The sequence below is a fragment of the Dromaius novaehollandiae genome, chromosome 1 (assembly GCF_036370855.1).
Source record: "Dromaius novaehollandiae isolate bDroNov1 chromosome 1, bDroNov1.hap1, whole genome shotgun sequence".
NCBI classification, from domain to species: domain Eukaryota; kingdom Metazoa; phylum Chordata; class Aves; order Casuariiformes; family Dromaiidae; genus Dromaius; species Dromaius novaehollandiae.
In genome coordinates, this window is record NC_088098.1 from 163,307,939 (window position 1) to 163,596,296 (window position 288,358).

The 288,358-nt window shown below is 39.6% G+C and overlaps 1 protein-coding gene across 3 annotated transcripts; it reads left to right on the forward strand.

The window, feature by feature from the left end:
• Positions 1–23,695: 23,695 nt before the first annotated feature.
• Positions 23,696–178,589, forward strand: ABCC4 (ATP binding cassette subfamily C member 4 (PEL blood group)). Of its 3 annotated transcripts, XM_026119446.2 has the most exons (32): positions 23,696–23,982; positions 37,870–37,980; positions 40,232–40,352; positions 41,014–41,238; positions 46,322–46,411; positions 46,878–47,041; positions 51,646–51,771; positions 54,490–54,739; positions 57,531–57,635; positions 61,868–61,957; positions 62,484–62,675; positions 64,218–64,312; positions 64,431–64,517; positions 74,085–74,181; positions 75,364–75,579; positions 77,547–77,687; positions 79,133–79,170; positions 79,526–79,626; positions 82,704–82,850; positions 109,039–109,118; positions 128,139–128,289; positions 128,924–129,043; positions 133,035–133,145; positions 134,629–134,729; positions 136,989–137,180; positions 140,302–140,358; positions 141,666–141,821; positions 145,741–145,830; positions 146,288–146,460; positions 153,073–153,178; positions 169,010–169,144; positions 174,023–178,589. In XM_026119446.2, exons 1-32 carry the CDS (start codon positions 23,909–23,911, stop codon positions 174,128–174,130), a joined length of 4,050 nt encoding a protein of 1,349 aa, XP_025975231.1. In that variant the 5' UTR covers positions 23,696–23,908; the 3' UTR covers positions 174,131–178,589. The 3 variants fall into 3 exon arrangements, with proteins under 3 accessions (XP_025975231.1, XP_025975232.1, XP_064360726.1); XM_026119447.2 differs by lacking the exon at positions 140,302–140,358 and having other exon boundaries at positions 23,698–23,982; XM_064504656.1 differs by lacking the exons at positions 23,696–23,982; positions 140,302–140,358 and adding an exon at positions 35,554–35,677.
• The last annotated feature ends 109,769 nt before the right edge of the window (positions 178,590–288,358 follow it).

Below are 288,358 nucleotides of genomic sequence, written 5' to 3' on the forward strand. Positions count from 1 at the left end.
CATAAAAAATTTACTGCTTCTTATGGTATGTCTGCTCTGCACAATGAACATAGTACAGAAATATCCATCCTACCAGTCCAGTACCAGGACTGAGCTCCTGTGGCCTTATGCTGCAGAGCAGCTCAGGTCCTGAAAGGCTATCACTGATTTAATAAAATATCCATATAGTGACTCTTAGTGGAGCTAGTTAGTCCATGCACACCATATTGAAATAGCTATTCTGTTTCCTGTTCTTGAGTAAACTGTCATCGCTGCTGTGCGATCTATGTACAGCTTTGCAGGCATATGTGGCCTTCAGTCTCTTGAGATGTCAATGTCCACCTTTATTTGTGGCCATCCTCATGCTCTGGTCCTTTGGGCCTCTTCTCTGAAGAAGGAGCACGTCTCCTCTCTTTGGTGTTATCTTATGCCATTTGGTAACATGAGATCACCCTGGATGTTGAATATACACCATAACTTCTGATAGTAACAGTAGTCTATTTTTCTCCCCTTGGATGCTTTTAGTGTTGCCTCTCTGTGTTACAGCTGTGATCATCACCACACTGAACTTTGGCATCTGAGTTTTCTTCTTGACTTCCTAGAGCTCAAGCAGAAATAACCAAGGATACTAAAACATCACTGATATGACCAAGAGGAGTTTGACAAACACTGTCCTGTTGGACCATCACCTGATATTTCCACTTTAACCAGGCTTGGGTTCAGCACTGAGCAGCGAGATCCAAAAGTATAGTTATACAGACCAGAGAATTACACTATGAGAAGGAATTTCTTTTCAGAATAATAAGTAGACTCACATCCTACACACCAAGTGCAAATAGAAAGCTTTTCATTAACATGGTCAGCTTTAGAGAGAAGGAATGCACTATAATATAGCAGGTTGTTCTAATGCTGAGGACGATATTACACAGACAGAAAGCATCAATTTTTCTTTGCTGTCAAATAATGTAGTTACACATAGTCAAACATATTTGTCCTATGACAAGAGTTAATTTTTATGTAATCTTTCACATTTTTCACTAACATTGAAATTGTATAGAGGAGAATATAGAAATGGGCCCATCTTTGAAGCAGATTACTGGGAGCTAACACTACTTTTTGTTCAACCTCTGCCGTACAAAATGGTGGGGTTTTTTTTCTTTGGGTCAAAGGCTGTGTTAGTTCATACAGGAGACTGAGAAGAGATGTCATTAGGTATTTTGTTTCAGACCATCTCCATGGTAGTCATGTTGGCTGAGTGCATGGAGAAGCTCAGAGGCATGTTTGGCATCTGATGCTAAATTCAGGCCTGGTTCTGGACTTGCCCTCAGTGCTCTCCTCACTGATCCAGAGACATCTGAGAACTTGTTTGTTTGGGCTGAAGAATCAAAGATGGCTGGGTGCGACCATGGACCCATCCTTGTCTGCTCCGCCCCTCGCTGTGCACGGCAGTGTGCCTTACCAACGTGGCCTGCAAGGAGCTACTCAGGCTTAGTGGGACAGGAATGCCTGCTTGCTTCTTAGCAATGTGCCGCAAAGGCAGAGGTACCTCCTCAGTAGGTCCCTGTTCTTTTAAACAAGTATCGTGCTAGGAAGGGACTTTATATTTCTGTTTCTAGATGAACTGCAATGCAAACTCCTAATAACAAACCATTTTCTCTTCTCAGTGTTAGATGATGATATACAAAGGCCTCATCCAGAACACATTCACTCATGTTTGTCATGCTCTTGGGACACTGAAAGCCACTTATTTTAATGGCGCATGCCTGTATAAGGAATAGGCACCACTTGAACTGTAGACTATGCTTTTAGGGCTCAAGTAGGACTTAGTGACATCTTGGCCTTGATCCTGATTCTGGTCTAGTGCATGACTTTCATGGTTAGAAACGCTTTACCCTGCATTGTTTCTAGGCAGTCAGTGCGTGAGTGATGAATAAATTAAATAGATACTTAAGTGATAAGAAAGAAGTAAGCTGTCCTGTTTACAGCCCTCATTTCTTCTATAAACTGTCAGGAAGCAAGTTAATCAGTCATTTAAGAAGTTCAAGACAAAGTTGAAAGTTAACCTGTTAATGGTGTTTTTCATTGTATCAAAGCTTCTTTTTTTGTTACTGAACAGACAAAACTTGGAAAACAGTTGATAGCTTAATGAGTATTTAAATATAAAGTTGGAAAAGGGAAAGCATTGCTACAGGCCTTCGTTGAACTATTGCTCCAAAAATCCACAAAAGGCACTATCTGATCATGTGACATATCACTGGCTCTGTTTAATTGAAAACTACACGAGCAACAAGTGATATTGCTATTACTACTGATATCCCTTTTGAAATCAGTCCAATGCCAGTTTTTAAATGCAGCTGACACCTTTGCAGCAGGGCAGGAATGCTTATACTGGTAAGCTGTAGCCTCCAGTTTATGATTTTTACATTGATGTACATGAACTGTGGCAACCTGGATGAGTAAAGACTTTCCAAGACTTGTATGTTGGCTGATACAGATCTGATTGCTGACCATATATGGTTCCCTCACAGAGACATGTACACTTCAGGAAACTGAATTAGTCGTGGGGAAGGCTACAGTAAAATTAAAAAAGAACTAAGTGCAACAAAATCCAGATATCATCTGAATAAGCAAAAGGAGAACTCTTCAAAGGAGGTAGTTAAGGTAACATGGGGAGGGCTTGCTAGATAAGCAACTAGTAATGCTGAAGATATTCCTCTGCAGAGTGGATGGGCAACGCAAATTGATCTTGAGCATTGTGAAGGGAGTTATGAGAGGCTTACATAACTACAGAGAAATTGCACAAGCAGTAAAGCAGGAACTTACACAGACAGAATAAGTGATCCAAGACTTCTGGAGAAGCCGAAGAAATAAAACTATTGTATAAATGGTGAAGAAATCATAAAGCCTGGAGCCATCAGCACACAATACAGGCAAGCGCTAAGCTGTATGGAAATATGGCTGGGTCAACAGCACAAATACAAAGAAGGTTCCTGGGAACGGGCAGTGACATATGAGCCAGTGTCAAAAGCAGGGAGGGTGCATTTCAACTAAGTGCCAAATCCTGCCATCCATTCCAGATGCAAACACCCTAGAAACTCTGGGTAAACAGGGTTGCAGGCAAAGGTTGGATGGGCATCAGTGATGAGTCACCAGCCAGAGAGGAATTTGAAGGAGCAATGAAAATACTAAAAATGGGAAAGCTGATGGAATAGACAATTTCACAGGTTCCTATAGGAAAAGGGCACCAGAACATTAGGCTATGGAGAGATAAAATAGTTGTTGTGGTTAGAGATGTTTGCTCTTCACCTTGTTATCCAGGCAGTGCTGGCTGGCATACAGTTAAAGAAGGTAAACTCAGAGTCTTATGCTAATTCTAAATTTGTTTCTTTTTTATTGAGCTCTACAGTCAAGGTACAATAATGTGATTGGGGTCTTAGTCTTATACTATAGTATAATCATTCTATTAATCATAGCACAATTGTTATATTGCTATAATATAGTAGAGGAAGAGGTGCTGCATATACCCATCACTAGAAGACTTGCTTTGAGACTATATAGATACTTCCATAGAGCTGTCTCCCAAACCAGCCCCAGGCTCCTGGGCGACTCCCCCAGGCCTGGCCCTGGGTCCCAATTTCCTCAGTCGCAGTCTGAATCCCTGTGCCCAGCCTTGAAGACCCTCGGGGCAACCTGAACGCCCCACATGGCCCTCCAGGCTCTTCCTAAGCCTCCTGCTGCCCACCCCTGGACCCTACAAGGACTCATACCCACCTGCGTCCACCAGCAGCTAGGAACTAACCCAGGGCAACCCTGACCCATGGAGCTGCGTGGTCCCTTGAAATAGCCCCCTGGGGACCTCCAACCTGGCCTGGGATCCAGGTGACAATGCGCATGCTCCTGCTATGACCAAGGTGTTTCATACCCAGAGGCCCCAGCCCCAGGGCACTCCCCACACAGGGAGCCCCCAGCCCTTGCCACTACCTGGCAACCCATTATTTAAATGTCTGGTCATGAACTACTACTACTACATGAATTACTACACTTACTGGGCACCTGCTAGTATGCTGCTCTGATGATTTTTGCAGTACTGCTAATCATTCTTTCTCAAAAGACAGTGGAAACATACCTGTTCTACAGTCACAGATATATACTCCTTTTGCCTCAAACATCTGAGATACTGCATATAAATGCAAGTTCATTTGAGCAACCACCAACCTCTCCTGCTCACATAAGCCCTTTACTATCGCTCTGTCTGCTGACAAAGGCTAGGTGATTCCCACTAGAGCAGATACACAAAACTATGCCTAGACATCTAAGCATCAATTCCTGTGACTTGCTTATATGATACTGAAAGCAGAATTTGATAGATTTTAGCATAGTTAGACCACTGAGGAATCATCCTCAGTAAGCTCATTTACATATTTGCTTGTCACCACTGACATCCCAGATCCATGCGGTGTTTGCTCTATACTGTGCTGCAGGTATAGCCACTTGAACCCTGAATGAGAGGGGCCCCATGTACCTCAGTGAAATATGCTTTTTATTCTCATCAGCTGTAAAAAGTTCTTTTCTGAAGTGAAGCAGGAGTTGCCTGGAAGGAGCAGCCACCATATGCGATCCATTGGTAGTAGTCTGACTAGGCCTGTCTCAGTATTCTACCTTTCTGTGGGACAGTGACTCACTCTCTTTAGTTTCTTTTGTTTGGCTTTTTTGACATTGAGTATCACATCACTTCCCAGTTCTGCATATTCCTAAGCTTCAAATTTGTGTCTGAATTCTCTCCTATTAAGCCTCTCACTGCCTCGCTCAGAGACCTCTTCATCACTTTAACCAAGATCTAATACCAGGATATGAGTAGGGTCTTCTAACAGAACACTCCAAAATTGCTTCTGAGAGCACCCAAAATTTCTCCATTCTTGCTCTAGCCATGTTTTCCTCACACAATTTTCTCCAGAGAAGAAAAGGACTCTTGGGTGTTAATATATTCCACTTTTCCTCCTTGAGTCTCAAGTAATTGAACTCCAGGATTTGTTCCCTGCTTACCCTGCTGGAAAGTCAAAACCTAGTGTTTCACACAGCACATCTGAATTAGCTTTCAGGTCCACCTCCAGTCCTCTCATCAAAGGCAAGCCTTATTGCAGTGTTCAAGAGATCCTTCGCCTCTTAAGTTTTCAGGCAGTAATGCATTAGATGAAGCCATGTTGAGAGCAGCTGATACTGCCCAGGGCCCAAGCTTATAAAACTAAAGGTAGCCAGTATTGTTCAGATAGTCTTTCTGAATGTCTCAGCCCATCGAGCCAGCTCCCTCAAGCTTGCCAAGAGCAATGGAGCATGGACTGTACATCTGTCTCACATCTCCAAATGGATCAGCCCCTGAGCGTATGTGAGGAGGTAGAGGTGTGGCACTGCTCTTTCTTTGCTGGAGAGTTCCCAGCTTACCACCCAATTTATGGCCTTATGCCCAACGGCTATGGCTCTTTTGTTAACTCCACCCTTGCTGCTAATGAAAAGCATATCCAGGCAGTATATCAGCTATGACTCACACACCTGACAGGGAACCGCTAACCACATTAACTTAACGCCTTCCAAAATCATCATGAGCCAGTAAAGCATGATCACGGCTGCCCATGGGCTGAGCCCAGCTTCACCTGTCTTGTAAAACCCAGCACATTAATGCAGTAACCAGGAAGCTCTTCAGTGGCACCTTGGTCACCTACTTGGTCTTGGTCCTACTCACCACTTTGTTTGTAGCAGGGCAAAGACCAAGTAACAGGGGGATTGCTATGCCACATCTTGCTCGTCATTCATTAACTGCCTCTCATACGGCTTTTTTGGCTTTTGATATTCCAGCGTGTTAAGGCAAGAAGGAATCCTTAAAATTACCTCATCTTTCTGTACGCCATCAGATGAATTAGATTTCAGACATTTTCTCTTTTTACTGAGCCTAATCTGACTAAAGTCCATCTTTGGAGAAGGCATTCACTTTTCAACTTAAAGGATGAAGCTAAAGACAGGAATGTGTTATTGAGCATTTTTTTCCAAAGGCAGTTTCTTCAATGTCTTAAATTTGTCTGTCTTCAGCATCCAGTGACCTTTTTATTTCCCTTCATCAAGCAGTCTTGTCTATTCTGGAAATAATTGTGTACTGCAGTCAGTGTATAAATGACCATCAGTTATGGTTTTCATAAACTAAACACATTAAGCTTTCTTGCATGAAGCATTTTCTTGAACTTTCAGATAATTTCTGAGGCTCTTCTCTGTATCTTTTTCAATTTGTTAACATTCTTATCAAATTATTGGCACCAAAATAGAAAGTGATAGTCTGCTATTGTCTGCTCCAGTGCCATATGCTACTTTTTATCCACAAGAATCTCATTAACTTTTTACTACAGTACTGCATTGGAAACTCATATTCAGTTATGACTCTTGAGCATTTTCTAAAGGCATTATTTTCCAGAACTGGAAATTGAGCAAGCCTTGTGTGTAATTTTGCAAATGGCTCTTTCAAAAGAATATAATTCTTGATGTTCCCTATGTCAAAGAAAGGCTTGCTGATTTACTGCCCTGAATGCAATGTATTAATAAAATAAAAAATACTAAAAATTATTAGTAAAAGTATTAGTCCCTGGAACTAGACCATCTTAGACCATCTTTCATGTATTCTATCCACCTCAGGCTGTTGAATACTAATGCCAGTTCTTGAACACTAATGCCAATTCTTGAGCATAGGTAGACAGATAACAATGTTTTGAAAGTCATGTTTATAAAGTATATCTTTTATCTTCTTTAAATGAAAACATTGAATTCTCATCTTTGCCATTGAGTACTTTCCTCTGATAAAACTAAGATTAGGATGTGACTACACATACAAACAGTGAAATAGAATTCAAGAGTGAAATACTTGTTTTGAGGGATATATACTGCTTTAGAAAAAGAAAAGATGAAGGCAACTGCTTTGCATGTCACTAGCATGGTTAGACTGCAAAAAGTAAGGAAGGAAAATACAAACAGACAGGAAACCATTTAGGTCAAAGTGACTTTTCAAGAGATTTGTAAGAGATGACCTACTTGGGTAACACTGGTAAAGACCACAAAGCTCAATTTTGCAGAAGAACATAAATCTTGGTAATTTAATCTAAAAGGTAAATAGCTTTGAGAATTTGGAATTATTGTGGTATAATTTAACTTTCTAAGGACACCACTTCAGCAACAAATTCCATTGTATTTTCTGTCTGTTCTTGATTAGTCTCTTTTGCTCCCTGTGTTCTTTGTTGATCTTGTTGTTCCAACTCTGTTTCTTGACCAGACTTTGACTACATGTTCATTCTGTAATATAAAACCTTGGCAGGCATAGATGACTGTCATCTCAAAACGTTAGATACCTGAGCTGCTTTACTCCTTCTTGTGCTGACAAACTTTCCGTATATATATTGAAAATGTGTAATTTTCCTATTTCCCTAGTAGCAGTATAGCACACTGTTTCTGGGTATGAGAGATGATAGATTCTTCACCAAACAGTAATCAGGAATTGATGTAATTCTAAACTTGGTTTTGAAATTTGTGCTATATAGAAGATCTGGTTCTGGCAAATAACTTTAAATTAAGTGGTCACAAGATAACTCAGTTCAAGCTAAAGAGAGTAATTAAGATAGTTCTACAACTAAGCTCCCTGATTCTGAAACAGGAAGTGCTGGTGAATTCATGGGACTAATCAGTAAAATCAGCTGCCTTAAGAAGTTTAAGGACTTGAACATAGGGGAAGTCTGGAAGCTGCATGTTACACAAGAGGGAAAAAACAGCTTCAAACTTATTGGGTGAACAGGAAAGACCATTTTAGCCTGCTAAACTACTTATCTGCAGGTCAGAAAGCAAAGGCATATCACTAGAAATGACAAAAATCAAGCTGAGTTAGAGCTTGCTGAGAACTTCAAGGAAAACGACAAAAAGTCCTGAGATGTACAAATGAAGAGAGAACAAGGAAAGAAAATATGGATCACCTTTACGGAAAGAAGGAGGTAGAGATTAATGATAAACAGGTATGAACACAAAATAAAGGGTTGAATCCCAAAAAGGACGTGGGTTTTGGGACAGTCAGCATCCAGTCAGGAGCATCAGTGTAGGTGCCCAAGTTTGTTATAGATACCAGGGAGAGGTAAGCATCTACAAATGAGATTTACAGCACCAAACGGATAGAGGAGGAAGGCACACCTGACAGTTAATTGGGGATATCAAAAGGTGATCTAAAATGCTAACTGTTGTCTGTATTTAAGCATCCAAATAAAGGCTACAGTAAGTGCCCCGGAATGGCCTGGATTAGTTCTGTGCTTAGTAGGCAGACTGTACTAAGTTGCAGATGACTGGCTCACCTTCTTCTTAGGAAAAATGGTGAAGAGGAATAAATGAAAAAAGGTAGTAACCACTTTTGTGTAATAAAATATTAACTAAAATATTCAACAGAGAAGTGAAGTCCCTTCCTCAGCTTGTGTAAATCCAAACCCACAGCTCCTAGATAAATCCTTCAGACTCTGTGATCAGTGGACTGTGGATTGACAGGATGGAGACACATCTCAGCCCCTGCTCTAGGCAGCTGGGCGGTGATGCAGCTGCCAATGCAATATTTGTGAGTTCAGAAAAGACATCAGGCCTGACCCTGGGACCTAGCAAGTAGGGGACTTAGCTGGATAAGAAGATACCCAAAGTCTAGTCTCACCTTCCAGAAGTTCTTATATATTTCATGCTATCATGCAGAATAAAAAACTGAAATAATTCTGGTGCTAGGGACCGTCTAAATAAAGGCTGATGTAGAGAGTTTACGCTTCTGTTATCTTCCTCAAATCATTAAAGCAGAAAAGCTTCCGTCTGGTTTGCTCTCCACTCCTAATTGATATCAGCACTTAGTGGGACACAAACGCCTTTTGCAGTGTGCAAAACAGGGGGTATTAAGACAAGAATGATACAACATCTTTATAATTTCCACATGAGTGAGGAAATCAATATCACAAAGTTCAGAAGCAATCTGTGCAGGGTACATTTCCTGGATGCAGATATGGGTTCTTTCTCCTGTGGCAATGCTTCAGTGCATCTGCATCCTTTAGGTTCCAAAAGGTGCCTGCAGCATGATTACCTTACTGGAACCACATTTTCCTCCCAAGGTCTTAAGGGAGTCATTGTCACTAGGCCAGTTTTACAAATTAAAAATTCCTGCATCTCTAATGACTGGATCATCTGCAAAAAATTTTAATCTAATTTTCAAATGTTTCAAAGTAACAGAAGTCCCATTCTTTGCTGCAAAAAGGAACAGCAGGACTACCAGTTCTCCTGTTTTTTGAGAAGTCTGAATACGAACAGAGCTTCTACCTTCCTCTGGAGATAAGCTTAAATGAGGGTTAAGATGGAGCAAAAATATCATATTTACTAAGATGTTTGACCTGCATTTGGGAAATCATGCTTGGGGTTCATGTAGAGGGTATCTGCTTTAAAATATCTATCTCATAGTTTCCATGTAGATGGAGTGTTTTACATTGAAAGGTAGCAATATTACTGTATATTAAAAACATAAAAATATGAATCCCCTAAAAAAGAAGCTAGTTCTCCTTTAACCTCTGCAACTGTGATTTGTTGAAAAATTCTAATGGACCAAATTTAGGGGTGTTACAAATGTGCCAGAGATTGGGTCTATGGAGGATAATGTAATAGTACTTCGGAAGGTTATCGCATCTCACGAAGTGTCTTGTAGTCACTCAGGATTTGTACTAAGATCCTGCAAGAACAAGTAGATTTTTTTTTTTTTTTGCAGATTTGCAGTGAAATCAAGTGGATTGCCTTAATGAACAAGTATTATCAATCATCGCCATACATGTTTGCAAGCCCACAAAAGTAATCAGGTAGATGCATAACATCATCTAAATCAGTATAGGGCCTAGGCACCTAGGCACCTCTGCCAGCCCAGATCCTGGGGCTGCTGCCCTATTACAGTGCTCCTGAGAATGCCATCAAGGTCCAGTACAGCCAAATAGAACAGCAAGAGGTAAGTTCATGATGAACATATTAATGTCACGGGCAATAGCAAATAGAGCAGAAAACAAAATTATCCAGTTCGGATGCAAACACAGTTCAGTGAAGCAGAGACGAGTGACAACCTCACACTGCTCACCAGCCAGTTGTTGTGTGTTAGCCATTGCAATCAGACAGATGTCATTTTTAATGCAATAACTATAATACATAATTTGGTTTCATGCTTGCCTGGGCATAGTCCCCCTTCCTTTATTTCTTCAAGCAGAAGCAAGCTGCTCAGAATAGGCATTAGCTTAGGCATCAGCACTATCCAAAGCTGATGCATAGGAACACATGGGAGAGAAAAGTCAAACATATTTCATGGTTTTGCTGTCCCCTGCTATCCGTCTCCACTCAGCCTGCATCTTGGAGGCCTCAGAGCCCAACTCTGTCCTCATCCCCTCCAAAAACTGCAGCAGTAACATGCTTCAGAGATGCAAGATGGCACAGGATGACCCACACAGACCTGTCTTGCTCCTAGCTCATTTCTGGCTAGACTGTAGGCACATGAAAGAAATACTGTTCAGAGCAGACTTTGTTATCAACATGGCACAGTCTGCTCTTGGAAATCTCTCTCCTCCTATTTACTTGCCCTGATCTCTGTCACAGGCCTCCTGTCTTTCTTCCTGCCTGATGCTTGTGCCTATGTCCAGGTAGGTAGGTAGGGGAAGAAGGAAAGAAGGAAGGAAGGATTCCCTTGTGGGGTGAGCTGTTCCAGCCTAGGGAGAATGAAGGAGGAAGCTAAGTAAGTCAGAAAGAGACAGGCCTGATGCTGGCCACATGCTGAGAAAATCTGTCTGTCACCTTCATAGCCATCACTGCATGCCAGAGGCCACACAACCTAAAGCCTTTCTGGCTATGTATATCCTGGTAAATTATGTGCCAAGGTTCCCTCTAGCACTGAAGCCAGCTGGCACTGAACAACTCACACCGATATTGTGAAAATTTCTTACCCTCTAAAACAGGTGGCTGCATCCAGACTGCCTACTGGGAATGGGCCCTGCCTGTCTAACGCCCAAACGCTGCCTGTAAGTGCTGGAATTTGGCACAGGCCAAAACTGTGCCTGGGATTCTCCCAATAATGTGTTCCTGTCACCGCTTAGTTTACTGGTACGGAAACAGGGCTATTGCTCGAGCATGGATATCCCTCAGCAGAATGGTATTAGAAAACAAGGCTTTTGGTGCTGGCTGGATGTTCTGCCACTCCTCTGCAGAGATACAGCCACCTCCACAGTCTAGCCCAGCTGCTTTGGGGGAAGGAAAAATACTCCCAGGACTCTTAAAAATGCATGCAGCCTGCCAGAGCTAGAGATGTGGAACAGCATCATCTCTGACAGAAAAGAAACTTTGCTTTCCCATGTCTGAGAAAAGATTTTCATGGGTATGTCCTGGAAGAATACCAAAGCCTGGTTTTGGCAGGGGGCTGTGCCTAAAACAGATTGTGAGCTCCTTTTGCAGCAAGGGTGAAAAACAGGAACAGACCTAGAGGTGTTGCAGAGAGCTTAGATATATTTTTTTATCCTTGGGGCTTTCTCATTAGATAGTTATGTGTTGTTCTAACCACATTAGTTGGCTGAGTTGCCTGGACTGAGCTAGCTGAAGCTAAAAGCTATAGGCACATTTAATTCAGGAGTCTTCTGCGGAAGGTACAGTAAGAAGGTTTCTTTTCACACTGCCCGGTCTATCAGAGTCTCCTTTCAGATTCCTGGCAGTCATGGCCTGACTATACTGTCACGTGCCAAGTTTCAGAGTTTTCTAGGCTGGCCTGAGAACCACAGTTCCTATGTTGTACTGCTTTAGGAGGCCCACAGGAAACATGGGATTGCCATTTTTTGGATGATGGTTGTAAGGGTCTGATATTTGCCCATGGTCTTTGTGAGCAGAATGAAAATGATCCATTATGGATATCATTCTTTTTTGGGGTTGCAAATGTGTCTTGTTGAAGATGGGCCTTATTTCCCAAAGTCCTCCCGTCTCCTGGCTTCACCTCTGTCCCCAGAAAGGATGCCCCCTTCTGCCCTCCTTTAGTCTGTGCTCTTCTAAGGCTGGAGCACCCAAAAAGAGGGGTCTACCTGGCAAAGACCAGGGATGAAGGGAAGCACATAGCTCACCATAGGATGAGGTTGGGAGGCAGGAATGTCCTGCCCCATGCCAGCATTTGGGCAGGCTGGGCCTGTGAGAACAGGCTCAGGCCACTGTCGCCCAGCTGCCCAGTTACACCCAGGAAAATCCTAGGAGGACCGTATAGAAGTCTGTTAGCCAGGAGGGTCAGTTCCTCATTTTTGCCTCCCCTTTTGCTATCAAGTGCTGATGTATAAAGGCATGAGGTGCTGCGTACACGGTGAGTGGGTGCCTATGGAGCACACAGGGAGTATGTGGCACAGGCATCATGTGGGAGAGGTGAGGAGCGTGGGGTATGATCAATACGATTGTATTGATATATAATCAATATCATCAATATTATGATCAGGTATGATGATCCAGTGCTGATCCCCATCACTGTGATAGCTCTGAGAGACCATGCGGTGCTTTCTTGGTGAAAACAGCCTGAGCAGGGCTTCCTTTTTTAAAATGATGCTGGAGAAGTTGTTACTGGTGCTGTTCATCTCTTTCATATTCATGGCCAAAGCACTTGCCCCTGAAGTATGTATTGAATGTTCAAGATGGCATAGTTGGAGGGACACTTCTTCTTTTTAAGCAGGTCCCCACAGATAGTGTGACACCTACTTAAATCAGTTGTTGGCAGTTGGTAATAAAGTTCTGCATGAACAAACAGCAGGGGTAAGTGGCATCTTATTTCTTTGCAATTAAAAATGCTTTCACATTCAAATATTTAAGAATTGTTTTATCTGCTGCTGTCTTTCATATGTCAGATCTGTTTCTGGGCAGAAGAGAAGACCAACTGTATGTAGGCAATTGTGTATAGGTTATTTAGGGCAATGGCTGTGTCTGTGTATGAATTTGTGCAGTGCTTGCTTTCGATCTTGGCTGCATCCTCTGAGTAATATAGCAACGCATGTATGTAATTATAAAAATCTGCTTGTAATAAAAATGAGAAGGTTAATTATTCCAGTGCCTGTGCAGATGTTACTGATAATGCCTTTTATGTGAAAAGCCAACATGAACAAAGCAGAGTTCTAACTTTCAAAGAAACAAAAGAAAGGAAAAACCCTAATACTGTGCCAAGGTTTAAAAAGAGAAACCCTTAAGGGAAAGAAAAATACAAAGTTTGAGAGTGCAGGGTAAAAATGTAGGTATTAAAAACTATGGAAAAAATCTTGTCACTACCACATTCATTAGAAAAAATGTATTCTAAGTACCCTTAATAAAATATCAAAGCTTTATATCCTAGCAACAAATAAGAAACTGAAATTAGGAGCATTGAATTACACTGTATATTGCTTCAGTTAAGTCTCTAGCTAGTCATGTCCTAAGTTTATAAAATGCACTGATTCTGGAAGATAAAAATGCTGTTTTAGAAGAAAAGCCCTAAAATCAGATGCTGCCTAAACCCTGCGAGAAACATAATGTTCTTGGTTTGAAAAGCCACCCTCTAGTTTGACATTTCATCCTCTTTGTTCTTCCTGGTTGCTCAGTCTGTCTGCTTTGCTTGTGGTCCTACTTAGAGTACCAAGTTGCAGAAGGTATCACACAAGAAGAGGTGTGAGCCTGGCAGGAGGTAGTGGCCCCTGGCACTGAGGGGCAGGATTGCTGAGAGAGAGCCCTAGCAGGATAAATCAGGAGTACCTGCCATGTGCCGTCCAGTTTTAATTCAGAAGAAAGTATGCCTCATGTACCACAAATTTTAGAAACACTGTTTTGGAGTGAGTTTAAAAAGAACACGTGAACCTATAGCCCTAGAGAAGCCAAGAAACAATGCCTGCTAGTCACAGAAAGGGGATGTTGATCAAAAGCCAACTAGAGATAAATTTAAACTTAAGCCCAGAGAAACAAATGTAGAAGGAGATTGCTCCGGGCCTCATAAAATCTGAATCAAAAGTTTCAGGCCTAATAAATTCTAAACTTAAATTTTGGGCAGGAATAGGTGAGGACTACCACTACTGCTGAGTCAGTATGAAAAGGAAGACAGGGAAGGGAATATGGAAGGATAAGATATGCCAAGTAGGAAAAAAAGAAGAATTTCCTGAAGGTCTCTCAGATCCTAATTTGCTTGAGATTAGAGAAGAAAACAGTGCAAAATGTTCTGGCCATAGTCTTCTTTGGGAAAAAAAAAATGGCAAGGCAGTTCTGGTTTCACTGAGTTGTGTCAAAAAATCTAAACTGACAATAACAACAAAAGAAAAAAAATTATGTTAAATAAAATATTTTGATTTTTCTATTTTAAACTATTTTTCCAGCCTGGAATTTCTTTTAAGATTAAAAATGTGAAGTGCTCAACTTTGGAGGCTGAACAAAAAGTGTTCTTCAGCCTGAAATTAACCTTTTTCTGCAATTACCATCAAATAAAAAAATAAAGTATCATTCATGTAGGTTCATCCACCCATTTTACCACCAAAACAGCATCCCTTTTCCACCTCCCTCACTGCTTGGACTCTCTATCTTCATTCATTTATTATTACTTAATTAGGCTGCCACTCATCCATGCCAGGGCTGTACTGTGCTAGTTGTACCTGATTAGGTAGCAAAACCTTTAAATTTACTGTTTCAATAAAGAAACCTTTTAGATTAGATACATAAATAAAAAGGGCTTAACCAAATATTTATCACAGTGTAGTCAACCAGCAAAATTGGTTGCCATGGCAGCTAAAAAGTTCCCTATACAAGTGTTGGGAGCTGTGACTGTCCAGTGGTTAAAGCACAAGCTTGGGAGACCCTGCTTTTCCCCTGCTCTGCTACTGATTTCCTCTTTGGCCTTGGGCATGCTGTGTAGGCCCCTCTCTGCTTTCTTATGTACTCGTTCAGCTGCCACCAAAATCTTTTTTTTTTTTAAGTTGCAATCTGCTAAAGAACATGAACTTTCCTGCCCTCTGCATTGGCCCCTTGCTGCCATTTGTACAAATTGTGTCCACCCAAAACACGCTCAGTAAATAATGCTTTTAGTATCATGTCTCATTAGGAAGATAAGGACACGTCTAGCCTGAACATTTTGCTTTCTGACCTATAATTGTGTTTCAGCTTGAAGTAAAACTCTAAGCATGTTTACTGGCTACTGTAAAGCTGCATCAGCAGAAACTTAAATGCAGGCATACACCAGTTCAGAATTTATGGAATTAGGCCATATTATGTTTCTAGTATATTGACATGTTTTCTTTTCCTCGTGACACAGCCAGAACTGTATCTCTATGTTTCTTCCGTAATGTTGCCACACCTTTAGAGCAAGACAAGTTATCTGAATTGTCACCTTCTTCATACAAAAGTGACAACATGCAGCACTTTATATTTGATCTAGATGCCCAGCAGCTTAAATTTTTCTTAATAAATAATAGCTGCAGGGCTGCTTAATGATGTATTTCATCTTTGGACTGACCTGATGGGTGGTAGAGCAAATGGGAACACGCTTTGGAGCCTCTAGGGAACCTGGTAGGTTGCTATTTTTTGTTTTCATTTTCAAAAGCCCCATTTTCTCCCATTTGCATAGCCTGGTGCTCTCTCTAACTGATGATGTGCAGGCAAGTCCAACAAAACAACTGGGTGTACCAAGTCACTCCTGCTGAACAGAAACTGTGATGGAGGAAGTCGACAGCACTTACCCAGTTTACCTACTCACAAATGTTCCAACGCAAAAATTACTAATACCACAGTTGCCTTATTCCGGGTGGGCCTTCTTCCTTCAAAGGATGACCTTCCTATAAGGAAATAGTATGCTTACAAAATTACTAAAGGAAAGCTACTTAAAAATTTAGCAGGTTAAATGACTCATTCAAAGGGTCAGAACCAAAGCTGGCAGGATTATTATTACTCTTTATTTGTGATAATGTAGCTCCTGGGAATCCTGCTCCTGAAGCAGAACACACTGTAGAGGTACTGGACAATGAAAGAATGAAAAAGATAGTCAAGCCCCAAAGGAGCTCAGCATCAAAGCAAGAAGGCAATGATTTATCACATTTATTTGTCTAAGCCTCTTGAAAACTGTGTATAATAATGGTTGCCTGGTAGCAGAAATAACTGTTCGGGTTGACTGAGGCTCTTAAACCCTCCACTTTCCTGTGTTTGCAAGAAGACTGGGAAGAGAGGAAGTGCCATCAGCAGAGGTGCCAAGTTGGAGGAGGGGGTTCAAAAAGATCCCATGTACATTGTTTGCAGCCATGTAGGTTCAGGGGAGATTAATTCAGTTAGAGCTTCCCTTTGGGAAGAATAATCCTGGTGCCGTCTGCCTGCATTTAGGAGGTGGGAAGTCTTTTTTCCCTTTTATTTGCTGAAAGAGAGAGGGGTGGTATTTTCATGCAATCCCTTGAAGGCTGGTCATCTCCTTTGAAGATCAGCTGGAGAAGAGAGGCGCACACACGGTGGCACTGACTTTCTCTGTCAGGAGGGATGATGGGTTAATAGTTTGTTGTTGTGGAGTGTGTTTTGCTCGGTATGAAATGCTTTTAGCTACAGAAACAGAACTACAGCTATGACTGCTGATATAGCTTAGACCTATCCCATTAACAGCGATATGAAACTATAAATATATACACATATCTATCCTACCCATTCCTGCCTGCCCCTGGTTATAACTGAAGGGATTTGTAAAAGAGTTTTTTCTCAGCTAGCTTGGTCTTGAATTTCAGTTGGTGTCAGGACCTGATATGTTCCCCTTGCTTGTTGGTCACAGAGGTTATTGCACACTTCGCCATCCACTGGCCACTCTTAGTACTTGCCACAACCATTTCCTTTGCAGTGCCCTTCTTGTGATTAATCTCATCTCTCTCTTATTTTTATCATGCTCAGTCTTCTTCCCTTCTGTCTCCTTATCTTTGCTTCTCCCTCCAGCACCAGTTCAGATCTACATCCTCCTCCATGCATTGGGTAATATCTGCTCCCTGGCTCTTCCTCCTTTCCTATTCTCTCTGGTTCACCTCTCTTATGCTGAGGTTTCTCATGGTTATGCTTTTCTTCATACTTACTTTTCCTTCCTCCCTTCTTGTGCTGTGTCTGAAACAACCATTCCTGTTCTGAAAAAATCCATGGTCTCTTTATATCATGCTCTTTCTGGCCCAAGGTATTAAGGGTGAAAGGCCATCAGACTGAGTATGCTAGGAAGGGGACACTAAAGAAGGAAAAAAATTAACAATATACAAACATCACCACAGGATTCCTAGGAATGCTTGCAGCTTAAGAGCAAGAGCTGAAGGTGTGTATGTATGGGTTTACATCAGACCAGCTCAAGTCATGGCATGGGAGTGCTCCTTAATTTCTCATCAACCCCAGCATTTGCATATTAGCAAACACGAGTACTTTCTCCTATTACCTCCAGCAGAGCAGGAGACTGTTACTTAGTTTGGTATGACACATCTGAGGCCACGGCATTCTTCTCTCCCTTTCACAGTCACCTACCTACCCATTCCCTCTGGCCTACACCCACTCTGTGCACTTGGACATGAAGCCCTCAGCCCACGGGAAGTACCATGAAGTGCAGAACACAAGGTACACATCCCTGAGGTGACACAGACTACCAGAAACACATCTCTGTGGTCTGCTCTCTGCTTGGCCTTCCAGAAACTATTAAGTCAAATGCACGGTCTCAGTTCTTGCCCTCTGAGTGCTCTGTTGCTTGTTTTCAGACATCTAAATGAATGCCTAAAGCTCTGAGATACAGACCAAGGTCAACATCTACCCACCACGGAGGGAGAAGAATGTCTCTCTATAAGGGCAAGCCTCGCTGTGCAGGAGACACAATTTTCCACCTTGGTTTGTCTAAGGCTATGAAACAAATACTCATGGAGTGGGAAGACTAAGAAAAACCTCACTATCTTCTGCTTTGACTACAGTACATTTTTCAGCCTTCCTTTCTGTAACCTAAACACAGCTGTGGGTATATAAGCCTGAAACTGCACTAAATCAAAATAGTGTATCATCGCATGCACACAGTTCTTCAGTCCTGCCAGAGGGATGAAAGAGAGGAAGAGAGCAAGAATAAACAACACTTGACATGTGTTAGTCATGGTACTTAATGTGCTGCTAGAAGATACTCAGATACAACAGTGAGTAAGATGTTGTAAGAATCTAAACACAGAAGAACTTTGTGCATCTAAATATCCTTGATGCCCAAGAGCCAGTATGTACAGATGTTTGTAGCATTGGGGTTTAAATATAAAATTTAAAATTAATCCAAATAAGTAAATATAAAGAATTCAGCACAAATATACTACAGTAATTATATTACAAATCTTAAAATGTAAAATTCTGATGCACAAAATGCATGTTATTTAGAAAAAGGTTCATGTAGTCTTGCTATCCAGTTGATCCTTGCTTGCCACACCCAAGACAGGTGTCAGGCTGTCAAAAAGACATAAGGAAGAAGAGCCTTACCCAGAGGTACATGGTTTGGGGAGGAAGAAAAGTGAGCCACTGGGATGCATTGTGGCAGAGTGATCAGACAAGAAAAATTGCTTCTGGAGTGCTTTGCGTGGGCAGGTAACTTTGGTGGTCTGCTGAGAACTGTGCTCAGAAGTGTCATAGAAAATTCTGTTTCCTCTCAAACTGTGGATGCCCAGAAAAGGTGGAAATTCTGTGTGATCCAGCTGAAGGGCCAACCCACTGACTTAGACATGTTAGACTCCGGTTAAGCAACTGAGAGCTAAGAAGGGTCAAGTGATAATGGTGTTGACAGACTATATTGGCCAAGGCTGAGAAGAACTATGTTTACACTTATTTAACATTGTTTGCATTCTGATTTAACAGTCTATACTTGGTGGTAAATGCCTCATATCCTGGCTGGATAGGAAATATTTTGAAAACGGCTTATGTTTTTACTTGCATATAATTTGCTCTCCTCTCTTTCCCTGTCATATCTACACAGTGCTGGCCTTAGCTTATTTCTGTGAGGACAGAATTACCTTTTCTCCTTCCCATCTGTCACTAGCTTTTCACTGAAGTACTGAGAACTGAATAAACCACTCTCTCCTGTCTCAACAGAAAAACGAATAATAAATATAAAATACTGAGACCTTTTTTTTTGCTGCCCTTAGTGTCTTGCAAGAATGAGTGGTCATTTTCTGTGCCTGTGTTTAAAGCTAACAGTGTATGCACACTGTATGCACTGACTTCAAGCACAACCAGGAAAGTCTGGGCAATAAGGTGGACCTGATGATTGATTTGTTTTGTCTTATAAAAGCTTGAGTGCTTGCCATCTACCTTTTCCTCCTCTACTCCTTAGGCAAGGGAGAACTTCAGGGCAGTGCTTGCACCTTTGCTGACATATTTTAGGTTGACACTGAATGAAAGAGACCACGCTATGGAAACCACGTTCATGTAAATAAATGTGGAAAATGCAAGGGACCACTGTAATCAAGAGAAGCATTGAAAGAAGCAGAGGTTTTACTAACTGTAGGGGGAGAATGTTGTCTGCTGCTAGCTTATTACAATGCCACTTCTGAATCAGCTTTGAAAACAAAGCTTTCCTACTGAAGTCACCTGAATTCTGTTTTTTCTCAGTGTTGTATGTCCTAAATGCTGCTTCAGGAAATTAAGACAAAACCCTCGCATCTCAGATCCTCAGCTGTACAGCAAGAGCAGAGTATCACTGAAATCAGACTTACAGGAGGTGAAGTGGAGATCTACCATTCATATCCAGGCTCTGAGTAGAGCTTTTAAAAAATAATATTCGTTTCTGTTGTGTGGAAGTCATGGTAACACCCTGGGAACCTTGCCTAGTTAAAGGAGTCCATGGACACTGGCATTCATAGAAAACAGGGATCTCAGAAGGTCAGCTAATCAACTTCCAACCCCTGGAAAAGGTTACCTGTGTTGATCAACATCATGACAGAGATTATCTAATCTGTTTTTAAGATTCCAGGGGTGGGAAGTCTTTACTTTCCCTAGGCTATCAATCACAGTTTGCACAATACCTAGAGTAGTTTGTTTCCTGCTTGCTGACTCACCCTTGCCCTGAAGCTGGCTGAATTAAATTTTTCTGTTACTGTAATTCACTGTTGCATGGAGATTATCCTGGGCTGTGCTGGCTAGCATTAAGCTAGAAATGCAAGAGGTTAGGGTATGAAGGCAAAGGAAGTTCAAAATTTTCCAGCTCGTGTCAGTTGATTGAGAATGTAAAGAAAGACTTTGCTCACCAGAGTCTTATTCCTTCCAATATTAGGAATGTGGGTTAACAAAATGGAAGAATTGAAACTGTAATGAAAAAAAGGGGAAAGTTTAATGCCTATTACCTGGTGAGACTAGGATAGTAAAATAAGCTCATAGCTGCTTAGGAATGGATAAAATAGGGGTATGTAGTTCAAGGTAGCATTATCACAAATACCCATGAATCAAAGTATTAACTATTAGCATAAGGAGTTGCTGGGCCTGCTGTAGCTCATCCAAATCAGCCTGCAGAAGTATCAGTCTTTAATTGTATATGCATGAAGTACAGAAATGAGATTTTTACAAGTAACTTAACATTTGGTAGCTGTGCCAATTAAAACTTTTTGTACAACTTCTACTGATACCTTTCCATTGCAATAAATACTGAATTTAATACAAAGCAACTATTTTGAATCCCATCTTAGCAGATAATCACTAGAAACTACTGTTTGCTATGGATAAATGAATGTAACATTTTTTTTTATGAAGGAAATAATTGGACATCCAAACACCAACAATGAATCTAACTAAACTATGAAAACAAACAGAAATATTGTGTATGTGTGTGTTTGTGTGTGCATGACATGTAGACAGAAAAACGTGAATGGAAATTAAGAGCTCTGTAGGAAGAATCCTATCGGCCAAAATGACTTGATACTGCTGTGAAAGATGGAGAGGGCTTTGGCCTAAAACCCACATTGATTCAGAAGTGAAGATGGTAAGGATGGAGTTCAGTTGCCCGAAATAGGTGCCTATTGCCATTTAAAGGGCACTTGAGACATTGGCATGGAACTGGCAGATAGAACACAAAAGCTATGGAAGACCCGAAACCTTCTTAAGTGGTAACTGGTAGCCAAGTGGAATATCCTACCACATCTACAGTGGCAGTAGGCACCTACATTTAGGCAACTAACTCCATCATAATTTGAGGGGAATGAATGAGTCAATTAGCATAAATTAGAAAATACAGCATGTAGAAAATTGATACGGGTAGTTAAAGATATAGGAAGACTAGAGATGGCTAGCACAGCAACAAGAAGAAACAGCATCTGAGAAAAAATGCTGCTATTATATACTAATGGCTAGATGGAAACAGCAAAGTTACAGCTTGATTCTGGATCATTGACATTTCTGTTCTGCAGCTGAACAAGAACAGGCCAATCTATCTGTATTGCAGAGGGATGAGAAACTATTCTTCAGTGAGTACGTCAGCGAGACGATGAGTCAGGCCACAAACTGGATGGTGACAAACTGGGCTGCCAGCCAGTGGACAGCCTGCTTTCTTGCCCGTGGCATGGCAGGAAACAGGGCTGTCTGGTTGGTTTGTCAGGCAGCATATGGACTGCCTTTCAGTCTGGCTTCGTTCAAAAAAAAACCAATGCACTGTGGTAAAGCCTTCACAGTCTGTTATGATAGTGCATCTTTAGAAAAATACTCCCTCTGAAGTCTTTCAGACAGCTTTGAATCTGATTCTGCCCTTAGTACTGCCTCAGAGATACCATGTAGTGCTCGGTAAATCTTTTATCCAGGCTTTTAAGACACACTCAGTCACGTGTCCTTGTTTTCCAGGTCCCTGACTTGAGATGATGGAGTGCGACTTGCAGAAATTGTTCAGCTCTGGAGTTGCAATCAAGGGGTGCTTGCCTGAACGTGGAAGGTTACAGTGCTACACTCTTGGAAATATTAAGCCTTAGGTTCTGATTGCATATTCAGAATCAGTGGCTACATTTCGCCTTAAGATCCACATGCTTCTCTTCACCACCTGGAAATTAGATAAGCTGCCCAATTATCTCTTAAGGGTTTTGTGAAAAGCAGATATGTGTGAACTCCTCATACTATACTGATAAGTGCCATAGAAAATACACATGAAGAAACTGGTGATTCTGACCGTATTCAGAATGAGGAGAGAGTACAGCAAAGAGGGCTTAAAGCCACACATTGTACAGATGCTTGTTTAATGAATATTGCCTTTGTGTGTACTGAATAAATAGGGAAACTCGTGTGTTTGTATGTTTGTGGAATCCCTTGTGACCATCTAATTACCATAGCATAATGTATATGCATAAATGGCTTAATTCAAATGCCACTGGCTTAATCTGGCCATTGACTAATCTGAGTACCTGGCTTTGCTAGAGTGATATCTTTATTACGGATTTGTGTAGTATTAACTTTTGATTAGGTCATTTGCATATTTCTTCTTTCCTTATTGTGAATAGATTGTTACCACAGCAAAATATTCAGTGGATAACTGAAAAATCAGCAGTTGCTTTTCGCTTCCCCTAAAATAGAGATTATTAATTTCCTTACTCTGTGTTATTTTCCCTCCTCTCTATGTGCAGCCTCAGATTTTCCGGAGCATCTCTGTTACTATTTTTAATTGGTTCACAATTCTGTCTTGCTGCATAGGTTTCTAATGGTTACTTGTACACTTGACAGAGTTACTGATTAATTTGGCTTTCAGGCTTTTCTTTTCCCATTGAATTTTATTATAGTATTATATTTAATTATAATATATTCTTTGGGCTTGCTAAATCTTTAGTTTTCCCTTCTCCAAACCTTCCTGGAGTGTTAAAACACAGCGTTTCGGACACAGAATCCCACAGCAACATCATTACACTTGAGCTGCCAATAGCACTGGTTTGTGGACTCAGATCAGCACCTGGCTGCTCTAATGCTCCTCTAGTGCCCTTTTACTTGTGAGTCTGAATATAGACCCTTCCTTGGGGTCTCATGCCCAGGCTGGAAAGGTGATCGCAAGTGGTTTTTTTTAAAAAAAAAAAAAAAAGAAAAAAGTCACTGCAATGTTTAGGAAGGAGAGGTGGAAACAAGTGTTTCTGGCGGGTCAGGCCCGTTAGGCTGCAATTGCTCCTCACTGGTGGCTTACTTCTCTGTCTAGTAAGGCCGGCGGGTGCCTCGCTTGGTGCAGCTCGCGCTGAGAAGATGCGAACGCTTTTAACCAGCAACAGCACGGTAAGGAGGCAGCATCTCGCACGCAGCACGGCAAAAGCGATTTTGGGGAAGGTAACATGACCCAGCCGCGGCCTGCGACAGCGTGAGAAACAGGGAGACTTCCTTCGGTCAGTTAAAAAGAAAAACTCGCAGGCTTTAAAACCTTTTATTCGTGCAGTCCGAGGGCAAAAAAGCCGCTCCCTTCAGGCACGCACAGGCGAGGAGCCGGGAGGGGACACCAGGGGACACCAGAGCCCCCCGCCGCCCCCGCCAGCGGCGGCCGTTTCCCCTGAGGCGCGAGGGCTCGGCCCGCGCGGAGGCGCCTAACAGCCGCCCGGGAGGGAGGGAGGGAGGAACCGCGGCCCCGGTGGGGGCGGCCGCGGCGCGGGCAGGGGGCCGCGGCGCGGGGAAGCTCCCCGGCCCTGCCGGAGCGGAGGCTGGGCGGCCCCGCGCAGGGAGGCTTGCCGGGGCGGCGCCGCGCCTCCGCCCGTCTGCGCGCAGGGGCGGGCGTCGCGGGGGAGCCGGGCCGGCAGGAGACGTCCTGCGGCGGCAGGGAGGGAGGGACGAGGCGGGGGTGCCGGCTCTCCCGGAAACAGCCCCGGCCGGCGGCAAAGCGGCGGCCGCTGCTGCGGGGGGAGGTCGCGTGTGGTGCTGCGCCGCCGCCGCCGGGCGGGCAGCCGGCATGGAAGCGGTGCCCCGCGAGGAGAAGCCCAACCCGCTGCGGGATGCCAACCTCTGCTCCCGGCTCTTCTTCTGGTGAGCGCCCGGGCAGGGCGGAGGTGGAGGCGGGGGGGGGGGAGGCGCGGCCGTGGGGCTGCCCGCCGGCGGGGAAGGCGCCGCGCCGGGGCTCTGCCGCCGCCTCCTCGCCCCTCGGCTTCCCGCCCGGCTCTGGGGGCGGCGGGGGGATGCGGGGCCCCGGCAGCCGGCGCGAGTGCCGCCGTCGCCTTCCGGCAGCGGCTCCGCAGAGGCGGCTCGGCGAGGGCCTGGCGGGCTAACACGTGTCAGCGCCGCCGGCTCGGGGCACGCAGGTGGCTCCCGGGAGCGGAAGCGGCGGCGCCGCGGCGAGGTCTGCTGAGGTGAAGGCTCGCTGATCCGCCGCCCGCGGGGAGCCCCGGCCGGAACAGGCAGCGGGTGCCGGCGGCGTGCCGCGTCTGCCGCCTCCGCGCCGCGCTCCCGGGTCTGGTGCCGCTTCCCCGGGCCGGGGGCGCCCCGCAGCCCGGCTGCAGCACGTGCGGGCAGGCAGCGTGCGAGCCCCGTGCGCTTCCTCCCCGGCGCAGCTGCTCGCGTAGCGGGTCGGCGGCAGGTACTGCTCTTCTCCGGAGCGCTGGCTAATCTCCCTGTCGGAGTCTGTTTTTTTTCCTTTTTGGCTCTGAATGAGGCTGTTTCTGAACCGTGTGGTCTGCTGAGGGGTTTCCCGGTGTAAGGGCGCTCTCCTGCTTTGACTCCCTGGGAGCGCAGGGTGTCGCAGAGCGAAGGTGGGGGATGGGGCGCTCACGCAAGCTGCTAGGAGACCGGTGACTTCTGTGCTAGTCCAGATAACTGCTGTGGCAGGGCAGCAGCTTTGCTTGGTCTCTTACTAGCGCTGGCTTTGGCGCAGGTGCACATCATTACTCAAAGCCATGAGGAATTACGGTCCTATAGTTTCGCTGCATTGAATTATGGTTAAAAAAAAGACACGGAAGGTGAAGAGGATGAGTATCAAACTTGTCTATCTTAGTAGGACGCTTTGGAAGAGAACAGTTACAAAGGTAGCACTTGTCCTGCTTCACCTGTTGTAGTCTGAACTCTGGGTGCACATGCTGTGTTACTCGAGGGAGAAGGACAAGAGGGCATGGTGTGTGAGGCCTCTGAAACACAAGGAAAAAAAGTCTTTCATCCTCAAAGCAGCTCTGAGCAGGTGCAGGGAGCCTTTATAGGAGGCAGAGGGATTTTAAAGGCCCTGAGCAATTTTATCTAAACATTGTTTTCAGTCAAGGGAATGTCCTCGGAGGTACTGTGTGCAAGAAACAGAGGTTGTGTGCTTGTGCTGAGCTCCCTGTGTTCAGCAGTTCGACTTGCCATTTCTTTTTTAGCACTGGGGTGCCCATGTTAGAAACAACATTTCTATGAAACCCAGGCAGAACGGGATGAACTACAGGTTGGCCACATAGCATTGCAGCACTGCTTTTGCTCTGATCACTTCCTCTTGCAGTGACCTTGTGCTGCTAGCAGTAGTTAGGCCCAAAACAATCCCGCTAGAGGTGAAAAAGGAAGCATGCAATGTTCATGACTTTTTTTTTTTTTTTTGACTGTTCCCATCATCTGTCTTACTGCTCTCCAGGTGTTGCAGTGGATTGTTCAACAGCACCAAGAAAATTTAAATTTCTCGAGTTTTAGGAGAGCACTTCAAAAGTTCCTTTTACCCCAAACATGTTTGTCGGTTCTTATCCTGAGAAGGGCAGGAGGAAGGCGAGCCCTGTGTTTGTGAGATGATAGGCCTGCTGAAATTTCAGAGATTGACTGGGCTATTTTGCTTTACAGCCTGTTACATTTCTTACTCTTCAGATAGTAGGGCTCAACTGTAGGGCTTGTGCTGTGAATAAAGTTTTTAATAGAATGTGAAAAGTTTTACTGAATTAAAAAAAAAAAAATTGTCCTGTATGCTATTTGCCAGGCTTTCACAGGCTTCAGCAGCATTATGTTACCCTTTTACCTATGCTGCATGTGATCATCAAAAATACCAGTATATTCTTGCTATTTGCTAGTCAAAAAGCTTTTATTTTCTCAGTGAAAAATTCAGCTGAAGTGATGTCTGTAGTGACATATAAAGCGAGGATCTAGGAGCTGTCCTCCTTCTGCAAGTTAACACTTTTTTACATAAAATCAAGAAAGGATTAAAATACGCTTCACTAGCTATAAAGCTAACCTTAAAGCTAGCTTTAAGAATTGTTCACCGCTTCTACAAAGTGCCCAGCCTTTGACAGCTGTGTGAGCATTTCTTGGGCGCTGCTTCACTGGAAGTGCTGTTTCTCACAGGATGTTCAGAGATTTTTCAGTTGGAGAACTGGAAAAACAGTGCTTGAGAAGGCCTGTTCTGGCAGTAACGGCAACCACTGACACGTGGTTGCTCCAGTGTGCCTCCTATGCTGCCCAAACCCTAGCTGCTGGCTGTTAGCCCTACTTTCTATCCTTATTAACAGCACTGCAGGCAGCTGGGCAGGCGTCCTTTTTTTCGTCTATTTATTTATTTATTTCCAAAAGTCTAATCTTGCTGTTGTAAGAAGGCTCCCTCCCCCTGCCCTTGCCTTTGTTGCCAGTGGTGTAGAAGTAGAGCTAAAATTATTCTGTCTTGCAGGAACAGGATCAAACTCACGGGGAAAAGTAATCATGTTTTCATTGAATTATAAAACTAAGGTAATGAGTGTGTAGGCTGAAGACACATTCTTCTCCCATTGTTCAAAGCTCGTCTTCTTGCTTTTGAGGTTGTGACTTTGACAAGTATGAGCTTGATGAACATTAAACGCTCTAGTACGTTCATGGGAAAGAGGAGCATCCGGATTCTGTGTGAATATTGTTATTTTATAATGCATCCCTTGTGTAATGTTAGTTGGATGTTAAAAAAATAAAAACTATTTATGACAGAAGTATGAAGATGAGTGTAGTTGCAAAGTATTCTTCTTTTCCATATCTTTCGCTCAATTATCTATGTTAACATAGGATTATCAAAGAACCAATTGCTGTTCTGGATATTTCAGATATTACTGTATCTGCTGACCTTCATTGTTGCTAGTTCCCATGCTCTCAGACTTCTCTAAGCTCTGGCTGGTGGTTCAGTTAGAGTTAGAGCACTGGGATATACTTCTAATTGTTTCCTTTACTTTACCTCATCCTTGCTGCTTATTTTTGGCTTGGCTTGCTGGTGAGAATGAGGACTTCGAAAGATTGATTGGAGGATTTGCTTGGTTTTTAAGGTCCCTCCAAGCAAGATAGGGTTCAATTTAGTGATTTTTCATATATAAAAACCTGCTCTGTTGCTGCAAATTTGGGGTTAAAAAGCTTTGCAAGTGTGTCTGGAGTTGAGAAGAACATTTTTCACATCACTTCTCTGCTGTGGGCAGTGGGGATTCTTAAGTTAATAGTTGTGTACCGTAACAGTATTTCTTTTTCTAAATATTTTCTGGTTTTTGAGCTTGTGTGTTCATTAAGTAGCTGATGTGTTTTTATTTTCTTAATAGCATTTGCTCCCTTGAGTTGTCAAAGATGTTCTTGCTATACGATGCTTGCTTCATTATGCACCCTGTTTTTTAGGCATGGAATTAACTTCCGTGGAAAGTTACAAAAGAAGTGCTATAATTACATTTTTGAAAGACTAGATAACTTTTGGCCCATTAATAACATGAGAAGGAGGACAAGCTGGAGCACCCAGAACAGGGAATCCGGTTATCTTGTTCAGAGAAGTAAAAGAAAGTAAAGTTCTGCTAAATTTCATTTATCATTTATTTTTAAGAAAAGAATTAAATAAAATTATTAATACTTAAGTATTTGCCTATCATAGAATTGGTGTGCCTGTGACAAGTTTTCAGCTTTTTTGGAGTATTGAGCGTTGTCAGCATCCTAAAGATGGATGCCTTTTTACATCATCACTTGACATGCAACAATTGCCATTATAGTAAGGGTATTAAAACATGAACTGAAAACTTGCTTCAAGGCATCCACCCAGTTATGATTCCAAAGAAGCAATGAATGTTTTATCATTACCTTTCTGTGTCTGACAGTGTTGCTCTTGGCCTACCAAGGAAGTGCGTTAGGGAAGATTACAAAATGAAAAGACTTCTTCACTAGTCTGACCTAGTATGTAAAGGGAGAAGATTAAAAAAAAAAAAAATCCAAAGGTCAGGATTAAGTGTGAACAGAATGAGGTAAGCAGAAATATGTAGGTCCCAGGGTTTTGAGTGACTGCACATTGTGTAGCTGTTTACATCTGAGCAAATATAGTCATACAATGTACCTCTCTTGTACCGGTGTAAATAAGCGCACACTTTTCATAACTTTTTCGTCCTCTCACATCCCAGAGCTTAGAATTAAAAGGGCCACTGGCTAATTTAGTTGGACTTTTCAGTGGGCCTAAATGTCATCTGTGCTTTAGTCCAGTGACTTGGCTGCCTTGAAAAGCATATCTTGCCTTGCTTGGAAAGAGGTTAGACAAAGAATTCATTGCTTTTCTTGGATGTTCTAGTTGGAGCTGAACTGTAGCACTGTTAGATACGATTATTGTTCCTTATTATGTCAGCAAGTAAATTTATCTGTGGTGATTTTATCTTTACTTCAGGTAATGAATGAAAATACCAAGCAGTATCAGGCTTTCTAGTGAACTGTCTGATACCTGATGAATTCCCATCAAAAATGTCCCAAATTAATGATGATGCTGACTCCTAATTGATAACACTTTATGAAGATCTTTGAGATGACTGATTTTTAGTTCATTTAGTGATTTATTGGTGCAAGATGACTACCTTTAGTAGGACTATTGTGGTACTGTCTGAAATTAAAAAACATGTGTAAGCACCTTCAGTATATATAAATGGAAGGTACGTTTTCAATAACCAAAGAATGAAATCGGACTTACCTCTTTTTTTTTTTTTTCCTTCTGATTTGAAAGAAGACTGAGGACATCTGTATGACCTATGATAAATGAAAAAACAAGGCATTATCTTTATCAGATATTTAATAGCCCATAGTCAAATTTTAATCCTTTGGACTCTTAAGTACTGCATTCATTTGTAAGTTTTGCTTATTTTATTGCAAGATAGATATATTATGTAGGAGAAAATAGTGTTTGAAAGCATTGTTTATGAGCTAGTTAAGTTAAAAATATGTGGGCCTAGAGTGCTAAATAGATTATATTGATTATAGCAAGTGTGTATAAACTGTGAGAATTTTGGCATTCACTATTTACAGTACCTGTGTGAGCGTAAAGCTCTGATGCATTAGATACACCATGAGATGACCCATTTATATATAACAAAACATTGAAGTTACTTGTCTTTGAAATGCTGTAGCCAGCATGCACTGTATCATTTCCCAGAAAGACTGACACTGTTGCAACCTCCTGAAATAATCCCTGCAAAACTTCAAACTTAGGGGTAAGTTGTGCTGTTTTTTTCCCAAAGTCTATTTCCTCCCTCCCCTCACCCAGCTCTAAAAATTTTTTCAAGAGCTTAAGAGTGGAGTAGAGGGAAAACAATTAGAGTTTGGGAGTAAAGGGTCAAAAAGAATAATCATCTTCTGTTCTGTGTACCCCATCACCCAAATGTGTCATACCAATGTGGACTCACAGCAGGTGATTTTAAATCTTCCTACTTCCATTACTTGCAGGAAGGGAAGTTGATACTGAAATTGCTGTCATTATGCTTCAGTGTTAATGTTTTCAGCGTTAGCCCGTTATGCTCATCTAGCCTTTCTGCATAACTTCATCTCTTGATTTTATTTTTTGTTGTGCTTTTTAAACCTATATATGAGCTCTAACACAGTTTTTTAGATGTATTTTTCAAGTGATGAAGAATTTGCCCACTCCAGCTAAGTTGTTTCACTAGTAAGTTAATTGGAGATTAGGAATTTGGATGATCAATTCTCTTCTGCTAAACTGAAGGACTCTTCCCTTCCGTTCGCTCTATGTAGCCGTTTAGGTCTTCGGTCAATAAATAGCTTATACTACTTAAATTTCTTGCATTATCTTCAGACCTTTGCACCAAATCATCTGTATGATGAATATTTTTCTTGGCATGTGGATGGCAGATCTGGAATCAGTATTTTGATAACAGTCTCTGGAATAGTCTAGTCTATAGTTAAAAGCAATGCCACTTTTCCACTCCTATTCCTAGGCTCTTCAGGAAGCATTAGCCACTGTATGGCAGCCGCCTTCTTTTTTCCTCCTGTTTTTATTTTCCTTGCCACCTGGTATATAACGAAGGGTGTTTCAGTAATCAGATAGTTCATACCTGGCGCATGCTGTAGATGAACAGCATGAAACAACCTGCTTTAAGTGCAATCAATACCAACTGAGTTACTGTTAGCATAGGAAGAGGGATGTTCAGCACTGTAGCTGCTTGCACTCTGCTGTGAAAAACCAGAAGCAAGGAAGACAAGATGAAGTTAAGTAGCAAAGGTTATTACTGTCTGGCATTGTAACCAAAAATATGAAAGGCGTTTTTGAGTTTACATGGCTTCGAAGTAGTTTCATTCTGTTCTTACTGTTCTTTATATTGTATGCAATGAGAAAATTCACTCTTTAAGCTGCCAGTAAACAGTGGAGGGAAATTGTGACTAGAACACTAGCTGAAAAACATCTAAAGAAATATGAGAACTTATTCTGCTTATTAATTGTATGTAGCTGCTTTGGTAAGGGGAAGTGGGAAACGAAAGCTTGCTGAGGAGAATGGGTAAGCATGTGAAATAGGGATAGTAAAAAAAAAAAAAAAGTCACATGATGGTTACAAAATGTTTGTTGCTGTGAGACTTGTGAATTCTCGCATGATAACACTGAAGACTGTGTTTATGTGTCTGTACATCCCATCCCAGCAGTGCTCCTCTGCACTAAAACCAAGCAAATGGCCCACAGTGTTGGATTTGCTCTGATGGTTTTTAACTTTGAGTCATGTCGTGAAGTTGGGCAATGAACAGTGCAAAAATGTGTAGGCACCTGAAAAAAGCTATAGAGGATAAGCAACATGAATTTATAATCAAAAGGTCTTGTAAGGAAACCTAATTTGTTTTTACAAAAAACAGCTCCAACTTAAGTGATTAAAGAGAAGGAAATACACGTTACTTCACAGCTTAGTATTTGAAGTAGTGCTTCCAAGCTGCTCAAGAAGATGAAATCCTAGCGTTATGGAAGAATTTGAGTAAACAAAGACTCTCCTGTGCAACTCTTGAAAAATAACTGGACATTGAGTATAAACAGATGATGCTTGTAATGTAATTCACAAATAGGCTTAGGAGGAATGGAAAAAATACATTTTGTAAACCACCTTCTTAAGGAATTAGTTGATGAGAGTATACAAGATGTGGTTTTTACTGGCTACTGGGAATTTACCCAGAAGGTAAACTCCTGCCTATAATTAAAAATAAAGGGGGGGGGGAAGAGATGAATTGTTTAGTTTAATAAGAAGAGTAGTCCATTCAGCATGATTTTTCTAACTCAGGCACTGATAAAGCATTTTTTTTTGTGAAATTTTGCACTTGTATAGAGGAAGGTGCTGTAATATTTTAGCGTTCGACTGTGGGGTGACAGTTGCTGGGGAGCAGCGTGAGTGGGGTCATCTCGGGACATGAGGGTGAGCTGGGAGCTGAGGGTGAGCATGGCGCAGGCAGCACCCTCAGCCACAAGGCACAGTCCCATGGTGCCCCTACAGGGGTGGGCACAGGCACTCCCATGGCATCGCCGGCGCTGGGTGCCAGGGCTGGGCCGAAATGGGACTGCTGGGACCTGGGGCACGGGGTGTTTGTGGGGTCCCAGGTGAGGCACCTTGGGGAAAGTAAGGCCCAGTGCAGCCCTCAGGGGCCTGATGGTAACACCCTTTCAAGGGCGGCTTGTGATGGTGGCATATTTTTTATTCATATCCAGTCTCTAATGTAACTATAGATGCTTCTTGGCTGATATTTTCTGACAGACTTTCTCAGGTCGTGAAAAACTTGCAATGTGTGGATTTTGGGAAAACTTTTCAGGCCCATTGTACAGTGTGGAAATATTACTTTTTTGACTATTTACAAGCAGGACATTATATTCATCCAAAGGTAGTGTAATTCCCATCCCTGCGCTCATGAACCAGTTGATCTGGACACTGCTATTAGTTCAGCTTACTTATTGGTAATATATTTCTTCCCTGGCTAAAAGGAAATTCTTTTGGAATGCTAACAAACTTAATTTAAAAGCTTCCTCTTTTAAGAAATCTTATTTTATGCATCAAATACAGTGACGTGGCTGTTTGGATTGCAAAATGACTCTGTCTTTCGGGTAGTGGAGATTGATTCTCTTCCGTGTTGCCTCGGTGAAAAAGTCAACCCTCCCTGAGGTCCCACTTCTTTTTTGTGGGTAAAACAGCTCTGTGTTTTTTTATCTTTTTCTGCAAACCCTGTGGATTCTTTTACTGGTGTAGTTGCTCTAATACAGATGATAAAACTTGCACTTTCCTGAACAACTGAGTAAAACTACAGCTGGTCAACTGGGTTATAATGTCCCAAGGAGTATAATGTCAGGGTCCAGGAGTAGGAAAATTCAGGAAATGAATGTTTATATTGTGGTCTTTATATATCTGTTTGTTCAGAAATGAATCACTTTTTTTTTAATCAGTGCCCAAGGTTCTGGTGTACCAGAAAGGCTTTTAGGGTCAGAGCAGTGATTTACTGTTTTGCAGTTGGCTATCTCTTGGGTTTCCATCAGGTCACCAAGTGACTTTTTTTTTTTTTTTTTTTTTTTTTTAAATCTTGATTCCTAGTGACATCAGTGTTCTGGCAGCAACAGGAACTAATTCTGGGCTTCTTTCCAGAGTGATGTCTTTGATCAGCTAATCGCTTTGATAGGAGAACAGAGCCATTCCCAGCAGAACAGAAGGTGCTTAGGATTCTTTCAGATGTTCCCATTTTTATATACAGTTTGTGCTAGCAAAAATTTGGACTATGCCCTTTAAAAGGCATCACATGAACATTGCGTTTCAGAAGAGTTATGAGAATAAGGTACTGCTTGCCTGATGCCTAAGAACCAAATAATTATTCAAAATACTTAGCAAACAGGGAGGTACCAAGGGGAAGAGATGATAGTCACTGAGGAGTCCTTTATTGTTTGTTTATTTTTTTTAAGTTGAACAACTTTTTCAGAAGGAAAGGTAGAAATGTGGGGCTGAGCTGTGAGCCCTTCCCATCCCTCTGCTCCTCATCTCTTCTTCTTCAGGCTGTAGATTAGTCCATTTTACACCCATCCATGGGATGAGAGGAATAGTTTGCTTTGTCTCTATATATTTCCTATTTCTCTATGTGATCTTAGCCTTTTTTTTTTTTTTTAAGGTTTTTTTATTAAGCCATAATACAGCTTGGGCAGTTTCTGTGTTCATGACGAAATCTTCTTTTCTGTAGGATTTTTTTTTTTTTTTTTTTAATACATAAAGGGATCAGTGCTAGCTGATCTCTGTTTTGTCAAAAAAGACATACTGGTGTAGGCTCCCTTCATAGCTAAATCTGGCTACTGAGGTTGCAGGGATGTTCTTTATCTAGGTTGTTGCCTTATATTTCCTGCTGCTTTAACAGTCCTCTTACAGCACACTCTTTTTATTTACTAAGCCTTCAGTCAAGAAAAGAGCCTGATTTTTGTTAGGAATGTGTGACTCTTGTAATAGCAGCCTGGGTGAAACAGGATGGTCTCAATGCTATTCTGAAAGGGGGGAATTCTGTATCGCATATTCCGCCTTCATTTGTGGCATCCTGATGGTAACTCTTTAATGGCTGAATATGAACATTTCCCAAGTCTTCTATCTGAAAGTAGACCTTCCAGCATGAAGTTCAGCACATATCAGTGAGGCAGCAAACTTGAACTGTTCTTGCTGTACTGACAATTTGTGATGGACAAATGAAAGACATCATTTTTGAGCTGAAAACTCTGCAAGGACTAAGCTTATTTTGAAACTTTGAAATCTGTAAAGAAAAATGTTTAGCTTTGTTCTAAAGATCTTCAACTGTAGCACAATAGCAATAGCACAATATACTTTTAAAAAGCTTTCATGCTGTTAAGACCTCTCTAGGAGCAGCTCTTAAGGCTTAATAATTGGAGACAGAGCAGTTGGGTGTAATAAAGCTAGAGGCATGTATCACTGATGTCTAGGAATCTTAAATAGGTTTTTGAACAGTAGAAAGTATTCTTGTAGGTACTCCATTACATAACTTGTTTTGTACATTAAACAAGGTGTGCATAGCTGTACTTGACTGTATCCAGAGTGGTGGTTAGTTTAAATTGGCACAGGATTTTGCGAATTTTCTCGATCTATATGAAGGGAGTCAGAATTATGAGAACAATCTTATAATTCCTCTATTAATTATTTGACCTTTGGAAGTGAAGTTTTAACTGGAGTTGACATGAGAATCAAAGCAAGACCACAGAAACACCAGACTGGCTGTGACTTATCCTGTGTGGAATTCTGCACCTCTCCAAGATCCAAAGTTGCATTTAAGTATGTAAGTGTTGGCTGCAAGCTCGGTTGTCCAATGAATAAAATACATTTTAGAAGCAGAGCAAGGTAAGCACAGAGTCAGCAGTAGAGCACAGGAAAGCTCAGCAGCGGGTGGTGGTGTTTACTTTTTCCTTTTTTTGTTGTTGTAATGCCTGTCCTTTTTTTGCCTAACCTCACAAAAGCATGTGGGCTTGTTCTGAGTTTCTGCCCTATTGTCCTTTATAATAAACAAGTCACAAAACAAATTACCACAGTTTTTGGCATACTTTGGCTTGTTTTTTCTTGCATTTTTTTAATGTTAAAATGGAGTTTGTAGTGCTATTATATCACTGTTTTCGAGATATAGTTTTAACTAACAGAAAAATATAAGCACTCTGAATTTGTGCTACTTCTGACTGAACTAATAGTCTTAAAAATTTGAGATTTTTGGCAGTTTTTACTCTGCATTATCTCCATCTGCTACTTAATTTGGAAATCAGTTCTCATAGTATGTACAGTCCTTGATTGACATGGACCATTTAGGGTGATGAGAGAAGAGATTTTCTACAAACCATACAAGTTCAGCGGAGGTAGGTGTATTATCAGTAAATATTTTGGAGAGTTTAAGGCTAAAGGATAAGCTAGATCATTCTAGCAGTCCCTCCTGCAGACTTGAGAATGTTATATTTCATCAAGTTATTTTTCAAGTGGGCCATGGTCAACATTTTTTGCTACTGTTGGCTGTAGTGCTGAATCAAACTGACATCAAGATAAGGTAGTCGCCTTCAGCAGAAGTGTTATTCTTTCTGTGGCCGGGTTTTTACCATGTTTTAAAAATTATAAATCCAAGAATTTTGTTCTACAGAGTAAAACTGAGAGCACTGTTTCATTTTTAAACTTTTTTTCCTGATATGAACACCAATATATGGTAATAAATATCCTTTTAATGCTCCTTGTTAAGGTTAAATGTCAGAACAATTTTCATTTTTACCGCCTTGACAGCAATAGTTAGTGGAATTCTTAACCACTTACATTGCTGTGAGCATTAATCTCTGTATTTTCATGAAAAAAGCAGCCTCATCGTTTTTCTTACGCTAAAGTAGCAGGAGAAGATTACTCATCCTCGGTCTTACCCTGTTAGAAAGGAGATCTGTGGCTCATATACAGAGTATGCTGGAAACTCATACTGATGTTGCAAGAGGAGGAGCAATTAATATCAACCACAGGAGTCGACTGAAATTTGCAGCTCTTTCCCATCGTTGTCTGTCCTGGAGCAGGTAGAGCTTCTCATCCAGCAGCCAGAAATTGTGCTTGAATGACCTTGAGGTTATTTGTCCTGTGTCCGCTTTTTACCAGCGATAGGCAGCAGAACTGAGGCCAAAGAAGCAGCATTTCAATGGAGCAGGTTCACTAGGGCTATTCTCAGTGTCGAACCATAGAGGACAGCTCTGCCATTTGATGTAGAGCTCTTGTGTCAAAACAGGCAGAAGCTCTTTTGCTGGCTGGAGCAGTTGATCTTTGAGGCTTTTGGTCCGGAACTTTAAGGAAAATGTTGCAGTGATTTGCCCAGAAGGTTGTACTACCTGGCTATACAGTCAAAGCAACAAGCAGCTTGTCTAACAAGTAACTTTCTAATTGTCTCTGTATGGTTAACATCTGTTGAGGGCTTAGCTCACATACGATACAGCAGATCTTTAGTACCCACCCTATCAGTTTAAAAAGGGCTGTTAGCCATCAAAGATGCTACTCTAAGCATAGAGACTTAATCTTTGAATGCATGCATCACATACATGCTGTACTACTACCATGCTAAGCAGCACAGGAAAAACACTGTTGATCCCATTTGTCACATACTGCCGTGCCATGGAGCCTGTGCAAAAGGCTGTTGCAGTAGCCCTACTTTGGAAGAAACTCTCTGAGCCCCCTCTTCTAGCATTCAGCCTGCCCCTTCACCCTCTCTAAACTAATCCCTCTCTAAACTAATCAACAGACTTCTCATAAGGCAGTGGATACAAAATTGAGTTGGAGCATGCTGGAGCAAGAAATGCAAAGCTGTGATATGTGTTCATAACCACTGTTGTGGTTGTGAATAAATAAATGCCCTCATTGCAAACCATCACAGCCTTGAATTCTCACATCTGCTTTCCAGAAAGTAATACACTTCATCTAGTGTGCCAGCTACTCTTTTAAAAACTGCATTGTGAAGTCAAGGAATAGCTTTGCATCAGAAACGAAACAATAGTTCCAGGCTTTCACAGGCCATTGACATGAGACAGGAACATTTTGTCATGAGTGCAAGAGTATTGTTTTTTTCCAAAACGGGTCCATCTCTGACTTCTTGGTTCTGATCCTGCATGATGATCTCAAAAAATTTTGAGAAAACAAGCCTGAGAGCTTGAAGTCATGCCTTCCCTGGAAACCAAATATTGAGGATTCAGTGGAGAGAGTTTGTAAACTTTGTGGCAAACTTCAATTTCCTTAACCCCTCTCTTCCCACTAAGCCATGCCGGTTTCATAGGTGTCCTTCTCTTTTTCATGAAAAACTTTATCGCTTTTGTCTTTGCTGTCACTCATGTCTGCTCTGTGGAGCAGACCCATGTTTCAGGCTTAAAGAAGAGTCTAGGTGCATAAATGCTGGTCTTAGCCTTTTCTTCAACAGTGTCGGTTCATCTAACAAAATACGGCTTATATCCTACAAACTTTGCCTTGCTTATATCCTACAAACTTTGCCTTGCTTATATCCTTATACTCTTACACCTACAATAACAATATTATGAATTTTCTGAAGCTGTCTTCTACTGAGCTTTTAAAAATCTAGCCACATTTGATAGAAAATATTTTTCCTTTTTTCAGTCTACACACTTAATTTCCTCACTAAAAGGTGAGAACGTGCTTTGCATTTATAATTCCAAAATGTTTAATATTAGTTCCAGTAATAATCTGTTATTTGTCTGTTTACATTTGAGTGGGTATCTCTAAATTATTTCACTTTAATATTTGTCAAAATGGTAGTTCAATGGCAGTTCCTTTTTTCATATAAACAGTCATGCTAGTTACAAAAAATGTCTTTTAATATATGATACAATTTGATGTACAATTTGTCAATATTTTAATAGTTGGATTAGTTCTGTTTTCTAAATATTTAAGGAATGGCTAATTTTGAATGTGATTCCCACTGTAAGAGAAAACACTTACTTTAAGGCCAAGAAGAATTGTATTGGCCATCTGGATGACTGGGGGTAAGGTGCTGTGGGGCATAAACACCTCAAAGACCTTGCTTTTCCATTTGAAAAATAGAAGTGAGTTAATTGTTAGGTGTTGTGAAGATAAATGTAGTAAAATGTGTGGGATGTTGAGGTGACACATGCGAAGAGGAGGGAAGAAAGGCATAGAAAAATAAAATTAAGATGTGGAGGAATTACTTTTCTGGTCCACTGATGAGTTTATTAATAAACTTGTATTTAAATAGGTGGTTGAATCCCTTATTTATTACTGGACATAAACGGAAGCTTGAAGAAGATGATATGTATAAAGTGTTGCCAGAAGACTCGTCGGAGAAGCTTGGAGAGGAATTACAGTGGTAAGGAGAAAAATCATTGTTCTATTTTATTATATGTCTGCTGATGAAGATAAGAAATGTATTCGTATTCTGAAATTAAAAGGGGTTACTGTAAAGTTTATCAAAGTGTCCTGTTAAACCTTCTGGGGAGTAGAGAGTAATATTGTGAACTTGTTTACTATGGAAACATTTTAATTTTTTCAAATTATATATAATGAAAATATATTTGAGTATTTTCAGTATATCATTTACAGTTCCTTTGGCACTTTGCAGAGTGCTTGGAACAGAACACTGAACTGTTACTGAAGTAACCCTAAATAAATTAATGGGACTCTTCTGATCTGTGGTACAGTAGCTGTTGAAACTTTTATACTTCTTCTGTATAGAAATGAGGAAAAAGATTAATGCCTTTTGTTTTGGAGAACAAACTGAATTAAAAGTGACAGCTGTGTATCTTTTATGTGTGTATGTATATATTGAAAATATACCACTTTTTGGTAAAGTGCTAAAAAGCCTTGGAGATCTAAAAGCTTGCCTTTTGAAGGAGTTCTTATTTTGCTGTAAATATCCTTTATTAGACTGTTTTCCAGTTCATGTGATTATGGACTCAAGAGGGTCTCTCTCTCTTATTTGTTAAATATATTCTGAAAATAACGGTTTATGTAAATTGTCTTGAACCTTGCACTAGAGAAAAATTATTTTTGTCTTCAAAGTATTTTTTAATATAATTAGAAATAGAGTTGTTTCCTAGCGAAAGGTGGCCTTTGAACTAAGAAAGTGGTAGGCTGGCCTTGATATTTCTTGCAATTACACTGAAAGATGTTTGGCAAATCAACTTTCCTAATAATTTGGCCAGGAGAAGAGACTTCTCAAAAAGTAAAAAGCATCCAGAAAGTAAAGATTATGACCAGTTCTTTCATGTTTCTGCTCTGGCTGAGTTAAATGGAGAATGAGTGATTGTGATAAACTCATGGGAATGCAGCCTTTAATATCCTTCTAGCTGGAGATCCTTGTCAAATTCCACTGTTCAGCGGGTTTGTTGTACAGGAAGATGAACTCTTTCCAATGACTTACAGTAAAAGCACACACTTTCCATGAGTTAAGGAAGCAGTAGAAAATACAGCATCTAAAAGAAGAGTGGTTTTTTTTTTTTCTTTTTTTTTTTTTTTAACTCTTTAGTGTATTGTCCAAGAAGCAAAGAATACAATTCATAAGTAGCCACCTAAATAAGTAGCTTTTTGTTGTAGGCCAGCAAACCCCACAGAGTCTAGGCAGTTTTAATTCTGAATCTGAAGCGTTTAGGCAATGACTCTATAATTCCTGTAGCATAAAGTAGGGTAAAAAAAAGTTTTATTCTTCTGTCGATACTATACACTTCAAACTTGTGTGCCTTGTTGCAAAGTAATAAACTTGGCTTTCATGTCTTAGACTAATTTCAGCCCTCAAACTAGCAAGGTCAGAGGTCATGGCAGAAAGTATTTAGCATCCAGAAACAAGGGAGAACATCGTGTCTGACAGCAGTGTGCTTTAAGAGGTCTGCTTAAGTCCTGATTTTTTTGTTCATATTTAACTGAACAAACTCATGTTTGTTATTACTGTCTTTGATTTTAATGTGAATGGATTGTGCTCAACTTGCGGGCAGGCATGCGGTAATACAAAGATCCTTGCCACTCTGCTGTTGTAATCCTTGCCTTTGGAGAAATGTGGGGAGCCTTAAGTGACTAAACTGCTGTAGACAGTTCCTTTTGTTTTTTGTGCCATATCTGCTCCTCTTCATCAAAGCATGTGACAGAAACAAGGACGGGATTGTGCATAACCTTTCTGGGGAAGTGCAGAGCTCGTAGAAAGATAAAGGCACTCCATGTGGCCGTGTTGTCTTGGTTTAGTCCTTTAGTCCATAGTTAGGAGTTCATATGGTAATTGGCTCTTAACTAAGGTTACTGGCTGTCTGAATCAGGAGGAAATAAAGAAAGAATGACTTCATCATATGCAAATGCATAAAAGGCAATAGCAGTCAACAGTGGCCAAGCAAATATTTTTGCTACCTCCCTGTGTTTGTGATTGCAGGAGAACGAATAGGCCTGTAATGCTAAATACATGTTTTTGTAAATGAGAAAACATGACTTTTTATTATCATGTTAATGTCTTAATGAAAAGTGATTTACAGAAATGATCATGGCAATCCTGCTGCCGGTCTGAATCTGTTTTATTCTAGCCAGTTGCCTTGTGGTTTTATACTTTTCTTCCAGCATATTTGCCTTTTATTTTTCAGCTACTGGGATAAAGAGGTGCAAAAAGCAAAAAAAGATGGAAGAACACCACATTTAACAAAAGCAATCATACTCTGTTATTGGAAATCCTATTTAGTTTTTGGAATTTTCACAATGATTGAGGTAAGCGGTTTAAAATATGATACAACACGCTTCCTAGCCAACAGCAATGTGAAATTCGTGGTGCACACTGGTGACTTCATGCTGCGCCATTCAGAGAAATTGGAGTGTTCATAAACTCTCTCAGAAAAGTCAAACAGAGCTACATTCCCTAAGAGATTGAAAAACCAAGTCAGATATTTTATCAGTGAGTCTCATAACTGTGGAATTATGGACATGGAACTGAGAGCTAATTTCAGTGCACTATTGCTGAGATAATATAAGCCATCTGACGTGCTTTCTGACGTGCGTCTTCCCTGTATTTTATGTATCTGAACGGGATGTCCCATAGAAAAAAGATTTTTGCCATGCACAATGTCACACTATGTCATCTTGAAAAATGGAAGCACAATATGTATTCATGTAACTTGCTTTTATAACATTGAAGTTTTTATTGATAATTGAGAGAGTTCCCTTTTAAAGAATCAGCTAAATTTTAATATGGGATACATTTCTTTTGGTTTATAGTGTTGATAAAAATCAGCTTGGCATTTTGGAGCATGATAAAATAATATGGCATGTGACTTGCAACAGTAATTTGGTTATTATTTGCCTGGGCACAAATTTGGGTAGCATAGTATGATACTAAATTGTTTATACATTTTTTCCTTTCTTTTTTCTTTAGGAAACTCTCAAAATAATTCAGCCAATATTTTTGGGAAAAATTATTAATTATTTTGAAAACTATGATTCCTCTGATGAGGTAGCTTTGAATTTTGCATATTGCTATGCAGCTGCTCTGTCTGTGTGCACACTTATTCTAGCTATAATGCACCACTTATACTTCTATCATGTACAGCGGGCTGGCATGAAGCTGAGGGTAGCTATGTGTCATATGATTTATCGGAAGGTAAGCAAACATGTTTACAGTTGTATTTGGCATTTGATAGCTATTTCTTTCTATATAAGGTTAAAAATATGGCTATTTGTTTTGTATACTCTTGCAATTTCATGGAAGTTACTGATTTGCAGAAATGTAATGCATGTGAATGAACATCACTGTTTGAATGCATCTGTGTGCATTTTATACTGTCTTTAGTAAAGTGGTTGTCATTTAGACATCACTTTGAGTGAAGGTGATGGATTAAAGAGCCCTAAAGACTGGGGGAGAACTGCAGACTTTCACCTGCTTGTGCTGTGGGAGAGAAGCCTTCCTGTTGTTGGCAGAGTTTGTTGGAATAGTAAGAGGTGGTCAACATATAGCTGGAGAAGGGCAGAGGTCCCAATGGATGCTGGGTCTTAGCCATTTCAAGCTGGTAGTTACCTGGCCTCCCAGTTTCTAGCTAGGGAGGACATCATGCTTGGCTGTCACCATTTCCTTTAGTACTCTCAGTTGCCTGCCAGTTGCTGCACTCTCTTTTCTTTACCCATGCTGTGATTTATTTATGTTTTCTTCTAACAGTGCTGTAGAGGTAATGAATTGCCTATTTAACTCAGAAAGGCTCCCTCCTCTTTTTGGTATGTCAGATTAGCAGGTTTTCAGAGGATATTCACTTTCTCTGTAACAGTGTGGAAGCCTTGTTTGGATTAAAAGTCATAAAAACATGCAAGTCAGTTGCATGTTTAGGAGAGGACTCCAGAAGCATTAATATCCTTTAAGGCAGTAGGTGAAGACCGGAGTAACTACTTCTGTAGTTCAGTGAGCCGCAGGGTGTTGCAGTGTTGCTGCTGTGCCCTCTAGGCTGGAAGGGATGCTTGGCATCTTCACAGACAGGTCCCCTTAGTATTTTTTATTTCTCTTACTTGGGAGGGAAGGAAAGAAAGCAAGAAAGAAGAGTGGGGAAAGCAGAGACAATTCAGAAGCAAGCTGAATCCTAGAGATAGCATAGAGCCAGCTGTTTTTTAGTCTCAATTATTGGTTGTACTGTGAGAGCACTGTAGTCCTGGACTGGACCCAGTAACGTGAGAAAGGAAGTATGTTTGGAGAGCTGTGGCATCTTTCTTTTTGCTGTCTGCATGTCCTGATGGAGATATAGCTACCCTCGACTACCGATGGAGCTGAGACTGATCTCAGATGGCAGATGGGACAGGAGAAACTGTGGGTAGTACTGTAGGAGAAGTAGGCAAACAACACCCAGGATGAAATGCTGATCTCCATGTACTCTTGGGAGAAAGCAACCCAGTCGTAAATGTCTGCTCCTCTCTTCTGAAGCTGTTGGTAACACCCGAACTACCAAGCCTGTCTCCGCTTCCAGGCAGGAACACCGCTGGGGGCACTGAAAGGAAAAATGCGCTCTCTTTGAAGTTACTGGGATAGTGACCTGCCAGTGTTTACTTCAGCAAAGAAATTTAAGCAAAGGATCAGGAATGTGAAGTTTATTTAGTATATAAACAAATTCATATTATTTTAACTATTAAATATGGGTACCATCCACTTAAAGCAAACATTTTTACTACCAGTATAGGTCATGCAAGGTTTGGGGCAAAAGCTCAAAGTGTGGGCTGTAAAAATGGCTGCCTTGTAATGGTGATTGTTTTTCATGTACATATTTATTCTCCTCCCTCTTCTTGTACCTTGGAAATTATCCTCTGGGAACTTGGCTCTAATATGGCACACTACTTTCTTGTACATAAACATATCTCTAAGGTATTAATTTACTCTACTGATTATCATAACACACTTTGAAATTCATGAGATATGTATATAGTAAAGTTGTTTGTTACATTGCTGATACTGGCTTAGGTGCCTAGAAGCTTGGAAAAGAAATGTTCATAATGTGTACCCTTATTTCTAGAGATGTGATTAAATGGAAAATTAATCTCCCCTCATCTCATAAATGTTTACTCCTGAGGGGGAAGGCTGAAGTTATGGCAGAACATTGATAAACCTTACTAATCAGTTGTCTTCATTATTGAAGGTTCATAGATAGGTCATACTTTCCCTTTGTCCTCACCTATGCTTTTGAAAGAATCTGGATGCTAATTTACCAGCACTGTTGCAGTGTTCATTAATTCCTGCACTAAATAAAAACTAGGATTTGCAAGGATGAATAGGGTGGAAGGGAAGGCATCCTTAATATAAAATTTCAAATGCTAATAATTCATAAGTTTTATACCGCTTTTCTTGGAAAGTTAAAAACTGATTTTATTTGCATAAAGCCTGCATTCAAACTCTAAGATGTTTTGTGATGAGTATGAAATATTAGTGAGGCACGCAGCAAGTTTGTAACAAAGATGAAAATAGACTCTCTTGTGACTTTCAATCTCCTGTTTTAAAACCAAAGACTACATATGGAAGGCTGATTATTTATTTTTGAAAATTTCAGTTTTATACGTTCTTTGAGGTTTAGAATAGACACTAGGGCAGTTTAAACTGTGTAGTAGTTGCCTGAGACAGGAAGCAGACAATTGTTCAAAGGTGGCAGCAGCTGTTTGACTGGAATAGTTGCAATAGTCCTTTCTCCGGTCAGTTCTCCCTTTTTTCCTCTGCTTTCAAACTAACAGTTTGGGGCAGGGAGAAGTTAAAATGAATGGGAATACAGAAAGCAAAGAATTGTTAAAAAAGTGGAAATAGGGTCAATGCAATTACATCTGGAAAAAGATGAATTCTAAACAGACGTCAGGAGTACAAACTGCTGTCATTAATTCATGTAAGTAAAACCTATTTTCTTTGAAGAAAGGTGCTTGCTGGGAAATACATATGCATGGAAAACATATGTAGAGAGAAATCAAGCAGCTTGTTGTGCTGAAAACAGGTATTTGGCAAATATAAAATAAAATGCCAATTCAAATCATAGTTCCTTTTTAAAAAGGTGAGTAACTTCCTAAAATATGTAGCTTTAATCTTCAGTAGTCTTTTTTTACCATCAAAATGAATTTAGAAATGTTATGGTCAAAGCAGTTTTTAAAGACACAGATAGTGGGCATGGATAAAGGAGCAAAACAGGACTTTCTGGTAGAAATTGGTTATGTAAGTGAAACTATTCCTTTGTGTTCAGTGTTGCCATTTCCTTCTGTCTAGACAGGTCCATTCAGTCAGGAAAATGTGAAGTTCATTTCTTTTTCAAGAAAAAAAAAAGTAATTTTGGAGCAGGGAGGGAAGACAAGAAAAGACTTAAAACTGTGTTGCTGCTGCCTCTGGGAATGGCTGTCTCTTTCCTGGGAAGACCAGACATCACAGACAAGCCTTCTCCTTTTGGCTCAGCTGCTTTTGTGCTTCCTCCTTAGCCTGCCTTGGTCAAAAGGAACTGGGCTAATTTTGAAACCCTTTACACTAAGGGTGCCTGAAATTAGCTAGGAAGAGATCAGAAAGGCAGCTCAGGTGGTGGATCTGAGAGGGCCACTGACACTGAGCTAAGTGCAGTGTTTTGGGTAGCCTCAGGTACACTGCAAAAAGCATACATGTCTGTGTCTTAAAGGTGTGAATAGCTGTAGGTGCTGTAAAGGCACCCTGGGGACAACATCCCCAAATACTTGATGCTTGAACTCCTATTATTATGGTCTATAGATGTCTAACAGCTTTTCTAGCAGCTTATCAACTTTGATCTTTGCTGTGGATTAAACATGATAGAAACGTGGATGTGCTGCGACTACATTACAGACAGGTTAGCTGGAGGTTTCAGATAGATGGGAGGCAAATGGCTTGAGGCAGTATGAAGCGATAGTTTTCTCAAATAATTAAATCTTGCCTCTCATATATCCTATTTTCCAGTCTTATTATTGGAATATCGGGGGAGTTGCTTTGTAGGGTTTTGAGTCTTACTGCCAGCCTGGTTTTAGTGAAGTTAGGATGGGGAGCCTGCTGGTAAGGAATACCTCCGTAACCTAACAAAGAGGTGCAAGCAGGTAATGCAGTTTGTTTGAAATGATGCTTTGAATAGCTCTTTGGTGTCTGATGTTCTTGCACCTCATTTAAAATACCGGGAAACTATCTTTGAAGCAATTAATGTTCTTCAGATTAGATTATCCATCAGAAAGAAATCCTAATAATGACTGATTATTCGGAAAGGGCGAAGTAGATGTGCATCACCTAAAAAGGCTAAATGTTTTTGAGAAATTAACTGTTTTGGTTACAGGAAAACATGTAGCACATTTTGTGTGTTATTTTACTTGTGCTACAAAATTGTGCTTTCTTTTTTTTTTTTTTTTTGTAGCAAGCTACAGGGTTCTGCACCTTAGAGTTATTTCGGTTTGGGTCTCTGCAGTAATGTTCAGACTGCATATTTCCAGATATGTTTTGTGGGATATTTTTATAATCAAATACTATTTTCTACTGATTAACTTATTTATTAACTTCTAAAAATATTTTATATTCGTTGTTACTGCTTTTCATAATACGAGCTAAACTTTAATATAATCCAGAAATCTATGACTGCACAGAACTATTAACAAGGGAAATCTTGTATTAATTCGTAAAGGGATAGTAACTCTGATCTACAAAGGCAGAATGTACAATTTGCAGTGTTACTAAGAACTTATAATGTAAAATTATAGCTTGGTTTGTTATCTTCTGTGATGAATGTCATCCAAAAAATAATTCTTTTGATTGGTCAAACCTTGTCCTGACTTTCATTTACCCCAAGGTAGTGTTTTCTGTTCTAATGTTGGACATACACTCGTAGTATGAAGGAGAGAGAGAGCAAAGGGAAGGTTACAAGATGTTTTGTTTAGTTTTAATAGCTTGCTATGTTGGTATTTTCCCATTTTTAATCACTTCTCGGAAAGTAAAGCATGTGGTTTTTATGGCACTTTTTTCCCCATAGTCCTTCCCTAGACTTTTTTTGCATGTTCATCTTCAGGCTTTTCTTTAGAATATTAACCCAACCAATATGTTATCTAAGGTTCTTGAACTATAGCCCAGATATTCTCAAGCAAAAGCTGTACTGTGCCTTCAGCTTTTGTTCTGATATAGTATTTGTGGATTGAGTCTTCTAAGCATAGGTGTAATGTGCTATAGAAGCTGTGACAATTTGAGAGTGTTTTCCCTTTTTTAGGCACTTCGTCTCAGTAATACAGCTATGGCAAAAACTACCACTGGTCAAATAGTAAATCTTCTGTCAAATGATGTGAACAAATTTGATCAGGTAAGTATTACAAATCTTGCTGAAGGGGCTGAAGCTGAAAAAGTTATGGGGTTTGAGTTATGAATGTTTTATTCACAATTGGTGATAAAAGTGTCTTTTATGAATACTTTTCCTAGTTGTTTCTCAAACACCATAGGAATAGAAATACTATCTTGAAATTGGGAGGAAAACATACTTTTTTTCCCCTTAAATATTTTCCTGCTGTCTTCATAATCTCAGAGATATGTTGGTGCATGTAGATATGCCAAAATCAGTATGGTAATTTGGTTGCTTTCTGGAGCATAGGCACTTCCATTTAGCCCCCTAAGTTTAGGACTCCAAATCTGGTGCAGATTCTCCCTGAATCTTCTGGCTGAATGTCTCAGTACTTGCTGCAGGCAGAGATGCTTTTTCAACTTGGCGTTTTTAGGGTTTTATTTTTAGCTAAGGCCGAAAGCTAATTTTTGTTTCTTAACTGTTTGCCTAGGTAACGATTTTCTTGCACTTCTTATGGGCTGGACCAATTCAAGCTGTAGCAGTAACAGTACTACTCTGGGTGGAAATAGGCCCCTCATGCCTTGCAGGAATGGCAGTTCTCATTATCCTTCTTCCTGTACAGACCTGCATTGGGAGGCTTTTTTCTTCTCTAAGGTAAGGTTGCCTGTGCTGGGCTGTAGGTGTTCTGTCCTGGGTTTGAAAATGAGAGTACTGGACTGGCTGAACACTGGATTGAGTCAGAGTACTGCTCTGAGATTGACTTCTGTGTGGTGAGGTTTTTTGCTTTGTCTTTTGTTTTTGCCAATGTTTTTTTGTAGTTACTAACATATTTCTAAATTCCTGCTTAGGGACTTGAGTCAGTGGTCTGTCTTCAAGAGATCTGAAAATCTCTGATGCCTGTTGGCAGTCCTGTACCTCGAAGAGTTGGGCTATTTCTGTAGCTGCCTTGCTGTAGATTTAGGAGCAGAATTTTACAACTCCTTGAACTTTGTCTTCCTGCACTGATGCTGCAGGTACCTTCCTGCACTGATGTGTAGGGAGAAGTTACTGCACAGGCAGTACTAGCAGTCCCGTCATAAGTTTAACTTACGGGGATGTTACAGAAGTTTCAGCAGAAAGCTCTGTGGAAGTTTTATGTCCAGAGATCTTACTGCCTCTCCTCCTAGACGAAGATAAAGAGAGGAAGAGGGGGAAAGAACTGAGAGAGAAAGGAAAAGTAAAATTATGATGGTGATTCTGACAACTCTGTTGAGGTTTCTAACTGTGAGGTTTTACATTGTGTGTATATAAAATGGATCTGCAGTAGTTTTCCATTATCAAACAAATCTAATTTGTTCTTCTCTAATTTCTTCCTGAAAAATCATTTATTTCAAATGACAATATTAACTACAACATTCTGACTTCCTAACTTTCCTTTTCTTATATAACTAATAATGTTCTGATTACATCAAGAATTTATAAGTGACTCTTCCATCTTAATGAAACTATTCTTGTGTTATTAAAGTTCCTTTACTATGTACTTGTATACTTAGTAGTGTTGTTCATCTTTGTTGCATTTTTCTGTTCAGGGTGAACAGAACACGTTCTTCTAGTTGTTTGGATAGGAAAAATTCTTTTCAGCAAGTTACTCACTTTTTCTTTCAAGTTGTATTTTAAGACAGGTTTTCCAGAGTTATTGAGACTGGCATTGCTGTTGCCTGGTTAGGTATGAAAAGAGATCTGAGAATTACAAAGTCGAACAGCTAACAGACTTCCTCCTCTGTTCGTAAGCACTGTGATAGTCTTCAGCTATTATGCTCAGGTAGTATTTCTTAAACAATTAGTCATTCAGCGTCCTCTGCCAAATTCTTACTTTTAGAACACTTAGTTATTTTCTTACATACTCATTTTTATTGTCTACATATAATGTACGCATATGTAATAAGCTATATCACTGTTTTGCTGGGGTTTTAATAGTAACAATTGAAATACTTAGGGCTTAAACAGTGCTTTATCCATGGTGCTCAAAGCATTCTTCCAAAGTGGTAAGCATTGTTATCCCCATTTTACAGATGGGAAACTTGAGGTACAAACAGATTAAGGGACTATTGTCAGACAACAGGGTGAGAAAAATCTCTTGGAAATTACATATTTAAAAAGTTTGTCAGTGGCCCTGTAATATTCTGTTTCCCCCCCTCCTCTCCGAAGCCGTTAACAGTCATCAGTTCGAATGCAGTGCAAGGGAAAGAGTTTCTTAAGTAGAAAAACTTTTGCCTGCATACATGTGCACAGATCTCTTATTTGTAGCCCAATGAATGCAAAGAGTTAATGGAAAACTTAAAATAGATTCCAGCCCTGTAATGATGTTTGTGTTCACATGGCAGTTGCTGAGAATCTGCATGGGTTTAAGGAAATCAGCCTATGAAGAAGTAATTTAATGATTAAAGCTTTTGCTAAAATTCAGGCACGCTCAGTGTGGCAGCTAATTTGTGCTATTATTCAGCATTACACTTGTGGCCCAGTGTTGCAAGCATGTATATGCACGTCCATTTATGATGCAGACACTTCCATTAGCTTCAGTGCTGTAGGAGCTTGCAGAAATGGACTCAATATTACATGGAATAGTATACACCGTATTACTGAATATTGTTTTTATCTGCACAAGTACTAGAAGTTGTATGAAATGTACATGATATGTGGTATTTTAGAAATAGTTTAATTATCAAGCTGAAGATCATGTTTTATATATATTCATAAGAGCTTGGCCCTTTCACTGCTTTGCCATGCAACTGTAATATTCTCATTTAAAGCACTTTCTAATCTGTAAGTTAGATCTTTTTAAAGAAAAAAATAGCTTTATGCGGAACTGTTGGGTTAAACATGATTGGAACCCACTGAATATGCCTTATGAAAGCAAAAAGGAATTTGACAGCTTACTTATAAAATGCGTATTACTATCACAGAGAGGACTTCTTAGACATTTGGAAGAGTCTTAAAGAAACTTTCAGGTCCTTCACTGTTGGGCACTTAAGCAAGCTCTATGCCCATGTGCATCCCAGTTATCCTGACCTGTGCTTACTCTTCTTAAAACTGGGGGAACATCTTCCACTGATGCAAATTGGTATCAGTGCTTTTGAAGCCTGCATCCTTCACACCACTTCATAATCACTGAGATGGCTCAGTGGCTATCTGATGGTCCAATGGCTTCTGGTATGTATGTACAAAATAAGATTTTTGCAATGTAGAGGAGTGTAACTAAAAAAACTTCAAAACTCTTGAACATTTTAAAGCAACTTGTAAGAGAATGGTTATTTTGCTGTCATAAACTAATTTGTAAATTTTCCTACTGAAATATTACTCTTTGAGAACTGTTGCTTTTTTCCATCTACAGCATTTAAAAAAAGAAATGCCTCCATTAATATTTTTTTTTTATTTTTTTGAATCCTCTTCAACCTACTATTATCTGGAGACCAACCATGTAAGTTAGGTCTAAAGGGTGATTGTTTCAAAAGACTGCAGGTGAGAATTAGCATTTGCTGCAGAGACATGAACAGCATATTCTAAATTTTGTCTAAATTTTGCTTGCAGTGATGGTGCGTGTATGTGGGAAAGAAAGGAGGAGCTCTCAAATTCTTTGAGGACCTTTTTCTTTTACTGTTTCTTTTTGAAAAAAGACCTTAGCAAAGATAATCTTTTTCCATGTCAGTAAGGCTAGTTTATAGGCCTGAGCTATTTTCAGGCTTACAAAGAAGCCTTACTACATTATGGCCACTTTCCTATGTTTGTTCTATCATTTTTCATGTATAAATATTTCTTAACATGTTGCTTCAGTCATCCTGGAATTTCTGGAACACTGGTGCTGAGGAGTCAGTTTAAAATGCCAGGCAGTTGGCTGAAATTCTTTCTATGTAAGTGCTTTGAATGTGCCTATTGCTTCCAGAGTACCAGAGAAATTTTAGAGGACAGGTTGAACTGATAGGACACAGCAAGCCTTTTTAAAAAACATTTTTTTTTCTTTTTAATATGGTTTCTAAACCTAACTTTCATTGGCTATATATAAAATTATATAATTTAGGAAAAAAAGGTATGATTTATCAAAATAAGGCCTACTATAGGCCAGTCTTTATAAGCTAAGTATATTTGTATGCCGGAGTGAATTCAGAGTTGCAATGTGCATGGTTTAGGTTTTACATGGCTTCTAACATGTAGTGCTTTTTTCCTAAATAAAATTGTAACTTGATTGTTTAATTACATGCGCACACACACTTTCCAATTTATTCATCATTGCAAATATAATGTGGGACCAAAATAGATTTTTTTTAAATTCGGTGTTAATTACAAATTCTTTTAATGTTTTATAGACTAATAAGCAAATTTATTTTCTATTGTAACTTCTTTTCTCTTTTTGAATAAAGGGTGTGTATGTTTGTGTGTGTGTGTATACACATGAACACACACACACACGCACATGTGCATACACACAGATTTGAATTACAGCTGGTCTTAACTGTGGGAACTGTTTAGTGATGAAAAAATGTCTTGCTTGTAATTCCTGTTGTGAGAAAGTACCAATGTTGATTAGCTATTAAAAGCCTAAAAATGAATACAGTCTTCCATCTGTCAAAAAAGCTGAGTTTATACTTTGATCATTAACAGCTCTTAATGTATATTTTTGACTGGAACTGCTCACAAAACAATTATAGGTCATTTGTTTGTTTATTTTAAAAAAAGTCTAGATTTACTTTCTTAAATTGTAGCTGATGCACTAGTATTGAGTAATCTTTGCCTCAAACAGAGTTAGCCTTAACAAGACACAAATAGAGGCCAGTTTCTTTGACAACATAAAAATAGCCTTTTGAGAGAGGTTGTTATTTTGGCATTTCAAAACCTGCTTTTTAAAATACTTTCCTAATTTTTGATTAGTTCTGAATTTAATATTTGGATGTATATTTTTTAATTGAAGAACTTCAATTTTTTGTACACAAATATGTTATTTAAGGAACCCCATGTGTTTGTGCACACTGAAATAATAATTCTAAACACTGAATTAACTGTTAGTTCCCTGAGAATACACAGTACCTTGAATACAGACATACCAAATCTTCCTGCTGTGTGTCAGCTGTAAGATACTGTTTTAGGAAAAACCTTTAATGCAATTACAATTCTGTGAATCTTCTTTTCAAGTAAAAGTAAAAATATCATTAAAATGAGTATATTATATGATAAATAATCTCTCTTCTTTTGAGAATCTGAGAATTTTTATTTTCTGCTAATTACAGAAGCAAGACAGCTGCCTTTACAGATGTCAGGATTAGGACCATGAACGAAGTCATAAGCGGTATGAAGATAATAAAGATGTATGCTTGGGAAAAATCATTTGCAGAACTTGTGAATGGTTTAAGAAGGTAATCCTGTGAAGATATGTCTTGTTACACAATATATATCTATTTTCATTTTTACAAGTCGATAAGTACCTTATTTTGTGCTTTGAAGAGAGTTTTACTTGAACCTCTGTGTGGTTTTTTTTATAACTATCTATAGGAAGAGGGAAGGAATGAAAATTTATCTTAAGGAGGCAGAAAAAGAACAAGCCCTGTGATATTTATAAATTCTATTCCTTTCTGTAATAGAGTATTTCTATGTAATAGAGTTTATGTAAATTCTTATTTTTTTTAATGTTTCCTATCATGGAAGATTTTCTTCTGACACATTTATGGAATCTGATTTTGTCCTAAATGATAGCATCCTCAGATAGTATTTTAATTCACTTTCTGTCCCTTTTGAAGTATTCTCCAAACCATCTGGAAAGGGTGGAGGGAAGAAAGGCTGCAGTTCAGAAATTCTCCGGTTGTTTATGTGGCAAGGCCAACTGAGTTTGGTATCATTTTAGAAGTCTGTCAGCATCCGATTAAAACTTACCGTTAAATCTGTTTTTCAGGCACCGTTTATTCTTTTATTTGACAATATGAGAGGGTTCAGTGTTAAAGGGTAACTGCAGGAGCTCTGGTGCATATTTTCCATCACTTAATTTCCATGTTATGTCCATTACTTGCCTAGGAGAAAGAGGTTGTCATCCTACTGTGGCTTTTCTGACTTTTTTCTTTTCTTTTTTCTTATGACTCCTTAAATGTGCAAACTTGCTTTTATGTTCAGTGAGCAGTTTTTCCCCCCACTCACTTAATCCTTTCCTTTTTCTAAATATAGGTTCTTGTGCTAGTTCAGTGTTCTTCATTGATTAGAGGCTTCATTCTCTTGCATGGAGCCAGAATTTCTTTGTTGATAGCTTCCTTGATGAGAATATTCACATCACTAAACCTTAGATTTCTGGGTTAAATGTCTCATTAGGTTTAGACACTTCCTATTTAATGGTGGAAAGAAAGAAGCTCTTACAAAGGCATCCTGAATCCTGGTACTTTTCATTGACAGCACTGTGGAAACCTGTAGTTAAAAGTCTTAAATTCAGCCATCATTACCCAGTATTTACTCAGTGACACTTGACAGTCATTAAGATGACATCTGAACTCCTCTATTTTTTTTCCTGTGATTGTCCATATTAATTTCCTTTGATTTAAATCTGTGCTGTAAGATAGTGTAATCTTAAGACTAAGATGCATTTTTTCTGATATTTATGGAGAGTAGTACAAAGAACTTGCTGATTATTCACAGATAGTAAGGAATTATTAAGGATTATTAGAGGGTGGGAAAAGGGTTTCATCCAGGATTGTAGAAGTAATTGAATTAGACCCAATACAAATAGTTTATCTACAAATGTTCTTTCAGTGTACTTTGGAGGAGATCAGAGATTGTTAGCCCTTAAGCTGAAAAAATAAGTCTTTGAAACTCCTTGAAAGTCTGCCAATTCAGCCAATTTGGCAAGTATAGTGGGAAAGTTGCTCAACTAGTTTTCCAGTAGTGCATCCTGCATCCTTCTCTCCATAAGTGAGGACTTAATTTATTTCAAGTGGTATAATCATAACTTGAATTTCTAATCTTAGTATATAGTTCTAAGTGGAAGGGAAATCAAGATGATCGAGATTTTCCCTGAGAATTGCCAGAATATTTGGGAAGAGAAATTAGGAGTTGTCTTAGAATTTATTCTAAATTAATTCAAGCAGATAAAATTAGAATGTGTGTGGAAGGAGCAAGTTATTATGGCTCTCTTGATAAAGAAAGCTATTATTTTAATAATAAATTAAGCCTGATGACAGCCACACTGTAGATGCACTGCAGGTGCAGTAACGTTTCTAGGATCTGGTTTGATGAGTCATTTAAAGTGGAAACTGAAATTTAGCTGGAGTGGGAATTGAAAACACATGCATCAGCAGCTTTTCACTTGCTAGACGGAGACTTATGTGTCTGTGCAGTATATCAATTACAATTTAGATAGGGTAGTGGCCAGCAGAACAATTGGTCACAGACCAGTATTTTCTAAATTATGAACCAGAATTCCTACAGCAAAGGGAGCCAGGAGCAGGGTCTAAATGTAGAAGGAGGAAGGAATTAGAATGAGATCAGAGGAAATACTGCAAATACTATGATGCAGCTTGAGGAACAGCAGCTGAATTAGTAGTGGATTACTTGGGCCAAGGGTGGACTCTATGTTTTGGAAGTTGCACTAGTTTTTCAGCTGTGGAGTATGTACTGATCTTAGCAAGAGTTTTGTGACTGAACTCAACTGAATTTTGATATTGGAAGGGTTACTGGAAGGGTCTGGATGCTTTGCTTTTATGCAGAATTTTTTTCCTCTTTGCTTTTGTAGACAAGCCAGAAAGTAAGCCTAAGCAGATTAGATTTCAAATTAAAACATTACTTTGATAAAAGCAAAAAAAAAAAAAAAAAAAAAAGTACTTTGTTTTTTTTTCCTGAAGCTACTAAGATATTAAAGAACAACCTTAAATACCTTCCTCAACTTCTAAGCCTCTCTTTTCTCTTTCTTTATTTACCATATGCCATAATTCCTTTGCAGTTACTGTTGAGTATATTTCTTACCATATGAGTTGGGGTGGTAGAAAGGGAGGAGAAAGGATATAAAAGTAAATCCTGAGAGTGAGGTTTTCTCATCCTATTGTTGAGGGCAACTGTGAAAAGAAGTGGATGTGAATATTTATATTTTGCATTTTTAGGAAGGAGATTGCCATGGTAATGAAAAGCTCCTACCTTCGAGGACTGAACTTAGCCTCTTTCTTTGTGGCAAGCAAAATAACAGTGTTCATGACTTTCATGGCATATGTACTGCTTGGCAATGTTATCTCTGCAAGTCGGGTGTTTGTTGCAGCGTCGCTGTATGGTGCAGTAAGACTGACAGTAACTCTCTTCTTCCCTGCGGCTGTTGAGAGAGTATCCGAGGCAGTGGTTAGCATACGACGAATCAAGGTATGGTTACTGATTTTGAATGGTTTATGGATTTGTCCTCTTAATCTAATAATGCTTCAGTGTCGCCAACAAAAGCAGCTTCATTTTAGTTTTACAGAGTTTGGGATTTTTAATGAAATAATCTACCTCCAAAATTGAGCAAGTTGCTGTGTAAAGTATGTGGAAAACCAAGAAATAAACTGCAGGGCAACTGGTGGGGTGAAATGTGGGAGGAAAGTGTGTGTACAAAGAGCTCTTAGACATTTTTGAGGTAAGAAAAACGTGTGCAGATACACAGATATGTTGGGTTTGGGAGCTGTGAGCCTGTGTGAAAATAACAACAGCTATATTGTAGGCAGTAACATGCATTACTACTGCTTAAACTAAACTGTGGGAGGGGAGAAGAATGCCTGGGATACTGGGTATTGTGTGCTCTCTTTTCTGTCCTCTCATATACCCCAATGCTGTTTGAAAGGATCTTTCAAGCTGTGCAGGTGGAGAGATGTTTTGGCTGAGAAAGGTGCCTTAGGAAGAGCAGAAAGACACTTGAGCAGACACAATGATGATCTATTCCTTTTTTTTTTTCCTGTCTCAATTTCCAGTGTATCCTAGGGTGTATCCACTGTATTCCACCGTATTACAAGATTTTGCTTCTAACAGCTTGCTCCAACTCCCCTGTCACTATGATTCCTAAGGATGGTTATTAGAAACTAGCTCCAAAATCGAGGTTCATTGGAATAGGTAAAGAACTCTACTAATGAAGCTGTAGCATTCTTGGTGCAGGCGTCCACCTTTACCCTTAATTTTCCGAACTGCAAAATGTGTCAAGGTTAGACATTCTAGTGTTGGATGACAAGATGTTGCCTGACTGAAGACGTGATTGAAATGTAGAGAAGTGTAAAGGAATTGCAGAGAGTAGGAACTGTGGAAAAACTGATTAAGACAATGACTAGGTATATCTGAGAAATACTGAATGTATTATTTTTTGTAAAGAAGGTGCTTTCCCATAGGTTTTATAGAACAAGTAAGGTTTCAGCAGTGATCCTGAAATATGCTCAGATGGAGACAGGGAAGCAGGATATGTTATGTTTCAGCTAACACAGAAGAAGAATATCAGATGGGAAGTAGCCTTTCCTCCATATTCATGCATATGTACTTAGGCCACCATGCAACAAAAAGACCATTAAGGTCTCCTTTTTTTTTTTTTCTTTCCTAAGCTCTCTTCTCCCCCTCACTCTAGCTGAACAGCTAAAGTCTGGTCTACTTCTCTTCTTGAAGCTCATCCACTATTTTGTGATGGAGCAGTAGGCTCAAGGTCCGCTCCTGAAACACAGCAAGAGCTGTTGTTTTTCGGAGGCTTATTTTGGCAGAGACTATGAAAGGAGGATAAATTTCATCAGGGTATGAAAGATAGAGGTTTCTCTCTCAAGAACACTGTTCTATCTCAAGCTAATGTTTGCTTTTCAACATCCTGTGGAAAGCTAGCAATTTCATTTTTCTCTGCATGGAAGATTAATAAGTACAGAAAGAGTGTAAGACAGTTTTAAGAGAACTTAAAAATCTTTAAGGATTAAGTTACTTTACTGCTTTCAAAAATTTTATTGCTAGTGTTGATTTCCCCCTCAATATTTACAATTCTTGGAATTAGCCATATAAGTTTTTTCTTCATTTGTACTAATTTTATTTGAAATGTTCCACCTGTGGTGCTGTCTCCTTTTTGAATCAAATGACTAGCTAGAATTTATACCTGGTGAGAATGCTACTGGTATCAGAAACTCCTCATGATGTCTTGTAATATAAATACAGAAAGAACTGAACAAGAGACCAATTCCTTGCTCATAGCTCCTATGATATTTCAGCCATCATCTAAATCCAAATCATATTTCCAAGGCCTTTTCTCAAGCCACCCTTCCCCCCATACTTATTTAGGCTCTTTGGCATTTCTTTCCCTGTCTACCACCTTTTTAACCTGAGTTCTCTGTTGCACACATACCCTTTTACCACCTGTCGAAAACAGCACTTGGCAGACTCGCTCCTGTCTTGGCTGGAGAGCTCAGACTTGTGTGGCCTTATATTTTTTTTCCTTTTGGTGGAGATATGTACTTGCATTGAGTTTGGAGACTGCTGCATTAAAATGCTTGACTTTTCACAGCTCTTTCAATGATACCTGGCAGCTGAATTTTGAGTAAGTTCCATTGTACCTGGTAACACATAGCAATACTGTTCCTGTCCTGTCATGGTTTTTTCATGTTTATTCTGTTTCTTCTTTTTCTGTTACTGACATCTGTAAGTCTTCAGCATCTATCTAATTTATGCAGGCTAACTATTAGTTTAGTACTCGTTAACAGCTTTGTACAGTGTCCTTACAGGTTCTTTAAGCAAAATAGGAACAAAGTCAGTCCTCACCATCAAAGCAGTGGAATGATAAGGTGTTGTAGTTAGGGCTTCATCCCTTCTGCACAGGAAGAGGGAATCAAATCATTGTAAAGTTTGTCAGTATTTCAAGGAAAAAAAATGGAGCTGGTTTAAGTTCTGTTTGCTTCAGGAATTTGCTTTTGAGCAGGTTGTGATTAGAGTCCTGCAGGACTCCTATGCTGTGAAATCTGTGCTTCTGGGTAATATCTGGGTTGGCTACCTAGTCAGAGGTGCGCTGTTTGAAGGTGTTGAGTATTGCTTTGGAAATATGATTTCTTGATCAGTGTGTATTTTTTAAATAAATAATTTTTTTTGTATGCTGCTTACAGGAACATGGGCTTGCATTCCCTTCCTAGTCTTAATTTAAGCAATACCCTGTGCTTTTCTTTTGTTGCAGAACTTTCTGATACTTGATGAGGTTTCACACTTCAAGCCGCAACTGCATAGTAGTAATGAGAATGTCATTCTTCACGTTCAAGATTTGACTTGCTATTGGGATAAGGTAAACTTATTTCTACTAAACATTAAGAGTACATTGATGGTGCGGGCATTTTAAGCTTGTGTAGCAGTATATCTATATATAGCATGCTGATGTTTTGTATGGTGTCTTTTATATATGAGAAACCTCATACTGTGTTAAACTAACTCTGTAGAACAGTATGGAAAACAGTATCAAGTGCATCTTAGAAGTAGCTTTTCCTGAATATTAAGAGTAATTAACTAAAATATGTACATTTCTATACGAAAATATCTCTTTGTGTTATTTAACAGCACTGCACTGTAGCTCAGATGCTGAATTTGTAATTAAAGGCAGGCAGCACATCAGTCCACTGGTCTAGAACCAGAGCTATATAGTACTTCCCATAACAGATTTGAAGGCTTAAGAGATTAAGCTCAAAGTATTTGTTACTTGGTGTATTTTAATGGTGATTGTTCAACTACATGCTGTCCTTTACTCGAAATGCACCCAAACCACGAAAATGACTAGAAAAAGGAACAATATACAGGTGATAATTCTATTACATATCCTTTTGTTTAAAAGAGGCAGAGATTGACATTCTGTTTTAAAACTAGAATTGCTATGATAAGCGGCAATTTGTGATGAATTATTGGAGATGTTATGAGTTGTCACTATCCTTGCGTAAAAGAAGCTATGAAGGTTTCAGTCTTCATGAGAAGACATGAGAAATACTGGAAGCTCTGAAAATGAATTTTGCATATGAACGTACAGCAAATAAGATATGTCAAATACTTCCCTTTATATACCTTCCTCCCCTGACACATGCCGTGTCCCAAGGAGGATAGAGTATGAAGATATATGTGAGGATCTACCTAATAATACTACTCAGCAACAAAAGTAAATTGCTACTCTAAGTTGGTGTTTTACGTTCTCTATGAAATAAGTTCCTTCTGAGACATTGAACACTTTTTATTAATTGATATGAAATACTTAATGGTGAATACGTTTGAATGCAAAATAGAATGTATTTCTTAGTCTTTGGTTTGTCACCAAACCAACATTGGTACCAGTGTTAACAATTTATAGGAAATGGTTGCATAATATGTCCATAAAACATCTTCATTTTTTTCGTGAGAAGTTCACCTTACATAAAGCTGGCGAGCATGACTGGAATTACTGGTTTCCTTCTGGGCTTTTTTTTTTTTTTTTTTTAATAACCTTTATGCAGTTTTCATTTGGATATTTAATTGAAATGTACACAGGCAAAGAATAGTTCTCCCAGAACTATAAGAGAAACTCAGAACACTTCTCTTACGTTCTCTTATACAATTATTTTCAACATTATAGGTCCTTACTGAAAAGGTGATGGGTTCTGAGAAAGAGCAGTTACGAAAGGAATAAAAAAATATATTATGCTTTGTCATGTAACCTGCTTAGCTTGCTACTCTTACTGGGTTTCTCATGACTCTTTGGGTCTCTGTTTAGCAAAAGTACAGCTGGATTTTTATTTTTATTGTTTTTAATTTTTAAAGATTATGACCAAAACAGATATTAAAAAAATAACACCCAAAATTACTGGAAGTGAAAAAGGGATTATTAGCTAGGCTTTTAGGAAAGCAACTTAACATGGTGTATTGCAGTTTATCAAAAGATAAACAAAACCAATTAATTTATGGTCACACGCTTGTTTACAAAGGCAAGTATTATCCGAGTCCCACAGGCTAGTTTGATACCAGCATGGAACTAGGAATTCTTGGGTATGGATTCTTATCGACATGCCTGTAGTTTATGGAACAGTCTGCCTTTTCAACTGAACAGTTTTCAATTTAAAATTCAGGAATTTAGATAGAAGCCAAACGTTTTCTGTGTAATTTTAGTCACCTAAATGAGGAGCCTAAGCAGTGTAGTATTTTTTTGCAATATATGATCTTTAAAGACCTTAGATGGAATGAATTATTTCTCTCTCTTGACTGAAGGACACAAGGTCCGCACAAGCTCACCTGAGGGGCAGCAGTCTCTGAAGGGACCAGGCTCATATCCTTCTCTCCATGCACCCTACGCCTATGTTCCTTCCCTGGTGCTGGCCTTAGTGCTTGTATGTATGACCCTGTGATGAACCAGTTCAGAGAGTTAAAACAATAGAAACCACATCAATTCTTATGCAGTTTGTTTTCTGACTGCTTACTTCCCTGAACACCCTATCTACAAGGTTAGGTGAGAACAAGCAGCAGCAGCAGAAGGAAAATAAAAGGCAGGGATAGTTGATGGGGCACAGGGGAGCTGGGTCATTTGGTGGTAATTAGCTGTCAACATCAGTTGTGCTCTAATTTAAATGCCTCAGTTTAGTGCCTAAAAATAGGTATGATGAATTCAGGGCAAACTGTTTTTAATTATGAGGAATGCTGTTTTGGAAAAATATCATGTCCCTGAGGTATTTGTGGCCATGCTTTTTGCTGGCATTATTACTTTAATACAGGGTCTACGATACCTTACAATCATTTGAATACTTTTTTTCTTCTGTAATGTTTTTAGGCTCTTATGCCATTGTTTTGAAAACCTGGACAGGGGTGGAAATTGGTTTGCTCTTCTGTGAATGCAGAAGCTCAAGAGGTCTGAAAGAAGGACTTGTGTGTCTGAAAGCATATCTGGTTTTTCATATAGACTGATTGCTTTAATAAAAGATGTTGTTTCTTCCTACAAACTTTGCATTTCAGAAAATGCATTGGCTGCCACAGGTTGGTGCTATTCTCTTGACCTTAGCGCTAGTTGAGTACCTGGTCTGTGTACTCTGGACTGAGAAAGCGAATTCATGGTAAAAGCCGGGGCGGGGGGAGGCAGAGGCAGGTGGGAGAGAAGAGGTGAGAAAAATAAAAAAGCACCGTTGCTGCCACCTTGTGGAGATTAGTAATAATACTATAAGCAGGTTTGCAGAGTCAAACGCTGCAAAAAAGTGTGGATTCTTGCACTGAGATCCTGACTTCGTGTAGGCTTGCTTTGCTGGATGAGAGCTCTGAAGGGAGGCACTTTGCTGAGCCCGGGGTGCCTTGGTGCATCTCCTGGCATGAGCTTGCATGAAGGCACGTGTGCGTTCTCTGTGCTCTCTCTGATATCTTAGATGTGAACGAATACCCCAGCCAGGTCTCTCCCAACTCATTTGAAACAGTTGGTCCTAAATTCCTCCTTTATACAGTCCCCAAACTTGGCCACTTGGCATATATATATGGATATATTGATAGATGCGTCTTCAGGCTCCTGGACATCAAAAGGTGGCTAAAGATTTTAAGCACTCTGCCAGTTGTGCAGAGGTTCACTAGGTTTCTTTGGTTTTGCTCTTTTGCGGAAGCTTAAGGCTGGGTTTCAGTTTGGCCCTTTAATAGAAATACTAACACTGTCTTTTTTTTTTTTTTTTTAATGCTCATATTTTTCTGTTTGTATTTTGGTGTCAATCATACTTTGCGTGGTAGAAGATGTGTGTAAAGGCAGATCTTGTTACAAGGATGTTTTGCTTTAATGAGAGGGAGCTGAATCAGGCCCTTAGGAATTAGTTTGGCACAGCTATTAAAGACAGGGGCATCCTTTCTTTTCATAAGAAATGGGCATTTTTGCAATTACACCTTGATAGAAGAGGTGCAAAATACGTGGGGGAAATAAGCGCTTATCAGTAGTGTGACATAAAGGAGAGGCATCCTGATGAGGAAATAGTGAACAAACAATTCAAGGTAGTGTATTTGCACGCAAATATACCATGAGTCGTCTGTCAGAAGCTTTAAAGAATCTGAGTTGTACGAGACAAAGTTGTGTAAAAACTGACCAGCATTTTTCTTTTTTCACTTCGGACAGAGTCTTGATTAGAGCAGATACAAGCCTCACTTTCTGGGGGCTTGGCACAGCCAGTGCTCTGCCTAGCAAGGGCTTGGTCAGGGTCACGGCTTCTCCTTACGGCTGCAAGAGGACCAGCAGAAGCCTACTGTTTTCGGGACTGCTGTCCTAGCTTTGTGGGTTTTGAGGAAGCTGCAGCTTCTGCTCACTTTGGGGTTCCTCATTCCCTTAACTTAATTTTGTGTGTAACGTTTTAGCACTTGTAGTTAGGGATCAGTGTCCTCTGAAAGCATTTGTGAATTATTGAAGAGGCAAGTTATATGCCTGAAAATATTATGGGATTATGGGTTGTTTATTTGTAGTGATTTATATGCATTGATCTCCGTTTCTAAAGAGTTGTTTTGATGGTATGTATTTCATTACTGAGGAAACATAACTTTTTCTCAAATCCATAGAGTTTAGAAAGCCCAGCACTTCAACAACTTTCATTTACTGTCAGACGAGGAGAATTATTGGCTGTGATTGGTCCAGTAGGAGCTGGAAAAGTAAGTCTTAATGTGTTACGCTACCTTGTGAGGTTTTTACAAGTCTGTTAAACACAACTGGGAAGTTGCAAATACACAGTCCCTTTTCTTGTATAATACACTTTACATCAAGATAACAGGCATTCAGAAGGGCAGATGCCCTTTTTGAGGGGGGAAGTGTGGTTGGAAGTTGAAAAATACTTTTGTACTTTGCTTCTAGACAGCATGTAAAGGTTACTAGCGCATAAATGCGCTAGTATCAGTACTTTATAGGCCGTCATGCCAATAAGTACTACTCAATATCTGTGATGTCTTTAATGTAGTCAAAGTGCTTCTGAAAAAGTTGTCTAAGATATCAGCAATGTATTGAAGTGCTGCTATCAGGAGATTAAAGTTTGGGTAGCACCCAGCTTTTTTCAGAACCTTTTATCTGTCTGGACAGTTCATTTCTGAATGTGCAGTTAGGATGCAGGTCATTTTTGTCTCTTATTTACTGTCTTCAAGATTTTTTTTCCCCCTTCTTTTTCCCCTCCCAAATCTTTTCCAGTCTTCCCTCTTAAGTGCTGTGCTTGGTGAGCTGCCTAAAGAGAAAGGATTGATAAATGTATCTGGAAGAATCGCCTATGTTTCTCAACAACCCTGGGTATTTTCTGGTACAGTAAGAAGTAATATACTGTTTGACAAGGAATATGAGAAAGAAAAATACGAAAAAGTTCTAAAAGCCTGTGCTCTTAAAAAGGTATGCTTTTCTCTGTGTGTTTTATTTTAGCTATCGTAATTTTTGTTTTAGTGTTCTTGTGGACTTCTAGTATGTGCTGCAATAAATAATGTATAGAGTGAATTATTAGTAGTAGCATGTGATTGTCACTCAAAAGAAATATGTGTAATTATTTGTGACATCCATGTATGAGCACATTCCTGTAATTCCTAATAATTTCACTGGAGGGAGATGTAGTTTCAGTGAAGCTCAGACAAATTTAGAAAAAGCCTTTCAAATATTTAATTTCATAATCACTTTTAGTGCTGTTGGCTGGTATTATACTAGATATCTTTGTTATTAGCTGTAATAACAGGTAGAAAACAAACATTCAGACTAACACTGGCATTCTCATTTTGTAAATATCCTTTATACTGCTTTATTTTTTTAAAGTAAATACCACGTATAGCATGTATGCATTGCTAATGGTTATCAAAAGAGCCTTAATGCTGTATATTGGAGAACTTGCTGAGCCCAAAAGTTTTATGAAAAAACATTTTTGAAAGGTCTGTGTGTAAAAGGGTTTGTGACATGAGATATAGAAGAGGATTAAGCCAGATTTGTCAAGAAACAGACATTTTGCTTGGCAGCTTAAAAAGGTTTTATGCAGTATGTTATGATATTCCTGTCAGCAGCAGCACAGGTGAAAAGCAGATGGTTACTGTGATGAAAAATTTTTTGCAAGGTTTTTACACACGGTAGACAGTTTTAGTAGCTTCCCCTGATATTTAGTCATACGCTGTTGTCTAAACTTAAGGTCTTTGTGACTTTAAAAGACTGCAAGCTACATTTGGGGGAAAAAAAATTGTATTTTATGGTAGATTTGCTTTCGTAGTTTTCTTTCGAATTTATGGATCTTATAAAAGCTGTGAATAAACTTTCTGAATATGTTGCATAGCTCAATGTAAAACTTCTGTATTTTGCAAAGAGAAAATACAAGTAGTATGAGATGGAACACTATATAATTTTATTCTCTTACTTGTAGTCCCAAGTCCCATAAATTAACCAATCTTGTGTAATGAATGGCATGGATTGGATATATTGTGGTAAGAATAAAACTGATGTAATTCTTAGGGACACTAGCAAATGGAAAATAATCTACTCTTTACTGGTAGTACCTATTCAATTTTATTTATTGTGACAGCTCATTATGTTATAGTAAAAGCAATACAAAACTAATTTACTGTTTTATGTCGGGTGGTCTGAATGATCAGAGAATGTTCCACTGAACATTCACTGATCGGTGAATGACACTAATAATGCACTTCCCTCTGGCAACAGCTGTAGAAAATGTGACCTTTTAAATCTGACTTATTTTTCAGGTATTTTAATGATCTTTTGCTGAAGGTACAAATCCCTAAAGTACCTGTGGATATTTCATCTTGTATGACACTTAATATTTTAATGTGAGATGATACCTTAATACTGTTTGAATAAGGAAATGTTATGTTGAAGTAGGTTTGTCAGTTTTTGCGGTTAAAATGATTAAGTTTTTTACTTGCTGGATGTTCTTTATGTCCACAGGACATGGAATTATTAGCAAATGGTGACTTAACAGTAATAGGAGATCGTGGAGCTACGCTGAGTGGAGGACAGAAGGCTCGTGTAAATCTGGCCAGGCTAGTGTTTTTTGCTGCTTCTAATATGGGGAGTTTGGGGAGGTTTTTGACAGGCATTAGTGACTAAAATAAACAAGCGTAAGAATTTGTGGTACTGACTTTTGTTTAAACCTTGTAGAGCTGTGTATCAAGATGCAGACATCTATCTTTTGGATGATCCACTGAGTGCAGTAGATGCTGAAGTTGGGAGACACTTGTTTGAAAAGTATGTTACTGCTTTATTTTCATTTAAAATCATTCAATTTCATTTCAAATTCATTTCATTTCATTTATTTTATTGTTATCTTCTGATTCCTTGCAGCGAGTCTTGAAAAAGCATTTTTTCGGGGAGATGGTTCTATTTACAAAACTTAACGCGTTCACTTTCTGCGTTTATTTTTTGTTTATTTTATACATCCAGAAGATGCATCTTTTTTTTTCATGTGTCCCTGTCATTTTATTCTATATTTTTAAAAACCCTGTATAACTCTGTTTTGAAGATACTATAAAGAGAACTATTCTTAAGAGAATATGTGCCTTTTTCTTGGGGGAAAAAATCAGATTTCATACATCAGTATTGGATTTTATTAATATTAGTACTGAGTGAAGAATAATGTGGGGTGGGATTTTAAATCACTTCTTATTTTGTTGCAGCTTTATTTGCATAGTAATAAGTGTTTATTTCAAGTGGCTAAAGAAAAGGACAGAACTCACTTCTCTTAGATTCTTGAGTGATTTTTTTCATTTCTGTTCTTGAATGCTTGAAATTTCTCTCAAATATGTGAAATAGGGAACCATGGCCTGCAGACTAGACTGTGGAGAGCAGAAATAGTGAAAAAGAGAGTGTGTAAGCTTACCATAAAAGAGAGAGATATTGGACCTTTCCCTATTTCTGAAGAAATAGGACAGTGTTCATTAAAAATCTTATCCCCTTTTCAATAAATTTTCTCTTGTGTCTCTCTCTGTCTCTGTCTCTCTGTCTCTCTCTCTCCTTTCAAACTGCTTAATCTACAGCATGCAGAGAGTACAGGAATAACCCAGTTATTCCAGCCAGTGTTTCATCCTTGTTTCCTCATAGCCTGCTCATCTCTCTATCAAAAGGTATGATACAGGATTTATTAGAAGTGGAGGAGAAGCTTCCATTGATTGAACTTAGCAGGCTTTGGTTGAAGCCATAAATGAGAGCATTTTCTTGAGCACACTTGCATCCTTTATGAATTCCGCTGTACAAATACATGAATTAATTTGCTTTTACTGTTCCCTCCCCCCACCCCCGGGCAGCCATAAAAACCTGTCTTGCAGAAATGGTTGTAGAATTTGCATTGACTAGGACTGCATGCATGTTCTATTCTCCATGCAGGGAAGCTGTCAGTATCTAAATTGGAAAATTGTATATCCTGTTGATGTTTATAGTTTCAAATCTGGAGATCCCTCTAAGACCCCATCAGAATTATATTTTACTTTATTGATTTCTTAAAATGGCTACTATTTGGTTCCATGAGCTAGTATGGAGTAAGAGTTTTGTGATGCATAGGCCTTACATTAGTTATTCTATGCAGGATCATTTTCATGTTCCATGACTGATACCTGGAGGTCATTATTTCTGCAGTTCACATATTTTATCAATTTTCTTTAATGCCTGTTGAAACTACCTAAGCTTTAGCTTCCTTTTCTTTGATTGTTTCTGTACGAGATTGCTCTACTGTTTCAGCTTCTGAATGTACCCGAGTTCTGCACGTGTACACGCCTGAGCTGTCAACTTGTCTCTTCCTTAGTTATGTCTTGAGACTTTTTCACAAAAGGGAAAATAGGAAAGTGCAGTAGTGCCTTGCAGAGGTGGCCAGGCTGCCTCTTCAATTTATTCTGCTTTTTGTGTGAGCTGTGATATTGGGAGTGTCTACATCCTGCTGCAAAACTGGAAGTATGCTTTTTTTTATGTGCGAAAACATTAAAGAGCTGGAGAACATTGCTCTGATAGCACAGTGTGTGTTTTGCTGATAATGTGTGGAGGTGGGGAGGAATAAGGAGATGATCTGAGAGTATTTGAAACTTGGAAAACTAGCTAAGGTTCTTTCTAACAGTGTGTCTGCTTTAGTTTTTACCCCTTCCTCCCCGTCTCTAGATCAGTTCGAGCTAAACAGATAAAAGTAGAATGAAAGCGTTTGATGATGAGAACAGGCTGCATAGAGTCATGGTAGCAAAGAAACCTGAAAAATGTCTGCTTGTTCAAGATCTTAGGGAAGGAAGGTGTTTTCTTTAACTAACAGAAGTTATCTTCTGAATCCTCCATGGCAGCTAGAAAAATGTGTTGGGGGGACTATGGAGAGTGTTGCTCAGTAGCTGGCCTTTAATAACAAAGCTGGGCGTGTTTTTTAATGTATTCTGCTTCCTGAATAATGCTAGAAGTCTAAAGAAGAGAACACTTGGGCAAGAATGATTTCTTATAATATCATGCTGAGGAATGTCTGAGACACCACTTCATACAAACTGCCCCTAGGAATCCAAACCGCAAGGCATAAAACAATGGAAGAAATAGAAGATTATTTAATGAGAATCTGAAATGGATATTGTTCTGTTCCCCTGCTCTTATTTTTTTCTTTTAATCTTCTATTCATGTTTAATTTCTTAGAAGTGTCTAATCTGTGCGTTTCTGCCTGAAGATAGATGCTCCTATGTAATACCTTGAAGCTATGGTCTGTTGGAGGGTTGGCTCATTATATTTGCTGCTTCTCTTCCTTCTGTTCAGCTACTGAAGTAAATATGGTTTAAAATACATAAATACTTTTCAAATGGGAAAGAATGTGAGTAGCACAGCTTCAGTGGGAAAATAGTCCACAATATCATTAATGTTGTTGCATCTCTTAAGAAATTCTCCATAATACAGACAAGTTGTTCTATGGATGATGGAACAAATAAAGCTTGTTTTTCAATTGATTTATTTTTCCTAATCAGATTCCTTGGGGCCTAATGAGGTATAAACTGGAGATTTTTGTGTCACTTGTAGCCTCTTTTCCTGTGGGTTCTCTGACGTTTAACAGTAGACAAGCTTCAGACCTTTCCCAGCGGGGAGCACAAGTAGAATTCTATCTTTTATGCATTTATCTTTTATATATATCTATTTTCATTAACTTTCAGGGAATGAGACATTTTGAGACCGCTACTTTTTCTATCAGATTTAAAATGAGGGGGACACACACAGATACTGTGGTCACACAGATCTCATTTCCATGGATGACAAAGTTTGGAATAGCCCATGGTGTTTTAAGAAAGTCATTTGGTCATGCTTGGACCTCAAGAAATTATCTGTTTTCCCTGTGGGTCTTTTTAACATATTTCTGCAGACTACGTGGTTTCTGATCACCTTTGGATAGAAACTCGGCTGTATCCTATCAGTGATACTGACTCAGAAGTGGTTGTTTTAAGAGTGGGATTTTTATTTCAACAATATATTGAGAGAATGTAGGTATTGTTCTTTCCTCAAAACTTTTCCAGAGACAGGAGCAGTGTGCCAGTCTCAACTGATGAACAGTGTGATTTCCTTCTGTTCTTTCTCTGCACTCATGAATGTAGAGTTGCAGGACAGATTGGGGTTCTTTCAAAATTAGACCCATTACTGTTTTGATGTTTGGGGATGGTATGTGCAGGTGGAACATCCCTACTATCCAATGGAATTCTGCAAATCTTTGTCAGCTGAAAGCTGTTTTGAATGTATGGCTGTTCGCTTTTTCTCTCCCATTTTTGCCTCTGGAATTAGATAAAAGCTGCAGGACAAATCCCTGCATCTATCACAGCACTAACTATGAAGTAACCGGGTGTTAGCATCTATTCAAATGGAGCACGTTGGCACTCAGAGGTGGCCTCAAGTGCGAACTCAAGGGGCACGTAATTGGGCAATGGATCATTGGACACCTGTAAGTTGAGGCCGACCAGAGAATCACCTGGCAACTTGACCAAGTGTTCTGAAAGATAAAGTCTCTCCCTTGCCATCTGAGATAGCTGCAAGTTTCTCTGCAAGAGAGGGAAGGAGACGGGCATGATTTTGTAGCAGAGGTTTCCTTAGTAATTGCAGAAAAAGGTGGGGGAGAAGTGAAGTGGCTGCAAAGGAGAGAGGAATTCCATCGTGTGAAGTGCAGGGATAAGAGAGCCTGAATTCCTTAATGCATGCTGACCAAAGCCTAAGAAGGGCACGAGAGGCAAGGAAACTACAGTAGGGAAAATGAGTAAAAGAATTTTTTTTATTAGGTGTATAGATCTGAATGTTTATTTTGTCTGTTTTTAAACCATTTGATTTTTGGAACCCTTAGCAGTCTGAGTGCTTCCACTCCCATATCCCTCAAAGTGAGACACACTTGGAAATTTCCTGTAATGTTGGAGCTTGAGGAAGTAGTGCTATTATGGTGTTGTAGATAATTAAAAGCAAGTGGAGTGCATCAGTTCTGTAAACCTAGCAGACAGAAGCTAGAAAGTCTTGTTTCTGTAGAGGGATTACAGACAGAATCCTTACGTCAGAGGAACCAAGCAAAAATAGCCCTGGCGTATACTTTCAGTGCTGTGTTTAAGGGCATGCTATATGCTCTGTCTGCAGATGGTGAGGGCACAGGGAAGCTAGTGTGTACATTTAAGGATTTCCTCCTGCCACCTTTTGGGTAGGATCTCTAGAAATGCAGGGTTTCTCAAGGAATCAAGGATTCCCGTTTTGTGTGTCACATCTAATCCATTCACTTCATGTCTGTTATCACTGCAGTGATTGCAGCCCTGCTGAAGTACTGGGCAAAGTTGAATGCTATATAACATTTTTTTGCTACAGAGATTACTCTTTAAGACTTCTTAGTTATACCTTTACATTTAGATGATATAGGTGGAATTCCATCAACTTCGTTATGTTTATGGTAGGGAATATGTTTAAAAGGTATGAATGTATCATAGTAATGTTGCTTATTTTTAAAAAAAAAATGAAGAGCATAAATGTGACCACTATGCATTCTGTGTTTTTATGAAACTAATCTTTTACACTTTTTATCCCATAATATTTTTTTTTTGAATCACACAGTGTAAAAGCAAAAAGCCACTTATAGAACTCTATTGTAGTTGTATTCTTTAGTGGTGACAGTTGAAAACTATATTATGAATACCAAAATATAAATGGGCTCAAAAGGGAATCATGCAAATTAGCATAGGAAAAAATCATGAAGAGTTATTTAAATACAGAGATCTCAGGTTCAAGAAGCCCCTAATATGTGGACTAAGGAAGCGAGAATAGTATGCCAAAGGAAGCACCACTGTATGTTTGCTTGTATACTTTCTCTAGCCATTCACTGCTGGCTGGTGTCTGGACAGGACATGGGACTAGGTGGATCATTGTCTTGTCCAGTGTGATCATCCTGTAATGATCCTGTGTTAGCCCAGTGGAGGCTGGGACTTGTCATGGGATAGAAATACATGTTTAGCATGATAAGCATAGGAATAGAAACGGCATAATAGATGTAGATGTGCCTTCAGTGTCTCTTGCAAATATGTTATGTATATTTTGTTCTGAAATTCACAAAATTTCAAAATACAGCAAAACAGATGGGGGATTGTTCTCCCTGAAATTCTTAAATTTAAAGGAAAAGGAGAGGAAAGCCAAGGGAGTAAGCAATTTAATATAACAAAAGTTTTACACCTACGAGCACTTCTGCATGTGCTTTAATTTTATTTCAGTAGATATTTCCATTGAAACCAATACAAGTATTGACTAAAGTTAACTTGTACGTGAACTTCCAAAAATGAGAGGCAGAAAGAATGCTGAGGAAGAAAGTAGAATCGTAAAAGAAGAAACACTTTGCACAGGTGAAAGAAAGCTGGTGCTTAGAGATAAAAACTAAAAAAAGATTAAAGAACAACTTGTCTTAAAGAAAAGAGAACCTGATTTGGAAGAAAGAGCAAATGAGGATTTGTATGCACTGAAGTGCCAAGACTGCGACTGATTTTGTGTAGAGAAAGCATTGTGCTTTTGTAGGCCACCCATCTGAGTAAGTGTCCTCTACCACTTGCCCTTACCACTTGTCATATCAAAGCTCAAGCTAACTTTTTAATTGTACAGAAGTTTGCTGTCAAAATACAATGGGTTTTAAAATGGATAATAGCATCCTGTTGCTTAGATTTGTTAATTTAATTTCTTTTTCTGGTCAAATTGGAGGACTGTAATATCTGGAATTCTAGAGATATCTGCCCTGAGTCTGGTGTTACTCGGTGCCTTGGAGGATGAATGAAGGTCATTGATGCTGTATTTGCAGGTGATACAAAACTGGATAATGCTTCAGGCAGTTCTGGAGACAGAACAGAGATTTAAAAAGTCTTGATTTTAATCATTTTCGATTAATAGATGCAACACTGGGGATGAGTCCAAAGTGTTGACTCTGCATGAGCACACAGTGGATAGGAATCAACTGTGTAACAATTTTGTGGAAAAGGGGGTGTAGATTATGATAGAGCCCAAATCCAGTACGAGTCAACAATGTCATGCTGACATGTCTTGTCAAGGAAACTCTGCACTGGGATTTATACCAGTATTGTATCTTGCAGGACAGGTAAAGTAATCCTTCTGCTATGTTTTGTACTGGTAAGGCCTCAGGATAATAATGTATCCAATTTTGCACTTCCAAAAAGATGTAGACCAGGTGCAGAGTCCAGTGTAGTCCATAAAGAATATTCAGCTGTGTATGGGAAAAAAAGAGAAAACTATTTCTCACTTATAAGAAAGAAGTGAGTTAGTATTTTGGGAATTTTTTTGGTCTAGAAAAAAGAAGGCAGAAAGAGAAACTGAGGTCTTAGTGTATTAAAGGGATGCTGCACACGAGAATAAACTGGTCTCCTGTCCTTTGGAAAGTAGTAGGCTTAAATTGCACCAAAAGGCATAAATTTAGACTTCAGAGAAAAATTTTGTCATGGTGAAGGTATATTTTCCCTGGAATACATTTTCAAGGATGTTGAAAATTTCTGTTGAGCTCACAAACAAATAAGCAGAACAATGTCCTCCGATGTCCGTCAGGAATGGCTTAAGTTTAAATTGATTCTTCCTTGGGGAAGAGGGGTGGACCTTTCATAGTCCCTTTGGCCCTGTTTTCCTTGTGCTGAAAAGGCTAAAGAACCTTTGGGTCTTCCCTAGCTGCATCTATTCTAGCTTTGTGTGCACACGTGTGTGTGTGTATGTTGTACTTAATAAATGTGCCAATGGCTACTGCATTTTGTGCAGTATTTTGTCCTGCTGTCATGCATTAAATATGCTCAGAGTCTAATGCCACAGATCAAACTCCTCAAGAGAAATGGAGGAGAACAAATATTGATGAACGCTGTAGGGTTTTAAACAGCAAGTAAAAAGATGGTGCATGTACTCCATAGCAGAAATCGGAACACTTGGACCAGATTTATCCCACCTACTGAGGCATATTTTTCATAATTTCTTTGCATAATAAATAAGAAAGTGAGACGCTGTCAGTATTTCACCTAGAATCAGGCACCTTCAATAATGCTGTTTTTTCTTCAAACACGTAGAGTGATATTTTTAAAGCTAGGTGGCATGCACCTGAGGCTTAGGGAGCTAGACCAGTTAACAGTGTTAATGCGTATGGATCATTGTAGGGCTTTTTGTTTTTCTATTCAAAGGCAATACCCCATTTTCACTCATTTGAATTCACTGTGCTTCTGAGTTTTGTGCCAGGCTTTTATCATACCTTGTTATAGTGAGGCTTTCTTTGAACTCTGGCTTCAGTCTCCTGTGGCAGCCAAGGCAGCATGTAAACATAATGCTCACCACATACTGCAATACGGATGTTGTCAAGTGGGAGAGGGAATATTAAAAAATGTTTAGTGTATAAAGCTCAAATAGCTTGATGTGTTCAAACAGATATTTAGTATCTGCTTAGTATTTTACTAGTTTTGCAAGTCCTGTGTTTCATCATGATACAATATTTTAAATGGCAGAATTTTCTAGTGAGCTATCTGAGCATTGAGTTGTTTAACTCAGTAATAGATCTAAGTATACACTTTGTCATGATTTTTACTGCCTGTGCTCATACCACTGAGTTGTGACAACAATTTTTCTACTCACCTGTTATCAGCGAACTATTCAGCTAGTTTTTTCCTACCCAGATAGACATCAAATTGAGAGGTTTTTTTTTCTTTTTTGAATGAACTGATACATCTTAGCAATTCATGGTTTGAATTTGCTTTCCGCAGAGGTTGTTTTTGACTTCTGTCCTGAGATCAAGATCATCTAGGGTGTTGTGCTGACAGCCCTAACGGATCTAATTGGTTTGCTCTGATGCTGTGGTAATTCAGTTTTTCTTTCCAAATACAAACTTATAGTGCAGTGGGTTCACTGTGACTCATAATCATTGAGGTTTAAAGTTTTTTCAGACATTAGGTTTTATAGTGGCTAGTTTGTCCCAGTAAGCTGTTAGACATGCATCTTGTATGCAGAAATTGAATGATCAAAGAGGAGTATGTAGGCTGTGGGACTGCGTAAGGAAAGGCTTGATCTCTTGACAGTCAATACCTGGCATTTTCTCTTTTGGTAGCTCTCCTTCTAGGCAAGTAACTATTTTGCAGCTCCTCAGATCTTTGTCCAGTTCTCTGGACATGTTTTGTTGAAGGACTTCTTGAGTGTTTTAAGCTGGTCCTCCAGTTCCCATGTGGCTTGGTCCAGCGAAGGCTCAAAGGATCTGCAGTAACTGCACCCAAAATAATACTCCCACAAACAGTCTGGAATATAAATAGCTGCAACTGCTCAGCAACTGGGTATTATCCTGCTGCAAATACCCAGTTCTGATTAAATGTTACCTTGGTCACCAAAGAACCATTCTGTCGGTTTATAGTTGTTTCTTGAATGATGTATAGAAGTCATAACTTTTTTAATAAGTGTTGCTTTCAACTTAATTTTACCACATAGTTTATTTAGAACTGTATAATATACTTTCTGCATGTAATTATTTATTCTGATTAGTACTGGTATTAACTATTTTACTGTGCATTACTTCCTGCAGTCTTTGTAGGAGTGATAAAAAAGATGTTAAAAGTTGTGTGTAAGGAGTTAAGCAGATGTACCAGATGAATTTATGAAACAAAATAAGCAATACGATATCATTACAGTTAAGCTCTTTTCTTTTTCTACTTTTTCCCCCATACTGCTTATTTGCATTTCTCCTTTGAATTTGTATTATTAGATTGCTGTGGTTTTTGCTGTGGAGAATTTTCTTTTTTTTCCCTAGAGAGGAAGGTAAGCCTTCAGTCCATGGGAGAAGGTCAGAGGTGTGTGAAGGACCTCACTCCTTCCCCTCAATATATGCCTGAATGTAGCTTAGATCAAGGGTACTGTTTACTTCTCCACAGCTCTAACTTACTGTAGCAGCTGCTCTGAGAGCTTAGCTCAAAGAAGTTACTTTTTTTCCTTTATTTTTCCGTAATTATCTAGAGTATGTTGCCCTGCTTTGCTTCTTTCTGTTTCATTTTGGTTAAATTTACTGTTTGTAATCCTACTTATGTCACCTACATTTGTTAGCAGGAAGTTTAATAGACTTAGGATACTTTCTCTTCCACCTCTAGCCTGAAGCCTGGAATTTTTTTTCATACTTTGAAAACTTAAGAAGTTAAGTAAGGAATATGGTCATTAAGCATATGATAAGTGCATTAAGCATGAGTATCTTTTTTCTTATTTTGAAGGCCATATAGTTGAGTAGTAGTGGTTTTCCAGAAACACACAAAATGTTTTAGGATGCTAAAATATTTTTTTAATTCTTTTTCTGTCTCTTTGCAGATGTATTTGTCAGGCCTTACATCAGAAGGTTTCTGTTTTGGTGACTCACCAGTTGCAATATCTCCGTGCTGCAACTCAGATTCTAATCTTAAAAGATGTAAGTGATATCAATGTCTATTCTTTAAATCTCTTATACTTTCTAATAATGTTTTGTAATCTAAGGATGAGAAAATGTATTTGCAAGTGAAAAATAAAGTCGTTTTAACAGCATTTTTGGTCACCTTATGTTTTTAAGGATTAAAGTTACTAATGAAATCAGTTGAATTTTCTTAGTATATCTTCCCTGAAAAATCTATTTCTGAATTTTATCATACATATATTTAATCTTAGTAATTTTATCTTTTATATACTATGATATATATATATATAATATAGTGTGTGTGTATATATAGAGAGTGCGTATATATATATGTATATATATAATATAGTATATATAATATACTGCAAGAGAATTACTTCTATTGAGACCAAAGAGTTGACTTTTATTCTTGTTTTTTACACTTTTGTATGAATTAGGAAGAACTATGTTGGTTTTGCAACTGGTCCCTTTTTTCATTAAGGCTGAGAAATGGTCACAGATACCTTCGAAACCAAGTAGTCCTTCAACAAAGCTGGTTCCAAGCTTGGTTGTACCAGATGTTTGAGGGTGGGGGGGAGATGCAAGAATTTCAACTGTTTTTTAAGGTTGAGTGGTGAAGTTCTTCAAATTACTTTTGATGTATCAAAAGATTGGGAAAAAAGGACACTAGCCACCTTTTTCCTCCCATTCAGATCTCTTTGAAGGTTGCAGTAGTTTTCCAGAGGTGGATTTGGAATAGTTGAGATGTGTGGGGACATTCTGTGTCGCTCCTTGTAGAGCTCTGTGAAGACTGAAAAAAAAAAAAATTAAGCTGTGTTCACCCCTAGCTTTGAGTAATATAAAAAGCCTGATGGTCACGTATGTTGTTCAACAGCTTGTCCGAAAGCTGTGTGGCTGAGTTCTGCAGCTTCTCCAAAGTAGTTCTTGCTGGCTGTAACTGGGACTTTTGTCATCCCTTTTGTATGCTATTTGGCCTGGTTAGCTGCTGGGAAGAGGGAACTAGTTAGAGACGCAAAAGCTTGTTTCTGCTTTTCTGAGAGGAACTGATAGTAAGAGGCTTCACCTCAGTTACTGCAGGGGGATTTGGGCTTAGAAACCACAGAATTCCAGCTCATGACCAGTGCAGCAGGAACAGGGAGGAAAAATTGTCCTTTACAGAGAGTGTATAATGAAGATAATCAAAGCTTATATTAATTGTAGGGTAAAATGGTGGGGAAAGGTACCTATTCAGAGTTCCTGAGATCTGGCATCGACTTTGCTTCCCTTTTGAAAAAAGATGAGGAGGGAGAACAGCCGTCAGTTCCAGGCACCCCCAATCCAAAGACCTCAAGGAACCGTACCTTTTCAGAGTCCTCTGTCTGGTCCCAGGATTCTTCTGTCCACTCACAGAAAGATGGAGCAGTGGAGCAACCACACGTGAGTGCACAAAAGAGACACTCATCTCAATTGTTTGGCTGTTTTTTAACTTAGACTCCGATAAGGGTTTTCTGTGCTGCATTTGAATTTCAGTGATTATTGGTTTCCACTAGCAGGTGAGAGTTCGCCCATAGTGAATCTGCCCAGCTCTGTGCTTGGCTGGCAGTCCTACAACCTGGAGTACAGATTGCAGGCATCCCACAGCTCTGTGCTTTCAAACCTGGCAGAGTTTATTAGTTCAGGTTCAGCACCAACTCTGCTGGATCCAGGAAGCGTTCCTATAGAGGTATCCAAAGGCACCGCACTGTGCTTCCTGTATCCTCACGTGGCGTGCTCTAAAGGGCCAGTGCAGCACATGATTCAAACGGGTTCTGCCTGTGCTTGCAGTGCTGAGCTTAAGTTAATGCTTCCCCTAAAATCCTGAGCTCTGAGAAGTGCACACGGAGGCTGTGGCTTCATACAGAGTTTGCATTTGAATGGTTGGCTCTAACATATGCATATGATCATGAGCTGGACCTGAGGGGGGAACTGTGGGACCCCACTGCACTGCTCTCCCCAGCCCTCTGGTTTTGAAAATCGCATGCTTTGTATGGTGCCAGCTTGACTTCCAGGTGCCTTGCTATCTCTTGGTCTGCGCTGTGTAAAAGCAGCCGTAACACTTCTGTACCAGAGCTGGCCTGGAGATGGTGTATCTGTATTCACACAGAACAGTGCAGGAGTCCCGTAACCCTGCCAGACTTGTGCCAGCACTGCATCTGTGGAGCAGTTAATCACTGTGAATCCCTGGTGCTTTCCAACTTTATACTGTGGAGGTGTGTGTGTGTGTGTGTGTGTGTGTGTGTGTGTGTGTGTATTTTTTCCTATAATAAACACGAAGATGCAAAAAAAAGGTTGAATGAAAGTCAGTCAGCAGCCTTTTGTTTTTAATACCTTTTTGGAAGAACGTTTTTATGACAGAAAGCAGTAATCTAATCTGGTATTATTAATGTCTCAGTGGTGACTCTGCTCTTCATAAATCCACAAACAGACCAATGTGTGCGCCAAAATTCCCCCCCCGCCCCGCCATCTGACAGCTCTAGTGCTGCTAAAATCAGGATGGGCTTCTCTACTCTTATAGGCAAGTAGGTGGGATTTCTCTCTTCACATGTGAGTCAGGTCTGTTGACTCCACTGCTGTTGTACAGCTGTGTCTGCTGACAAGAAAATCAAGTGTTAAACGTCCACTGAACTGGCACCAGTTTTTCTATCACATATATTGTAAAAAATCTTCAGAACTTTGTTCATTTGAATAGCTCTTTTGCCTTCTTTATGCCTATCTTATTTTTTCCTTTTCAGTCTTTCAGTGTCCCCTGCCCATTGTTTGCTTAATATGATTTGTCATTTATCATTTTACTCATTTTCCTTATTAACAGATGCTTTGTTATACTTGCGAAGAGGTGATTGTAACTTTGTGACTAGTTTCTTACCCAGGCATGTGTCAATTAAGCTTGATGCGTACTTTCAGAAGAGTATTTATATTGAATACTTTCCTGAAAAGAAAAGGCTAGACATGCTTGCATTGTGAACACTGAAACTTTCTCAAGTCAAGGCCTTAGTTTTCAGAGCCCTTATGACTGATGACAATGTACAAGAGAAGAAAAACTCAGTAAACGGTTAGCAGTATTGTCAGGGAAAATACTCCTGATCGTAAGTGAAGTCACGTTACATGCCTTGATGGAATACAAAACAGAATCCTTGCAATGTCATTTTAGAGTAATTTTTTCACTATTATTGCACTGAGATTGAATTTTTTTTTGTAAAAGCCATAGTTACGATGTTTAAACTTTTTATATGCCTAATCATTTTATTTTTTTATTTAATTGCTTGCTAATCCTGAACTGTGACTTTGTTTCAATCTATAACTGCAAGGTTGACACTGTTTGTTCTGCTTCTGTTTTGTTTTTCCATTTTTGGGGGGGTTTTTTGCAGGCTGAAAATGCACTGGCTGCAATGCCAGAGGAGAGTCGCTCTGAAGGAAAAATAAACTTCAAGGTTTACAGAAAATATTTCACTGCAGGAGCAAACTACTTTGTAATTTTTATACTTTTACTATTCAATATTTTGGCACAGGTAAGTTGTCTAGAGCCACAAGTAATGAAAGTAATTTGATTTTGTCTTTTTTTAAACATAGCGTATGCTTGTTTCAACTGAAATGTTTGAGAACTTGATGTTCTTTTATCTAATAATTTTGTAGTATACTCAATCATGTTTTGTGTATTAACATGTACTTTTTGTATAGCATTGAGCTCTTTTGTACTGGTCTTTATTCAACAGTCTTAATATGCTTATAGTGAAATATTTGTGAATATTTTCATACTTCAGGTGATTTTTTTTTACTGACAGTACAGCACATGAATTGTAAGCCTGTCTAGTTTTCAGAGATACAGAACAAAATTATAAGGTACAAAAAATAGCATTAACGAATCTGAAGAAACAAAGTGTTTTCAGTTGAGGAGGGCAAGGAGGTTGACTGAGAGGTCAACCTGTTTGGTTGATATGGGAGAACAGAGTCTGGCAGAAGTGTTGAAAGAAAAATTCTTTTGCCAATAGTAGGTTATGAACAGGACTAGAAGGAAAGTCACTGTTTAAAAGCTTAAGAAAGTAAGGAGGAGGGTAGGGAAATATGTTGTGTGTGATGCAGAGTGTAGCAGGTACATAAAAGAGGATTTTTTAAAACAAGCAAAATGTTTTTGAAACTTACTGAAAGAAATGGCAAGCTAAGGAAGCTGTGTGAAGATAGCTTATTGCCTTTTTCTCTATTTCCTGATGAGAAAGCTCAGACTCATTTCATGGAAATGCTTGCTGGTCTTGGCTTTAAAAAGTGTGTGTGCTGTGCACACACGTGTGTGTAGACACATTACTTCCTTTCTGATTGTCCTTGAATTGAGTCTGTTGGAAAGATCACTGAGCATGATCAAACCTTTGCAGGAGACCATCCAGAATCTTAATTCAATTGAACAGAGGTTTATTTTGAGATAAATAACCCTATTACAAGTTTAGAGTCACCTCTGGGCGCAGAAGGAAAGTAGCAATAGAATTTTTTTCTCCTCTCTCTTCTCCCTTCTCCTTCAACTCTGTTTCTAATAATTATCTCCTGTAAACACAAATTTCTGGACTGGTAGCATCAGAAAGTTTGTTAATCAAAAAGCATTTTGGAATATCTCTAGTAGCAAATTTAGAAACTGAAAAAATGAGTTCTTTAATGTGCAATTAACATATGGCAGGGAAAGCTACTATATTTTGTTTGCTTAAGTGTATTGCTTTCCTTTAGTTCACTATCAAGTCAGGTAATTCAAGGTAACTTCTTTCTTTATAGAGGGTTTTAATGCACTTTCTGATGTGCTTTGCAAATTGCTGCTGGTCTTGAAAGACTGGATGGCATACTTTTCTGAATATGTGATGTTTTTCCAGAGAACATAAAAGAAGAGCTAAGGAAATTTAATTTTCTAATGTTTTTAATTTTTGTAAGATGATTCTTGTGTGTGTGTTTTTTTTGTTTTTTTTTTTTTCTTAAGGTGGCATATGTGCTCCAGGATTGGTGGCTTTCTTACTGGTAAGTTAATGATAACAACCGCTTAGCCATTTCTGCCTTTTCAGTCAAGTGCTTTTTGTCTAATAGAAATCAGTGCTATATAGGTAGGAGAGAAAAACATACTATAGGAAACTTCAGCATTTGTTCAGCTTTTTTTTCTGATCTCTTATTTTAATCTGTGGGAAAAATTTAAACTTTTATGGTGAGGTCTGATAGCTTCTCCTCACAGTGTGATCCATGACAGCATCAAGTACATGTGATCCTTTAAGCTAAAGGTCTCAACAGAGTTTAATCTAGTAGAAGTTAAATGTACGTATGTGTGAATATTTGGAAAAGGTGATTTGATGGTTGTTATCTTTCGTATGTGTTTCCACAGGGCAAATAATCAAGAGAAGTTGAATGTCACAACAAATGGAAATAATGGAACAAATGAGACTGAACACCTAGACCTTAACTTTTATTTAGAAATATATGCAGGTAATTACACATGCACGTGTGTGTGTGTGTGTGTGTATATAGTTTATATTAAAAAAGCTATTATTTGACCTGTTATAATAGGCAGCTTTGAGAGTGCACAGCAATGGCAATGTGGGGAAATGGGATTTCTAGCAGTGACTGAGTAATGTCTTAACAGTTTAGCAGCCTGAGCCTTGTTACCTGACTAAATTAATTGGAATAATTAAAGAAAAAAAAATCCAACAGAAGAAATAGGTTGAATGCATAGTCTTAGTTTTCTTTGCCTGGATTTTGGAAAGTAAACCAGGAATAGAGTATTCAAAAAGTCAATCAACTTAAGCTTGTGGCTATTGTCTATACTAATAGGTCGTTCAGCTAAATCTTCAGTCATTATATGTATGGGCAAGAGGGATTAGAAATTGATCCTTGTTCTGCAATTCAGAGTTTCAGTTTGTTTATATAATATGCTGCTGTTTTAAAACTTGGCATGGCCATATTCCTTCTGAAGTACCACAGCAAAAGAACCAGTTTTTTAAAAAAATCCTAGATAAGTATGCAAATCAAGATTAAAAACAAAAATTGATGTATTTCAGTAGGACTTAGATATGCCTCTGAATATCCCAGAAAGGGCATCAATCTTTATCCTCAGACATCTAAACATCTTAAAATACTATTCTGAAAGATAGTAAAAATGGGCATAGAAAAATAATGTGTAGAAATATGCTTTCTCTCAGATCCTAGCTATTTAGGACTTGACTTCTGGTTATTTACAGGTTTGTATGGAATAGTAATTTCTTGATGGAGATTTATATGGTAGATCTCAGAAAACAGGTGGAGTGCCAGAAGAATGTGCACTGAGAGGATAGGCCTTTTTTATTTATTACTTTTCTTATTTATTTTGTTTATGTTTATGTATATATTTTTAATAAGAATCCATGTGACCTAGGCCCTTGAACACACTGTCCTAAAACAGTTTAGGAGCCAGATAATCTCAATTCTCATTTGCTCTGCGTGATGTCTTTTTTTGTGAGCAGTTCCAGTGGACTGCACAGTATGATTAAGGACGACAAACTTGGCCTTCTCTGGCTGTATAGCCTAAACCATATTATGGAAAGTTTTATACTTTAAGGCAAATTTTGTTTTAGATAACAGAACAGCAAAAGTTAACCTGGTATTGAAATGATTAGATGGCTCAGTGATATATTTGCAATAATTGAACAGAAGGCAGTGATTTGCTTACAGAAAATTGTAAGTCGAGCTGAAAAACAGTTATAAAAAGGCTGTAAATTTATATAATTATGTATTACATATGTGAACTTACCCTTTTCTATAGCTTCTGAAACTGTATAAAATAATTCAGTGTGTTTATTTCTGATCCTTGATGTTTGAAAAAATCACCATGTTAGTTCCTTCCTAGTCTTTGTTCTTTCTGTAAGATAAAGATTTGGAAGAGTAGAAAATTCTGTTATGGGAATTCCTGTTGGCCAGGTACAGCTGAGGTACCTGGTACTGAGGTACAGCTTCGACGCCTTTTCCATGAAGTGAGGCTGCGAAGAGCCCTAGTCCCTCTAGTACTGAGGAAGTAAGCTTGTAAATAGGGAAAACAAAAACCTGTCTGAGATAGACTGGATAAAAGATTTGAAAGGAAGTGTCATTCTTCCCCCTTTTCCCCGCCACGAGGTCTTGTCAGGTGATTCATTCACTATGGCTGTGCCAGCAGCTTCCAGTGATTTCCAAAACTGAATGAAGCTGCGCAGAGTTGCGGGGTTCCCAGGAACGTTCTCCTTCTCCTCACATCACTCCCACAGGCTGCTTCCAGTCATGGGCTCTGCCACAGGTACTTACTTGGTACCTCTTCTGCTCCCTCCCTGCCCAGCCTGGCTTTCCTGCTTGGGTATATTCAGTTGCCCTTGCAGAATTTGGTTTCTTCTACCTGACTCAAAACGCAGCAGTCAGGACAAGGGAAATGGGCTCTCATTCCAGTTGCGCTGCCACGTTATTTTTTTGTGAAAAACAGCCCTGTGCAGAACCTAGGCAATAAACTGTGAGCAGGCAAATGGAGTGGTTATACCTTTTCTTGCATTGTGGGAGGATACAGCAGTGCAGGCTAGTAAACGGGATGGTGTAACTGATTGACCTAACGGCATCATGTCATTTAAAACTTCACTCTTTCCCACTGTTACCATAGGAATACCTGAATCGCATCCAGTTGTTCCCTGTCCCTAGTATAAGCAGTGTTTGTGTTGATAGCGAAGGTGTAGTTTAAAGGTGTTCTCCAGTCCATGCAGCCTGAGCGTCCGGGCCAGTGGTGTCTAAGCTTGATTTCTGGAGCAGTGCTCCCGGAGCCTGCCCTCCATCAGCTGGGCACTTGCGCAGGCATGTTGCAGATCACAGACATAGGAAGCAGACCAGCAGCAGTCTTATCGTTCTTTGTTTCTATCTTTTGCCTTTTAGCACCCCTGTCTTATAAGTAGAGATGTGCCTGAAAGAAAGACAAACAGTCTGCAGACCAATTCCCTAGAAGGACTCCATTTCACATGGCATAAAGGATGCATCTTATACTGTGTTAAAGAAATACTCATAATTTAAATGGTTTGATGTGGTTTTTAAGGTGAAGAATAGCATGAGTAGTTTGGGCTGATTGAGAATAACTCAAGATTGTCTTTAAATAGCTATGTGTATATTACTTGGTTAATAGCTGCTGGCAAATACTGAGTCTTCACAGTGACCTTTGCAAGCCACAGTTACGCGTGGCACTGTGAAATGTATTTCTTCACAGAACTGGTACTTGGAGGGTTTTAATACAGATTTATTTTATAGGGTAACAGGTATTTCGTGTATTTTTATAAAGTACTGATTCTTTATGAAAGAAGAAGAGAAATTGTTTAAATTGGTAATATGAGAGTAAGTGAAGCTATTAACAAATATAAGGTATCTATGTTCTGCACTCATTCGGAGTCCTTAGGCTTAAGTTGGAACTCTTGCTGTACACAGAAAGGAACAAAGTTAGTTTTTAGTTCAGTTATATTTTGAAATTCTTTTTCTTGTGAAAGATGCCTCTCTGTATGCGTTCTCTGACCATATCTTTTTAATTTCAGGTTTAACGGTGGCTACAATACTGTTTGGCATAATAAGAAGTCTTCTGGTTTTTCAAGTTCTTGTTAATTCTGGTCAGACTTTGCACAACAAAATGTTTCAATCCATTTTGAAAGCTCCTGTGTTGTTTTTTGACAGAAATCCTATAGGTGAGTTTAATAGTCAAAATCCTTCCATATAATGTACCTTATTAATTATGTTAAATATACTATTTTGGAACAGTTCTGAAATCATAGTATTTTTGTACAATTGTCTTTTTTTGCTTCTTTTAACTAAAGTCTTCAAATTTAGTAGTGTATTATTTTTAAATTGAAAAGTCAAAGTATTGAATGCTTATTGCTAGTTGATCTTACTCTTTTCAAATGCAGTCTAAGGTACATGAATGAACTGTGACTTTGGTGCCGTACATTGAACCTTCCAGTTGCATTGCAAATGATCTAGTTCAGTTACACAGGTCTCTCTTTTCTCTATGTTGTGCTTTTGTCTGAAAAGCTGGCCTCAAAATTTATTTGCCCTTTTTAAAAAGAATTTTAAGCAAGAGGTGGTAATTCAGAGTTGTGGAGAAACTCTGTAGTTTGCCATCCTTTGAGAATGGACAAAAATGTAAAGTGTGCAATTTGATAACTAAGGATACAGATTACAGTTTTAAAGAGAAATGAAAGGGATAATATGAAGTAGTGTGAAGAGAGTGAGGAGGTTGGGTGGGACTGATTTAATAGCCACTGGTTTATGAGAAACAGAAATCTCATGGCCCTTCTGGTCTTCATTCTCTTGAAGGAAAGTAACAAGTTTTTTTTCACACAGTTGCAGAAGTTGTTTTATAATCACAAGGCTGTAATGGGATGGCTTTTCTGTTTCAGAGAAATTACTAATATTTTGAGAAAAAATATTCATGTGGAGAAAAGGTCTGGATCCATAATATGATAAATGGAACATACAATTTCTACTACTTTTTTTCTTTTCTTTTAATCTACAATGGCACAAGTTTAAGGCCATGTTACGATGGTCTGCTTGTACTGTGAGTGTGTGGTAGCTGAAAATGAAGGCCACTGCAAAGGATTAGAAGTGAAACCTTAAGCTCAGGAGACAGGTTAGGGGAGAGCTAATGAGAGTCTTATACATCACAAGAGATTGTAGTGCTGACTAATGGAGGTTGTTGTCCAGTAGGCAAGCTTTTTCCTTTTGTCTTGTCTTTTATATGCAGCAGATGCAGTTACTATATTTTTGAGGGAATACATAGCCATCTTGTAAGAGTGTCTGTAAGTGTGGCTGATTATAACAAACTAATTCTTAATGACAGAGTAAACATGAGAGGCAAATAAAGAAATGCATAATTACTTACCTTGTATCATACTGTAAGCTTAAATTAGCAGTTCTTTGTAAAAGAGTGACTTTCATAAAACCTGCCTATTGCTGCTGTTCACATGCTGTCATGGCTTACAAATGTGTACTCCCATTTATCAGCAGCTGTTTTATAATAAAAGCTTAACTTTGTGTGTATGTTTCTCTTTCTTCATATTTCTTTTGCTCATGGTAGCCTGCAAAGGCACTCCTGTTCAGGTGTTTTATGCATCTTTAAAAAGGGAAAAAAAGAAAAGGAAGACGACGTGAAACTCTTGATGCTCTTGTTCAGAACTGCAGCATGTAGCAATTCTGAAATTCAGTTTTGAACATCTTTTTTTTTTTTTAACCAGCTGATTTTGGCTTTTTTTTTTTTTTTTAAAACTGTATATGCATCTGATTTTAGAACTTGATTCTGAAGATGCTTTTTTTGCTGTACTAATGACTGCTACATTGGGGTGAGGTTTGTTCAAGTAAAAGCAGTCTTCAATTTTGTACAGAGGTGCTTTACTATGAAAGAGATACTGAAAAGCAGTTATTCAAGTCTCATTTTTATAGTGTCATCATTGTAATATCCAAGCCAAGCTATTAGTTATCATATCCCATATTAGCATAGCTGAGATTATAGTGACAAAAACAGTCATAGATTTGTCATTTAAGCATCCACTGCATTCTCAATGTGTGAAGTTTCTAAGACCATAGCAGAGGCGATTGCTGAACTGACCTTATCTTTTGCTGCTTGAATTTTCAAAAAAATAAGCAGCAATAAAAAATGCAATGGACGATACTCTGAACACACAGTGATCTATGTTCCAAAGTCTAGGAAGCAGACTTAAATAAACAGAAATCCCATGCACTCAGTAGTTCTTACTGGGGAAACAGAGTAATGAGCAGCATCAGGGAGTTGACATTAGGAAATGGAAATATGTGATAAATCAGTCATGGTGATAAAGGAAATGACTTTTTTTTTTTTTAAATCAGGAGTCAGCTTCGATATGAGTCCAAAACCTCTCATTATATATTGTGTTAGCCATATGTAGTGAAGGGAAGGTTGTAAAGGGAACAGTAATGAGCATCTTACCCAAATGATGTAAGAACTTGAATGTATTTTTGCAAACCTAGGTGACCAAAGTGGAAGCAGTAGGGGAACATGAGGACCCCTCCCCTTTCTCCATTCCCACTCAAATATATTTTATGTACAGATTTCACCTTTCTGTAATCTGGCATATATGTAAAAGTTGAGTTAGACATTACTGCCATATTAACCATATTAATAAACAAGTCTCTTTTTTTTAAGCACTTAACCTAACCCTATTGAATGGATGTTCCTAAGTAACTAAAGTATTTTGTATTATCCAGCATTCAAAAAGAGTGATCAGATATTTATGACTGAAATTCAAATTTATGACTGAAATTCAAATTTATGACTGAAATTCAAATTTATGACTGAAATTCAAATTTATGACTGAAATTCAAATTTAGCAACAGATACCAACACAGCACCAATTAATGGTGAAAGCTTGGTGGAAAGTGATAGATTATGTGGTTGTGTTTTAGGGATTATTGCATTTTACTTGTCTGCCTTTGTTAACAGGAGTTGTTTACCTCTTTGGAATGTATGAGTTGACCCTTTCTTTTCAAACTTCCTTTGCTCGCCTATCCCCATTGCAGTAAGGGGATTGCATGCATGCGTAAGTTATATACGGAAGAAAACGTGGATGTTTTCTACTCCATGGTGAATGCTTTGTACATGCTGCTTCATCTGTTCACTTGCAGGAATGAGAGAGTTGATTTATGTGCAAGTCTAGCACAAGAGGGCGGCATGATCTATTTTATCCCCGTCCAGCATTACACCAGCTTGTTAGATAACATAATGTATCTGTAATATTTTTTGGAGATCACATTTGAGGAGTGAATTTCCAACGTCTACGCTGAGCAGTAGTAAGGTGGTTCTGTTTGGTTATCTTCATTATCTTCAAATATAATATTTTTTCTTATTATTTTACACTGTAAGTGCTTCATCTTCATGTAACTTTTGAGTTCAGGAACTTTGTTGGCTTTGTAATTAGTGGCCAAAAGAGTTAGATAACCCTATAGAGTCAGTTGCTTTGGCCCGGTCAAGGAGACCTGCAGCCACTGTTCCTTTGATTTCTTTTCCAAGATGTTTGTAACATTTCAAAACAAATTTGATAGAAAGCTACGTTTAAGGGACAAGGACTTCAGCAGTAATGGTGGTTAAATTGGGAGTTCCCTTTTTTGAAATTAGTTTCTTATTGATAGTCTGGGAGATGCTAGTTTTGACAAGCTTTAGGATTTGATTCAAGATTACTTGCCTAGATTGTAAATAAATTGTTCTTTTTCTGGGATTTGATGGCAGAGATTTCTTTAGAGAAGGGATGCTAATATATGACTGCATCACTTCCAGTAATGGTAGTTTTTGTGAATATTGTGTCTAACTTTGAATTACGTTGAGTTTAGGAAACTGAAACCTGCTGCTGCTGTGCTGATAGATGCTGTAAGAATGAATGAATGATATGCATGAATTTGTTCAGATAAAATAGGACTCAGTTCCCCCTCCAGAGATTGGTCTAAAATTCAGATTGAACCAGAACTACTACACTACAGAAACGCATGTGAAAATCTTAACTCATTTTTCTTTTTTTAATTGTGCCTCTCAAAACTCTTGATTCTGATAATTTGTAGGAGGAGGAGAAATATTTTGGCGGACATTACAGCCATCTTAGAGATAGAAAGCACCCAATTGTGTGGCAGTTGTCCTCTACCTGCACAAATGATTTGTAGGAGCTGCAAATAAACATTGATCTCTTTGGGTGTTTACCCAAACATTGGGCTTTGACCAGGCTGTAAGAAAAATATTCTCGTCTTGGCAGCCAGAAATGACATGCCAAATTGATAGCTAATAGTAGCATATAAAAGCAGACTCTTAACTATTAAAATGGAGATAAAAATGTGAAAGAAAAGTGATGCTGTACTATAGAGTTTGTTTTTCTTTAAGGCATGAGGATTTTAATTATGGTGTTCATAAAGCAAGTGTTGAAACACCTATAATATGGCAGAAAGTTCCTTTACGGGATTAAAAGCATGTTCATCAATACACAAATGCCTCTCTGCATTTTATCTGACAGAAGCCTCAGATGGGCAACGTTGTCAAAGTATTTAAACCATATGTTTGCATCAAATATGATATTTCAGCAGTCTGAAAGTTACAGTGCTGATAATGAAGTTGTTTGAATTACAGCTCTATCAGTTGGATAGTGAAACTGCTCTAGCTAGTGTACATTTAATGTATGCTTGTTCACACAAGTGATTCTGCTGAACAAGTAGCATGTTTGAACAAGAAATACTGGTCTTAAACCCTGTGATTTACTGTAGGTGGTGTTTTGGCGTATCATACAGTTAACAAGGCAAAGCTTCGTGTTAAAATATTTCATTTGTAGTCTCATTCATCACCGATATAAATATTCAGCAGTGATGCCAGAAAATGTATTATATTCCTATTTGACTCAGCGACTCAGGTGCTTGCTTTTTTCTGAAACAAGATCTATGCTATCTTTTTGATGCAGTTTTCAGGTATTTTTCTTGTGGTCAAGATGAATTCTTAGGGGTTGTGAGAAAAGATACTAGCTCTTTTGGTAGCTTTCATGTTCCCTTAAACTCATAAAAAAAAAAAATGTTGTCCTTAGGTAGAGAAGGCTTTATTTTTGACTCTCTGTGCCAAGTTTGGAAACCTGTTTGCGTGTACAGAGGTTTGTTAGTTTATGTTGAAAAGAAGTCCCTATGGGACAGCCTTTTGTTGTAAAGTAGGAACACGCATTCTCTTTTCCATGTTTGTAATCACTTGCATTTGTTGTTATTAAGATGACAACACAATAGATTCCATCAATCACCGAGATCCTTAACAACCGCCGAACACGCTAAATGTTGTGTTTGGGTGTTTAATGTGGAACAGCTCGTCGCTGCAGTAGGTGTGGTAATTAAAACCTGTTGGGTTGCTACATGTGTTTAAAAAAATCTTTAATGTTTTTTTTTTTTTTTCATGTAACAATGGCTATATGTACTTTAAACCTTATCAGGGCGTGATTATTAAATGATGTTTTTGTGGGAGTTGCTCGTTTACTGCTAGTATTATCATAGCTTTTGTTAAGAGTTTAAATAGTCTTACACTTCCATGTATTTTATCGCTATTGTGATTTTGTCAGGAACCTTTATAAAATTGATTACTGTAGGAGTAGTCTTTAAAGTTAGTAAATAGTACTCTAGAATTTTGTTTACATTTATTATCTATTAGCATAACCCAATTCAACTCCATCCTTATTTTTCTGTGCAGTAATAATTGAATGAAAGTTGGCCATAAACTGATGAGACAAGCCCATTACATTTTCAGTTCACCAAGTCAGTGCTCACCCTATTTACACTTAATATGTGAGATAAAATTAAAAGGTTTACAAAAGCTGTTTGTAGGCGGGAACGGTGCATTATTTGATACGGGAGTAGTGTGAAGCTTGTACTGACAACCACTTCCAAGCGCAGTCTTCTGCTTTCCTGGCACAAGATTTCAAGTCCTTTCACAGAAATTCTCTATCTTCTTCACATTAAGACCCCCCTGGTAGGAAAATGGCCTGCTGTGAAACTCGTTTCTGACTCTATGCTGATCTGTCAAGATGCTGCAATTCCAGGCTTTTCTTTGCTAAAGCAACCACAAAGAGAGCTGCTCCTGCTCTGCCTCAACCAAATGCAAAGAAGGCAGAGAGGAGCTGACAAAGGTAAAGACACCTAATTAAAAGTATTGGTTTTATAAGACTGAACAAAAGTAATTCGGGAACATGGCAAGGGTAGCAGAAATGTTTAAAAAAAAAAAAAAAGTTATGTTTCAGTCTCACATAAATGACAGGAGATCTGTGACAAGTAGGAAGAAGATACTGATCTGAGACACTTGAAAACGGAGCTGGGACAGACAGCAATAATATCAATGAAGAACTGTGAGGAGCTTAAAAAAATGCCTAGTTATGTGATGCTGCTGCTGCAAGTGAGCTTTTGGAGCTTACCTGAAAGATGGAGTTTGTGTTTGCTAATGACTAAATATATACTTGTTTACTATTTTTCATCTGCTTAAAAATTGTGGGATGCTGCTATGATTGCTGTAAGTAGTGGGGGCTGGAAGCAGCACTTGGAGAGGGCCTTCTTTCTTGCTGTTTATGAATAGCAATTTTGTCTTGGAACAAAGTATAAGCATTTCCAAAAAAAAAAAAAAAATACTTTGGGGAAGAGCAGGGTAGTGATAACAAATAGCCAAGTGTTTAGAGCAGGTTATGTGGAATGTGGGAAGGAAGTCCCAGTCCCCTCACTGTCTGTCTTAATAAGGTCTTGAACACGTCGCTCACACATCCTAGGGGAAAGCCCTATGCATCAAGCTGTTGGCTTTTCTGGTCTCTTTCCCACGCTATAATCTTCCTTTGCCATCTCACGGATACACGGACACAGAGCACTGTGGTGCTTGCAGAAAAATCAGCCCATTTTGTGTTTTTTAACAGAGTGGCTGTAAATCGCAAGAAAACAGACTATTACAATGCAAACTCATTTCATCAGCTATATTCTTCTGTTTTATAATGCACAGACACCTCTCTCCCAGATGATCCTAGGTAATCTGCACTGCAGCATCTGTGTGCATGAATTAGTCTTTTTTCAGGTTGCCAGCATCTTGCAGATTATGCAACAAATGAAGATTAGTTTGTGCCTGTGGTGATCTTAGAGAGTGTTTGGAAACAAAACAAAACAAAAAGGCACTTCTTGATCCAAAATTAAAATTTTAATCTAGAAAAGAGTGATTCTTGTATCTGAATTTGCCTATCCAGAACAAAACCGAATGGTAGAATTGAACAATTAAGGGAGTGGGGCGGTCTCTGCATTTAGAGGTATTGAATCAAGGACTGCTTTAGCATGCTGTTCAGTTTAAAAATACAAACCTGATAGCCAGATTTAAGTACTAAGCTATTTGCAAAAAGTACAAGACAACATTTACTCCAACCTTAGCTTTCCCAGGTTTTCTTTTTGTCTGAATCATTTTGGACATATACTTTCTCAGTGGCATTTTTTGTATTCAGATGGATAAAAACACAGGACTTCCTTCAAATTTTGATTCCTGACATTATTTTATACAAAATAACATGGTGTTATATTTAGAGGAGGCAGCAATATGACGTCCTGTGTAGGTTGACAGCTATCAGTCCTAAGGTAGCTTTTACGTGTGTAAAAACGTAGTTATTAAAGCCATACAAGTACTTTAAGATAGTGTTAAGCATGTGAAGAAAACTTTTTGTTTTATTAGTTTCTGGACAGTAGTCCTAAAACCAGAATACTGTTGTGTAGTGGACATTTATTGCTTGTTTGTTTTCTTCCTCCAGAAGTAGGTGGCTTGAAACTGGAAAGTGGGTTCATGAAAGCCTGTTTTAATGTTCACTTAAATTCAACATAGCCATTGAATTCTGCTTGAACAGAATATTTAGTTGTGGTTGTCCATAAGAAGAGGCCGAGGAATGAGGACGTGTAACGTGTAGAGAATCTAAGGCTGTGTTTAGCCATTTTTTATCTAAATTCCAAGTAGAGGATTGTACTCACAGAGCTGCACGCAAAGCTGTTTCAGGAGAGAAAGGTATCGGTGTTCACTGATTTGCAACTGGGTGGTTCAGATTAGAAGTGTATTGTACACTAATGAGTTTTTTTTTTTTCTTATCGTGTTGACTTTTTGCTTCTGTGGAAGACTTGTGAATGACTACTGACCTGCTGTTCTGCTGTGCAGATGTTGCATTCCTCCATCCTTCCTCATTCACCATTTCAGAAAGAATATTGATGTCACTAATATGCCTCAAGCTTGAGCTTTTAGCATGGGCTACTTGTGCAACAAGTATGACATCCAGAAAATCAGAAGTCTAAATTAAACTGGTCACAAGTTCATCTTTTTTCTGTCTGCCAGCATGTTCCTTGTTAGTTTTTCACCTACTATACACTTGTCTTTATCCTCTGCTTTCTGTGCCTATGAATGCTACTTTTCCATCTCTCCCAATGCCTTTAATCTGTCTTCTGCATATATTTTTGCCCTCTTTCAAACACAAATCTGCACTAACCTATTAGTGTTTGAAGTCACTGGGCAGAATAATCTGATGGCATGTGGAAGAATAAGAAGGTGAAGATTTGGAATATGGACTTTATTGCTGGCAATTATAAGACAGCAGATGGAGAAGGGACTACATGGATAGATGGCCTAACTCTTCTCTTCCATAGTTTTCTTTTTATCAGATGTGATGAGATTTGTGAGTGGTAAGCCTACTTTTTTCTCAGTGAAGTTATTGTCTATTTAATACACAAATGATGCAATGTAGATTTTTGCTAATTCCTGTGTGGGCAAACGAAATTCTGCTTTGTGGTAAGCTTCCTTTCATAAGGAATACATATTCCTTTGTCCTTGCTTGTATTTACTTTTCAGCATAATTTCATGTTCATCAATTTGAGTATTCACTACCCAAAATAGATACATTGCTAAATCTTCGGACAAGGTTTCTACAACTCCTTGTTAAGATGTCATAGCTAATTTCTCATACAGAACTACTCTTCCACCGCCATCCTTTCTAGGGCATGCCTGTAGGTCAGTAAGTAATTAGATGCTGGGGGCATTTGCTCAATTTTGCTTTCTCTTTTTAATATGAACATTTAGAGCTATAAATAAACTTTACAGTACTTCATTTTTTCTTTCAGTGCGCTTACTTTATGCTTATAATCTGTCTACCCCATCCCTCCCCCCCCCCCCCCCCCCCCAAAATCCCAACAGCCAACCAAGAGTAAACAATTGGTGTTAGACTTCCAGAACATTTCTGGTATTACCTGATTTAAAAAAGGCGTAAGGAAAATAGGTGGTAGATACCTCTAGCTAGGTAATGTTCCTCTATTGCTGGAGGAAAAAAATACTTGAAACTCTCATAGGACAAAAGATATCTGCAAAAAACTCTGAAAATTATCAGAATTGTGTAATACAGATGATTTCAGTTTTAGAAGCATCATCTTTTTTCCTGTTTGAACTGAGAGCGTAGAAGGAACATTTTTTCTTAGTATTTTCTACAGAAAACTGCTAATACTGGACTTGTTTTAATATTAAGAAATCTTAGATAAGGAGCACTTTTAAAATAAAACCAAATTCAAGAGAAAAAAGTGCCTTGAGGTTTTTATGAAGCTGACAAGTTTTAATATTCGAAATATGTTAGTGACAATGATCTTTTTTTTTGTAGTTAAGCTACTAGTATGGTTTAGTATTGAATTCAAAGCCATTCATTAAATGCTGCTTATATTTAAAAACCAAAAAACCCCCAAAGAAACAAATAGAAAAACAATCCCAGCATATTTTTAAAAAATTGAGATAAGAAAAAATAAACTCTCCTCCACCTCAATTTAATAACCAGTGTTGCTAGCTACTACTAAGGGCTTAAGGAGTAGTGTTTAGAAGTGATTGTTCAGAAATAAGTGTTTCTCAGAGATTATGAGGACTTTTACAGATGATTTTGTTCACCTGCTGAGTATTTGAGAGTAGAAATGCCCAATCGGTCACTTTCCAGAAGTATTTGTTTGCTTTAAAACTTAGAAATATTCCTGTGGAAAAATAAGATTTCGTTAATTTTTCCCCATCTTAGCTGCACAATAAAGCCATACTAATGCTGTATGCATATGCCATATGTGTAACGCCATACTGAAGCCATACATACGTGCTTCTAGCAGAGAAACAAACGTTTTCTGAAATGCAAAATGCTGAGTTATTGAAATGATCCGAGATGTTTTCAACTTGAAATATAGTCCTGTGAGGATAGGTTAGTCTGTTTGCTCTCTGCTTTTGTTGTTTGTGCCTCTCATGAGCTGTAAGATGTTCAAATGCCTATTGACTGCTCTTTATTAATTGTAAAGTAGGCATGGAGATATTTTGAACAGAAATCTTATGTATTACTTTTTAAATTAAATGTGCAAAGGAGAATATTCAACTATTCCATGAGGAGATACCAGAATATTATACCAGCTAGCAACCCAGAGTGTTAGAATTTACAAACTTCTTTGGGCTGTGTCTGAATTACTGCAAAGTGAATGTGATAGCCTTCGGCAAGGAGGAAAAAGACTCAGAGGGTCTTCAAATGCCTTGGATTTGGTGTACAGAAATGAATTGTGCATGTGTTTCATCTCATCTTTAAAGGGTTGGAGGTTCTTTGTAATGGAGTTTGACCAGCAAAATACTTCATTCATCTAAGAGGAGGTGTGATGGATATAATGCTTACTCCTTGGACCAGATTTGCCTCTCTCTGTATGTCTGTTTCAGCTGTAATACCAAAAGTAATTCAGAAAGGAAAGAGAGCAAAGCAAATAAGGCAGTTATTTTAATTACTGAATTCTAGACTATCCTCAAAGACTCCGATACTTCGATCTAATTCAGTCTTCTGAGTTTCTGTTGATTCTTCCAAATGCTTCAGACTTACTTAGACAAAAGCCTCTTTCTTCACAATTGTCAAATTTCATTGAGTCTCAAGTCTTGGTGATAGAACTTAATTGTCAGCAAAATAAGTTTTGGTTTCTGTAAATTGTTTGATCCTCAATTGGTTTAGAAGTGACAATATACTTTCTTATACGGTGTTTAGATATTGTGTACATGTGGCATATGGAGCAAAGTTGGACCAACTAAAGAAATTATTTCAATTGTTTTCTGTCAGGAAAGCTTAGACAAAGAGCTTAGTCTCAGATCCTTTAAAGTTCAAGCATCTGCCACTAGGGGCAAAAATTATTTTCCTGTAGGCATTCATCTTTTATTATAGGCTTACTGTGATGCTTCACTTCATTGATAATCTAATTTAAACCTCAGAGATGAGTCATATATCCTCAATGGGATTCAAATCTAGTTTAAATTCTCTGATGTCAGAACCTTTCAGTTCTTCCAGGATCTCTTTTCTGAACATAATGATCCTTGGGGTGCCTGTGTCTGCTGAGGAAAGCATGTGACCCATGCAAGCAGTAGCACTTCAGTGAAATCATTTTACAACGTATCTGAAGTTTTGTTCCTAGTATTCATTTGAATTTCTGCTTTGGGAAAACTTATGATGGCTTAACTTCATTCATCCTTATTCTGCCAGGTGGTCCATCTAGACAGACTTCTGCAGGTGTATGGGTGGTACCCCACTGAAGTAAGAAGCCTTCTATAGGGTGGAGTAAGTCTGACCTTATAGATCATGTGCTGTACTAGTGACTTTTGTTTCATAAGTCCAGAATTTTCTATACTAATTGTGATACTGCAGTTTTCCAGAAAAATACTAGATTATGAAAGTGTACAAAACCTTCACATCAAGACACATTTCAGTCTTCCCTTCTCTGGGAAAAAAAAATCCCAATCATCCAGAAAGTCCTAAAAGGCTTTAGAATGATCCAAACACTTAAACTTCACAGTATCCTCTTCCTGAAAGCATGACCACTGTATAGCTGACCACTAAGAACTTTAGAAATGAAATGTTCATATTTAGAAGGTGAATTAAGGAGTTTAAAGAGTTCATCTCTGGAGTCGGTCAAGGACAAAACAGACATTCAGAAAATTAAGAGGTGCTGTAACTATGATTCAGCTCTGATGAAAAAGTTTATTGGATGTTTTTCATTGGCATTCTAAAATTAAGATACATTTTCAAATCTATCAAACCCAACATTTGTTCTGTAAATATTATAATTAAATATCTACAATACTAACTTGTTACTGATTAATATTCTGAAGTGGTGGTTGGATTATTGACCCTTCCTCTAGAATTTTTACTTTTGTTTCTTATATTTTAACAACATGCCCACAAATCAATCCAGGGGCAAGTTCCCCAATTGTGCTGTTACACACAGAAGCAAGAAAAAGCACAAGATTTTTTTGTCATTTAATTTCATTGTTGTATGTTTATTTTTCCATTTTAATCTTTCTTTATCAGAGTTTTTTTTAATGCTTTTAAATGCAGAATAATAGCAAAGCAGTTGTTTTATAACAGCCTTTTTAAACATGACTAGGACCAGACTATGATCAGTGATTATTTGCAAAATTTATAATCCTTATTCCAAAATACAATTTGCAGTTTCGTTCCATTAGAAGATTTTTTAGTGTTTTATACATTAGATTTAGACATCTGAAAATATGCATTTTTTTCATTGTCTTCATGTTGTTACTCCAGCTGTCCAGTTCCTTGCAATTGTGGAACTTCTTTTCATCCCAATGCCTCTGATATAGTTGAACAGATAAACTGATAATAAAACAGGACAATGCTGTGAAAATGGATGACAGAGACACAAAATGGGCAAATAAATAGTTGAAAAGTAAACTGTTAAGACCCAAGACAGACATGTTTGTTTTAAAGGAAGAAAGAAAACCTCTACCTGAAGTCTTAATCAACATAAGATCATGTGTAAATGAGATGAAGCTAAGCAGAGTATACCCGAAAGACTAACTTCAGGCACAACAGGCTATTGCCCCTGCAGTTCTATTATAGTTAGTGGAGAGACATGTGCTCCCAAAAGAGCAGCGCAAAGCAAGAGGTAACTAAGAAGCTCTGTTCTCTGAAGGCATCTCAATAGATCGTCTTGCCTCCTGTTGCTAAATATAACTTGGCGAGTAGTTTCTATCTATTAAATGAGTTACGGCTATGTAGTATATTCCAAATGCATTGTGCAATCTCAGTTTAAGTGACAATGGCATTGTGGCTTCCAGTGTTTTAAATTGGGAACTATTTCACTCTCTGATCTCTCCTTTGCTGTAAGAATTTCCCATGTTTTTCAATGCAAAACATGCTTTCCATTGCTTTTACGACTCGCGTATAGTATTGTAGTTCCACTGTTTGGATCCTTCTGTCTCTACAGTGCCGAAATGTTAATTCAGGCACTCTTCTCTTGTTAAGTGTTGCAGCCACCTTCTGTTCAGCCTTCCTGTCATCTGCTTTGTCCCACTTGTGTCAACCTAATAAGCTGCTGCTTAGGTTATTTTTCTGTTCTATTTCTTTGACCAGATGTTCCCTCTCCACTAGCTCAATATACTTCACTCTTCCACACTTCCTAGTCTGTGTCTTACCTTGTCAGGCTTAACACCTTGATTGTGCTTGCAATGACATTCTCTTTTGTTAAGTTTGTGTATTTGCGTCCTGGAATTTGTATCATTCCACTGTGAAGCAGAATAGAAGAAGTGGTGTTGAAGGAAGATTGGAGGCGAGAAAAGGGGAACAGATATGCAGTGAAGTAGGGCGAAGGAGAAGGTATGTGCAAGCAGCCAATGTGCACAGGGCAAAAATTCAGATCAATTCAGTACAAAGCTGTCTGAATATCTAAACATCTCAGATTTGCCAACTTCTGTGACTGTTACTACCAGTTAGTTTTTTGACAGTTCTGCCCTGCACTTCCTCTCCTGGGCCAGATGGAGAAGCCTCTTTCTTGATTTTATGGCCCCATTGTGTCCTGAAGGAGTCTCCCAGGAGTTGTAGAAGGGAGTGTGGCTTCATTTGAGCGTTAGCCCTCTTCCTATGCAAAGCTTTTACTTTTTCTCCTCCTGTTAGCTGGAGCTCTTGGCAGACTACTGTGTTTTTTCTGCCTCCCATCATCATTTTGCCTGCTTATCTCTCATGCTTACATCTTTGTAACTTCCTGCTCTCTGTGCAGTAAAGTTCATGCACAAGCTGGATCTTCTTCATCTTAAAATCATCTTTCAAGATACACCAGTATCATTGTAACCACAGTACAACTATAAACTGACAATAGTTTAACGTAAGGGTGGAGAAACCCATTAACTCTCCGACCTCTTTGTTTTCCCATGTTAGAAAGAGAGAAAAAAAAAAGAGATACATCTTGTCTTGCAACTTTATGTTCCAGCTTACTGCTACATCTTCCCTTTCCTCATTGTTCCTTTTACAGTCGATCGGGATGGTTTCTCTTAACTAACATGACAAAATCTTCAGGGCAGGGCATGCCGCTGGCTATGTGATTGTCCAGCATGCATCATCATGAGGCTTCGCCTCCCACTTTAGATATATTAATCCTCTTCTGGGTGTTTCTGTCATGCAAATAACCACTGATAGTGTTCTCGGGAGTCCATTGTTACAGACTGCACTTTTCTATTTTTGTGTATTTATTTAGGAGTTCATACTGCTGGACAGCTGTAAATCAGGGCTTCTCATTGAGGTCTTTCTTTCAATTGAACAAAGACAAAACAGATTGTAAATTATGTTCACTTTTGCTTGAATGAGTGTTCAGTGAAGTCAGTATATACTATTTTTTTCTCCTTGATGTGTGTGAAATTCGTTTATAGAAAAGTGAAGAAATGTTTCTGTTAACATATGATTTCTGTTTACCATTCTGAATTCATTTATTATATAAAAAGCTTGAAAAAATACAGGTCCATGTGAGATTTTTCCTCAATTTTGAGCAATTTATATGTAAGCATATGTATTTTAAATAATTTAACATACATGGGTAGAAGCCTCTAGCATTCAGCTGTCCAAAAATCTAGGAGGATGCAGTTAGGTTACACTTTTATGTGAACATTAAAAGTTCTTCATTTTTTGTGTATATACTACTGGTGTTTTAGTATAGTCATCTTTTGCAGCTACTTGTTCCTAGTTTGATTTTGTTTTTTGTTTTTGACATGAAGCTGTCTGATAGTTGCCCAGTAGAGGGGGCACAGTACAGGCATATACAATGCAATATAACTTTGCACAATGCTTAATGTTTAATTTATTAAAATTCTTTTCTTCTTTTAACATAATGAATCTAATCTGCAGTAGGGAAGAGGTCATATTTTGTGGGTTTTTTTCTCATTTGAATGTATGTCATACCCCATGTTTCCATTTCAGTGTTTGTTGTTAATTATAGTTTAGACTGTAAAGAAGTTTATACTGTAGTGATTTTTTTTTTCCCCCAAGTAGCTGATGGCCCAAAGAAATGCATTGTCAGACTCTATCTAGATTCCTTTGGACAGCATGGACAGCACTTCTTGCTTGAACAAAATGCTTGGGATATGGGTGCCATCAGCTTTTTTGAGACAAAAGATTTTTTGGTTGTTTCTCAGGTGAGATTTGCAAGTGGAATTTGCTTCCAATCACAGAACTGAAGAGCAGGTGAAGTCATCCCTTCTTATACCCTACAGCCTATTGCACAGGAAAGGATCCAGCCCATGCCCCAAATTAGGCTAAAAAAAAAAAGGGGGGGGGGAGGGGGGATGTGAATCCAACTGTAGCCTCTCCCATGCTGGTGCCGTAGCCTTCAGGCAAACACTCATTTGCCTTCTTCCAGTGCCATACTTATTTACTGATTCATACAAAGGGGAACAGTTTCAACAGAAGAAACTGTAAGAGGCCTACCGCAGAACTGCCTGTAGTAGAGCAATTACAGCACTCTCCCGAGAGGTAGGCGACTTAGATTCAGTGCTTGCTCTGTGACTGGAAAAAAATGACACATTCCAGCCTTCACCTCTCATATAAGTGTCCTGACCCCCAGGCTAGGCTATACCTTATAGAAAGGATGACAGGTTTCCCAGTATCTTTTTCCTTTGTGGTTTTGTGAATGGAACCTAAGTTGTGAATCTAGTTGTTTCCAAATTTTGTGTGGTTTTGCTCTAAGATGTGGTTTAAAATGTCCTAAGTTAAACCAAAATATTGCTTTAAAAAAAAAAAGTGTTATTTAACACACAACAGATTTTCAAAGCAAATGCTTTGATTATTTGCACAGCAAACTAAAATAAACACAATTCTAATTTTCTGGTAATTCTAGCAGAACTTCTCTTGAACTCAATAATAATGAGATTTCACGTGAAACAGGGAAAAAAGCCATTGAAAATTATTTGGTGTAATCTGTTGTGAGTTTTGGATAGTCAAAACTGTGTTGTTGTAGTGGCTCTTTTATGGTATGAGTTGCTGAAGAGGAAAAGTATCTCCGGAATCATTAAATGGATATTTAATGAATAAAATTTAGAGATGTTATCCTTGCCAAACAATGCACGTTTTCGAAAAGAAGAAAGAAGAAAAAGAAACTGAACCAAAGTAACATGGCAAATTTAGAAAATCATGGCAAAATTTAGAAAAATCATATGAAGACATGAAATGCCTTGCTATTTGAGCTGTCCAAAGACTTCATCCTCAAAATGGGTGGACTAGGTAGAGGCCAGAAGTCTTATCTGAGCTTTCAGACAGCTCAATCTGTATGAATTCTCTTCAAGAAAGAGAGAAAATAGATGGAGTACGTTAGAATCATTCTTCTCAATATGAGGCAGGGGATCTGATTATATATGACTGGTAAAATATGGGATAATACTTGTTTTCCTGACGATAACTATCACCCAGAGAGCAATTTCAAAACAAGATTTCAGAAGTAAAAACTTTATCTTCAGTGATGTTCTACTTGATTATTGTCATCTTAGACTGGAAGGATAATTTAGCCCTTCTAACACTTAACCCTTAAAAAAAAAAAAAAAAAGGAAAGAAAGGAAAACATTAAAAAAAAAGTAGCAAATTAAAATTCTCATTCAGGTAACTATCTTAGAAGATGGCACAGTTGGAGAATCAACAAATATGAGCAGATTTGCCTGAGCTTTGAGAGAGATTATCCTGATATTTTTGTGAAATATAAAATAGGATTCAAAGCTTATTCTGAATCCAGTCTTGGATAAAATAGCACAGCAAAACTGCTTTTTGTTGATGGAAAATCCTTACCAAAAAGATGACATGTTCTTCCTTCTTTTTGTTCTTCTTTCTTTTTGTTTTAATCTTTGTAATAGATGTATATCCTCAAAATCTGAAAGTAGCTCTAAAAGCTATTTTTCTTCTCTCATGTAAGAATTAGAGAAATAGAATAATCTTCAGATTTTTCCGTCTATCGTGGTTAGTTGTGTTTAGTTTAATTCATTGTAAAGACAGAAAAAAAAGAGGAAAAGAAAAAAGAAACAGGACATACTTTCAATCCAAATTGGATTTATAGAAGAAAGGAGAACTGGAGTATACAAATGTTCTTCCAGATGGGAATGTCTTTGTGGATCACTAGTTTAGCAAAGGTTAATTTCATAATCTTGCTAGCGAAAAGTCAGCATAGGTCTACATTTCATATATACTATTCCTGGTTTCTATTAGTGATGCTTTGCATTGTGTGGAAGAGTTAAAGCAGATAATTTTGATATCTGAAATAGAAAAGGAAGGTGATGTAAATCAACAATAAAAACTCTGTAGATAACGTAGAACGTGGCTTCTTTTAAAACGCCAGTCGATAAGTCGTGAGTGGTTGCCATTCATATTTTTCCTTCAAGAGGACAAATGAAGCCACTGTCATCTCTTGCTGTCTGCCATTATAAATAATTTACTTATTTTATTGGTTCAGTTGGACTATGAGCCTTGAAACTAATCTTATTGCTTATAATATGCAGCAAAAATTAAGTAGTGCTGTTCTTGGCAATACATTAGAGTTGGTGGTTTATTTTTAGTTTTCAGTGGACTTCACTAGTCTTAAATGTAGATTTTTATTAATTTAGCTTATGATAACTTAAAATAGCTCTAGTGTACAAAAATGAATTTAAAAAAAGAGCAAAAAGAACATCCATAGTTTTACTCATGGAGTTGCTGGGGGGGGGGGGATTGTTTTTGTTCTTTAGTATTTTTCTTCACTGAACTTCAGAGGTAAGAATTAGTATTACTCTTGGCAGGGGAAAAAAAGGCAATGTGTACTATGTTAGATGCATAGTGCCGTTATCTTTCTAAATACAAAGCAAAGATGTAGTTTCGTACTTAGACTAGGGTATAGAACTTTGATATTCAGCCAGCAGTTTGATGTTGTGAATGATACCTTTTTCACAATAAACTTAAAAAAAAAAAAATTGTGAATGTTAGTTATTGGCATAGGAGGCAATATTACAGCGATCAATAATTTGGAAGTTGCTAATCAATGTATTCTACCAGAAGTAATTTGCTTTTATAAAAGATACCATTTCATTACTGAGTATGATACAGCTACTAAGCTAAATTCTGTATTGAGAAGTCCAGTACTGCTGAAATTGTAGTTAAGATGGTTAATTGATAATGAAATTATTTAAAATATGAAAGGTAGTTGCAGTGAAGAAAGTCAGTATTTTTACTCTTCCCAAGAAAGCAATTTAAGATGGTGAGACAGCTGGGGGAATTTTGTGTGCTATGTTTTTTTTAGTGGGGAATTTCTTCATCGAATCTTACTTGGATTAGATAGTCTTTGGCTGGTGATAACTGATGTTAATACATGTGCTTTTCTGGCCACAGCCAGATGAAAAAGACACATGGTCTAGAAAAGGGGTAAGTGGGACTTGCATGGGGCACTGACCTTGTGTGGATTTTCTATGAGCAGGGTAATTCTGCTCGGTAGGTCATTAAAACAATGTGTAGTTCTAGTAAACTGGAAAGCTTTTGAAACAACTGTACAGTCAGAATCAGTATATTTGCACCAGGTAATGTAGACATCTCTATTGTCAGTAGAAGCATACAGTTTGTGTGTGTGTGTATGTATATATGTATATAGTGTATACATAGTGCATATATATTCTAGTAGGATGGTAAACGAATACAAACAAATTCAATTATAAAGCCTATTTTTCATTTTCATTCTTATCATTGTTACCATCTTTTTCTTTAAATCCTACACTTAAAAATAAGATCAAGCACTAACAGTTTACACATTTGCTTACAGCGTCCTAACTCTGTTTTCCTTTTTGACAGCTTAGTGTAAGAAGTCCTTTTCAAGTAGTAAATTAATTTGGATAGAAAGCATCCCACCTGAATTTATTACATGCTGGTAGTTTAGATAAATGGATATTATGATCTCAGCATATTTTGGCCCAGCACTACTGGGCCATTTTGCAAATGTCTAAGAAAGTGATAATATTCCTGTCAGTTTCAGGCTGCTGAAGAAAAAATGAGGTAGAATTTCGTATTTATATTTATAGGATGCCTGTAGGGAAGACAGTAATGCTGTATATGGCAGTTTATGTGGACATGTGGTGCTAAACATGCATTAAAAAACAGATAGCAGACCTATTGACATTTCTTTGTAGAAATATGGAGGAAAAGCCAGAGTAGATCAGTAATTGACAGCTATGCAGGAGATGCATTTCCAGATTTCTTTCGGAAGAAATATTTCACAAGCTTACAATTCCTTTAAAAGTCAGTAATCCATCTTTAATTATTTTGTTGATTTCATAGTTGTATTTCACAAGGTTGATGTAATGTCTGCTTCCTGCCAGCATTTGATATGGACAATCCACTTTTGTCACTGCTTTGATAAAAATGAAAGCCTGCTTCTAGCTACAGGTTTTTGTTGTTGTTGTTGTTGTTGTTTTTTTTTTTTTTGGTGTATGTGTGTAAAGTGAGCATGAGTGAAGACCTATTAGTCTTTGAGTGCCACAGCTTAACAGCAGGATTCGTGAGGAGCTATGGGTTTATGCCACTGACAGAATGGAAGACCTATTTAATGTAGTTAAATTGATATATGTTTAAACATATCCAGTTCTATGCAGTCACCTCTTTTGTTCCTATCTTTATGTATTATTTTATTACCATGTGTTTAGTTATGAAGATTATTTGACTACCGTGTACATTTAAAATGAATTTGGTTTTATAATTTGTAATCTGGACTGTTAAAGCGCCTTATTTCTGTCTTTAGGGAAAGTTACTGCCTTTCCATATAGCTTGTGTTGTCAAAAGCTTATACGTGCTACGTTGTAATGCATCTTTCCAGGGTGGAAAACAGTGGCAATACACTGATGTCACCATGCTTGCACCTGCCCTCTGCATCCCTTTTTCAAATGGTACTCTGAAAAGTATTGTCAGCAGAGTATGATCCGCAGGGGGGATTTTCTCCTTCTCCTTGAGTAAAGTAGGTGGGCGTGAAGTGCATGCTGTCAGCTCCGACATCAATCCCTCTAAATTAAAGTTGTCTTGAATCAGAAGAGTATTTCTGTGGCGTGACTGACTTCGAGCAAATGTGCAATCCTAGTTAAAATTACTTGCATTTACTTATTCATATCTGATTAAGTACCTTATTTTTTTAATCCTTTCCTAACAGTACAAGTTCCTTACAGGCAGCTTTCTATATGCTTGGAGTGAGGAGTGGAAAATTGTTAAATTTATTACTTGTTCTCCATCAAGACTGGGCAATAGGGGAATGCTCCTTCCTTCCCTGTTGTGGGATAGATGGAGAAATTTTGAAATTTCTATTTCCCCCCTGGTAAATGCAGTATACTTGCACATGAAAATGGATATTCAGGCCTGTTCCCATGAAGCTGTTTAGATTACCAACCAAAACAATATTTATTAGTAAAATGTATATTGAATATGTGTGGTACATTTAAAATTCCCTGGAATGAGCATTAAGCCGATATCTGAGGAAAAGGAGTTTTAAGAGTACGCACCTGTGTGTGCATGCATGCTCCCCCCATACACACCCACACTCCCTAGTGGCAAAAACTTTCTATCCCTAGAGAGTCTTTCTCTACAACTTTCTTCCTTTAGAAAGAATTGAGTCAGTGGACCAGCGACGTAGCAACAAAGTATTTCTGCAATGTATGATGAAGCAAGTGGGTATAAGGCTTTGTAAACTCTTTGTAAAGCATTAAGATCAGTCCATCCACTTTGTTCTGTTGCAGAGAAGTATTCCAGTGAATACACTGGCTACATATCTCCCTTATGAGAGGGAGATATGAACCTCTTAGCAAGAAGATATTTTTCCAAGCTTAATTATTTCAGGTGTTATTTTCCTGAAGTAGTTAAGCAAAGTAAACTAGAAACAGCAAATATATTTAAAAATAATGTTCCACTGCTCTATAGCGTCCTTGATATTTGGAATTTAGGTTGCACAATATTGAATGGTATTGATGGCATTTGGCTGTTCCTGTGGACAATCCTAGTTTCTTGTTTAAAAAAAATTCTTTTTTCTGGTGTTTACATCATAAATGTTGATTCAGTTTGGATTATATTTCTTTCATCATGAGGTATGTATAAACATTTTAAATAGGTGTGGTACACTGTCAAGTATTTTCATTATTTGGATGATAGGTTTGAACATCTATTTCTAAGTATCGGTAGGCACCTGCAGAAGCAAAGTGGGCATGCAGCACCTGAACACATTCTGATTCATGCAATTAAAGCAGTTTACAGAGTTAGTAAGAAAAGAATATCACATACTGAGGTTTGATGTCTTTTTCATGCAGAACAAAAGAGCTTTGATTCTTTCATTTCAAGTTTAGCCTAACTATTGTATAGTGAAGGAGGTTTAATGAATCATTGTTTAACTTTGATACTGCCAAGTATTTGACCATTAAATAGTCTCGAGTGTGTACATAGCACTTTGGTGACAGACCCTTATTTAACTGTGATTAATTGGCATTGAATAGTTATTTAATTACTTTGAAAGAAATCTAACAACAGTGTATGTTCTGATTAAATTATTTGATGTAAAAACAAACATGGAATTGTTGAAGAGAACATGTTCCCTACTACAGCCTGCTACTGATGCTGCACAGTACATGAGAACTGGAGAAGGACTGAAGCAGCAGATACCATCTGCAAATGCAGACACTGTAATAACATCGGCATACTTAATTCTTAATTTCTTATAAGACTCTTTGTTAGGGTTTTCATGAAATTTCACTCGCCCTCTATGTTTTAGATTTAGTATTTTCCTCTTGCTTTCGAAGCCCAGACTGAAACTTGCTGGGATAAGTAAAGGATGCAAGCAATAAAGGAGCTTGAAAATTTTATGAATTGAAAACTGGGCCAGATCTAAGAATTTTCACCTCTTGGCACATACCTTAGCAGAGATGCTTGCTGCTCATTTAAGGAATTTGGGTTTTTGGAAGTATTGAGTACTGCATGTAGATAATGTAGACAATCTATAAGTTTTAGAGAGAAAAATAATGTATATGTATTTTTTTGGTGTGAGTTAGTGCAGGTCCTGCCCTGCTTGAATAGCAGGTGCAACAGTTCTTTTAATCTGAAGAATGGGCCCCAAAAAGTTAGATTTGCAAATTCTGGTAGAAACTGTAGTCACAATGGCAAACATTTTGAATCACAACTCAAAATGACTACTTTAACTTTCACATCTGGAATTTTTTCTTTTGTGTGGTTAATAATGCATAACCAAGCCACTGGTTTACTGTGCTTCCAGTAAGTGGAAACAGTTCTGTTTCTTCATACCTTGCGAAATAGACCTCATTTACTGTAGGCAGCCTTGAAAATTTAGCAATCATATGCAATATCATAATGGCTATGGGGCATTTTCCGATAGTTCCAAAGTATAGCGCTTTAGTTTGGAGGTGTTTTGCTCCCTCTGGTTGGTGTATGGTGATAGAACCTGCTTGCTTTGATGGGTTATCATAGCTTTTTTTGCTTTGAATATGCTGGATAAAGTGCCTTTCAGTTGTATTTGTGTGAACAGGATCTGAAATAAATCTCCAGGCTTGGGTCTTCTCTTACGCAGTCAGTGGAATAATATCATTGAAAATCAGCATCAACAAAAGCAGGATCAAGACTTGTGGCTTTGTTGCTTGCTTTTAGGACTAGAAAAGCAGTAACAGTCACTAGAATAACCGAGTAGCCTTATGAGAGGGAGATATGAACCTCTTAGCAAGAAGCAAGATATTTTTCCAAGCTTAATTATTTCAGGTGTTATTTTCCTGAAGTAGTTATGCAAAGCCTAAAGAGGCTATAATCAAGTTTTTTCAGTAACTTGAAAATTCCAAAACAATGGAATTCTGCTAACAGAGACTTTTGCCTGAATATTTGGGAAGTAGCTGGTTCATCTCCGCCTTGTTTACATCTCTTTAATTATATCAGGTGGCCTCTAAAAGGTCCCACTGTTTTCAAGTTTTGTTGTCTTTGTGTGCCATTTCTTTTGCTCACTTGTATTTTAGTCCATATCATTTTATGGAACTAGTGTATTTATGTTTGAATGAGGATTAGGCAGATTAAAAGATGTTTTCATGTTTTATTGATAATGTCAGATTAATTTCCACTTTCCTAGTGGCAGCTCACAGCTCTGTCAGAAAGCAGTCCGTAGAAGCACTGTTATACTTAACAATTTCTTAAGGCAATTGCCAAAAATACAGTTTTGGTATTTAATTAACAGCTTGATTACCCATGGGAGCTTGAGTAATTGGTTGTTTGTGAATATATGGAAGAGAGATTAAGAGCAAAGGAATACTGAAGCTGGTTGAAGTGAGCTAGGTTTTCATTTGTGTCTATATTGCTGAAAACTTCAGCCAAAAGAGATGTTACTGTGAAGGAGACTGTTCTGACACAATTGCTCTTGGCATTCAAGATGAATGCAAGTATTATGTAGTTCTCATTTATATCTGTGTTGGCTCTTTCAGTGATAATAAGCCAAGACAGATCTGTATCATGCTTGCTACCTAAACTCTCACTGTTGCAACACTGAAACTTTTTCAGGAAATGATTGGAGATAGTCACAGCCTCCAAACAAATTATTTAAAAAAAAAAAAAACCAAAACACCCAACCCCCAAATCAGTAAAATTTCTCCTTGAACAGCTTTACCTGGTGATTCTTCAATAGAAATCTACGGGGGGGTAGGGGTGTGAACTGAACTCCAAGATACTGTTGGGACTGAAACTGTAAAAGAGTTAAATTGTTTTTGAGAGTTAGCATTTTGCAATGGTTTCTCTCGTGTAGCCCTTAAGGCCTTGTCCTTACCATACAAAATGAGAATAAGCATAATGCTTTTCCAGGAACAAGTTTGGATGTGCTCTTCCACTTGTGGAATCATGGAATCATTGCTTGATTCCTGGCAGTGCTAGTATTGACCTGAATTGTGCTATTGGTGTGGAAAACAACCAATCTGAATGACCTCGCTTTGTTGATGGGGTGCTGTGTTGGATGGCCTTTAAGGAATAGCTGCTTCTGTCTGTCTGTCTGCTGTAACTATTACAAATAAAACCCATTTTGGCTTAAAAGGCAGAGGAAGATTTTGAGACTGAATTAAGCTGAGGATTCCTGCTACAGGAATAATCCTCTGCCCTCGTGTAAAGCTTGTCATCAGTGGTTCTCACAGCATTGCACAAAGGAGCTCACCACTGTTACCTCCCCTCTCTGTGCCCTTCGCTCCATAACATAACATGAGGTCTCTCTAGAGACAAGTGGCAAAGATGGGAATACAATGCTCATATCCTGAGTCCAATTCTTTATACTATGTTGTTTCCCTAATCTGCTCCTGCTAGACAGGCCACTAAGGAAAGTCCTGTCAGAAGTAAGTATTTAACCTTTTGGAATGATTTTTTTGTTTTGCCAATGAAGCCTTCATGGTTCATTCGAAAATATCCTGGAATATAATCTTAAGAGATGTTAGAAGTCGAAGTAGTCAAACTTAAGTCTAAGCACATATACTGTATATGCTAGAAAACTCTTCCAAGGTCAATCTCCATGTAAGGGAATCACAGGAAGAAGAAACCTTAAAAAATTTCCTTGGAGTTCCTTCTGATTTATCTATTCCAACATGAAATAAATGAAAGGATACATCCCCAGCTGATGCTTCCAGTAGAAACAGATGAAAGTTTTTTTGCTGAATCTTGTGTTGCTGTACACCCTTCCTCTTTGTCTTCAACGCCTAAAAGTAGGATGGATCCTACTGTTACCTGCCTAAGTAACTGCTTTTGGTGCAAGAGTACTGTGGAACAAGCTGTTCAGCACCAGAATCTCTATTTTTGGAGCCATGTCCCATGACAAAGAGGGGATGATATGTCTTGCATATTGCTTGGCCAGGAACAAAAGTTTCCTTTAAAAAAAATCAGTATTATGCAACGAGACTCATAATTCCAAGACAATCATGAACAGAAAAATAAAATGATGGTTGCTACAAAAGTTATTGTAGTTAATGCTCTTATCTCTGAATTTAGTCTCCAGCACAATCTGTGGAAACTTAAAAGCTAACTTCTTTCAGTTTAATGAGCTCTTAGGAGGAAAAAAAAGAAGTCTTTTGTTGCCAGTGCAGTGAATGTGTTTGTACCAGTTAGAAGTAATAATTGAATCAAGATATATGGAGATAAAAAAGCAATGTGAATGCACGTGTGGGCATACACACCTTATAAAAGGCCAGATTCTCATCCTTAGCTTAGAGTTTCTTTCCTGCAGAGTAGAGGTATCAATTAATAGAGAAAGACAGTAATCCACTTATGGGTGGCAGAGTTCTGACTTTAATTATTAAAGAACTCTTGCTATAACTGATTTTTCTCACTCAACTAGAACTTGAGAAAATAGAGAAGCATAAATGCTTCAGTGATAGCAGATTAAAAATTGTGTTATTGGTTTTAATAAAGATCAGCATTGTCAAGGTTCTGAATAGATATAAATATAAGGTTGCATGAACACAAATCTGCCTCAAATTTGATTTGTCTGCAATTTGAATTCTTATATAATGGAGGGGTGAAATTTAGAAATAGTCAACTATGGTCTATCTAGGACATGCATGCATTAGTGAGGGTCTTGGAATCTGCTCAGATAGGAGCAGATTCTGGCTAATGTTGCTTGATGAAACTTGTATTAAGGTGTCGGAATTGTAAACCTTTACCTCTACACATTGAGCATGTAAAGCTTGTGTGTTTCACCTGTTAAACTGTGTTGAACAACTAGCTTAAACTGATAGGAAAAGTTTAAAATCAGCTTTTAAGTAAATGTTTTATATCTGGGTGAAATGTGTTTGTTAAAAAGTTTTTTTATTCTTTTATAGCAAAATATATTCCACTGGTTGTTTAAAAAAAAAAAAAAAAATCTCCCTTAGTAGTGATTTCAGAAGGTGTCTTTTTATCTTTAGATTCCAGGTGTTTCCTTGTAACTGTTACTAAACTGGTAAAACATTATGTGTTTAAGATACTGTGATCTTTTGAGGAGTTTTATTTAGATTTTTTTTCCCCTTTTTCTTCTCCAACCCTGTTTCTGTAGGAAGAATCTTAAATCGTTTCTCCAAAGATATTGGCCATCTGGATGACTTGCTTCCATTGACGTTTTTGGACTTTGTGCAGGTAATTCAGTTGCTACCGTCGAATAATTCTATGCTGCATTCTGAATTTAGATTCCTGTACGCTTAGGTGAAAATCAGCTATTCGTCACAGATGTAGTTGAGTTTAATGAAAGTCCTTGTTTGTGAAAGAAAGGTGCGGTTGAAATTTAATGTGTCAGTAAAAAGCTAACATGAGTAATAACTGGCAGGTAGGAGTGGCTATACACAACTTACTATTATGTCAAGATTTCAGTTCATAGTAGCTACATGCTTGGTAAATTGCTCCTGATTTGCCTCCAAGCAATCTGGCAAGCTTATTGCTGTTATAAGAAATATGTCCATAGTAAAGAAACAATCAACTCACATGAAAAGATAGCACAGATTAACCTAATTATGTGTGTACTTCCACAAAGAATCAAATACTTACCACACCAGTTTGGATTAAAATAGGTGTGGCTATTTACAAAGAAAAGATTAGTAGTAATAGGGTGAATATAATAGCCTTAATAGGAACAAGTGAAATAAGTTGCTGCAGACAAAAAAGGTGGACAAAGCACAGATTTTAATGATGAAGAAAGGATAAAGGATTATACATGACATCATGGTGATTTTTCTGTTGGAGCTGTTATTATTCCTCCGTATAAAATACTACAGAAAGCCAGAAGTTACAAAAAACATGATCATACTGCATCAAAACACATGGATCATGGAATACATAGAGTAGCAGAGGATAGAGATAGAAACGACTTAGTGGTTCATATGGATCCACTTGGTGGATCAGGCCTGTCATGCTCAGGTCAGAAATGTTTCTTAAAGTACTACTGCTAACTTCCTTTAGTTTTTGAGAGATAGCTTGATCTAATTTTGACTACTTTAAAATTAAACCAAAACCCTTTTCAGTTTCTTAAGAACTGTTTAATCACACTGTTATTGCTGAACTCTTGGAAAAAGAAAAAAGTGATTCCAATAAGTTAGTAAAAACATTTAAGAGTACATCTTTTTTCCTAGGTTAGCGGAGATCTTAAAGTTGAGGTGTATGTTTGTTTATGAAAGCTTTACAATGCCACATGTCATTTTGGCAAAGAGAGGAAGGTGATGTATTTTATTTGACAATTAAAAACAAGTGTTTTTTGTGAGTTGCTTATAGTGAGTATTAAGATTTTGAATTCACATTTTTTAGGCTCTTCCCTGATAATTAACCACCATTCTGCAATATGTTACCCATTTTTCTGTTGTTTATACAGATTACAAACTTTCTGTGGTCTCACTGACTATCCTTCATTGGACAGACTATCTTACTTATTTCAGCTCTCTTGAGTGCCTTTCTTTTTGGCTGGAAGCTCAGGCAATCCTTATTCTCTTCTCTTAGCATAGGAGTTGCATCCACAAAGACAAAACCATCTCTTCTGTGTAGTGTCCTTGGCCATTAGAGCAAGCAATGCAGAGAGGCTCTTGTTTGCACAGGTTTGTCCCCTTTACAGCAGACTGGGCTATATATGTTCACACTAGATAGCACTCTTGGCCAGAGCATCTTCTGGGCCCTGTGGTCATGAGATAAAATGATTAGCTCTTTTTCTTAGGTTTGTGTATTTATTATAATGTGAGGGTTGTTTTGCAGCCTACTTGCATGGTGTGTTTATAGCAAGAAACTGAGCGGGTGTTTTGCATGCCCTGGCATGTGGTTTAAAGGCATGTGGGGTTGTCTGAGGATGCAAAACTTGCTGGGAAAATGTTGGAGAACTCCCTGTAAGCAGAGGGAGCCAAAATTGGTGTGGTCTTGTCCATGCTTCCTTTTGGGAGCAGACCCTGAAGCAAACTATCTTGAGAACTACATTCTAGTTTCTTCTGAGGGAGCCAACTGTTTTGCTCCAAAGAGAACCAAGGGAGGAGCTAGCCTGTATGCATGGCACACGAGCAGAGGACCGAACCATGTAGCAGTGAACTGGAGAGATAAGTTGTACGACTAGTATATACATACCCTGAGCAATATGTTCTTACCAAAGCTTAACTGATCTGGGATGAAAGAATGAAAGCTGTTACTGTAAATGTGATTGTATTCTTCTTTCATGCTTGTATTGTGAAAAGCACTCTTTTTAAACATTTCCCTTCATGTTGATTACTTTGCTCATTTCCATACGCTGTTGCATAAATTGTCACACATTCTGAAGTTTGTGTTTTAAGCGAAAGGTTTGTTTTTCCAAAAATATAGAGAAGACATTGTATGTCCAGTACACTATTAAAATGATACTTTATTTCAAAGCTTGCCTGTTCCATTTGGTATCAGAAGAGAAAACTTAGGATCTTACTATTGTTTAATAACAAGCTGCTATCCATAAGACAAAAGCACTTCCCTGTTGGCAAGTTTTCTAAAACTTACTATTCTTGATTAGCAAGTTTGTTGATTAGTTGATGCCTTTTGAAATTCAATAGCAAAGATATATTATTTATTTCTGAAGAAGCACAGATTCGTACAAAGGATAACTGTTATCAGTTATGATAAAGATCTTTTGTCGCTTGTTTTGTTTGCAGGTGTCTTTTATAAGACTTCCTATAATCCCTTCAGGAAGAAATATTTTCTCCTTTCTAAAAACAGTATTAACTAAATATAAAAGCTCTGATCCCAACTATTGTTGTTGATTCTTTGAAAGACATTTCCCAACATTCATTGTTTAAATGGTTGTCAGGAGGAATCAAGTGAAACTTAATAAACAATGCAGTAACTGGTTCATCTTACTTTGTGTGTGGAAGCTTTTCTTGAGCGGATTTGCATTGAAGAAGTGGTCCTTTTTCTGAGTTATTGTTAGGATCATTGTGAAGCATTCCAGCCTTTTACTATATTAGTAAGTGAGTGTATCATTTCTGCACAAAAAACCACAATGTGATTGGTCACTCAAAAACAACAGCATGAGCCTATTTAAATACCTATAAATAAATAATTAAAATCTGCTAGTTTCAAGAATTTCGTAGTTGTGCAGAGTACAGATTTTAGGGTAATGCTAAAAATTCATGATATGCTTTTAGAGTCCCTAATAAGATTTATACACTGTACTACAATCATAATGAGCATGATTAGTCTAGACAGCTCTACTGGATGAAAATTAATTTCTTAAACTAAAAGGATTGCATTTATTAGATCTTCCATTGGGTAAATGAAGAAGAAATAATCATTTGTATTCAAGACAGTGGATGCTTAATTTGCACTTAGTTGTTAAAGCAAAAATGAGGGCAAGTACAAAAATGCCTCATGGACTTTGTGTGTTCTTCCTAAAACATGGCTAGATTTTGCGGAACTATTGGTCAGAAAGAGCTCCCAAAGTAGCAGCTCTTACTGTGTCTGCAAAGTTTACATCTTTCTGTCTATCCTTCATGTTTTAACTGTGCCAAAATATGGGATAGTCTTTGGTGAGACAAGGGGAGGAAAAAAAAAAGAAATCATTTTTTCATCTTTGAATTTTAACAGTATATGAGAAATGTCATGTTAGTGCAGTGACTAACTATTCATAGAAATCACTGCATCCATAAGTTTTATAAGTAAAAAAATAATTCTCTCTTATGAGAATACATTTATGGCTACATTTTACTACAAGGCTGTTGAACAGAGCTCTGTGGGTAGGCATGAAGTATAGAAACTGAAAAGAAACCAAAGGTAAGTTATGCATTTTAACTGAGGTATCTTGAATTGTACATTTACAACCCTGTTCAAAGCTGGTTAAAGTAAAAAGTAAACTTTACAGGCCCAAGTTCTGTAAAGAAGGTAAATCAGCCTGGGCGTTTATGTTCTGGAATGAATTCTGGCTAGGCATAAGGTTCCATACCAGATCCCCTTTGTAAAAAAGCAGTGCCATGTTCACTGCATCACTTGTCATGTATACTAAGTACGGCACTAAATATATTTGTAAGATCAAGGAGTTAATTCATGTCTGTATGTTGATTCAGATAGCCAAAAAGTTAAATGAAATTGTTTGGCAGTGGTGGTGTGTGTGGGTTTGTGTTTTGTTTTTTTTTTTCTTTTTCCTCTTTAGTAAGCTTGCATATCTTTAATCACTTGCCTCACTACTGTTAGTCTCAGTAACCTCAGCTATTTTTCATCTCTCTTTCTTTTTCCTATTCAGAGTTGCATATTTTTGGCAGGTTTTTCCAGCTAAGTTACAATCTCTTCGGGTCAGGGACTGTTTGTATAAAGGCCATTAAAGTGCTTTTAAACCTTTAAAAAAAGATTTAAACACTTACTTCATCTAGATATATATATATTTTTACTTATGTATTTGTTGGCTTAATCAGAGGGCAGGCCTGATAGCAACCCCTAAGAGCTGCCCACATAAAAATAATCATAGAAATGCTTCCTTTAGTTGGTATGAACTTGACTGTCCTATAAAGTCCAAAGGGTCTTAAGGAAGTTAGGTGTCTTTTAAGGTGACTGAGATTTTGTTACGCAGTTTTCTTAGGGTCCTCTGAAAATACCAGCTAAATTTACTCAGTGTTGTAGTCAGCTGTTGTTCCTACTCCTGCTTTAAGCTCTGTGGGAACATTGTTGATGTAAACTTCATTGTTCAGTGGGTGGCTTATAGTTTAACATGTTATGGTTAAAATGCATATCCATCTCTAGCTCTATGTAATTAGTTAATTAAACACACTATCCTGATTTGAGAAAAGTTCAGCAATTATAATAGTATAAAAGTCAGAGTTTCATCAGGAAATACAAGGAATTAAGAATCCAAGGTATTCGGTAGTATTTTATGATCATTAACAGAGATATTCCTAAGTGGCCAGTATTTTGGATGCTACATATTTGAGGGCCCATCAAAGGCTTATTTTCAGTATCTACGTCTCACTTTGATTTGAGATACATCTGCAGAGGCTGAACATCACTGAACTGGGCTTACAGGTGATTCAGGATGAGCACCCCCAAATTCTGAACTCTTAGTTGAAAATTGTACCTATAAACTGACTGAATATATTGGAGGATGAAGTACACTTCAGGGTTTTTAAATATCTCTAAATTATGTTGATAAATCTTAAAGGTTTTTTTGGCGTTAGTTTCTGGCCCTCTTAATTCTTCAGTGAGCTCATTACGTTTTAACAGAGTTGAATTTCTTCTTTAGTTTCTAGTGAATTTAAGTAACTTCATGTGATGGCCTTTCATTTTGATTTCTTCCCCTGTGTTGGACTGGAAAAAAAATTTTGTTTTGTTTCTGGAGAACACTGTGAACATGTGAACTATCTGCAGCTGCACTTGAAAAAGGGCAGTGATTTATTGAGGAAAACTGAATTGCAAAACCTTTTTCCTCCCCAAAATCAACAGCTTGACTGAGTTTAAATAACTGACTTTTCATATCCTTTCATCACACACAAAGACCTAATCCTGAGACTACTTGAGCCACCAATGTAGGCTGTGGCTGAGACCACCACTGAATGTGCCATTCCCTTCTCACCACACACAAAACACATTGACTGCAGCTTTATGAAGTGAAAATGCTGAAGAAAAGGAAAATGTGAAGGAGGTGTCCACAGTCATTTCTTTTTTTTTAAAAAAAAAAAATAGCTGCTGCATCTGGATATTAGGAACAAAAAGTGCCTCAGACTGGAATAATAGCTGGGGTCACTTGCTTTCATATGTGCAAAAGAGTGGAACTGCCGTTACTTGTTTCAGTACCACTGACCCCTGCATTTTATTGTGTGAAGATGTCAGGGAAAGTGTGTAGAAGGAATTCCAGTATCTTTTAGTTTAACAATGACTTTGTTATTCTGTGATTTCTGTGAGAGGTGGGGGTTTTGGTTGGGGATGTGTTCAAGTTTTGTATGTATGCGTGTGTGAGATAGTTTTAAGAGATGTTTGTGTTAGTTAAAGAATAGTTCTTTCTGTGTCTGTGTTTGTATTGTGTGTGCTTAAAATATGATCGGTAAATACATTGCAATAAAATAACCAATAGAGGGATCTGTGTTAAATGTCAGTGTGTTTTCTTCAGCCTGGTGTATAGAGAAAGCCTGTATCTTGAAGACATCCTTTGGGTTCCTTTCTGATGCTTTCTGATCATTTTGAGTGACAACTGTAGTCCAAGATTGTGCAGCTCTGCTGAGGTTTAGATAGAGAAAGAAAAAAAGTTGCCTGATGGCACCTGACCATTAAAGTGTCCCTGAACTTTCTCTGCATGCAGTTAATATTCTAGCTGCGCATTCCCAAATATACTACAGGGAATCTGCTAGTACATAACAAAAGACTGATTAACACTTAAAGGAAAATAATAGAGGCATATATTTTTTTCATAGGCCACTTTTGAGCTATAATTTCAGAAAAAGTTGAAATGATCGTTATGTTAAAAAAAACCTTTACTTTCTTGTACTCTAGTCATTTGATATTTATATGTGCTTTCAGTTTTGCTTTTTTCTTTGAATTATGAAGGGATTATATGTTCTAAAAAAAACCCACCCACCTTGGCCAAACACCACCCCCCAAAAGGAGTAAGGGGTGTGCGGGGGAAGGAGGGTTGGGATGCACTTGTGTCTTTAAGACTAAAATGCTGGAGCTGTGAGTTTAGCACAGACACTTCTCTAAATAATGCAGTTCTTCACTGACCTTTTATTCCTCTCTCTTTGAATGCCTTGATTGTTAAATCTCAGTAACCAATTAGTCTTCCTGATGGTGACCAGCAGTGGAGAAAATATATGCTGAAGCTATTGCTGGTCTTTACTCTGTAGCTGTCGTCATATTCCTTTTAATTTAAGAATGGCTGTCTTGCATATGAATTGCTTATTTGCTGAGGTTGTTTGTGTGTATGTATATATATATATGATAAAACATGTGAAGTCTCTAGTCCTTGCTAATAGGCTGGTTCCTATTTATACAGAGACTTCAAATTTTTAGAGAAGGCTAAAGGTCCGTTCTCACTGTATCAGTCATATGTAATCCAACGCAATGCTTTCCCTCACCCCAGTTTTTTTTCCTGTTTACAGTAGTGTGTATAATCTTTATAAAAATCAGTATGTATGTCATTCTCCATATATTTGTGTCAAGGCAACAGGTGTCATTGCAGTAACAAAACTAACTGTGTATGAAAATAAAACATAATTTTAAAATGTTTTAGGGCTGTTATTTACTTAGTTTTGGCCCTATCAAAAAATCTTGTAGAAGTAACACTGTATCTAACATGGGAAATAATATAAAATAATTCTGAGAAATATGATTTTATTACCTTTATCTCATCTTGCTTTCTTGTGTTTCTCTCATCCCTTTTCTCCTTTCCATATTTTTCTTGACTCTTTTTCTTTTAGCTTGTATACTTCTCCATTTACACAGCAAATGTAGATCTCATTTTTGTTAGAAGCCTATTTCTTCCATTTTCACAATGCAATGTGGTGTAGACTAATTTTTTGAATATAGTACTCCTCAGAAGAGCAATCATCTAGAGCATGTAAGTCTTGTGAGATGCAGTCTTTCTCTTCCTTTCCTTAAAATTTTCATCAGGTTGTGGCTTAGTGCCAGGAAGGTGACAATCTAGTTTTCATCACGGTATTTTGGTGTACCTGACTGAAACCAATAGGTATAAAATTTGGATCAGGTTTAAAGCAAGTCTTCTCCAAATTAGTTTCTCTGTTTTCTTTATTAGATTATTCTCAACTACATTTTCATTTACTGAAAATCAATACTGTTGTATTTATGGATATAAATATTGTTGTATAGTTGTATTGTTATACGGTAAAATCGTACAATGGAAGTCCATTGATGTCCCAGTTCTGTACGATCTGGAGGTTCCTGCCCTCAGGGTAGAATTAGTAAAAGTCCCGAGATTCTGTTCATCTGAGGTTCTTTGTATCTATTGAAAGGTTTTTTTTTGTTTTTTTGTTTTTGTTTTTCATTTTTCTTAGTGTGAAAGACATCAAAGAAATGCTGTAAGTGAACTTATGTTTTACAGTTTTCTCATTATGATATTTTAAGACCTTTGAAGATCATTAACATTTCTAACACTCCACAGTAGCTAAAAATCTTTTAATTCTACTGTCAGTCAAAGAGTGTAGCAATCCTGTTCTAAATGGTGATAAGTACAAATCTTCTAGATTGCCTTAAACTATTGATATACTATAGATAGGATGTGTGCTTACAAACAAAGAAGGATTTCACTGTTTGGCAAAAGGACTGGAGATTTCACTTTGGATTCAAGAGGGAGGCAGGAAGAAACTTTGAGGTAATTTAAATTACTAAGCTATATTACTGGTGTGTGTGTTAAATCATTATGTATGCATAATGCCCCAAATAAACATGTGGAACAGGAAATTATCTCTAGCAAAAAAGACTGTATCTCATAAAAATGTGCTGCTAGGGTTATATGTGCATCTCATGCAGAACATGAGAACTTTCTTCTTGCTTTTCACAAGATCTGGAATTGATACTGTGGTTGACTGGTGAACTCCGCAGCTGAATTAAAAACTCCAGATGAATTTGTTGTTTAAAAGATATGTGCTGCAGTGTGGGCAGTCTGCTAAAGTAAAAAAATGAGAGCTCATCTGGGAACTGAATGTCAGATGTCTTAAGGAAGCTTATACCTGTCTGTCTTATGTTATGTGATAATTTTGTGTCATTTAAACATGTTAATTAGTTTGGATTACACTCTTGAGATTGTAAAAATTTGTGTGTTAGGAAATTCTCTTTCATGGTCTAGACAATGGCTGTTTCTATCCTGTAGAAAACCAGTATGCTAAGTGATTGCATTTTCCTCTGCAGTCACGTCCCTAAATCTTTTGTTTGTTTGTTTTTGTACTGAGTTTGAACAAGCAGAGCTCACTTATTATGAATGTTGATCGTGTCGTGCTAAAAGAATTGTTTTAGATCTTCCTTTCTAAAAATTGCTAGGCTAAAAATAAGAACGTGCTGGCTTTGATACCTGATTCAATTGTCCCTCCTGCAGTTGATCATAATAGCCTGCTACTGAGGGGTAAAGAGTTAGTTATCTTGCCAGATTGAAATTTGGGTTTTGGGGTCAGGCTTAGTATATGTTGTTTGTTGTGGTATGTGTGTGTGGGTTCATGGTTTGTCATCAATACACTTTCAAAAGGTGGTCTTTATGGTCTTGTATTTGTAACAAATCATGAACGTGCATTTACTACAGTAAGTAATGTTTATTGTCTGCTGAGAAGGTTTCTTTTTGCTTGTCCAGATACTTTTGGGATGTGGATCTGCAGGAAATGGCTGAATTGGATGAAAGACATGGCAGTGGTGTTCAGAGGCCCACGTGGATTAGTTAGAAAACAGTTGCTGAATGCGTCAGACCACTGCTAAGCTCCTTGGAGCTGCGTGATTACTGAAGAGCGTGTAGTTCTGAAGAGTTATGCAAGTCAGGAATTTATTTTAAGTAGCAGAATAGTATTTTATAGCACCGTCAGGGTTGCAATGCTCTGGAGAACCTGGGAAAAAAAATCAAAGGCAGACTAATAGACTTTTTTTTTTTTTTTTTTTTTTTTGGCATGTCTTCTAGGAAAGAGGGCTACCAGAAAAGAACAGAAGGTATTTTTATTTCTGATGATAGCTAATTCTGTAGTGCTTAATATTTTTCATAGTTTTGACTTAACTAAGGCAGAGGGGCCACTGTTGAACTTGTAGAAATTTGAGTAGTACTTCATTCCACCTAAAAATAAACATATGAACAGCATATTTTTAAATAGCAAGAACAAACAGTAAAAAAGTTTAAAAGCTTGTAATTATTTAAGGCTGAAGAGCTGTATTACTGGGGAACTGATACCCTTTTTAACAGAACAGCTTAATGACTCAAATGTAGCACAAAGCTTTTAAGGTTGCTGGAAGACCCAAAATTGACTTTTGGCCAAACAATTAGACTTGGTTGAGCAGAAAAGCTCACACAGTTAAAGCTGAGGTGTTTTTGGAGGGGAAAGGGGGTTGCTCTTACATTATGGCCATGAGTCAGATACCTGAGGTAGATAAGTTCATGTAGCTGAAAGCCAGAGTTTGTAAAACTACAACATACGGAGCAGTAGCATCTGTGGTAAGCCAAATTTTGCCTGGCATTTGGAAGAATTGGAAGAATGTGCATAGCATGGACAAAAAGGGTATGATAACATCATCATTAGCTCAGAGGAATTCCTTGCAGGAACAGTGGAGAGTATTTTAGCAAATAGTTGAATGTACTGGAACATAAGAATGCTGAATTAACGCCATACTGGGTAACAGCAGTGGTCGATCTAGCCCAGTACTCTTTCTCCAGCGGTGGCAATAGGAGATGCTGTTTAAGGAGAGCATGTGAGCCTGGCCGCTTTCTGTGGGCCATTCCCCTTTTACTCTCCCAGCATCCACAACCTTGTACTGGGAATGCTGGAAGGTCCATCCCTTCCCAGCACTTTAGTACCCATTTTTCACATCCTTCTGTATGTGCTTGTAACATCTGCCTCCTGCAAGCTAGTAGCCTGAAAGCAATGGAACATTTGTTGATTTTTGTTCTCTGTGTCTGAGAATACAGGTCCCCTACTGTGGAGTAAAATACAGTAATTATCACTGAAAGAAAAGCTGCTTTCAGAAGAGTCATAAGAAAGATATGGCTGAGGACAAGTATTGGTGAGCCAGTCCATGCTGAAGAGAGAAAGTTCTAACTATATGAGCAAAGAACGAAATGAGAAATATGCCACTTGTAGTACTAAGGCAGCAGCCTTGCAAATGCAGTAGTACTAAAGAAAAAGTACCTGTTATTGAATGAAAAATGAGTGAGACCTTTGATTTCGTTGGAGTCCATGCTCAGTGGAGCAGTATGGGACTAATACAGCTGAAGAGGAATTTTGGAAATGGCTTCTAAGGGATAGTAGGAGAGCAAAAATTGTCCAGCTATCCTTTAGTTTTCTCTAAAAAGTATCGATTGTAAGTGCATTACCCAGGGAATCTTGGAGCAAGGGGACATCCAACAAAGTGACCACACTTGCTGGTATTGGAGTGGGGGTCTTAAAGCCCTTCTTTGCGTATGATCACAAACCCCCTAAGTTATTATGCAGAAAGGAGATACTTTCCACCATCTGAGACGAGGAGAAACTCTGGGAGAGCAGGCTGGTGCCAGGCATTTTTCTATGTTGTCCCAGACAGGTTCTGGCATGAGCTGTCGAGGAAATGTATGTCTGCATGTTTTTTCCCTCTCTCCCTGAAAAATGTTGGTTCCTCAACTACTGTGTAAAATGTGCTTGGCTTCCAGGGTGCTTCGCAGGAAGATGTAATATATTTGTCATGGTACAAATGGAATAGTAGTTTAAGTGAATAGTTTTCATATATGTACGTTTTTTCCTTTGGGAAAATAACAATGTAGGAGCATAGCCAGCGACTAAATGCAGGCTTTTTTAAAAAAGGGGAGAAAAACCCAGAAGAGTTGGGTAACAAAACCTAGAAATTTTGCATAAAGGAAATAACAACAGAAGAGAGCAATTAAATCATTTTTACAGGGAGATCAGAGTAAAGGTAGCTTCAAGAAGAGAAAATCTCCTTTTTAATATATATATATCGTCACTGTAAAGTTGTTCCTTGCCACCAGATGACTGAGAATGGTTTTTGTGCAGAAGTGTTTACTGGGCACAAGGTGCAAGTAGTAGCAAAGAATTTGAGAAAATCAAGTTAGAAGTGCTGCCCCAGAGTTTTTACTGCTTGTAAATAGAAAGCTGTTGTCTGCAGTCTTTTATGAGAATAAGTATTGACTCTGTTCTTTTTAATATTGGGTCATAACTGGCAGCAATGGCGTCTGTGTAGTGGATGTGAACAGACACTGTATGTAGATATGCATAAATAGAGGCTGCAGCTTTGGCTGTAGTAAAAGCTTGTGTTTTCACAAAGATCTGTATTAGCTGGAACTAACTTATTGCCATGGCCAAAGGGCCCTGACAACTAACTGCTCACATGAATGGAGGTAATTTATTCTTAAAAAGAAAATAACTTATGTATGATGTAGCAATTCCATGCAAAATTGTGGAAGGATGAACATCTTGAGTGTCTGACAATCACAAAGGCCAGGGCTTGATTACGGATCTGTTTATAAAGCTTCAATATCTGGAAGTCTTAGACAACATAAGTACTGTGATTTTTTTATTATTATTGTTATTATTTATTTATTTATTTATTTTTGAGAGCTGCTATTGAGGCTGAGACCTGCATAAGATAGTTAAGCCTCTTGGCACAGGGTGCCTGGAAAACCTAATTCTAGCCGTTGTGGGGTAAAAGACTTGTGATGTTAGGATGCTGTTCAGATATGAGGGAAGAATGGTGGCAGTGCCAATGTATTAAAGACAAACCTTTTTTATAATGAAGTCACTCGTTAAAGAACAGCTGGATGCAATTCATCGTGGTCTCAAACAAATCTTAAGGCTTCTCACTTATGGTAAAATGTGTGCCAAGTTAAATGAAAGAGCATGTTGGTGGCACAGAAAGCATTTGCCCTGAGGGGCTAAGGATATGCTGGTTTACTAGGAAAACCAGTGATCCAGAAAGACTATCTTATAGAGACAAGATTAAGCAGAAGGTACAAGCATTAAAGATGTGATTGTGAGTTTCATATATATTTTCGGGGTTAATCTGATAGTCACGTGCTGCAGTGATGTGTGGATTTAGTCAGGTAACCTCTTGTCCGCTAATTGGTAACAACAGGTTTCTGAGGAAGAGAGGGTGACTCATAGGAGCATAACATGAACTTGCTGGGTTTTGGGCTTTTGGAACTGGCACTATTTAGTTCTGACTCTTCTTTCATCCATCTTATCTGGAATTAAAATTTTCATTTCTTTTCTGTCTGCACCTCCCTCCCCCCACTCCCCTCCTTCAGTGTCTCGCTTGTCTGGTCTTTATATTTTCAAGCATGCACATTTTCCTAAAGCTAAATTAATACTGACTGGAGGGCTGTTGCTTCAGTCATGAATTGCTATCATTGGTTGCCTCAGGAAAGGACCGTGACTGAGAGGTCTTTTAAATACAGGATTTACACGCAACACTTTTTTTCCTCTACCCGTAAGTCTTCATTGCTTTTCTGTCAAGACAAATCTCTTTCTGGCAGTTTGATGCAAGTAGTAGTATGAACAGCCATAGTCCTGTTGGTTTTTTTTTTTTAGCCTGATTCGACAAAGACTGCATGTATTTTATAGCAAAAAAAAAAAAGGGGGTAGTTTTAAAGACAAGACTGCAGACCTCAACTCCAGTTGCTTTAACTGACTAAAACAAAATAGGGCTGTGTACTAGGTACTAGGTTTGTTGTACAAAGGTAATGAGTTTCTATCTGTATGTCTTCTGAGAAAATGCAAAAACCTACGGTGTGGTCAGATATGCTGTGCTGGATGGAGCTGATCTAAGTGAAGTGTTTTCCACTCTGATCTGCTCATCACAATGTTTCCTCTTCAGGGAAGGTTGTCTTCTGCTGTGCCGGTATAACCAAACGCATGTATAGCTGTTCTTTAACAGAGCTGTGTGACAGAGTCTGTCCAAACAATCTGATTTGAAATCAGATGTTTCAAAAAAATTGGAAAAAAAAGTTCATGGAAAAGGAAAATGTTTTCAGAATTGGATTAGGAATTGATTGTATGTGCAGTTATTTGGCAGAGCCAACAAAGAAATAATTTTAGTTATGTGGAAGGGGGGAGGAGGAAGCATGATGCCAAGCATGTAGAGACAGAGTGGGGTTTTGTATTTTCTTGGCCTGGCTTTACTTCAGACAGCAGAGCATGACCGAGAGTGCCCCAACATAATGCAGTTAAGGTTACAAACTTGAAATGCAGGATATGCACTATTGTTATATTGAATTAGCATGGCGATATGGTAGTGTTCGTGAACTGATATAATCCTGGTATGTACGTAGTGGGGTACAGAGTGTAGGAGCTGGAGGAAGGTGTGTTTTACTTCTGCTTAAATATCAGTAAGCACAGTACTGGAACACTGCAGCTCTTGGGTGGGATTTGACTGCAGATTCAGTCATCAAAATTCAGGTGTCTACTTGCAGAACTTTAGACGTGTACTTCACTGTAATCAGAGCGTGACTAGTCAATACCTAGACCTAGTAGACCAGAGAAATAGTCAACTATCTGGTCATTGGACAGCCACTTACAGGTTAGCTAAATCACTTTCTGAACTCAGCTGAATAGGATAGGGGCTTAGCCATGTAGATCATATGTATCACAGAATCACAGAACGTTTGAGATTGGAAGGGACCTCTGGAGATCATCCAGTCCAACCCCCCTGCTCAAGCAGGGTCACCTAGAGCAGGCTGCCCAGGACCCTGTCCAGATGGCTTTTGAATATCCCCAAGGAAGGAGACTCCACAGCTTCTCTGGGCAACCTGTTCCAGTGCTCTGTTACCCTCACAGTAAAGAAATTTTTCCTCATGTTCAGACAGAATTTCATGTGTTTCAGTTTGCACCCGTTGCCTCTTGTAGATTCCTCTGTTTAGATTTCTGAGCCTCCCATGCTTGGAACTCCACTTGTTCCATTAGAGATCCTGCCTGGACTCTAGCTGTGAGTCCAGAATGGTGTGGTTCCTGCAGTACTGGTCCTACATCATAGTTGTCAAACCCATGCAGATAACTTGGCATCATAAATCATACTAGGCACTTATGAAGACAGGCCACTGAATGGTACTCCTTATGTGTAAATTTTTTAAAAGATGCTGAAAAAAATTAGAAGATCCCTTAAAAAACAGCAACACTTCTTTCTGAATGATGAAGAAAATGGAAAACCTTAAAGATCTGAATCTGTCCAGCTCATTAGAAAGAAGATGGAGAGATGATTGATAGGTTCTTTCCTGAGGAGCTGAAGAACTGAAAGGGTGAAAGACTTTTAAATCCACAGTAAGTGATTGGAAGCATAAACCAGAAATATTCAAACTGGAAAAAAGACTTAAGAAGTGAGGGTACATACCCATTGGAACAAAGTGCCAAAGGATCTGAGAGATTCTTAATGTCATCACATCAAGACCATGTGCCTTTTTCAAAGAAGTACTTTAGTCAGACATGAAATATTGAGTTCAGGATATAACTGATATGGAATGGCTGTGATCTGTAGGATGGAAGAGTAAATATTCTTCTGAAATATCTTAAATTCTGCTTCTGCCTTTTAGTTCCATTGGCTTTGTTGAATGACTTAATATGGCATATGATTTGTCATAAGATATGTAACAATATATAAATGATATATAGCTTATGCAACAAAGAGAAAGGCTTACAGCTAGTGATTTGTAATTGTGATGTTTCCAGATTTTTGTGATTGTTTTGTTATCATTTCTTTACTTCACGTTAAATGCTTTTCTGTTGTGTGGTTATGGTACAGAAATACCTTGTTCTTCCTATACCAAGACCTATTTGAGATAAAAACTCCAGGATATCACTCACAGCACCTACAAGAATTACAAAGATACAGATCACCAAAAGATGAAGGGGAGGCACATGTTTCACAAGTGAATGTGCTGATCAGAGCATTTGCTTCCATAGAGGCTTATAGGAAGCTATACTTGGTCTAGAGGGGATTGCAGCAAGTCAGTAAGAGAGGAGTGATTTTTCCTGAGGAAAGATAAGCCACAGTCAATTGAGTGACTGACTGAAGTATGAGGCAAACTTCTTGCGACTCTGGCAAGCAAAAGGATGACCCCAAAACAAACAGCACATAAGTTTCTGTCCTCTAGACAGAGTATGGGTAGAGTACGTAGTCTAAGGACCAGTCTGTGAGTGGGGGATTCATCTTTTTTCAGGGAAACTGAAGCAAATTTGGATACAGACGTGGGACGATACTGTGGCTCTGTTTGGAAGCAAACACTTTGTTTGATTTCACCTTCTATCTTGGTCTCTTCTCTTCAGTATTGGTAGCTTGTGCCTCTGTTGTCTTCCATGTAAGCTGGCCTTGTTTGCATTACTGTGCAGGTTGCTATAAACTGTAATTAATCAGTTCCTATTTTTAAAATTTGGCTACTGTGTTTTCTGCACAGTCATCACAAAAGACCTTTAAATGCTAAAAATAAGAAATACAAAAAAAGATACTGTTTTATAGGCGATATTTCTTTATATAGGGAAACTTTCTATTGTGCTTAGTTTTTTGATACAATTATCAACTGTAGCCTAGTTCTGCTAGCCAAGGTCTAGCTATCCAGCCCCAAGCATTTCTTGGTGTGCAAACTGAATCTGTAGCTTGCTACTTGACTCCAGAGAAGAGGGTAATCAGACTGCTCATTATCATCAGCCTGCTGATTATCTCTGGTCGTCCTGCTTACATGCGGTGAATCTGCTAGAAGTTCAGACAGTCTTAAACTGTAGAGGTTAGTTGTCTGTTGTGAAACTCAGGAATTAGAACCTTTGACTTACACAATAACTACATGATTACAGTCTGCAAATAGTTGTGTCTGGCTTTCAGACTACTTCATTAAGAGTTAATTTATATGCAAGTTTGGTTTTCCAAAAAAACAACACACATGACTGATCCACCCTATCATAAATTTTTGTAATGATAAGGTGGTGCAGGCTCATCTAAAATTCCTTCCGAAGGCGGTGTCAGATTTTTACTGTAGTCATCCTAACTATCCTTTCCTTCTCTGTATTTTCATCGTAGTAAGGCACTGTTTACATGAGCTGGATCCTCATAGTTCTACTCCCACTCCCACCCCCACTGGCACTTTGCAACATGTTGTAGTTTATCATCACTAACACTTCAGTTTGAATTTTTCTTTTTTTAAGAAAAAGCTTTTCCTCATAATTCTTTTCATTGAAGCAGCTTTCCTCAATGCTTCACCTCAGGTTTGCAGCTGATGGTATAAGGAGGCAGAAGTGCTTCAGAGACTGCTTTTTTTGACTGCCTAGGAATCAGACAATTTAGCTTGCAGTCCATCAGAGGTGACTGAGGGAGAAAGAGAAGGGGGGAGGCTTATAAAACAGATTTAGGAGTGAGTTGTCAGAAGTAAGGAGCAGACTTCGATCTGTTTGCTGTTGAGGATGGAGGTGAGGGAGCCTTGAGAGCTTAACTAGTGTGGGGGTGGCGGGCAGGCTGGGCAGAGAGTAAGTGGAGCTGGGAGAAGCAGTGGTCTAGCCCAGAGAAAGTTTGTAGGTGGTAGGGAATTTTTATTTCCCTTCTTCTCATCCCTTCTCATGATAAAAATGAAATACTCCTGTAAGATTTTAAAGAATGCATGGAGAAGGGCTGACAGCAGTGCTGGTGAGGAATCAAGGTGTTTCCTTTTGCTTTGTACCACATGCATAACTGATCCAAGTGAAATACTGTGCACTTTCGCTGCCACCTTACCTCCCTGTGATGAAATCTAGGCAAAATGCTTGCAATCTACTGTATGCATCTAGAAAGTCAAACAATATAATCCGATCAATAACTTTACCCACAGATGAGCAATGGAGTAGTCAGATGGCTTCCTTCAGAGCTCCTACGCCATACCTACCCTGTAGCTATTTTCCTCAGCTGAGCGTCCATCATTAGGAGACCCTCCAATGTGCTTTCAGGGTCTGTGAGGTGCAAAGGCTGTTGTGTTGGTAAATCTTCCATCGGGAGTTAGGATCTTGCCTAGAGCTGCGTGCTGACTCATGCAGTTGTAACGTGCAAGGTGTGCGGGTTTGCTGTTTGGTCAGGTGAAACTAGGGTGAAGTCAGAGAAAACTCAAGAAAAAACAGATGTGAACGGTTATGCTCAGTTCTGGCTTTAAGAGAGTGTATGGGTGGGCTACTAGCAGCGTAACAGGAAATGCATTCTGTTTCATAGGCAGTACCATTGAAAGTGTTTGAAAATCCAGGTAGCTCAATCAAGTAGTCAGTATCCATTCTTAGCTGACATGTTGCTTAGCTTTTCCAACTAGATCCGTAGGTGACAGGATGGAAGCTTTTTAGCTATAAGACAGATGTTCTCAGGCCCCGGTGGTTGCTTACGCATTTTTTGGCATTCAAAGATTAAGCAACCACAAAATTCAGCTGGAATCTGTGTATGCATTATGATGAAGAAGGTGGCTCCTATCTAGCCCATAAAAAGGAGGCATTTTTTAAAAAGTGTTATTTCTAAGAAAATTTGTTAATTAATATCATATAGGAATTTAGTGTTGAGCTGGAATTTCTGTTGTCTGGTTGTTATACATGGTGGGTTTCTTTGTATGGGTTCTTTTTTGTGTGTGCGGGTTTTTTGCTTATTTGTTTGTTTAGTTTATGAGCAAATGGCAGGACCCGCATTCCAGTTTGCCAGGGAAAAAAAACAAGTTAGTGTTCTGAAAGGATCTAGGAGTTTGTGTGCAGATGCTTTTGTGTGCTTTTCATAATGTATTCAAACTGGAAGTTTGATGGGAAGGCTGTAAATTGGTCTGCAAGAAATGTGAGATTTAGTTCAGAAAGTTGGGCCAGGATCCACTGTTCAACAAGATTTTCTTCACCATCATATCAAGTTTTCTAAGAGTAAATTCAGGTTTAGTCTAGCTGTTCATCTCTTGTTTTTCAGTGAAACTGGTGAAACTAGCCTCTTAGGCTAGTTTTAAGGCTTATCTTGCAATGTTTGATTTTTTTTTCCCCCCTAATCATAACATTTGACAATTACTATCCTTTGCGAAGAGAAAACTTACTTTCTCTGGTGTCAAGTTTTCTTTTTATATGAGACAGAGTGATTCTTAGTAGAAAGCTACAAGTCTCTGTTGAACACCCGTTTAACTCTTAACCTGGAGTGAAAAAACACCTTACTAATTCATCGGATGGCTTGGGACCATTAAAGATTACTCATCTATCTCATTAATCAGCATTCTATTATTTTGTTACAGTAGTCATAGAAATAGCACACAAAGCAAGATGCCCATTTTAAGTCAACCAATTTTGTAATGACATCTCTTAACTCTTAACAAATAATGCAAAAGAAAACCATAAACTGCACAATTAGTCAAATTAGCTATTGCTGTAAATTCTTCAAATTGCGTAAAAATACATGCAGTTCAAATGTTACACAATGCATCCACTCTTAAATGTTTAGACATAACTACCAAATCTAAATGTATCAATAGTATTAAATAGTGTTGTACTCATTCTAAATTAAATTCTTCTGGCAAAGAATTTTTTTTTTGTTTCTGTTGTGTTGCAGACTCTCCTACAGATTTTTGGTGTGGTAGCTGTGGCTGTGGCAGTGATTCCTTGGATACTAATCCCCTTAATTCCACTATTTATTCTTTTCGTTTTTCTTCGACGATATTTCTTAGACACTTCAAGAGATATTAAACGTCTGGAATCCACAAGTATGTAGTTTGGCATTTGATGTTAGCTTGAACCCTGCTTATGATTATGTTAAATGCTAACGTTTTATAGACAATCATTGATTAGTTTTTATTTCACTTCACAAATAAATTCCTTATTGCCTTGGGTCTCAACTAGTGAAATACATGCTTAACTCCTGTTTTTACATGATGATAAATCCTCGTTATGTCAGTTTAACTGTGTAAGTCAAATTAGTTAAGAGCTTGTTTAACTTGCTGGCCTTTGGGACCTTACATGCACATATTAATGATATTTCTGACCTAATCTGACTCTTGTGCTTGGCTTTAGCTTGACTATGATATGAATTATTAAGCATCTTGAATAACAAAATGGGTGTCTCATGTCATTAATAAAGCTCAAAAAATTTCTTGGGTGACAACTATTGTTAAAAAATGTAAGACATTTTGGTATAAATTAATCTGCCTGGCTGTCCGAATGATTCTAATTGAGCAAAAGGACTTTGGTTAAAGATATCACATATTTATTCTAAAAGGATGCAGTACAGTAACTTGTATGGTTAAATATAAATTAGTAGGATTAAAGATTAGCATAGTACAAAAAGAATTAAATGTTGCCCTTGAGCTATTGCTAAGTTACTCTCATTTCCCTTTGTAGCTCGAAGTCCAGTGTTCTCCCACTTGTCGTCATCCCTCCAGGGACTTTGGACTATTCGGGCTTTGAAAGCAGAGGAAAGATTTCAAAAATTATTTGATGCACACCAAGACCTCCACTCAGGTTTGTGATGAATTGACATGAAAAATCCAATACTTTGCTCTGTAGGAGGGAAATATCTTACGCCCTCAGTGATATGTATATAATGTATATTAAAATCAGTAGGAGCTGTGCGTTTGTCTCTTTAGGGTAAAATTTCTCTATTAGAACAAAAAAGTTATTATCTGTCTAGATTTTGAGAGTTTACTTTGGGCTGTAATATAATTTCAGATACCCATGCATATGCTTTAACAATGTCTAAGATAAACATTTTAAAGTATGCCTGATAAGAATATTTAAAGAATTATTTTTGATATTTTCCTGGATTTTGTCTTTTTTTTAAAAAAAAGAAAAGGTGATAAACAAGCTAAGCTATATTATGAAGCATTTAATATCAAGTAGTGTGCTAGAAGTAGGCAAAGGTATTTAATATAAATCATCTTTCTGGAAAAGTTTTGTAAATCTCTTACCTTTTTTTATTTTGAGCAACTTTTAGAGCTCAAGTGAATATACAGTATTAGCATGAGCAGGAGGAGTAAATTATTAGTATTCTGCAAAACTAATATAAAAACTAATATAGCAAAACTAATATAGTTTAGATTTGTACTGTGACTCCTTACTCTATCAATTAAATTTCTAACTAACCGAAAATGTTACAGCTCTCTATTACAATGTTCTTCAAGGTGCTGCAGAAGTTCTAGACCGATGAACAAGAATGCAAACTTGTGATTTTGTATTTGAGTTCTTGAGTTTTCCTTTGTCGTAAGATATGCAGGTATATCCTACAGCTTTTTTTTTTTTTTTTTCAATTGATACACTTTTAAAGTTTCAGGCCAGAATAGACCAGCCGATCTTGTCTGAAGTGTTGTTTATCATAAGTCATAGAATTTTGCACGCTTGTATCTGTGATGAGTGCGATGGCTTGTTAGTGGGTAAAATATTTATTCCAGGGAGGCACATCAAGATTTGAATTCCCCTTTTCTTAGTATTTTCAAGCCATTACCTATCTGGTCAAATCAATTTGATATTAGCTGATTGTGAAGGAAAACAAAGTTGCTTTCTAAGTTTTGTATGAAAAGATATCGTTAGTGGATAAACTACATATACAAGTTTCATCACAGAAAGAGGAATGTGACCTTTAAAATAAATCTTTTTTGTATTTTATGGTCAGATCTAAGGTACATAAGCATGCCCTCTTTTCAGTGTATTTTATGCATCTAATTCTACTAAAATGGTTCATAACACCCCTGCTGCACAGTTCAGGAGCATGCTTTTGAGATCAAATTTAGGTGCCTAAATTTGCACTGTTTTTCCTTACCTACGCTTCTCATCTTGGTGCCTTTCTTACCAAAATATCAAAGTATATTAGCTCATTTAGTGTGTGTGTGGTTTTAGAGTCTTTGTGCGAACATGAGCCAACAGTGTGCCTAGACAGAAAAGGTGGCCAACAGCATCCTGGGCTGTATTAACAGGAGCACTGCCAGTAGATTGAGGGAAGGGACTGTCCCCCTCAACATTCATTAGACCACATCTAGAGTACTGCATCCCGTTTTGGACCACCAAATACAGGAAAGACATTAACAAACTGGAGTGAGCTCAGTGGAGGGCTGCTAAGATGGTTAGGGGACTGTGAGGAAAGGCCTCCCTAGGATGAGAGGCTAAAGAAACTGGGCTTGTTTGGCTTGGGGAAGAGAAGGCTTCGAGAAGATCTAATAGCTGCCTTCAAGCACCTACGAGGATGTTATCAAGGAGGAGGAGCCAGGGTCTTCACAGTGATGTATGGTGGAAGGAGAAAGGAAAACAGGTATAAGTTGAAACAAGAGACTGGATATAAAGAAAAGCTTTTTCACTATGAGGACAGTCAAGCAGTGGAACAGATCACCCAGAGACATGCAGTCTCCATTTTTGGAGATTTTCAAGACCCAACCTAGATAAAGCTCTGAGCAACCTGGTCCGATCTCATAGCTGACCCTGCTTGGAGCAGGAGGTTGGACTAGAGAATTCCTGAATTTCCTTCCAATCTGAATGATCCCGTGATCCTAAATGTGCTTAAACCGTCGCTGATAGGAGAGGATACCTTCCGTGCTTGCTCAGCAAGTTGGAGTCCTGGGTTCTTAAGCGTCTCCTCCACTGAAGTGTTCTGAACTCTTTCCTGCCTCACAGAAGGCTCTCCCAGCCAGCAGTGTTTTTGTTCAGGGCTTTTGGCTAGAGCACTTTCCTCCTCTCTATATGAAGCTGAGCTTGGGAAACAAGACACTCCCTTGGGACCCTGTTTCAAGGGTTGCCTATCAATTTGGCATTAAATAGTCTTTAGATAAGAAAACAAAACAAAACACCTAAAAGGCATGTTTAGGATTGACCTAAGCCTAAGCTTCCTTCCTGCCAATGCAGCATGTCTCTCAGCAAGCTCATCAGAAGTTCCATCCTGATGAGTCCCCTTGAATGCTGCATTCCTGCGTGCACAGTGGCCCTGGTTACATTGGAAGGTTGCAGAATGGCCCAACTCAAGCTAGCAGTTTTTAGTGCACCTTCCTGGACAACAGCACCAATAGAGCAAAACCTTGGAGCTGAAAATCTACAACCCAAGTCTTCCATTTTGTGGTCTTACTACTAGGCTATTACACTAAAAATGACCTCCCATCTAAGTGTGGGAAGGTGTTATAGGCTCAGTTTCTAGGGTCACTTGTCTCCTAGGCTTCAGAGAGGTACCTAACTCACCATGATTAATTCTATTTCTGAAACTAGGTTTGTGACTTCATATGACCCTCCTTTCTATATATGTAATTCCATGTGCCTACGTGTATGACCTTACATTAGACCATATCAAATGTCTTTCGGTTAATGAAGCCAACTGCTAAATGTATGGTCAGGCATGCAGTTAATGTAGAGTGAGACTGACAGATTAGCGGATCTAGAGCTTCCTTGACTTCCTGCTACCATCTCTTTCCCTCCACAGTCCTGCAGAAGTTACATGCAGTCCTGTTGGCTGAATTACTGATTTGATCATTCCTTAATCTGGCTATCCGAATGATCTGACTTGAAAACAGACTTATCTCCTCTCTTTGTTATAATAAGGATTTTTTACTTTGAATCTTTCCCAGCACTGGTCTAAGGAACAGTTAAACAGTTCAAACAGCACTGATTTTTAGCATGGAGCAATGACAAGCAATGCTGAAGGAGTTGGTATGGTAACCTTTTTCTGTGACTTGGTAGCAGCTGGAACAATTCGTCTGACTGCAGCCTAAGTAATACATAATGCAGTATTTTGTTATGGATGTTTGACTTCTGTTTTTGGCCCTGAGCTCAAGCACTTTGCCTTCTGTCTTACAATGTCTTTACGCTGTTGTCCCCTATATGTTGTACTGTAGAATATCTGGGATGGAATTCAGCACCGAATTGTGGACACATAAATGTAAGTGCCTGCCCAGTGGAGATGTCCACCTGTGAAGTCCTCCAAAACTACATGTATGCATTCAGTCAATTGAATATCCCTGCAGCTCCACTGACTGTGTTGACTAGATCTCCGCTGCCTATAATGGGAGCTTAACTCCAGCACAGCTGCCTTCTAAAGACTTGGTACAGACAAGCATGTTGTGATGCTGTCTATCTAAAACAGCCTGTAGACTACAGTCCAACTACAACAAATGTAGCTGTACTTTCGCATTTTGTGCAAGACTCCCATTCTGAGTCCACTGGAGTTAAGGAGGTTCCATTATAAGTAACTGGGCTGTGTGTCAGGCCTTGAATGTTTTTGTTTTTCTTCCTATTTCTGTTTGTTATGCTAGCCTTGGTTGTATTACTGTGAAACTAGGTCAGACTCTACCAAGAAAACAGGACAAAATTCTGATTATCATCAATCCGTACAGACTCATGCTTGAAGATGACAGTACCTTTTTTCTTCCCTTGTTTTTTTAATAACAACTTGTAATATCAACAGGAGTTAATTTAATAATAATTATACAACTCATTTTTCTAATAATCCACTGCTCTTATGTCTTTGTAAAATACACTTTAGAGGCCTGGTTTCTATTTCTGACGACCTCGAGGTGGTTTGCTGTGCGTCTGGATGCCATCTGTGCCATTTTTGTTATAGTGGTTGCCTTTGGTTCCCTGCTTCTCGCCAAGAGTAAGTACAGATGTTAGGAAAAGTTCATCGAGTAATTACCGTGTATAGTAATGTCTAATTCTTTTTCATAGTTTACTGTTTCTAATTGTTTAAGGACTGTAATTAAGTTGAATGTTTGTTTCTAGATCATCATCTCTTCCTCAGTCTAGGGCACTGGAGCTGTATCTCCTTTCCTGCAAATACTGGCGGCAATTCAAACGTCTTCAGGGCTTAGGCATGCATCTGCCGTCTTCCCCAAATGTGCAAACAAACTTGCAGATCTGTAGTCTTCGCTTTCGAGATTCTGGCTTTCAGATCTATGACAGCAAATAAATCTTTCTTTTTCCTCACCTTTGCCTTTCCTTTGCAAGCCTACAGGGCTTTGTTTTTTGTAGTGAAACACCCACAGAGCTGCTTCTTAACATTTCTTCCCTTTCTACACATGGCACAGTAGGCCAAAAGGCAAACTAAAATTCTGGGGTATATTATTCTAATACCTTGGATCAGGAGGATTGGCCAGTTCGAGAAAGAAAATCACCTTGTAATAATCCAGTTTATATTCACTGTCACTCATGAACTGTCCTTAGTGTATGCATCATCCAGGATGTAGTTGGGTTAGATGTACTAAAACGAGATAATCATCTAAAATATGAAGGAAGAAGTAATTATCTTGGACATGAAAATTAGTGCTAATTTGCTGTTTTTGTTTGTTTTCTTTTTTCTTTGGATAAGTTTTGTGTGTGTACATGTATATTTTAAAATACTTTATGCTGCTTAACACTGAAAATTTTGAGCTAGATTTGAAGTTATTAGAATGCAAAAAGACAAGTCAAAACAATGGTCTTGAAACTTTTCTTGCCTCTGGATAAGGAGTAGCTCTCTTAAAGTCAATGGAGCTGTGCTAGGATAAAGTTCAAGTAAGTCAGAGGACAATCATGCCTAACATTAGGGCAGGCAGAATTCATTTATTTTATGAGAGTTGAGCCACTGAACGTAGTAAGCGTTTATGTAAATAGAGGAAGAAATATTTTGTCCTGTTATTTTATGTGGTCATTTACAACTGCACAGTTGACGTAAATGCTCGTAACGTATTTTGAAATCACTGCACTCATTTTTGCATGGATCTGAGGGCTGTTCTAGCTCTCTCAGAAAATAACTGAGAAGTTATTAATGCTTAGCCAAACAGGGATGACACTGGCAAGCTACGTAAGCATGGTCTTGAGTCTGAACCTCAGGTTTTAGATAAGTGCCAGATCAAGGAGAATCAGGATTGTCTTTTCAAATACCCAAATAATTTCCAAAACTTTAGAAAAAAAATGGGGGAGGGGGCAACAAGTAATTGTTCTGCCTGGAGCTGCTGGTTGCACAGATGGTAAGTCCTGTGTAAGTAATAAAAATTCTGGCTGTGATGCTTCATTATGTATTTGTGTGAAAATGAAGTTAACTAGAATTTTGTGTAATTATCAGTGTATCTATTTGATTTTCTTTCTTCTTCTTTCTGCAGCTTTGAATGCAGGGCAGGTTGGTTTGGCGCTATCCTATGCAATCACTCTCATGGGAACTTTCCAGTGGGGTGTTAGACAAAGTGCTGAAGTTGAAAACCTGGTAACATTTATTCCTTCCTTTTTTCCCCTTCTTGATTCCTTTTTTCTGTTGTGACATGAGGCCTTAAGGTTGGGATTTTTTTTTTTTTAACCTAACTTAAGACATCAATACTTTCACAAGCAATCAAGGCACCATTTACAGTCAGTGCAGAAAAATAGCCTTTTCTAGTGTATAATTTGTCTGGCTGATTTTGGATATCTGTTGAGATAAATTGTTCCCAAAGACTGTCCTTCTCCATTGGCTATAAGGGAGCCTTTATAATCACCCTTTACAGCAGTAACAAGACTGTCTATCCAATGTTGATGTGTACATTGAAAGTTGCTAAAATTATATGAAATTAATCCCTCTCTAGAAGTACAATTTTTAAAAGATTTGGAATTTTTCAATTTTTTATTACATATCCTCATTGTATTTTTATTTATTTTGTTTATATCCCTTGTGGGATTTTTTGGGGGTCCTATTAATTCATTGTAAAGGTTAAATCTTCTCTGTTTGTTTGAAATTAACAAATATTTGAAAGTATTAAGTTTATATTCAACTGAGCTGAGGATGTGTGTTTTCCAAAGTATATAAAGTAAAACACCTTCCACCTATCTACAGTTTTTACTAGTATGCTGTAGTTTGTCTATTAACATTTGTAGGCTAATGTATTAAAAAACAACTACAAAACATACTGCACCATAAAGAGCATACTGCGTCATAAACCTGTTTTTATGTATATTGTATTGATGACTGAAGCTTCCTTGTAATTATAATTTGCTGACCATAGTCTACGAAATACATCTAGTACTTTTGTAAAAGTAACAAAGCGTTGTTTAGTACTACATAAAATTAATAATGCTAGATTTGTATTTATACTGTGTAGCACATAGCACATAGATTCTTCAGGGCATTTTCCAACATGAATAAACTAATGGTGCCAGACTTCAGTGAGAAACGGGAAGACAGTTGGTCTTTTATGTTCAAGTTAGGAAGTTTTGGAAACGCAGATATGTGGGAACCTCCAATGTAGTGAGTAACTCCGTAAGAGGCTGGGATTCAGAAATACTGTGGAACACTTACTATTTCCAAAGCTGTCTTTGGTGCTGAATGTGGATCATTTTATAGAGCTGTGATTAGCATTAACTTTTTCCTTGCCAAGTTGACATCCTTCAAAAATCCCTTGTTATTAAAGTCCTAAATTGAGGAAGGGAAGAATATTTCCCCTCTATTCTACTCTGTTACTCTTTTCTTGCGTGTTTTTCCTTGGAGCTTATTTTGTAGTGTGGAAAGGGCATGTGACAATGAGATCAGAGAACTTGTTGCCTGGTAGTGCCCATCTTCAAAGCTACTCCAGGCAAGATAAGCCTACTGGGTATCTTTATGGTACCTTTTCAGAATCCATCTATGAGTGGATACAGTTGCGTAAAATGAAATATAATAACCTATACATTCAACATTTCCATTCAACTGAAATTGTATTGAGTAGATGTATGGGTGAAGATAAGCACTAGAGCCTGAACAGATCTTTTATTATTTGCCTGAGGGGAAAAAAACATCTAGCTAGCTTGACTTTTCTTTCACTTCCCAGTTGATGTCCCATAGACTAGAGTCATCAGCAAATATTGCAGTTTCTTTCATATCTGGCATCACGTATATAGGAAAACAAGTTTTAGTGGATATTAAGGCAATAATGTGGTGACAGCTATTTTGAATTTTGGAGTTGTGACAGATATATTAACTTTTGCTGGGGATGAGTGCAGTAGTAACAACAAGGATGAAAAAAAGAATGAAGGAATGATGATGCTGGTAACTTGATGCTAGTAAATGTTGTCTGTCTGCCTGTAGTTTATCTGGCAGTTTTGTTTGTAGCTGTTTTCCGAACACGTGGTGAAGTGTGGGGTCATCTTAGGTTAGGACTGACAGATGACTATCACAGCTTAAGTTCCTTAATACTTATGCATGTACTTAAACTTGTAATTAATTCCACTGATTAAAGAGTAATGCTAACATATGGATTTATGTATTGTAGACTAGAATTTGTATTAGAACATGTAATCAATTCTTTCTACTTCTTTAGTTGTATTAAGTAAGTATCAGATAGTACCAAGATTAATCTCTGCTTGAAAGAAAAATTTTGAAGTAATTTGCACTGAATCTTTATAGTCAAAATCGAATACACACACACACACACATGTGTGTGTGTGTGTATATATATAAATATATATGTATATGCAATAAGCTAAAATTCATGTATACATGTCGCTTTTCCTCCCCTAGATGATATCAGTAGAAAGAGTAATGGAATACACAGAACTTGAAAAAGAAGCTGCTTGGGAGACTGACAAGCATCCACCACCTGAATGGCCAAGCCAAGGAATGATAGCATTTGAAAATGTTAACTTCACTTACAGTCTAGATGGACCTTTGGTGTTAAGACATTTGTCTGTTTTAATTAAACCAAAAGAAAAGGTATGTATATGTCTGTGTTTGGCCATTCACAGTAGTTAAGCAAAGATGTAAGTTGAAAAGAAGCTGTGTGATAACAATATATTATTAAAGAGGTGGATATTAGGAAACAAGATAAACATTATTTTTAAAGTAAGTCTTAATTATGTTTATTAACAAAAGTTGGAGCCTATTTATTTCCTGTAAATTTAGCAGAAATATGTTTGAGAACATGACGCTTGCAATTAAGACAAATTATCTGTCTATCCTTTAAAACAAAGGGTTAAATATATTTGATAGTTTTCTGACAAAACTTGGGTTTTATCAGGAAGAGAGAGTTATTCAAGATATCACCTAAGCCCAAAATGTTTGTTGAAATCCAAAGCAAATGGAGCTGCATTAGGAAACTAGGGATTCAATAAATGAAACACAACTGGAATGAAGGGTGTCAATGCACAAGGTGAATAGAGACAATTAAAAATAAAGAATGTACCTGCTCTTGCACAGAGACCAGAATGGAAGAGAAAAGAAAGAAATACAAATCAGTTGCATAACTTGAGAACTGGGGATTTTATTTCAGTTCCTTTCGGCTACCAATCCAATTAACTGTTGCCACTAATTAGATTGGTAGCCAAAAGAAACATAGAAATAAAATCCTTCCTCCTCTGCAAATTTGAGTCTTTTTCCCCAATTTTGATGATATCCCAATTGAAGGAGTGCTGCGGGAAAGGTCTCCCCCACAGACAAAATTAAATTAGAGCCCTGTAGTGTTAATTCATGCTTTGCTACATGTACTTTTTTGATTAGGATATCTTCCCTAGGAGGTTCGTTCAGCTCTCTACAATCATTGCCCTGGCCTCATTTGTAACATGCTTTTTCATTCAGTCCCAAACCTGTTTCATTCCTCAAGTGGACCTTATTAATAGCATGCATGTTACAAGAATTCAGCCCAACTTTGCTGCATGGAGATGATCTTATGGAATTAGGTATGTGTAAGTTGAGAAGAGGGTGGTTAAGAAGAATAGCAAAAGGGATGTTTGTCTTCTCTTTACTTTTCTTCCCTGTGGGCTAACTCTTCAGCTGTTGTATGTCACTCCCATGTAATAGCAGACAAGAAGATTTATGTGTCTTAGTGAGAGACAGAAATAAAATAATAAAGAAAAGGAAGCAAGAAATATTAACAGTGTATTACTCAGTACTTGGGGGGGCAGGGTGGTATTGGAGGTATGTATTTTTGCCAAGTGGTTGTGCTGTGGTTTTGTCATCCTGAAGTGAATTTACCTAGCTTGAAACTATTGCCAGCAATTTTATGTTTGTTTTCCATCACGTTTTGCACAATACTGCAGTAGAGTCCCACTATGTAAAATAAATCTCCCAAGCACCTGTGCCCCTTATATTGTTTATAATTATGGTGAAGCATCACTTCAGAACCAGGTTTCCGGCTCCACTAGGGGATTCTGCCCATAAGGCTGTCAAGTGAGAGCTTCCTGTTCATACCCCTGGCTAGTACAGACTCCTTGTGGCTGCAGTGCCACTGACAGATCAAATAAAGTTAAATTTCTGCTGATCTTGGAGTTTGTCTTATAACTACCCCAGCGCCCAGTTTGGGAACCTTTAGATAGGGTCAGAATGGATGAGATTAGTAGCAGACCACTTGCTTTTCAGTGCTACTTGACATCATGGGCTACTCTCTCCTTGGATCTGCCACCTAAGCTGCATGTCTCAGCATTCAGTAATTCTTCACCATCAAAACAGGCTAGGAAGGACCTTCTGTTTAAAACATCTTTGGTAGTGCAGCACAGTCTGCCTGAGACAGACTAGAGAGTGCTCACATAAGGAGCTCTGCAGCAGCTGGCTGTTTACCCTCTTCAGTTAGCGTGGCTGCAGCAGGAGAAATAGCTTTCTTTTTTAAAAAAAAAATATGCCACTTTCTTTCTTTTAGCAGGGTGTTTAGTTGACTGTAAGAACTTCTGAATGCTTATTGACTAATATTTTGTTGAAAGGACCTTATTTTCCTTGTCCAGGCATATCCTAAATGTGAGGATATGCCCAAATGAAAAAGTGTGAGGAGGCAGAGTCTGGATTTATGGCCTGGCAGCTGTTCACGTGAATACTCTTACAGTGTAGCACGAAAGTGAGGTTGCCTGAGGAACAGCAAAGACATGGGCAGTTTCTGTGGAGTAGCTGACATGCTGTAAATCTCATCCTTGTTTTTTGTGCAGCTCTACTTTGAAGTATGAGTGATGCTTGAGTAATGATGAGTCCAGTGTAGCAGGTGTACTCTAATGTATACACATGGCCTTACACTGGGCAACAAAATCCTGTCCGTATGATTTGGCGGCTGTGACGCCTGTTTGTGGACCATCACTGTGTTTGCACTGGCTATGAACATGGACCTCTGAAGAATACAGTGTATAAAAGAAATGTGTATACTGAGAGCTGTTTCAAATACATGTCAATTTTCAGCAGCCTGTAGTCAATTGGACCCAAAATACAAATAGATTTTTCTAAATACTGAAGAGCATAGTCCTTTCATTTGATGCCAAACTGAAAGTGGGATTTTGACAATACGCAGAGCAGCTGCATTTTTATTTTAAGTATCAATGTATTTTTTTATGTTTTTCTTTATATTCATAATATAATACTTTATATCACTGACATTTACAAAGAAACAATTGAACTTCTGTTTTTACAACTCTGTGTGTGTTCTCCGTTCAGCATTTTCTTTCTGAGCTGTAGTGTAACTGATCAGTACCATTTTTGTTTCATTGATTTCATTTAGAATACTAGATAATTTATTTTCTCTTATCATTTATTGTAACAAATTTGCTTAAATTATGCTGTGTCTTTACTAATAAGTACTGTATAAATGTTAATTAGTTTGTATACAATCGTACAATAGTGAATTGTTGGATGAAGTTTTTGAACCAGAAAAGATAGAAGTAGAAAATGCCTTTTAGATTATGCAGGGAAAGTTGCCCTTGCAGTATCCTTTTATTATTATTATTATTATTATTATTATTTTTAGTTTCATGCATTTGTGATTAAATGTGGACACTGTTGCTTTGTTTGTGAGCTTAGTGTCTGCTAGAAAGTTTTTCTTTGCTATTCAATGTAATGTTTCCTATCCTTAATTTCATTCCAGCAGTCATTACTGCATACATCTGAGTCTCAGACAGTGGGTAATTGCCCTCTGGTGTCTGTACGTATATTCATGATGGTTTTCATGTTTCTTCCTCCTTCTGCACCCCAATCACTTCACCGAGCTATATTGTACATGTTTAATCATCATAAATCCTCATAAAATCAGTATCTCCAGCCCATAATAATTTTACGTTGCCCTTCTCTGAACTCTTTCCAGTATGTTCATTTCTTTCTGGAAATGCAGTGATTAGAACTGAATGCAGGAAAGAACGAATCCTGCCAGATCAGATCTGTGTAGGAGGTATGCCCATCACCTTCTGTGATACAATTGATTACTGTACATTGTTTTCTCTAAGAATCCTTTACCTGAAGACAGCTTTTTTTTTTTTAAAAAAAATAGTTTGCTGTTCAAATAGCATTTAATCACCACTAATTGTATGTCTCTTCTTGTTTATTAATGGGCCTGCTTTTTCCCTGTCATTGGTTTCATATGAAGTATTTGTAAGTCTTAATCCCTTGACATTAAAGTTAGCAATCCCTTACTTTGCATCATCTCTACCTCTTTTTCTGAAAGTCTTATTTTTTTCACATTGTAAACAGTTTATATTTTTTCCTTGGGAACCTATGGAAATACAGAAATAGAATGATTCTCTCTGATTTTATTCGCTGTTTCTCCTGCTTGGAAAGGAATTGCAGCTTGCTCGCGTGGCCTTGTAGTTTCAGTACTTGTATCCTCTCTGTTGTTGCAGCTGTCTGAAGCATGAATGCTGCTTATAATTCTACTGTTAGTTTTAGCTTTATTTTGGCTTTAAAGTGTGACTGCTTTAAAGTACTTCCTCTTGACTGTACTAACCAAAATCAGTTGCAGTGTTATTGGGAATGCTGCTTATATGTTGTTCTCAAAGTGCTTTATGGGAGCTGGGTTTTTTGGGGTGTTTTTTTTTTTTTTTTTTTTTTTTTCTGGATTGAGAAATAGATGCATTTCTGAAATGATTTGCCTGACATCATCACCCTGCAAGCTAGATTTAGGACAGAAATTAACTACGTTGAATCGCATCACTCAATGCACTGACCCGCTTTATCTTGTTGACACAATATAGTAGCACATATTGATGGGAAAAGCTTTGTTAGGAAAAGATTTCTTTCACCTTTGAATGATATGATCCAAGAAATCGTTGAGTATCCAAATGTTACCTGACTCCAAACTGATTTTGAGAAGGATGGAGGGCAGACGTTTCTTCCTTTTGGAAAAAAAAGTTTATAAAAAATGTTTTAGACCTGTAATGGTTTAAAACAATTGCTTAAAATATTAACTGATCCTGAGAAGTTCTTGGTTTAATCATACTAGCTTGGTTTGTTTTGTAGGTTGGAATTGTGGGAAGAACAGGAGCTGGGAAAAGCTCTCTTATAGCAGCCCTCTTTCGATTGGCTGAACCTGAAGGAAGGATTTGGATTGATAAGTATTTGACATCAGAGCTAGGACTCCATGACTTGCGGAAGAAAATTTCAATTATACCTCAGGTAAGAATTGACTTTGTCTGCTATATACGTTTTCACTATAGTGCTGCATGTTTCCCTTGCACTCCTTATACAGTAGACTTAGAAACTTGCACAAGACCTGTTCTCACTTGAATAAGGCCTTGGTTATTTTAAGATGAAGAGAATCAGCTTAGGGCACTTGGAGAGTTTTCTTCTTAGTTTTGCCCCTATCTACTTCAGAATAAGTTTGAGCAAATCTTAGCGGTATGCTGTCCTCCTCCAGCCTGGGAAAGAGCAGAGAGATCTGACAGGAGTACAGCAAGCTTCAGCACTCCCCAGAGGTCCGTTGATCCTTTGGCAGCAAGTGCTGTGTGATGCAGCCCAAAGCTTTGTTGGAAAGGGACTTTGAGGGGACTCTGTAGTCACCCCTGTACAGACTGACTGAGGCTACATGCAGAAAGAGCAAATGTCCCGACTAGAAGTGAGCTATCAGCCCTCCCATTATTTGGAGGTGGATGGAGAGGAGGAGAGCAGAGATGAGAAAAAAAGAATGGGTCATATATTAAAATTTGGTAAGCTTCAGAAGCCCAGAAATACAGGAAGAAATGAGTGTTGTGAATGGCCTAACCTCTCTGACATTGGAGTGGAATAAAGGATGTTCCAAGTCTAGTAGGCTGTAGGTCTATTGTACTTTAAATGAGATGTTGAATCAGAGAAGGGGTATACATACATACAATACATACACACCTGTATGTATAACCTCTCAACTTCCTGCAGGCAGAGCCTGTGCAAGTTATCAACTTTTATGGAGAGCTCTGACCTATCCTGAGCAGGGGGAAAGTCTAATGACTACAAATATGAAGTTGTGTTTTTGGCAAATACTTCACCTTGGTTGTTCTAGCAGGTAGACAGTACAATAGACTAGAAACCAGAGAAATTTGTTTGCCATGTTAGGATTAATTCTCAGATCTCTGTATTTTATCACAGAAGTTGTATATAGAGTCCTTTGACCATCTGAATGTTTTGCTAGTCTGTTGACAGGATGGCGCTCAGCATGTTTATGTTATATTACTTTCTTTAAATTGAAAATTTGATAAAAACAATAATGGACGGTGTTTCTTTTAAGCCTCCCTTGATTACCTGCCTTCCCCCCACTCCCAGTCCAAATAGGAATCAAAGAGGAAGAAAGTAGGTATGCTGTTACCAGCAAAAAAGCACTCCTCCCCCCCCACCCCCAACAGTTGGATTGTAGCCTAATGCAGGCTTTTGTTGCAGTACACTGAAGGCTTCATTAATGCTCAGGGAACTACTCACTGAAGTTGGTGACCTTTTTGTATCTAAAGAGGACTTTGCATGGACATAAATTCTATTTCTTTTGTTTGTGTGCAGTGTTTTTTTTTTCCTGAAAATAGATGAACGTCTTTTCATTCAAGATCTACAGCTTTTTCAAGTCCTTCTCTGTAGTTATTGCAGATGATTTCTATGTTTGGAAACATTCAGCAAAACTGAATAAGAATGCAGTCCTGAGACAGGAAAACTGCTGGTTAAATACAGTTTCTACATCTTGAGCAATGCAGATGCTCAAAGTTCACTGCATTCAGTTATACATGTTTCTATTCATGCACTGGTTTATTGACATGATCATGAAACTATTTTAATCTAGCTGAGTTCTGTGACTTTTACAAGTTTTATGTTATGGGTTTTCATCATGATCCCTGAGGGTTTTAAGTGTCTGAGGGGCTAGCTGGTAGGATTTCTTTTCCACATAAAGGAAGACTTGTTTTCACTAACAATATGCAAAACTTTGCAGTGCTGCTAGTGAGAAGGGTTTAGAATAAGGATCATACTATAGTATAGGTGTTGTCTTTGTATTACATTACTAATAATACTATCAGTAATAGTCATGTAACATCAGACAGTTATTTTGCAGCAAAAATCTTCATAATTATGTGGGAAGCTAAGAAAACAGAGAGAGAGGGAGAGATGCTTATGAAAATTATGACATAAAGCATGCTAAACTGAGACACTCCTAGAGAGTGATGAGGCACGACTGAAGTTTTCATATACGTAAGTTTAAATACCTACCCAGAGAAATAAAAATGTGCTTAGACTTCTAATTGCTTGCATAGTTGGAGCTGTGTGAAGGTTGTGTCTGTAAATCTTTGCTATGCAAATGTTGTCTGCCTCCCTGACTGGAAGCGTTTTTACAACAATTATTTACAGGTTTGTCTTATTACTTTCCTCTCATAAACCAGACTATTTTAAATAATAATCTGTGTCAGAAATGATAATTAAAAATTATCCTTATCTACTGTTGCAGTACACGTCTTTTGTTAGGACTTTTATAATAGTTATGAACATTTTATAAATTCAGCTTCTTATTTTGCCAACCTATAAAAAAAGATTGAAATGGAATATAAACCTAACAGTACCTTCAAAACACACCAAATGGTGTATTAAAATATGTATTGTTAAACAAATTATTTCTAGATATTTTTGAAGAAAAATGTTCTTTAATCTGTTAAAGTTCTTACTAAATCCTTTCGTTCATTCAACAGGTTTTCAGTGACGTTTTTTAATGCAACAAATACTTTCCAATAATTGGTGTGTTACATCAAGAAATGCATGCGTTCTTTTGTATTGATTGCACCATGTTCTGTCTTTTAATCCTTTTATATCACTCAGAATGGCTGAGTAATGAAGACACAAAAAAGGGGTTTAGGGCTAAATTCTGTTCTAATTTGGTGCAGCCCTCTGGAGCTGGACATCACAAGGGTTAGATGGGGCATAAGTCAAAACAGAGGTTAACTTTGGAGTAAACTGAAGTTACTGAATGTAAATTTAGACTTTATGGGGAGGGGCGGGGAGAAAGTGCTTGTATAAGATATTTCCAATTCAAAGGAGATGCTGATAACATGATGAATAGACTCCATTTCTGAGCAGCAGTGTTACAGCTTTTGACTGACTGTTGTCTTTGTGTGTACTATTAAGAAGAATTTAGCCCCCAAGTTGTACCAGTGCATATGTCTCAGATCCAGCAGGTCACATGAGTATTGGTCTATTGCTTAGGGACTTCTGAATCAAAAGTTGTGGTCCCTGTTCTCAAATATTACATATTTCAATGTGAATTGATTTGAACTAGTCTGATTAATGAATTGCTGTTGGCCTGAACTAGAACTGAAGTGGAACAGCTGCTTCAGCTACAGGTAAACCCACATTGGTACCTGAATGGGTGAATGTACTGGTTTGAGTCTCTGGTTTATTTTGAGTTATATCTTTGCTCAGCAGTGCTCCAGTTCTGGGCGAGGTTGGTTTGATGCTTTGGCAGTATATATTAACATCAATGCGTATAGATTTGAACACTGCATTGAAATGGTGAAAACTTTCTTGTAGGCTTTGTGGTGGTAAAATTGAAGAGCTTTTATGGTATGAAATGGGGAAAGGAAAAAAAACAAATGACCAAACAAAAAAGCAAAACCAAAAAAGGATTGTGAGCTCTTTGATTCCTCTCCATTTGATGTAGTTCAAACAGAAGCTTTTCAGAACTGCCCAAACATAATTTAGGAGTGTAAGCCCATTGACAGTGGTTGTTGCTGATGTTCGTTAACAATGCCAGGAGAATAGCAGTAATTTCATGTAAATATATATATAGTTTGTGGTATCGAAACAGTGGCATGTAAGTGCTGACCTGAGTACTGACACAACTGTGTACAGCAATTCTGCCAACAGACATGCCCTGTTTGTTGAAATATCTCCATACAGATTTGTCTAGTACTTACTCTTTTTTCCTCTTTAAGTGTGCTCCTATTGTAAAATACTCTTTTGCATTTCACAAGAGATAAGTTGTTGTAGGATATTTCCGTGCCATTGCGGATATAGGTTAGTTCTGAGTATTATTAAATTACCTATTGTGGTATGAAACCCGTGTATGTAGTAAAATCTTATTTTTTCTGGGCTTTAGGAACCTGTTTTATTCACTGCAACTATGAGGAAAAATTTAGATCCTTTCAATGAATACACTGATGAAGAGCTGTGGAATGTCTTGGAAGAGGTGACTTAATCTAATAATGTACATGTGATATTTACATGCCAAATAACATTATAGTGCTTGTGTATATTAGGTTTTAGATGTTTCAGATTTGATAAGGGCACAGTTGTTGATGAAAAAAGGCAGACTGGTGTGTGTGTGGGGGGGTGTGAATGTGTGTGTGGATGTGAATGTGTATATTTTTATATATGTCTTTTGTGAAAAAAAATCCTTTGGGATGATGATTTGATTATAATTTGATTCATATCTTAATTTTAATGAACATTAATAAAATCTTAACAATATGCTTTAATGTTGTTAGAATTCTAATAACTGACACAGTGTAATCCAACTTGGCACTTACTCATTTTGTCAGAATATAAAAGGTAAACCTTTGCTTGCTTATTGTTGTGTCATCAGACAAAGAATAGCTGATTTAAAAGGGAGTTACTCATCCTACAATATGTTGACATGTCAACAGGTGCAATTGAAGGAGGTTGTGGAAGATCTACCTAATAAAATGGAGACACAGCTGGCAGAATCTGGGTCTAATTTTAGTGTTGGTCAGAGGCAGCTGGTGTGTCTTGCCAGAGCGGTTCTAAAAAAAAATCAGATCCTTATCATTGATGAAGCAACAGCAAATGTGGACCCAAGGTAAAAGCAAAATCTGTCATATTGAGATGAGCTGTATTTTTTTTTAAATATGATCATCTGCACTGTAGAGATGAACTTAAATACTTTGTATTTCTTATAGTTTGTATTGCTGTTTTGTGTCTTCCATGATAGCATCATTATTGTCTATTCAAAACAGGGAAGCTGAGCTTTGGATACCAAGCAGATGATATAAACTGGGAATGTGCTCAAAATATCCCTCATTTCAGTGCTTTCCATAGAATAGGAAAATTAATACTCAAAGTTATTTGTCTTATAGCCATAGACAAGAACTTTGGAAATGGAGATCAGTAACATCAGCATAGCCATGAAACTTAAGTTGAGTTCTTTTGATTTCAGGAGGAAATGTCTGTGCAAAAAATAAAACATAGCAAATTTGTTAATAAAAAAAAATAGGTGAAAAAATGGCTATAAACAAAAACAGATACTCTTTGTTATGAGATGCTATCCCTTCAGATTACTTTGGTACCAGTATAACAAGTTACAGATTAAATAGGTTAAAAAAGGTAAAATATCCTGAACACCACAGGAATTACAAAACAGATTTGGAGATTTTTAAAGCTAGAGAAAGGACCCATTTATCATTTATTATTATGTCTTGTATAACTCAGGCCAGCAGAACTTTCCTGAATTCATTCCTGTTTGAGCTAGAGTGTATTTCTAGAAGAACATCGAACCTCAATAGAAAAAATTTTCAATGACAACCCTTGCTGAATTGTTCCAACAGCTAAGTACCCCCACTGTTAATCTTTGAAACATTTAAAATGCTGGTGGAAATATTTTGGAAACAATACTGCAAACGTACTGCATCAATTAGTCTGAGCTGAATATATAGTTCCAGCAAACTATGGCTTGAGGGAGAGCTCAAAGTCCAAAGAGGACAATAACACAGCAAGTCCCTCAAACAGATGCATTAAGGATTTTGTATGTCATCTGGGCATGACTCATTTTTATAACATCTTCTTGGGGGAGAAGTGGTGCCACTAGCGTAGCTTTGCAGTTCAGCTGACAGTGTATTTCTAAAACCTTTAGAGGTGTGCATTCCCTTCCCAGAGTGTTTTTTTTTTTTTTTTTTTTTTTTTTTTGACTATTAGTTTATTTTTGGCTGAGCACTGATAGATTAACTGTGATTAATCGTAGCTGTGGAAATTTAATACCATCTTACTCATCCTCCCCATTTTGGCATCTGGTGTGTGTTTGCAGCTTGCACTATCCATTTAATTGATCTTGATTAATGTGTGCTGCAATATGTATTATAATAAGGTAAATGTTTGTGTCAACTCTAGCCATAACAATACAAATAATAAATTGAAACTTCTTTGAATTCATTTTGCATTACAATCATTATTACCTTTCCCTTAACCTGTTGCTATAACTAGCACAGAGTATTTTTCAGCTGTGCAATCTGATAGGACGCTCATAAGGAAATGCTGATACGTTTTGTTTAACTAAGCAGTTAGGGAGGCATTTTTGGCATGTAAAGAAAACCTCCTCCTTTTCTGGTGCACAACCCCCGTACCTGGCACCCTTGTCTCTAGTCTGGTGGCAAGCACATATCATACCATGCACCTGGGATAGGAAACCATGGCGAGCTGCTGCCAGCTCTGGAGATACTATTTCTTTTTTTTTTGTTTCTCTGGCTCTTGATCTCTCTGCCTCAGCCACTGCTGCAACCATGTCCCTTCTCTAGTTCAGCCTTGAAGCAAATGTGAGAAGGCAGGGTTTGGGGGTGGGAGGAAGAAGAGGAGGGTGGGAGAAGGTGATAGGCAGTGGATAGGACAGAGGTGTGCAGCGTGCCTTCCTCAGGGCTGAAGGGCTCCCCGCCATGGTCCTCTGGCTCAGTTAGGCCGTTCTTGTTTGCCTCTGAGTAAAACTGGGCAACGGAGCGCAGGGAAGGAATTTGGAGTGCTGCTTTCTCCCTCCTTCCTACATCTTCCAGCTCCCAGGTGTCCCCTTATCTCCCTTGCTCCTCACGGCTGCTGGCTGCTCTGGGCCCGCAGGGTTGTCCTTGTTGTCAGAAAGGAGGGGAGGGGCATGCCATAAAGAAGGTTTGCCTAAGTCAGACTACTTACCTGTTTTACATGATGATTGACAGACATTTAATGTGATTTTTATCTTCTTGGTCCTGCAGCTGAAATTCTTATCCCTACAAATGAAATAACTTTTTAACAGTTAAACAATCCTGGAAAGTTATGTCAAATCCAAAACAGAAGAGTTGCATGGCTTTATGTAGTCACTTTAGTGATATATTAAAACAAAATCCCTGGTAACAGAGCTTTTTTTTTTTTTTTTTTTTTTTTTTTTTTTTTTTAAATATGCTGGCATTGATCTTACTAAGGTATTTGTGCTCTGAGTACAGTACTATGCTATAACTGGTATTTGTACTGCTTGTAGAGGATAGAAACTTTTGAGACTGATCTGCTACTGCATTTTTAAATTGGTTGTTCATGGAGTTTGGTTAAACGCAGCTATTGAACATAGTTCAGTTCATCAGTCAGTTTAACCTTGTAAGGTTTAACCTTTCTTTACATCTAAGTGCTATCTGTAACTGTCTTTCTTTCGGAGAAATTATCAGCATGTGTTGCCTTCTCCATGGCCACTCAGGAAGTGTAAAGTGTTAGATATGCCTCCAGGACAATCCCGAGAGGACGTTAAACTGAAGATAATGACTTATCCAGTGTTTCTGTTTCAGCAGCCCAGTTGCTTCTCATTCAGATTGTACTTATTCTCGCTCTTCGGATAGTTTTCTTTTTACACCGTTAACTGAGTCAGAATGATGTACCAAATCTTGGGCTGCTTTGAAATTTGCTGTTAGATTCCTAACCCCCAGTGACAATGGGACAGCTATACCACCATTTTGTGCTTTCCTATCATGCTCCTCTTTGGGGAGTATGGTGGTTCTCATTTTCATATAATCAGATTAGGGTTGAGCTTTTGTCATCCAGCAGCCCTGGTTTGGTATTCAGGTTGCATCTTTGTTTTCTAAATGCCTGAAAGATGATGGGGCTTGATCCACTGAAGTGGATGATGGAATCGATTGGCGCTTGCCTGGCCGCTGGCGTAGGCAGTGGCCAGGTGCAGAGGCACTATAAAGGGCCTATTTATGCTCTCAAGTAAAGGACAGAAATGCTGCTTCCTTTTGGAGGGTAGGCATATTTAATTGGCATGTGATACAGTCTCTGCAGTCTGTCAGCACTTAATTCTGTACTTAGTCTTTTTGATGTTCTTGTCCCTCCTACCTTCTTCCCAAGATTGTCTTGCTAGGTTGCTGGTGGTGTTTCTACCTGCCTTCCTAAAAGCTATGCTTCAGGATCCCCTGTCAGCCTTAAAGAGGATCTGGTCCAGTTCCTATCAGTGGACATGTCTGCATGAGATTTCATACTGTGATATTTGAAGATGGAGCTATTAGATCTTTTTCTGACTACTTCGTAGTCTCATTTTAGAACCTTTGTTGCACCCACAGTACAGCCAGCAGTTCCTTATTAGAGCTCAGTTTATATTCAAGAAATACCTGTTTAAGATAATAGATTGATAATATCTATCTAAGAATGAGAAATGGTTTCTGTGCTAAATGCAGGAAGAGGTGGTGCTATGATGAATGCATGTAATAAATAAAAGGTATAATAAACAAATGCAGAGGACAGGGATGTTCAACCATTATCTATTTTATTGAGATAACAATAGGCCTAACCTGAGAGTTGCAAATCGTTTCAAGTTCTTTTAAAAGTTGTTTTCAAAATTTCTGAACAAGCTGCGATTCTCTGTGCTCCTTAGCTCTTCAGGAAACCTCACCCTGAGCTTGACTATAAGGAAAGAAAAAGGCTTTCTTTACATTCTTCTAGGTAGTATTATTGAGGCTTTTGTTTTGCTATTCAATGTAGACTATCTCTAAAGTGTTGTAGAGAATGCACCCTGCTGTCTGTATAAGCCTCTTTCCTATTGAGTGTTATCATGTGTGGCCCTGATTTTCTCTGTTGAAAGAAAGAATAGTCAGGTCATTGAGGTGTTGCTGAGAAGATGACAAAAATATATGTGCATTAATAATGGGGTGAATACCCTGGTATTACTATGATCTGAAACATGCGTATGCTAGTGGGGCATTAAGAGTGAACAACTTCCTTTTCTTAAGGAAGCTGTTACCCGCTGGGCTAAAGTCTCTGTCATGATTTCTGCCCCTGCCCCTTTCTCTCACTGCCTAGTTCGAAAGGAGGAGTTGAGGGATACCTGCCTCCCACCATGTTCTTTAGCTTCTTTTAGGAAATAGGAGCAGAAGGCCCAAAATCTCTCTGACTGAGGCCCAGAACCTTGTGCTTATATTTCTTGAATGAATGCTTTTACTGCTAAGCTATTAGCAAAAGATGTTCAGGGAAGGAGTATGTTAGGCTGCAAACCTCTCTGGTGGTTCAGGCTGCAACTAGAATTTAGGCAAAGACTGAGTTTTTCCTTGCCAATTCCAGAGTCATGACAGAGCTTAGTGATCCTCTCCCCAGATGAGGATGATGGTGAGCATGCATAGAATTTCCGTTTAGTTACTTAGAATATTTCATGGCCCCAGATGGAGATGTGAGTTTGTATTTGGGTGATACATGGCAGCAGGTGATAATCTGAGATTTAGATTTTTAGTCCGCCTGAATAAGGATTTGTGTAGAGTTTAGGCTATGCCCACCTTCTCTGTAATGATTTGTCCTGTCATCAGTAGTGATCTCTACTGTAAAGAGCTATTCCTCTGTTGTGCTGAATGCTTAACCTTATTTTGCCACAGAAAATTATGTTCAGTCTTTCAGATCATGAACTAGTGCTTTCTGCTATGGAAAATTCTTCTGTTACTCCATTCATCTAAGTCATCGTGTTCTTCTAAAGTTAACTTTGTTGCCTTTTTATTGTTAGTGCCTCCTAACTTGATGCCATCAGAACAACTCTTTTCACTTAATTTTTGATGGGATACCAAATGTTTATGCATTTCCAGACAGATTCATTCTAGAATACTACTTCTATGTAAAAATTAATAATTTGTCAGAGGAAGACATCTGTTGATGTGGCATGAATCTTTGTTATATTTTATTCAATTTTCTATCTACTTTTAACAACTGGAAGAGCAACTAAGGCCTTGCATACAACTGATGCAGGCTAGTATAGCTGTCTGAATATACCAATTAATATAAATATATATTCTTTGTCTTGTTTTAACTCTAGGTACAGCATTTATTGTTCTGCAGTCATTCTATAAAAGTACAATTTCCTGTTTTAATAGAAATCCTGGAAATGACATGCCTTCAAGTGCAGAATTCTAGGTTGGCGCTTCTTTGGTCCCACTAACTCTGTTGTATCTTGAGATCTTTGGCTCTTCCTTCTGTCTTGGATGAGAATTTTAATTCTCACGCTGCTTTTCTTTCTCCATCGTCACTATTAATCATATTTTTGAAAGCTGATACACAATATACATATATTCACATAGCCTGGCATGGTGCCCAGGTTGGGAGGCAAGATTTCTGTGCAATGTGGAGTGTCAGGTGCCTCTAGAGGGCATTCATCACCTGACGGCTGCCTAAATCAGGTGCTCTGATTCACTTTCCAGCCATGCCTTTCCGCTTTTCATCGACTAGAGAGAGGGCCATGTAGACTCCCAAATTTATGCCTCACTGCAGTGCTTTAAGTTAGATGGTGTCAGTACTTCTCTACAATAAGTTTCTTGAATAATTTCCAGTTTTATCGGTATAGCAGCTCTTTTGCCTTAATGCTTATTTATACAGCTAGAGAACATTTTAGCCTCTATTGTTTTTTCAGTATAACTTTATTTTCTTTTCAGGGTTGTTCTCACCTTAATTGTCTTGTAGTTTTCACTTTAATGCTGTACTTCAGTTCAGTATCTCTGCTTTAGCTTGGTTTTTATTTTTTTCAAGTCTTCTGTTTCCTCCTGATATCCTTTCTTTGGTGGTTATTCATACAGGAGGTTGAGACTCTTAACTGAAAGCTTTTATCCCTTTCTTTGGGATGTGAGTTCCAGTTAACACTTTTGATTTAAGGATATGCCAAGATTTCTTTTTCTGTATTCAAGTTCTCAAGCTAATCAAGTTTGAACTGATTTATTTGCCAGCTAGTTTGCTTTATTTCTTTACACAGTTGAAGTCAAGAATCTTAGTTGTAGGCTCTCTTGTGTTCATTCTTCAGTCCATTTGCAATGAAGAGTATTTGCTTTCACCAGCTTTTCTTCACTGCTTACACAAACTAAAGCTTAAAATAACAGTGACTTTTTTGGTGAAGAAATCTATAGGAATATCTGAATCTAACTGCTAATAGGAATGTTTTTCCATCTGTAATCAAAGCCTGGAAAGTTGGTCTCCAAAAGTGAAACCTATTGCTCTGCTTACAAGAAGAAATTCTTTTCTCTTCCATCTTAAGAGGACAGCTTTTGGAGTATGTTTCATGATATGCCTTCAAGTCATCTAATACAGTGAGAGGAAGAAGCACCGTAATGACTGCATAAATGTATATTTCCTGCTGCACAGTCATGTTTGAAGTCACGTAACCTGCCTACCATTCAGTTTTCTATGCAAACATCTCATTTTTGTCTGAATTGCTCTTGCTGTTTTTCAGAACAGATGAGTTCATTCAAAAGACGATCCGAGAAAAGTTTGCTCAGTGCACAGTGCTGACCATTGCACACCGCTTGAACACCATTATTGACAGTGACAAGATTATGGTAAGAGAGTCAGCTGCTTAAATTCTTTTTATTACATGAATAAAATTAATTGTATTACTTTTTCTTCTTAATTTTGATTCAGAAATGAGCAGAAATTTAGCTGTCCTTTCGACTTATCATAGTTAACCTATGGGGATTGGCAACTCGTAAAACTGTAGAAGTAATGACCTGAAAAGACTTCTTGCATTGTTTGGCCCTGTGGTTTCCAGCCTGCAAGGCACGAACCCATTACAGGTGAGGTACAGCAGCATACCCAAGCAAATAAGCTCTGCCAATGCTAGGAGCCTGAGGGGAGACACCCAGGTGGCTCTGGACAGAGTCAGCTGGATTCAGGCAGGTTTATTAATTCAGTCTCGATGGACTGAAGGGAGGCAGTGACAATAGTTAGTGGTGTGGGATGGGTGAGAAGGAAGTGGTAGAGGTTCTGGGGCAGGAGACACGGTGGTAAGGAGGCAGCAGCTGCCCTTGGGCAGGGGTGGTGGTGGGAGAAGTGGAACTAGCCTGGTGAGGTAATGAACATGGTCAGCTTTCTAAAGCAAGGTTCAGACAGAAAAGATGAAGCACTGCCTCTGTCATCTTTGTTACCTATAGAGCCGTGATGTTCTCTGTCTCTGAAATACCGTTCCTGCCATCCTGGCAGCCCCGCAATGCATTGCACATGCACAGAAAATGAGAAATCCTTGCTGATTATTTTCATAGAGGAGATGGTCTTCCCTAGGCTCTCAGGAAATCTGGCTGGTCTGCATCCTTGAAATGGTGTAGCCCACAGTTTTGCTATTTTCTGAGGTAGGAAAGGAGCTCTTTGCAAACATTTTCTTCACAGCCAGTAAGCAAAGTAACTGACATAGCGGGTAAATTGTATTCATAAGTGGAACTCCAACTTACTAGACTTCAAGCAAAATTTACCCTTCCCCTCTCAGTGATGATCTTAAAAAAAGAAAAAAACAACAGCAGAAAACCCCCCAAAACCTCTTTATTGAGCTTTTTTTTGTGAAAATGAAGCACGTTAATTCTTTTGGTATTTTTTACTGGATGCTTCAAACATTTTAAAATCTGTGGTTAAGAGTTGCAACAGTTGCCCAAAGTATGTGCAAATGAAAAAAATGAAAATCATGAAAAATCTGAAAATCATAAAAAATGAATGAATCTACAGAGGTGAATGATGTTCAGAGGCATAGAATAGAGTAAGTTGTGAAGTGAGTGATTATAGTTTACTTGCAAGGATAGAAACTAGCAGAATTGTCATAATAAGTCATTGCAAGCATTTAAGGTGTAATAAATAAATATTTTGTTCCCTGGTGGATACTGCCCCACAAGTCTGATGGATATGTTGGTGTTTTCTACAACTAAAGTGAACAAAAGACTTGTGAGGAAACAACTGTGACCTAATTAATAGCTGTGTGTGTTTGTTAGCTGTCCAAAGGGATTTCTGTGGGTTTTGGTTCATTAACTACCATTAACATGTTATGCACAGAATGCTCTTTCCATGAAGATGTTTTCTTAGTTTACCTTTAATATCATACAGTTGTAATGAAAAGTAAATGCTTTTATTTGCTTTTTTGCTAAAAAGCATTTGAGCAAAGCATGCAACTTGGAAATCATCTTTCTCCCCAAACTGCTCACTGTTTTATTACCGATGGTATAGCTATTCTGTGTGTTTTTAGATTCAGTATACTACTTTTAACTTTATGCTGTTTCAGCTCAGGCCTTACTGAGAGTTCTGCTTTCCTGAAAGGCCATTTATTGTCATGCATTGTCTAATACAGTCTTTTTAGAATGATTTAATGACCTCTTTAGAGTGTGTTAAGGAGCAGATTTGCAAAATGTTGTGCCTTAGGGTCCACAATCTTCAGTAACTTTTAAAATATTTTTTATCCTTTTATACTGCTTCATTTTGATCTTAAGACTTCTATAATATTTTGGAACAGAGGAGGGCAAGAAGAGTAATACAGAAAAAAGGAGGAAACTGACACACATCACCCATTAAGAAATCTGCTTTCTTGACATCCTTATTCAGAGTAATTGGTTCTGTTTCTATACAAATTGGAAATATTATAGTATATTAAGAATGATCAGAGTTATGGGAGGTGTGCCTTTGTTGTACTTTTTTGTTATTATTACTTTGTTTACTCAGGCATGCACTTCCTAGTGGGGATAGAACAGAATTTGAAAGAATAATAAAAGCGTGCATTAAAAAGCGAATGAACAAGAATGTCCCTCTGGAACAAGTAACAATTAAATGAGTGCCATTAATAATAAAAACATTCATTGAAGATTAGTTATTTACTTAAATATTAGGAAATTTGAGAAAACTTGGCTAAAGAAGGCTTTCTGTTTTAAAATTTGGTCTCAAAGATATGTTATATTTTAATAATATACAAACTTAACTTGATGCACATTCTTTTTTAAGAGTAAAAAAGCACAAACTGAAGTACACTGTTATTCCATTACCGACTGTTCTCAAAACTTTTGGTTTTGTTTTCCCTGTAACTGAGACTTCTAGATGCAATAATGCCTTCATGCATAAGCCATCCCAAATCCCTATGGTTTGCTATCAGGGTAGGCTTTGATAGAAAAATGAGCGAAGAGGAGCAAATATGGAACCTGATTGTTGGAATATTGACAGTTGTCTTCTGACAAACAATAAAGTTGTTCTTCAAGCAAATTTTGATCAAAATTGTTCAACCCTCTTGACTCAATCACACAAATCCAAGCCTTGCCCTTGAACAAATCACGTAATCAGAACATAAGCTAGGGTGGGTGGGTTTTTTTGTTTGTTTGTTTGTTTTTCTTCTCATAGAATCATTCAGGTTGGTAGGGACCTCAGGAGGTCTGTAGTCCAAACTCCTGCTCAAAGTATGGTCAGCACTAATTTCAGACCAGGTTGCTCAGGGCTTTGTCTACTTGGGTCTTGAAAACCTCCAAGGATGGAGATTCCATGGCCTCTCTGGGCAACTTGCCCCAATGCTTAATTACTCCTGCTGTGAATTTTTTTTTTTTTTGTCATTATATCCAGTTGGAAGCTCCCCCTCAGTTTATGGCAATTGTTCCTTGTTTTCCCACTGTATACCTCACTAAAGAGCCTAGGTCTATCTCCTCAGTAGCTTCCTTGTAAGCATGGGAAAGCTGCTGTTAGGTTCCCCAAAGCCATCTCTTCTCCAAGGTAAGTAAGCCCTTCTCCCTCAGTCTCTCTTTCTGGAGCATGTCCCTTGACCACCTTGTTGGGTCTGCGCTGGACACCTTCCAGTTTGCCCTTGTCTTTCTTGCACTGAGGGGCTCAAAACTGGACACTATTTCAGAGTTGGTCTAATAAACACTGACTAAATCACTTCCCTTGATGTGCTGGTTTTACCTCCTGTTGATACTGTCCAAGATGCTTTTACCCTTCATCACTGCCATGGCACGCTGTTTGACTCTCATTTAGCCAGATGTCCACCAGAACCCCAGCATCTTTTCAGTAGAGGTGCTGCCTAGATAGTTACTCCCCAGCTGGTACTGGTGCAGGGGGTTGGTCTGTCCCACATGCAGGATTTCACATGTGTCTGCGTTTAATTTCATGAGGTTCCTGTTGGCCCCATTCCTTTAGCTTGTCTAGGTCCCTTTGAATGTCAGCCCTGCCTTGAGCGTATTGACTGCAATCCCCAGTTTGGTGTTGTCCGCAAACTTTTGATTTAATTCAGTTTAATTGCTTGTTAGGCTAGAACTTTCCAGAAAGAAAACGTTCACCTTTAGGGTTAATTCTAACATTAGAAAAAGAAAAATTAGACTAAAAAATAATTTTGAGGAAGTCATGAGAAAATGCCAAGTTGGATGAGTATGGAAATAGGAACTGAACGTGAACTATTGCATGTCTGCTCACACCCATTGTAATAACTAGTTCTATTTTAGAAGAGAAGAAGAGTCTACTGGAAGAGGGGGGGAAAAAGGAAGAACAGAATACATTTTATACAACCGTAGACAAATCTGGCCTCAGGAGTTGTTTTAATTCTCGTTTGTTCCATTCCCAAAACCATACCTCTAGTTTCATAATCCAGGTCACACCTTAAGAGTATTTCCATTATATCTATCTTAGTGATAAATACTCTTTATCAAAACTTCAAACGCTTAAAATCATTGAGGGAAGAGCTGTATTGTGTAATGTGATACTCTCTAACCCAGTCACTTCAGTGAGTAATGCTACATTGCACTTGCATAGGACCTTTCATCTGGAAATTGTAACGCTCTTTACAAACATTAATTAATTAAACTTCAAACGCCTGGGTGAGATAGGGAAGTATCCATACAATCCTTGGAACCAGAGTTAGAAAGACTTGTTAAGTCAGGCCATCAAATAACTGCTGGATTATAATTTTATGGTAGTGTTTTCAGACTTTTTTTCTGCACAGCTGACACTCATAGGACACCTTGTCATTCCCTTATCTTTATTTGAGACACCAAGTTTTAACTTCTCCTGTCAGGTGCTTACAGTGCCCATTTTAGCCATTTAGCACAGGCAGCCACCCTGCTCCCTGGTAGAGGGCAAGGACAGCAGAAGCACTGCTGTTGCCTCTTTCCTGGCAGCAGCCTGGAGTGGGTGCCCATCCTGGCCAAAGCGTAGCTCATGCTTGCTCCACTAGCCCCTGATCCCACATAGCTTCCCCACCACTATGGTGTGGCAGCAGCTCTTTCTCTGTCTTTTCCTCACCTTAAAGGGTGAGGGCCTTTTACCTAAACCACTTCTGCAACTCACCAAACTGAGCCAGGAGCAGCCTGGGGCAGCCAAGAGGCACCACTCCCAAGACTTCCAGTGGGATCTCAGAAAATCCTCGCCATCTGTTCCTCTCTCTCCTCTCTGATTTCTTTTCCAGGTTGAGAAATCCTTTTTTATAAACCTTACTTTTACACAGGAGAAAACAGAAGTATACAGAAATTGAGGCATAGTGAATCAGTAGTAAATTAAGTATGTGGATTTGGCAAGAGCCTGATGCTCTAAATGGTATGCCATGCTGGTTTTCTGTAGGAAATCTGTAGACTAGTCAAGATTTGTGCATTATCCAATGACAAAGATATCTCTCCCTAGAGACTTTTCATATCAGTGCAATGCTTCTTTGAAATTGAAACTCTATGTAAGCAGGACTTGATCTTGTAATTAAAAACTGTCATTCAAATAAGATGCTTTTGTTGAAGAGAAACATGGGAAGAGGTTTGATTTATGGGAAAACCTGTTATGATTACGTCTTAAAATGACTAATGTTCAGGTTAACAATACAATGTACTCCACAGCCAGACCAAGAGTTCAAAACATAACTGGCCATTTTTCTGATGAAACTGAGTTTGCTCCCCTTTGTGTATCAGAAGCTATTACATCACATTGACCTCAACCCCATCTGTAAGTATAAAACATAGGTAACAAAATATGGTAACTTCTTCCTTTGCCTTTTCCCTTTTAAAGTCAGAGAGCTTATCAAAGCATTAAGATTAAGATTGATTCAGAGGAAAAAAAGAATACATTCTGTGTCATTGAGCTAGCATTTTTATTTATTTTACCTTTAAAATATTTGCATGATGGTACAGAGAATACATTGACATCTCATTTGTGCAACTTACAGTTGTTTTATGGTATCAATGGCAGAAACACATATCGTGCGTGTTGAACTTGAGTACCTTTTCTTGGTCAATAAAAATGACTTCCCACATCTCTCCGGTAAGCCTCCCTCATTCAGGTGTTACCATTTTCCCAACGTTGTGTTACATTTACTGTGGTGGAACATCTGGGCCTCATAAATCAGGCACAGTGTTTCATGCACTGTAGACAGCTAACTTCAGCAGGGCAAACCAGACAACCAAAATTAGGCCTAAACACCTTGAAAGAAAAGGGGAAGCTCTGGAGGACAATTCTGATCAGTTTGTGTGGTAAAAGGGGAGTCACCTGTAACTAGCTAGAAAACACTAAGCAGAATACAAAGTCTGAACTCTCGCCTCTCTCTTGAACTCTGGCATTTGACCCAGCATTGCACATTAGTGTCCTGCAGCCAGCCAGGGCTGAGATGGTTCTGTTGATAGACAACTAGGGACATGGTGGTGATGGCTTAGGGATGAAAGCAATCTTCCAGGAAGTGCAGAAGTCCAAGCTCTCCATTTTCCCTCTGTCTGAGGAGGTCTGGACACAACACTCCCCATTCCCAGGAAAATGCTATGCCCACCAGGCTATACAGGCAGTGTCGTGCTGCCAGAAATGCGAGTCATGGAGCCAGAGGGAGAATAAGCATGAGGGAGTCTGAATCTGCAGCCAAGTGGAAAATGGTGCTCTTGAAGTCGTGGAGGAGCGCTGACTGCCCTGCTGATATGTTCCCATGAGCTTTCATGTCAGTGGCCCAGCTTTAGATGGAGGAGTGGAAAATGTCGGAAGTTAGTGGTGTTACACTAAAGGTGGTATTACTGAGTTAAAGCTGTTAATGCTGTGGTCTCTTGGCTCTTCTTTTAGTGGTATTTTGCTGCCTATTTAAATACCACTGCTGGAAATTTTGTGTTTTACAGTAGAACTTACACAATCCCCTAAAGAGAATGTCTAAGTTGTAAGATGTCATAGAAATATGCAGTCCCAGCTGAAAAACAGTCCTTTGTGAACACTGTTCATGTTGCCCAGTGTTGACTTTTTTAGCTTAAGCATGTGCATATAGGACTACCCCTTTGGTGGAGAGCTATCTCCTCTCATATACAGGCCCTCACATGCGAAATATGTCTAAGACAGGTCAGCTGGCAAAACCCATAGATTTTTTCCTGGAGCCCAGGATGATCTGGGAAAGCATGGAACTTGCTAAAAAGTAGAAGCATTTGAGCTGCATTCAGAGCTATTGTTTAGAGCTTAAAATTCAAAAGTGGGAAGAATTGCAAGGGCATAAAATTGGTATTTTTTATGGTATAGCACAGAAGCTGAAAGTGTTTGTGACCTTATATTAGCTCAGAATCTTGAATGTGATTAATTATTAATGGATATTCTACTTCTGCTGTTGAAGTCTGTTAAAAGAATATAAAGGGAACTTGGTGGATTACAGCAGCTGAGTGGGAGCCAAAATTTGAAATTTTGAGCCAAAGATATTTAGGCACCTAATTCTTCATTGAAACCTTAAAGTAGCTTGTGGATCTGGATTCAGTTGTCTACAGAGAAGTTGCTACATTAATATTTATGCACCTGCCCTTATTATTCTAAAGAAACAAACTCTAGTAACTCCTTTTTTGACTGAGCCTCTGTCTTGAAAATACTGACTAGTGAATATTAGATGAAAACAATGTTTTTCATGCAAGCTAAGAAAAATCTCAGCTGTGCTGTGGGACCAAAGTCTGTTGGATAAAGAAGTGTCGACAGTGAAATATAAAGGATAGTTGTAGAAATAATGGTCCTGCACAGAGCAGAAGATTGAAGTTCATGGCGATAGCTGAGATAGCTTGTACTGGGGAGGTGAAAGAATACTCACTCTTAGGATACCTGAGTATCAGTATCCTGTAAAAACATTGCCTGTATGTGTTTTGTAAGGTGACTGGTAAATTGTCCGCATGTCCAGATTTTCAGGATCCAGAAGATCAAATATGAAAATTTAGGAAAGATCTCAACACTAACTGTAGGGGCTGATCAGAAGTATTTCAGGGAGACTCATAGAAGTCTTAATGCAGTTCCACCAGAAAGTGGATGTGATTACCAGCCTACCTGTTTGGCTTCTACCTCTGTTGGAGCCCCTCTGGCTGATGGAGAGGCAAGGGCCTGAGAACCTTTAGGTTCCTCCTTTCATTTGATGACCCAAGATTTTCAGATTTTCTGGAAGAGCTGAACATTAGCAAGCGATGTTTTAGAAATGATTGATTTTAGTTTGAATCTGAACAATGCCAAGTTCCACAGTTCCCAGATCTTTGGAAATCCTCTGTTCAGCAACCCACAAGGGAGAAACAGGTCCCTCAGTGTTCTTTCTTGAAATTTAATAGTTCAGCTTAACAAATATTAACAGTGACAGTGTTGTTTTCAAAGCTGAGTAATTTATGTGTTTTTGCCATTAAGAGAGGATGTTATATTGATGTTTAAGCCAGGTTTTGCCTAAAATACTGAGCTATGTGCCATGATTATGTATCCGAGTAAGTGTTGTCAACTGAAATAAAGCGCATCACAGTCCTTCATTTGTGGTCCCAGCAGTCTCTAAATTGAGGAAGCTGAAATCCCAAAGAGCTTGACAAGATACTAGGGTGGTTGGTTCTCTTTGCCAGTATTAAACCACACCTCGCCGAAAAGTTGGCGTCTCTCTTAGAGAGTTCTTAAAAGCTGCTCCCAATTTCAAGAGGGCTGCCCAGCAAGATTCTTCTTTTGCCTAAATAAAACAACTAATTACTGAAGCAGTACTTCAGCTGGGAGCATTCAAATGAGGAGCTGGATTTGAATTACTGTAGGAAGTCAAGCCAATGTTTGATGAATCTTGATCTCACATCCACACAAATGCCTGACAGAATGAATTTCCATCAGTATAAGGACAGGTCAATCAGATCATCTTCCTTTAAAGGCAGTAGTATGGCATCCACACTGTACTAGTAATACTAGCAAATCTTTGCAGAATGATCTTTCGCTTTCTCAGAAGTACAGTATTATTTTAAATGTAAATCAGCGTAGGACATGCTAGTGGCTGATGCTTTGAGCAGAGAGTTTCTGATAAGGTAAAACTTTGTGCATGGCAGCCAAGCCACAAATTCATTGTCATAAGAAACTGATAAAACCAAGAGAGATGCCCAGTCATCTGCAACAATATTCCTTAACCTTTTGAAAAGTATAATTTCCTTATAGCTTATCTAACTTCATAAGACCTTCAAAAGCTGTGTTAGAGTGGGATTTCTTAAGCTGAAGTGTATCTTCTGACACTTCAGGTCCATCTTTGAGCCCTTCTGCAATACAGATTGAGAAACGTGGCTTTACAGTGATGGAAACTGTCATTACAGACTGGCCAAGGAAGAGTTTTTTCAGCATGTGTGGCTCTTGGTGGGAAGTGGCACTAGGTCCCTTCATGCTCTCTAAGGGAAGGGGTTGAACTTGCCCTGGTATATCTGATGTTTGGAGATGAGGAAATTGAAGAATACAGAAAACATCTGCAGTGACTGGTTAACACGCTTTTCTTTCCTCAACCATGATACGTAAAGAGTTAATATCAGATGATTGTCACTAGAGTAAGACTCATTGCAGCATACATAATTGTGATTTTTTTTTCCCCTCACAACATTTTGGCCAGCTTACAATAGTGTGCAATCAGATGGAGAAAAATAGAAGAGGGTAGGTTTTTAAGCCTCTGTGAGAGAAGTAAAGATAACTCGTATATAGAACAACTTACCAGACAGTGCTATACACTCAGTTTTCCATGACTTGTGTCTTAGGAATAATGTCAGTTTAAAGAAACCCACTAGTTCTGGTTGCAGAACAAGATGACTGAAGTTGTCTTTTCTGTGAAGTTTGTGTGTATGTTTAGGGGGGTGCACGTCAACTCCTAGTAATCAGTGGCAGACTTGGCATTGTCACAGAAAAATAAGCTCTGCTGAGGTGAAGTATTTTTAAGTTTTGAAAGTAATTATTAAAAGTATAAAAAGATAAACACTCAAATGTGCTCTGCTTTGTCCAGAGGGGAAGAAGCACCCAGCTGGCATGTGATACATGAAATATGCAATATTTGACACCAAATTTGGCTGGGGCTACTCGCAGAACAATTTGTACATGATCCCTAAAGGAACTTGGGGAATGCTCAGATTAAACCTGAAGACTGAAAGAAACCAAACCCAAAAGACAGCCACCCCACATCAAAAAAATCATAATGAAAATATTTAAAAACCAACAACCCCTTTAAAATGGTTCCTGAATTATATCTGCACCCTTCTCAATGTTATTCGATGTTTGCAAACCAGTTTAGGTAGGTTGATATTTATAGATTACTGTTCAGAGAAGTATGTACATGTTTCTGATCTGTTTTGACAAACCATGATGAGATGGAAGAAGCAGAACATACTTGCATCTGAACTTAATGCCAACTGGGCCACAGGCTGTTGACTCTTTCCCACAAAGCTATGTTTTGTCTTTAGTAAATATATTTCTAATAATATGATGTAACCAGAAGCATCTCCTGAATATTCTCCTCTTCCCAGGACTTTATTGAAGATCATCTTGATGTGTGCTCTCTGAGGAAAACATGGTTTAAAGTTGTACTTCTAGCAGAGTTTTGAACTTTTATAATAATTTTGTTGTTTGGTGATTTTTTCTCCAAGTCTAAATTAAATCAGATGTATTCCCTAGGAGGCAATTTGCTTGAATTATTTTCCTTTTGAATAGGAAATAAAAACATTTATGATCAACTCTTAAATGTCCCATTTTCCCCTCTGGCTTTATGGTGAAGATGAACGTGAATAGGAATACTAGTCATTTCTCAATAATAATTGAAATAAATTCCCATGCCCCCCTCCTCTGTCGCTGAACACTTCCAATCTTGTACTTTTTTTTCTCAGAATGTTTTATAACTATTGTTCTCTTGGTTTGTCCGCTTTTGTTGCTGAAAGTTAGAAAATGCAGGATTTAGAACTTTCTTTTTTGTGTCTATGGATAGTCATAAGTACTTGTTGTTTGTTACAGCAGTCTTAAGGGTGTATGCTCTTTCCTTTTCTGTGGCTAGTGATACTTCTTTTACCTATATTAATCCACGAAGGCAATACTAAATTCACTTACAAATTGAATGTTTACTTTTCAAAAATCCTGTGTAGCAGAACAATATAGATATTTACAGCATTCCTCAGAGAGAATAGGTACTGCCCTGATTCTGCAGTCTATGCAGAAATTTGGGCTATCTGTATAGAACATATTCTTCCTTTGCGTTCGTTGCCCTGTTTTTCCTCTTCTTTTCTTTTCAAAATGGATCTCTGTTTTCTCTTTCACCGTTTTATGATTTCCTTTTTGTCTTTTTTTCCTTATTAAGTCACGCACAAATGCCAGAATGAAAACAGCTACAGAAATGTATTGAATGTCTGAAATAATCTGGCTGAGAGAAGGATTCTGGATATGAACAAAGCTCACTTAAACTAGTAGTTAAGCCAAATACTTGTGTGCTGTGCCTAGGAAGTCTGTTGGCCAGCTCTGTATTTGCTGTGGATACTTTGGCTTTATTGTGCTATTATTTGATAGCTCAATTACTGAGCATCCCCCGCCTCTTCTCCCTGCACTGAATTTGTCCATACAGAGCAGAGTTGATACGTTAAAAAATGTGAGATTGTGGAATGGAAATATTACAAAGTTCAGGGGTTTGCGGAGCTTAGAGTAGAGGTGGATTGCTTGGCAGAATGCAGTTGAGGCAAAAATATACAACTACCTTGTAGCAGCCAAACTTTATACCATTTTAGTTCAGCAGCATTTTTGTGGCGTAAGCAAATAGCTCTTCCGTGGTAGCTAGTGTTAACATAAACAACACACTGATGTGCCTAGTACTCTATTTTCATGGTTACTTTTGCAGGTCACTCAAATCCAAATCACTTTTTTCTGTTTCTCTGCTCCACTCTCCCCCACACCCCACATTTTTAATCCCACTCTTTCTATGCTATTCTGTGCCTCCATGTCAAACAAAGTGCTGTTCAAAACTACTTTGCCTTCTACCCAGCATGGTGCTTGCCCTTCTGAAAATTTCTTGACTGTGATGAGCAGTCACTGCCCCAAACTATTCAACCCAAATAAAACATTAGATGGAGTGGAATTAGATGGCATGGGGATTTTACTCAAGAGCAGTATAGCATTTAAGCACTAGTAGAACATAAAATGTCTGAACAGTGCTGCTTGAGTGAAGATAATTTGGATAGATCTAAGTAAAGATCAGCCTCACCATACATAAGGAGGGGAGTGAATTCCACTGAGAATTTTCCTGCATGCAATTTTTTACATGATCACCAACATCCCACTTTGTAAATTTGGTACTGTAGGAGTTATTCTTCCACTTGGGAAAATCATGTTGAAGTCATAAGCCTCTGACTAAAAGGCAAAAAGAGTGCAGAGGACAGTGCAAGGCAGTGGAGAACCTGGCCCTGGTTTACATACGAGTGCTTTGGGATTGTATAGTTTTTAGTGTTTATTTTATTTTACTCTGGGATGTCTAATTATTTCACAGATAGTTAACACCCACAGCACGATTATGAGGCTTTATTTGGTCTATTTTGCAAACGGTCAGATTGAGGAACTGAAAAGTTAAATGATTTGTCCAAAATCTTTGCCTCTCAAAGATCTGTGTTAAAGTTGATAGTGAAATCATGGTCTGATTTCAAGTCCCGTACTCTTTTGTGTGTCCTCCGTAATCCCTGTACTGATCTGATTTTGCAAACTACAAGCTTCCCTGGCTTTTCTGTATCAAGTTCCACAGGTACAACTACCTGGGAATATATCTGGGCCCAATTCAGTCATATTGTACAGTGATAAGAGTTACATGCAAGTGGATCAGAAAATACGTGGCTAGTAAATGCCAGATTCCACCTTTCCTGAATGATTAGCTTGCTTTTTGAAGTCCTAATGATTTTAATTTGGCTTGGAGTCAGTGAGTAAGAGTACGCAAAGCCTTAGCCAAGGTATCTGTTTGTTTATTTAAATTTTATCAGCACATAGTTCTTCAAAGACGAGTACCTATCTCTTTGTCTAAGCACTTTTTAATAATGTATAAATATATAAATGTATAGCTCCCAAGTAAATCAACTTAAATTCTCTCCATTGTCACGTAGATGACAGGAGTTAATAGAAAGGCTTTTTTTGCTTAGTTAGTATGGTACATGGAGTATTCCTGACTTGTAAGAACAATGTTGTCTGTTCTATTTCATTCTTTTTTTCATTTGAGATTTTAAAAAAGTAACCCATTTTTTCTCCTATATTTGTTCTATCTATTTTCATAACACAAGTTAGTATTTTTATTTCTCAAGAAAGGACATTAATAGCTTAATGATTTATTTAAAATGCAAATGTAATTTTTCTAGATGCAGATTGACCTAATTCTCTGTTCCTCTTTCGGACTTGACTGTTTAAAACCTGTCAAGGAGGAGTTAATTTCTCCTTTTTTCCCTCTCAGGTTCTTTGGAGGAGAAAGTTTGTCCACATTGATGGTTGTTTCAAATATTTGCAAAATTATCATTAATTGAGCAGAATCTGAATACTGTGTTAATATAAAATATAAAAAGTGTACTTTTCTACATTGTTGTTTACTAGTGAGAGAGACACATTTAACGAGTGTGTGTTTTCTTCAGTTCTCTAGCAGTAGTTACATGATCTAGTGCTGTGCTGAAGAAAAAATTACTTTTTCGAGGCACCTGAGATGTCCTATAATGTGGCATCCCAATTTAATTATTATGTAGAACTACTTTGAATTATTGCATTCTTAAGGAAGCTGTCTTTAACTGTGACTTACTGAAGTATATAAAAGATTGTGATGAAAATTATATTGTTAATTTATCTTCAAATATTCAAATTATATGGGATAAGACTAAGTGTACTGAAATATCTACATGTGTACAAGAAATGCCTTTGCAGATGAAATACTGTATCTGTTCTATATTAAATTACTACATGCTGTGCTGTGTACTGCTGCTGGTGTTGTAAAGCTTTTCTGCTAGCACACAAACAGTAGCGGAAGTCTCTTGTGGAGGAAATCACAGAACAGGCTGAGTGCTCTAAGACAGAAGCTTTTGAAAACAGAAAATAACTTTTTGTAGATTTCTCTGCAAACAATTTATAAAATTAGATATAATTATACTGTTATTGTTGGCTGAGTTGTTGCACATTTTAATGTGATGTACTTAATTGAACGGGAAGCTCAGAGTGGGAGTCTTTCCCTTGGTGTTCGGTCCTCAATGTCAAACAAGTTGACAAAGATCTCGGCAGCGCCTAATTTTCACACTGGTGCAGCCAAATGGATTGGCTCAGTTGTTCGTCTTCGTAGCGTATTTTGTCATTAACAGATGTCCATTCTGCTTGTAAACTCAGCCAAGCTCTTGGCCTTTTAGGATATTTTGCCTTAAGGAGTTCCACGGGCAAATTGCACATGCTTGAATGTTGTGTCACAACACTTTGAATTTACCTCCAAGCTCACTGGAGTTTCTTCTTTCAAACATAAGTTTGCAAACTATTTTTGTTATTTTGGAAGTTATCCTCATGATACCTTTTATTCATTTCTTTCCTGAAATGAACAGCTCCAATTTTTTAGATCTTTTTTTTCCTACAAGTATATATACCACAATTATGGCTTTGGTTATGAGTCCCTGAAGTCCCTCTGTTGTGACAATATCTTTCTCAGTAGTACACGAGTATTCAGTTTTTTATTTATATAAGAACAAAAATATTTCCTGTATTACTTTATTTTCTCACATAACTTTTTTTTTAAACTTTGCTGCTCCTAAACATGAAATAGAATTCTGAACTTATAGACTGATACCAAATCTCTTCTTGAGTCAATACCATTAATTTATAAGCCAGTTAAGTATTTGAGTATATTGCATTTGTCAATATTGACTTTTCCTTGCTATTGTGTTGCTCATTCACTTAGGTTAGTTAGGTTTATCTGAATATCTTCTGGTCTAGACCTACCTGCATGCTTTTGTGTCATTTGGAGGTTTGTCACTTTGCTGATAGCTCCTTTTTCTGATGACTAACACATATGTAGCTACCACAGAATGCTGTGGTACCTACCAGTTCCTAGCCACTAAGCTTTCCCCACAGCAAAAATGCACTGTTTATTTTTAATCTTAGTTTTCTATCCAAGTTCTTGAATATTTTTTGTCTCTTGTAGCATGACTATTTAGTTACATCAGATACATTTCTGGAAATCCAAATAAACCATTTATCCTTTACTTTTCTTCTGTGCATTTGAAGAATTCTATCAGATTTGTGAGGTACAACTTTTATTACAGCTGTGGGGAACAGTTACTGCCTGTGATCTGGTGTGTGTCTTATATTTCTGTTTTAATGATTGTTTTGACTAAGTTACTGTCTCATCTAAAAAAATAGCATATAGGTCTGAAAGTTCTCTGCATGATCCCTTAAGGCTTTTCAAAATGTAAGTGCAGTATTTGCTACTATGCAGTCTGTAAATAGAATCACTAGTATGAGAATATTTTCTTAGAGGTTCAGTCAGCTTATTCTTAAATTCTTTTAATATTTTTGACTGTGCATATCCACTGTGGCCTAAAGACTTAATGCCTGTTTAATTTCTCTATTATTTTTTCCTTCTCCCCTCCTTTTTTTGGGTATCTGTCCCTGGTGGCATCTCATCTTTTTTATGTAGAAAGAATAGGTTCAGGGTAAGTATTTTTCTAATATGTAGTTGGCAAAAAGTGATGCAAGAAATTGTTTATCTTTTCAGCAACACCCTCATTTTGTTTAATTACATCTTCACCTCCTCTAATCCAAAGGACCTGCTTATTCTCCCCTAATCGTCTTGGTTGTCGTTGCTTGTTTTACACCTACAGCTATTTACTTCAGAGCCCATTTTAGGTCTCTCAACAACAGGCCTTTGTTTTTTTCTTATTCAGTGAATCTTACAATCTTCTTTGGCTTCACAAGCACTGTATTTCCATATTCTGCATAACTTTGCATTGGATTCCTGTAGGTAGAATGGCTGTAGGGCACTCTAAAATAGTACAACTGGTCTATAAACTGAAAAAGTGTTTGAAGTGCTGTTTGAAGACAGCATAAGATTTCATTCTCGGGATGCAAAATTCATCTTAGCACTTGAAGTGCTTATAGTCCCCCACACACCTTGCTTATAGTCTCTAACGCTTGCTTTGGAATTTCTTATGTTAACAAGTTTATATCTGTTGATTTCACAGGTTTTAGATGCAGGAAGACTAAAAGAATATGGTGAACCTTACATTTTGCTACAGGAAAAAGATGGCTTGTTTTACAAAATGGCGCAACAAGTGGGCAAAACTGAAGCAGCTTCTCTGATAGAAACAGCAAAACGGGTAATTTTAAAAGAAGTGCTAATTAAGTTTGTCTCTGCAGTGTTTTTTGCAAGTTTGCATGTTCAATGTTATGGTAGGCCTTCCCCTACACTTAAGGATCTGTCAGCTTTGCAAGAGTAAACCATCATTTTCAGTGCTTTTTTAGTGGGATATACACAGACTTCCAAATGATAAATGTATTTATGTACCCTGAGTTGAAAGACTGGATTTCTTGCATCCATCCGTGTGTACACCCAATGGTAAGTGTTAATAATATGACATACCCTGCTGTGGTAGGCCCTGGTCTTACAAAAAACTTGTTGTAAGAGGGTGTTAAGGCTGTATAGTCCAGTATTCAGTTCTGTTTTTTCTACATTTTTAAAAGGACTCACGCAATTATAGTTTCAGGATCAGTATCTGTGCATTATTTTACTGTCTTTAAAAATGAGATCATGTTCTTATTTTTGTGTTTTTTCTTTCTTTGTTCTTGTACCCTTGCTTCATTCTGCACATAGCATGAATGGTGCTCAATTAGGAAATAGCCATTGAATATTTGTTACCTCCTTGTTCCTCACAAGGTTCTGTGCCTGCTTCCTGCCTGCTATTCAAATCCTACTCAGAGTACAAAATTAATAATGTAATTGTGAGCATTCCTCTGGCAATCAAGGTGTTTAAGAAACATCAATGGATTAATTTTCATAATATGCCTCTGAGGTGAGGCTGTATCATCTCCACTTTTCAGATGGAAAGCTGAAGCAGCAATAAGAAGATAAAAAGTGACCTGTGGTTGAGGAGCTCATTTTGCCTAGCTTTTGACTTGATTTCTATTTTTGTGATAATTTAGTGCCCAGGATGTCCAGAGCAAGATTTTGATTTCCCCCTGTGCCTAGGAAAGTTGAGCATTGCTGCAGCAGAGACCCCCAGTGCTCAGGATGGGAGCAGCATATTCATGTAACGTTACTTTTAGCGTGCAAGTAAGGTACTGATGTACCTAAGAGAGTCTTTTCAACGTAAGAGGTAAAGGTCTATCTCTAGTCCCTATGCTTTCCTCTTCTCAAGCTGTTTGATGTCTGGAGCAGAAAGATGGCAACATACATTGCAGAGTATTTCCTGGGGAAACAGGAATAGGCGAGAAGCAGTGCATAAAGACAGGAAATGAAATGGCAGGTGCCTGGCTATAGTAAACTAGTGGATTTCCAAGTAAGAACGAACACATTTTTGGCATCTTGGAAAAGCCTGGAAAAAAATGTGCTGTCATGGAGGCTACATGATCCTTTTTTAAGGCTGTTTTACTAGACTTTTTGAGGGTTAAGAAAGAAGTTTCTGTCCATTAGAATTTTTTCAGAGGAACTAAAACCCTTTTTTGGGGGCGGGGGAGGAGTTTTTCAGGTGAAGCTTTGTAGCTAAGAACATACACTATAAATTCATGTGTGGCACACATTGCAGAACTCTGGAAACAGCTTTTTCCCTAACTAGATTATCTAATGAGCCCTGCTGTTCTCCTCAAGTTGCTGTAATGGAGCTACTTGTATTTTATAACTAGAAATATAGTGGGTTAGCCATGTTTTTCATGGTATATGTATGACAATCTGGAGCTTATATAAATTATGTTACAAAGGATAGATTCAAATTCATATGACCAGTGTTTGTCTATAAAGTGAAGGCCAACTTCCTAAGACTTGATCCTTGGAATGGCTAGAGGTGAGGCTGTCTAGCTGTCATCTGTAGAGTTTTAGCCATGTCATGCTGTCTCTTCTTCCTTCCCTGCAGCGCTCCCCAATTGCACAATTACATTCAAAGATAATTCAAAATATATAAAAATAATTACTTGATGTTACTTGCCCATATAGTCATCTGCAGTTACCACATCAATGTTATGTGATTTTGTACAGGAAGGGAAGAGATCCAGGAATCAGTCTCTGCTGAAATGTGGTTTGATGAAAAAGTTTGCTGACTCCCAGGCTGGAAGGCAGATACAAGCTTTAGCATCTGCCAAGAATGCAAAGCATGGTGCTTATCCACACTCAGCCCAAAAAAAGGGAACTGAGAGACTATATCTCCAGTCAGCAGATATCCAGAAGCACAATTACAGTTCTTTCTGTTGAAATGACTTGGACATTAATTCAGGGTTTTCTTTATTGATGTCCTTTGTGCTTCATGCATACTTTCAGAGAAGTTGCTTCATCAGAAGAGCTAGTTCCCGTGGCTGTTCTTTTTACTCTTTATAAGTCTGTTACATGGATTGCTCTTGGTCTCCTACATCCCTACTGTGGTTACTAAGAACTGTTTTTATGAAGAACAGCTTTTTTTCTGTTGTTGAAAACAGCCTGCTGCATATAAAAAGAGATGGTAGTATGGCATATATATATATGTTTCAAAACGCATTACAGTGGGTTGCTAAATGAAATGACTTGGAATGGCATCATGCTTTGATGATGATCACTTGATTTATTGCATTTTGGACCTGAATCTTGGGCAGAACATACTTGTATTAAGAGCTTCTTTCACTAAGGTGAGACTTCAGATACCTTTTTTGGAACAGTATAGCTTCTGTATATATTCTTTAAGTGCATGTAACACACATATGAGTAACCATCACAAATGACTAGGGACTATGCAGTTTAAATTGGAAGCCTATTTTGGGACATCTTTGAAGAGGCTTAATTTTCTGAAAAATCTCTTAGATGTCCTAGCTAAGCACTGAAAGATTCAGCTGTTCAAGATCACTATAAATCCTGAAACCTTAGCTCAGTCTTCCAAATTGATCCAAACTTGCTATTTGCATGTCTGTTTTGGTCGATGAGTTATCCCTGTTTTTCGCACAAATGCGGAGGAAAAAAGACCTCAGTACAGCTCAGGCTGGAGACTGCTAGGTATGTTCTAAGCAGCGCATGAGCCTGGCTGCGTTAGGGTTGTGCTTTGCACCATTAGACTTGTCTCCAGGATGGCACCCTAAGAAAGCTGTTTTTATCTTTGTTCAGTTTACAGGAAGCTATTAGGAGAAGATGCTATGGGAAAATGAGATATAGTCATCAGACAGTTAAAAAAGTGTGCTTAATTATTCAGATAAACAAAACTTAATGTGTCCTCCTGTTGAAAGAAACTTTTCCATGAGCTTTGGTGGCAGCAGGATAGGGCTTTCTGTCTTTCTGTCAATTAGTTTTTGAATACTTTGAAGGAAAAGTAAGGATGATTTTGTATTAAAGCTATGACAGATGTTTAAATATTAAAATACCAGTTGTTATCTCACCTCAGTGCTTTCTTTCTAAAAGGTTGCAGCTCCGTTGGCAATGGAAGAAGCTTGAATAAACACTTGGGCATTTAGTATCTTGAGGGATTGGGCCCAGGGGAAGAATTGCAATGAGACAGTGGAAAAGCAGCTGCTATTTCATTGTCTCCTTAGTAATGTGCCATGGTTTTATATTAACTTAAAAATAAAAACTGTATTCAAAAGCTACAGTAAAAGTATGTCAAAGTTATGTTTTAAACCAGGAAAATGATGGGAATATGCAACTGATGTTCCAATTTCTGTAGCCTGTGTGCAGCCAGGCACCTGATTAACTTTCCTCTGTTGCAGCCTATTGTGGCTGGTTACTGAGGAATGCTTTTTAACAGGACTTCCATTTCTTTTGTTGATTCAAATCAGACCTTAATATTCTTTGAAAATTCTAAAGATGCATATAAAGTGTGCTAGTGTGTGTACACAAAAGACGACAGTGGTACTTTCAGCAGTGTTTGTGTAGTGTAACTATTTTTTATCCCACATGTCTTATTCATATATATGAAAAGAACATTATTATCAAACAAACTGAACTTTGTTGACAGCACTCCCAAATATAAATTGGCGAAATGTTTCATAAACCGTATTCTGAGCAGTATGAATGTGAAGCCTAACTCGTGACACGTGTCAGCTTCAGAGAGATAGTGTATTTTCTGTTTTTAAAGACTCAAACAAAACTTTCCACATTCTTCTTTGAAAAAAATTGCATTTGAAGTCCTTTTTCACCCAAACACATTTTTAGATAAGAGCACACAAGTCTTGACATTATTTCATTTTGTTATGCGCATCTGTCAAGGAACAGAGATATGATACAGCTACTAAAAACTGATGATTGTGGAACAGTGAAACTTGACAGCATTTCATTTCCTTTATGTTCTGATTATACATTTATCAGGAAACCTGTATCTCTTCTAGTTCAGCTAGAAATTGGTAGAATTCAAGAACTCAAAGGCTTGGCAAAGAACTGTCCTATTATTTGGTATCATCTTACATTTTAGAGAAGTTGCTTGGTTGAGTCATTGTTAAAGCTTTTGCTTCTTTCATTATTGTGATTCACTATCCAGAGATCACATTTCTATAGGCCCTATAACTGCTCTGCAGCACAAATTAAACGCTGGGATATTTCATACATATACCACGAAGTTTCAATGGTTGTCAATCATAGTTTGTAAAATATAGGGATTACAACCTGATATTAACATCCAAATCCATTGTGTTCATTTTATGTGTGAAAATGAGAAACCCTTGTGCAGACGCAAGATTTCACAGCTTCTTTGTCACCCTGTTTTTAATTTATCTCCATGTTTTGAGCTAGTAAAATGATTTTACTTATCAGTTTAATGTAAAGTGATAACATATATCTGTTTATCTGAATTACCAGAATTTGAGTGGATCTACAGGTTGTGTGGATTTTTCTCAGACTTTGTTATAATGTAAGATCATACTGTAATTTTACTAATTTTTCAGTGACACTGAATGCCACTAATCTAAAGTTCCTGCTTTGATTCCTTATCGAAATGTATTTACCTATTCTGTATTAATCTTCAGAAATTTTATCTGAAACTAAAAGTTTAAGGTATGGTTAATCTATAATTACTTAAAGAATATATTTCTCCTAGGTTTATTTCAGTAAGAATTATCCAGAAGTTGTTCAGAATGGTCAGCTTGCCACGGACCCCTCCTTGGATCCTTCCTCAGGCGTATGCATCACCGAAACTGCACTGTGATTCCTGACAAGCGCAGTTGTTTTCCAGAGAACCTAAACGTGAGATCATCTAAACTCAGTGACTGACGATGTTTGAAAGCTTCAGCAGGGGAGGAGAAGAGGGGCTATTCTTTGCAGTGGACATCTTTCTATTTAATACTGAGAAGAAATGTTTTTCTGTGCCTGTTTCTTTAATTTCAGTGCAATATATGTTTTCCTTTCCAACTAAGTATGTTTTTATTGCTAAGGAAATTAGGCAGACTAAGTTTTTGTTTGAAAGTTATGCAGTAGAGATCTCTTATTTAAACAGGTGCAGGACACCTAACAGATCGAGGGTGCGTTTTTGGAGATTATTAAAAAATTGAGATGTGTCCTTTTTCTCTTTTGGAAATATTTTGAGAGCAAGCAAAAATAAAATTTGTTCAGTGTCACTTTAACACAACAACTAGATCTAAACAGCAGATTTGGTTGTGTACAACTTAGTTGTCTAATGCAACTGTCTTTCTACCTGTCTTGCAGATTGGTAGAAACAAGAATTGAACAAGCCAAAAAAACCTTTTCTTTTTGATAGCAAAAGTACTATATACTTATTTTTTGATAAATAATTCAAATAATGCTGTTTAAGATGAATGTAAATAATTACTTTTTTTGCTGAAATCCAAATGTTGAAAAATCAATATCAATCTTCTGTACTTTAGAAGAAAATTACTATATTTGCACTGAAGAAATATTTAAATAATTTAACATACATTCCTTTTTTTTACAGGTTATCAAAGAAAAAAGTATTAAAATAACTTGAGGAAACGTTTGAATGACATGTCATTATACCTAAATACCATGTACTACAAAGTTATCTTCAGCACAACACATTGAAATGTATACATTATTTGCATTTATTGTGCCTTAATATTTGTGCCTTCAAGCCAAAGCTATAACAGCAGGGTACACGACAAATTCATTAAATATACTTTACAAATATTTAACCTTAGTATATTTAAAATTTTGCATCAGGGGTTCTCTTGAACTCAAGCTGTTTGAAGTTACCATCCTAGTGGAATAGGTAGGAAAGTACAAGCTGTAGTTTTGAATGGCTGTTGCTGATAGTGAGAAAGAGAGATTCTGCGTTCATATGTTATGTCCTGATTCAGCAAAGCACTTTAACATAAAGACACTATTCCCATGCTTAAAAAAAGTCAAGCAAGTGCTATGCTGCTTCAGATTTTTTCATGTTTAGTGAGAGACTGCCTTTTTGAGGTCCAGTGCAGAATAAATCTTGCTGTTTAAATGTCACAGGAAAGACTAGAAAGTAACAGATCTCTTCAGGACACAGGATATACTGTTCTCTTCAAAAAATTTTGAAGATGCTCACTATCACTGCTGTAAGATAAATATTGTTTACCCAATGAAAAAAGTGGTCTAAAACAAAGGCAAACTCAACTGTTTCTCATTTCAAGCAGTTCTCCCAGCAAATATCTGATTCAAATACAAAATTACTCTCTCCTTATCTGGAAGTAAACTGAGGCCAAAACCTGTGCCTTAGCATAAGGGCTGACCTAGAAGGTCTTTGTCCTGCACAGAAACCCAGTCCAGTGGCAAGAGGCAGAAGCTTCATTTCCCTCAGGCAGCACCTTTTCTGCAGCAGGGCTCACGGTCCTGCTCCAAAATACCAGGAGAGGCGAGTACCTCTTGCTGCCTGCACTCCCCGGGTTTCTCTTTGTCCCCTTCAGTTCAAAGAGGGGCACGGATGCTGCAGAGCTTGGTACAGGAGATGCAGCACTCCTCATGGTGGTTGCATGACCCACAAGGATCCACTCTGCTTTCCTTGGTTCTGGTTTGCTGGCCTGCGCAGGGGTGGCAGCCAGTTTTCTGGTAACAGTCTCTTGTATTGTTAGCAGGGCGTTACAAAATGAAGTACTTTGTCCCTAGGCTTTTTTTTTTTTTTTTTGGCAGGTTCTGACACTTTTTCTTTGGTGTGTAGCACCTTACACTATAGCTGATGCCATCAAAATCAACAGAACTGAGCTTCACACAGTGATGCAGAACATGAGTCTTGTGCTATGTCTGGTGCTAAATAAAAGAGGGTTAGGGACACATACCTGTCACCAAAGCCAAATGGCACAGATTGGCTCAGGTAAGCGGTGCTTCTGGCTAATCCCTTCTCAAGCACACCAGCCAGGTCCACATCCCATATCACTTGGCCCTTGATCTCCTCTAGGCCCCTGTGGTCCCCCTGTGGACCTAATTCACAATTATTATCATGTATGCTTTGTTTTGTTTTTTTACGTTTCAAGTTAAAAGTGTCTGAAATAAGGATATGCTATTCTGCAGCTCAGTAGAGTGATGTTTGTATAACAGAGGTATGTGAAGATGTAAAGGAGTGTTTCAGTGTGTCAGGTCACCTGGTATGATGCTGGGGGACTGTGCAGGGAGTGAAGAGAGTCCAAGCTGGTATTGTCTTGTCTCTGCTGCCTTTTGGAAGGGATCCACGGTGTGAACTATCTCGGGCTCTGCCCAAGCTTTGTTGCGGAGACACCTAGCTGGAGAGATCCAAAACAGCTAGGGAGTGAGCTGACCATTAAGCGGTCTAGACAGGTTGTGGGGCCTGGTGCTTGAGCTTATTTGTGTTTATCCTTTTTTATTGACCAGTTGGGACGTACCCACAGAGTCTAATCCTGTTTGATAATAGTGCATTCTTTTAATTTATAAATAGTTCTTACAAGAAAAGAAGTACTATGTATAATATATGAAGACTTTTATGTACTCTAAGAGAACAGTGCGTTCTCCTGGCCATATATCTTGAGTTTTTGGTTTTTTTGTTTTTTTTAATCAAAATCAAGGAGGAATATGTGTATGAACCCAGGGTATAATTATAGTTTTAATACATTTCAGCTCTGAAATGAATCTATGGTAAGTTGTATTCCAGAGCACAACTCCAAGATGTTGGCTGCCGCAGAGCCACTGGTGTGAGACCCTGACAGATCTAGCTATCAATCTATAAACTAGAATTAATTTGATACTGTAGCTTTTTGAATGCGCACAAAAATGTTAGGAATCTCTGAAAATACTGATTCTGCTTCTTCACATGTTCTGACAGGACATTACTAGTTCTATGTATCAAATATCAATGTAAGAAAATTCAAATTAAAAAAATCACACCGATAACCCATAAATTGCTGAATAGAGCAACTGGTAGTGAGTCATTTATATCTGTTGTTGGCCTTACATCCATCTTTTTAGTTTAAAGAAAGTAACAAAAATACTTTAAACAGGAAATTGTTTTTCAGATTCTTTTGTTGTTTTTGTTGATACTTGTTTTGTTTAGCTGAGTGTTAAGACTGACTGATCCATTTAATTTCAGTTGAGGGAAAAGGTGCAATGTACCTGAATGGCAAAACTCAAATCAGGTGTGAGAAAGGCCTTTCTTTAATGAATGTCTTGATTTGTTAAATGTACAAATTATCTTTCTGGCAATGTGTTCTATATTTCCGTTTAAGGAAAAATTCACATAGTTCTAAACTTCCATTCTGAAAACACTCATGCTTTATTCGGAAATAGCAAGACTGGTTATTGTAAGTTACATTCCATCATGGGGATCTTGGAAAAAGAGCTCAGTCTTCTGAGTTATTAATGCCTTTAAAATATTTCTTCACCACCAGGTGCCTTAAAGTATTCTGGAGTCTTCTTTCTAATATATATCATTTTATACAGTAATTCTGAAAATCATCCGTTACAGAACAGTTGTTTGTTTGGTGTAAGAGATGAGGAACAGCCTCTACTTTTGATCTAAAGAATTGTACCAGACATTAAATTTGGTATATCTTTGCTCCACCCCTCATGAAAAGACCGCAGGTAGAGTCAAAACCAACACAGTTCTCAAGAATAGGTTATCTGATGTTTTGTTTGTTCTGCGGGCAAAATTTTGTTTAGTGAACTGAACCAGAGCTCATTTGCAAAATAGTTTTAGTCTTCTGCAATGTCATTCACACTGCTCTTTGGAGGAGAGAAGTTGCTCTTCTGACCAGGATCAGTAATCTTCGTTGTTTAATTGACGTTGACTATTTTTTTGTAACCTTCCCAATGTGTGTTTAAAATAAAATTAAGAAGCAGAAGGAGACTAAGGATCCAGATGGTATAGAAACCTTCCTGAAAATGCTACTTTTCTTGTTAATCTGACCTTTCCAATTATCTCAGTATGTTTGCCTTTTTTTTGAGGAAAAAAAAAGAGGAAAAAAAAATAAGATCAGTTACTTCCTTTAACAGCAATGAGCTTCTGACACTTCAGCAGAGAAATGTGGCTTTTTGTGTATGTTTTACATTGTATAACATGGCACTGCTTTTTCATCCCTTTAACTCTGGTTTTGTTTTGTTTTGTTTTGTTTTTGGCATTTGTATGATAATCTGATTTTGTTATTGCTACAGAATGATTTCTTTTGTTGATGTTCACATGACAACTGTCATAAAATAAAACGAGTTTCTCAGAAGTGTACAGAATTCTTTTGTTATTTTGAATGTGCAGTTGAAGGCAGAAATGCAGGGCTGTGCTAAGCATAGGTCGTGCCTGCAAGCTCCAAACAACACTTTTTTGTGGCATTGCCAACTCCCAAGTGTTGAAAATCCTCCGTTATGAGGTACAAAACAGAATAGTAAGGATAGTACATTTCAGCTTGCTTTTACCAGTCGTCTGGTTTCACAGATCTTCACAGATCACGTTTTCAAGCTTTTCGCCTCAATGACAGGGGCTAGAAAGTAATTCAGATAGATTTTCAAAAACTGATATGACTTGAAGAAAAAAAACACTACAGTTGCAAAAGTATAGAATCAGAGATGGTCTCTACCTCAAAAAGCTACAAAGCTAAATGGGCTGGACAGGCAGAAGGTAGAAAGTTAATGGACACACAGGTGAAACAGGCTAGCAGCACAGCTCCAAAATCTGACATCTTCTCTCTCCATCCTGTACTTCTCTGTGATGAATTTATTACTTAATTTAACAGGACACTGTAAATTGCTCATTTCTGAAAACTGCTCAAGGCTGCTGCTATGTCTACCAACTCTCTTGAGCACTTAGATCTATTATTGTGGTGTAAGGTTTTAATACAGGTTTAGTTGTGCATTTGACAGTAGTCTCGCTGTGGCAAGCTCTAGAACTGATGCAGCATGAGTTGTTACCTGTGCTTTTATAACATATAATGCTGGAATACTTGTAAAAGATTTCTTGTGTTTCTACCAGAATTCCTCCTTACAACCAAAGTGCAGCTGTCTTAACCTCCTGTGAGTGAATCTGGCTTGGCTTGGCGCAGCACACACTTGGAGTGGGAGCAGTGTGTGCGCCTACCAAACTCCTGTGCTCCCCTGTTGATGACAGCAATTCTTGTGCTAGAATTGGGTGAGGTGGACTTGTTTGCTTGTGTGAAAGACAGCAGCTGATAAATAGCAGAGCCAAAGATGTGCTTTCTGAACTTGCCCACAAAGCAAGCATGAATTTCATAAATGAGTGTTGAGCTGTTTCATGGACTTAGAGCAATGTTAATGTGCAAAAACACAGGGCCGCACTCTGAGCCCTGAAGTTGGGACTTCTTAGTAGAAACTTTGTAAACACCAAGAGGAGCTAGGGACTCCACTCCCGGGCTCCTGCTTTGGGGGAGCTCCCCTTTTTTTTTTTTTTTTTTTTTGCAATTGCAATTGTACCAGGCTGCAGAATGGGTTGGCTCATGTTTACTTCTGCTCTTGCCCCAGTGGGGTGGTGGCGGCCGAGACCCCAGCTCCTGCAGTCCCCAGGCCTCCTCTTCTCAGAGCTAGCGCTGCAGGTCTTAGCCTGCTGCGTAGAAGGAGCAAGTCTGAGTATGGCCTTTGGATCATGTCAGACACGTGATCCTTACAAGGGAGCTATGGCTTTTTTCTTAATTTTGAGTTTTGAGTCTTTCCTATACATAATGTTATGTGAAAGTAAGACTGAGAGGTAGTGAAAAATAGTTTACTTTCATTGCAGTACGTTTTGTATCTCACAGTTCAACCACAGATAGCAAAGAGGGATTTATTTATCCTGAGAGTAGCCTGAAGAAGACAAGTCTTGCTAATGTTCGTGCCAGTCAACAGTTTTTATAGATTTCTTTATAGAGCATTTTGTAGAAAAGGAAATAATTACCTATTATGGCATTGCATTAAATTGGATGGGAAATACAGCCTCAAAATTATTAGTCAAAATTTCATTGTTAACAAAAGCTTGCTCTTCAGTGTTACAGGCCCAGATTTTTTGTAACATAAATGCAATGCATGAACAGGGCAAGAGAACACTGTAGAATTTTTTTCTTGAAAACACTGCCAGGACACCAAAAAAGAGGATTCCTCTTTCCTCCTTACCAAGCTGAGAGATGCTACGTTTTTGTTTATTCTGTACCGACAAGAAGACTAAGACCAGGAATATGGACCGCATGGTGCTTTTGTTGATTTAACATGTGTGCACTTTTGCAGAGTAGGGATTTCTGCAAGTGGAGTTATGCAAGTAATTCGCTGTGAGTCACTCATGCAATGAATTAAGTGCTTCTTCCACAATCAGGTCATCTCCTGACAATCATTCCTTTTTTTTCTTTTTGGAATTACTCAACAAATCCTTTTGCAATTACTTTTAAGCATTCTGTTTTGATCACAAATAATTTTTGTGAGTATCTGGTTAGTTTATTGCTTTTTGAGTAGTATTTATAATAGTAGATCAGAGAAAGTACATAGTATTGTCTCTATATCAATTGGTGTAAGTGGCTATACCCATGAATGTTCATTCGTTCTGGGCATGCAACTGTGTGTTCACTTCTGTGAGTATCCCTGTCAGGAAAGCTAGATTTACTTGACTAGCATGTCATGTCATGCGTACATGTCAACACAAAAGGGAAAAGAAGCTGCATTTTTTTGAATAGTTTTATGGAAAAGTCTCCTGTCCTGTTTCTAGTAGCAAGGATGATCATGGCCTCTAGAGAAAATGAAGAAAGGTGCCTCTGCAAATGACAAGAGATGGAGGCAGGAATGAATTGTTTGGGTCTGTAAGGAAAGAATACATTTGGAAAGCACAAGGTTTGGAAGGAGTCTCATGGCACTGTTTTCACCTAGGAAGGTCTTGTATATATTTATGTGCTCGTGCAAAGTTGCAACAGATGCTGGGCAGAACCATTTCGTGTTGCTGAGAGAAGAAAGTGAAAGGCCAAGTGGTGCCGGGAAGCACGAGAAGATGCTTCTTTGAAGGGAGAGAGCAGGGAAGCACGTTCCCCACAGATGTCACCCTTATGGGTATGGTGACTGAGGCGATCACTGCATCTGTGGCCATTAGGAGAAACCAGGCTCTTTTCAGAGGATGAGCACTCAGAAGAGTAGAGACTTCTAGGGCGAGCTTCCTCGACTATGAAGGCAGCAACAGCGAGGTTTCCCTCTGAGGTCTCTGTCTTGCAAGCAAAAAATTGCTCTTTTTCTCCCTCTTTTAAGGGCGTGTGCTGGAGCAACAGATTGCGAAGCTTCTGGGCGCTTTGTGAGGAAGGTGTAGCCGCTGACAATGGCTAAAAGGACCTCCTAATGGGTTAGTTAATTGGCTAACAGGGATTCTTTTGCTGCAGTCTAACGAATGCAAGTGCAGCGATTACTTAACAGAGAGACATGTAGATCTCCGGGAGATGGCTTTGCAGGGTTGCCAGAAGTAATGGGTAACAAACCAGAGCTGCTGATGCTGTTGTCACAGATTTACCAGAAAGGCTTCTTTTCCGTCCAGCTTTTTTTCTTTTCTTTTTTTCCCTCTCTCTCTCAATGTCCTCACGATGAGATTATCAGTCATCCTTTCCCTGGAGCTGTTATTGAGGCACACTGCTATCACAGTGTATCAGTATCTGTACTGTTCATTTTTGTGACTTCTCCTTGCTGGGTGAAGGTAGCCAAGCTCACATGATTTTTAAGCCCTGTTACTGTAACTGTGGCTACTGGTGGTAGCTTTTCAGGGCTTTCATTTGCCTATCCTGAGGGGACTGTAATAAAGACTGGCCGCTGCTGTTAAATTGTTTGCATAATTCCTTTTTTTTTTTTGAGTGGGAAAGTTGTTCTTACCCTGGAAGAAATGTCAGCTGTGCTAGAGTTTTAACACCTAACCACATCACAACTGAGGGAATCATGCGGCTTGCTTAAAAGCGGAATGTGTTCCTCTTCTCTAATCCATTGCCTTGAAGTTAGGAAAGAGCTTGATTTCCCACTTTGAGTTATCTGGACTGAGCTTAATCCTGAACTCTAGTGAGGAGTTGATTTATTGTCTAACATCAGGGAGGGTACATTAATCCCCATCTGCCACCCAGCATGCCCACTCAGAAAGAAAGAAACCTCCTCTGCTGTAGGTAGGATCAAAACCAAAGGATATAAACAGAACTGAAGTTCATGTGTCCAGGCAGCTATCCTGGAAAACTCAGTTCTGCTGCCACTTAACCCTCTAATTGCCTGAAAATGCTAGAAATACTTTACTTTTTACCTTAAAGTTTACCCAGGACCTTAGAGCCACACTTCTTCGCATGTCCAGAGCTGTCCCTGAGACAAGACTGGGCAGCCTGGTGCCTCGCTCACACCTGAGTCTCCCTGGCATCAAGAAACTAAGTATTTCTCTCTCTGTTTATGGGGTTTGACGGGCCACCAGGACTCAGAGCCTCCCCACACAGGGCGTGGCAGCTCCAGCCTTAAAGGTCTTGCACATGCGAGAGGGAAAATGAGGAACCCACCGTTCCTGTAGTCTTGGCCCTCTTCTGTTTCAGGGCTTTGAAACCACGTTACTGTCTCTTGGGAAAGTGCCGTCAGGCTAAGGGGTGCCTAGGGGCTTGGGGGAGAAAGGCAGTCTCCGCTTGTCCATCATAGCAGTGCCACCTTACTGAAGGCATTTCCTAGAGTCATGGTGCCAAAGAGAGAAGAAGAGAAAGCAGGATGCTGTAACCATTCATTGATGTGGAGAAGTGTGTGGCTGTGCCTGTAATGTACCCAAAATAGTCTTGGAGTAGCAAAAGTCAAGGGAGCAGGGAGTGAGCCCAGGACTCCTCACTCCCTGGTGATTGTCCTCAATAGCAGGTTTCAGAGTCATGCATGTGCTCTTGCACTCTCCTCTACTGGCCTAATGAGTCTTAAATTCCCTGCTACAGAGTGGTGCATTTTCAAAGCACGGGTGGAGGATTCTCCACCCAAGGTAGCCTCCAGCTTGGTTGTTAGGGCACTCTCATGGGATGTGGGAGACATGGGTTTGAACCCCTTGGGCTGAGGCGGGAGAGGAACTCAGGCCTCCCACGTCCTCAGCATATACTTTGAATACCAAGGCATTATATAATGAAAGGTATCACCACCTTTTCTTCTTCCTGCTTTGTTTTTAAAAGGCTGATCTGTGTGGAGTCTTTTGAAAGAAAGAGCGTAGGTACCAATCTCCAGGAGAAGATTTCAGACAATGGATCCCAAGCAGACAGGATTGCCTCACTCCAGCCTCAAGGGGCTTCTAGTGCAAGAGAAAATTTCAGATACACCCTTGTCCTCTGCTTTTCCTATTGCTTGAATGTAAGCAGCTGTGTGATCCCTTCAAGGAGCTCCCACTTCACCCTGTTGGCTGCTTTAGGTTCAACTCTGAAGCTGATGAAGTTGAACAAGCTGCTGAAGGCTAGGCACCTAAAAATCAGGGATTTCAGTGCCTAAACCTCTGCTGAACCTAACCTTAATTTCTCTAGTTAATTCAGGTTGTCAAATCCAGACAAAGCTACCTGCCTCCTTGAAAAAATATGAGGGAGGGATGCCAGATGAAGCAGAATGTGTTTGTATAATTGCATAAGCAAGTAATACAGTTTTTGTTGCTTTGAAAACTTTAGACTGAAAGAGACTAAAAATAACCCTCCGCAAAAAGTCTTAATTGTTGCACTCCATGAAGACTCATTTGAAATAGTCAGTCTGGGCAGTCAGTTCTGACGTAGTCCTTTGGCTGTAAGTACCAAAGCCCAGCCATACAGTCCCGGGTATCTCTTTGATGCAGAATCACACAAAGATTCAAGTTTCCATAGCTCTGATCAAGTGAAATGTCCTCTGCCCTAACTGAGGGGGACGAAGTCTTTGTTTCCCAAAGTATAAATGCATTGTGCGTGGTGCCTATTAATCAATGGAGTCAAGTCTGGATCAGCCTCAACTCTCTTAATTTGTATTCATTGGTGAGCTCATACCAATAAACCTTATGCAAATACCATTTTGCAACCTTGAAAATTTTGTGTGCAACCTGTTTTTAAAACATTCCATATATGGAAATCTATTATTTTCCCCTCATATTCTAGGCAGAAACCTCACTCTAGAGGGGACTTTGCAAGGCCAGCAGTAGGATCCTCATGAAAGAAAGAAGACTTTGGCTTATTGCAACAGATACTGTAAATCAAAGGAGATCAGGCAACCAAAATGAAAAAAGGATGTCACTGTCCTCACCACGCTTTTGTTAATGGAAGCATGACAAAGACCCACTGGATCCCCTTCACTGACATCTTCATTATCATAAATTGTTAGGGGAGAAATCACCAGTATCTAATTAGGTTGATTTTCAGCCACACTGGTTCCACCCTTTTTTCGGTGTAAGTGTTTTTCAATGTTGATCACTACTATGTGAGGAGCTCCAGCTCTTGTAAAGGTGAACAGAGTTGTTTCCACTCTTGGAGACATTCAGGAAAGCTGAAAGACACTAAATATAAATTCTTCCCAGGATGTCCTGAAAGGATCTCATATGTTCGAGGAAACCCAACCGCAGTAGAAATGGCTGTTTACCCCAGGCCTAGTCTGCATGCCCAGATATGGTGCTCCATGGACCCTGGGGTAGTTTTTGCATGGTGCTATGGTGAGATGCCTGCTCTGATACCATCAAGAGATGCTCATCACAGTGAAATAAAAGAAAGAAGGTATTATAGAGAATCATTTCAATACCTGACACTTACACTTGGCTAATTGTATTTCTTCATTAAGATAAGGATCAGCATTCAGCTTCTTCAACATTTAGATCAGCCTTCCAGTACATTTGCACTTCCAAGGAAGAGCTGCTTTAATGATGGAGAGTGAAACTTTCCAAGAGTTGCATCATGACTTCTGTGTTAATATCATTTAAACGTGATAAAATGCAAATAGTATTGACCATCAGTAGACAATCAAGTTTAATCCTCTAAGCCCACACACATACATGTGCTAAAACTAATCTCCCTGGCAGTAAACACAAGATACATCTTTGCGTCTCTCCGTCTGCCTGGGAGCATTCACTTTGACTAAACACATCAGCTCTAGTCACTCAGCTGAACAAATGGGCTGCTGCTGGCTCAAAAAGGCTCTGACTCCTGGAGGTAGCCTCATTCCCTGTTTACCGTTCACAAAAAATGCATTGCCACTAGACATTACTGTAAACAATTCTATGTTAAATAGACCCACACACTGAATTATAGGCAGTCAGAGGGCTTTTCTAATGTGTGGCTCCAGTTCAGTCTTCCAATACACTTTGGGTATCAAAGTCTTGCACGCCCAACTTCTGAAGATGCTCTGAATTGTGAGATGGGGATGTCAGCTAAATGTTAGCTAGTAGAGAAGTTCAAACTGTTCTACATTTGGGATTTATGGAAGTACAAGGGTACCAGCATACTCTCTTTTAAGTCTGAGTTTTGGAACTGCAATGAAATACAAAAGGAAAGATATTAAATTGAAGTGGGATCAGTTAGTGACTAGCCATCTTCAGTAAATAAATGTTCCCTAAAGGCTAAATGGGCCCACATGTATTTTAAGAAATGCAGATTAAGCACGTGGTGAAAGTTAAAAGTGTTTAATTGTAATTCTATTGTGGGATGTTCAGTTTGCAATGTCAGAGTGACTGAACTACTTGTAGGTAGTTGAGTTAACCTTAACACCATGCCAGTGCTCATATTCTTTGAACTGTAGGATTTTAGGGGCTGCCTGGATCTGTGGTTCCCTAAGAGGGGTGATATTTTTTCTACCAGCTTTTGTTACTTTGTGAATGTTAACAAACTAGCATTGGTTCAGGGCTGATGAAGCTGAACTTCAGAAATTGCTCACTGCCCTTATGAAATGCAGGTTGCAGCAACTGTTTCCTCTTTCTCAGCTCTATTGGCAAAACACAGCCTTGGGTTTTAATGATCCAGAAAAATGCAACAGCCAGTCAGCAGGTGTCTAGAGAAACCAAAAAGTGGTGTAGGACATGATCCTTGGAGCAGCCCCCCTTTGGTGAGGAAATCCTGACATGCAGTTGAACAAGGTTGGTGTCTTTCAAGGGCACCTATCTTTCTCTTTTGGTTATATAGTCCCTTATTTCAAGGGGACCGCTTCATAACGCACTTAAAACCTAGCTTCAAGATGCCTACCAGCTGAATCTCACCATAAAAGTCTTTGCAAACAGCAACTGCTCTCCTAGCTAAGCCTGATGTCCACAAGCCTGTTCAGAGAGTGCCCAGTCTTGAACACTGATGAGCCCTTTAGGGGCTTCTCTTCCCATTCAAAGCTGTGCAGATATATATGTATTCCCATCTGTAATCGCATTACATTCCCACAGCAGCTACAGCAATTGCAGTGTGAAAACTTTCAGGCTAGGTATTATTTAGTATTTATTATATTTTCAGCTGGAAAGAGGAGTATGTATCCCTACTGTGTGTCAGAAAGTAAAGAACCTTACACCCAAAAAACCCAAAAACCACAAGCTCACAAGAAGCATTTCCTGTGAATAAACATGCCAGCCTACTGCAAAGGTTTGAATCAAGGACCTGAAAAAACACTGCCTCCTAATAACAAACAGTTGAATGCCAGCTCCTCCCAGCTGGATGGCATACTTGGTTTGGGGATTATGTGTGTTAGATCCTTGGTCTGATATCTTTACTTGGGCAAAGCCTTCCTTGATTTCGTTCGTTCCAATGCAGTCAAATTTGGGTGATTCAGACCCCCTCAGACTATCTGGCCTGACTCAGCCTTTAGTTACTGCAGAATAGCTAAAACAGACTCCATCAGTGGATTCTCCTTTAATATCAGCTCTACAAGTGTTTTTCTGCATGAACTGCAGGGGTGAAACCATGGCCCCTTCGAACCCCCGCTGGCAGCAGTGTGCTCTGAATTGCTCCAATAAAGTAGATTTGTAAGAATGAATCTGTGGACATAGTGTGGAAGCCTGTGCTCATAAGTAAATGAACCAGAGCTTGTGTCTATACTGCTAAGCTAAGAGCTAACACCGTCCCAGGCACGGTGCAGGCTGCAGCATGGTCCTAGCTCTTCTCCTTAGATGCTGTATAGAGGAGGATTGGTGTTTTGGAGGGGAAGGAGCATTCATCCATTTATATACATGGACAAACATGTATATGAACATATATACAAGTCTGGTGCCACTTGCCCTCAGACTGGGAAAACTCTCCCCAGCCCCTCTCTTGGTTTGCGTCCACCCCGCTCTGGGCTGCCCTTCCTGCGATGGTTTGTCTTGGAGGGGCATGCAGAGTATTAGGAACTTCTTTCATAGCTGGTAGTGTGTATGCAAGCACACAATACACTGTGAGATACATACATGTGAAACACGCACACATCTATATATGTGCATATGTACATACACTTCACTTTTATGCCATACACAATTTGCTATTATTACTAATATTGCAGACTAGGAGTGGTGGCCTGTTGTTCCTTTACAGTATAAAGTGTTGTGGTTTTTTGGAGAACGTAGGCCAATCCACACTGATTTTAACAGGTCTCATTTTCTGAGCTTCAATGTGCACAGCATAACACTTTGGTGAGTTGGTTTTTCTCCCTCAAGGATGACAGGACTGAGGCGAATAATCACAGTGCTACATCCCTTCTGCATTTTTCTTTTGACCAGAACAAGGTAGCTAATGCCTAACTCTGGCTTCCCTCTTATCATCTTACTGTCAGGTCCCAGGCACCTGATTTTGTTACCTGCCTTTTGCTTAATTCTCTGGACTCATCTCCGGAAGAGACTCACTTATAGACAAAGAATGCTAGCAGTGTATTTGCCTAAATTCTCATAGATGAGAAAATTAATGCCCCCCCTCCTTTTTTTGTTGTTGCCATGGTCACGGGAAAGGAATTAAAGCATCAAAGCCTTCTATTTCCTGATGATGGATTAAGGAAATTATTAATTTGTCTTATAAAAAGGCAGGTTGTGTCTCTGCAATTAATGTTAGAGGGCCCTTCATGAGGGGAATTTCAGCCTCCTGGGTGGAGAAGGCTAAAGCATCTGCTTATTCACCAGCTTAGATATATGGGGCTGCTATGGGGTCTATGCTTTCATTAGTCACCACAGATAGGATTTGGCTGCTCAGGCAGTAGTTTCTTTGGGGCACAGGATTAAAGATTCAAGCTCCCCTATAAATTAAGCCTTTTTCTTTATCCATTTTTTATGCTCCATCCATGATCTCTTAGGATTTTTTTCCATCGCAGGATGAGGAAAGGAAAAACTTAGAAAAAATTACTTATGTGTAATTGTCTTTGATATGTTCTTACTCCTTCCCTACCCTGCTTTTCTGGCTTCTTGGCGCCCGGTGGCTACCCACCTCCAAGGCTGCTATTTATACGTGAGCTCTTCACAAAGGCTGGCTTGGTGATGGGATGCTTTGCCCTGGTGACTCCAGGCCCATCCATGCTGCATTGCTCGTCTGCAGCCACCATGGTGGTCCCAGCCTTGGGAGCAGAGGCACCTGACCCCAGCTCATGCCTTGGTCCCGTAGAGACCTGCTGCAAGGTCTGGGCCTCTTTTCCCAGCTCCATCTCACAATATTTCTCTAAGAGCTGCCTTGGCAGAAACTGCTGCAGTGAGCACTTTGGTCAGCAAAGCCCTGCTCCCTCCCCTGCCTTTGGGCTGCCCATGCTTGCAAGACATGACGGGGAGGGAAATATGCTACCCTACTCACCTCTATTATAGGAAATTCTTGGTTCACCTTTTCATCATCTTTTCTATTTTTCTCTAAAGGGTTGCAGAGCATGTAATTTTTTTAATAGCATCTGTTTTCAAACATTTCTTCAAAGCTAGGAGAGGAAAAAAGCAGCCAAACCAAAACATGGAGAATTTGATCTTGATTCCCAGCAGAAATCACTTGACTCCCCAAAGAGTCCTACTATCTCAGACTTTGTTTCAGCATCCTATTGAGCAGAAAGGTGCTACTCTCATCTTTGACAGCCAGGAGCTCTATCATCCAGCCATACAATCTTGAAAGCCTTTCTCACGTGCTGTTTTCCAGATATGTCCTTTCATATTTCTTCTTGGTGAATTCAGCTAATTTGCCCTTTTATTTACTTGAGTCCTTCTTTTTTCTTTTTTTCCTAATGGGATCTCTTAATACTTTCCATTGAAATCAGTGGATTTAAATTGTTGCAGGATAATTCCTGATGAGTTAGTGCAAGTTGGGATGAAGAGAGTCAGAGTGGTGCTTGTGATGGGGAGCTGTAGCTCATGTGAACCTCGTGACTCATTCCTTTGATATAGTGTCTCTCAGGCACTCTGTCTCCCTTGCCGCAAGAAACAGGAACTTGTTTGTCACTCTTCCCAATGCTGAAATGACACAAAGAAGGAAAAGCTTTTTTCTCCAAGTGATTAGTTCCCATTTCTCTTTGATCTGCTTTATGCTGGTCCCTTTCCTCTTTGAATGAAAAAATGCCTGGACCTCTTCTTGGAAAAGCTGAATGCAATGTAGAAACTCAACAGCAGTTTGCATACCCACCATATTTATATGAATAATACAGTTCTGCTCTCTCATTGACCACATTCACACCACACTCAGCTCCGATATCTTTCTTGGGTATATTACCGCAGTCAGCAAGGCTCCTTCAGTTGATTGAAAGATATGAAGCCCGTGTTTCTGGGCTCAATGAGTCTATAATTAAGAGCTTTAAAATCAATGTTGTAACTCCACGACAGACATTTCTTAGCTTTAAACACTCTAAATGATTTACTGATCTCAGATGCTGAGCCATAGTCCTTAAATTCTCAGCTGCTTGTGACAGAAACCACATTTACCTCTGTGTTTGTGCAATGGTCATGGGTCCCTCTCACACTGGTGCCACTATACCCATTCTGCGTGCAAACACACTGATTCGCAAATACACTGGGCACCTACAAAGCCTGAAAAAGTAAAACGTTTCACCATGTGTACCCTGAGTGTACTTATACATCAATTAAGCCCACTTGAATGTGTTCCAAAGTCTCTCTATGGGATTACTTTTTGCTCTGGTCAACAATGCATGCAGCAATGCATACACAATGTGCAAGGTTTAAAATAGGCCCTGAAAGAGTTTACTTTCTCCACAGACAGCCTTTAAGAACTCAGAAACACCGATGCTGTCTTCCCTACCATGCCTTTTCTCTCTAGCTGTGTTGAGTAATTGAGCATTTCATAGGCCATGCAGCAGTTTATCCCTCAACACCTCCGCAGCCCTTGAGAGCAAGTGCTTTTATGCCAGCCTGCAGCAAGCATGAACTGCACTATCCTGTCAATCTTTATTTTCTCCATATTTGATACCAGAAGGTTATGATGCTTGCCATAATATCTCATTGTGTTGAGTGTCCAAATGCTGGTGGTCACATGTAGATAATATATCTCAACATTCAACATCGGAAGTGTGAGGAGAGGAAAGGTTATATGCTAAAGGAGAGGGAAGAAGGAGAAGCATATCTAATGCTAAAAGCCTTTGCTTCCACAGTTTTCCTTCTATCGACTGAAGGAATTAAATTTACATGTAAATCCGTATAAATTGAATTGTTCAATTTCTAATTCAGAGAAAGCTGGAAGAAAACTTTTTCATATCTCAGCTCTCTGTCTTCCATTTGCCTCATCCCAGACTCTATAGAGACCCAATACAGATCCCCAAAGGAGATTTGTGTCTTCTGCTCCATGGTAGTCTTGCTGTGAGCACCACATGCTTTCTAGGGGAGAGATTTGCACCATAGCACGCACCATACAAATCTTGCTTGCTTGCTTTCTTGCTTTTCTTCATGGACTCCTGTGTGAAAATTTCCAAGTCATGCCAGCCTTCTCCACTAGAGAGGGAAAGCTGGGATCAGAGACTTCAGTCTTGGTGTGAATCTACTTGTCTTTGACCCCAAAAAGCTCTATGAAGCATATGTGTATATATGTGTGTTTGTGTGCATACATATATATATATATATATATATATATGTGTAAAAAAATGTGTGTGTGGATGTGTGTGTATATATGTGTGTGTAAATACATGTATATATGACCATACAGACTTGGTAAACTATTTACAGAAGGATATGCATTATCTTCTGAAAGCTTGTGAAAAACCAGAAGGGGAGTTAATGTGGTTAGACTTACTGCAGCTTTCTGCGCTGTGGAAAGCTCATTCAGAGATGGGTTTCTGCCATAAGTAGTCTATAGAGAAGGACTCAGGATAGGAATCTTGACAAGACAGTTTTATTTCTGGGTCACCAAAGGAGGAAAGGGTTTCTGGGAGCTGAAGATTTGCATACTATTTGCTTGGTGGTCTGGTCACTTTGAAGGGTGAAGATTTATTCCATCCGGAGAACCAGATTTCCAGAGCCCTTTTCTTCCATGACAGCCCAATCCCCTCAGCAAACATTTTGCCAGACAGGTGGCCACGTGATGCCACCATTGCAGCAGCTTCTCCTTTTCTTGCCAAAGGTGCTCAACTCACTTGATATCTGTTGATACACTTGAATGAGATTCCCCCCCCCCCCATAAAGTAACTCCATTCTCATCCGTTAAACTTTCGTCTCATGCAATGCATCTATAAAAAGAGCATCTGAAACCCATGCTGCCAGTCTCTATATTCAATATAAGCAAATGTCTTCCCATTAAACAAGCAAACAAACTCAATGCCTACGCTGTGTACCTGCAGAGAAAATGCTGAAAGGAGTTTAGCTAGAGTCACTGACATAAAGCACAAGGCACATCACTGCCTTGGTTATTGGCTGCATGGCATCGATGTTTGGAAATGAGATAACATCTGTGTTCGTTCTATATAAAAAGTATTTCCTCTTATGGAATGTATCTGCACATTTATATAGCTACATATTACCTGATACAGATATGATGGTTATCACACCTGAGGGTATCACCTAGGGCTGGCAAGTCTGACACAGGACTCAACAGGCTTGAGCAGCAGCTGGGGGCCCGGTGGGCCACGGGCTGCCTGGGTTCATCTGACACGGCAATGGAAAAAGAAAAGAAAACAAATTTAAAAGCCCCCTAAGAGCTGTAGCTTGATTAAATGGATTAAACGTAATAGGAGGGAAAAGTGCAGCTTCCTGCTCAATTTACTTCCAAGAAGTCAGCTGGTAAAATAATGGCCAATATTTCAACTATTCTGCAGGAACACTTACCACGGCACAAGGGATGCTACCGCTCACCCACGCTTGGCTTTCAGAAGTGAAATCAACAGGAAGGCAAAGCTGTTCCCTTTCCCGCACCACAGCAGCATTAAGGGACTCATCAGAAAACTGCCCATTTCACCGGGGCTTCAATGACACCTTGAAAGTCAGATTAGACTGAGGCCTCGCTCCTGAAAGTGCCCAGGCGAGGACTGCGTCTGAGGCAGCCCGCAAATTTCACCGTGCCGTTGAAACTGCTGTGTCTATGGAAACAGGGCGAGAGCTGCGAAAGTCCCCGCCTCGTGCTGAGACTGAAGGCAAGCAGCATAACATAGCCGTGGCGCCGAGCGGTAGGTAAGTGGGAGAATCCTAAGCAGGCAGAAACATGTTACTGTGCGAGGGGAGCTTTCCCCAACCCTTCTGCACGTAGATTTAAAGGTGAGCATTTGAGAAGGTGAAGCAGAAAAAAAGAAGAGCCTGCTGCTTAGAGAAGGGTAAAGAAAAATCATTCTTGAAGGATGGGAGACTAAATAAAAATATGCATGCTGCGGACACAGATAGTGCTGCAGACTGTGAGACTGGGCTAGCCAGTTTAGAAATATTCATCTTGCGCAAGATGGATAGAAATATAATCTGGTTAACACCCTGGGTAGTGGGGAGAGACTGAAGATGAAGCTGGATATAGGATCATCTCGCAGTGGCTGTCATCTTGCTTTGGCAGTATTAAAAATCCCTCGGTGGCATTGCACTAATGCAGACACCAGTGTCACTGAAGATTTAAAACTCAGAAAAAGAAGGGATAGGGTCTGAGTATGCGCGTATCTCCAAGAAGGAATAACCAGCACGATAACAGCAGAAAAAGCCAGTGAAATTTAACCAGGCTGAAGCTGGAAGAGCACAGCCCTGTCTCTGAGCGGCACCCGGCAGCTGCCGAATATACGTCCCAGTTAGGGCCAGACGTGTCCCTATGCCGAGATGCCTGTTGGAGGAGTCTTGTCACCCTAGGCACTTTCAGCAGGACAAGAGCTTGCACATACACCCCTCCATGGGGCAAGCGAGGATCCCAGTTAGATGTCTGAAATTAGGTGGCATGAATAGGGATCCAGCTATGTGAAATATTCAAGGCAAGCATCGCCGAATCCTGGGGGACGTGAGTCACTCTTTTGCAGTTGGCACTCTTGGCCCCACCACAAGGGCATGCTTCAGCACACAGCGGAGCAGCTTTCATGTCTTGGGTTATGGCGGATGGTTGCAAAAGACCATCGTGGATATTATCTCAATAGCGATTTCTGGCCACACCAAAGTGGTTGGTTTTTAAAATGGTTATGGTAATAATTTACCAGGTTACTAATTAGTCTATTAATTTTGAAATGGTTCAGAACAAGGTTGAAAAATGATGATTCATATGTATTGTTTATCAAGAAAGATTTCAGAGAGGGCAACTACTTATTACAAGTATATCACATTATGAAACCAACGGAAGAAGAACAAAAATAAGAAACCACAGAAAATAATAATAAAAAAACCCTGAGGAACATTATTAATCTACCAGGATAAGAAAAAGCAGACCACATTACATGTTCAGGAAATTAATATGAATATATGAAAATAAAATATATCCATAGCATTCTTTAAGTGCTGTAAGAAGGAATAAAATTACACCTCACATCTTCTGCATTTACCATCAATTACATTTCTTTTATTTCCTGGTGCGTGATTATACACAATTGCGTTAAAAAGGAGTCACATCCCCCTTGTTCATTAGTCTCTAATCCCACCCCTATATTCAGGTGTAATGCCATTTCTTTGTCAAATTTGTAAGTGATTAGAATCCATCTCTCAGAGACAAAATCTTTGGCAAACTCCAGGGCAATGGGAAGATGTTCACTTCAGTCCCGAGAAAGTGTAGCAGTATTGCTGCTTCGTGTTGGTGTCTTTTAATGCCTTCTGCTGTACTTGTGACAATAAGGGCTCCTTTTTTTGACCATTGGAAAAGATGCCATGGTGCAATATTATTTTTGATGAAGCAACTTCTCTAATACAGAGGAAAACTAAGAATGTGTCTTATCAGGCCTGTAAATGCAGCATTTTTAGTGATTCAGAAAACTTTCAGAACAAGGGGATTATTCTTGGTCTCCAGTCCAGGTGGCAAGGTGCTCTTCTAGACGCAGTATATGGAAAGGTACCTGCCTGAAGTTTTGTGGGTTGGCCGGGCACTGGCTGTCATGTAGCCTCCCCGAAAGGAGCGCAGCACTTGGCTGGTTCCCAACAGGCATGTTTGTAGTCTTCCCCACCTCCTGCCCTGGGAAACGTGCTCAGAAGCTTCTCACCTCGTTGCACTTATTCAGGTGCTTTGTCGAGGCACCTGGAAGCCTGGAAGGCCTTTTAACAGCCACAGACTTCCCAAATGGTGAGGTTGTCAGCTAAAAAGCAATGCCATGACAAAGGTGTCAGAGGGGCCTGGTTTAATTATGCTAAGTGTTATTGACTACATTTATGGCTCTGTTGCTTGCAAATGGCTGTTTTGTCTGCTGTGCTGCTATATTACAAGGACTAATAGTCTCACAGTTTAAAGAACCTGACTCTTACCCCAAGTTTTCCTGCCTAGTAAGTACATTCTAATTTACATTCCTCCTTGGTTAGTAAGCTCTAGTTCAGCCTTGAGTCCTTCTTGAAAATCCTGGACCGATTCATTTTCCCCCTGAAGAAGCTCCTCATAAACTCTGGCTCACCCCACATTAATACATTTTGTTTTAATTAAAAAATACCTTGCTGGCATGACAAGCTATACAAGTTGCTAAAATATTAAGTAATAAAAAAAAGACCTCAGAACCCTCGGGTCTCTGTCGTAGAGAGATACAATACGTCAGACATCTGTCCAGAATAGAGCTGAGGATAGTCATAGCATTTGGAGTTTTAACTTCTTTCCATTTATCATTGTGACGCATTTCTGATTTGGAGGCAGGTTTCTTTGCAGAATGATCATAGGCCATCTTTTCCTTTTCTCCCACAGCTGTGCAAAGGTTCTCTTCAGCGTTTTTAGTGGAAAATCTTTTACTATTTTTAATTTTTTTTTTTTTTTTACAAAATCTCTTTCCCACATTTTCACCTGTTTTGGGCACAGGAATAGGATGTGTTTCTCCATTTCAGTTCCTCCCCTATCACATTAGTTGCTCAGTGATTTCTTTTCAGTTCTGCACTGTGCTTTGCCTCTTCCATTTTCTACTCCTAGTTTACAGTCATTGATTCTTTATATGCTGAGGATCTCCTCTAGGATGGCACATCTCACCCTGTGAAGTTATCCATTAGTGTCAAAGAGCTATTTGAAACTCTTCACCACTCCATCTTTCAGGCTTTAAAATACTTATGGCAGTGACCTGTATATGGTTTTGACTCAAGGTTAGGCTTGGGGATGGAGGCACGCTTTTGCTCCATGTACTCTGGAGTCCCAAGCTCCCTGTCCCAGAGCTGGGGGAGGGGATATAATTCACAGAAACTTGTGCAGCGCCTGCAGAGCTGAATAAGCAAGCCCATTGGAAATGCAGAGCAGTAAGGTGGAGCACGTGTACCACCTCTGGTATGCAGTCAGGCAACTGCAGCTGCTGGAGCTCTTAGCCAGCATCTTTTCTGGGTGTTAGGAGAGAGTGAGTGAGAGACAGCAAGCAGAGAAAGGCAGAGCATGATGCAAACCAACACAGGGATACCACTAAATGAGCTCGCTCAGGTATGGAAAGCTACAGAGGTATGTTAACACAGTGCCCCACCTGGGCTAATTAGCCCCGATGATATAACCTCTCTCTGAGGGAGTTACCAGGGTATCTTGGCAAAGAGCTGCGCCGTGGTGTGCGAGCACATCACCTGTAGCCCACAGCCCCAGCGTTCAGACGCCCAGCTGAAACAAGAGGGACCTACTTGGCTTCACCAGGGCAGGAATTCATAGTCAGCTGTTTCTTGTCCCAGGAGTGTACTTTTATCACCCACCGCGTGATGTGTACTGTGGATGGGCACGTGCTCCAGCCTTCTTGCTGAAGCTGAGTTACTGGACAGAGAAGCCGTCGAGATAGGCAAGACCTGGGAGACAGTGGGAAAATGCTAAAGGGAGGGTGTGCAACACCACCATACAATTCGTTAGTTTTGTTGGGTTTGGGATTATCCATTTTGTTAGGTGTGGGACTATCAGTTGTGGTGGCCTTCCTCTGCTGATCCCAGGGCTTGGCTGGGCCACAGATTGCAGCTCCTGATGTACTGGCAATTCAGGGGTGCAACCAAGAGCAGCACAGTTAGGTCAGCCCAACACCATGCTTGAATAACTCAGTTGTCCCTCTCAGCCCAGCTCAAGCACCATGCCTTGCTGGCAGAGCTTCTTCACTCTCAACTCCACCATTAGCCTATCTGGTGCTTGCTTAACGATCTCCCCATGGTACTTCAGCTCAAAGCTTAGACCTTCCCTGAGGTCTCCCCAGCAAATTTATTCCTGGATCAAGGTGCATGTTGGTGTATGTCCCTATTATCCAAAATAACATTTTAGTCTGTTTTGGAAGGTGTCCTACAGTGCCAGTCTTCTGAAGCGCATTTCTTGGTCATATAAATTCCTCTGCTGTTCATTCATGTACTTCATTTTAAGTGCAAGTGACCCTCATGGCAGAGTCGTTCCATATCTGAGCCATTTTGCCAATGCATCCAGAAGTAGTCTTGTAGATTTAATATTTATTGTTATTTGTACAGCATTTAATATTTATCTGTTACCTGTGCAGCAATAAACTTGTTCCAGGCATGTAGTAGTTCAGCGAAACAAAGCCCAGTGAGACAACGTTAGCAAACTGCACATACAAAGAGGAGGAGGCAACGCAACAAAGCAATGTCACCAAGCCATGAAATTTCTCAGATGCCTTTGCAGTGAAAAAAACAGAAATAGTGGTTGCAGATAGTGTACGCTGGCTGAAATCATGGTCAGCGCTGACTACTTTGGAGAAGGATGTAAGAATCTGATTGCAAAGATGTGTGTGTGTGTGTGTGTGTGTGTGTGTGTGTGTGTGTGTGTGTGTGTGTGTGTGTGTGTGCGTGTGTATAGCATATATTGTTCTTAAGTTTGCCTCTTAACTCTCATTTGTGAGTCAGAAAAATGGTATGGGCTATGACCCTAAGCATGACTGTGACCTTCTTGCCTCTCCTCTTCTGTTTCAAAACCTTGCTTCAGCATCCCATAGTCCATTGGCCTTCTCCTATGCCCTCAGCTGCAAATGCTTTTCCTGAGTCTTTTGGGTGCCTAGAGATGAGAGGAGGTCGGTGTCTGCAAGGTCAGTGCCTTACAGCAGAGCAGGCACCTACCAACAAGCCAGCCAGAGGCATGTGCTCAGCCCATGTCTCTGAGTAGAGCCTCCATACCAGTCTGAGCAGCTGTGGTATTTTATTTCTGTTTGGGGCAGTGGCCCCTGGCTACTCTTCAAAGGACTCTGCAACCACCATACATGCACATAATGAAAAATGCATTTTTAGGTAATTTCCCTGTACAAAAACTCTCCATATATTTGAGTAAATTTGGAATGTAACACATTTTTTATTCTAGCTAATGTAACGTAACTCTCAATGTTCATGCCATCTATATAAATACTAGCCCATTTTCAAATCCTCTCTTTTTAGCCTCAGTAGTATCTGTGGCTTAAAGTCCCATGCATTAATTATACTTTGTGCAATAAAGTATTTCCTTTACCATTTTAAGTATGTTGAGTTTAATACACTTATCCTGTAATTTATATGGCAGAAATTGACTTCTAGGTATCACTTCATTTAACCTCTCCTGTGTTCCCTGTTATTCATTCCTTCTCAAAACTAATGTCCCAATTTTTACTCTCTTTACAAACAGAATTCCTTCTCTTTCTTCATATCTGTTTTGAAGTCAGTGATCAACCTTGAGTGCAACACTACAGCTGAGTGTGTGCTACTAAGCTATAGTTTCAACATTATTTCCCAAATAGTCTTGAATACATTATACTTTGTTGGTGTTATTTCTTTGTCCTGCCGGAAATCGGGCAGAGATTTTAAGTGGATGGTCACATCCTAGGGGAGTTCTTGAACTTTCCTAGGCTCATTTTGTGTGTAACAATTTAAAAATTATTTCCAACACTATAACCATAACCTGTTTTCAAATTTCTCTACCTCCTGTTTCCTTGCACTCTGTTGCTCATCCCTCTGCCATGGACCTTTCCCTCCACTCCCCCCCATTCCAATACTTTTCTGTGTCCAACACCATGTAGAAACTCTTGGATTTCATCTTCTGAGACTGCCCCGAGCCTCTTACAAGTTTCAATAATCTACAAGCTAGTGAGACCCAAAGTCTTTCCTGTTCCCACCCCTGAAGAAACTGCTAGTAAAACCTGCCCTTCCCTTCTCCCACCCAAAAATATCACTGAGTCATTTCACTTCACCTTCGGCGCAGGTCCCAGTGATGTCATGCTCGCTCTCTTTCTCCATACGACCTGCTTTCTCTTCCCCCACCAGAAGACCCTCTAATGCACAATTTCCCCCAGTGCCCTGCAGGGCTACCCAATGCATTTCACATCTCTCCTGAGGACTTCCTAACAGGGTTTCTTTCCCCCCCCTCCTTTTTTTTTTTTACAGAGACAGGTCTCACTGCTGCTCACCTCTGGGATCTCCTAACCCTGGGAGCTGGTGGAAACCCATCCCAACCTGAGTTCCCCCATTTGCATGAACCCAAACCTTTGTCGTCACCTAGCTCCTGGGAGTCTCTCAGGAAGGGGAAATGAAGCAAGCTCACCCAAGTCAGAGATTTGGATGATTACTGAATGTTTGTGTCTCCTCTCTTTCCAACCTTCGGGGCTTAGGTAATGATGGAAAATTTCACAACTTCTGTTTCATTTCATGATTAGACAAAGAAAAGACAGTGGGAGACACGTGCTCATCACTATTTTCTAGGGAGGTGCAAGGAATTTGCCCCGTTTCCAAGCTTTACACTTCTGTTCTGAGAAGGAAAAAGTTATGCTATTATTAATGAACTGGAAGCTAATGAAAGCCAGGAAATTGAAAGCTACTGATGAATTTTTCAGGCCCAGAGGAGTTTCTGTGCTGTACTCATGGTAAAATCCTCCAGCATGCTGAGGTGTATGGATATGGCTGGGATAAAGACAATGCGGCGGACTCTGGAGTTTAACCACCTATTTAAACTCTTTCAAAATCATAGCCTAGATTTGTTCCTTTCTTCTGTGTGATTTTCATTCTTTTGAATGCCTGTACCTACAGTACGGTTTCCAATTAAATCATTTTTTCAGAGACTTAGGATAGCTGTAAAAATGTGCTAACTTTTTAGGTATTTAGGCTATGAAGGTCCCATCCAGAAGTGATTCTTAAAAATGAAATTCTGCACAATTGGTTTAGGATTTTCTTAGCATTTCAGAGTTTGATGTGAGTGTATGAGTATATGTATATATGCACATGCCTTTGCGGTGTCTGCTAATCCAAAACTACACTGTTGATGATGCCTAACTTCTTTATAGATGGATGTTCATAGAGAGGTTTTTTTTGGGGGGGAAAAAAAGAATATTCTGTCTATATCTTTTCATTTTATTCATATGTATGGTTTTCAGCAAGCTCTCCCCATCCATAAATAAATTAAAAAAAGATAAGGAAATAAATATAGAAATTCTGGGATGTAGCATGTAGATCTGCTGGGAGGTGTGTGCTGAACTTGGGTTTGTGCGGCTGAGGCCCCATGCACTGAGCCAAACATAATTGCCTCTAGTTCCTATGCACTGCATCTAATTTGTGGATTTAAAAGTCCATAAGTGCTCACTGCCATGATGGATCATAACAGCTTTCGAGGCAGTTTTCAGTGCCAATGTGGTAAAAGATATTCATTTAAAATTACACTAAATATATGCATTTTTTTTTCCAATTGTGAAAGACCATCAGTACCGACCACTGTAATGAAGGGGATCCATTCTGGACTCTCCTGTGTTCCTAGACGAGATTTCTAAGAGAATAAATAAAAGGAATTCTCTGCATACCCGTCAGACACACACACACATTCTTCATGTTACACCGATAGTCTTAAGCTAAATAAGACAAGAACAACATAACTCGATGCCTTTTCTAGACTAAGAGGTTACAGTGTGTGGGTTTCGACCTAAAACAGTTTGTAATCTCCAAAAGCCATATTTTATGCTGCTTGAGACAGAGACTGAGGGTTTTCATAAGCCTGCTTGTATTTTCTACATCTGTACCTAGGTATTGCAGATAGTAGAAACTTCCATCAGGGGTCTCTGGCTAGCAGATGATCTTAACACATTGTGCTCGCGATTCACGGGGTTTGGGAGAACTTTAAGGAAGGAGTTTGAGACTTTTGGTTCTATTTCTGCAAGGGGCATATTTGCAGCAGGGGTCCGTGGGCCCTTGGCTACGGCACACGTGAGTCCGTGCATGCAGCCTGGCATTTATATGCCTCCCACACCGCTGTGCCAGGCCCCGGAAATGATCCCTCTGGTGCGTGCAGGACAAAAACACTGCTTAAAAACAAAAATCATAAACCAGTGGTCCTAACACTGTGGTTAGGTCTATGTTTTTGGTTAAGTTGCAGAAGTTACAGCTATGGAATGCTATAAAAATCCTTGGAAAGTGTCTCAAAGAGATACATAAAATATGGTACGCATCACTTTCTTGATGTCTCATTTTGTGGCACACATGTCAGTTAGATTACAGGCTCTGTGTGTGTGTGTGTGTGAGTGTGTGTGTGTGTGTTTGCATGTCTGCATGCATGTTGCTGGGGAGGTTGGAGATAGCAAAAGGATATGCAAAACTGCAAGCTGCTGTCGTGGAGCGCTCCCGGTTTGCAAGCGACTTTGCTCAGAGGCTCTTGGCTGCCTCTTGCCTAGACAAGCTTTGATAAGTCAGATGAGGAATAGATACACCAGCACAAAACCAATCACTTTTTTTTCTTTTCTTTTCTTTTTTTTTTTGGACACTGAGAAGCAGGAGCAGCAGCAGGACAGGTAAGAAAAAGATGGGTGAGGAAGCATGAAATCAAAGTGACAAAAAGCCCAGCCCTATTCGAATGAGGATCTGCCTTTTGCTGCACACACGCAAAAAAAATCCTGATGAGAGAGAATAACTTGAGGGGACAGTTCAGCAACATGTTTCCTTCTGCTAGAAAAACAGGTCTCCTTCTAGCCTGGTGAAAGCTGACTACAGCCTTAACCTTGCCTGTGTTGGAGATCCTTTCACATGTTGTATAGCATGAAACATGGGGAGGTGAGAACCTCATTTTCTTTCACAGAATTTATTTCACCTTCTAATAAATGTCCAGGGAATAGGTACAAAGTATATTCAGTGTGTGTAGTATATATTTAATGCATATTCATGTTATTGTAACGTGTAATAGAAAGTAGACACAGATATACAACATATTTGTAGTATATATTACATAGCTCAACATTTCTCTCTCATATATACATATTGTGTATTATCTGTATACTTCTTCCCTGTGTTATATAGAGCTACGTATGCACATATGCTTACCTATGTACATTTTTCTATAGAGAAAAGACCAAATTTTTTATTTTGTATCATCATGGATGTATTGTATAGTATGTACAGGTCAGAGGATTGTTTTGATAATTTTACAGCTTTGGCTTAAATTAGAAAAATGTAAATTACCTAAAGCCGGAGGAGCCTGTGTCTCATTTTCAGAAATGATTTAGGAATACAAGCCCACTCTCTATGAATGAGACTTAGGTTTCGTATTGGCTTTTCCAAACGGGACTCAAGTGAATATATTGTATATACTCAGGCTTGGGGGGGATCTTATTAATGTGTATAAATATCTGAAGGGAGGGTGTAAAGAAGACAGAGCTAGACTCTTCTCAGCGGTGCCCAGTGACAGGATGAGAGGCGATGGACACACACTGACACACAGGAAATCCCATTTAAACATAAGAAAAAGCTTTTTGCTGTGAGGGTGGTCGAACCCTGGAACAGGTTGCCCAGAAAAGTTGTGGAGTCTCCATCCCTGGGGCTATTCAAAACCTGGTGGACACAGTCCTGGGCAGCCTGCTCTAGGTAACCATGCTGGAGCAGGGGCGTTGGACTAGATGGTCTCCAGGGGTCCCTTCCAACCTCAACCCTTCTGTGATTCTGTGATTATTTAAGTATTTGAAAATGTTTATCTATGGTCTCTTCCTGTCTGAATATAATGGTTTGAATTTTTGGTGCATACAAATAGCAGCTCGAGTGGGCATCCCAGCAGCCAGTCCCACTGCTAGAAGAACAGAACTGCTCCTATCCCCCATGCACATTTGGCAACTGTGGTACTAAACTATCTGAGATTCAACTTAAATCTACTTAAGCGTCAGATGTATATAGTTTTTTAAAGTGTTTGTGATCAGAGAATAAAGAACAAGGCTGTTTAAGGGCTAAGTATTATTGAAATTTATGTGCAGACATTCAGTATGGCTGTGTTTTTACTAAATACTTTATGTGTGGTATAATTTTTTTCCATCATGCTTTGGGTCATAAGACATCAGTTATGCATCCTTTCCCAAACAAGTGCCAGCAAAACCCTTATACTTTGCCCCAACTTGGGCTATTCTGTATATGATGCCTTTTATTAAACAAATATTTTGGAACAATCATAGACAGTTTTTAATAACGTTATTGGCACTCTAGCCTTCTGCCTCTAAAGCCAGATGACTTGAGGCTCTGTAAACACCAGCAACACTTTCTTCACGTCAGTAGCCTTATTGACTTCAACTCTGTACAGTACCTGTAGCAAAACTGAGAGTGCAACTCAACCACATGAATGGGCTTTTTTTTTACTTTAAATTGTTTTACCGCACTTTATACTGTCATAATTTTATGTTATAAGAAAGCTCAGGAATTTCCCGGATGACAAGCAAGCATCCCACAGGAAAGTTAAAATTCCCCCTTGCTTGGTGTAAACCTTCCCACCTCCCAATTAACTTCATGGAAAGTCTCAAAGCTGGTCATGGGCAAGCCTTATTTTGGGCCTTGACTGTTGTAATTCTGGAGAAGTCAGAAGATCTGCAGTAGGTTTTAGCCCAGTAACCTTGGACAAGTTTGAAGAGCTTTGAATATGATTCTTGATCAAATGCCCACTGCAGCCAGGCACTGAGTGCCGACTGGTGGCAGGAGGTGTGGTGGTGGTGGTGGTCCTCCTAGACTCAGCGTGAGAAAGACTAGTTGAGGACATAACGTACCATAGACTTTTACCCAGCTGCAGAACTGGGGACTTGGTAGAAAAGGAGGGCACTTTCATTTCTGAAAAAATTAAATGGCAGCTGCTTTTAGCTGTTCTGCATTTTGGAAAAGAAAGAGCAAAGCCAACAGAGAAGGGTAGGAGATGGGACAGTAAATGCAGGTGATTATGTCTGGAAGGCATAAAAATGTAATTTAATATGCAGCTCTGCAATTTATCACATACCTATCACCCTACATGTGTTGTGGATGAGCGTGTGCAAACAGATCGAAGGATACCGAGGGCACGTGGCTGCATGCGGACGCGGGTGCAAGCACCTGAGCCGAGGGGAGTCTGCAGCCTGCCACTGGCACCGCTGCTGGACACAGCCGGGCGCTCCCGGTGGGCTTTTGGCCAGCCTTGCAACAGGAGCAGCATGCTTTCCTGCCTCCGTGCCAGGCAGCTTGGCTCACCGGGGCGAAGGAGAGGACAGGCACTGGCTCAGGCAGCGTGGGCAGCGTGGGCGCAAGCCCTGCCAGGCTCCCGCCGCAGGTCCTTGGGGCTTGTGGCAGTGCAGCCCTCACGCGTAATGCTCGCTGCAACACGTGGGGAGGCGTGCCACCCAGCTCCTACTTCTTCGTGCCCAAAACGCTGCTGTGGAGAAAGTAAATGTCAAAGCCAGAAAGCTGGGCCCAGCTCCTCAGCTGGTGTCACCTGGCAGAGCAACCTGGGCGGCTGCTGGAAATCAGGACATGGTGCTGATTTGGGGCACCGGTGCTGGTTTGGGGGTAGCTGTGGAGGGGGAGCGGGGATCCCGCTCGCCGCGCTGCGAGGCAGGAAGGATCCCGTGTGCCGTGTGGGACCAGCCGGGGAGCCCTGCCGGGTGGCATGTGCTCGCCCAGTGCCCATTACAGGGTAATTAGAGAGGTGCTGGGCTCCTCTAATAACAGGCCTCCTCTGTGCCTTCAGCTCAACCATAACGAAAGGTAATGTCATCAGGTTTAAGGGAAGGAGGTCACAGTGGAGCTGGCGGTAACTGAGCTCCTGGCTTCGCACTGGCTTGGAGAAAAACCAGCTGCCACCGCGCTTTCCCGCGCGGGTGCCAGTGTGCGGCCGGGGCAGCGTCCCCGGGGCGGCCGGGCTGGGCCGCCTGTGAAAGCCGGGCTGCAAGCACGCCGCTGAGCCTGCCTCTGTCCTGAGCCAGCCCCCGACTCCCCTGCCCGCCGCCAAGGTTTGGGAAACGTGCTAGGCAAAGTCCCTCCACAGGCTGCGGGTGCCTTTGCTGGGAGTCGGGAAGGAGAGGCGGCCGAGTGGGAGAGGGGAGTGCTGAAAACCCGCCTCGCAGAGTAGGCAGGCCGTTTCAGCCGAGCGGCTTAGCCAAAGCGTCCTGAAACTCTGATTTGCAAAACCAAAAATAATGGCGCGAATCTGCAACTTAAGAGCCTTCTTAAAAGTGTCAATAATTTCCGTACACAAAGAATTTACTTTAGCCTGGGATTTCGGTGTAAAGTGATTCGAATACGGTAAGTAGGATCACTTTACTGCTGTTCACAAATTCACATGCATTTATTCTGCTGAAAATTTGATATAGGGCATTTTTTGTATTCCCATTTATCGCTTGCCAAGAAATAATTAAGAATAGGAGCTAGAAGATTAATTTTAAATAAAAAATCTTCTCAAATGAAAATGTCAGGTCATAAAGATTCCTTTTAAATCATAACAGCATATAAATCTTTGAAATTAACCATGTAATTACAATGTCTATCAACTTTTACCTTGAGCTTTGAGCCTCTCTTTTTAATCTCCCATTCTTTTTTAATGAATAGCTATTTTGAAATTAAAAAGTACTGTTCATTACACATGCCCCACTATAATAGGGTTTTTATCATATTTGCTCTATTTAAAAATACTTGCTACTTTGTAATTATTCACACGCCGATCCCTTCCTATATTGAGTAGAAAATAAAAAATGAAATAGAAGTCAAAGGTGCTTTAGAGCTGAATGATTTACACAATTCATTAAGGACGGTGATTTTTCAGTTAGCATCAGATTAAATGGTTACTTACTCTCAAATAGCCCTTGGGGAGTTGAATTGCTGGGTAGCAAACAGATTAAAGTTTGCATTGAAAGAAAAATTGAATTCAGAGGTAATCAATAGCATAATAGGGGCAGTGAGTGGTGCCTGCTGCCTGAAATGAAATTACCATATTTTTAATCTTAATTTTCCACTCTGTTTATCTGACAGTGTGGATGTGCAATCCAAACAGATAATGAGAGAGTGGGATATTGACACTGCTGTCCTCTGGAGTGCTTGTTTTCAGTGATTAAATGCTGTGATCTGTGATTACTTTGTGCAGGGATGTCAGAGCTGCTGGCCAGAACTATGGGAGGGACACTAGCTCAGCAGCTGTAGCTCTCTGGTCTCTCAGGTCCTAATGTCTGAAATTCATTTTCTGACGGCTGTGTGGGGGGAAAAAATTACCTATTTATGTATATACTTCTGCTGCACAAATTACAATAATTAATCCCATTACTATTGTTGTCCTGTTTCAAAAACATTTAATTAGATCAATATGTAGTGCACCCTCTCTGTAAGCACTATATTAACGAGCCACCGAACTTGCAAGGGATAGTAAGACATGAGTTATTATACAAAGCATGACTAGCAAAGTTTGGAGGTAGACTGAATTATCTTTGTAGCAGAAGAAGATGGATAATGGGAAGTGTGATTGTATCAGAGATCCAGCAAAGCCAGTTGGTGCAGATATATGGAAATCTGAAATGTAAATAATATCCATTGTGAGTATACCGTCCACAGGCTTTTAAAATGCAAATGTAATGATAGAGACGTTTTTGTAAAAAACACAGACAGATTTGGAAACAAACCAGAATTTAAAAATTCTAATACATTAACATAGCCAGCACAATCAGAATGCAGAAAAATATAATGATGCAACCTCCTCTTGACAAACATGCTAGATTACTTAATTCCATGGAATATGAAATCTCAAAATATTCCTGGTGTTTGTTGCTTAACCTAAAACATGGTATGAGCCATTTGCATTTTGATTAGAACGAGCAAGATGGTACGTTCAGCATCAGGGCCGGATCCTGCCTGCTAATGGGATTACTGGAATGGAGCAAGGTTATTTGCGTGCAGAAGGTTATTTGCACATTGTGTGTTATTTGCTTGCAGGGATCAGGCCCTGGAAACAGAATTTAGGAAAAGCTTTACATGTGTGCGTGTGTGTGTTTTGATGGATGAATGTATTATTTGAAACGGAGTGTGTCAGACCTTTGCAGTATATTTATTAGTGACAACTACCAAGTTCTCTAGAGAATTAGCATCTCTGTATAATACAATTTCCGTCTTTGATTATAATCCTAACAAGAGACCTCACTTTTCTAACATCAATAAGAAGGCTTTTCCATGCACCTTTCCAAAACTATTGTGTCAAGGATTATTTTGGTCTTATGAGGGAGGCTAGTATTTTTACCAGTTGCTAATTATTTACTTATTTTTAGCTATTCTTAATATTTTTGTTCATCTTTTACTACATTATAACATAGACGGCAAGGCTTTGTTTTCACAAGTGCTGAGTTTTTCACAGCTACTGTGCAGTCATTAATGTCTGCAAAACTTTGCCCCTTCTGAGAATTAGGTATCGCATAAAAACCTGAAGGATCCTGACTGCAATCCTCAGCCTGAAAGACACTTACTCTCTGTAAGTACTTGCAGCTTCATTAGATCACATCTCTTGAACTGTAGTGTTACTGGGGGCATGGAGGGTACATCTCACAGAGGAGAGGTCAAAAATGCCCCAAAGTCAAATTTTTCCTTCCTTGCATATGTAGACACACACATACACTAAATGAGGAACAGATTGATTTACAGTGATGAAACCTGCAGCCCACAAGTGTACCCAAACTTTGTCCTTCCATAATCATTTCTGCAGGTTGGAGTGGTCATGTAATGCATAAGTTGATGCACAGCTGTCGCCTGATGGAGTATTCATTCAGCAAATGCGACTACAGATCCTCCCTTTGCTCTTCCTCTGAAAACTGATTCGAACGGATCAAACAACTTTGTGTTTTGGTCTTAATTTTACATTCCCCACTCTCTGAACATGGTTTGGCTGCTCAGGCAGAAGCAAAGCAAAAGAACTCTCTCACCTAGAGAAACAATCTCAGGAGCTCAGTAAGATTGAATCCCTGAAGGTCCAGAGAAGGTCCTATGTTACTTACCGAGGGCAAAAAATAGCAAAACAACTGCTACTCACAAGATTAATAAAGAAAGTGGAAATTGCCACAGATATACACTCCCCCATGAAAAGTTTAAACGTGACAAAAAAAGGAAAATCTGTAAATATGAAATTTATACCTCCAAGATATCATACCAAAATTGATGTCATGAGATATCCTCCATTGCCTTCCTTAGAGAAATATCACTGCAGGAATACTCTTTCAGGAACTTGTTCCTGCTCTCAGAGAAACTCACAGTAAGAAGGACTTCAGAGGGAAATGAGAAAGGGTGATGAGTCAAAGACACTCAGATATGGTGGCTGGATTCTATATATTCTGTGCAATACACAAAGATGTAAATCCAGAATACCCTGAGTTAGGTTCTACATACAGTAAGAATTTAGAATTTGATCCAAAGAAATATAGTATAGCAGAATGTAGCTCAATATATGATAACAAAAATATCTGCAAGTATTTATATCCACTATTAATATTTTTCTTTTAAATAAATCAGGACTGGTCATATATAAATAAATCAGGCCTGGTCGTATATATTGTATGGTGTTACTCTTGTTCCCTTACTGAATGCTTATGCAGATGAAGGCTCTGATTCAAGACTGCTGCAGTCAATGAAAGTTTTGTCATTGACTTCAGCGGGAGGAAGACTAGGGTAAAAATGCATCGAGAGATCTTCTGAGCCTTAATTGCCTGTTAGTGACTGGCCCAATGAGAGGATGGGGGAGACTACGCTATCAGTACGAAAGGAGTTGCTTTTTTAAAGACACTCTTAATTTTTTTTTATTTTTTTTTTCTGATTTCAAAACTTGCTGTTGGCTCAAATAAGATAATTATACAAGTACTTCTAGCATGAATAGTCATGCCTGCTAAATCATAATGCCTTTTCCAATGAATACTGAAATATATGATCTTGAAATTTGCTTTTTTTTGCAAATGCATATGTCAGTGAAATTAAAAAAAACACTGCAATGCTTGGAAAGTGAGTATAAAAGGGGTGAGTGTGGCAGAAGCAAGTCCAGTTAAATGTCTGATCAAACATTCATGACAGTATTCACCTACCTTTAGTAACAAGACAGTAGTCAAAATATTCACATAATTATAACCCATGCTTTTAGCAGACTTCTAAGATGACATTATTTTCATATTAATCTTTGAACAGTGCATTGAGGTGATACTTTGTCACCTCCATATGGTCAATGACATAAGTTCCCCTCAGAATTGCCAATATCTCACACAAATCACATGCTTTACCATATTTCTTTGAAACTGTTTTCTCTCAAAATTACTATAACTCCTGTGTTTGTCATATTCATTAATTTAAAATACAATGAATTCATATTAGCAATATTTTTAAAAATTGCTAAAAAGTCTTGACATGAGAAACTCCCTTGATTCATGACATTCTGGTTTGCTCTCTTTATTTTGCAAACCATCTTAGATAAAGATGACATTAAGATAGGAGCGTTGCAAAGTTATGGTGAGTTCACCATCCTACCGAAGTTCAGGAGCTTGTCTGGGGCTAGTGAAGTAAGAAACTATCTATCTCAAATAGCTATCAGTGGGAGTAGCAATACGCTTGCAGTTGCTTCCCGTATATTAACACCGCATTACCATGCTGCTTCAGCAAGTTGTTGTATATTCAGAAAATGATAAAATCAGATGCAAACAACATACAATCTTCTAGATTTCTTTGCAACAAAGACATCTATACTCATTATTACTCTTTGTATTATGTTATCTGCATGAGCATCAAATATTTTATCAGAAGTTTAAAATGTTGATCCTGAAGACTCTGCAATATTGCTAATAAACACCCATTGAAATGGAAAGTGGTTAAAGAGCTGTTTGAACTTCTTTCCTGTCCTCTGACTATAGAGGTATAGTCCAACTGAACGTTGGGGTTTATAAGAGCACAAAAGCCTTCTTCTGCCCATGTACCTGCAGTCACCACTTTAAGTATATTGAGCTTTAGAACACACAAAGAAAAGGGAGAAAATCCAAACCAATCTCTTTCCTTTCACTCCTTAAATCCGGACATGCTCCATCACCTTTTCAAAATAGTGAGCTGCCCTGCCCCTAAATGGAGAAAAGAAACAAAATCAAACGCAAAACAATGAAGAAGGGATAATCTGATCTTTAAATAAGGAGACATGTTGCTTGGGGCTTAGGCAGGGTAAAGTTTCACAATGATGTCACCTTCTTCTGAGAACGTGACCCCCATAAGAGGTGAAGGGTAAAATATAAATACCACTAATCCATTGTGTTTGTATATCTCTTAAATACATGCCGTGTTTGGCACGACTGACTCCACCAACTGTCTGGCAGACTAGTAAGTCTTTACTACAGTCATTGAATGGGCCGTATTCATGGAATTCAGATGTCTGCTCTTTTTTCTGACTGAAGTTCAGCTCACTGATGCCTTTTCATTAAAAAAGACCTTTTCTGCCTCATTTCTGACAAACATAGATTTGATTTTCACATGTAAAAACAGAGGGCCCTTTGCTTTTCATGTAGAAAGCAATATCCTCTGCATGTAGCAATTGCCGCAGTCCTAAGTCTTGCCTGTGAAGTTCATCGTTGAGATTTTTCTTTTTCTAAAATATGTGCTCCAAACCAAACAGGAGTGAACTCAGGAAAGTCATATTGCCTGTGCTATAGAGGGTCTCAGAGTGGATGATAAGTGGTCCCTTCTTGCCTCGTTGTCTGTGTGTCAGTAATGGGCAATGGAACATATCTGCAATAGCACTGGCTGCCTAGCATAAGCCTGAAATACAGGTTTGTATTTTTAGGAGATTTTCATGAAATATGTTAAGAATAGAAAAGTTTAAAGATTTTTCAGGCTATCAGTGGATAACATTTGTTTTTCGTTGGAGCATCCTTGGAGACAGCCACGTGCTAGTGTAGGGGGAGCAGAAATGGAAACTGCCTGAGAAACCACTGTCCCAAGCTCTTTCTATTGTCTGGGTGATGTCTGCTGGCTTTTAAGACTGGTGACATATAAAACACAAATAGAGACTGCATTTTAATAACACTTCTGTTTAAAAATAGAAGTATTCTGAGGATAGCAAATAGTAACACAACCAGAAGCTTCTGCCCCATCTCACCCTACAGGAGTGAAATCTGTGCTCTGCAACTCAGGTCAGGGAATTTGTTTAATCTTGCTTTCCTGTGCATAGAACTTTATTGAGGGGGACACAGAAAGAATGGGGTGGAGGAAGAAGGGAAAAATATTTTTAAGAGGAAAAATAGCTTTTGGCAAAAAGTTTATGTCCCAGGGGGCCCAGCCTTTCCATGTAAGGACATAGCCTGCAAAAATCCTTTTCTGTGAACTTGAGAAATGCTTCTTGCTCTGCTCCTACCTAGCCAGATCCATATGCATTTTTCTGTATTTTTCCCACTAGTTCTTTCTTTTCTACTGCAAAGTTGGTGGTTTTCATTGGTAAAAGTTTTCACCACCTATAGGCATCCAGCCTTTCACGTCTCCTTTAAATAGGTCCACACTAGTTTTGACTGGGCCAAATTTTCCTCATTTCCATGTTTGTTAAATATTCACACAGGTATCCTGGGGCTTTCCCAGTGCCTGGGAAGATTTTCCTGTACATCTTCAAAGCTATCCCAGTCCGCTCCTTCAAATCTCTTCTTATGCTCCTTTTTCAGGATGCGTACCAGAGGAACCTCTGCAATGGCTTTCAGTATACCAAAATCTCTGCCTATTGCATTCATTAATGTTGTTTCACTGATTCTTTTTACTCTTGGAAGTTCTGCCTTTCACTTGGAGCAAAGACATTGTTGGTTTCATTACTACGTATAGTACCCAGCATAATGCAGTCTTACCTCAAGGCTGAGGCTCCTGGGTGCTCTGATAATACAAATTCAGCAATACCAAAAGGCATCACCCAGTGCAATTCGAAGTGACTGGGTACTCTTGGGTTAAAAAAAGGAGGGGCAGTTCCGGAGCTTGGGTATAAACCTGCTATGCAAAATGTAGATGATACTTCCATAAAATTTGGTGAAATAGGTGGCAGGAAAGGCTAAATATTTGTGTATTACATTGATCTCATTCCCGTATTCATGTACATACCAGTCTTGACTGTTGATACTGCAGTCTCTGAAGAGCGGGAACTGTCTTTTACTACCCTCTGTGCAATGAACTGCGTAAAAGTTGGTCACGTAGCGAGCAAGTCAGGTGTCTAAACAGCTGTGCCTAGGGCCATTTTAGACATCCTAAAGTATCAAAGTCATCCATGTACGCTGGGAGATATGACACAGGACCAAGAGGACCAACCGTGTCTCTCTGGAGAGGCCCTGGAGGATGGGCGAGACACCCCACGGAGCTGGCACAGCACCACACGCCTCGTGCTGGGCTCTGGATCCCACCGGCGTCCAGAGCAGCTGTCTCTGCTTCAGCCAGGACGTGGGGCACCACTTCCCGGAGTGGCTCCAAGGGTAATTTTAGATGGTTGCGTTAGGCTGCAGTGAATCAGGGTACGGGTAATCCTCCGCACTGACAGGAAAGTCAGCAAACAAACAACAGAAGTAGCAGAGGAACATGAAAATTTCAACCTAACTTTTATTCAGTCCTTAATTAAACCATTGGCTATGTCCAGACTCCGGGAGCTGGGAGTGCTGCCAAACGCCTGTGCCTGGTGTGTACCCACCCTGCCGCATCCTGACTCCAGACTGGGGCGAGATCCCTGCGTTAACAGGCTTCCCCCGGGACGGGAGCGGGGCCCTGGCGGGAGCCCCAGCACACACTCGCGGGCGCCAGGCTTCGGCGGAGCGTGGGCATGGCTCCAGGGTGCCGCACAATGCACAGCTACAGCTCGATGAGGACACGGCCCGTCACCAGAATAGACCATGACCTTATTTTCAAAATAGTTACACAGTCACTTTTTTTTTTCTTTTTTCCCCTCAAAGGCTTGGTTAAAAACGTTGAGGAACGCTCTTCTAGGCACGCTAATAAAATAATGCAACAAAGTCCCACTGGTTTTGAGAAACTGAACAACTGAACTCAGCCTTGTGGTAAAGTTGAGTGATATTTAATGAATAGGGCCAGACACCAATTATCTTCATTAACAGATGGTAAAACTGATTCTAATCCTTTGCACTGAATCGAAAATATGAATCAAGCTAGCAAATATGAAGGCTTCTTGTCAGGCAAAATGAAGAAGTCATGTCATTGCTTTAAAGCAGAAGACCATTTTCATTTTTGGACTCAAGCCACGGATCTAATTTGCTACAAAAGTATTATTTTCAGTTCCATTTTGGGCTAATATACATCTAAGATTTTCTCCTGGAATGGCCTTAGCATCTGAGGCACACAAAATTTTGTCCCACAATCTACATAACTTCATGGTAGGTGATTTATTCTGTACGTGGACTGATAGAGGTGAATTATGAAGAGAATAAAGAAAACCTTCCCCAGAAAGCAATGTCAGCTGCAGGAAGAACTGGAATCAGTATTTGGTGGTAGTCTCAGGACCAGGATAAAAGTGGATAAAAATCAAGGAAGCTGTGTTGCTTGAGTAGATCAACTCCTGTTTACCTCCTATCAGAGCACTTTTGCAAGGAGGGATTTACAGTTCTTGAGTTAAAAGTGGATGGCCAAACAAAGTGTGCAGATTCGTGACGTCAAAGAGTCGCTCCCCTTTCCCACAGAAATGTGTGTGCCAGCTAGAGCCTGCATTTTCCTAGATCACAATAAGAGACAGAAATAAGCAGTTTGAGAGGACACTCATCTCAACCCAGAGGAGACATTTAAAAGAACGGTTCCTTAAAAAGTGCGCATTTTTCTCCCTTGACTGAAATGAAATTTCAGGGCAATGGGCTCAAGTGCGGCCATCTGAAGGTAATACAAGATCAAGCCAATCCAGATAGTCCTTTCCAAGCAGAATGAAGCTGTCAATAACTTCTGCAGCTTTTCCTTAAGGTCAGATGTATATACTGAACAGAGGCCATGTAAACATAGCTCGAGGTGCATGGGCTCTCCGTTTCCTAAGGAGGTCCAAATAGACACACTCCAACTGTGTAGTTCCTCCTAGTGGCAGATCCATATCCAAAATGTTTTGAGAAACAGAGACTGCTATGTGGTCAGAAAGCCACAGAGAAAATAGTTTCCAAATGACATCCAGTCATCACTTTGTGATTATCACTGTGATAGCAAAAGTCTGGGGCTGTGCAGGTCAGCCTCCAGAGGACACCAGATCAGCAACATCATCTGAAGATACTCCAAGAGTAACTCATCTGTCCCAGTATTTGGGTAGGCAGGAAAGTGTCTGCCTCTAAGGATCTCCACCTAATTTCCAGCAATGAAGAGCAGCTATATTTCAAGGACGGGCCCATATTAGAGAACAGGGCAGGAAACAAGTTCTCTTGCTGTTCATACAGCTGTTCTACCTAAAACCTGATATAATAAAGAATTACTGGCAAGACAGACTTTTTTCCAGGAGTAAAAACTTGCCATCAATCTAAGACAAACAATTTGGGATGGAGGCACCTGCCATAATATTATTTTCATTTGATACTGTATTTCATTGGAGCTTGACTTTAAAAGGGCATGTGTGCCCATGTGTGTAAGAAAAACGGTAGATTTAGCTGTGGAAAGTGGAGTCAGCAGTCACACAAACTTCTACTATGTGGCAAGTATATAATCCCTCTGTAACACCAAACTATAATATATAGCACGGAACTGAGCAGAAAAAAGAAAATCAGTCTTTTACAAGTGGTCCCTTGTGTAGTACCTTTATTACAGAGAGGCTTTACACGCACTCTTAGTGCCAGCTCTTAGTGCGCCACACTGCAAATGAAAGGGATGAGGGCTGCATGTGCAGAGGACTTCCAGGACAGAGCTTATAATTTCTCTCACTGTTAATGGCGAGTCCCTTGAAAAAGAAAATAGTTTACACAGAGTGGGGCACATAATCTACCTAGGGTAAGAGTGATACAGAGCCTCGATGATGCTGCCAAATGAGGAGTACGAGCAGCTAACCTGGATGGCTGCAGGTCTTACAGGTATCACTCACATTTGGATCAATACATAACAGCAATCTGCATGCATTTTGCCAGATCGCGATCTTAAAAATTTTACTAGTTGTAATTATATAGCTGTCCAGGATAATTCTTTCTATGTGTTTGCAGTGGTAGTAAATGTTTATATTTATATTATGGTGGTGTCCAAAGGACCCAGTAGGGGAACATTATGTATAGAACAGTATAAAGAAAGAAAAGAAATAATCCCTTCCCTGCAGAGTTAACCACCTAGAGGACACAAATAAACAAAGGGTAGAAGAATGGGAATAAAATGTACATGCAAATGAGTATAGCGATGAATTGGGGCAGCTTTGTGGGCTGTTAAATGTATTTTTTCTTTCTTTCTCTAAGGAAGAGATAAAGATACACAATAGTTGCTAGCAAGTCACTGGGAAAATCTATGCGACTGGAATTCATTTCTGTTTCAGATGAGTGAGTTTATTAAAACCTTCTACTATTATTTTAATGTTAGATTTTCAATAGAGGAAGGGGAAAAAATGTAAATCATAGCAATTTTTGCTTCTTTAGGTGTGTAAACATTGGGCCAGCATGGCATTATCTATTACGCCAAGAAACCAGCCATAATTTGCAAGTCATGTGCCCATTCATTCAAGCCACTGTCCCACTTGGTTTTCATATGGGGCGCACACGCATAGTGCATCCGCTGGATCCCCTGGTGAGAACATCACTCTTTCTCATGTGGGAAGCAAACCACACACAAGTGCACATACTCACCTGATGAGCAATTCTTGTTCCCTTCAAAAAAAAAAAAAAAAAAAAAAAAAAAAAAAAAAAGGCAGTGTTAAGTTCTGCCTCTCCCCTTTCCAAGCATTAGTGGAAGAAGTGGGGGGATGCGGAGGGTTACCCTGGCTTTAGGTAGGGCACTACAAGGGCTTTAGGACCTCTTGCCATCACTCCTGACCTACCACTTGTTTTGTTCCTGTGCGGCTGAGATGGGTAAGCAGAGCCGGAGGCTGGCTCTGCCCAAAGAAATCCCTCCTTTCCTGGGATGAGCCCTGGTGGTGGGCAAGCCTTAGCAGAAAAGAGCATTCAGATTTGGGGAGAAGAGTTATGTAGCTCCTGAGCTGAAGTCAGAATTGCTGGTTGTTTACCAGCCCAAGTGGAGCTCTTTGGGAGGATATTAGCAAAGACGGAATTAATTAGGCAACTTTAGTTATCCTGTCAACACTGCTCTGGCTTGCTAGTACAAGCTGAGGCATTTTCACATTTTCATCTTCTTTATTCCTAGCATTTCCCAGCTAACAGTAAAGTTGAAGAAGACAGCAGCATTTCAACAACTGCCTCCCTATAACTTACCTTGACAGTGAGGTAAAACTGCTTTTTCTCATGTTTTCCTGGCATAATTCCTTCTTTTTTTTTTTTTCTACATTTCATGACACTCCGTAGCCCCGGAGCTGATGGAAAGAGGCCTTGCTTTGCACATATCTGTGTTTTGTAAAATGTATTCTTCATTGCTCTCCAGGAAAAAGATGTCCCAAGACACTGGGAGCAAAGCAAGGCTTCAAGCAGCATGGCGACAATTTCATTGCTTAACTTAAATGATAAAGGCTTTGGGGTTCTGTTTTTTATTTTTAAATCTTGGAAGTGAAATGTGGTAGGGATGGCTGAGTTACAAACAACGTCACTTGTTCTTTTTCTGCTTAGGAGTGAATATAGTGATGTTCTGGACTACAGCGCTCTTAGCAATGGGTAGTATTGATTAGCTAGATTTTGAGCATAAATGGGTAGAAGGGAGGGTGGCAGATATCATCAATGCTTTTGTGTGTGCTACTTTCTGGGAAAATTGATTCTTGTTGATTATAGTTTGTCCTTTTCCTACATCACAGGAGTAATTTCTATCAAAGGAGTAAGAGTTGCTTAAAGAAAAAAAGTGTGTGCACAAGCATAATATAAAGTTGGCCATTTAAATTTCCATAACTTAAATTCTCAGTTTAGCAGACATAAATAATTAAAAAAAAACCCTCCAGCAATTCAAACAAAAGTTCTTTGAATTTTGTCATTTCAATGTGATGAACAAAATCCTCACTGTCCAAATGTGAAAGAAAACTTTAAGAGTATATAGCTGTAGGAAGGGGGAAAAGGGAGGTTCAGGTTTCAGATATATGCTAGAAATTCATTCTAAAATTAGAAAAAAAATATGTTTTTATCTGTTCTGATCCTGAACAGCTTTGCCTGGTTGCTTGTGTCTTTTCTGAGGCTGCAGAGAGCTGCTCCCTTAGAGAAGGCTGGTTGGTAACTACCAGGGGCAGCACTGGGACAGGCTTGTGCTAAATGACCGGGGGGACAGTCTCTTTCCAAGCAATCTGGTTGAGAGTCTCATCATCATTCCCGCTTTAGGTGTTCTTCTTGTTTCTTTTACTACTGTTTCTTGTTTCTTTTTACAGCTTTGGATGTTCTTGTTTTTATTACTGCTGTTTCTGCTTATGGTGTAAAAAACACCTCCCTCCACTGCAATAGTTTTTAATTATATCTGGGTTTAGTAGTACTACATTTTTAAAGTTCTTTTTTCTCACAGTTTCCTATTTAGTTTGCATTAGTGCACATAAACAATAACATCTCCTCCGAGCTGAAAGTACTACACATAACCAAAGAGCTTTTTGTTTTCTAGCTAAGAAGTAAAATACTACAGGTGTGTCTGTGTCAAAAAAAAAAAAAAAAACAAAACAAAAAAAAAAACCCATGGAAATGGTAAAAACAATAGCAGCATTAGAAAGGTTTGTTTATTCATATGATAATGGGCAGCTTTAATGTGAACTTTTTACATAGCCAAGCCAGTGAGATCAATTTAATCCGGGAGGGTTATTCTTCTCCTAGTGTAAAAGACCATTGATTCTTTCTATTGGCTCAGTGAGGGAGCTCTTCAGTAGAGTGGTGCACTGAGGAAGCTGGTTGAAAGCCACTGGAATCAGCAGGAGTCTTTTAATTGATGCTGAATCAGGCCCTAACACTGTACGTAACTGGTCTCCTTTCGCAAAACTTTCTGTTTCTGGCAGACAATTGGATTACCTAAATAAAATGCAGCTTCACATTTAAATATTCTTTGTGAATTGATTCTCTGTGGAGGAAATATTTTACTTGCAATAGAGCTTTTGCATGTTTAAATTCTGTAAGTGTTGCCATTTATAATCACTTCATCATCCTTTGTTCAGGTGACTAATTATAATAAAATATATTTTATACATAAAACAGTATGAGACTCTTTCTCATACATTTCATTTAATTACTTTTTACTGTGACAAATCACATTGTTGGAAATGTACTAACAGATGGGGTGGATTTTAAAGTCGGTATGAATTATGACTCCTTAATTTTTGCAAGTGTTGAAGAATTTAATTGTCTCCATTCAAATTTTTGGCTTGACTCCTGTGGTTTGACTTGTTAGGATTCCAGACATGCAACACAAGGAGCAGGGAATTTCTGGACTGTGCAGTATTTTTTTGGGGAAAAAAAAAAAAAGAATGGGAAAGGAAGTTAAGACAAAAGGAAGGTCTGAAGAGAAGTGCTCCAAATGGCCCGTCCCAGAGCGAGGGTTAGGAGGCTGAAGTGCTCCCACTGAATAGCTGCCCTTGTTAGGGGCAGCAGAAGCAGGAGCCTCTTGTTTTGCCCACATACCAGGTACAATGAAATAAAGGCTCTTAGTGTGACCCCAGACCAGGAGTGGGGAAAATGCACATCAGAGGACAAAGTCAGAGCTTGGGCAGCTCTGTCTAGCTATAAAAAGTCATTAGCAGTGAAATATTATTTCAGAATGCCCTGTTTTCTCTTTTTTCTCTTCTCTTTCTTATTTCTTTTCTTTTTTCTTTTTCTTTTTCTTTTCTTTTTTCTTTTTCTTTTTCTTTTTTCTTTTCTTTTCTTTTCTTTTCTTTTCTTTTTTCTCTTCTCTTCTTTTCTCTTCTCTCTTTTCTGAGAAGCACAAAGTCTTTCAACTGCAGTCAAGAGAGGAAGGGGAACAGCCCTGTTCTCTCTCCCTGCCAGAAAAAAAAAAAAAAGAAAGAAAAAAAAGAAAGAAAGAAAGAGAAGAAGGAAAATACTATATATTGCTCTCTAGAGACTATTCAGGCAATTTGATCTGTTTCCTTGACCAAAGTACACACACACCCCCATAGAGAAAGTATAACTTACAGCAGCAAACACTGTCTCCTCCTCTTTTCATGCCCTCAGGCTGCCAGACCCCTAGATACCTATTTTAAATTTGGATTTCCCCCAAAGGAGCCCTCAAGATTTCCTCTCTACTAGCATGCTTCCTTCGTGGGGCACCAATAACGCCGCTCACCTTCTGTGCACACTTTGCTGTCCCCCCGCAGCTCCTCGCAGAGCAGCTCTTCCTTCCTCAGCCCCAGCACGCAGGGAACCACTGCCAAAGCCGTTTTTGTTTCCCATGGCTCCAAACGCCTTGTTCCAAATCCGCTTCCCCACGGCCTTTGATGTTCAATCCCAAACCCGTGCGGCTGGTGCTCCCGGAAGAGCTGCCACCGCCCCGTCTCTGTTTATGACCCTGCCACGAGCCCCTTTCTCCACACTCCTTTTTACACTGCAGCTGATTCGCAGACTTTGCCGCTTTGCACCCTGCGGTGTGTTTATGGCTGGCAGTAAGTTTTCTAAACATAGGCGACGAAGATATACTAGAGTATCCCAGGTGGATACAGCTGGACATCTAAAATGGCACTAGATGTCTACGTTTGGCCAACCAGGTCAGGTTTCCCAGAGGAGCACATGGAGCATGACCTCCCCACCTGCCTCCATGTGTCCACTCCATCCCTGCAGTGATGCCCTCTGACTCTGCTTGCCTGATAGGAAGGAATGTGCTGGGAATATCAATTCTGCATTAGCATCCAAATTTCCCTTGTAATACTCCCCAAATGTCTCCTTATGCCCTCTCCTGGAGGAAGGCTTGTGTCCCCATTCTCCAGATCCAACACAAGACAGTGGAGGATTCAAGCCTGTGCTCAAAATGCAGTAGAGAGAGAATTTACACTGGCATTTGTTGTTTTTCGTGCCACTCATTTCTGCCTGGGAGGCTTCATGCATGTACAGAGTACCCACAAGGCAGAGCAGACACGCAGGTATGTGGCATAAATTCCACTGTGTGCGCCACTCTCTCTGACAATAAAACTACATTAAATTAATGAGGGTTGCTCACAAGTCCTAGCAAGTGAGTGTGCTCATAGCTCTATGGCTACAGTACTGTGGTGTTGACTAGCAAGCTGCTGGTTTACTCCATGCCTGCCTACCTTGAACTAGTATTGGAGAGTTTGGAAACCCTGGATTTAGAGTTTGGTTTTGAGAGTTCAGCTGAATGAGAGATTAGGAAGCGTTAGTACAGCTGCTGTATCCATTATGTCATGATTTAAATGTTTCCTGTTTTACATTAGCTAATGATTTAAGTGCCATAGATATCTTTGTATGACATCCAATATGCAATAATCAACTAGCTTAGTGTAACACTGGCCCCATCAATCAAAGTCCCTATTCTTCCCACAACGTCATTAATGTAATGTTGGGGAGAAAGTCCACAAACTTGAGTACAGTACTAGAATTAAGGGGGAAAGATGACATTTCATTGTTCATTTTTGTCTTTGAGTCCAACTACATTTCAATATAGAATCCAAAAGGGACATTTGCTCAGGAAATGTTTCATAACTCCTATGATATCTGTCCTACGATTTTTTTTTTTTACGTTAGGAAAATTTGCATGGCTGGAACATGCCATGTGAGCCCTGAGTCTGTAGGTTGTTATGCCATTTTCTAAAGGACTACTGTTAGCAGAGACCACCACAAACTTTAGACTCTGGGTAGAAAGTGGCTTTGAGTGGAATTAGCACCAGCAACCTGCACTTCTATGATTCAGGAGGAACATATGGTCTTTTTCCTTTAAATCAGTTTGATGGAAACAGAGCAACATTCAATGGATAAGAAAGGCAGCATCTATTTTAAAAGTATACTTGAAGTTGGAGCTTGACGGGGCTTCTTTGAGGGAGGATTTTTGTAGGTCTTTGTGCCCATATCATATTCATTGCAGTGAGATGCCTTAGCTGAGGCATCAGGATGGGTGCCAGCTTGAAAAGACCAGCTTTTTGGTTAGATTAATTTTATTAATAAACTGTGTTGAACAGCCAGTGAAGAGCTTTTACTGGGTTGTGCACAAATCAGGCAATACAGAGAGGCCTTGGTGGCAGAGGGAAAGAGGAGCTGGGATCGAAGAAGTCCCACGGCCAACTTAGGAGCAGTCAGTCAAGAAGGGGCTGGTGTTTGTTTTGGGAGGTTATGTTTGGTGAAGTTGATAATAAAGCCAAACCCCAGGAAAGTAATCCAGTTTGCAAGTCTTCTGTTCACAACAGAGCGGAGACTCCAGCTGCTTGGAGAGCCACCTTTCTTTGAAGCAATTTTGAGGTGAAAATTTCAGCCCTTTGTGAAAGTGGCTAAAGCTTTGCTAATGCCCCTTTAATTTGGGAGTACTCAGAAAGCTTTCAGTATTTTTGCAGGTAACTGGCAAGCTCTTTTCTTTGCTGAGAGATTTGGACCGAATTATTGTTAATATATATGAAAGAGGGACATTAATTAATTCCTAGGAAAAGAGAATATTTAACCTATTTTTATCAGTGTCTAAACCCTCAGCTGGGACCGGATTCTTTTAAGACTGTTTCAGATTATCATGAAGTCTTTTTCAATGAATTACAAGCTGCATTTGATACTGTACAAAAAGCCGAAGTCTCCACTACACTGCGTTGTCTCGACACTGTACTACAGCACACGCAACTTCATCTAGCCAGAAGAAAGAGAAAGGCTTGGTAGTACCGGTCTTCTCCTCTGTGAAAATTCCCATGGTATTAAACAGAAAAAAGCACCCTTTTGCTTGTGAAGGAGAAGGACACTATAATAGGTTCAGACTTTTTGTGAAGGAGTAGAAATGTGGCACCAAATTCTGAAAAGGGTTTAATTAACAGCTTGGTTATGCCAGACTTTTCTAGTGAAGAACTAACTTAGCTTATGGACTATAACTCCAAAAAAGAACTATTGATATGTTAATCATATATGATTATGAATGGTTATTTATGGCATTGGATCTCTCTGCTAAACCAATTATGCTCTATTTGTGAGATTTGCATTATACTGCAGCCATGGCATTTAATTAAACTTCTATTTCTCTTCTTTCTTTTTGTTTCTTTTTGTTTTGCTTTTCCAGCCTTAAATCTATGATAAACTACACTAGCCACTTAGTGGTTAAAGCTGAAATCAGCTGTTCATTAGATTGCCCTCCCTCACATCCAACTCAATTTGTGCTGCCCAGAAAATCTTAGCTGTGTCCCCCTAAATGTTAATTTACCAACTTACCTTCTCAAGCTCAACAGATCCAGTTTTTTATACTTATATGTTACATATTTCTAGAACTAGACCGATCAGTCACTCCAATTCTGTTGATGAAAACCATCCTCTATATTTTAGCATGTGTTTATATTTATTTATATAAATGTAAATATAAATGGGATGTTTAAAAACAGTGTAATGGCACAGCGTGCTATAATCTGAGTGTTTCTTTGGGTTTCTTTCTGCCAGTTAATAAACAGTGTATACAGTCAACTGCATATCCAATGGTCTAATTCAGAACATATCAAAAGGTTTGTGTGGGCGAGGTAAATTGGGCTGAGAGTGACTCTGGAGCTGGCTGGATCCCTCATTTGTTCATTCAGAGAATTTTTAATGTAGAACTAATTTTCAAGTAGTTGAATTTTTGTAAAGAAAATGAAATCCTTAAGGGGACAATTTAGCTGGAATCCTCTGAAACACAGTTCAGCATGGACTGCCTTTTCACAGCTGTTTCATGTGGAAAAGGTTCTTGCATTTCCATTCCCTCGACACCTGCTTTCTCCTTCTTTTCTGTAACTGTATTACAGTTCAGCTATTGAAAGAGTTGATAGTGGTGTGGAGAAGGGGGTTAAATCACTATACAGGATATTCTTCTTTGTTACCTGAAACTTGCTTTGCCTTCTACTCACAGCCCTAGTGCCAAAATATTGGTTTGGGGCTTTCTGTGGTTGAAGTGGCCAAAACTGGGAGTGAAGAGATAGATACCTATCCACCTTCTCTGCAGCCTCCTGTACATGCCTGCCACTGTATTACGAGGGTGGAGTGCTGACAAATGATGAGTACAGGCGCTGCTCTTCTGGTCCACGTATACATTACTCCACCACCCATGTTGAGGCAGTGGCAACAAGCACAGGGCTTGTTCTTCAGTTCCAGAAAATAATAATATGCTCTTCCTGGCCACAGCACTATTCATCACAGCCTTTTGCCAAATAACAGGCCTTAGCGGCCCAGAGGTCTTTCTGTAGACGCTATTCCAGATTCAGTTTCCCAAAGAACATTTTGAAACATGCCAGTCCTAAAATATTTTGTCTTACTCAGAAAAACTCTCACTAACAATATTCAGTCCTCAGACCTCCATTCTGTAAGGACCTGAGTCCCCTCAGACTCAGCTGAAGTCTCTACGGAAAGGAGGTTTGGCAACTTACATTCTGTGTGTGTGATTTAAAAGGTTAAAAACAAAAAGCAAGTACAATTTAAAGCTATTTTCTCTGAGTGGCTATTGGGATGGGAGCACATACTTGGAATTATTGTATCGGAAGGGAATCTATTTAATTATGTTTCCTCTACTGTTATACATTAGCAAATAAAGTAGGACCGCTGCTAAGCATTTATTTAGCCTGTTTGCTGGGGTAAGTGCAAACATACTTATCGTGACATTAGTAAGGGAGCCATTGCTAGAATCTAGTTGCAGATGGCTGGAAAACAAACTGCAGTTCTCATTTCAATTGGGACAATTTGCAAATACCCAAATCTTCTATTGTTTAAAAGGTCTATTTTACGACACAGAACCTACAGTTTCTGCACCCCAAATGTTCTTTTTTTCGATTATCTAAAGCACAGACAAATCATGAAAAGAGAATTGTATACTTTCTTGTGTTGCTTTATGGGCTTTAAGTGCCTACAAAAAAGGATTCCTTATGCTTTAATTTCTCTTTATTTTTTTGACTGTAAAGACCCATGGGGTAAATGCCAGTCCCACAATCCTGCAGTTATATGGTTACTGTCAGCCTGCTCAAATGATGCTTCCTGTTCATTAGGCGTCCTTTCATCTGACAACAATGTACTGGCTTTGCTGCAATTCTTAGTCAACGCCCATCTCTTCAATAGCCTGTGAATAGTATTAAATAGTGTTTATGCTAGCTATTGTTGCCTTTTGTGTGGTTTGTCTAATTCACAGAGAAAAGTCTGCTTTTGTGGTCTAAGACTGGCTACGTCATGGCACGCCATGTGCCTTCTGATGGGATCCATTCCTGCTGAGTGATAACATTACAGGCCTGAACTCCTTTGCAATACAATCCGGCATTCTTAACGCAGTCAATACACTCGCAGGCAATCTAGTTTACTCTTTATATTAAGAGGTTTAGGGAGGCAAAGCTCATCTAAATACCTGCTCGTGAAACAAATCAGATGAATTCAACTGATTTGAGAATTACTCCCAAGCTCCCGCACAACTACACAATAACCACAAAAAATCGAAAATTAAAAAATGCTGAGGCCATGTAAGTAATGCCCAAATATCCCAGGTAGACTCATTCTGCATGCAAACATTGCCCTTTTTAGTGAATAAGGTGGCATTATTATCCCCAGTTATTGTTCAAGATGAGGCTTAATACTAGAGTCACAGCAGCTGCTTTTCTTTGCTTAAACTACTCACAAAAGAGAAGGGATATTGTACGGATGATTACATTATCCTGTAGTTCAGGAGCCTTTGCAGGGCAGGTATGTTGCTGTGCCTTGAAAGGGCTTTTGATGTAAGAAGATCATTAGAGGCTCAATGTGTAACTGATCCTTAGCTGTCTCTGGCTTTTGGTGTATATGGGTTATTCTAGTCTAACCGTAGGCTCCCTGTTCTAGGTATCTAAAATCTCATTGTCCTCCCTCCCTCTCTCCCTCTCTCCCACCCCCTTGCTGCATGGCTAAGTTGGTTTACAGCTTTGCCATGAGAAGCACGAAGCATCCCATACAAATACAACTGAAAAGTGAGGCTCGCACTGCTAACTAGCGCCGTTTGTTTGTCCCGGGAGTTGTTATCCTCTGTGTGTCACACTTTGAACAGGATCAAGAGTAGCTTCTGAAAAAAATGGCAATGAAAAGAATGCACACAAATAATAATTATTACTCTGTAGCAGCTGAAGCTATAATGCCCTCCATGGCCAGAAGCAAGCAGGGAGGTAGGGGACAGGGTGGGGCTGGGAGTAGGTAGAGGCTTCACTTTGTTCTCTGTGCATTATAGGAGGGCATTGCAGATTGCTCTCCTGATCAGCATAACAAGGGAGGTCCAGCATACCTGCTCCTCTTTGAGGTATTATGGGCCAGATCTGCAAAGGCATTTAGGACTCTAAAGCTCCTGGTGACTCAGCAATGCTAGGGATGACCATCTATAGACAGCTTGAATGTAGACGTCTACACCTGAAGTGGCCACCCTAGACCCTGGCCAATTGAAAAAGACTATTTATTTCATCCTAGTGTTGACCTCTAACACTGGTCAGTTGAATTGCACCTTCTAACTGCTTATTTCTTGCCACTACTAGTAGGGGTTGGGATAACCAGCTCAGATGTGGACACTGTACACATCTAAAGAAGAATCCCCCCCACGCGCACTTCAGGGCCTTTGTGGATCTGGAGCTCCACCTTCTGCTGTCCTCATAGTTAAAAGCTGGTTCTTCCAGATAGATAGCATAGAAATAGCATGAAGTCCTTAACAGCTCTTTTTTTTAAAAAAAATCTGAGTGCCTCCGAGCAATACAGAAGGCAGTCATTCTTTCCATCTTTGAGTGAAAAATGAATAAAAAAATCTGCCTGTCTTAGCAACATAAAAGCATTTCCTCAGTTACAGTTCTGACTTCTGAATGAGGGTGTTCTACCGAAATGAGTCAGTGCAAGTGGAAAAGTGTGTTGCCAAAAAGCAAGGAGGAACCTGGCAGTCTAGAGCAGTTGCTAGAAAGAGCAGCTCTATTCAGATCACCTTCCTATGGAAACAAATTCAGCAAATGCTCGCCCAGAGTTAGTCAATGAAGGAGAGCCTATGCCCTGAACAAATGTGTTACTTTATTTTGCTCCTAAGAATGAACGAGGTGGGATTTGACTAATGCTTTTAGCAGAAGGCATGGAGATGAACTAGGTTTGTCAGAAAAGCTCATTGATTTCGCAGGACCTATCCAAGTTGCACAATATAGTTTGGAGGAAAAGCACTCTCTTATTAAAGGATAATTTTTCAATGTACTGCCCATGTTTATGCTTTTGTGCAAGCAATAATGGTTTCATAAATGCTTTATATGATCAGCACTTAGCAATACCTGGGAAGTTAGCAATTCTGACTAGATTTTACAGATACCAACTTTTTTGCCATTAATACTTCTTCCTTTCTGTTTATGTTCCTGAATTGATTTCCAGTAGTTAAAATTTGAACAATAAAGACAACCTTAGTTTTCAAGTCTGCAAATAAGACAAACAATGTCTGCAACCTCCTCATTGATTGACTCTTCTGTTTTTATAGATTCATCCTCTTGAAAGAATCATTAAACACCAGCGAAAATGATTTGTTGCCATTGATTACATGACATACTGCTCTGACATACACAGTTTTTACATCTAAGTTATTAATTATATTGTTAATGTAATTTGCAGACTGCAAGATAAATCATTCAGCTTCTGACTGGATATTACTAGATACATTGCATATATAAATACATCTTTGGGTGGGAAGGGAACTGCTACCAACAATAACAGATTAGAAGGCCACTAGTTTGTCTTATAAATCATTATGAGCAAAGGAAAACTTCCTCTGCCCATTTATTTTATTATCTTGGAAATGCTGAGTTTCACAACATCTCTGTTGTTTATGTGCTACAGTGATACACACAATCACTTCCTTTTAATACAGAGGAAAGACTTGCAGTTGTTCTATGCATATTCTTTTCCCATTCTCTCAAGAATTTCACAGTTTAAGGTTGATAAACCATAGGACATAGAAAGCGGCAAGCTTAATTTAGGTCTTCCCAAAGGCTTCGCTGTTTTTCCCCCGTACTGAGGGAGGATACTTTGTGCTAGCTTAATTCTCTGTAACTTTCTTTTCCCAGCAATGATTGCCAAGAAATTAATTATGACAGCCGGTGTCCTGAATGTGCGCTGCTATAGTGTATTGCCACCAGTGACAGACTGATCTGCTTCCAAGAGGAGGTCTCTGTATTTGTACCAGCAAATTGTTTTAAAAAGTTCCTCCTGTTTTGTACTTCATTTCAACAGGTCTAGCTCTTTCCTTAGTTTCAGAAGGGTTTAGCAGCAACTATTCAGCAGTTACCCTGGAAGCACACTGCAGATTATGCATGCTTGCCTGACATTTGACAGATGCCCTTAAAAGGTCCAGTTTCCTTTTCATAGAGGCCAGGGGGTTGAGGAGGGTGGAGGGCTAGACACATTTTTGAAGTGAGTGACATATGTTTAAATGTCAAGGTGGTCCTACTGAATCACTAAGCACAGCCCTTATACATTGAAACAGAGACTAGGTGTGAAATGTCCTTTTTAGTGAGCGCTAAGAATTCACATCTTCTAATATTATTGAACCCGGAGATGACATAGTCCTTCATCTGGAGGGGGGAGCTGAATGCTGAAGATTAAATTTTGTTGCTGGTATATGCTAAAGCTCCTTTGAAAGTCTCTCCACACACGAATGGTGAATAAAACATATTTTTTAACCATACTGTGGAAAATGTGAAATTCAGTGGGGTAAACTTTCTCCCCCACCTGCTAGGCTCGGTCCACGTGGCCGCTGAAATTCAGTGTTGGTGCAGTAATTACAGGCACAGCTGCAGCTGCAGGCTGGGTATGGCCTGCCTGTAAAGAGAACGAATATTCATTTTACCCCTCAAAAAGCGGAAAGCGGCCTAAGGTGAAGCCAAATCCCTTCATCACTTCTTTTAGTAGTTTTCTTCTTCCAGGAAATGTTCGGGGTGCCCGTGACAGGGCTTGATTTGACACAGAGGATGTCAACCTTGTGGTGACAATTCTGCAAAGCGCCAGCGCCACTGTTGCAGCAGTCCCAAATCGGACCTGACTGTGAGGCTACACCGAAACAGGGAGCCTCGACCTCTTTCTTGGGCCTTGGAGCTCACTAAAGGCAGCTTGAGACTACACCAAAGCCACAAAATATTCCTCCAGAAAAGGTCCCTCTTAAAGCCACCAGTAAAGTATCAGTGAGGATGCAGGCTTGAACCCTTTCATGCAGGCATTAAGTCTGTTTTTAATCAATTCATTATTTTGAGGTATTGTGTATGAATTTAATGCTCCAATGGAAGCGGCAGTGCTAGCCGGAACAAGCAGTGGTGCTGGCAGCCCTGGTCTGAGGTTCAGCGCCGAGCTAGCCCCTTCAGACTCAGACTTGGTCTGACCTGGGAAGATATTGCCAGTCGTGCCAGGATACCTGCAGGTAGACAGATATCTCCTCGGGAGGAAAAAAAAAAAAAAAGAAGATGCCTACCATCATTTTGACTTGTCATCTAAATTGAATTTGAACTCAGGTCTCTAGAGAAACACGTCCAGTGCATTAAACAACTGGGGGAATTACTGCTCTCATCGATCCCACTCATTACAAGAGAAAGGTGCATCTGCGCCCGCGCTCTCCTTGGATGGTGTCCGGCGAGAGGCCGAAGGGGCAGAGCGCGCCAACCACCCCGGCTGCACGATGCTCAGGCAGCCCCATGACTGGGCTCTTTGGTGAAAGATCATTTGAAGGTAGAGGATGAAACTGAAAAAATTTGGGGGAGATCGGATTTTTATCCTTGATTTTTGAAATTTTAGAAGGTGCTAATGGTTATCTGGCTGATTACATGCATAATACATAAAAGATGTAGCTGCTAGAGCCTCCTTTTTTCTGTTTTGTTTTGTTTGCCCTTATATGAAACAACAGCTATATATTTTTTTTAAATAGGATTAAGGTAGGCATTGGTGAAAATGTATGAAAAAATTGTTCCAGAAAACTGAGAGCAACCTTTCTACTATATCAGTTTATACAAACAAACTAACTTTCTGCCTGATAAAGGGGGCAGGAGGTAGAGGAACAGGGAGGAAGGGAGAGCATCCTAGGAGTGATGACAAAAGGTGCTGGGAGGAACCTGGATTATCAGAATGACATACGGGGGTGGTGGGGGACAGTATGCAAATGTCCAGGCTTGGCTATGTTGGGATAACGGCCCTTGTGGATGAAGGGAATGAGTCTAAGGTCGTGTAATACTGGCAAGCTGTAAAAGCCGGAGGTAGATTGTCAAAAGACCCCAGGAGACAGGGGAAGCACGACCATATCATTTACCTCCAACTTAAAACTGGTTAAACTGTTTATTCTTGTTCTTCCTCCTTATTAGATTATTTCAGAGCTTCACTCTGAAGCTCGAAAACTTACTTCTAAGTTCAGGGTAAATCTGTTCATGAGCTAGTTTCTATTACTCCTTCAATTATAGCTAAGAAATTAAATCCATCTCCAGACCTCCTCTAGCCTTCTCTTCTTCCCTCAGCATATGCTTCTCACTGAGGCAAAGGCTAGGCAAATGTAGTGTTGTCTGTTAATAAAATGCACAAAAATAAAAGACACAAAATTAACATATCACTACATGATAAAATCACAAATTCTATTCAGTTTTCTATTTCAGGAACCTCCCTGCCAGTTACTAATTTGACCTTTGCAAGCATTCTTTGCAATATGTCACATGGTGATAAATTAGCACTGCCTTCAAAACTGCGCACAAATCCCCAAAATACTAAAATAACCCCATAACATAAAGTCAAGCATTCAAACATTGGGAATGCAATTTAAAATGTATTGGTCTTTGTAGGCTTAAACAATACAGTTTTGCTTAACATTGCATGGTGAGCCTGGAGTGCAGCTGGAGCACTACCCAGTTTACATGACTCATAAATTCACTGGTGTTAGACACTCCCTCCTCTTGCAACACTTCGCAATGTTCACTCATTCTTGGTTTATAGCCCCAACATTTTTTGATGCAGCGTTTGTAAAGTTTAGGTTTTAAAAATTGCAAGAAAAAGGGAGAGGAGGGGATATTTCAAAGGACTTTCCTATATATGAAACTGACCATAAATATTAAAGTTAAAAGAATGGTAGAAGTAACATTTCATCTTCTTTCTCAGCCAGCCACTGGAGGAAGAGGAAAGACCCAAGCTGCTGGCCTGCTATCTGCTAGGCCATAGAGGAGCGCTGGAAACACGGATCTGTGAATACCATTCATGGCATCACAGGCGAGTTCAGTTTAGGGGATATTAGACAAAACCAAAGTTCAGTTGGCATGCCTGTGCTGAAAGGCAGTGGTATGGCATGGGTGGCTCTTGGCTGTCAAAATAAAGACAAAACCGTAGTTTCTATTCCTCTGATGTAAACTGGTGCGTGAGAACCACCAGTCAAGTCACTACAGTTTAACAAGTTGCTGTCTCTGGTGTGAGGCACCGTGGCTGGCACTGGACATGGGCTCAGCCTGCAGCAGGGGCAAGGTAGGGTCTTCCTGGGGAAACCTCAGCGCAAGAAAGCTGCTTAACAAGCAGCTTGTTAAGCCATGGTAAATCGATCACGTTGCAGCACGTGCCCCCAGCGCGGGCCTCAGCCTGCCTTTTACGGCACAAGAAAAGGCTCTGCCGCGTCCCCAGGGTCCATACAATAAGCGCGAAAGACAGCATCGCTTTATGCCTTGCAAATGCATGTGCGTCCTCCTCTTTTTGCGTTTTGCCTAAATCCAAGAACCTGGCATTTTCAGGCACCTAAAGTTATAGACAGCATCTAGGCAGAAGGCCTGTGGGCAGATCTAGAAAGGTACATAGGTGCCTGCTGACGCCTACTACTGATTTTCTGAACCATGTACCTCTTTGCCAGCATGTTAGTCCGTTCATCTTCCATTAAAAAATGTTGCGGAACAGTTAACAGTTGTAGCCCAAGCTACAGCTCTTTGAGGAACTGTTGACATTGCTAATGTTTATGGATTAGAAAATTTTAGTTCCGTGCAAATTATACTTAATTACTGTTGTAGGATAATAATTATTTTTCATTAATAGAGTCCTAAATCTCTGAAAGCCTTAAATACTGTATATCTCATTATGTTACACAGTACAAAACTGGTGAAACCCTTTCATTAACTCATTAATGATTAGTTGGAAAAGCAATGTGACAGATTATTATACATGCTACCAAGTACTATTAGTGCACTGATATACACAGTTTAATTTAGAACTTTAATATTAGAGTTTTAGTTCTTCAGCCATGGAAATTGAATAGAAATTAACTATGAAGATAAATTTTCATTTGATATTTTTTTCCAATCATATTTTCTACCATGTACTCATTCTTTTTTTCCAAATTCAAACAATAAGAGATAAAAATAAAATAAGTCTTCAAAATGGAGAGCTCCATTTTTTAAAGCCACATATTATTTAATTCATTCACTTCCAATAAAGCCAAGTGTCAAAATCATCAGCAGCATACCCTTGTAAAGTGGTGAATCTCGTAGGGCGTGTGCACACTGAATTTACCCCCAAGCCCTGCTTGACCAGCAGCTGGAGACCAGGCAGAACTGAGAGCTGTCTTCCAGGGCACTCACTAGACCTCTATGTTCAAGCAACTAAATCAAGGTTTTGCTTCTGGACTTCTAGACTTCAGTCCTTTATCGGTCCCCTGACTTTACCTTCTAGATCCTCCTCTCCACTGCAGATACCCGCTTGTTCGGGTAGAAAAGCTGGGCTTGCACTTGGGGTGGTGAGTGCTGCCTGGACTGAGCTCTGCTCCGTTGCACTCCTGCAGATGACAACACCATGCAGGTCACCGGCTCTAATGATGACTCTTATGTGTAACTTAAATCGGCACTATCACTACGCTGGAATAGTATGTGGCTGAAGAAAAGGATGTACGTGTTACTACCTGCCTGGATGGACTCTTGCAGCAAATCGAGCTGAGATCAAACGCAGTTGCATTGTCATTCTGTCATTGTGAAGGCCACGTAAAAATACGGAGTCTGTAAACAAAGGCTCTGGAAAAGTCTGTTGGCAAAGCAGAGGTTTTGCAGGAGATCAGTAGCTTCTGCTTGGTGGATAGGACTCCTTTTCTACTCTGAAAAGAGAGGGAGAAACACACTGATTGACTCATCTGCTAAACAGAGTCCAGAGTCCCCCCGCCCGGTGCCCAGAGAAGTGCACTGGGACAAGACCTGCAGGGTGTTTCTCAGGCACAAAGCCTCTCCTTCCTTTTCCATCCTTGCTTGCGGCTGGGTGGTCTTCGGTGGTTGCAGCACTCTACTCAGTTACACCTATACTAAATAGAGAGCTCCACCTTTCCATAAAGACGCTTTGTCAAAACATGGGCTTTCTACTCCACACGAAAGTGCAGTCTTTTGCAATGTGCTTTGCCCACACCGCAGTATGAAGGCAAGGAGCTAATATTACCCCTCTCCCAATTCTTAAATAAAAAAAAAAAAATTTTTTTTTTTGAAATTTTGTAAGAATTTTATTGAGACCTTTTTTGATGCCCTGTTCAAACTTTTTAATGACAAATTGTAATACAGGAGAGCACTGAAAAAATGAAATCAGAACTCGGTGGCTTCAACTAGTCAAAATTTCAACATTTTTATAAAGAAAATGCTGTTGATGTTGTGTGCCTGCAAATATTTTGTGATTTTCTTGAGTCTACTGTCCAGTTGGAAGGTCTCACACTAGAATTATTTTGTATTCATAAAGTTATTCAGAACAAGCAGTTTCACATACTCTAATGAGCTGTCTGCAAAAATAGAAGACACACACTTAACCAAGAAATAATGTTATTTTCTCCACCCCATACTCAACAGAATACAAAATAAATTGTATTAATTGCTTCGTTTGTGTCATTTGGGGTCAGTAGTATATGGTAAAAGTTATTAGAGCTTTACATTGATGTCTGTCTGTGGAAGAAGGATTTAGAAGTTAGTCTTACCACAGGGTGTACATTGTAACTGACCTTCTGAAAAGAGAGTCTCAGACTGTGGTTGAGAACACCAAGAGCAGGGATGTCCTTGTAGACCAGCAAGTCTTTGAGAATGTTTTTTAATACTCATTGTAAATCCTGAGGATGTACAGAAAACTTCAGTTTCTGTGACGCTTTAAAAACCACAGGAACACAGGAATATATTTAACACATTAATAAAGGGAAGAAAAAGGCAAACAAACCCTAGGAACAATCCAGTTCTTGTCATCTCTCTTGATTTTTCACTTAGTAGACTTCTTTATGGATTAAAAAACTTTTTTTCTTCTTCTTCTTGTAAAGAGTGTTCATTGAAGCTTGGCCAATAGATGGTATCACCCTTTCCAAAGTCTATGCTATGGGAGGCCTATGGAAGCATATCTGCTCAAGGCATTCATGCAAATTATTACTTACTGCCCTATATGCTCATAAATTAATAGCTTCTCTGTGGATGAAAAACAGAAATTAGACAACCATTAAGGTTGAACAATGTATAAAGAATATTAAATATTAATATATGAAATGAAAAAATATTGCAAGAGATATGAATAGATATGCCAGGAGCATAACAAGCCAAACCTAGGAATGTAAATAATAAAAACATGTTTTCAGCTAGATATTCTGGATGGTTTAGTATTCAAATTAAAGTTTGTTTTCCCCATTCAATAAAAACAAAGCAAAAAGTATTTACCGTTGTTGCCTTATTTGCATCAGAGTTCATTTTCCTCCTGTGAACAGAAACAGATCTTTAGGTCGAGGCCAATCAGAAAGGAAGGGCCACTTTCTTCTTTGTGGGCTTTTCAAGGAGCGTCTCAGTGAGGTGCGGATGGCAGCTTTGCAAGTTCAAGAATAAGAATACCCCTAACAAATTTAACTGGTTTTTGAATGAGTAATTGCAAAGCTAGCTTGTGCATATTAATGACTTGTGTCAGCAGTAGCTATAAAATTGAAATGGAAATTGGAGGAAGAGTTTACTTGGATAAGGTTGCTTGTTGCTAAAGTGTTGTGGCTCACTGCATGTGTCACTTGTCTCTGGTAACGATGACTCCGGTTAGAGCCCCGTCCGGGCTACAGCGCCTATCATTTCACACAGTGCAGCAGCTGTAAATGATCAGGTTAAAAAGAGCTGATTTCTTCGTGGACCTGAGTTCATTTTTGAAAACCATTACATTCTGGTCAGCTTCAGCTTATTTCTGCTAATTCTGAATTAAATACTATTGTTCTGTCCCCAGTGAGAATTCTTGTGAAGGCACTCTTTATGGATTTTGACCTTGAATGTAGACTGCTTCAGCCAGACCAGTGCTTGATTCAGCATGCTATTAGGTCCATAGGAGTGACAAGTGCACCCATTACAAATATACATTCAGTGAAACAATTGATAGAGCATGCCCTTGCTCCCACAGATTCAGTTTTACACAGTCTCCTTTAGCCATTATGATGTTTATTTCCAAGAGTTTAAGACAGACCATATCACAGGAAACTTTTCAAGATCTCTAGATCCACTCCTGCCTAAGTCCCCACAGTGCAAATCCTACCAAGACATAACAACATCTGGAAAGTATGTACATATAGTTGTGTGGGCTCCACTTCAGCTAAGGTACTGGATAGTGGAAGTCCCCATCCTGTATGCTGTTTTGTGGGATTCATTGGAATGAGAAAACATAAGAAGGAATCTGGCATATTTGGAGGAGGTAGAAATTGTTTCTTAGGATAGTCCCAAAATAGTACAGTGAACTTTGATCTCTGAGGCTTTTTCAGATCCAGATATTTGATTTAATCAACACACACACACACACATGTTCAAATAGGGCTTACCTGAGAGCATACCCTGGCCTAGAAAATGATAAATTGCTAAAGCTTTTGATTAATATCTATGATGGAAAAATCCTCACATGTATCTTGGAAAGCAAAGCTCTTAGCTTTACCTGCAGTTTGAAAAAATCTGAATCCTGACTGTATTTCAATGCTGGTAGGAAAAATGTTTCAAAGTGATTACTATATTTTTATAAAGAACAATAAGCAGTCCAAGGCAAGATATGAACCCTTCTAAAGGCACATGAGAGTAAAGTCTAGCTGTCATAGTGCTTGGGGCTGTGTCCAAAGTCGAGAAAATCCAAAATAACATTGTGCAACTGCACTATCAGACATAAGGTCAATCAGGTTCAGATCCCTTCATTTTAAAGGAGGTGGCATCTGTTACCTACCTCATGTTTTAGTAAATAGTTTGTTTTTTATGTGACAAGTGCAAACACAGATACAAATTAATGGGAAAAGAAAAGCCCCAATTGTCCATTTGTGTCACATTGCAAACTGCTGGGTAAAAGACAGCCCAGCATCATTTAATCATCCTGTGTTCCCTTTCCTTTTTCACTCATTACATTCATTACTGGTCACAAAAGACTGCTCACAAAACAGCTAGTGATTTTAATTTAATGCATCCTTTCTAAAACCTGCAGGGAAATTAAAGGAGGGAGCAACCTGGAAAGGGCTGGGGAGCAGGAGGGGGAAATGGGGCTTGGCACATCTGAAGCTTTAAATGCTAATAGTCAAACATTTCCCAAATAGATCTGAGCTGACCCTAAACACATTGGGAGGGCTTAACTCATTAGTTTGCAAATTGAGTCAAATTGACACAAGGAGTTTTCTTGCAGTGCCTTTAAATCTCTGATGGAGACCAGTGAGTGACCTCTCAATCTGACAGGCCAGCAGTTGCCAAACCATCTCAGTATCACAAAATCCAACAAAATAAAACACCCAGGCAGATCACCAGGGGCTGGTGCATTATTTTCCCCACACTATGTAAAATGTTATCGTCTCCACTTCCACATAAATTTGCAGGCACCGTTGGCTTACAAAGGGATAACTAAATAACAGAGTAGAAACCAAAAATCTAATCAGGACACGGTGTATTATCTGGAAAACATGACAACGTTTGGTTTGGGCTGTAGAAACAGAAATTGCAGTGGAGGAGCGCTTACCTGGGGTGCACTGCTCTGGCAAATGGTACCCTTCCAAATTGTTTTATACTAGCTGGTACATGGTACAATTCCCTTGTAGATTTGTTTTTCTGAGGCCCATCTCCTCGGCTTTCCACTTTGCCAGCCTCCTCATGAACTATTTGCCTCTGCCTGTAGAAGAAGGATCTGCTATCACTAGCCTCCTGTTTCCTGATAGAAGTCAAAGACCTTGCTGGCTCCAATATCTGTCACTAGGAAAAGCATGAGGTTCAAAGCTCTTGAGGGCTAATGGTGGTGGTCAAGGATGCATCACAGCAAAAGTGAGAGAGATCTACTTAGCTTTCAGAAATAATATCAGAGTGACCTGGAAAAAAAACAGATTACAAATGTCTGAAAGGATTGTTTAAATGCAAGTTCAATAAGGGGGATTTGTCCAAAGCACACAGAGTAAAAGTCCTCCAAAACCAATTGTATACATACACTGGAGAATGGAAGCAGACTAGCTGCAGTCTGATAGTGTTTGGATATGAGAGTGTATTTCCTTTCTTTAGGATATAATCCAAAGTCTATTAAAGCTATAGGGAAGAGCCTTACTCAAGTTGCTTATCTTGGAAATCGGTCTTAATGCTTATTTTTCTCTTTTGCTTAGACAAGGTATTCTGCCGATATTTTATTCAGGGCTCTCCAAAAGATTTCATCCTGTGTTCTCACACCTTATACTCCCTTCTGCCAGAAATGTGTTTGCTGTGATGCCCTAGTCAAGTAACTCATAAGTTTCCAGTTAAAGAATAACGCTTACTTGTAACCGTAATCAGGGAATGAAGGCAAATAGCCTTGGGAGACCAATTAAGCCCTACAATACTTCTGACAGACCATGTCCTAAAGTACAGCCTGTTGAACATAAAAGAGAAAAATATGTCCTTCAGAAATATTTCTCTGCACCCTAGCACTAAGGATATGGATACAGGAACTAATTACTGCAGGCTAACTAAAGTGTGAACGTGCCTCAAAGCTGGCTTGCTTTAATTGCTCTTCTCCCTGCAGTAAATTCTCCCTTTTCTACATTGGCAGTTTACCTCTCATTTACTTGCTGAAGAGGAAACTATCTTGCATTTATCCCATGGCAAGAATTTGTGCACTGGCAGCTATTGCAGGGCAGCTGACTTAATGGTAAGCTAGTGCCTCCTCTTCCCTCGCCGTCACTTGTTTGGGTGACTATTCCATAGCTGTGGCAAACTGATTTAGCAACTAAAATGGGGGCAGTGGGCTAGGTCTAAGAAAGGACTTCAGCACTTCAGTGCCTAACTCCCTGCCCTTGAGCTTGAGCTCAATGTCCCCCTCACATCCAACAGCGGGTACTGTGGTTTGTCCTGTTGGTAGCTCAGTATTGCTCCACAGGTGGTTTCAGCTCCTTCCTTCGGCACCGGCTTTGTTCTCCTGTTTCCTTGTCAAAATTTGTTTTGTTAAATATCTGGTCACAATCTACCTTTTGGGGACAAAAAAGGGAGGGGAGGCCACAGGAAATAAGATGTTGAATGCTCCACTATGCATTGCATCACTGGTATTTACTCTCCTTTGCCACTTACTAATGGATGTTACACTTCCCTTTATTCCCTTTTATTTCTGTTGTGTTGGAGAACCTCTTTTGGTCGCCTCTTATGTCCCTTGCTAATTGAAATGCATTTTGTGTTTTAGCTATTTTTGATTTTATCTCTGTCATATAACCCTCCCCTCAGTTTGGTGGGAGAATTTTAACAAGGGGGTTTCCAAGAGGCTTTGCAGCCTCTTCTGCCAGTGCAGCAAACCATTGTGTTGTAAACACATCCACGGCTGCCGTCTATTGTGGGTTATTGTGTTCCTCATACTAATTACCCGCTGTAGGAAGAGAATGTGCAGAAACTCCTGCAGAAGCCTTGCCTGCTCTTTTTCCATTTTGTTCCTTTTTGTTTCGTTCTCACATTCTCAGCATCCCGCTTTTCTGTGCTCCTCAGAATTGCACATATTGCACAGTCCTTTCTGCCTGTCTCCTCTTCTCTAATGAACGCAATGTCGGTTTTCTTAACTTCCCTTCCCCACTGAAACACCTGAGGCCTCTTCTCAAACATGTTGCTCTTTTCTGCTCTCTTTCTACTGCTCCAATGCACTTCTTGTAAAGCAGCACTTGGTGTAAACACAGCATTTCAGGTGTGGTCTTATGCTTTTCCAGCTGCTGCCAGGCAAGAACTTCATTTCCAAGTTCAAAACTACTCAGCTCTAGATTTGGATCATGTTCAACAGTGCAGCAGCTTCCCTCAGGATCCTCATCCTGGTCCTCTGAGAAAAATCTTCCTGTCTGTGCGACCACTTTCAGTTCCCATTTGCTTCAATGTGATACCCTTTGTACACATTTATGTTTGCCTTTTTAGACTCTAGGCATTTTAAGATAAGAACTATTCATCTGGTCTCATTGCAATAGCATCTTTCGCATTGTGGCTGCTGCTGTAAGAAATAACAATAAACGTGAATCTGCTGAGTGCCTGAACCAGAAGAGCTGCCTTACTTTGGTGGCTGAGAGAAGCTCTCTCGGTGTTTGAAAATCCACTGCTCCACAAGGATGAAACAAAACCTACGGGAAGAGGTTTTTGTATGAGCTTTTAAAATTTTAGATCTCTGAAATAAATAAGGGCCCAGCCCAGAACTTTCTTTTTGAGATAACCCCCCACTAATGTGATGAAAGATTAACCTGTGTCAAGTATACTGAATGAAACCGCATCTAGGTTTTAATGGCTACTTCTGGCCCCAGGAGCATCGCTTGGCCCCCAGGTAGAGCAACGTGTCTGGGTCGTGGCTGCTGCCATCCCATGGTGAGGTCTTCCTACCCCTTCTGCCCTCCCTCTCTCTTCCTCTCCTGGCAAAGAAATGCCACAGCTAGGTCCCCACCTGGCGCATCCCCAGCAAAAAGCTAATGCAGCCTGGCTGAGTTTATGCCTTGAGCCTTTATTTAAAACACCAGCACCTCAGTATCTGCAAATGTTTCAGTTTGGTTCCTGAATCGTGAAGCTTGGGAGCATGTTGTTTGGTTTGGAATATGAGCTTCATCAAGGGTTTGAATCACGGAGTTTGGTTCATAGCTCATATTCACTAAATAAAATATCATGCTAAGGTATAATACCCTGATGAATAAATACCAGGCAGAATAAACATGAAGGACACCTTTTTTTAAATTGTTTTACACACAAGAGAGAAAAGTGTGATTATAACATGCAAGAAGAACATCAGTATTTCATGATTAGTGGCAGGTATTTTAAAACACACAAAACTTTAAGAAAATCTGTACATATTTAACATCTGTTATCTCATTTCTAATCCTTTAAATCCCTTAATTTACTCCAGAGTTGTTTAAATTGTTATCAACTTCTTTTGAGGGCTCTACATCTTAATCACAACTATATGACAAATATTTGATGATATAGTATGTATTTGGCAAATACTTAGGAATCAAATGATAATACCAAAATAGAAGTTTCATATGAGTACAGAGGCTAAGGGATTAGAAATTAGATTTAAATGGGTCCAAGGGGCAAATTCAAAGACTTCAAACATCTTTTTAAAAACAAGATGCCATGGTTTGAGAAAAAGATTTCTAAAATGAATTTGCAGATGATCTCTCCTCCAGAAAAATTCTATCACTTCATCAAGCTTATTTATTTATTTAAACTGCCTTTGAAGCTCTTCTATTCTAAGAAAAAACATTGAGTTCAACTGCATACATTACACAAGGGGAAAAATAACACCCATGTAAAACCTCAGTGGGAACTTTCTCTTTTACTGTTTCATGAGGAGCAGACATTTTCCTAAAGCTCCTTTTGAGTTTCGTGGTAAATCGAACCTCCGGGTAAATCCTTCTTAGAGGGAATTAAGCACCGAGCAATGACGTGTAATCACAAGGTGCAGGTTTGGTCTCCAGATTCAGGCAGCGAACCTGAGGAGCATATGATGTACCACACGGTGGCTGGTTGTCTTGGCTGGGGTTAATCCAGGTGGAGGCCTGGGGCTCAATGAAGTTGCCCACACACGGACAGGTGGTGCCATTTGAAGTGTCTGGAGCATCTGACATCTCCTCCTGGGGCTGGCAGGTACTGTGGGACCTAGGGAAGACCTGTGTCCTTCTGGGATAGCCTCTGAAGGCCAGCTGGTTCTCAGACCTGAGCAATACCAAGTTGGACTTGGCTTCCTCTCAGCAGGGCTGATCAGGCTAAAGCACCATGCCGATGTGACCCTTTCACTGTCATTTCCAGACCTGCTCTTCTTGGACCTAGCCCGAGTAGCCCTGCACAGTGCTGGAGGATGCAACATCGACACCCCGAGCTGGGGAACCACTGTTCTAGGCTAGCATGTTGCCTCCTCTTCTCCCTTTTCTTCTGGATGAAATAAGGCTGGGTCTGAACTTGTGGGATATTCATTATCTCCAAGAGCTGCTGAGCACATTCAGGATCAGGTTCTGCAACAGGTTTAAGCTTTCATTCACTTATTTTTTTAATCCCAAGTTAGATTTCAGCTAGTTTTGTGCCCGGAGCTATCTCTCTGGAGGTTCGGGTGAGCACGAGTGCCAGAAGAAGGGAGGGGAAAGGAATGCACACCCCAGGGAGCGGAGAGAGGCTGGATCAGGTCGTCCCACACCATCATCCCCTCCAAGGGTGAGGGGTGCAAAACATCCGCCAGAAAATTGTTAGCATTATGGATGCTGGAGAAGAAAGGCATTATTTTTATCTCTTATCATTAGCTGCATTTTGTTAATGATTCTGGTCCTCAAAGCAAGCACATAACCAGGCATAGCAAGCTGTGATGCAAGCTCTGCTATTCCTTTCCTTAAGGATCCCAAGTAGGGAGAAAATGCTTGGAAAATGTGCTGAGACACATGGGCAGACAGCACCACTCCTTTATGCCATAAGGAGGAGAGTTAGTGGCTGAACAGGAGTAAAATCCATGCCTGCAGGGTCCTGCGGACAGGAACATGCAGCAGAGGCCTGTATGAGGCAGGGGGGACTCTGGAGATGCTAAGCGCACAGGCAATGTGCTAGGCCTCGGAGCTGACGTCTACTCTTCCTCCTCGCGCCACATTTGACAAATTTGCCATTAGCTCCAAAACAGTTTCAGGGAATGATCCTCAGGAAGCTCATGGAAAGTGTTAGGGAAGAGGTGGGTATCAGATAAGTGGGATTATTACTCTAGCTGGTAGCATACATTTCCAGAGGGATTTTTTTCTTGGAAGCTGAGTGCGACTGGAGAGGAGAATGGCCTGTCCCCTTGACCCAGCTCAGGTTCACCATGCTTTTTCCCTCCCCCAGAGCCCTGGTAACACAGCCCTCGCTTGAAGAGATTTGCATACTGGCTATCAACTACTCATTAGGACTGTTAGTGAGTTTTCTTCTGCCCTTTTTTGCTTTGCTCTCCCTGCACAAAACCTTGACATAGGGAGCCCTCGGGTAATACCAAAAGGGCAAGAAACACCACTGTGTACACAACAGTCAACTAAATAAGTATATTTAAATCTCATTTTATCAGCATTTAAACTTCTGTTTTGCAAAAGGAGGAAAACAGTCTTTGCTGGGCGTGTGCAGTGCTCTGAATGGGAAAGCCAGGAGTTTATGGATTCAAAGAGCTCTTTTGTTAATATTTTAACTGATACTTAGAATACTAAAAAAAAATAGTCTCATCAGCAAAAGACAGACATTGGCCTTCATTCCTCCTCACGCATCTTCCGTCAGCTCCAGTTGAGCTCAGCTCAGTTGGCTTGGGATACTAGAAACTTCAGAGGCAAAGTTTAAGCAACAAGAAGAATTCAAAAGAGTTTGTGTTGTCAGCTACAAGAGTAAAAAATGTTATCGGCTGTTTAAGCGCTGCTGACTAATGTATATTCAAAAGCAAATCAACACAGTCGCACCCACTCTTCAGGCATCAAGGAAACCAGATGAGACCAGTGTCTCAGAGATATGGTGTCAAAAGATTTTTTTTTAGACAGTGGATGGAAGGAGAGAATCACATTAAAATGTAATGTTTGTCAATGGCAGTGATAAAAAAAGAAAACTTCCCCGGCCATTGCTGGCTGCCGCATGCAGCAATCTGAATACATTGGTAATGTGAGGGACTGATTAGTCCTGTAAGGCTGCCTACAGGTTAGCAGGCCTCATTTCAAATCTCTGACAGCAATATGTGTCGTTTCATGCTTCATCCTCATTCCCCATGTTCAACACAAACCGGGGTCACTCTATATATGGAAATCACTGTCTTCAGGGCAAAAAAATTAAAAAAGGTGAGATTGCCGCTTTAACCTCACTGGCCTCAGAAAATATGTTTTAGTCTGATACATTATACTAGTAGGAATTATTTATCAAGAAGATACAAGCTCGATATTTCAGAAATAATGAGATGTTCTGGTTTTGCAGCTGAAATTTTATGGTCCAGAGAGCATCAGCTATGAATCCAGAGAATGAAGTAAACTTGCAATGAATGATACACAGCATGCAGCTGAAGTAAAATGGCTGTGCAAAGGGTAATATGAAAGTTATAACACAGTGCAAAGCTCACTATGCCTAAAGTGCCTTTGTTGCAAAACAGAGCCAGATATTTTGAAGACAGTGCAGGCATGAGATGCTCACAGCAGTTACCGAGGGAGATTTTGCCTGGAAAGCAATTGTGTGATGAGAAACTTCAGTTGTTAACCCTCAAATCCTGCAGTTTACGAGAACTACTGAAGAATTCATGGCAAGATAATTCGATAGCAGAAATACAGCATTCAAATACTTGTTGCGGAGAGAGATTAGTTAGGCTGCAGCAAAGGCTGAAGGTTCTCTTCCAGTAAGGACTGGATTTTGACTCCTACCTTCATTTTGCTAGAACAAAAGTGAGTGCAGAAATCATTTTACACCACTGTTTGCTAGCAAATACACATGATCTGATTGATATGGTGAGAGCTGTCTGGGCTCAAAATACTTTTGTCTGATTTTGTTTAGTTTGCTTGCTTGTTTGATCAAATAAACTGAGTAAGGAACTCCCATTTTGTCTTGTATTAGTCCTGGGGTGATGTCCAGCAGAAGTGTTTAAATATCAGACACAGAATTGGTTACTACATGAATAATGCATTCCAAAGTAATTAATTCATTTTACAGGGCTTGTGGGGATTATTAACTTCATGTGACCTAATGTGGACAGAAGAACAACCATGAAGAACCATAGTCAGAAGTTCCATCTACTCACGTCCCTACAAGGCCAATGTACATGGTTTGTAGCTGCCACAGGTAACAGGGCTCAAACCAAGGGAGTCACCCACTGAGAAAGCCATCGTTTCCTGTCCTTGTATCTTCCAGTCCTTTTGCACATCTCCCCTTTCTACTGGCAGAGGCTGGATGGCAGTTTATAATCTCCTTTTTAGTGTTTTACCACATGTAAACATAAAGCATTAAAAAAAAAAAACCCTAAAACATAGTAGTAGTATGAGACCTACCTCTGTTCTGATAATTTTTCACCTGTAGATGCGGGGGAGTTAATCTGAAAAGTGAGAAGGATTGCTGCAATCTGCGGCCCTGGGACCTCAAAAAGTAGTGGATGGCTCCTCTCTTTCTTTCCCAATTTCAGGCAATCCAAGGTCATTCCCAAACTGCTTTTGGGTGCAGGAATATGCTGTTCCTTCCCCCTAGAGATCAGGGAATAGGTCAGTCTCTGAACACCTGGAGCTCCCTCAGTCCTCCAGCAGCTGCGGGACTGCTGAACCCATCCTACATGTGTCAGTGAATGCCCAGGAGCTGCGTTCCCCTCCAGCATGTACCCCTCCGACCTGCAGCATTTGCATCATGAACTTCAGGGTGAGATTCACAACAGGTATCTGGATGGTGAGCACCACTGCTGGCTATAAAATATGTTCATTCTGTCTAAACTAACAGTGTAAATTAAGTGGCTTAACCAACCGAGAAGGCTCCCTCTTGCCAACACAAGACAGGCTGTGATCCAGTGCTGGCAGGGAGGGTGGCATTCAGTTAGTCACTTTGGGCAACATGAAGTATCTGGCCTTCAGCTGCATCTCCAGATGAGTGTGAGTCTCCCTTTAGTCCTGTGCTATCTCCACCAGCCTATACAGAAATATGGGATACCCAGGATGTCTCACCGGCACCATCCCAGAGCTTCTCGTGATCATTGTGCCATAGAGAAGTGCATGTAGTAGGGCTAACTTTTATATTTTCAGGCCTTTTTAATCAACATAAATTAGAGCAGTTTTTCAGTGCTATTGACTCCATGCAAAGGTCATAAAACTGCACAGAACAGACCCAGGATAACAGAAACGTGATGCAATATTTTAAGCTGCTCTGCTTCAGCCCACGCTCTGCACAGATCCACTCTAGTACTGTAGCTGCCTGGACTCAGACCAGCCCGCGGGGCAGACCATCCCTACACATGTTCCCAGCTGCTAGGATGGCAGATCTGGAGGCATCCGTTTCCATACTCCTGTCACTGGACCCACTCAATGTCTATAATGTCTCCAAAACAGATTCCTCTTCACAGAACCATGGAAATAACAGTAGTCAGGTCTGGATGCACAGGGGCAGCTTTTCTAAGAGAGTTCAGTGTGCTGGGGCTGAGATCTTTCAAAAACTGAACCATTGTTTAAGTGTGTAAGGGTGAGATGAACTTCTGAATGCCTCTTCTAGTATAACAATACTATGTGTCACCCGGGACGCATCTCTTTGGAGCTGTTCTGGAAACTCCTCTCACCTACACAGAGCTCAGACTGGGGGATATTAATGCATCACTAGAAAAAGCAGAGCTTAGTGTAACGGTAACTTTTTCTAAAATATAATTTAAAGTTGGTTCATGCTTTTGTGTGACTTAATTCAGAGTAAAACGTGGATCAAGAAGTCCATCTCCATTTTGTTTCCACCTCATAGGAAGTACCAACGTAAATCTTGGGTGACTGCTGAAACTCTAATTAAATCTATAAGGTGGGGTAAGGACATATTTTTAAATGCCACTTAGAAAGAACCTTCACAAATGTATCTCATCTTATTCAATGGCTACAACTAACTCTGTTTTATCCTGTATAAATTAATGAGCTGAATAGCAGGCCAATATCATTCAACATGGAGTAATTTATCTTAGAGGACAAGCCACGGTACACTTCTGAATCAGTCAATGTACAGAATCACTTGTCAGCTGTTCCAGCTCTGGTAAAAGGTTTTGTTACTGCTCTGATTATTATATGGGTAACTTCTCTGAGGATTGTTCATTCTTCTCAAAGATGTGTCGCAGGTCTGTGAGGGACACAGGCCTGAAAGAGCCGAGAAAAAGTAGCCTAACACAACAATAATAAAGCACCTATTTTCATGGATGTATTTCTGGATTTCTTATTTCTAAAAGTGTATCCTCAGTCCAGAAGTGGAACCACTTCCTGAGTCAACTGATGTAAACTGGACACTCAATCTTTGCACTACCTGCAACTGCACCTGCAGCTGAATTGCTGAGAGTGTAATGAAGGTTGAGATTAAGCATTCAAAACATAACTACCTCTCTGTTTCAGCTTCATCTCAGCTAGTTTTAGACACTTAACAGTTCACCAAAGTTAGGAATCCAAATGCCGTAGCTTTTTTTATACAGTCGAAGGGGAGAGAGAGACTTCCAGAGGGAGATTCAGCCCTTTTAGACTCCCAGTTTAGCTACCTCAAGTTAGGTGGTAAGGTGGTGTGAATCAGGGTCTCGCCTCTATTTGCAGCCTAGCAATGACTGGCTTTGCATCGCTGACTGCAGTATGAGAAGGACTGGGCCTTTTGGTTTACCTGAGGATGCTGCTCGTTGTTCAAAGCTGTCCAGCACTGAGCAATGCCGAGATGAAACCACCTCTAAGTATTTCCAGTAGGAATGCAGTACCCACATGACCCTTTTTAAAAAGATATTGCTTAGTACTACAGTCACATGCTTGTCCAACTACAGCTGATGGTGGTGGTGTTATTGCTGGTAGGTATACTGGGATTTGGCCCTGGTAGCTGACACAAATGAGCAAAAAGTTGATTTCAACACTGAAAGAAGAAAAAGAAAAACAGTGTGCGAAGCTGTGGCAAGAAAATGGAAGAAAGAAGAGTTCATCTGAAGGTGACTGAATCCTGTTTCATAACTAGTTGTTCTCTGGATCAGACTTATACATTAGTGAATATGACTGATATTCCTTCTTCTTTACATTTTCTTCTTGTTTTGAGTCCTTACTCTGTGCAACATTTCTGCAGGAAAAAAATGCATTTGTGAAATGCTGATTTTCTGCAATTAGTTTCTGATTTTTCAAATTTGTCCTTCACTCCAAGGTTTTTTGAGCCTCCATCAAGCAGCATTTTTGAGAGACTATGGGAAAAAAAATCCTTACAAAACAAAACCAGTATTTTCAGAATTCCACTCTACTGCTTTCAGACTATTTCCATCAACCCTCTTATTCATTTTGATTTATTTCCATCCATAAGCAGACTAACGCTTTTCTATGCTTTTATTGTTCTTCAAGAATAGGCCTTCTATTGGAGAAAAATAATGTCTCTACGACCACCACTTTGCTCAATGCAGATCTTCATTAATCTGCAGCCACAGTACAGGCTTTTAGCAGCAAGCACTTTTGATGGGAATTGAATTTGATACTGCATTATGGTTGTAGGGCTTCTCACAATAGACTGTGTTCTTTTCTGTGTCTGTGCACAATCAGAGAGACCCAATTAAATAATTTGGTGCAATAATGGAGAACAAAAGAGTATGAGGGCTTAAAGTGAGGGCTTCAGCATTTGTATTCTCCCTTTTCTGTATCATGTTAATTAATTTGCCTGAAAACCAAAAGAAAGAACATAATGTGAAAAGCATAGCTCATCTACAACATGGAGGCACTTTAAATGCAGATACCATACCAAATCAACATGTAACAAAGGAACATTCTTTGCATTTCCATAAGAAAAAAAAAAAAAAAGTTGCCGGCTAGCGTTGAGTGGTCCTGGTTGTGGCCACTGGCAATAACATTTGCTATTTGGGAAAAAAGTATTAAGGGTGGGAGAATACCTTGTGCTTCCGTGATAACATCTACAAATAAATAGGTGGTTTTGAAGCCTAATTGGTGGGTGTAAAATTACTGGATTTAACAGCAGCAGAGATCTCAGTCGTTCTGGGTTTTTTTTTCTATTATTATTTTTTTAAATCTTCTAGGCTAGATTCTAGCCTCTTCTGCTGGTAAAATAGCTCAAAGCAGACACCTCCAGAGAACTCCAGTCCCTACTCCTTTATTTGTTTTAAAAACTTGAACAGTATTTCAATGGGCATTAGAGTAGTCTCTGCTCCACTGTCACTCAGGTCTGCGACTGAGTTTATCTAGCAGAAAAGATCCATTTACCCTCTACAAAAATAAATACCGTGGCCCAGCAGTCATGAAGTCCTTATTCTTTCCTTGGAGCCTGGAAGTCGAGGTCAGCCAGCTGAACTTATTTGCAGCTTGAATGACAGAAGCACTGCTGTACCCTACAGTGATCTCTCTCCTGTAGTCCCCCTGTAAAGGTGAGCTTTCTAAATGGAACTGCCGAGATCTATAAAATTGGCAATTATACATTTTTTCTGTAATAAATCATTTAAACAATTAGTTGTTTGCACTCCTAAAAGATGCAAACCTAAGGATTACTCTATTGTCTCTTGTTCACTAGCAAGTGGAAAAAGAATATTTGCAAGGATGAGATCTGAGTGCTGTCATTATGATTACCTGTTAAATACTATTTTAAGGATATTAGGAGGAACAATTTACCTAAAGGTTATGAATCGTATTTCACAGTGTATTAATAAAAGGCATCCGTGTCTGGGTAAAAATATGATCACAAATTGTGACTTCAATCCAGCTGAGAAAGTTACATCATTACTTCTTTTTAAAATAGAAAGCAATGCTTCTTAGTATCAAAGGCTAAAAGACTTTCTAGCATCAGGCCTCTTGTGCCCCCCCCCCCCCCCCACAGAAAACTGTATAGTTTTGTCTTTGAGCTATACAGCAGCTTCGTAACTGCGGCTGTCAGGCTACCTGCATATCACATATCCTATTATATGAACTAAAAATGATCACTACATCATGTTTCATCAAGGTGTATTACATACCTTTGTTGCTACGGTGCCATACTTCCCAGTAGAAATGTCTTTTTATATCAACATTCCTCCTGAACACTACTTGTGTTGACAAGTTACTAGAATGAAACCTGGGTGGGAGGATCTGGAGGTATCACAAATGGCTGAGATATTTGTGGCTTTTAATCATTGCAATTATCTATACATTTCCAAACAGCTTTTTTTTTTTTAGAAGCTAGGGGTTCTTATCTTCCTCCCTTCTCCTTATACTTATTAAATTTATTACAGCAACAGTGTGCTGGGCTAAAAATTGCCATTAGTTCTTGAGATCGACTTCCATGCCATGTTCTGGGAAACGCACTACCAGCAAGCCTGGATAAACTACAGCATGGGAGGCTGCAGCCCTACTTACCAGCCTATTTGGTAATACATGTGAGCTATCATGATAAGTGCTGTTCATTTCAGTAGGTCTTCAGCCCATAATTAAAATATATGAGGCTTGCAGTTGTGTTTCTACTTCCACTGTGGGGACATGAAAGCAGAATGGCCTCCTTGGATCCTATTTGTCTACAACAAGTTACTTCTGATCCAAAAAAAAAGAAGACATTTCTTCATATTCTCAGTTAATTCAGTCTAAAAGTGTCACACTTATTCAGCAGTAGTTAAAATAGGCTGTGATGAGAGCATGACAATTTCCAGCTAAACTAGAGGATAATTAGAAATGCCCCGTAGCAGGCAAGTCAGTGCTTCAATTTATTTGCTGTTTATTACCAAGTCCCTGCCCCTTGGGTGTAATGACTGTAAAGCAGCACCTGCAGCTTCCCAGTGTTTGATTTAGTGCTGTAAATGGTGCTCAGAGAGTAGATTAAGCTGGAATGTGATCAAACCTTATTTGCAATCCGATTATACAAACTGCTCCTTGCACTGACCAGATTGAAGTAATTTCCCTATAGAAACGTTACACTCACTTTGGTGTAAAAATGATTAACATTTGCTGACTGTAGGTCAGCCTTTCACTTCCAGTGTAATTCTTTATCAGGCAATATGCCCATCTTTTTCTTGTGTTTGCCACATTTGTGTACTGCGCGGTATTTAACCAATGGATATAATCAAAACCCTTTTTTTCAGGTCTTGTTGATGAATGATTGTAATAAATAAGCACTCCAGCATAAGCAGATTAAACCATTTTTTTCTGTTTGATTGTTCAGCAGTATTGACATGCTTAATGATCTAACAGAGAACGGCTACAGAATGAAGGAATTTCCATATTTTACTGAAAATGGCTATTGAGGTATTTATAAACAAACTGTCAGTATACACATGGTGCTTTAACTTCAGCGCTGGGTAGGATTTCTGGGCACCCACATCAATCCAAGAACTAGCCTACATTTCTTTCAAAAAGTGCCTAAAAACCCGCTGCCACTACTAATCCTTTCACTCCTAAATAATCAGCGACATAAGGCTTCTTGGTTCCCAGTAGTCATTTTTTTCGTGCCATATCAGGAATTCTGGATGTGAAAACTGTTTCTCAGACAATTAGCCTCTGGTAATGAAATGCAACCAAATATATTCTGAACACTGAAAGCAAACACTTGGCTCTCCACATATTTCTGTGACAATCAAAGAAATATTTTAGCCTGAAATGCATTATCAAGCCTGACTCAAATACCAGCAATAACATGTTTTGTTGTATAACATTTTAAAGCTGATTTTCTACAGACATTTTAGCAGTAACCCTTTAAAGACCACGGTCTGAAGATAGTTCACACTCCGTTTCCTTAGCTGATAGCTGGGAGAACATGACTCCCGCCTAGGTCAATGCCCTTTGGAAAAGATTCCTAAAGTGGTTTGAAATACGTAACAACTGCAGCCATGCAGGCACCATCCAGGAATCCCCAAATATGCCATGCAGTCGTTTGCTGTCAAATAGCCACATGCTTATTTGGTAACAGCTCATTCCCGCTCTGCTCTTGCACATAAGTTCTGCTGAGGCGGCGCCAGATTTGCCCTGGTGCATTTTGCAGGTGTGAGCCCTGCAAGAGGCCATAAGCATGTTTCTCTGGCATATAGCTCTTTTGGCTCTTTTTATGCAATCTGAAAAATTAAAATTAACCCACGTCAAAAATATCCATTTACCTTAAGCACTTTTAAGCTTGCTATATAACAAGGATTGAGGAAATTAACACCTGCAAGACACTGGGCTGAATTATGGATTTATTTATACACCTTTAATTCAACTCACTGATTTGGAGGAGAGAAAATTTGGTCCTGAAGTATCTCTTAGACAAAGCTAACTCCTGAAAAGAAGTCGGATCCTTGCCCCCTATCTCAGAGAGCATCAGACCAGCCTGCTACCCTGCAAACAGGAGACTTAGGCCTCTTTCTCCGTTGTTTCCCAAGGATCACAAGAGTCACCTATAACAGAGTTGAAGAACAGAATCTCACGGATTTTATCTCTTCCCTCCCAGCTGGAGGATGTACAAGCCGCGTCACAGCAAAGCAATCCTAAGAAAACTTTTCTTAGGCTTTGCGGCAGCCGTTCACTTCCGTTTGGCTGGAACTGCAGACATACAATCAGGCAAGCGTGCTGCATGGGGGTATGAGGCTGCTGTGCTGAGTGGTCAGTTCATTAAGATAGCTCCTTGCTGCGAGGGAGCATCTCGATGGCCCCGATAGGAAATTACATTGCTTAGTGCTTCACAAATGAGGCGACTTTCTTCCTGGGCCCCCGCGCAGTATCAAAAAGAAATTACGAATAGTTGCTCCCGCATTCTTACAGAAAGCAAACCACAAGAAAGCCTGTAAGCGCTGCCTTTGTTGCAATGACACCTAGATTCCCAAACTGAATGGGCGGGCAAGGGCAGTGTAAAGCTTGTCCAGCGGAAAGAAATGCAGCTGAAAAGCGGGACTGAGGTGACAGGGCTCTTCGGCAGAGCGACACAATAGGGCTGGTATCAGGATAAATAGAAGATGGCCCTGCATTTAAGTGCCTGTAGCAACAATGCAGAGCTGTGTGAAGTAAAAGTTCTTGTAGCTCAAGCAGATTGGAAAAATAATGTATTCTAAGAGATGCCTGCAGACAGGTCAAATGACTCCCAAAGCGTAAGAGATGTAGTTTCTTTCTTTCTTTTTTTTTTTTTTTTGTTCTTTCTTTCTCTTAATTCTTTCCCCGACCTTTTATTTCAGCTAATAAAATAACATGGCTGGTGGTGGTTTTCTTACCATGATGCATGTGCAGTTTTGAGTTAGTATCGATGGGAAGTCTTAGGCTGGCTTTGCAAATGATTGTGCTGGGAGCTGTTTGGTGTCAACAGGAATCTGTATCTCTGTGTGAGGCTGGGAGGTAGAAGTCCAAGCACCTGGACATCGCAGCGTTCACTCAGGGGAAATAAGCCCTCTGCTTTGGTGGGAATAGGTCTGAAAAAGTATCACAGCAGTTGCCCCTTATTTTGGCAAACTATTCTTTCACTGGGAAAAAAAGGAAGGTAGGCCCTCTTTGGGAATGCCAGCTTTTCCTAAGTTTGACATTTATTATGGGGAAAAAAATCTTCACACCTGCTGTGTGTTCAAGTAACACAGAAATTCAGGCTGCCACACTAAATTTTCCCATTGCATTTTTATCCCTGTTGTGCAGTCTGTAGATTGACATCCTGCTCCCACAGACATTTGCTCAGTGCTTGGTCTTTCTTTTTTTTTTTTCTTTCAGCTGGTGAAGGAGATCTTTTAGTGCTCCCGCCATTCCCCAGGGCCTGGCGATGGGCAAGGATAAGCTTGTCTTTAATTTGTACCTACACTTCCAGTTGGTTTCTCAGGACCCCGTGAGCATTGCAGCGATGGGGTGGAACTGCTGCACCCCAGGGATGGCCTCTTCCATTACTGATGGGTTCATCTTTTCGGCTGGCGAGGGTGAAAAGCGAAGCTACAGCGTAACCACCTATGAATGATTTCAAATAAAGCGATGCATTGTTGTTTCTCCCACTACAAGTTGAATATGCCGAGGGCAGAACCGTATGTTTTTGAGCTATGGGGGAAACGTGCATTTAACAGAATATCTATCTGCGCACTGGATGCCGTTACGCCTGCTGCAGTGATCTCGCCGCAGTCTCTATTTTGTCCACGCTAATTGGAGGTTGCCCTGGGCTTACAGAGGATCGTACGGCGAATGCTGAGGTGTATATAACTGCTTCAGACAAATGCACACAAACGCCCTGGTGAAGCTGTTTGGGGGCGAGTGGCTGCTAAAGAGATGTAGTTCTGAGAGGCTTTTGCTGGTGCTCTAAGTTCTGAAAATTGGTTCCATTTACAGCTGTTCAACTCAGACACCTCAAAACGAATCCGGCAGTCCAAATTAATTCTTATTCTGAAAAATTAAAAGTTTGTAGCTGTTGCTGTCCCACGGGCCTGGCTGGCCTCACCATCCCTGAGGCCCCAGAGCCCTCTCCTGGCTCTGCTTGGGGCAATTTTACTGCTGTTAGATTTTGGTATACGTATCTGCTGCTTGTGGACTATTAGGAAGCCCACATAAAGGCAAAATGATACAGGCTTACACACGTGGGCCTGCCCACCAAACCGCTGCTCTTTTGGGCTGGGCGATGCTCTCCTTAAACGGGAGCTGCTGCCTGCCAAACCATGTGATAGACTGGGGGAACGAGGAAAATGCAGAGCCGCTCTTGTGATGCGAAAGTGGTAGCTGGACACTACCAAATCTATTTCTGATTTTCATTGAAGCCAAGATTTGGACCCAGATGGCCAGAGTTTTAAAAATATAATTAAAATCCATATGGTATATATTGGAAATATACTCTGTGTGCCCCTTGTATGCGTTGGGGTTAACATTATTTGACTGAGAAGGTCACAGGCTTCCACACACTTGCTGTTCCCTCTTACGGCCAACATTCTGGATATCTACAGCTACAACAAATGGCCATGACTTACAAGTAGGCACCCGATCCCATGACAAAGATTAAAGCACTTTAGTCTGGTGTGGTGGCAATGTCACGGCCACTGAGAACATAAATGCTCTAGGTCAGCTTCCCATTCTCACTGAGATCCCTCTGGATCCTTTGACTCACATAAAAGAGCAGTTTTTTATCAGCCCCCTTCATTACTGTTATTATTACTTCATTATTATTATTACTTTATTACTATTACCTTTGGCTGAGTTCAAGGGCTGGTTAAGGGGTCTCAGTGGTTATCAGTTTCTAGTAAAGTATTTGGGGTTGTTTGCAGCCTGATATAATTTAATCGCAGTGGGATTTGCACTCACTGCAGAATCCAAGAGAAGCATAAAGAGAACATAAAGCTGCTTCATTATTCACCCCTAATCCAGAGAAACTGGCCCTCTGCACCACTTCACATGTTAGAGCCTCTCCTACCCTCCTGTGGAAAAAGCAGCACTGCAGCAGTGGTCCTGGGAAGCTCTGTCGGTTGACCTATGCACGTATAGCTGCGTTTTCCCCTAAATCCAAGGCTGAGCTTTTCAGCTCTCTGGGCCCTGGGATCTACAGAAACAAGAAGCTCCAGTCTGAGGCTGTATATGTATCTTCAGAGAAGGCTGATGGGACTCCTCCTGACCTTCTTCACTTCTTCCTAGGATGGGTCCACACTGCTGTACGCACCTGGCAGTGTAAAGTGCAGAGACTGCAGGCAAGACAAATCTCAAAGAAAATCAATTACTGTAGAAATGACATTAGTTCAACAGCATCAGAAGCTAATTGTTGGCCTCATTAGGCAGCATCATTAATTCTCAGGATGACTGGGATATTCTGCAGAAAAAAAAATGGGTCTAGCTGAGATTTCTGCTATGGGCTTGGAGATTCCCATCTGGAAGTAAGTAAGGAGGGAACAGACTCTGGTCCATTCGCTGGTCAGAGCATGCTTCTGAGCTGCCAGTTGTGAAGCAGCCTAGTAAAAAAGCCTCAAAAGCCCGCCAAAAGCCAAGGAAAAAGCTCACAGGCATCAGCAAAGGTATGGCTAGTAGATGTGGAGAAATGCTAAAGCCAGAACTGCAGAAGAGTGAGGAAGGAGGTGCCAAATTGAGACAAATATACCCATTTTCCTGCAGCTGTTGCCATTGCTGCCACAGAGGCAGTGGGGCTCCTGGTCACCCGGACTGGGGGCACAAGGATGGGGGACAGCAGGTACCAGAGGGCTGGACCCAGTACAGAGGAGGGCTCCTTGGATGACTGGGAAAATGGAGAGCCTATTTTGAAAGAAAGGAATAAAAGAGCTGGGCTTGCTTAGTCCAGCAGAACACAGGCTGGGAGGAGATGTGACTCTCCTGGTGAGGGAAGCGGAAAGGCAAAGCAGGGCATTTGCAGTCTTACTACTCAGTCGCTGCTCTGGCACAGGGGCACAAAGCTGAGTCGAGCTGGTGAGAGCACTGTAGCGGTGAGAGCTGAGAAGACACAGAACCGGCCACCCGTTGTATGGGAGCGGGTCGGAGTGGCAGTCATTCGGCACACAGGGAACCGGCCTGACCCAACACTGCAGGCAGGCATGCTGGCCAGGCAGGTGACACAGAAAAAATCTGAAAGGAAGAGTGAATTTAGGTTAGAAACAGGTTACTTTCCTTTTGTCACATTTTTTTAGCAACGTCATCTCTGGACAGTAGATGCAGTGTGGAAGCTTAAGTAAGCAGTGCGTAATAATATGGATTTCCATACTGTAAGCTCAAGAGAAACACAATGAATATTAGTCATGCTTCAGGGTACTAGAAGGTCTCTGTAACTGAGGCAGACATGAACTGTAGGCTTTACGGATGCTTGCACTATCTAAGTATTCTCCTGCGCTGCCAAAGTCCTGTCCCAGCATGTGCAGGGCTATATGTAACTGAGGAAGCACCGGCTGGGAACAGCCTGTTCTTGGGATGTTCCTGAGTGCTCATCAGCAATCTGCAGGCACTTCCCAGGATGACACAGTGTTAACAAGGCTGGAGTGAAAGACAGGTGGCACTGTCATAAATAATAAAAATAAGAAAAGGTGGAGCATAAGATTCATTTGCGCTAGCGGCAATGCTAAATTATTACTTGGCCAGCCTATGACTGAGCTTTTAAACGAGTTAAGTAATTTTACCCTACCCTTCTAAAAAATACGACTTTAGTCCTCATATAGATAAGTTCATAGTGACTAATACATTCCTTGTCCTGATAAGTTTACAGGCTAAGAAACTGCTGTTAAAACCAGCTAATTATGAATATCATTAGTGGATTTCTCAATAGCAATAATACACATTGTCTGACCTTTAACCTGTTGCAACTTAAAGAGACCACTGCGAACCTATAAAGACTCTAGGTCAAGTCCAGCTAAAACTGGCTTTTAATATGGCAGGTCTTGATATCTGTCACTTTTACACTGTATCTTTTTCCTGGCAGAAGAGCAAACTAGCTTCATCATGAAAAAGACAGAATATCTTATACATATCAAGAAACAGGTGAATCCTGAGCATTAAGGTGGATGATGGGGAGTCGTAGAGGACAGAAAAGAAAGAAGCTCCTTGCATCCTTAGTGATGGCTGAATCCATGGAAATAGAAGACATTTCTCAGACTGGGACCTCACCTCACTTTTAGCTGTCCAGTCTAAGGGAGTTGTCTAAAGTGTCTTTTGTAGCTGATGACGAGGAATAGGCATGAGGGGTCTGGAGAATGACTTGGCTGACTGCATGTAGATGCCCACTTCAGAGGCCATTGACTGCACTGACTAGAGGTGGGATTCAGTTGCCCAACTTAGCTGTTCGGAGCAGCCTACCTCCAGCTGCCTCTCCTGGTACCCAGTAATCTGAGTCATTTCTGCCAGCACTGTGAAGGTGGCTTGGACACTTAGGACAGCCTCAAAGGACGCTTGGCATTTATGTATATGCAGTGACATCTCAGTTGTGAACTCCATTGGCCAAAATGGAAACTTAAAACACTCAGCTTACATTAGACATAAACATTGTGGACTTTTAAATTTAGATATCTGTGATCTGGAGCTGAATTTCAATTTAGACAGCTGAAGTTAGTTGAGATGAAGGGGGAGAGCAGGGGAACCTTCTGTGTGTAGAACTGTAAAGATGACTGCATTCAAATCTTCATTAAAAATGTAAAATGGGTGAAAAAGGATAAATGCATTCAAAATTTCTGGAGAAAAATAGAGACCAGTCTGAGATTGGATTGATGTTTGGCCAACCTGTTCCCTTTCATCTCCAACTCGTAATGTTGTTATCTGAGACCAACTATAATGTATGCCTTTTCAAATTCTGAATTATGAATTTCATGGTTTGAAGCAAGTATGACAACTCTGGCATGTACACATAAATGAGATACTGCAGGAGCTGAGAACTGTGGGGCTATTTGTTAGAGGATTGTTGATTTCAGTATAATTCCTAGCTGATAGGTGTGCGGAGTGTTAATGTTAGGTGGCAACCTGATTTGCTCCCTTTTCTGAGGACCCAGTTCAGGTACAGCATCAGTTTTCTTGACCTTTCAGTGCCTGTGATGAACACAGCTGACTGAATCTACTCAGGGACACATCTCCTTGCCCTCACGCCATAGACAGCTCTGCTCTGCTCCATCACAAGCAACAGTAAACGGGGGTGCACAAGGTACCTTCCAGTCATTGAATGCAGTATCTAGTCCGTAATGCCACGGTTTACTGCAGAATGTCACTGGCTGCTTGTTCAAATCCCTGGACACTGGCAGCCCATACATCATTCATCAGCATTTCCTTGTTTCTCCTCTAAATTACCTACCTTCTTACAAGCAAGAGTTAAAAAAAGTAAGAAGGATATAACACAGAGAGAACAAGGATAAGGAAAGTGAAAAAAACCCAGGAATATAGGACTGGAAAGGACCTGCCATTCCGTCCAGTCATCTGCTTTTGCAGTCACAAGGCTAACATAATCTATTTAATAAGCTCATAAGAGCTCAAGGGCTGTTAGTATTTTGCCCACCCTATTCCAAATGAAAGGTTGATCCAAACCCTCTGTCTTCTGAGGGCAGAGAGCTTTCTTTCCCCGGCTAAGTTTACTCATGGCCAGGTTATGTCTATCTGTTCTTTCGCCAACATTCTCCTTAGGTGAAGTAACTCTGCTCTGTAAATATGTCAGAGGGGTAAACACCAAACAAGGGACATCAATCACATCTTATAATAAGGTTACAAAGTCAGTCTCTTCTAGATCCTTGTATTAGGACAGATTCATCATTTCCACTGATAATTCTTTGATTCTGCTGTATTGACTTTTCATGAACACTATGCCTAAAACTGTACAGAGCATTCAAAGCGAGGCCTTAGCAAAGTCCTGTACAGTGGTATAGCTACCATTTTTTCAATGCTGGAAATACTTTGGCTTAACATTAGAAATGGGCAACTTGGAATCAGGATCTGCAGCCAACCTAAGGTCTAGGAAACCTGTGGCTTAAACCATCTACAAGCCTTATCGAGCAAGTTTCCCCTACAAAAGTGGCCATTTAAAATGTGGCTCCTTTAGAATCCCTTTTTTTCTGCCTCATGTTGACTGTATTCCTCCTGGTTGTGTCTCCATTATCAGGTCCTGTGGAGTGCCCATGATTTAGCTGAAGGGAGCTTGCATGAAGTCTAGTAAAGGGCTGATTGTTATGGCAGCTGAGACGTGTTATAAAACACATCACACATGCTGCATGTTTGGCAAATGTTTCTGAAACTGAAGAGTCCTCTGCTTTACAATGTGTGAACATCAGGATAACTTACAGGACAAGCTGGTCTTTTATCAAACACCTGTAAATATTATAAATATATATTCTGCACTTACTGTATTTTCCTCATTCCACACTTCTGACTCAGCTTATTCATTATTAAAAAACAGAAGCAGCCCTTCATCTGGTGGAAATCAGCATAGTGTCTCTTTTCTTAAGCACAGCCCTGTCATTTTACACTTCCTTGCTGAGTGGCCCTTAAGATTCTCTTGAAAATGCTGAATATATATATAGACAGACCACGGACATGAGGTCCAGTCATGGCAAAGTTACAGAAATCCTATGCAAAGAGGTACATTATATATATCTTTTTTTGCTTCTTGGTAGCAGCATGTTGAATTAAAAGGAAAAGATAACTCAGCTAAAAGCATGGATAGCTCAGCAAAACAGAGGGTAGTGCAACTACCCTTCCTAATAAAACACATCTTACAGTCACAAATCATTCAAAGTTAAAGCCTGGATAAGATGTGTTTATATTACTTTCTATATCAAGGGGTACATGTTTCTCCATTTACAAATGCATGCATCGGCAACACAGCAAACTGCTTGCCTTTCGCTCCAGCTGCTGGGGTTGTCCTGGACACTATTGCAGAGCTCCCCTGAGGTCTGTAACTGAATTTAAGGGGTTAAAGAACTGTACATAAATGCATTTGTAAAAATAACTGGCTTTTCTCAGGATGCAAGAAGATTTTACTGTTCTTAAGGGTCACTATCCTCAGTAAAACAGAAACTTAAGGAAATTCTGACTCTAGTACATAGCTTGGGTTAGCAAAACATATGACAACCCTGCCATTCACACAACTAGAATGGGTGTCTCAGGGTAATTACCTTGCTGCCTGTCCTTTGTAATACCAAAAGTGTTTTTCCTTTATCTCATGTGATATCTTATCAAATAGAAATGGAGTGAATGGGCCAACCTAGTATTTCAGGTGTCTATTTATTAAGGTGGTGTGTAACAAGTGAAGTGGAATTTCCTCATTGAATAGTGAGCAGAAAGGAATGTTAGAACATACTTAGAAATAGCTGCAGGCCACTTTTAATTTGGGCATTTACTGACTTATTCATGTTCCTCTTTATAACTGTAAAATTTTCCTGACATAACTTATTTGTACTGAAAGTATATGAGAGAAATAGACTGGCATATGCCTGGCCTGGCTCTTAGTGAAACATATATAGCAACAAAAGAAACATTCTCATCACTCATCATATAGTAGGCTGCACACCTTGATCAGGAGAAAAAAAAAAAACTCTACAAAAATCCATCACAACAGTGGAAACATCTTTTTTGTGTCATCACACACAGGAGTCATTAGGCTTCATGTACTATTTGTATTAAAGCAGCGTGTAGGCCTCCGGGTCATGGACCAGGACCTCCTGCTGCTCTCTCTGGTTGCTGTAGCATCTGCCACCTGCATGTCCCCAAATGCTTTGTAGATGTGAGTCAGCTGAGCCTCCCCACGCACTCGTCAGCTGCAAAACTTAATGACACCCTTCTGACAGCATTTCCACAGCCAGGCTCGCAGTGGCAGACACAGAGGTGAGGGAAGAAGCCAGCAGTTATGGCTTCGAGCAGCCCCTAACTCTCTCTGGCCCATAAGGAACGATGAACTAATGGCACTACTGCGCTTTGTTCCCCCCGTTGGCTTCACTTTTCAGTTCTTTGTGGCTCGGAACAAATTTGCTGCAAGTCAGGAGCTGGGAGACTATTGTGCTGACCTCTATGATTCCCAAGTACAGAAAAAATAGGTCCATAAAAAGAAGATAAATTATAATACAGTTTTGAGTGACAAACAATTCCTGCAGATCTTAAAAAAAAGTAGTCAGTCACACACCAGGAGGGAGTAACTTTTATAAGCTGCTGTTCAAAAAAAGAAAATGCTGTCTGGGGACATACAATATTCAGCTTTGATAAACATTTTTCACTCTTCCCAGCTGGGGAGGTGTTCATTTTCAATGGATAATGCCACATTTGATCTTCCTGTATTTGACTATATGTATAGTGAGAAGTGAATTATTTCACTTTTTTAGTGCCCAGAATAAAAGTGTGCTTTTTTAGTGCCTAGAATATATACAGTTTCTAGTAAATTTGCATGAGACAGTACAAAAATGAATTCAACCTGCCACAAGTTGTCAAACTGAAATCCATGAACACTGAAAATACATTCTCCCAGGAGCATGCACTTCATGTTCCTAATTATCAAAATGTTTGCTCTGTGACAGTTTACTAGCAAATGTCTGAGTACCTCCATATACCATTGGAAATTCCAGCTCCTTCGTGGTTTGCGGTTACAGCGTAACCTCTAAAAAGGTGGAATAGATTATGCATCACAGAGCTTTCATTTAAATCCAAGCTGGGATGGAGGAATTTAGCTGGACTATGGATGTACATGGAATAGTCTGACTTCTGTGAAATGAATAGCTACCATTCAGACACCGATGTCATGGCATAATTGACTACATCAAGGTTAGATGGCATTTCACCAATTTTTTGACTGTTAAAATCCCTTGACTGTGACATTCAAACAATATTCATAATTCCCCCTTCCCAAACACTGGTATCACTTATCATCTCGTAGCACAGCAATAAGCAATCCAAAATTGTCTCATTGGGCCTGCCCCAAGCTGCATCTTGTCCAGTAGCACATCTCTGACAATAGCAAGTACTCAAGACCCCGAAGACATATGTACAAATCCCCAGTGGGCAAGTACAGAATAATGTGTCTTGCATTAAGTCTCATTCCCTCCTTTAATAGTTACAGATTGGCTTAAGCCATGAAGCATGGCGTTTAAGTTAATTACGTATAAAAAGTGTAGGAGTGTAAGCTCTGGATATACTTTGTATTTCTTGAAGAACACCCAGCACAGAGACACATGGAGTGGGCTGATCCCAGGGCCACTCAGATGAGTGAAGGTCTTTTCATGTGCTGTCTGCGGGCTCTGGCTCAGGTTCTACGTTAATGTTTCATATGTACGGAGAAGGCAGAAAAAAGCCCAGTATGCAAGCAAGAGGAATCGACTGTCAGTTATGCTCTGCCTCAGTGTGTGTGCTTGTGAGGAAGCCCCTATTAAAATGTGTGTTATAAGTGATAATTAATGCAGCTGACCAAATACTTGAGGAGGCATAAATGATGGAAAAGGCAAATTTATTAGTATGTACATATTCAAATTCCTTCCCTCAATTAGATTTTTAATCGAAAGTGCCTGGACAGCAACTGCAGTTTCATTCATCTATGCAAGGTGTTTACGCTATATTTACAGTAGCCATTTATAGATCATGAGCTTTTTTCTTTGAAAACTTTAATTTAATAACTCCTGATATCCTCAGTCGCTTTCATACACACTGTGCTTACTGAACTAAAGCCTTCTATTTCTTTCTGAATAGAAACCACTCCTGCCCAGACCTTGTGCAGCTAGGGATTTGAGTGCAGTAGACAATTTCAAAGACTGCTCTTTCTATTTAACAATCAGTACATTAGGCTAAAATATTCACACAAATGCACTAGCAATTGAAAGGGTGTGCGGTGTAGTGACAAGGTCCTTCTGTTACCTGGAACTGTAGAATGATGAATGAGCATTAGTGGAATATTCTTTTGGCCTTTAGGTTTACCTTGATCTTCTCACAGAATGCAAATTGACATTATACCCACATTTCTATAGTATTTATTACTGTGGTCATGATGTGAGGGCTTTTTTCAATATGAATAGTGTAAAAGGGGAAACATATTACTGCAAAGAGGCATTATTGTGCTGGGAATGTATAAACAGCTGAGAAGAATAGAGCGACATGCTCATAATGGAAACTGAAAGCTCTTCATTTTGTCCTGATTGTCTACCCTTCCTTTTTAAACAACCTTCCTTTTTCCTAGCTATCAATACAAAGTTCTTTTTGGTAAAATGAAGTGCATTCATGCTGCCTGAAAGAAGCTTTTAAAGTTGATCTGTGCCCACACAAAAGGGAGGCAGTGTTTGAGCACATCAAGTTGAGGAAGCAAACTTGGTCAATGTTCATTACTCATGGCTTGACACTCTGAGCCTCCACATCATTTTGTAAAGAATCAGATAAACTTTCCTCGTGATAAACAACTGAAATAATTTTTCTTAGCTGTCAAGTCCTTTTCTCCCATTTCCAGCCTGTTCTCACACTCTTCCCAGCTTGTAAAAGCAACTGAGCACAGCTCTTTGGACTGATAAATGGGCTCCTTTCAATTGGTGGCAGGCTTCAGGAAAAAGAGATAATCCTGGATAATGTGGACACAGTTTTCATTTCATGTCACCCAATTAAACTGCAATTATCCGGAGTGCAACAGCAGAAAAACTGGAAAGAATGGTTGGAGAATGAGGAGCTCTGGCTCCCTGGGACTCTTTATACTACGCACATTAGCCTAGATTTGTTCTATTCTGATAATAAAGTGCCAGTCTAAGCACTTAGCAGTGGTTAGTGAGAGACAGACCAGCTGCAACCTGTAGCTCAGAATGAAATACTATTGCAAGTGCTCTGGGAAATATCAGTGGGATCCAGAGTAACTTTTCTGGGAGATTATTGGCACCAAGAATCCACGGCTCTGTGCAGCAGCTAATTACATCCAGAGCAATATGGTCAGGAGGTGCTCTGAACAATGTTGCAAGGTTCAGATTACAGGTAAAACAAGGACCAAAACGCCTTTTCTTAACATGACTCACAGTAACACTGCAAGCCAAAATAAAGCAGATCTCAACCATTTTATTATGAAGGCAATCTGCGCTAACATATCTTATCTCTTCAGCATTTTGGCTGAGATCTAGGGCAGCATGAATTTAATATGTTAATATGTCTTATTAAGTTACCGCTCTTGCAGTAAAATAAACTGGATAATCTAACAGATCTGTTTTATCTCTAATTACCATGATCCTAGTAAACTGCAATTAAATAAACAGAAGGCGTTTTTAAGCTGTGGCCTGGTGCATGGGAACATTTAGTAATTGAAATGCATGTATTTGTTATTATTGCTTTATTTCATTTACCTAGTGCTGTGAGTGCATGGAGGCTGTGCTGTAGGCATGGGCTGTAAGCACGAGGGTGACGTGTCTCTGAGAAATAAAAAGCTTCATTTTTGGAAACCCCTACTCCTCGCCCTTGAATTCTGGGTTTAATTTACTCCTACACAGAGGACCAGCTATGGCTACCCCAGCTTGGGAGGCAAGTTAGGCAATTTGGCCTAGGCGAGGGTGTTGCACTACAGTGTATTGTGAACACACAGAGCCACTTTCACTTGGCTCTTTGCACTCTAGGAAGAAGCAACAAAACTGGGAACCACTGCCCCCGGAAGCAATACCTGAGGGCACGTGCAAGTTCCCAGGTGAGATGGTGTCCCAGATGGTACAGGCCAATGTAGGGGCCACCAGCCTTGGTGTAGTGAATCAGATGCATCTGCCACATATGTTGGTGCAAGGCGGGCATCAAGAAGACAAGAATTCCTATGCCGAACCCCGAGCACTTCACCAGGACACCGGGATGCTCTTAGGTATCACTTAAGCCATCATCAGGCTCCAGAGATGATGTTTTTGTGTAATACGGCAATATTTTTTATTAGCAAGTTACGCAACTCAGAAAAGTGTGTGACACTTCTGCAGGAAAGACAAAGCAAAATCTAAAAGTGCATGGCAATGAAGTGCAGGGCTCTCAAATGAAGCACAGCTATTTTATAAGTAGGTTGTTTTTGGACTGAAAACATTTTGCTTTACTTAAAATTTTCAGTTTGGCTGTATATCCAGATATTTATCAAATGGAAAAATGTATTTCCGCATCCCACCTGGGAAAACCCCAGGTGCAGAAAGATTTGGATTCTTCAGAGATGTTAATAAAATTGGGATTTCCCTGTTTCCAAAATAACACCATGCCTCCCACACTCTTTATTCCATTCCTTCACATTCCTACCTGAAGCAGGTTTGGGGCTGCTTTGAAGATTGCCTTTCTGTTTAAAACTTGAAAGCTACCTTGTTCCTCATGGAGCCTATTTAAATAGCAAAATCCTGCACCTAGATGTAAGCTGGAGCTCCAGAGAGGAGAGCAGGGCTGTGGCAGGGATGGGTGCAGTTACATCCACAGCTGATGTAAAGGGAGCTATTCAGCTCCACTGAGGTCTGTGGAGGGAGGTAATTTGTACCAATAGAGGTATAAATTTTAAAATGTGGCAACTTTCTTTTAACTCCTTTTCTGTTCTTGAGGACCTTCAGTGCAGCTGGTCTACAAAGAAGCACAGTCAAAAGAGCCCTAGCTGGTAGTTGGTAGTACGACATTAAGGAGCAAATGCATTTTCCTTTTGGAAGCTCCCTCACAGGGACAAGGTCAGTTCCCAAGTGATTTGCTCCTCTGAGAAGCCGAATTAGAAGCTGTCATCCTTCTCCAAAGCCAACCCCAACATTTCAAAGATGAGCAGAGCTGAAAAAGCAAGGGGAATCTACAGGAGGTGCCAAAGCCTGCTATGCATGTATATGTAAAGAAAGGTGATTGTATTTGATTTAGGGAACAAAGACTGGGCAACAAAGTAAAATAAATCAGTCTCTGGTGGGTTTAGTAAGAAGTCAAGTCAAGTTCTTGAGCAATTTTAATCACTTCCCCTGCCTGAGATCTGTCCTGACGAGAATGTCAGTATACTCATTGATCTTAAGTGACATTTATTTATGTAAAAACAGAAATTAGGCCCTGTGTATAATAGAGTATAGTACATTAGTACATTAACAGAGGGCACAGAGCGCAGAGAGTGTGTTAACAGGGTGTATTAGCAGAGTATAGTACAATGTAATGAAGAATTGTGTTGCATTGTCTCGTAAAGCTGATTGCAACAGGCAGAGTGTGCACATTAAGAGAAAATCCCTTCCTGAGCAGACCTGCAGTCTGAATAGACAAGGAAGGCAAACTCACGCACAGCACCTGCACGACTTGCTGGGCACCGAACCTGCCCTCTCCAGCTTTTATCTCAGTTACCTCCCAAGAACTAGACAGTGCTGGATATGAGATCTGTGTATCAGCCACATAACTGTTTTATCAACTGTTTTCTTATCTTAGGAATACAACAAGAATGTAGGAACATCCAAGCCAGGTGCTGACTTCATTTACAGGTAAGGAGAAAAGCGAGTCACACCTTCATAAAAGTCTCTATTTCCTCATTTTTTTCTCCAGAGAAAAATGCTATCACTTATTAATCTTCAAGAGAGATTACTAGATGAGATTTGTAAGTCCCTTTTAAAATTGAGCATATCTATATATATTTAGTACTATATTATGTTTTAAAACATTATTATTAATGATTTTTCATTCCATTGTGGAAGAGCCACAGCCACTTACTGTGAGAGTTTGGGTTTTAAAGGGTTGTAATTTCCATGCGATCCTTCTTTCCAGGGATAGAAACTCTGGGATGGCTGCAATCTACCTCACAAACTGCCAGGCCCCAGAAAGTTTTTCAGGGAGGGGAAATACTAACTCCTGAGCGTGCAGCTTTACCAAACCTTTCATATGTGCTTCATTAGCCGATGGCATTTTACTTGACTACCAGCCGTCATTGTTTTCCCACAGAAAGGAGCAGCGACAGATAATTTCACCCCCTGCTTTCCTTTTGGTTGCGCAGTGTCCAGAAACAGGAATTAGAGACCCCCAAATCAAGCGGAGGCCAGCTCTCTGAAAGGAGCAGCTCTGTCTGAATCTCATGCTAATGAGATCGGGAAGGGAGGAAACGCCGAACTCCAACCCGGGGCTGCCAAGCAGCTCGCCTGCGCCTCAGCGGAGGGCAGACCTAGCTGGGGGCAGGGAGGCCCAAGAGGTGCGGGAGGATAAGGATGCTACTCAGCTGGCAGGAAAGGCAGAGAGACTTTGACTTATCTTAATAGCCCCTTTTGTTGAGGAATCACAGTAGCAGCCCTTATTTGCAAACTGGAATACGTATAATGCACTTTGAGCTATTGCACAGGTGCGAGGCACTGGTGTTTTCTTCTTGTCTGTACAATGACTGCTTTTTTTTTGAGGCGGCAGGAAGGAACTGGAAAGGATCGTTCACACAAAAGTGCTGGATGCACATTTGGGCAGAGTGCTGAGTCGCTTTTGTTGGTGCGTGCATGGTAGCATCAGTGAGCCTGGCGATGCTGACCTAGAAGGTGATCTGACAATGAATGTTTCTTTTGGAGAATGTGTCAACTCTTATAGAAACTCACACATTCATAATGAGGCTAACTGGTTCCTACAGATAATTGCTTGGCAATCTCTCTGGTAGTGGGGCAGAGAGTGTATTTTCTTTCCTTTCTTCAAGACCTTAACAAGTGAGGTAAAAACAGGGCCTTGAGCATCATCTGCAAGCATGAAGTAAGAATAAATCGCTGAAGTAAGATTAAATCAAGTAAATGAAACAAGACTAAATCACCGCATAGTAAGATGGAGAATTTAGGAAAAGGAGATGCATTGGCATTGAGCCATTATTCTGGGAAGTTATACCCAGTGAGGAGCTGTCTTACTGAATTTAAATGGGATTATAGCACTTCAATGCAACTTTGCTGACTTCCTTCCTTCGAGAATCTGGCACTAGACTGTTTCAGTCTCCAGTAAATGTTGCACGCCAAATATGTTTTCCATTTTTTGCTCCAGCCATGGTTTACAGTTTGCCCAGATCCACAAAGTGAGATGATTGATATTGTCATATGGTGGCTATTGGGTGTAATATTGTCCAATATGTGAATAACATCCTCTTCTTCATAAGGCTCTGCTGCCTTCCAAGTTCATTAGATGCTGAGAGACTGTAAAATTTAGTACACTGAATGCCTGAGAATGAAGAGAGAGTTATGAAATGTCTATAAAGCACTTACCTCTTCAAATGGGCTAAGATCATATTACATACTTCAGGATTAACAATCCGAGGAACCTTAGAGCATATAGCTTTTTAACATGCTGCTGCTTCTACACAGCCTTTTTTCTGTTCTGTGTTATCCTCTGCTGCAACTTAAAAGAGAGGAGCAATCCATGACATGTGATTCAGGAAGAAATTAATTAATCCATCATTAGAGTACTTCAAACTAACTCTCCCCTCATATGTGAATATATCCCTTCTTGTTAGGCTTTCTAGAAAGCTAAAAAGAGGCTTGGGGCAAGAGAAATCCTCAGTGTTAATGAGAAGATCTTTTTACAATCAGTAAGAAAGAAGGATCCAGTATATTCTTACATTTTTTGCTGCCTGTTTTGTTGTGATTTGTAACCTTCTTCTGGTGCAAGGTGTTTAGCTCTTTGTGAATCAGGTTGTCGTCGTAATAACAATTTTTATACCTTTCTATAGTGGTAAATTCAGATAGCTTTGATTAATAACAAGCACCTATTGTGCTAGGTTCTCTACAAACACATATTTGAATGTGTTTGCCCATGCTATCCAATTATATCCAGTATGAGTTATACATCTTCTACTTAGTTATCTTAGTTATTTTAACTAATACTATTATTGTGTGCTTGTAATATACATTATTGAGATTTGAAGATCTGAACCAGCATCTTTCACAAGAATACCTCAGCACCTCAATTTATGAAATATGAGATATGTATCTCTCTCTCTCCCATCGACCCCCTTATTCACAAATCATTTAAATAAGCCATTAAATAGTTACATATGAATTGGGGCAAGACATGGACCCCAGGCGACCTCCTGAACTAGGAGGCACTCTGGACAGTCTCCCTTCCTCCCCCGTGCCGCAGCTCTTCAGCTAGAAAAATCCTTAGACAGTCACTGAGCATGAGAGGAAGAGGGACTCTGTGGTGGGAATCTGGGAATCAAAAAGTCAACGATTTTTACAGCCTTAATTAGGATCCTGTTACAAAGATGCAACACAGAGAACTGTCTACCAGCAGATTTTTTGTTTATCTGACCCTGCAAATGCAGAGACCGCAGCGGAGCTGGGCCCTGCCTCTAGTGCCAAACTGAAATCTGGCCTGGAAAAGCATCCTGCCCATCACCTGGCAGCTGTCTGCATGGGGGGAACAGCGCTGTAGGCAGCAGTAGCTGCAGGACACGGTGCACATAGCTGTGGCATATATGGAAATGAATGGTAACTGGAGTTGCTGCTGCTGCTTTTATTTTGGCTAGTTGGCAGACATTTCGCTATTCTTTAGCTTTTGAATTAGGGTGATGTAAGAGGCCCAAGTGCTGTGCTAAGCGCTCCACTAGAAGGTTTAACAGAAAAGGCTGTTGGTCTTGAGAGAGTTACCCAGAATCACGGAGGATTAACAACAAATTTCCTGGGTGGTCGACAAATCTGTGGACTAGGTGGGTTAGTTCCTAACCCTCTGTGACTCTGGGTGACTGATTTTCTACAGGCAGGCTATGATATATCTGCAGGAAGGCAACTGGGCATCTATTTTTTGTGCATACATCCACACCCACGAAGGCTGTGTAATGCAAACCCACAGCCACACACAACCCTCCTCTGGGCTGTCTGCCCCAGGAGTCTCTAACACCCGTTGTTAAATCCATATGCTTGAACTGTCAGGCAGATGCATCACCCCCATATGACCCTCTTTTTTTCTAAAGCAGGAGAAAGCTTGTTTGGGTAAGTGTATCACAAACAGAGAAGCTCAAGTGCTGGTTGCTATTAACATACCATGCTGGAAGCATGCGCTGCCTCATCCTTTAGCCTTCCGTGATACCAAGGCTGTCAGGGTGGTTGATAACTCCCTTTTGCTGAGTTCATTCCCCGGGTCTCATGCTGACTTCCTGCATGGCTTCAGTTGTTAAGTGTCTGCATCATTTCTTAAAATAGTTTTGAGGAGCTTTTGAAAATCTCAGTAACTCACATAGGGCCAAATTCAAAGCGTCTTACAGTCAGTGAAAGTCTTCCTTCCCATGCTGATAGCTGAGACAGAAATAGTCCTTCCTCAAGCTCAGAGGTCTCCCCTCCTACTTCTGAGCGTGCTGCTAATGAGGTTGTGTCATATCACGTAGTGTCAGATTGAATCCACTTTAAATCCAGCATCGTCAGAACAGAAGTCGCGCTGCTCAATTTTATTCAACCCAGGCTTCCAGTTTCCTAATGCAACAGCACTCGCTATCAGCGCAGCCCTGCTCTTGTTTGCTCCCAGTGCGCGGGGCTGTGCTTTGCAGATGGAGTTTCGAGGGAGATTAATGAGGTGTTGAACAATGTGTTGTAGTTGATACCCTCTTGAACTCTGACACCTGACACTGGGCACCTTAGACTGTAAAAGTCAAGGGTTGAGCAAGGCAGCAAATTCTGGATGGATACCGATTTCCTGCAAAATAGCTGTAAATATTAATACTTCTTTTAGGTATTTTTCACCTTGCTTGTACTGCTTTTTCCGCACAAATGCTAGTGCAAGTGGTAATTCTATGCTTATACTATTCTGAGAAAAAGTATTTGAAAACTGCCAGCCTGTGTCTCTGGTCCCTCTCCCTTGGAGATCTGAGGAGAACCAGGTAATTAAAATATTTGTATAACAATTTGTCTCAGAATAGTTGACACTGACTAAAGCGCTGATTCCAGTTTATCTTTTAAGCAAAGGCTCCTGGCATCAAAGTGTCAACTGTCCCGCCTAAGGACATACATTAAAGTAGTTATCAATGCCCCAAGACAGAGAGGCTCAAGATGTTAGCCCCGCTCAAGTGGCATCGTGTGCTTTCGCTCTCTCTCCCTCCGCGCCCCCTCCCCGTTTGTCAGCCCGCTGCCCTTTCATGACACAAACCCTGCGGTTGGGGTATTGTTAGTGCTACTCCATACAGTAGATTGGCAGCAAGGAGTACTGGAGAATGACAGGTTGTATAATACACCCTCATCTTGAAGATGGAGAGTGTCACCTCTGTAACATTCCCAGCTTTCATTAGCTTGAATGCAATTGTGCTAGGTTTAATTTTTGGAGTGTTTGCAGTTTTTCCAGCAAATAGCTGTTTGAACACAGTGTCCCCATTATATCACCACAGTCAAAGAGAGGAAAGATAAAGGCATTGTGCAAAGTTTCTGTGGCTTTGCAGACAAGGATTTATGTACTGGAGAACTCTCATCTGGCAGTCAATTTGCCTTTGTCTTTGAAAGTAGTGGAAGTATCAAGGGAGTATGCCCGAGAGTTTTATTTGCTATTTACCAGATTACTGAAGTATCGGGCATCTTTAGATCTGTTGTGAATAAAAATGCTTTCAAAATGATTTTGCAAACTTCTGCTGAGGCTGAGGCAAGGGGGGAGTGAAACCCTTGAAATGTTGCCCTTTGAACTGCTAGAGGGATGTGTGATTGTGGAAAAGACTTGACATTGTACAGTTTCATGAGTTTAAAACGACAGCTGTTATAAGGGTCTGTACAGCCGAGAGAAAAAGGAAAAATGCGTCTGCCACTATCTGCTTCACTTAGTTATGGCTCTGCTTACAACAAGCGAGAAGTATTCTGGTTAATGTGGTTGGTCCTGGCTAACATTTTTCCCCTCAATCTTTCCCTAATATATGATTCTGACTGACATAGCTAAAATTGTAGTATGAAGGCAGAGCTTATAAGAACAAGTTTTATTGTCTGAAAGCAGAACTGAATGGTATTCATCCAACGCTCCTGAAGGTGGGTGAGAACTGAGTGAAAATCTGCTTACAAAAATATGTAATTTAGCATTAAAATCAACTACTATACTGGAAGGCCTGCGCTGTAAATATCTTGGGCACTATAGAATATCCTGGGATTTGTGGAATGGTTAGCTTTGCTAACATGACAATTAATTGAAATAAATCATAAAATGGATTGATTCACATAATGTTGTAGAAACAAATCAGAACAGAATCTGTCAAGAAAAAATTTCTTTTTATCAGAATAAAATATGACCTACTGAATTAAGCCAATGGGTTATCAACAGGGACCAGTAAATACACTGGAATGTCTAACTAGCTTGAAACTTTACCAATGCCTGAAGCCAACATTTATGAAGTTCCAAAAAAAATACCTACCTGAGTGCCTGGCATCTATAAAGTTCTTGTAATTTCTGATTTCAGGTAAAATATTATGTGAGTGGCCATTCCTGTAGCTAGTCCTGATAAATCCAAGAGCTGTGAGGTATCTCATGCAACTATGCTTTTCTCCCATGGAGGCTGTGAGACTAACTTTCTGCTGTGTTTTCATTATCTCATTTCAGGGAAAGTTTCTGAGCCTGTTTTTTCGCAGGTGTAGGTAGGTGGTGTCTGTGCTAGTCTCTGAAGTGCTGGTTTCTGGCCAGACTGCTTAGCTAGCCTCAGGCCCCATTGCACAGTGCAGAACATGAGCCTTTTTAAAAATACAGTTTTAAAGACCCTTTTTGTCCAAATGAGCCCTCCCTTAGTGTAACACGTGAACTAAAGAGCCACAGGGAAGACCAGCTTTTTGATCCACCGCAGGCTCCATGTCAGCCAGACATGAAGCAGTTACCGCAAAGACGTGCTGAAGCCCAACACTGTGCCGTTGCCACCATTAGTTCGGTCACACGCGTGGTGCTGATGGTTGCTACTTGTTGGCCTTAGAGATCCTTTCTTCTGGGGAAGGGATGGATGGGAGGACTTGGAGCCCTCCTGCTGCTGTATCCTCTCCCTGGTGTGCTCCACATGGCTGGGGAAGTTCTGCTGCAGCACCTGGAGCATTTTCAACTGGATCGGTGCGGCAGTCACTGAACTGGTCTACAAGCACATGCAAAACAAGAGCAAAAGCTCTATAAAGGAAAAGAAAACAAAGCAATATTTTCTTTTGTCTGAGGTACCGGTCTGAGACTCAGAAGAGGTGAGGGATACATTCCTGCCGCTGTGACAGGTTTTCTGTGCTAGCTTAGTCTGAGTTACGTTGTTTCTCTGTAGTTCTTCTACCCTCTGCTCTCATTGCCCCTTTGTTTTGTCCATTCAGGATATATATACCATGGGGCCTTGGTTAGTCCCCTCTGTGTTTGTACAGGGCTTGGTGCTGTGGCAGCTCACTCTGGGTACCACCAGTAATAGCAAGTAATAAAAACTGTGATAAGTTATTTTGCGTGTGTTTTTTGTGGAGAAAGATAGCTAATAGATGTTCTAAAAATAACTCATCCCCCCCTTTATAAACTCTGCAGTAACACTGGTAACAACTCAACTTCCAGCGCACACCCTCAGTTCTCCTCAGAATTGCACTCTCAGGACATTCTGATAATAATGACAATAATTTTTTGTTGCTATGAAAGAAGATGCAATCATTGTCTCATTTCTCTATATTTAGGACCAAAATTTTAACTACCCGGCACTAAGTCTGAGCTGCCTCTATGGTAAAATGTAATTAATATTGTTCAGTGTTGTAGAATTCTCATCTCAGCAGGCCATAGTTATCTAGGTTTCTGCCTGGAAAACTTTGGTAAGATTAAACTGAGCAAGGACCATGGAATATATTTCAAAGAGGATTTATAACACTAGACACCTTTACAAAGAGCTAAAGCTCTAAATGTTGCTCTAAACCTGTATTTCCAGTTCCAAAACTTCATAATAAAAATGATTAAATTAATCTGCTATAAATAACTGTGTTGAAAACTATTTGACTTTGACTACAAAACAAGGAAAGGTATTTTAGGGAACTTTACATATACATACATGCATGCATGCATACATGAATATATAAAAAGCACTTTCTGTGATGGGTTCAGAAATGCAAGGAATATTACCCATATGGAGAGACTGATGTATTTTTTCTGGAGCAACTTTAAGGCAGTCTGGATTTCATCACCTTTGCTATTTAGAAACGATGCCAAATAAGAGGTTCAAGACAATCTATAATAAACTTCACCTCTTGATCTATCTCCTAACTGGACTTGACCCAGGCTGAACATATCTTATGTCAGTACAGTCCTTTTAAGATCTTACACCCCTTAAGCGACCACAGTGAGACCTCACAGAAGTTCTTTATACCAGGTCCAGAAGTGAACAGAGTACTGTGCTCACCCTTAACTTTCAATATGTACATAAGCGCTTTGCTGAGGAGGGTGCGCAAGATGGTTTTATGTACCTTTCTGAACCAAGGGCTCAATCCCATCTATGGAATGGACCTTTGCGTAAAAGTTATACAAACAACAGAGACAGTCCTTGCCCCTCCTCCAACGCCTCAAAAAATGCCCGTAATTATCCCAGTAAGACTGTGGGGGTTTTTTTCACCAGGGACAAAAGCAAAGTTTGTGGGAGTGTTTCTGGGCCTGAGCATGGAGGATGCTGAGCCTTCTGGCCCTGACCCAGCAGAGCCCTGAAGCGTGTGCCTGATGCTGGGCATGCAGCAGCTCTGGTGCCCTGGGCAGGGGGCCCCAGCTCGACCCTCGCAAGACCAAACCTCTCAAATGTGGAATTGAGGAACTATGGAACCAGCACACTGGTGACCAAACGACTCGCTCTCAAATTACTGTGATTCCTGGCATACAGTTGTCAATCTTCAAAGTTTCTACAATCTTTTCCTCACGCCCTTCTTTGGGTTTTCTTTTTTTTTTGGATGTTATGCATTTATTGTTATATGGCTCAGCTCTAGCTCTTTGGCACATATGCTGTCCTCCTAACTATTTGGTGTACCATAACCGAACTCGGGGCTATGCTCCCCAACAGGGAGTTTTAGTGCTGCTGCAGCACAAACAATAGATAGTTGTGCTATAAATTATTCATTACTGTTAGTCACTCTCCTAGTAAATAACAACAAAGGATCTGATCTCCCAGGCCTGCTACTTCCATGGGCCCTCCGTGGGTGTGAGGGGAGCTGATGGCACTGGGGATGGGGCGTGAGCCATGGCCTGAGGTCTAGGCCTAATTTTTGTCCAAATTGCTGCCACACCTGCCTGTCATTTCTTCTTGAGGTTGTAATGGGCCCTTTGCTATTTGCTATTTGCTGGAAACTCGTGAAAAGCAAGGCTGTCCCGTCTCTGGGCTTCCTTGCCTCCTGTGTTTTGGAGAGCACATATGGCAAAGGATTCCAAGTTCCCTGCAGGCTCTCTTTCCCTGGGAGCCTACCAGCTGGGGAGCCAGCCCTGGGAGGGGCAGCGTGCCGGGGAGCTGGCACTCCTTCCCTGGCCACCCCTGCCGAAAATCTGCCTCTGGAGGCTCCATTTTGATTGAAAGGAAGAAAGCATTTGGCATGTGCTCCCATATGGGCACAGATGTGCAGACACCTCTAATCTGGGAAAGGGTAAGTGGTGGGAAACTCCACTCTCTCTACAGGGATGAGAAATTTTCATCAAAACAATTCACAAGGTTTTGCTGGAAGTGGAGTCCTTTTGGGGTTAATTTTGCAAAGGTTAGGCCACAGACATACAAACCATGCATGTAGCACAGAAAACCTTCTGGGGGGACCCAGAAAGTGACAGTCCTTTCCCTTCTCCTCCATGGACCTGGACAGGCAGAGTCACTCGGCTCCTCTGTTTGCACAGACTAGTTTTCTGATCTCATAGAACCAAAACCATGGCTGGCAAGAAGGGAACGAGCCAGACCTCTTCCCATCCAGCAAATCACCATCCTGTTCTCCACGTGTGGAAGGAGGTGAGGGGAAGTATCAATCTGCTCCTTGTGATGGCTCACTATGATAAATATGCAACATGGAGGCCTGACCTACAAACTTCCCAGGGCCTTTTGTAGTAGTCAGCAAACAGGAAAAGACAAATGTACTGCTGCTGAGATGCTTAAGAGCTTTGCCTTGGGATGAAGATGAACATGCTACATTTTGGGCTCGCTTTCCTTGAAAGAAAAAATATGTAGTGCTAGTTGGGGGAGCAGCCAGATCTGGAAGGCCATATGCTAGTTTTGGCTCTCTGAAGAAAGCCAGCATCTGGTTCAGCTCTGTTTCAAAGTTAAAATTTCTAAAAGGGAGCCAAATATTTAAATAATATTAATAATTTTATTTCCTGAATATTAACTATAGTATATGGTGAAATGACTGCTGTACCTGCAATAAAGGGCTTTTAGGGCTGGTGAACTGCTCAGTCTCTCTGTCAGCATTTATCCAGTCATACAAGCCAACCATTCACTGCATGGCACACTATTTCAACCATGCATTGACTTCTTAATTAAAACTACTCCTTTTAAAAGAGCAATAGGTTTGGGGTTTTTTAGTAACTCCATAATAATCTCTATACTAAAATGCAGAGTACTGAGAAGTAATAAAAATTTATTACACACAGGCAAACTCAATAAAATATTAGTTTTCATTATTCATTACATAGCATGTCATTTTGTGTCAGGATGCACACAAACACTGTTCAGAGCTATTTTTTTGGGGGGGGGGAAACTCTAACACACTTTGTGGAGCCAATGTTCAATGCCAGTTTCAACTAATTGTCTGGCATTCTCTTCTTCAAGTGGGTGGGAGCTTTGTGAAACCTTTTCAGGCTGCTCTGGAGTTGGTGAACACCCTAAGTTTCAAGCTACCTGATTTTCTCCAGAGGGTGTGGTATGTGTGTAATATTTGGAAGGTGAATAGAAGACCCAGTGGGATTCTCATGTTTATCTCACAGAGGGCATCTCAGGCAATCGCTTCCAGAAGGTCTTCAAGAACCCCTTTCATTTTGAAATGCCAGAACCATGTGGTTAGCCTAAGCGATCGTATTAATGAAAATAGATCTCAAAGCAGTTTATCCTAGAATGGGGAAGTTTTGTAATTTTGCCACTTACAGGCGAGACATTGAGAAGCATATAGGTCAAGTCAGGGATGTTTAAATCTGGATTTATAAAGTAAAAATTCAGTGGTTAGTTTTACTGCTTTCAGGCCTCTCCAGATTGCTTGTAGTGACAGTCTGAAGGCATGCCTTTCAGCTCCCAAAAGGTTACTCAAACCACAGTGCAATTGATAGCAGCAACAGGAGAAGAAGGAGGGAAATTTCTGCCAGGTTTCCCTTCAGAGAGGATCGACCAGAGCGAAGCTCCTAGCTTCAGAAGTGACATCCCTCATGAGAAGCCCAAGGGGAGGCCAGCACCTCTTGATAGCTGGGAAGAAGTGCCCTCACGGAGTGGACGCTCAGCCACACCTTCCTCCCCAAAATTTCCCGCCGACTAGCTTAGGCAATGCTCTCCTCAGTTTTCTGCCTTCTCTAATTCCTGTTCATAGGTTCCTCGTTCTCCCCATGTATTATACAGTCAACTCGCAATTACCTGTGGGTGGTTTATCCAGGTGGCTGATAAACTGTGGATGTATGGATGCAGAGCCAGCTCAGATCTAGCCAAGCTTGTTAACTCTTATGTAGTGCTGTTGTGCCGCTTCTAGGGCTGACATGAATTCAGGAGAAGAACAGGCACTTCTGTATCAGGAAGAGCCCAACCTAAGATACGTGGCTACATACCCAGCCAGCTGGGCTCACCTTGCCTTGCATGTCCAGCCCTGGGGCCAGCAGGTGCACAGGCACAGAGATACACAAGCTGTTCTGCATGAAGCCAGTGTCGCATCCAAGCCAAGCCGCTGAGGCCTGCTGGTCCTGAGGTAATTCTTGAAGTGTTACTCAAACATCTTGACACCGGGCTCCCAGCACTTTTGGTGTGGCTGGACTAGTCAGCGGGGTTGCTGTATGCTGCTAGCTTACAGGCCAGGCACCCAAACTACCGCAGCCTCCCAGATCCTGCAATGCGGGGAAGCAGGGCGAAGCGATGTCCAAGCAACCCAGGGCAGAGTTGGACACGGCCGGAACAGAGCTGGAAATAATAAGGCCTGCCAGATGTACTCTTGCTCCCTCGCATGTGTCTTATCCAGGTTTTTCCATTATTTCAGATATCTTGGCCCACACTGCTCCAGTAATAATGACTCTATGGGATGTTTACTTTAGGGTTAAAGATTTCAGAAGGTGGCAGAGCATGCAAAGGGTTAATTGCTGCAACCTTGAGCTTTGCCTAAATGCTTCTGCTGATTTTGCTCACAGTGCCTCACTTCGGACTCTTGGGTTTGCAAGTGCTGCTCTAAGTGACTTGCCCAAGTTTGCGGAGCAAATCAGTGGCACTGCTCCTAACAGAACTGAAAGCTCCTGGCCTAGAGCCCGCGTAATACATGTGAAAATCTCCCACAGGGGCTGTTGGCTCTATGGGGCTCCCTGTAGTGTGGCTGGTGTGGAATTCAGCTGAAAGGGGCATGGATATCAAAGGACATCTGCAGCTGTTGCTGTAATGCAAATACTACTTGAAAATTTTAGAAATAAACTTATTTTTTAACTCTAATTTACTCTCTGTTTTCCCATTTCCTTTTTTTCATTTCTCTCTGAAGGACAGGAAACATGCACTGATCCTAAACCAAAATACCAACTTAAAGCATCAGACTCAGACATGCAGGCCAGAGTGGGTGCTGACTACCCATAGACCAATTGCATCTGGATACATTTAATATCATGTCCTCACATTTTTACACTCAGTTTTTAGGCTTGTCAGCAGGTTACTTATTTCCCAAACGTGGTATTTCTGGATTGGACCCAACAGTCATGGCACAGTGCATGAAATCAACTTTGGGAGCATGGGATGCTTAAGCCATATGACCCACAAGCTAGCCTCACCGCATAATACAGGCAAAAATATGCACAAAATGCAGGTTGCTCTCATTACATAGCTGGGAAAGCATAGCTGTGTTTTTATCAATGAGCCTCTTGGCTGCCTTCTGCCTGGATGGTTTAGACATTTTCTATTTCATCTCAGTGCCCAACGGTGACCTCAGTGTTTTCAAGAAGAACAGAACAAATAGCTGATAGAAAAAGGAGTTAAAGTAGCCTTACCGAACAAATAAATTGGCAAGTGTATCTAATAATTGCATGGGTTCAGCATTTTTCCGCGATAAATGAGTAAACTTTAAATGTATCTCTGAGATGTACTATCACAGGCATTGCCATGGGCAAGTTTTATCCAGTGATGAAACAGCAAGGCCTTGTGAGATAAAGATGATAGAAGGGGTACTATCAGGTGGCAGCTGGGTAATTACAACTCTCTATTTGGGCTCTGTAGTGATGCTGCATGTGATAAGTGGAGAATAATGAAGAAAAAGGAGTAGTGATAATACAGGAGCTAAATGGTAGAAAATAGCCTATCATAGCCCACAGCCCTCTGAGTGCCTATGGGGACTTTGAACTATCTTCTTCAGTTTTCAGCCACAGAAAAAATACTTTCTCTTTCTTCTTTCTTTGCTAAATTTATGTCTGGTGGGACAAAAGGGAAAACTGAAAGGAAATCAAGGGTATGTGAAGAGAATATGACCTTTGCAAATAACACTGAAGGTCACTGTGTAATTATTCTAAAATAAAAGTATCCTATAATCTTGTTGGTACCCACAAAAGATGTAAGACCATTTTTTAATGTGATTCTGAACAATTTTGTTGGGGATCATGGTTTATGAAAGGTCAACTAAAGTATTTCTAATTATATCTTGTCGAGCTCTGTGCTCAGAAGAACACAAATGTCATTTACTATGATAGAGTCAAACTCTGATTAAAGCAAAAGACTGTCAAAAGACAAACTAATTACATGTAAACAAAAATACTATTTTCTGGGTGAAGATAGGATTTTTAGCTTTTAAACAAAACATAGGAGGGGAAAATATCCAAGAGCTGATCACTAAAATTTTAGCCCCCATTTGACTTTTTTTTTCCTCTACAGATAGTAATATTGTGGTATAAAGCTCCTGGTGAGCTTGGCACTATTTGGTCAGCTGTCTGGGTGATTGTCCCAGTATTTTTTTTCAACTCACCTGAGTAAGAGAATAGTTCCACTGTACTCCTTTTACTTGGGAGCTCTAATATCTAAATGCTAGTTACACTGGATGTGACTATAATGTGGGTGCATGCATGCATGGGTTCGCATGTGAGGTGAGTGCACATAAAATACCTCTATTCAAAGATGAACCACAAATTGTTTTGACAAATTTCTTTAATACTTAGCTAAACAGCTAGAGCAAGAAATATGCTGTGCATTATTCATTTATATTCATTTTCTTTTTCTCCTTAGGACACCTACTTTGCATTACTACACACCTGAAGGAACGGGGCGCCGCACTTAACAGAATGGGAGGTTATGTCAGTACATTGCTGGGATGTGGAACTAGCCTTTTAGGAGCAGAAAGACTCAGAATAAGACTTTTTTTGGTATAGCAGATGGTGATGTACAATGACCTACACATTAGTGAACCCAGTAGTGAAAGCAGGGAATTTTATATAATCCCTAGATTTGGGAGGCTTGTAGCTTATGTTAGTAAAACTGCGAAAATCCTAATCAATTTTGGAGAAAAAAAATGAACTCTGTATTTTGATAATGACAGAACCTGAATGGAAGTATGACAAAAGCACTTATCCAATAAAGAAATGAATGGCATATAATATAAGATTTACAGCTGAGCAGAATGGCTGTTTATAGACTGAAACTCCACAACTGAATACACAAGGAAATTCACACCAAAAAAGACTTTTAAAAGTATCTACCTGATTGTGATGATTGCTATTATAAAGTTACTTTATAATGTCCTTTCAGAATTTGTAAAAATTAAAATCATTACTATGTTTTGTGAGGTATAGAATGAATTACACCAAGTTCAAGTTTTCATCTGATTTAAGATAAAGGTCCCAGCAAAAATAAATATGTATCACAAATCAGAAGTTCCTGGTGGAAAAAGAATTATTAGATCATCTCAGTCAGCAGGTGTAGTTTTTCATTATTGACTGGCTCCACTGAAGTAATGGGGTTTTGTCATTGACCCAAGAGGCCTTACTTATGTAAAGGCCACTCTAGTCAAGTGAATGAAATATAGCTTTGATTACACAAGTCTGTCATGGTACGCAAATAGCGAGATTCCTTAGGATGGGATTCATCTCACCTACCTTTGCACATCTGAAAGTTAGACACCAACACCTGAGGTAGCCACCTTTAGATTGTCTTTTTAGTCAACAGGGAGAAATGAACACCTCCAGAGAGCAAATTATCTGGCCTGTGTCAGACATCCACCTTAAGGAGGGATCAATTACTGTCTGGAGATGCCTATTTCTCCTGACAGAGGGATCCTAGGGTGACTGTCTTAGACATCTAACATCTAACTTTTAGGTGACTGAAGACAGGTAAAAAGAATTGCAGCCTGACTTTAAAGGAGATTTGTGTCCAGTGAGATCAAGACGGGTCCCTATATTTGGACATTTCTCCCATTTTAAATCACATTAATTGCTTCCCCACGCCACAGTGATGAATAACCCTACTGTCACTCATCTCAATGAGTCTGGCTTGCATTTCACTCATTTTTGGCTATACAATGGTTACAGAGAGCCTTTTTTAGGTGGCAGTGGTGACTTAGGCAGCCCTCTGCTGCTTCTCCTAAACTCCATCCTCTGCTGGTCATTTGGGTGGGCACACAATCAAGCAGACCTGGAAACTGATCTGGATGAAAAACAAGGGGGGAAAAAATCATTCTCTGTTCTGGCTCAAATGACCATACAAACAGCTATGCTGAAAAAATGGAAGAGCAGAATCAGGGCTAGAGACTATTTAAACTGAGCCATCCTGACTAAAGGAGTACTGCCAATGAATATTGAACTTCAGCTATGCCTCATCGCAGCACACGGTTCTCAGAGGGGGAGAGAGTGCGTCATGACTTTCTGTGATTCCCTAGGCCTCAACAAAGATGCCCAGATTCAGCATAAGGAAGTGCCTGGTAGAAAGCTAGGATGCAGGTATATATACAGGAACACCAAAACCATCCAGGATAGAAGTAACTTTCCTCATGCACAAAAAGTAAGTTTAATCCAGGTTATCTGGAAATTATCTTTGATTCCTCTTTCCACTGTATTTCACATTTCCAGGCAGCCTCTATTATATGTCTTTCCTTTCTATGAACCATTTTTCTGTACTCAACACTAAAATCCATATAAGGCTTCACTGCCTTGTCTGGATCCCTGTAGTCTTCTCCTCATCATCCATGTTGCTCTTCCCTCTCTTTACCCAACAAATGCAGTCCCTTAGGGTTGTATTCCTGACTCCAGGCTCCCTTTAAAGGTCCTGCTTATTCTTAGGGGCAGGCAAAAACACCTATGAAAGGATCAAGGGCTATCTGCCAGTCCTACAACTGGGAAAGTGTCTCATTTTCCCAGAGACTGTGGTGCCACAGCTATTTTCCTCACTTATGATGGCAGTGTAAGGAGTTCCTCCCCCTCCACTCATTCTGGCCATTTCCGTCTGCCCCTGTATAGCCCTTTGGTGGCCAAATCAAGTTCATGCTTCATAAACAGATGTGTCAGCAAAACCAAGGGAGCAAGCAAAGGCTGAGAGGAGAGAGGGGGATAGAAACTCCTTAAACTAACGTGCTGGGTGAAGAAAATAAACCAGCTCAGAAAATCCAGAGGTCTAAAGGAAGAACTTCTACAGGAATTGAAGCTTGCATTGGTTAGGGAAATTGTTTTGTGTAACTGGTTTCTAGGTTTAATTGAAAATTTGCCCCTAAAATTGCATGCCTGAAATGCTGTACGGAACAAAACTTGGTACTTTCCTGACCTGGCAAGAAATTAGCATTTAGTCCAGATCAAGACTGCACTTTCAAAGTACATTTCCTAGTTGTCCTCACTTGTGCTTTGGTTCACATCATGTGTTGACATGCACCGGCTGGATTCCTGTTTGGTGAACCTGACCTGGAAGACATGCTCTGGAAGCGCATGTACCGTGCTCTGACTCCTAATAGGCACGGAGTCCCTGGGCCTGTACTAGAGCTAGTCCAAAGTAACCCTCTCCGAAATGCATAGCCTGTGGATATTGGGTCCCCAGTACGAACTATTTTACTCTATCAATCTGCTTCTGCTGGTACCTGTGACTTGGTAATGGAGACAGACCCAGAGCCTACCAACCGCTCTCTCTTCACTACTGTGTCCTCGAGTCTCCCTTCGGCACTGCCCACTTCTCTGCCTGGAGTCCTGCCCAGAGCCAGGCACAAGCTTTTGTGCTCCTCATCAAAAACTGTGCCTTCCAGGCAGCTGCATGGTTTACGTACCAATACTCTGATACCTGTGACCTCATGGCAAACACTCCTGAATGAACTACTTGTTGCATGAACAGTGGGACAGAGTATGTGGAGTTAGGAATTGGTGTGATACAAAGAAGAGAGGACTGAATGGGGTAAGGTGAGAACCTGAAGGAGGAGACTTCCCTTTTTTTATAAAATGTTGCACACAATAGCACAGATACAGAGGGCATATGTGTCTTGTTCATCATCTTTCTTCTTCAGGATTCTTAATACAGACTGCTTCTTCCTCATCATGGTTTTCCTGAACCTATATATTACCCAATGTGACCTGAATAATTTCTCTTTATTTCATATTTGCCCTCCCCACAAAGCCTTGAAACAAAGTCAGAAATCACCTGTCACTTTTGCAGATTGAAAGCCATATCAAAACTAACCTCTGACCAAGACCGGCTAACAACAGTTTTAGCACTGCAGACCTGATATGATCCCTGTCAAAATCAAAAGGAGTTTTTCCCTGGCTGTTTGTAGTCTTAGATTGTACTCTTATTTACTGATTTCTAGTGCCTTAATCCCTAAAATGTACATCCATTTTAAATCACTTTTTATACCTGCATATAGCAGTTTATAGATATGAAATCCTAGGCCTACGCACTTACTCTGTATTGCTTCCTGATTTCTTCTTTTCTCACCAGTCTTCTTTTATCTCCTCATAGGCCTTATAAGGTCTATACCAGGGAAATGAAGTCAGAAATTTTCATAATTTTTAAGCGTATTCATAGAGGCAGGGAATAATCTATTCTGTCCCTGGTAGATAGGACAAGAATTGATGAGCTTAAATTTCAGCAAAGGGGATTTAGGATAGACATTAGGAGAAACTTTCTAGTTAAGTCCTGGAATAGATTGCCTAGGGAGGCTGTGGGATCTCTATCACTGCTTTTTTTTGAAGAACAGGTCAGACAAGTGTCTGTCAGGAATGTCATAGGTATAGTTTATCCTGCCTTGAGGGGATGAAGTGAGTAGATGACCTCTTAAAGTTCATTTCAACCTTATTCTCCTGTGATACTATGTTCCTCTTCCAAGGTTTTCCAAATGCCATATTTATCTCCATCTGTACATCTCAGTATTTCTAATGCAGTTTTTATCCAGGACTGAACTGAACACAAACTCATCAACCTGTGAGATTACGGATTACTCAGACATATGTGTCTTGTTTATCAATTGACATTTGACATTAGTGTAAACACTACTGATCAGCTATTGACTCAGATTAGAATGCTATGTATCATAATCTGCTCTAGTCTCAGTACTCCTTACAAAATATCATACACATTTGTAAATCTGACATGCCTTTGAACCTGGAATCTAGTTCTCATCTAGCTGAGATGAAAAACCTATTGATAATACCACAGAGACCAACTAGCTTATTAACACCACCAATTTTTGAAACCTTCATTTTAGCGGATAGAAATACTTAAGAAAATTTAGTATGTTTTCCCCCTTTACCAGACAGTAGTTCTCTCAAACTGAATGACATAAAATATCAACGTATTTTCCTATTAAATGCTTAAGTATACTGGGCAACATGATGATTTTACACCCAAGAAAATCATACTACCATAGCACTACAGAAACAACAATTTTCATTTATGGCACAAAATCATGAAACGTCAAAAAACAGAAAGTGATTGTTTTTGAATGCTGACATTATGCTGTGATACTGTGGTCTCCTCTTATCCATTTCTCGTTGCAGATGTAATAAACTATTTCTTTCCTATCTCTCCCTCCTTTCTAATTCCTTTCTGGCTACCGTTTCTTGTCTGATTATTCAGTCTTACCTTCTGTAGCACATGTAGCCATGGAGTTGACAGCAGTCTGGTTTGGGAAGATCAGGAAAGCTTCCCAAAGCCATGTGTGGAGAATACAGCTCTACACTGGAAATATGGAGGTATGTGACGGCAAGGAGCTTCTGTCCTGCACAGCACTGATTTGGTAGTTAACCAAAAGCCACCATCCTCAGATTGTGTTCAGTTCTTGGTGCCTGGTTGAATTCAAGGGTTTCCCCTGAGTGAAAACTTCTGGTTATACTATGCTATATGATAGTCTAAGATTCATTGAGGAGAGCGGCTCTCCACATCTCTGAGAGATATCTGCTATCTTATTTGAGAGCTGATATACCCTCTAACTCTGCTGAAGCTATTTTAGTTAAGCTACAACAACTCAATTGGCTAAATCCTTACTGGTGATATGTAGGTAGAGATCTCCCAGAGCTGATACTGGGACTGTGGATCTTGTCCTTAAGAAACTTTAAGATCTTTATTATTTTCTCAGACGTGTCAGTGGAAAACATAATAATAGCAAAGGATGAGCAGGGACTGATTTGTCAGGAACGACATCAGTTCAAATGTGCATCAAAACACAGTGGCCTGACAGAGATGAATGACAAAAAAACCAGCTCTCTCACAAACATTCTCATTCTTGCTGTACAACAGGCGATTATTTCACTTAATCAGATTTTCAATTAAGCTGCCTACAGTGTCAGGAACCCACAAAGTCATTTAATAGATAGCAGTTAGAATGGGCTAGGAGATGGAATATTTAAGCTGAACTGATCCTGATGGGTTTCCCCAAGCTCAGGAATTTCTCACATAAAGGACATTCTAAAAAGGAAATGAGTTAGCTTTAGAAGGACCAAATTTGTATTTTTTTCTTTAGATTTGAAATCTTGAACTGAAATCAGAATGTTATTTGTTGCTTTCAGAAAGCAGATACGTTTTCAGAAAGCAGATACTGTTTGTCAACAGTGTGACTCAGATATACCTACACGTGTTTCAGTCACTTCTATAACTGCAAGGCAGATGATCTCTAACTGTTAGTATTCTCAGGGGAAATGTTAATTTACCTACCAATCAGTTTGTAGATTCAATTCCAGCTTTGTTGTGAACTTATCCTGAGCAATACCTTCACTACACCATGACCTAAAACTGTTCTATGTTCACAATGTCAATGTCAATTGAACCTCTCCACTCTGCCATGAAAGCATTGCATTAGGCTCATATGACATGTTTAATAATGTTTATGAATGTGTATACATTCATAAACATTTTCAGGTGTCCATCACTGTAGTGCTGGTATGCATACTCTGTATACAGAGTAGCCCAGGTTGCATCTTTTCCTCCCACAGACATAGTCACAATAGCTGAGCTGTGAGCAGACTCCAGCCGAGGTCATTAAGGGTGAGATAATCTCCAGGACTTTCTCATGGGCAGCCCTGGACAGAGAAGGAAGTCGTGTATCATGGGTTATATACGGTCAACTTGGATGCAGCTTGGTATTCATCCTGCTTTTTGCTCAAGAAAGATACCTCTGCAATCTTGCAATACATTACCTGGTCTTGTAAATAGGTTTATAAATATTCCCTAGCAAAATCTCCCTGTTAATAAAACATAAGCCATCAAAACAGAACTTGGAATTACTTCATGAGGATTCTCCAGGCCCTGGACATCTAAATGCATCTATTTAGCTAACTGCTAAGAGTTGTTAAAAGATCATTAGTGCCAACATTGCATTCAGCTGAGCTGCACGGAGTGCAAGATGGGACAGGCTAGCTAAGCAACTGAAATACCAAGTGAATTTACACTGATAAACAGAAGCGAAATTTCTCATTCACCTTCAACACTGACAAGCAGTGAGTAAGCAGTGCTGAATGTGAAATTTGTTTGAAATCAGAACATCTTAGTGCCTCAGCATCCTTCCCCTTTTACTGAATATGAATAAGAACCGCCTAAAGGGAGAAGGGATATTTTGAGAAGTGATTGGTCAATATTTATAGGCTGCTGCAACATATACAACGTTTACAGAATCGATGGTGTTTACAGCCTACAGTGTTTTGGGAGATTTTAGGTGTTCTTGTGCAGCTAATTAGAAGGATAGTAAGGGAAGAACTCGCACAGACATGACCCAGCATAGGAGATGGGATTTCAGAGATGATGGACAACCCTGAAATCAAATACAGCAAACTCTGTAATCCTGAGAAATACACTCACACAGGAAATGGCCAAAGTTGACAAACACGGGTCCTTAAATTCAGACATTTAAATCCACACATATGCATTTAGATTCGACTGCCAAGAAGGACTATTAGATCATATAATTTGATCTACAGTATATTAGAGCTATTACTTCATCACCCAATTACTTCTGTATGGAGCCCAATAACTTGTGTTTGATGAAAGGATAATTTGTTTGACTAACGCATAACTTCTCACAGAGTATCCGATTTTGATCTGACAATATCTGGAGACAGAAAAACTATTGCATGTTAGTTAATTTGAATGGTTAATCCCACTCACTGCTATTAAAAAACAAAAAAAACCCAACAAAAAAACCCCCCACTGCCTTCTGTCCTGAATTGACTTAGCGTCAGATTCCATCCATAGTTTCTTTCTCCACCAAAATCAAGATCACTTCAGTGCTCAGTGTTTTCTCCCAGGGAAGGGATTTACATACTGTAATCAAGTCCCTTCTCAACTTTCTTTGTGATAAGATAAAAAAAAAGAGAGATCTTTTTTCCAGTCCTCAAAGCATTTTGTGCATTTTTCAGTACTTTATCCATTGTTTCAGTGGTTCTTTTTTAATACCAGAACTAAACCCAATATCCTAGCCGTGGTCTTGCCAAAGCAATATATGAAAGTACTATCACCTCTGTACTCCTGTTGATTACTTCCATGATTGTACAGTCAGGATGTGTCCTTGGCAGCACAGCATTACACTAGAAGTCCTTGCTGAATCCCTTGTCCACTGAGACCATACATCATAGGATACTATCTCCCATTCTTTTTGTTTGGTTTATGATTGGCAAACCAAAAGAAGCAGCCCCTTTTCGTGAGGTGATCACTTTCTTGTTGTAGACCTGACTATTTCGCTTCCTCAGTCTTCTAGCAATCTGCAGTGTGCCATGGGGCTTCCTAGACCCAGTCCCTTCTGCATTCCTACTCAACACATTAATTCTGATTTCCCTCATTAATGCCATTCCTAGGTACCTTGGAGCTCTCTATGGCTGAAACTTTTCTGCTTTACCCGGGAAGACTTCCCACTTGCCTGGCTTGGGAGTTCCTCCTGAATGCAGCCTGGCTCTACATTATGTGAGCCTATATGCAGGTTGGCAGCCTCCTACTGCCATCCCTCTGGTTTCTACACTAAGAGCTGTGTCTATGCTGGAGCCACGCTGAAGTCCAGCATGTGCCTAAACTGGAGGCATGCAAGACCATGATCCCAAAGAGCATGCAGTGTACATCAGAATACAAGGAGGTGTGGTCTATCTAGGTTGCTCCAGCATGTGCAGTTAGAAAGCAGCAGCTTTCAGCAGCACAGTTCAAAAGAAGTCAACAAAATAAATCCTTTTTCAAAAACAATCTTGGAAGTTGGGGTGGAAGAGGAGCAGGAGGAGATAAGATTAAGAGGCAGGAGTGAGTATGGCATTGAATTATCTGAAGTTCACAAAGAGAAAAAGTCTGAAGTAGAAGGTGGCAGCTGAAATCAGTAGCAGGAATAACAAACTATTGATAAGCTACAGATAAGAACCATAAAAGGAATAAAGATCACTGTAAGCCATTAGGAGACGTGAAAGTTGCTAAGGGAGAACTATACTTATTTTGAGAAGAGGGAACACACCCAATCAAATTCATTAAAACTGCAGACAGTAGGGGCTGGGAACAGAGATGACAGTCTGATCATAAGGACTACCCTCACAAAACTTGCATGAGTAAATAACTAGGAGAGATAGTTTATACCTCCTACAATTCAGAAAATGCTGGGAGCCATCTGGGAGCCTTACGGCTCAGATAGTAACTGCTCTAATATCAGGCATACGATCTACTGAGCAGAAGGTAGCAGTCATCTCTGGGTATTTTTCATTGAGGAAAAACTATGTTGATAGCTAATGCCAGTCAGGCCCATATTAGCCCCTTATAAACATCTAAACAGTGTTAAGGGAAAAAGGAAGGCTTCACCAAGGAAATCTTTTTTTTGACAATAAAATTTCTTTTTCTCAAATGATCTCTGGGGTTGCTTAGAAGAATGTGTACTGTATTGCTTCCTTTAACCAGGGAAGCATATCAGTATTTGATTCTTACACTGCTCAGTGTAGGTAAGCAATGCAGTTACACCACTTCTGTGGCAAAAGCCAAAGATCATTGTCAATGACAGTAGATCCCTGTGATGAGAGAGAGAGAATCTCATTCAGGAAAGTGGCAACATTTTATATGCTCATGAAAACTTGCAATATCAGTCAAATGCCAGAAATCATATGTTAAGCAGTTTAAAGAATGGATGGGCTCATTAGCTACAAGTTCAATGGATGTAGAAGGTTTCATTTTGTATCTGAGGGCTCCAAAACAGGCTAAGGACTGCTGATGAGAGAGGCCCAGCACACTGGCTTGTGTTCCTAGTGCCAGGAAGCTATCTTCAGCTTGTGATGCTCAGTTCCAGCAAAAAGAAAGAAAGGTATCTTTGGCTGCATCAGGAACAAAACTTTTCTTTCTTTTTTTCTTTCTTCCCCCGCCCTGAGAACACACAATGTAACAGTATCCCCAAACTATTAGGTGATTATCAGAAGTTTAAAATATATGCAATCTTTCTCCTTGGAGTACTTCACAATATTAGCTTTAAGTTTCAGCGT

Coding starts and splice junctions, on each gene's coding strand:
- ABCC4 (XM_026119446.2), top strand. CDS start 23,909: ATGGAAGCGGTGCCCCGCGAGGAGAAGCCCAACCCGCTGCGGGATGCC. Junction 62,676..64,217: donor AAGCCTGTGCTCTTAAAAAG/GTATGCTTTTCT, acceptor TTATGTCCACAG/GACATGGAATTATTAGCAAA. Junction 75,580..77,546: donor GAGCAGTGGAGCAACCACAC/GTGAGTGCACAA, acceptor GGTTTTTTGCAG/GCTGAAAATGCACTGGCTGC.